This window comes from Ornithorhynchus anatinus, chromosome 10 (assembly GCF_004115215.2).
Source record: "Ornithorhynchus anatinus isolate Pmale09 chromosome 10, mOrnAna1.pri.v4, whole genome shotgun sequence".
In the NCBI taxonomy this organism is placed as follows: domain Eukaryota; kingdom Metazoa; phylum Chordata; class Mammalia; order Monotremata; family Ornithorhynchidae; genus Ornithorhynchus; species Ornithorhynchus anatinus.
In genome coordinates, this window is record NC_041737.1 from 7768303 (window position 1) to 8056660 (window position 288358).

The 288358-nt window shown below is 48.2% G+C and overlaps 6 protein-coding genes across 7 annotated transcripts; 3 read left to right on the plus strand and 3 right to left on the minus strand.

Moving 5' to 3' along the window:
* Window positions 1–12170: 12170 nt before the first annotated feature.
* LOC100080784 (cytochrome c oxidase assembly protein COX18, mitochondrial) lies at window positions 12171–19186 on the minus strand. 2 transcript variants are annotated; one of them, XM_029073758.2, is made up of 6 exons: window positions 18390–19186; window positions 16334–16434; window positions 13933–14096; window positions 13441–13562; window positions 13095–13202; window positions 12171–12712 (listed from the first exon to the last, which is right to left on the minus strand). In XM_029073758.2, the coding sequence occupies exons 1-6, from the start codon at window positions 19143–19145 to the stop codon at window positions 12485–12487; spliced, it is 1479 nt and encodes a 492-aa protein (XP_028929591.1). In that variant the 5' UTR covers window positions 19146–19186; the 3' UTR covers window positions 12171–12484. The 2 variants fall into 2 exon arrangements, with proteins under 2 accessions (XP_028929591.1, XP_028929592.1); XM_029073759.2 differs by lacking the exon at window positions 18390–19186 and adding an exon at window positions 17937–18055 and having other exon boundaries at window positions 16334–16438.
* A 4530-nt stretch (window positions 19187–23716) lies between these two features.
* ANKRD17 (ankyrin repeat domain 17) lies at window positions 23717–109132 on the minus strand. Its single transcript, XM_029073757.2, is given in 38 exon segments — window positions 23717–24348; window positions 25228–25392; window positions 25973–26148; window positions 27169–27417; window positions 29685–29882; window positions 31631–32087; window positions 32089–32411; window positions 32414–32482; window positions 32485–32713; window positions 32715–33213; window positions 35187–35336; window positions 36035–36190; window positions 38740–39181; window positions 40208–40379; window positions 41610–41726; window positions 41984–42079; window positions 45800–45962; window positions 48284–48459; window positions 48642–48855; window positions 50296–50438; window positions 51976–52121; window positions 52277–52388; window positions 55155–55303; window positions 59263–60009; window positions 61461–61563; window positions 62568–62711; window positions 63767–63894; window positions 65122–65209; window positions 66765–66874; window positions 67229–67420; window positions 69924–70161; window positions 71838–71932; window positions 73030–73263; window positions 74697–74844; window positions 75135–75282; window positions 76926–77082; window positions 83952–84105; window positions 109008–109132. Coding segments are annotated over 38 exon segments (7401 nt in total). The 5' UTR covers window positions 109062–109132; the 3' UTR covers window positions 23717–24288.
* A 63280-nt stretch (window positions 109133–172412) lies between these two features.
* ALB (albumin) lies at window positions 172413–188231 on the plus strand. The gene is made up of 15 exons (XM_029073871.2): window positions 172413–172540; window positions 173906–173963; window positions 174523–174655; window positions 176057–176268; window positions 177184–177316; window positions 178321–178418; window positions 179106–179235; window positions 180041–180255; window positions 181766–181898; window positions 183206–183303; window positions 184377–184515; window positions 185895–186118; window positions 186643–186775; window positions 187732–187802; window positions 188080–188231. Exons 1-14 carry the CDS (start codon window positions 172462–172464, stop codon window positions 187771–187773), a joined length of 1827 nt encoding a protein of 608 aa, XP_028929704.1. The 5' UTR covers window positions 172413–172461; the 3' UTR covers window positions 187774–187802; window positions 188080–188231.
* Window positions 188232–193075: 4844 nt separating this feature from the next.
* Window positions 193076–216054, plus strand: LOC100080576 (afamin-like). Its single transcript, XM_001511400.6, has 14 exons — window positions 193076–193221; window positions 196374–196422; window positions 197306–197438; window positions 200906–201114; window positions 201991–202123; window positions 202877–202974; window positions 203895–204024; window positions 205313–205527; window positions 206390–206522; window positions 207429–207526; window positions 211217–211355; window positions 212663–212883; window positions 215074–215206; window positions 215895–216054. Exons 1-14 carry the CDS (start codon window positions 193140–193142, stop codon window positions 215928–215930), a joined length of 1809 nt encoding a protein of 602 aa, XP_001511450.3. The 5' UTR covers window positions 193076–193139; the 3' UTR covers window positions 215931–216054.
* Window positions 214267–247788, minus strand: RASSF6 (Ras association domain family member 6). Its single transcript, XM_007669184.4, has 12 exons — window positions 247670–247788; window positions 247331–247373; window positions 242159–242257; window positions 228498–228576; window positions 225136–225278; window positions 223785–223882; window positions 222437–222618; window positions 220739–220840; window positions 219740–219791; window positions 219307–219425; window positions 219115–219212; window positions 214267–217547 (listed from the first exon to the last, which is right to left on the minus strand). Exons 3-12 carry the CDS (start codon window positions 242221–242223, stop codon window positions 217481–217483), a joined length of 1005 nt encoding a protein of 334 aa, XP_007667374.2. The 5' UTR covers window positions 242224–242257; window positions 247331–247373; window positions 247670–247788; the 3' UTR covers window positions 214267–217480.
* On the plus strand, window positions 246002–246769 carry LOC100080523 (complement C1q subcomponent subunit C). Its single transcript, XM_016227735.3, has one exon. The coding sequence runs from the start codon at window positions 246004–246006 to the stop codon at window positions 246403–246405; it is 402 nt and encodes a 133-aa protein (XP_016083221.1). The 5' UTR covers window positions 246002–246003; the 3' UTR covers window positions 246406–246769.
* Window positions 247789–288358: the final 40570 nt, after the last annotated feature.

Consider the following 288358-nt stretch of genomic DNA (forward strand, 5'->3'; position numbering starts at 1 on the left):
CCACGACGAGCTTACGGTCTAGAGGGGGAGACAGACGATCTAAATAAATGAATCAGGCATATGTCCATAAGTGCTTCGGGTCTGTGGGGAGAGGGAATAAAGGGGGCGAATCAGGGTGATGCAGAAGGGAATGGGAGAAGAGGAGGGCTTGGTCAGGGAAGGCCTCATGGAGGAGACGGGCCTTCGATAAGGCTTTGAAGGTGGGGAGAGTCGTCGTTTGTCGGCTGTGAAGAGGGAGGGCGTTCCGGCCCCGAGGCGGGACGATGAGGCGCCTGTTGGGGTGGAAGTTGGAACCCAAATAGATACACCAGCCTGGCTTTACGTCCTTCGTGGTCAAAGGTGACGCTCCGGCCCACCACGCTCTGCCAGGCAACGTGGCCTAGTGGATAGACCGCGGGCCTGAGAGTCAGAAGGACCTGGGTTCTAATCCCGGCTCTACCATTTGTCTGCCGTATGACTTTGGGTGAGTCATTTCACTTCTCTGTGCCTGTTACCTCATCTCCCTCCTACTTAGACTGTGAGTCCCAAGTGGGACGGGGATTGTGTCCAACCTCAATAGCTTGCATCTACCCCAGTGTTCAGCACAATCCATCAACCGATTGCATTTATGGAGTGTTTGCCGCGTGCGTGGCACTGTACTAAGCCGTTGGGAGAGTACAGTGTAATAGTATCGGTAGACGAGTCCCCTGCCCACAACGAACTCACTGCCTAGTGGGGGAGACAGATATTAAAATAGATTACGGATGCATACTTATGTTCTGTGGGGCTTGCGGTTGGGGTAAATAAAGGGTACAAATCCAAGTCCCAGGACAACGCACAGTTTACGAACACCGGCTCCCCTCCCTGCCTCACAAGCCCGTGACCTTGGCGTCGGCCTGGCCAAATTTCTCTCATTCAAACCACGTTATTTAAAACCTGTCAACCAATCCTGTCGGTTCGACATTCACGACACTGCTAAAATCGGCCCTTTCCTCTCCATCCAAACCGCTACCGCGTTAATCCAAGCACTTCTCCTATCACGCCTCCATCACCGCATCGGCCTCCTTGCTGCCCTCCCTGCCTTCTGTCCCTCCCCGCTTCCAAAACCATTCAGTCCACGCTTCCCCCCCCGGCCCAAGGATCTCCAGTGGTCGCCCACCCACCTCCGCATCAAACAGAAACTCTTTACCTTTGGCTTTAAAAACACTCAATCACCTTGCCCTTCCTATCTTACCTCTCTGATTTCCTACCGCAACCCAGCCTGCAGATTTGGCTCCTTCTGACGCCAACCGACTCGCTGTACCTCCATCTCGACTATCTCTCCGCCGACCTCTTCCCCGCATCCTGTTTCTGGCCTGGACCCCCCTCCAACGTACCATCACCCTCCCGGTCTTCCCGGTCTTGTTAGAATCGCATCTCAAAGTTCTCCCCGTTCAGTTTGTTAGTTCTCACTAAGCCCTCGAAAAATACTACCGGCCGATCGACGGCTCCGTGTTTGTCTTTCCGCCTTTCCTGAAGTTAAAAAAAAAAACAACCCGGGTCTTTCCTCAGACTTGACAGAGGAAAGTTCCCGTTTGAGAGGGAGGGAAAGGCCAGGATGGGCCGGGAGCTTCTGTCCCAAAATGGAAAGTGCCTGGAGTTGGGTGAGGAAATGAATCACGTCTTTTCCCTCTCGGAGGAAGGTTTTTCCACCCTAAGCCAGGAGTGCCAAATGCCAGATCTTGGTTATTGAGTCTCGTCGGAAAGACAACGTGACAAAATGCCGAGCGCGGACGACAAACAGATGAGAGAGAGCATTCCAAGTGGGCTCTTCTGGTACAGATGGCTGAAGAGATCCAAAGCCACAGACGCGGAGGGGATAAAAATTCTGGGATGGAAGCTTCCTTTTGGCAGTACCGGCTTTTTCCTAAGAGCAAAGATGACGAGGCAGGGAAAACCAAGGTCAAGAAAGTTCTCCGACCCCCGACTGGAAATGACGTTGGTGATGTTCTTCAAGCGCGGTCCCATCCGAACTCATTCATTCAATTCATTCAATCGTATTTATTGAGTACTTACTGCGTACAAAGCTGAGAAGCAGCGTGGCTCAGTGGCAAGAGGCCGGGCTTGAGAGTCAGAGGTCATGGGTTCTAATCCCAGCTCCGCCACTTGTCAGCTGTGTGACTTTGGGCAAGTCGCTTCACTTCTCTGGGCCTCAGTTACCTCATCTGGAAAATGGGGATTAAGACTGTGAGTCCCATGTGGGACAACCTGATTTCCTTGTATCTCCCCCAGTGCTTAGAACAGTGCTTGGCATATAGTAAGCATTTAACAAATAGCATCATTATCAGTATTGTATATCAATAATTCTACTGATGTTTACACTGATGCGATCGATGCCTGTTTGCTTGTTTTGACGTCCGCCTCCCCCCTTCTAGACTGTGAGCCCGGTGTGGGCAGGGATTGGCTCTCTCTGTTGCTGAACTGTACTTTCCACGCGTGCTCTGCACACAGTAAGCGCTCAATAAATACGATTGAACGAATGAATGAAAGAGTACAATATCGTAAGCACTTAATAAATGCCATTACTACTAGAGAAGCAGCATGGCCTAATTGAAAGAGCCCGGGCTTGGGAGTCAGAGGACTTGGGCCACACAGTCACAGAGCTGACAAGTGGAGAAGGTGGGATTAGAACCCGCGACCTCTGACTCCCAAACCTGGGCTTTTCCCTGTGGGACAGGGACCGTGTCTGACCTAATTAACTTTTATAATAATGGTGGTATTTGTTAAGCGCTTACTATGTGCCAAGCACTGTTCGAAGCGCTGGGGGAGATACAGGGGCATCAGGTGGTCCCACGTGAGGCTCACAGTCTTCATCCCCATTTTCCAGTTGAGGGAACTGAGGCCCAGAGAAGTTAAGTGACTTGCCCACAGTCACACGGCTGACAAGTGGCGGATCCGGGATTCGAACCCATGACCTCGGACTCCCAAGCCCGGGCTCTTTCCACTGAGTGGACCTATGGCTTTGGAGTCATAGGTCATGGCTTCGAATCCCTGCTCTACCACTTGTCAGCCCTGTGACTGTGGGCAAGTCACTTGACTTCTCTGGGCCTCAGTTCCCTCATCTGCAAAGTGGGGATGAAGACTGTGAGCCTCACGTGGGACAGCCTAATTACCCTGTATCTCCCCCAGCGTTTAGAACAGTGCTTGGCACACAGTAAGCGCTTAGCGAATACCAACTTGTATGTATTCCAGCACTTCGAACAGAGCCTGACACAGACTGAGCGCTTAACAAATACCATAAAAATACCTCCGAACCCCCAGCGCGGCCTCCGTCGAGCGGGTCTGATATGCGGCACCATATTAAACGTGAGGGCCGTGGGCCTCAGCTTCTCCCTGCCTAACGAAAGCGCATTTTCGGTCCTACGTGGACCCCTAATTGTGTTGGACACGACTTCTATCCGCGCCGGTCAAGGGAGGTGCAACCACTGGCTGAACTCGAGCCCGGGGATTTGCATCCGAATCCTTGTGGGCAATATAAATACACAGACACACAATGAAATCTTTACAAACCCCGAGGAGTTCTTCCTGTCCGGAACCTATTATCCCGTCGATCTGGATTTCCAACGGCCGCAGGTCCCAAAGCTTCTGTGGAGCAGGGTCACTTCATCCATCCATTCCATCGGATCTATTGAGCGCTTACTGGGTGCAGAGCACCGGACTAAGCGCTTGGAAAGTACAGCGCGGCAGCAGTTAGAGACAATCCCTGCCCAACGACGGGCTCACGGTCTAGAAAATAATAATGACGGAATTTGTTAAGCGCTTACTATGCGTCAAGCACTGTTCTAAGCGACGGGGTAGATATAAGGTTATCGGGTTGGCCCCCGTGGGGCTCACGGTCTTCATCCCCGTTTTCCAGATGAGGGAAATGAGGCCCAGAGAGGTGAAGTGACTTGTCCAGAGTCACACAGCTGACAAGCGGCGGAGCCGGGATTAGAACCCACCACCTCTGACTCCCAAGCCCGAGCTCTTTCCACTAAGCCACGCTGCTTGGCCCTCGGCGTAGCCCTCTCCCTCCAGTGGTTTCTCTGCTTTTCTCCCCCGTTTGCATCCTCGCCTACCTCTGCCGGAATGAGCTCAGACCTGGATGCCAGGAGAGCTGGGTTCTAATCCAGGTCTCAACATCTGCCTGCTGCGTGGCCTTGAGCGAGTCACTTCCCTTGTCTATGCTCCTATTTCCTCATCTGTAAAACAATACTAGTGATAATAATGATGACATTCGTTAAGCGCTCACTATGTGCCAAGCACTGTTCTAAGCACTGGTGTGGGGGGAAATACAGTTCATCAGGCTGTCCCATGTGGGGCGCACAGAAGCAGCGTGGCTCAGTGGAGAGAGCCCGGGCTTCGGAGTCAGAGGTCATGGGTTCGACTCCCGGCTCTGCCGCCTGTCGGCTGGGGGACTGTGGGCAAGTCACTTCACTTCTCTGGGCCTCAGTGACCTCATCTGTAAAATGGGGATTCACTGTGAGCCTCACGTGGGACGACCCGACGACCCTGTATCTACCCCAGCGCTTAGAACGGTGCTCTGCACGTAGTAAGCGCTTAACAAATACCAACGTTATTATTAATCCCCATTTCACAGATGAGGTCACCTAGGCACAGAGAGGTTAAAGTGGGAGCCCCGTGTGGGACAGGAACTGTGTCCAACACGATTAGTTAGTATCTACCCCAGTCCTTAAAAAGGCGCTTGACACATAGTAAGTGCCCAACGAAGACAATCGTTTTTATTATTATCTATTAGCCCTATTTCTATTAACATGAAAGCCCAGCCCCAGGCCCCCGGGAAGCTCACCGTGGAAACGGAGGAAGGAACGGACACAAAAACGCAAAATCGATATCACGCAAACCCCAACGTGATCCAAAGTGTCGTCACTACTTGTTGCACAGACGTCGGTCCTCGGTGGGAGTTGAGGTCAGGCAGATTACAACGATAATAATGATAATAATAATGACAATAATTACGGCATTGTTAAGCGCTTACTGTGTGCCAAGCCCTCTTCTAAGCGTTGGAGTAGATACCAGTTAATGAATGTCCCCTTTCTACATGGAGCTCACATTCTTCATCCCCATTTTAAGAGATGAGGAAACTGAGGCGCAGAGAAGTGGAGTGGCTTGCCCGAGGTCACACGGCTCCGGGCAGTGCTCCTTGGTGAGGATTGCCCCGGCCTTGTCTCGGCCGTCACTTGTGGAAAGGGGTCTGTGTTCGGGGAGGGGAGAGGGGCTTCTTCTTCTGGCCGCGAGAGAAGGCCGCCTCCGCTCAGCCTAGTCCTCATCATGCAATCGTATACTTACCGAGAGCTTACTGTGTGCAAGACTCTGTACTGAGCACTCGGGAGGGTACAGTACAACACTAGACAGACATGCTCCCCACCCACACCGAGCTCACGGTCTAGAGGGGGAGACAGATATTAATATAAATGAGTTTCCGATATAATAATAACGTTGGTATCCGTTAAGCGCTTACTATGTGCAGAGCGCTGGGGGGGATACAGGGTCATCAGGTTGAAACACGTGAGGCTTACGGTCAACCCCCACTTGAACAATAATAATAATGACGTTGGTATTCGTTCAGCGCTCACTACGTGCAGAGCGCTGTTCTAAGCGCTGGGGGAGCTACAGATACGTGTGTCCCACGTGAGGCTCACAGTTAATCCCCATTTTACAGACGAGGTAACTGAGGCACAGAGAAGCGAAGTGACTCGCCCACAGTCACACAGCTGACAAGTGCCGATTTGTCCATTCCAAGCGCTTAGTACAGTGCTCTGCACATCGTAAGCGCTCACTAAATACTATTGAATGAATGAATGAAAGAGGCAGAGCTGGGATTCGAACCCAAGACCCCCGACTCCCACGCCTGGGCTCTTTCCACTGAGCCACGCTGCTTCTCTGATACACAGGTGTGTGGGGATGAGAGAGAAGGAGAATGAAGGAGCAAGTAAGAGTGGCGCAGAAGGGAGTGGGAAAGAGGAGAGGTGGGCTCAGTCGGGGAAGGCTTGCGTGGCCTAGTGGCTAGAGCCCGGGCCTGGGAGTCAGAAGGTTATGGGTTCTAATCCCGGCTCTGCCACTCGTCTGCCGGGTGACCTTGGATGAGTCACTTCTCTGTGCCTCAGTTCCATCATCTGTAAAATGGGGATCGAGACTGTGAGCCCCACCTGGGACAGGGACCGTGTCCAACCCGACTTGCTGTATCCACCCCAGCGCTTGGTACAGTGCCTTACGCCTAGTAAGTGCTTAACAAATACTATAATAATAATAATTACTATTATTCCTGGAGGAGATGTGCCTTCAATAAGGCTCTGCAGTGGGGGAGAGCAAAAACCTGTCTGCTAGGAGGAGGGAGGGCATTCCAGGCCAGAGGAAGGATGTGGACTAGCAGTCGGAGGGGAGATAGATAAGATAGAGGGACAGGGAGAAGGTTGGCAGTGGCTCAGCGGCAAGATCACGGGCTTGGGAGTCAGAGGTCCTGGGTTCGAATCCCAGCTCCGCCACTCGTCAGCTGTGTGACTGTGGGCAAATCCCTTCACTTCTCTGCGCCTCAGTTACCTCCTCCGTAAAATGGGGATTAAGACTGAGCCCCACGTGGGCCAACCTGATTACCTTATATCTACCCCAGGGCTTAGAACGGTGCTTAGCACCTAGTAAGCGCTTAACAAATACCATCATGATCACCACTACTATTAGAGGAACGAAGTGTGCGGGCTGGGTTGCAATAGGAGAGTGATGAGGTGAGGTAGGAGGGGGCGAGGGGATTAAGTGCTAGTCTTCGGGCAGTGAATATGACGGTTTGTTGATGGAGAAGCAGCGTGGCTCAGTGGAAAGAGTCCGCGCTTTGGAGTCAGAGGTCATGGGTTCCAATCCCGGCTCGACCACTTGTCAGCTGTGTGACTCAGGGCAAGTCACTTCACTTCTCTGTGCCTCAGTTACCTCAGCTGTAAAATGGGGATGAAGACTGTGAGCCCCACGTGGGACAACCTGATTCCCCTGTGTCTCCCCCGGCGCTTAGAACAGTGCTCGGCACATAGTAAACGCTTAACAAATACCAACATTATTATTATTATTATTATTATTAACGAATAGAGGAGGCTTCGTCCTGCACAGCTCCCGGGCGCCACCTGGCGGCTGCAACCTTCACTCCTCCTCCTCCCTGCTCCTCTCCAGGGGAAAGGATAATAATGTTGGTATTTGTTAAGCGCTTACTATGTGCCGAGCACTGTTCTAAGCGCTGGGGTAGACATAGGGGAATCAGGTTGTCCCACCTGGGGCTCATAGTCTTCATCCCCATTTTACAGATGAGGGAACTGAGGCACAGAGAAGTGAAGTGACTTGCCCACAGTCACACAGCCGACAAGTGGCAGAGCTGGGATTCGAACTCATGACCCCTGACTCCAAAGCCCGTGACTTTTGGGGGTCCCGGGCTGAACGCTCAAACTGCTTTTTCATCATTTTTAATAATGATAATAATAATAATAATAATGTTGGCATTTGTTAAGCGCTTACTATGTGCCGAGCACTGTTCTAAGTGCTGGGGGAGATACAGGGTCATCAGGTTGTCCCACCTGAGGCTCCCAGTCTTCATCCCCATTTTCCAGATGAGGTCACTGAGAAGTGACTTGCCCACAGTCACCCAGCTGACAAGGGGCAGAGCCGGGATTCGAACCCATGACCTTTGACTCCCAAGCCCGGGCTCTTTCCACTGAGCCACGCTGCTTCCCACGTGAGGTAAGCCCTTACTATGTGCCAGGCACCCGTACTAAGCACTAAGGTAATGCTAATAATGATGGTATTTGTTAAGCGCTTACTCTCTTCTCTGTTATGATGTTGTTACTTACTCTTGGTTATGACGTTCTAAGCGCTGGGAGAGGGGCGAGGTCATCAGGTTGCACCACGTGGGGCTCACGGTCTTCATCCCCGTTTTCCAGACGAGGGAACTGAGGCACAGAGAAGTGAAGCGACTTGTCCAGCGTCACACAGCTAACAGACGGTGAGCCCGTCATCGGGCAGGGATCGTCTCTATCTGTGGCCGAACTGTCCATTCCAAGTGCTTAGTCCAGTGCTCTGCACATAGTAAGCGCTCAATAAATACTATTGAAAGTGGGATTAGAACCCACGACCTGTGACTCCCAAGCCCAGGCTCTTTGCACTGAGCCACGCCACTTCCCGACGGCTGACCACAGAAAGTTCTTTCTTCCGGGATTTGCGAACCACTTACTATGTGCCGGGCATTCGGGCATTTATTCGATCGTATTTATTGAGCACTTACTACACTGTATTCATTCATTCATTCATTCAATCATACTTATTGAGCGCTTACTGTATGCAGAGCACCGTATTACATGCTTGGGAAAGTTCAATACAAGACGCAATCCCTGCCCATAACGAGCTTACAGTCTAGAGGGGAGAAAAGTCCTTTTTTCTATGATACTTGTTAGGCGCTTATTATGTGCCAGGCACTAGGTAGATACCAGCTAGTCAGGTTGGACACGGTTCATGTCCCACACGCGGCTCACGGATGTGATCCCCATTTTACGAATGAGGGATTGGAGGGCCAGAGAAATGAAGCGACTATGGGCAGGGAATGTCTCTGTTGTACTGTACTCTCCTAAGCGCTTAGTACAGTGCTCTTCACACAGTAGGCGCTCAATACGATTGAGTGACTTACCCGAGATCAAACAGCATACAAGTGGCGGATCAGAATTAGAACCCAGATCCTCCCGACTCCCATGACCGTGATCTCTCCACTAGTCCACCCTGCTTCTCTCTGGGCAGGACACGTACCTACCAACTTTAAGGAATCGCACTCTCCCGAGTGCTTAGCAGAGTGCTCTGCACACAGTAAGTGCTGCATAAATACCACTGATTGATTGCGAATCCCGGCTCCGCCACTTGTCAGCTGTGTGACCGTGGGCAAGTCACTTAACTTCTCTGGGCCTAAGTTCCCTCATCTGTAAAATGGGGATTAACTGTGAGCCTCACACGGGACGACTTGATTACCTGTATCTACCTCAGCGCTTAGAACAGTGCTCTGCACATAGTAAGCGCTTAACAAATACCAGCATTATTATTTGTTACCGATTTGTACATTCCAAGCGCTTAGTATAGTGCTCTGCACATAGTAAGCGCTCAATAAATGCTCCTGAATGAATGATTATTAAATGAGCACCAGCCGTACAGGATGAGGAAGGCTTCTGAGGGGAAGAGGGAGAAGTCATTTTGAACCCATAGAGAAGTTCAAAAAGTTCAGAAGTTGAAGGAGACAATACGAGAATAAGGTTATTTAAAAAAAAAAAACCACCCCAAAACCCAACAGCATTGTACAGGAGTATTATATGCAAGAGGAGAAGCGGCGTGGCTCAGTGGAAAGAGCACGGGCTTTGGAGTCAGAGGTCATGGGTTCAAATTCCCGCTCTGCCACTTGTCAGCTGTGTGACTGTGGGCAAGTCACTTCACTTCTCTGTGCCTCAGTTACCTCATCTGGAAAATGGGGATTAAGACCGTGAGCCCCACGTGGGACAACCTCATTCCCCTGTGTCTACCCCAGCGCTTAGAGCAGTGCTCTGCACATAGTAAGCGCTTAACAAATACCAACATCATTAGTGTTAATTATGTTTCAGGTTAGAAAATTGGATACCATGCTCTAAGGATCAGATCTAGAGAGGGGTTATAGAAACGATTAAAACGACCAAAAAATAGGTGAAATGTGGAGATGTTAAAGGAATTGGAACGATTCCGGGTGGAGAAGAAAAGACTAAGTGCTGACTTACATAGCCACCTTCGAGTATACGAAAGGATTTGACAAGGGTGCTGCCTAGTTAATAACTGTATTTGATAAGTACTCACTGCGTGCAAAGCATTGCACTAAGTACAGAGAGAAAACTACAAGATAATTAGGTCAGACACCGACCCAGTCACACGTGGGGTTCATGGTGTACGTGAGAGCGGGTATTTATTCACGATTTTACTGAAAAGGAAAATGAAGCCCATTTAAGCAGTTTGCCCAAGGCAGCAGGCGAGCGACGGAGCCGGCGTTATAATCAGAGAAACAGCGCGGCTCGGTGGAAAGAGCCCCGGCTTGGGAGTCAGAGGTCATAGGTTCGAATCCCGGGTCTGCCACTTGTCCGCTGCGTGACTGTGGGCAAGTCACTTCACTTCTCTGGGCCTCGGTTCCCTCATCTGTAAAATGGGGATTAACTGCGAGCCTCACGTGGGACAACCCGATGACCCTGTATCTACCCCAGGGCTTAGAACGGTGCTCTGCACGTAGTAAGCGCTTAACAAATACCAACATTATTATCATTATAATCCTGGCCCTCCGACTCCCGGCTCGTGCTCTCTCCACTAGGCCACGCTCCTTCTCTTGTTCCCCATGTCTTCTGAGGGAGGGGAAACGGGCTTCAATTAAAGCAGGAGAAATTCCGGATTCCTAGCGCAGGTTCATCTGGCTTGGAACTCCTTCCCCATCGGTATCCGACAGACCACCAATCTCCCATAGAAGAGCTTGGACCTGAGAGTCGGAGGGCCTGGGTTCTAATCCCAGCTCCGCCGCTTACCTGCTGGGTGACTCACCTGTCCTGGGGGATGGTTATCCATCTGTCTGAAGGCAGGAAGCTGGGACAGGTAACATCCCCACCTTACTTCCAGGTCTCCCGTGTTTCCAATCAGTGGTATTTTTGAGCGCTGGCTGAGTGCAGAGAGCACTGTTCTAACCACTTGGGAGAGTACAACAGAGTCGGCAAACACAATCCCTGCCCAGAAGGATTTCTACCGTCTACGGGGCGAGACGGACGCTGAATTTCATATGGATAGGTGCTGTGGACCTGGGGTGGGGTGAATATCAAAGCGCTCAAGGGGTACAATCAATCAGGAGGGAGAACAGATATTGAATTCCCATTTGGCAGGGAACCGAGGTACTTCTGTACTTACTCTGTAAGTAATTTACCTGAGGTCACCCAGCAGGTAAGCGGTAGAGCTGGAATTAGAACCCAGATCCTCTGACTCTCAGGCCCAAGCTCTTTCTACGGGGAGACTGGTGGTGTAACGGATACCGGTCGGGAAGGCGTTCCAAGCCGGAGGGAGGACTTGGCCAAAGGGTTGGCAGTGAGATAGGCGAGACTGAGGTTCGGCGAGCAGGTTGGTGGAAGAGGATTGAAGTGCGCAGACTGGGTTGTAGTGGATCAGCTAGTAGAGAGCTAATCGAGCGTCTCAGAGCTGATGGTATAAACACTGTACTGATCGGGAAAGTACGGTATAAATATGCAAGTACGGTGCCCTGCACGGTAAGCGCCCAATCAATACAGTCGACTGATGGTAAGAAGTTTCCGTTTGATGGGGAGATGGGTGGGCAACCACTGGAAGCTTTGGGGAAGTGGGGAGATATGAACTGAACGTTTTTTGTTTTTTTTAAGAAAAATGATCCAGAGCGATGTATGGACTGGAGAGGCAGAGGCAGGGAAGTCAGCAAGGCAGCTGATGCAGTAATCGCGGCGGGCTAGGATAAGTGCTGGGACCGACATGGTAGCGGTCTGGGTGGAGAGGAACGATTTAAACCTCTTTCTCCCCTGTTCTCACTGGCCTTCACCACTCCCCCAACCCTCTCTTTCTTTCTCTTGCCATGCCAACCTGAGTCTCTGAGTTTCTCTTCAAAGCTCATGACCTCTAAAGTCTTATCTACTTGACGTTCCCCTCCATCACCTTTCCAAGATACGCAGAGGTTTCCTAAAAAATTCAAAACCGGGTCTTCCTAGTGAAGGCAGATTGAATCGGGGGCTTTGCCTATAATGCTCCATTTTTTTTCCCGCATGCGAGACGTGGTCTACCGCTTTAATTTTGACCACACACTCTTGACCTATCCAAGGCCCACCCGATCTTCCTCTTCCATAGTCCTAACTCGGAGTCATCATTTCCCAGTGAAACGATGCTACGTGCTACGCGCTTAGTTCAGCGCTCGGCACGCAGTACGCGCTCGATAAATACGATCGAGTGAATTTCCCATTTGTGCCGCTTATTATCCGTCATCGGGATCCTTGAGGAGCTCCAAAACGCCGGCGACCTCCATAATCCGGCGTCGTTCTGCAAACTGAATGATCGTGTTAATTCTCCCCAGTAACAGCTGCCCGAATGCAAGTGGACACTGAAACGAAACTCGCCGAATCCCCGTGTTTACAGATTTCCACCGCTGCCTCCAAAATACGTATTTAATAATAATAATAATCAATAATAATCAGGGTACTTGTTGTGCGCTATGTGACGAGCGCTGTTCTAAGCTCTGGGATAGATACGTCCCTGTCCCACGTGGGGCTCACGCTTTGAATCCCCAATTTACACACAGAGTAACTGAGGCCCACAGAAGTGAAGCGACATGCCCGAGGTCACCTGGCAGACACGCAGAGGAGCCGGCGGGGCCCGGCGTCTTGACGGTCTTTTATTCGACGACCGGCCGTTCCCCGGACCGAACCCATCCTTCACGCTTTCCTCATTCCGAGCGGCCCGGAGCAGGGCCGCCGCTTCCCGGCTCCCGTCTGCCGGATCGTTTCCCCGGCAGGTACTTGGCGTAAAAGGCGGCCCGGAGGTCCGTGTACGGAGTGTCCGAGTCGGATCTGGCGGGTGGGATGCGGCAGAGTCGGCGGAAGCGCGGCGAACGCAGCAGCAGGTTCTGAGACAGGCCCAGGCAGCTGGAGCAGAGCCAGTACAGGGCGATGGACTGCGAGACACAGAGCGGGCCGGGGAGGTCAATCCCCGATCTGCGGAACGTGGCCGATCCGCGTTCCCTCCGGAGCAGAACGCGGCTAATCCGCTCTCCCTCCCGACGGAGCTTGACCTCGGACCCCCCAAGCCCGGTCTCTGGCCCCCTGGCTTCCTCCCTTCCCGCTCCCCCGCTCCTTCTCCCAACCGGCCCCTCCCTAGGACCTCCCCCGGCCAACCCGTCGGTGCCGGGACGACTCGGTTTAAACCCGGGAGCGCGCGCGCGGACGAAGGCAGAGCCTCCCGCGGGCTCGAGGCCGCCCGGGGGCAGCACCCTGCCGGCACCCAGGCCGCCTCATCCCCGTCCCACGGGGCGCCCATTTTTCCCGCCGGTGACTCACCGAGGGCACGGTAGCAGCGATAGGAATCATCAGCACCGACACCCCGCGGATGAAGTGGGTGAGGTACTTCTGAAATCGCGACATTTCCAGTTTCTGGAGAGCGAAAACCTGAAGGGGGAGAGAGAAGGGATGGTGGTGTCGAGAGAAGAGAGCTCTGAAATGCAATCTGAAATCGTGACCCCTCTCTTCTCGCCCCAGTACATAATAATGACGACGGTACCGGAGAGATGAAGTGCTCGATAAATACGACCGATTAATAAGAAAGAAGTGCCGTTTCTCCTACTCTCTCCCAACACGCGGACACGCGCGCGCACAGAGACATCCCTCCTCCCCTCCTGTAATTTACCTCCACTATTAATAGGTTGAGGATCCCGAGGGAGACTGGAAGAATCAACGTGGAGTCGAGGACGGTGAGGTCGGGAAACCACAACGCCCCGCCTGTGGACAACTGTTCCCGGATGGGTAAACCTGCCAATACACACAACTTGTTCTCACATCCGGACGACCTAGGGCAACTACACCAAAAACAGAACTGAAGTTTGCCAAGCCTTTGGGTCTCAGAGCCCGAGCGCTACCGAGGAAAGCCATCCTTCCCGCTCCCAAGAAGAGAAGGGTGCTGTCGAGGACTCCGAACTTTAAAAGGAGGAATCGAAATGGGAGCGTGTCCTTTATTGGAAAATGCAGGTGTAGGAGGGAGGAAGACCGAGAGAACGCGATGGAAGCGCTGTTTTTTGCTTCTGGGGGTGGTGGGAGGGGAAGGGAGAGGGTCCCGCCTCCAGAAGAGGCGACGGGAGAAGTGGTTTTGGGGGGGGGGCCCCGAGCCTCCGGAACGGATCACCTTCCGAATCGACCGCTCCCACGCTCAAGTTGCGGAGGGCGACGGACACCACGACCCACATCGGGAGCTGGATCCAGACGAGCAGGGTGGCTTTGAACGGGTGGCAGTTATGCCGAACGTAGAGCTCCGAGACCAGCCGGCGCATGTTGTTCATGTGGGTGAGCCTGGAGGCGGGGGAGGCCACCGGGAGAGGCACCTTCATTTCCAACTTCGGCTACAACTTCCGACTTCCCAACGCGGCACCCTTCCCCCCTCCCACTCGGGCTGGGAGCCCCACGGGGGACAGGGACTTGGTCCGCCCTCGTCGTCTTGGATCTACCCCGGCGCTGGGTAGACCGCTCGGCCCACGGGAGCGCTTAACGCACAGCGCGACCGCCATTATTGTATCCTAGTCACCGTCCGTGTGCTCGACGAGGCGCCGTTGGTTAAGGGAGGCACGGCGACGTGTTCTACTGGGGTATTCTACCTTTAATCCAGATAATAATGTTGGTATTTGTTAAGCGCTTACTATGCGCAGAGCACTGCTCTAAGCGCTGGGGTAGACACAGGGGAAGGAGGTTGTCCCACGTGGGGCTCACAGTCTTCATCCCCATTTTACAGATGAGGTAACTGAGGCCCAGAGAAGTGAAGTGACTCGCCCACAGTCACACAGCTGACAAGTGGCAGAGCCGGGATTCGAACCCATGACCTCGGACTCCAAAGCCCGTGCTCTTTCCACTGAGCCACGCTGCTTCTCCGCGTTATTCATTCTTCTCGCGTAGACTAGAGCTCCTCAGCAGTGCGGCCTAGTGGAAAGTGTCCAGGCCTGGGAGGCCTGGGTTCCGATCCCAGCTCCGCCCCTTGCCTGTTGTGTGACCTTGGACAAGTCACTCCACTTCTCAGTGCCCTCGTGTGGAAAATGAGAAGTCAATTCAGTTGAATTCAGAATTCAAGGGAGTCCCGTGTGGGATGGGGGCTGTCTCAGAATTCATTACAGTGCTTGGCGCACAGTAAGCGCTTAACACGTGCCACTCTTCAACTCGCCGAACCTAAGGAACAAGTCCGCTCAGTGGGAGAAGTCTACGAGGTTTCGGCCGTTATTTAGACAAAAACCCAATCCCGGCTCGGATTTCAAGGATCCTACGGTGCTTTCCCTACCTGTTGCGTGAGGAGCGGCGTGGCCTAGCGGAAAGTCTCCGGGCCTGGGAGTCAGAGGCCCTGAGGTTTACTCCCGGCTCTGCCACTTGTGCTGTGTGACTGTGGGCAAGTCATTTTCACTTCTCTGGGCCTCAGGTCCCTCATCTAATAGGGATTAGCACTTAGTACCCTGAACGGTGACAGTAAATATGACCGAAGTAAGGATTCGATGCCTTGTCTTCCCATTTAGACCGTGAGGCCCAGGTGGGATGAGGACGGTGCCCGACCTGATTATCTTGCATCTGTTCCCCCGTTCAAGGACAGTGCTGGCCCACAGAGAGCACTCAACCAACACCCCGATTATTCTTATTATTCTCATTAACCCATATCCCCTTCCTCTTTCTCTCCGCCCCATCTAGGTGGAAGGGAGTCCCTCTAGTCACCCGTCGGGATGAGTTTCATTTTACTGGGGTTGGTTCCGTCCGACCACAGGTTTCTGTTTCCTTCCACTCAAGGGACCGAGGGGGTTCCTGGTGGGGAGGGTGGTGAGAGACGGTGTGATAATAATAATAACGTTGGCATCTGTTAAGCACTTACTATGTGCCAACCACTGTTCTAAGCACTGGGGAGGGATACAAGGTAATTAGGTTGTCCCACATGGGGCTCACAGTCTTAATCCCCATTTTACAGATGAGGTAACTGAGGCAGGGAGAAGTTATGTGACTAGCCCAGTCACACAGCTGACAAGCCGGTATAAAGACTGAGGCCCCCTTTCCCTCTGCTCCCCCTCCTCCCTCCCACCCTCTGCTCATCCCCCTTCCCCTCGGCACTGTGCTAATTTGTATATATTATTTATTACCCTATTCCTTTTGTTAATGAGGTGTATATCTCCATGATTCTATTTATCTTGATGATGTTTTGTTTTGTTCTGTTTCGCTTTGCTGTCTCTCCCCTTTAGACTGTGAGCCCGTCACTGGGCAGGGATGGTCTCTACCTGTTGCCGAATTGTACATCCCAAGCGCTTAGTCCAGTGCTCTGCACATAGTAAGCGCTCAATAAATACTATTGAATGAATAAAGCAACCAACCCCATTTCTCCCAGCTTTGGCTATAGGACGGTGTATCTTGGGTGGTGAGTTGGCCAGAGAAGGCCTCCAGAACGGGGTTTTGTTGTTTTTTTTCCCCCAATACCACAAATCCTCATCCTAACGAGGTTTTGTTTTTTTAACCTTTATTTAAAACCGGCCTAACTTTCAGAGCAGAGACGACTGGAGTTAATACCTCACCTCGCAATCCTTTTTGACCACCCCAACCGCTTTGCCCGAAGTGAAATTTCATGGTTGAGATACTTGGCGATGTTCTTAATTTCAGGTTGCAAATTTTCCACCTATCTAAAGAAAAAAGAGAACTTGGTTATACGCAAATTAAAAGGTCTATCCGCAGTCCCGGATTTCATTTTAGCACTGCCCAAGAGGATTGGCAGGGGGGAGGACTCTATCGTATCAATCTCCCAAATGGTTGGTACAGTGCTCCGCAAAGTAAGTGCTCATTAAATACCAATGACTGATTGATGGACTATATAACCACAGGTCTTTTTTAATGCTATCAGCTAAATGCTCACTATGAGTCGCACCCTGGTCTAAGCGCTTGGGTAGACACGTGCTTATCAGTTTGGTTCTTGTTTCACACGGGGCTCTCACTCTTAATCCCCATTTTGCAGATGAGGAAACTGAGGTCCAGAAAAGTGAAGTGACTTGCCCGAGGTCACACAGCAGACAAGTGGCGGAGCGGGGATTAGAACCCAGGTCCCTCTGACTCCCAGGCCCGGGCTCTATCCACTAGGCCACGCTGTTTCTCTTGGAACAGAAATGCTAAATTTGCTAATAATAATAATTGCGGTATTTATTAAGCCTCATTAACTTCATTAACGGGTCAATCAGCCATATTTACTGAGTGCGAACTGTGTGATGAGCACTGTAAGAAAAAAATAAATAGTGGTATTTGTCAAGCGCTTACTATGTGCAAAGTACTGTTCTAAGCGCTGGGGGATACAAGGTGATCAGGTTGTCCCACGTGGGGCTCCCAGTTTTAATCCCCATTTGACAGATGAGGTAACTGAGGCCCAGAGAAGTTAAGTGACTTGCCCAAGGTCACGCAGCTGACTAGCGGCAGACCTGGGATTAGAACCCGTGACCTCTGACTCCCAAGCCTGCGCTCTTTCCACTGAGCCACGCTGCTTCTCATAGAAGTGTTTAGGAAACACTTAAAAAGTGATTCCTAAAGTGTTAACACCTAAAAAGAAGTGTTTAGGAAAGTACAATATCCCCGCTCACAAGGAGATTACAGTCCAGAGGAGTTTATCACAGCAGAGGCACTTCGGTTTATATATAAATCGCCACGAATATACAAACCGCAAACATAAAACTTTCAAAACATCAACCCCCGACTCTTTCAATACAAAAAAATGTGTTTCTTATCATTTAGAGATGTCCGGGAAAAGGGAAGAATCAGTCATTTAACAGCACCGCCTACAGCGTGCGGGAAAAGTACCATTAAAATATGTTTCGACTTTTGTAGCAATTATTCCAAGGAGCAGAGGCATGTTCTGAAAATACTTCTGCTACAAGTCCTGGATCTTCTAGGCGGCTGGGTGGAACGAATTCTCTCGTACCTAGGGACTCAGTTTCTCTATTGTCACATATATCGTATAAATTGCGCCGTATTTTCCAATGATGTATACGCCGGAATTGCAAACCACAACTGACTTCTCCTGGGCCTCAAAAGGCAAGGTCGCGAAGAGGCAGAGTGACCTAATGAAGCATAGGACTGAGAGTAAGGAGTTTCCAGCTCCTCCACCTGCTTCTGTGTGACCCTGGGCAAGTCCCTTACCTTCTCTGTGCCCTTTTCCTCGGCTGTAAAATGGAGACCACACGCCTCTTCTCTCTCCCTCACTGCAGCTGGACGGCATCCAGCTCTTAGTTCGGAGAAAAAGCGCTTAATGATAATAACAATGTTGGCATTTAAGCGCTTAACTATGGGCCGAGCACCGTTCTAAGCGCTGGGGGAGATACAGGGTCATCAGGTTGTCCCCCGTGGGGCTCACAGTTAATCCCCATTTTCCAGATGAGGTCACTGAGGCCCAGAGAAGTGAAGTGACTTGCCCACGGTCACACAGCTGACAAGTGGCAGAGCCGGGATTCGAACCCGTGACCTCGGACTCCCAAGCCCGGGCTCTTTCCACTGAGCCACGCTGCTTCTCAAGCATTGTCCATTCCAAGCGCTCAGCCCAGGGCTCTGCACGTAGTAAGCGCCCAATCAATACGACTGAATAAATGGACGCACCTTGGCGAGGATGTAGTGCTGGTGGGCAGCGAGGGGCAGGGTGACGGCCCCGCGCAGGGCCACGGTGGCGCAGACGATGGTCGCCCACCAGGGCAGCCCCGAGGCCTGCTGCGCGGCCACCAGCCCCTGCTCGGCCCAGTGCACCGGGGCCGACGCTGCCAGGGCCTCGTACCAGCCCCCGGGGGGCCCAGCCGGGGGATGCCCACCCAGGCCAGGCCCACCTAGGGGATGCCCACCCAGGACTGGCCCCTCCAGGGGATGCCCACCCAGGGCAGGCCCCTCCAGGGGATGCCCACCCAGGGCAGGCCCCTCCAGGGGATGCCCACCCAGGGCTGACCCCTCCAGGGGATGCCCACCCAGGGCTGACCCCTCCAGGGGATGCCCACCCAGGGCTGACCCCTCCAGGGGATGCCCACCCAGGGCAGGCCCCTCCAGGGGATGCCCACCCAGGGCAGACCCCTCCAGGGGATGCCCACCCAGGGCTGACCCCTCCAGGGGATGCCCACCCAAGGCAGACCCCTGCAGGGGATGCCCACCCAAGGCAGACCCCTCCAGGACTGGCCCACCCAGGGGATGCCCACCCAGGACTGGCCCATCCAGGCCTGACCCCTGCAGGTCGGGCCGGCCCCCCGGGGTGGCGGCCAGGCGGAGCCCGGCGAGGGGACCCCAAGGGCCGCAGCCCCCTCCTCCCGGGCGACCCCGGGGCAGGCGACCCCCGAGCCGGCCCAGCCTCCCGCCCCGCCCAACCCAAAGCATGGTCAAGGGGGGGATCAGGCCATGGCCAAGAAAGAAGAGGCCACTTCCGGGGTCGAGGCCCAACTCTCGCGAGAGGAGGAGGAGGAGGCGCCCCCTCCCACCCGCCGCTTCCCAACCCGCATGCGCAGAAACTCCCCCGGCCGCTCGCTTTCGGCCGCAGCCGCGCGGTGACGTCACGCGGCGGGCGGGCGGGGGGGAGCGCGGTGACGTCACGCGGCGGGCGGGGGGAGCGGTGACGTCAGGCGGGCCGCGCGGGCCTGCTCCACGTCGAAGCCTCTAAAATGGAGGGAAGGAGGGGGCGGGATGGGAGGCAGTAGTTATTATAATAGTAATAATCTACAGTTTGCACATATATAAAGAAATAACGTGGCATGTATAATAATAATAATAATAATAATGATGGTATTCGTGAAGGGCTTACTCTGTGCCAAGCCCTGTTCTAAGCGCTGCATATATATGTATATATATGTGTGTGTATATATATCACATATATGTATGTGTGTATATACGTGTATGTACATGTGTATGTACGTGTATATATGCATATATATGTATATGTATATATGTGTGTATGTATGTGTGTGTATGTGTGTATACACACACGTATACACGTATATGTGTGTGTAATATGTGTGTGTATGTTACATATATGTGTGTGGATATATATGTATGTATATATGCGTGTGTGTAATATATAGTGTATGTTACACATATGCATATGTGTATATATAAACATATGATATATGCACATACATATATATGCATATACATATATACACACACATATATATCGTATACATACACACCCATATGTTATACACATACATTTATGTATGTGTATATGTGTGTATATGTATGTTATATATGTTCTATTAAATATATATCGTTATGATTATTACTGTTAGTATGATAGTCCTTCTTAAGCGCTTACTCTCTGCCAAGCACTGGTCTAAACACTGCGTTACATTATAGTTATAATTATTACTGTTATGGAACTTGTGAAGCACTATGTGCCACGCACTGTTCTAAGCACTTTATTACATTAGATTATATATAGTTATGATTATTCCTGTCATTATGGTACTTGCTAAGCACTTACTCAGTGCCAGGCACTGTTCTAACTGCTGCATTATATTGTGGAATATATAGTTATAATTATTGTTGTCCCAGGAGGAAAATGCATGCAGATGAGCCGCGCAGACCCCATCCCTGTAGCCCTCGGCAAAGGTTTCTCCGTTGCCAAGGCTCACGGGCCGTGCCAGGCCTCGGATACCCTTGCTCCAACCCTTGCAGGCCCGTGAGCAGGTTGGAGGTGAAGATTTGGATCAGTGGAAAGAGGCCGGGCTTGGGAGTCAGAGATCACGGGTTCGAATCCCTGCTCTGCCCCTTGTCAGCTGGGAGACTGTGGGCAAGTCACTTCACTTGGCCTCAGTTACCTCATCTGGAAAATGGGGATCAAGACTGGGAGCCTCACGTGGGACAACCCGATGACCCTGTATCTACCCTAGCGCTCAGAACAGTGCTCTGCACATAGGGAGCGCTTAACAAATACCAACATTATTACATTAGTGTACCTCCACAGTATTTCAGATGTAACATCCTTAAGAGAAGCTTCTAGAGTAAAAAAAAAAAAAAAAAATCCCATCAGCCGGTGGGAGTTGTAACGTCGAGACCTCACATTTCAGCGCCTCATGGTTCAAGTGTACGATTTTCAGAATCGTCCCGACAGCTCGCAGTGCGACGTGCTTAAAGCAAATAGGATGTAAGTTTGACCCTGTCATCTCTGTCCCCGCCTGCCTTTAGTAGAGGATTCATCTAAGCAACTATCGTTGCTGGCTTGCGAAAGTCGAAGGCGCAGTTCGGTCTTTTCAATCGCTTTAATCCAAAATAAATCCCAAGATAGCGCCTAGATGGTTCAGAGTGGCTCTGTGCTGTAGTTTTGCTGTACTTTTTTTACAGCACGAGATTTAGATTTCAGGTGATCCAGAAGGGGCCAAACATGGACTCAGTGATAATAATAATAATGATGATGGTGTTTGTTAAGCATTTATGATGTGCCAAGCACCGTTATAAGCGCTGGGGTAGAAATACGGTAATTAGGCTGTCCCACGTGGGGCTCAGTCAATCCCCATTTTAGAGATGAGGCAACTGAGGCCCAGTGAAGTGACTTGCCCAAAGCCACACAGCTGAGAAGTGGCGGAGCTGGGATTCGAACCCACGACTCCCAAGCCCGTGTTCCTTCCACTAAGTCACGCTGCTTCTAGCAAATGATTAGGGTTAGCTTTTTTAAGCAGTGATGAATCTAAGTGTTTCCACCTGTACCTGACCGTGTGATTTAATCAGATGAATCGGTGGGATGTACTGAGCACTCAGTGAGCAGGGTACTGTACTAGGAGCTTGGGGGAGTACAACATAGAGCTAGAAGATCTCATCCCTGTCCTCAAGGAGTTTACAAAACAGAGTGGGAGACAGGTATTAAATAATTAAGACACAGATGGGTCAAGTGGAAGAGGATAAAGGTATGTATAGAAGGGCTGGGGTGGGGGTGAAGCCCTTTGTTGGATGGGGATTGTCTTTATCAGTTGCCAAATTGTACATTCCAAGCGCTTAGTACAGTGCTCGGCACATAGTAAGCGCTCAAATAGACCAGAACTTAAATCTTGTGACCTGCATCTACACACATCAATGGCGTGTTTAATAAACCAAAAATAACGATAAAAAAAATAAGACCTGCTTGGTCTCAAAAGATTATGTTCCTTTTTTTTTTATTGGTCAAATAAAATGCATTACAATTGAAATATTAAAAAAAAAAAGGTATTTGAAAAGTGTTCCTCGTACAGACTTCCAAAAACCACGGTACTGTATTGAACGAGCCTGTTCCCACAAACTAAAAATGGGGCAATCCAACCTGTATCGCAGTGTCAGCACTTTGCCTTCAAGTCAACAAAATACAGAGTTTTGTAAGAAACCAGATTCTAAGAAACTCAGTTCTGTTGAAATCACAGATTACATTTGGTTGTGCTAAATAGTATCTACGCTTACACGGGATTATTTTACGTAGAAAAATAATCCCAGTTAGCCTAGGAAACGGGTTAAGCAATAAAATTCTAGGAGAGTGGTAGAGGTCATATAAAACGCCGTGTTGTTAAAGGGCACGATTTCCCACTCAGAGTAAAGTGCTGAAACCGAACGTAAGTTTTTTTTATTAGTGGCAATTCATTTGAAGGGCATCCATCGTGGACTCATTTGTTCTTCAAACTTTAATTTTAGAAAGTTGAAATCACAGGCAACTGGAAAAACAAAGGGTACGCGTGTTACGACCACCACCAAAAGCCACGTTTCTCCACAAACTTTCAGATGCACTTTAATATTCGAAAAGCCCGAACGCACTTATTTGAGAAGTCGTCTTCCCCTTACTTCAGGCCATTTTTAAAGAGAACCAAAGTAATCTTTTTATCGACTTAAGTCTCCACCCGAGAAGCTGCATTCCTTTAGTCGACCCAGGGTGTTCATTTTTATCCCAACCCCCTTCGATCCTTGTGTTAGGCAGGGACGGTCGTCTAACGACAAACAGCCGTTGCCCCTGTATTCCGTCACGCTACTTTTGGCTGAGCAGTGTTGTGTTTCGGCCTTAGTGGATGTAATCCTAAAACCCGGTGCTCCAAATAGACAATATCCATCAGCTCCAGGGTGTAAATTTAGTTTGACGGCGAGCCTGGATTTCTCAGCTACACAGGGATGCTGAGATGCGACGACTGAAAGCTTGAGTTGGCCGAAAGTCGACCCGAACTTAACTTTTATCCCCGGCCCAGGGGAGTTTACACACGGGTGTTTCTACACGAAGCACCTTTGGGAGACAAAGCGAAAGATCTTCCCACGACAATCTCGGAACTCTGGCAGTTCAATTCAGGACCCAAACCCTGGATGGAAACCGTCGGAATCGGCACCGAATCTTCTTCATTAATGTTCTGTTGCGTTTTTTCTGGCATCGGTGAAGCGCTTAGTGTGTGCCAGGCACTGTACTAAGCACTGGGATAGATACGAGCTAGTCACGCGGGACCCAGTCCGTGTCCCGCGTGAGGCTCGGAGCCTTAATCCCCATTTTACAGATGAGGGAACTGAGGCACAGAAGTCAGACGAGTCGCCCAGCAAAGTGTCGGAGCCGGGATTAGAACCCAGGTCCACCCGACCCCCCCCCCCCAGCCCTGTGCTCTACCCACTGGGCCATGCTGCTTCCGTTCAAGTATACTCACTGAAGGGTTTCAACGTTCTTCACTTTGGGGGAAACAGAGGGAAGAATCCATTACCTCTCTTCTGAAACCCCATTTACAATGGAAACTACTCCAGGCGTGAATTCTACTTGTGTTCAAGCAGCGAGACACTTCTGGAAATGTCGAGAGGAGATAAAGACCATCGGACGGAAGAAACGGCCAACTTCCTTCCATTGGCGCCTTGCCACAAAAAAAGTAACGTGTTTAATTTTCCAAGAGCTGATATGGGAGGCGGGGACGGGGCACCCACCGCTAACGCCCGTTCTTTCACTCTGTACTTAAATTACGCAAGTAGAAAAGTTAGGCTTAGTAATAGTTTAATGTATGAAGGAAACATCCAGATTTCTGAATATGAAGGTACATATCTCACATTAATTTATGTCTACATAAAGTAGAGCCTCTATACTGACATATTGAAATTTACTTTCTGCTTAGCCATTTCTGTTATGTAAACAATTGTACATTTATTTGCCATTCTAAAACTTCGGGATCAAGTTTACATAATTTTGCTAAATTTCCGTGTTTGCTCAGAAGCAGTTTACAGTACTAAAACCAACCAGCCATAGAACAGCTTCAACAGAAAGTTATGTCCAAAGGGGAGGGAGAGGGAAGGGGGGGAGGGGAGGGGAAAAAAAAAAAGAAAAAAGAAAAAGAAGAAAAAATGCTAACTAAGGTTGAAACGTATGTCGGTGGGGGATGGGCGGTCACGAATGTTCACAGAAAAAAGGTCAGTTAGTAAGTTCTTCTGCAAAAAGCCTACACACTTCAGTCAAGCACATCAGTAGAATGATTTCGGGAGCAGAAAAATGGTTTCGGGCCACTCGGTTTCCTCCGGATGAAAAGAAATCTGCAGGCTAACGAGCTGATCCCAATCAGCCAAGCTGGTTCATATGCACGCTGTTCATATGGGGAGCCCAAGTGCCGGTCCACACCTAGAGAGGCCGAAACACACACACACACACACACACACACACACACAGCTCGTTAACACTTTTATTCCGATTCTGAAAGCGGCAGAGGTCTCATTTGCCCGCGATGCTTATGGAAGCATGTCAATATCCCGAGAGCTTAAATCCACCCTTTTCGTGCCATACTGAAAGAGCCGGTGTGATGAAAATCTTCCTAAGATGGTTGTGGTCGGCTCTCTACCTCGCCCCGCCGCAATGGATTGCAAGGATGAATGAATCGGAGCCCTTCCCTCCTTGTTCCTTCCTTCCCCACTCCCTTTGCGGCCCTGGGCAAAGCAATCTCTCCCACGGCGGAGAGAACTTAAGCCCAGTCTTACACTGGGCTTTATCCCCGAGTGACAGCCAGAAAGAGAGAATGAGCCAGTTGACCCTGGGGGCTGTAGCATTTCCTGGGATGGACCTCTCTTCAGGCTTCTATTTTAAAATGCCAGAGTGGCCCAAATCTGGGGGAGGAGATTGAGGTGCCTGGAAAGAGGCTCAGGTGATTCTCTTCACACCCCCGACTGCTTCAACTTGGAAACGGTGAGTGAATAGCTACTTCCCCCGCCCACTCCCCCCCCCCTCCCCCCCGCCAGCCGGGTGTCAGAGGGAGAAGAGGCAATATAAGGAGGCAGAGCACACGCTTGTGATGCTTGGACGTGTCCAACGGTCAATAAAATATCACGGCGCCACGGATGGGGACGTGATCTCTTCTCCTGCCGCTGGAAAATGAAAATCCTTTCAATTCTCCACCGGCTGTTTTAAAAATATTTTGCAGCCCCCCGCCCAAGGACGTCACCGTGACTCAACGCGCACGATGTCGGTGAGCTCTGGTCTCGCCACCCGTTCCTTTGCAAGCCTTACCGTCTGCGGGCCGTTATTTTCTGTGGAATTTGAAACCATCTTTATCAGCGAATTCCAAGCTGGATCAGCAGCGTGAGGACCATTAAAGATAGGCCCTCCTGCACCATCTGCAATAGGTGCCACGGGGGGGATCATCGCGTTGCCATACACCGAAAAGGGCATACCCTTTGGGGGGGACAAAAAAATGAGACACGTTCAGATCGGTGCTGTTTGGGCTTCGAACCGGCATTGCGAACTTGCCACTTAATTCGGGTAAAAGCAAGTCCCTTGGCACTCGATTTTCATCAAGCAAGTTCTGCGCCCTTAGTCTCGAAATATCGCAGCCCGCACGAGGCGTAATTCAACATCAAATAGCTTCCGCTGCCCGCCAGGCTGACGCTCACGCGTTTGTCAGTACTGACGGCCTAGGGTGGAAATTAATAATAATAATAATAATGACTATTTGTTAAGCGCTTATTATGTGCAGAGCACTGTTCTAAGCGCTGGGGGAGATACGGGGTAATCAGGTTGTCCCACGTGGGGCTCACAGTCTTCATCCTCATTTTACAAGAGGAGGTAACCGAAGCACAGAGAAGTGAAGCGACTTGCTCACAGTCAGAAAGCTGACAAGTGGCAGAGCCGGGATTCGAACCCATTAACTCCGACTCCCGAGCCCGGGCTCTTTTCACTGAGCCACGCTGCTTCACATTAAGAAATCAACCTGCAATTCTGATGAGGAAGGAGTAACAAATTCTAGGATCATTACCCCTACTTTAGGAAAGTCCATATATCCTGCAGGAACATGCTGATGGAATGTACCAGGCGTGACAATTCCTGTACTATCCCGCTCCATAGCTTGGTGCTGTGAAAACACTCCCGGATCAGACATTGGCCTGTGAATCATATGGTTTCCCATTCCACTGTGACACCAGTCCACTTTGTCTGAAAAACAATAAGACACAAGTGTGCAAATTACATCGGCAAGCGCAGAACCCCACAGTTGCTATTTTCAGTATAGGACCTCGATAGTTTGCACTCTGATATAGAGGTAAATCATCATCAACATTCTTAATTGGGCACTCAACTCTACCGGGTACTCGGGTGGGGGAACATTCAGAAGAGAGACAAGACACTGGTCCTGCCCTCGAGGAGCTAAAAGTCTAATGGCAGACACACCAAACCTGATGAAAGCATTAGAATTCAAAAGCCGGATTATACATAAAAAGCAAATGGAAAAACAAGGGTCTTAAGAGGAGAGTGACGTCAGAGCCGACAGAGGCCCTTCCTTCACTTGAGGGTGACGTGACTCCGGAAATGAATCTTATTTATGGAGCACTTACTGTATGCCGAGCGCGATACTAAGCGCTTGGTACAATATGCCAGAGGTGGTAGACACGTGCCCTGTCCACCGTGATCTACAAGGGGCCACAGACATTCACATAAATACAGAAATTATGGAAATGGACTTGAGTGTTGTGGGGGCGGTGAATAAAGGGAGCACCTCAGGGCGACGCACAAGGGAGTGGGGGAAGAGGAAGAGAGGTGAGAAATAAATCGAGTTCTGGGGATTATTAAGGATCAAGAACGGTTGGAAGCTACTGGGGGGAGGACCCATGAAGGACAAGGATGTATGGCTGTAAAAAATTGGTCCCCAGAGTGATTGGATTGAGGTGAGAAGTTTAGATAAAAAATTAAAGCGATCCCTAAAATTAAGTGTCAGTGACAACAGGAAACAGTCAGATTCTCTTAGTCTGATGTCCAAAAGTGCTCCCGGAAAAAGTGTGGGACAACCTGGAATGTGGACGGACGGTGTGGGACGGGGGAGAACTAGGGCTGGGAATCGGAAGTCCTGCTGTGAAGAAACCGAACGGGGAGGGGAACGGTGCCGAGGCGGCAACTCTCCCCGGAAACCGTCGCCCCGGTTGTGGTGAAATGTCTGCTCTAGAAGAGAGCCACACAGACCTTGATTGCCACCTATTCCTTCAAAGGACCAGATGCCGCTGTGTCCCACTGGCGTGGCCAGGTTACTCCCAATGACCGATGGCGTTGAAGTTCCAGTTTGGCGGATTCGTGCGGAGCGCTCTGTCCCAATGGGAACGGGAACTTTTCTGTCCTGAGACACGCTGCTGGGTTTCTCTGACCCCAGCGACACTGCTGACTGGGCAGGAGACTGTGCTCTAACTCCGGAGGAAACTGATTGAGCGGGAGAATCTGAATACGGACAGAGAAAAATGACTCGTCGACATACGTGATTTTTGCATCTGTTACTGTAGAGCGAGTTGCAGCAGAGAGCGTAATACCTGTAAGGCGCATCTGATCAAGGCTCCCTGGGATAAACAGGGAAGAAAACTCAGATAACTAATTCTCCCATTTAAGATCACCAAACCCAATTCTGTTCCCTTCCCGGGGCTCTGTTGTGCCAAGCCAATGTGGTTTGGATACTCGGCTTTCCACTATAAAAGCCACACAACTAAACCCACAAATTATTAGAAAATGGCAGAAAAACAATACACCTTGTAAAGAGGAAGGTCTGGAAATCAATCGATGGTGTTTGTTGAGCACTAGGTACAGAGCACTGTAATAAGCACTCGAGAAGTGCAACAAAACAGAAATAACAAACATGTTCCCTGCCCATAGCAAGCTTTTTCAAGGAAACGCTATCTATAATCAACAGTTACTCTAAAAGACGGTTTCTCTTGGGGTCCCAAACAGCTAGAGAATGTTTCCTAGCTGTACCCAAGACAGGTCGTAAAATGAAACCTCTAACGTAATAATCTTGGTGATGGATCTCAAGGTTAAGAACGGCAACAAACATAATTTAGTAACTCTATGGAGAATAACCATGATCAGTATCCTCTATTTAAGGAAAGCAAAACGGGAGGGTAAGGAAACCCTGAAGCAGTTTACGTTTTTCAAGTGAATAAAGACAACGAAACGTGTCCAGATAACTGAACTGGAAATCAGAATCGGCACATATCTCTAATTTTTTTTTTAAAACATGACATTTGTTAACCTTTTACTAGGTGTCAATCACTGATCCAAGCAATGGGGTAGATGGGAATGTCTCTGCTGATTCCACTGTATTTTACTCATCTGTAAAATGGGGATGAAGACTGGGAGCCCCTATATGGGGATTAGCTTGCATCTACCCCGGCGCTTAGTACAGCGCCCGGCACATAGTTAAGTGCTTAACAAATACTATTTAGAAAACAAAACCAAATGCAGGCAGTTTGGCCTTTACCCCCCTCAGGCTCCCACTTTGTTTTCTCCATCTTTGAGACTACTTATTTCCTGCTCTACGCTGCAGGATGTTTTCGGTCCGAACACTTCACAGAGCTAAAATCATCCTCACGGGAAAGCCAGTCGTTCCTGAACGGACCCAATTCCTCCTCGGCGTGAGGAACACACCCCTAGTTTGCTGGTCCCACGCCACAGCTAAGAAAGCTGAAACACTCTTGACACCATCAACACCGACTGTTAACCTCTGGGCGGTAGCAAGCCGGAATTAATCCAGGAAAGAAATGATCACGGTCTCTTTTACGTCTTCTCACCTTTGCCCTGAAAACCGAAACAGGGCAAAGGGATCCTCTATACTTGGTGGGTTAGACGCAAGAGCAGTTTATCGGGGCGCTTGCTGCTTTTTTTTTTTTTTTTTAACTTCCCACTTTCACCATTCTTCAAAACGTTTGGCTAAATGTTCCTATTTTAAAAGTTGGTATATAACATGAGGACTACGTTGCTTCTATACAGAAAGAGACTCTCACTTTGCATCCAACTGTGCTGAGAAAATCTTCTCTGCATATTAAAAGTGACTACACTAAGACCTGTCCCAAGCTGAGCTCTAAGCTGTAAGGTCCTTATGGGCAGGGAATGCGTCTGTTAGGTTATTATTATATTGCACTCTCCCAAACGCTTAGCAGAGTGCTCTGCACAGAGTAAGCGCTCAATAAATACGACTGAATGAACGATCCTGAAAGGCCGCAGATGAGAAGGTTCCACTTGCCCAAGAGCGATGCCTGTTGCTTATCATTTCACTATTCTGAGAGCTTAAATCCACCCTTTTCGTGCCCTACCGAAAGAGCTAGAGAGATGAACGTCTTCCTAGACGGGACCGACCAGAGCGACACTAACAAAACGGACACGTGAGCGAAAAAAAATCACTTTTGGAGTCTAAATGTTTCAGAAATGGTCTGCCCCGGAACTCCCGGATGGGTTAATATTTTAAGCGAGTCTTTTGAAAAATTATAGCCCTTCAGACTGGTCTATCGGATCTTCAACATTTTTAGTGTTGCCACTAGGATTGAATAACTTGAAAAGTACTTCTGCGCGAGGAAACCCTAAGGCTGACCAAATTTAACCTACGGGTGACATCGCCTTCTGAATTTTTAAAAGCCACGACCGCGGTGGCTCGCGTAGACTAGCACTCTGTCAGACTCCGGTGATCGGAGCTGACACCCCGAGGACGACAGGACACTCACCGTTGGACGCTGATGAACACGGAGTCAACAAACTAAGTGGGGAAAAATGTTGTCTATTGAAGTTAGCAGCTGCGGGGGCTCCTCCGAGGGGTGCTCCAGGGGCGTACATGGGCCCTCCCGAAAGGTTGGAGGCGAAGTTACCCAAATGCGTAGAAGACGGTGGTACAGGAGCATAAGGTGAGTCCATACTGACTAGACCTGTAGGACAGGGAAGGGGAAAGTCAGAGCCACCTCCCGCGTACGCGACCCTCAAGGGAAGGCGAACCGAAGTCGGGAATCGTTCCGAAGGGAATAAGCTACCCCTGTTTTCAATCGTCTGCTGCATTAGCGAAATCTCTCCGTAGTCACTTCATCCCACCCTCCCCGACGTACAGAGTTATTTAAGTAGGAAGAGGAAAACGACAATAGCAAAGCTATTCTATGGTCACTCTTCTCAACGGATCCCGTGGCCCACGAGGCTCGGACGGCGGCTTACGGAGAGCCGTGAATCACACCGAATTGCTGGAAAGAGAGCCGCAAGTAAGTGACATTAAGCCGGAATTAAGCAGATCAGTCAAGCAGACAGAAATGCGGGGCGGGAGGTCGCGTGGGGGAAGAGACAGAGCGGCATGAAATTAGAGACCTTGAAAAATTGAGGTTAGAAACATTCGAAATGCTGGAACAGTGATACGATCGTAACAATTTTTCACGCCAGAAACTTCAAACTACTGTGAAATGTGAGCTAGATACATTTCCTTGGGATTTTTGCTTCTCACTTTGAAGAGTTTTTGCTTTGCCAACCCCTCTTCCTGTTTGACTGAGTGGTTAAGTCATTCAGTAATTTCAGCCTCAAGCATGGACAACCCTAGGACGCCACCTTTTCACACCTCCTTTCCTCTCCACACCCCCCGAGGCAGCAGCTTCTCTCCCAGGGTGAACAGAGCCCGGGCCTGAGAGTCAGAGGACCTGGGTTCTAATCCAGGCTCCACCACCTGTCTCCTGTGTGACCTTGGGCAAGTCACTTCACCTCTCTGCGCCTCAGGTCCCTCATCTGTAAAATGGGGATTAAGACTGTGAGCCCCATGTGGGACAGGGACGGCGTCCAACCTGATTACCTTGCAACTACTCCAGCGCTTAGAACGGTGCTCGGCACACAGTTTAGCGCTTAAATACCACAATTATTATTATCCCAAGCAGGTTCACCCTGGACAGGTAGCTCACCGGGGAGGGGGGAATCCCCTCCCAGGCCCCGTTCCGGCCCCACGCTCAAAATGAAAAAGCTGGCACCCCAGGGGCCTCGATCCATCACCTGAGGCTTCATAAGCTATAAAGGGCCTTTACTCGGTCCCGTAAAACTACCCGCCACCAAAAACCCAAAACGGCTCAAGCTTTAGAAAGACTCCGCCGAGATCCCCCAACACTGCAGGAGGGGGATGACCGTTCTGGTCCAAGACGACTGGTGGATAGGGGGAAGGTGTTGCGGTCGAAAGCCACCTTTTCAAGTGGCTCCATTTTACTTGCTCCACATACTAGAGAGCGACGCCCAAAGCCCCGCTCGACGCCCCGCGTGGCCTCCGGCTACTGGGACACGCATCCCATATCCGCGCAACACATCACCCGCCGAAGAACCCTATTTTGTGAGAAGCGAAACGACCGCGGCAAAAACTTCAGTATCGCCGCCACAAGCGCTTGGGTACTGCATTAGAAAAGGAGCCGTGGCTCACCACATCCTCAACACTCGGACCCGTATCGCTTCTGGGTAAGAACGCACCGTCGGTTTCCTTCGGAGAGGCACGCCCGGCGGGAAAAACGCGCCCGAGGGACGCGAGAAGGAACGGCCCCAGGTGACCGAGAGCGTTCGGCGAGGAAAGGAAACCCATCAGAGAGAGGAACGGGCTGTCGAAGGGCGTGCCCGCCCGAAAGGAAACCCGGCGGGGGGCCCCCCGGCGCGCCGAAACGCGACCCACCTGAGGGAACTGGCGCCGGCCTCTGCAACGGAGGCCTGAAACCCGGAGCTTTGGATGTATCCGACTGGTGTAAGGGCTCTGAATTTGGCAGAAACGAAGACTTCCCTGATAGCATGGACTCGGGCGTCGACTGAGATGAGACCACCGACCCTCCCCAGAAGCCGTGGGTGGCGTTGGGGCCGTTCTCGAACAGGGTGCTGAAGGGCCCGAACGGCAGAGGGGCGCTGAAGTTGGGGGCCATCGACTTGCCGGCCGGGTGGGCCGGGTTCTGAGAAGCACTTTGGGTACTTAAGGTCGAAGGGAGCTGGACGGAAGAGGGGACGCTGTGGGGCCTCTTCACGTGGTTGACGTTGAGGACCGCCACGGAGGGATTCTGCCCCGCGGCGGGAGGCGGGTGCGTCGGAGCCGGGCCGTGGGCGGGCGGTCTCATGACGGGGGGTTCCATCTTGGGGGGGGGGCTGGGGAGGCCCCGCCTGGGCCTGAGGCGGGGGGTAGGCGGCGGGGGCGGGAGGAGGCGCCGCCGCCGGGGCGGAGGCGGGGGCCGCCGGCGGGGGCGCAGTCATTCTCGCCTCGAGGGGCGGTACCTGAGAGGGCGGCGGAGGCGGCCGCGGCTCTTGCGAGGCCGGCCCGGGGGGCTGCGGGTGGGCGGGATGCCCCGGCGGACCCCCGAGGGGGCCGGCGCCGGGCGGGCCGCCCCCTTCCGGCTCGGGGGGCGGCGGGGGCGGCGGCGCCCCTCTGTGGGGGGAGGCGGCGGCGGAGTCGGAGGGGCTGCTCCGCGACATCCCCCCGGCTGGGCGGGCGGGGACGGGGAGGACGGGGAGGAGGCGGGGTAGTGTTCTTTGGCCGCGGGCGGGGGTAGGCGGCGGCGGCCGGGGCGGGCCCGTGGCCGGCGGCCGCGGAGGTCTTCGCCGCCGTGACGAACAGCTGCCTCCGCACGGACGGGGAGCCGGGGCCGCCGGCGGCCGGCGCCGAGACCGCCGGGGCGGCGGCCGGCGCGGGGCCGGCCGGCGCCGGGCCGGCCGCGTTGGCCTGAGGGCCGCCGCCGCCGCCGTTCTGGGCGCCGTGGCGGGGCACCGGGGGGGGGCTTGGGCGAGTTGGTGGCCCTGGCGGGGCTCAGGGGCCTGACGGGGAAAGGACCCCAGGTGGACTGGGCCGGGGGGAACGTCCCCCCGAAGTGGGTCATGGGCAACCGCGGCGGACGGATCTGCTGGAAAGTCTGGGCGGCGAGCAGGGCGTGGGCCAGCTGCGGGGGCGGGTAGGCCAGGGGGAGAGAGACCGGAAAGCCGGGCCGCACGTTGTTCACGGGGTTCTTCGCGGTCTTGTGGGAGGGCGCCGAGGAGATGGCCGGCACGGGGAGGGCCGTGGCCGTCGGGGGGGTCGAGGACAGAGCGACGCTGGGCATTTTGATGCCCAGAAGCGAACTGTTAGCAGCGGTGGCGGGAGGCGCCGACGACCCGACTTTGGAGTTGGTCGAGGTGCTTTTCAAACGGTTCTTTGGGATGAGCTCGTCGATCTCTTTGTCCGGATCCTTGATCAGAGCATTGATCAGCTGGGTGGCTTGTCTGGTCGATTCCGTGCCGCCCCTTATCGCCAACGGGGAACAAAAATCCGTCACGTGAGCCGAAGGGCCACCGAACCCACGGGTCACGACTCGTACGCGGCGACCTGAGCTTCGGCTTCAAGTGCGGCCCCTCCCCCCCCCCCCCCCCCCCCCCCCCCCCCCCCGCCGCCCGGCACTCTGAACTCTGGCCTCCGTCTGACCGGGGACGCCCTGGCCCTATTCTCCCTGATTTCCGTCGGGATCACGGGCGGGGACGGCACCTCGCCGACTGTATCGCATCGCGCTCTCCCGATCGAGTGGCACGGCCTAGAGGGCAGGGCACGGGACTGAGAGTCAGAACCGTTTGCGTTCTAATCCCGGCCGTGCCACCCGCCTGCCGGGTGACCTTGGGCGAGTCACTTCCCTTCCCCGGGCCTCAGGTACCTCACCTGTAAAATGGGGATTAAGCCTGTGAGCCCCACGTGCGACGGGGACTCTGTCCAACCCGACTGTCTTAACGATGATGACGATGATATTTGTTAAGCGCTTACTGTGTGCCAAGCACCGTTCTAAGCGCTGGAGTAGGTACAGGGTTATCAGGTTGTCCCACGTGGGGCTAAAAGTCTTAATCCCCATTTTACGGATGAGGTAACTGAGGCCCAGAGAAGTGAAGCGACTTGCCCGAAGTCACACGGCTGATAAAAGGCGGAACCGGAATTAGAACTCCCAAGCCCGGGCTCTTTCCACTAAGCCACGCTGCTGTATTTTATCTACCCCGGCTCTGAGCAGTGTCAGCACATAGTAAGTGCTGACAACGAACCATATACCATAAGTTATCATTATGATGATGATGATGATGATGAAGTGGCGGAGCTGGGATTAGAACCCAGGTCCACTTAGGGCAAGCCACTCCACTTCTCTGTGTCTCGGTTCGCTCACCTGTAAAATGGGGAGAAAGACTGTGAGCCCCGTGAGGTTCATCGACTTGATGATCCCGAATCTACTCCAGCGCTAGGTCAGTGCCCGGCACGTACGTAAGCGCTTAACAGACAGCATTAAGGTAAACGCTTAATACAGTGCTCTGCCCAAAGTGCTCAAATATCATTATCTAGCAATTTCAGCGCTAGAACTTGAAACATAATAATAATGATAATGTTGGTATTTGTTAAGCGCTTACTATGTGCAGAGCACTGTTCTAAGCGCTGGGGTAGATACAGGGTAATCAGGTCGTCCCACGTGCGGCTCACAGTTAATCCCCATTTTACAGATGAGGGAACTGAGGCCCAGAGAAGTGAAGTGACTCGCCCACAGCCACACAGCTGACAAGTGGCAGAGCTGGGAGTCGAACTCACGACCTCTGACTCCGAAGCCCGGGCTCTTTCCACTGAGCCACGCCGCTTCCCGTGCAGCATGTCTTCTAAGCACTGTTTTCAGATCCCCCCGTCACTCTATCCCTATTGAGGACACAGGCTTTCCTAAAAAGCCTCCAAGGGCAAAAAGGACGAAAAAGTAAGCTCAGCGTTCGCCAACCTAGGAATAAGGGCAGGACAAAGTACAGTATTTTAAAACGGAAATAAAAATGGAAAAGTTCTCCAACATTCATACGTATCGCCGTGATGGGAAAACAAGCTGTCGCGGCTTCCCAGATGCTTGTCAACGGCAATACCGCTCTTGGGAAGCTACGGAAGTGCATGCCGTGTCCTCTCAAACTGCTCTCATTCTAGGTCTCACTATCACGTACTAGGGCAGCGTCAAGTTTCAAACAGATCCACCGAGTTCTTGCAAAGAAAAGACTCGGACCTAGGATTCCCTAGATCAAATACGACCTTCCCCTTCCAAAGAAAACATTTCCACGAACTTATTTTAAGCTAAATCAAGGTGGCTATAGGTGAAAGGAAAACCAGGGGGGTGGGGGGGAAGGGCCAATACAACCTAAAATCTGAACGTCACACCGCTAAACTGCAGCCCTGCAAAGCTGGAAGGAAGAAAGCCACCCAACGAGAGTGAGGTTTTTGCCTGATTGTTATTATTCGGTCTCCTGTCTTGTCCTTCTGCTTGTCGATATCTATATGCGCTCCAGTGAACTCCCGGATAGCGTTGATGTTGCATCCTCCTCTTCCAATGACTCTGGAAATAACCGTCGATGGAACTGACACTTTCTTTGACCTGCATAAAAAGTGGAAGAAGAAAGGGGGAAGCAAAAGGTGAACCATTCGTGAAGCGGTGGGGACAGACGGAAGGTTCAAATCCGAAAGGTTATAGTCGGTTCTGATCGGGGTCGGTCGAGGTTCGCCGACGCCCACCTTTCTCGAAGCCCGATGGCCCAAAGTGGGCAAGCTCAATCCTCCTGGCCGTGGGGGTTGGCCTCGCTAATAACGTTGGTATCTGTTAAGCGCTTATTATGGGCAGAGCACACGTGAGGCTCACAGTCCCCATTTTCCAGATGAGGTAACTGAGGCCCAGAGAAGTGAAGTGACTTGCCCACAGTCACCCAGCTGACAAGTGGCAGAGGTGGGATTTGAACCCATGATCTCTGACTCCCAAGCCCGGGCTCTTTCCACTGAGCCACGCTGCTACTCCGAGAAGCCCCAGCTCAGGAGGTCACAATCCCCACAGCTCCTCCAACGTTTTAGAGCCCACACTCGCATTCTTTCCTGATTTTGAAGAGTGGGCAAGGACCCATCTCCTTTCCATTACGGGTCAGCCCCTACACGCAGGGAATACCTTGTGCACCGTAACCACACAGATCTAGGAAAATCACCGGACACTTAATGGTACGGAAGATGGGGTCCGAAGGCGAGGTCGAATTTAGGTAATCCCCAATGCGACCGAAGCTCCCGGGAGCACAGAGGTTTGCCTTTTACCTTCTCACGACTTCTTTCCAACCTTCTTCCCTCTTCTGCCCACGTTTAGGACTGGCTACCGTCAGCTTGCCGTTGGGGGAGGAAAGTGGAGAAGGGCCAGATTTGGTGCAAGTCGATAGTGAATTCGTCGTCGCTTCCCCGATCACTTCTGTTAATCTTGAAGGAGGACAAAAAAAAAAAAAAAAAAAAAAGGAATCATTCAACCCACACTTTTTTAAAAGACCTCAATCATAGGACACCTGGGCCTTCCATCCCTCGTGTTGCAAAACAGGGACTGCGCCTTCTCCACCGTCCATTTAACAACCGGAACAGAGTGGGTGGCCGAGCCCAGCAGTGGCCCGAATCGTGAGGCCAGTGTCTGTCTCCGAGCTCCGCCAGTGACCCGCTGTCAAGTACTGGCGGGTCTCAACCCCTCAACTTCTGATCTGCTCATTCATTTAGTGTATTATTAATACAGGGTTCTCCTCAAAGCTTAAATATTATCAACGGCGGCAAAAGTACCTAAAAACAAGAAGTCATATCGCAAAATATGAATCGGTCCCCTTTCAACACGCACGCACGTACACACACATCCGCCTCCCCGTCCCGACACCGACCCACCGACGAAATACGTTCTCTGCCCCCACGAGGGATTAAATGATTTAAAAGAGAAGCAGCGTAGCTCGGCGGAAAGAGCCCGGGCTTGGGAATCAGAGGTCATGGGTTCGAATCCCGGCTCTGCCACCCGTCAGCCGTGCGACCGTGGGCGAGTCGCTTCACTTCTCTGGGCCTCAGTTCCCTCATCTGGAAAATGGGGATTAACCGTGAGCCTCACGTGGGACAACCTGATGACCCTGTGTCTCCCCCAGCGCTTAGAACAGTGCTCGGCACCTAGTAAGCGCTTAACAGATGCCAAATACCAACATTACTATGAAAGGCTGTGGCATATTTGTGAGTTTAGACCATCCACATTACCTTCCCAATGTTGCAAGGCATAAATCCTACCCAAATCCAGCTGTCACATGAGCAGGCACACACTCCCATTCCTTTCCTACCTCTCACCTCCACCCCCGGAAGTCGCGGGGCACCCCTCACACAGTCCGAAGCATATACCCACACCAGGGTCGCGGCAGAGGGAGACCGGAGTGACCTCGCCACAGAGCCCCACGTGCCAGTTTTGGCCAAGAACCGGGCAAGCCCAGACGGCTGGCATGGGCCTCGGGAGGAGGGCCGAATGATGGCTCTACGGCACCCGAGAGGAGAACTAGACGGGGACACCCCAAATGCGGCTTGGTGGAGCCAGAAGGACCTGGGTTCTAATCCCGGCTCTGCCGCCTGTCTGCTGTGCGGCCTTGGGCGAGTCGCTTCACTTCTCTGGGCCTCAATTCCCTCATCTGGAAAATGGGGATTAACCGTGAGCCTCACGTGGGACAACCTGATTACTCTGTGTCTCCCCCAGTGCTTAGAACCGTGCTGTGCACATAGTAAGCGCTTAACAAATACCAACATTATTATTATTATTATTACATCACTTCTCTGGGCCTCAGTTACCTCATCTGCATAATGGGAGTTGGGACAGTGAGGCTCCACGTGGGACAGGGACCGTGTCCACCCAATTTGCTCCAATCCACCCCGGCGCTGACTACAGGGCCTGGCGCATAGTAAGCGCTTAACAAATACCACAGTTACTATTATCGGTATTATTACATGCAGGTTCCAAGAGGGAAGAGGATCCAGGAATCTGCCTCTGCCCCATCTGGGGGCTGAGGGAGGAACATACTCAGATGAGGAAAGATCATCATCAATTTTTTGCCTGTTGTGAGGGAAGAGAGGGAAGGAGAACGGGTAATTTCCCACCACCGACCTCCCGCTCAAATGTTTCCTGGCTTCCCAGTGAGACTTGGCTACCTCTCCGATCTACACCCCAAAATCATCCCTATTTTCTATCGAAAGTTAACAAGTAGTAGGCCTCTTGAGGGGGGAAGGCCGGGGCAGCTCTCCAGCTGCTCCCAAAGGACATTAGGCGTATGGAATTTGTCTCTCCTGGACGTGGGAGACGGAATCCATAGAGGGATTCTACAAGGGTTTGGAGACGTTCCCGGGTGAGGGAATGGTGGGATCCTAGAGGGAACAGAACCAGGAAGCCGGGTGTCAAAAGTAAGCCATCTCCCTGACTCCTCCAAGCCTCTTTAGGGGCACCCCGGGAGACCCTGTGTCCTGCCACTTGAGGAGAGCACCGGGGAGTGAGATCACAGCTCCACCCAAGTGTCCTGGGGCAAATAATGATAACGATCGTACTTGTTAAGGGCATACTTTGCGCCAAGCACCGTTCTGAGCGCTGGGGCAGACACAGGGTAATCAGGCTGTCCCACGTGGGGCTCACAGTCTTCTTCCCCATTTTCCAGATGAGGTCACTGAGGCCCAGACTAGTGCAGTGACTTGCCCAAGGCCACGGGACGGGGCCAGGATTAGAACCCCCCCCGAGCTCCGACCGCTCCCAACCCCGGCCTCTCGCCACTAGGCCACGCCGCTCCTCGATGCCTTCATCTTCAGCCAAGAGGAACCAGGCCATCGCGGCCGCGTCGGGGATCTGCGGACCGGCCGAAATCCCGGACCGAGCTGAACGGGACGGGTTCCGGGGCCTCAGGAAGCGCGTGCCGCCGAGGCGAGACCGCGCTGGGACGCGACCGGGCGCGGCAGTCCCCGGACGGCCGACGGACACTAACTTGACGGAAGGCTTGGCCGAAGCGGGCTTCCTCTCCTCCTTGGGGAAGGTGACGAGCACGGCCGGCTGCTTCTTGGCGGGCTGCGGGCCGGCGGCGGGCGCGGGGCCGTCGCTCTTGCGGCTGCCGTTGCTGTTGCTGCTTTCGTCGCTGCAGCTGGAGATCCTCATGTTGTCGCTGTCGCCGCTCTCGCTGGTGCTGCTGCTCTTAGACTCCCCGTTGACCTTCTCGGGTTGGCCGTACGAGATGGGGAGCTGGTCCTCGAAGAGGATCTGGACGTTCTCCGGCCCGATTTTGTTTTTTCGGCTCTTCCTCTTGGAGCTGGCCGTGGTGATGGTGGTGTTCCGTTTGCCGTGGGAGCCGGCCAAGGTGGTCCAGGTGGCGGAGATGCCTATGGTGGTGGTGGTGGTGGCGCTGGGGGGTTCCGTCGGGGCTTCCGGCTCATCTGTTAAGCCCCCCCAAAGACAAGGAATATAATGAAACGCACAGCGAGCCTTCCCTCACGACCGAGACCAGGGATGGGTCCGATCTGATCTGTATCCACCTCAGCGGTTAGAGTGCTTAGCGGAAGGAGCCCGGGCTCGGGAGTCAAGAGGTCACGGGTTCTAAATCCCGGCTCCGCCACTTGCCTGCTGCGAGACCTCGGGCAAGTCTCTGTGCCTCGGTTCCCTCATCTGTAAAAATGGGGATTAAGACTGTGAGCCCCACGCGGGACAACCTGGTCACCTCGTATCTACCCCAGCGCTTAGAACAGTGCTTGGCACATAGTAAGCGCTTAACAAATACCATTATTATTATTGGTCTGCTATGTGCTGCTTTGGAATGGGACTATTAACGCACACCATTCCTGGTGCTTCCTCACCTCCTACCTGGGACATAGAGTGTAACTAAATTTGAGAACTGAGAGCAGCTACGCATCAGACTCGAATACGCTTTTAAAATCAAAGCTAAAGATGTGATGCTCCAATGCTCCAAGAGGGGAGAATCTGGAAAAATCACCTAATTCAAGGAATTACAATGGGTGCTTTTCCTGTGGGTTTACATACCCCCATCCACTTTTCAGATTTACTCTACTGGAGGCCTGTTAATGAAATGTACATCGCCTCGATTCTATTTAGTTGCCATTGTTTTTACGAGATGTTCTTCCCCTTGACTCTATTTATTGCCATTGTTCTGGTCTGCCCGTCTCCCCCGATTAGACCGTAAGTCCGTCAAAGGGCGGGGACCGTCTCTATCTGTTGCCGACGTGTTCATTCCAAGCGCTTAGTACAGTGCTCCGCACGTAGTAAGCGCCCAATAAATAAAATACTATTGAGTGATGGGAAAATGGCGACTGATACTATAGAACTGAAAGGTTTGACAGGATGTTTAGTGAAAAACAGGCAGAGGGAAATCCACAATTTAGAGTTTTGAAGGAAATGGTTGCCACATAAAACCTTAAATCGATAAAAGTTCAAAAAAGTAGGCTGACCTTCAACTTTTAGCTTCTCCTTCTCCTGAGCAGCTTGTAGTTCAAAATTCTCTTTATTCTTTGCTTCAATTTCTTCAAGTTTCCTCCTCTGCTCTTCCTTTTTCTTTCTTCTCTTCTCCTTCCTTTTCTCTCTTTTAGCAGCCAGAGCCAGTCTCCTGCTCTCTTCCCTTAACTAGTGATTCCAGGAGACAAAGGAAACACACTTGACTAGACGCGTACTGGCCAGCAAACCACAAATCGAGACTTTTAACTTCAGGAAAATTCTTTTTAATAAACCTTTCAGGGAGCCACCTGTGGCACTAAAACAAAGGGTTACTCTTCTACAACTGTCTTTTTCGGTGAAGCCCCCCCCCCGGTAGCTGTGGGTTTCCTTTCTGACTCTCCGTGGCTCTGCTTCCTAGCGCTCCCTCCAAGCAGGCTCACACTGGGCGTGCGTGTGGGCGTGCGGGTGGATGAGGTGAGAAGTTTGCAGCCCCTCTCCAGGCCTGACAAGTTCAGACTGTGATAAATGCTGCTCTGCGGGAGAGGTCCCGAAAAACCCTTTCGAAGGAGCTGAACCGGACGGTCCCCACCTTTAGCCCTTCAGAGGTCAGGTTAATGTGTGTGGGGGACAGAATCCCAGACGTAAAGGCCGGAAGGGCCCGAGGGTTAACTCTCCAGTCCATCTTCGGGCAGGAACACGGGCAAAATTCCGAGTAGAGGGGTGAAACAATTAATAAAAAGCAATCCTTCTTGCCTCTAAGAGACTCAGGAGCAAGCAGGAATGTAGTGTTGAATTTTACTGACCACCCAAACAGTACATGAGAAGCAGCGCTTAGTGGATAGACCAAGGGCCTGGGAGTCCCGGCCAGCTACGTATCGGCTGCGTGACCTTGGATCAGTCACTTCACTTTTCTGTGCCTCAGTTACCTCATCTGTAGAACGGGGATGAAGAGTGTGAGCACCATGTGGGACAAGGACTCTGTCCAACCTGATCGACTTTTATCTACCCCAGCGCTTAGAACAGTACCTGGAACTTAATAAGCGTTGAACAAGTACCATCATTATTAACGCGATGATGATGCTCGTTATTATTATTACCACCAAGTGGAGTTAGACCAACCAAGAAAGGAACTGTAGACTTCACGGTCAACCGCTGTAGACCCGAATCTAACTCCTCTAGTCGACCACCGAGGTAGTTGGGGCTGCCCCGGGACTTGGGGGTCGGAGTTGGACGCTGGGCTCGCCCACTGGCTACAACACTCAGTTCCCTTTACTGACCCTATTTCCAGGGCGCTCGGAACCCCCTAACTCACCCTCTACTGTCCACGTCAAATCTGGACAGGTTGACGACTAGCTCCACAAATAAAAAAAGTTCAATTAGGTCAGCAAAGGCATTTTTACACTGAGGGAAGAGTTTTACCTTCTCCAAATCTAACTCTTCTAGTAGAATGCTTGCATTTTTATTTGCTTCAGCAGCCTGTCTATCTTTGGCTTGTACTATTGATTCCATACAAAGATGGCACTTCTTTAGCATCTCCTAAAATGACAAAATACACGGATTTTTAGTTTTCAAAATACTCCAAGTCTTCTAACAGCTTACGGTAGCAATACCGTCATTCATATCTGCAAGAAATACATGGCAATCGACACCAAGCAGCCCAGCACGGTGGAGAGGAGGAACGGGAAGCAGATGACTTGCGCATTACATCTGAACAAATATATGCTTTTAAAAATAACGAGGATCTAGAACACCCCCACCCCCACTGCTCCGGATACTTTCGTAAAGTGACTTACCTTGTCAGTGATGGTTGCTATGTATCTCATACATTCTGAATCCGATGGGAACTGATTGACTTCTTTCACTAAATAACGCACCACTTTCACGTGACCCTGAAAAATAAGAGACGACATCGGCTCAGAGATCCGGACGTCCAACGAAACGGAAAAATGCCCCGAGACAGGGTCGTCGGACCGGTTAGGTGGCTTTTCTCAGTGGAACGGTCACCCTTCCTGTGGCATATCGATCCGACACTACGCGTCGCGTATAAACCAGGTGTATGCTCCGATGAACAAGTATAAACTGTCACTCTGATAAATGCTGAGGAAATGATTTGGGATTTGTGGCCCGGAACGGCGGAGGGTCAATCGATAGTAGCAATGTTTCCTTACGAAGCCTATGTCAGATTCGCCAAATCATTTATACTAATTGTGTCAATTTAACACGATAAGTGCTAATGCCTCCGGGTCACCACGGCCCATTGGAGCCGGGCCAAATGACCTCAGGACCTCCTCCGGATCGACAATCTAGGAAGGATTGATGCACGATTCTTAATTTTTATTAATCGTTATTACGCTGTATTTCTTCTCATAACAAGCACCTAGGTGGTCTTCCAAATAATGATCTGATGAAATCTCTGCTCAGGATTTATCTTAATGCACGACATTAAGAAAAAACACATACCAAGGAAAGTCTATGTGATCTTGTCTTGTAATAATAAAAATAATAATAGTATTTGTTAAGCGCTTACTAAGCACCAAGCGCTGTAGGTAATGAGGTTGTCCCACGTGGGGCTCACAGTCTTGTACCAACCCCCAATCCTCCCTCTCCCCCCAGCTCTCAAGGAAGATTCCTGAAAGCATGTTTTTGTTCTCTCCAACGAAAGCTTTCTTACCTACGACATCATGCTCAGCACAAGAAGGTTAGGGGCCTAATATCAACTGTCTGTACAGGTTTCTTCATGTGATTTTAGTAGTTGCAGATTCTGCATTTGCACTTAAAAGGCTAATGCCAGAGAAGCAGTGTGCCACAGTGGGTGGACCACGGACCTGGGAGTCAGAAGGACCCGAGTTCTAAACCCCCATGTTCACATCTGCTGTGTGATCAGGGGCAATTCACTTAACCTCTCTCTGCCTCAGTTACCTCATCTGTAAAATGGGGATTAAGACTGTGAGCCCCATGTGGGGAATTTATTCATTCATTCTTTCATTCATTCATTCAATCGTATTTATCGAGTGCTTACTGTGTGCAGAGGATTGTACTGAGCACTTGGAAAGTACAATTCGGCAATGAGTAGAAACAATCCCTGCCCATAATGGACTCACAGTCTAGAAGGACATGGATGGTGTCCAACCTGATTAGGTTGTACAACCTCAGTTTTCCATACAGTGCCTGGCACATAGTGAGCGCCTAAAATGTACCATTAAAAAACCCCGCTTGAATTACAAATAGGATTTAAAAAAAATAAAAATAAAAAAGGAGGGGGAGGGGTAGAAGACCCAAACTCCGGACCCCACCGTGTACATAAAAAAGTTATCCCTAAGGTTGTTTGATATCGACAGCACTAGGCACTGGGTTTTTTTGGTTTTTGTTTTATGCACCTCCTTGTTTCCCTTTCCTCATGCAGCTTTAGCTCAAAAACATCCTCGCCTTTCTCGAGAGCAATATGCCACCCTGGCTTATCGTCGGGAACGGACTCCCAGCTATTCCACAGCATTGTCTGAGGCTTTGGTTCACTGTGTCTTTTAAACAGGTCCTCTGCCCTCCACGCTTTAGGTTCCCCAATTTCAGGGGGTTTTACCTCCCCACCGGAACACGATTAAACCGCTCCATAATGGTAGATGCCGGGTTTTTATCCGCCTCACATGGTGGGGGACCCTCTCCTTGAAGGGTCTTCCAAAACAGTAGTAAACCTCGTTCTCCTATAAAGCGAGGCACTGGGATCTGAATTCTCACTTTGCTTTATATTTACTCGGCACCCATTTGAGGCTAAGCACGTGGCAGGTACAAAACTCCAGAAATCAAATGCGCCTTACAAGGTCACTACCGGGAGGGACAGAGATTAAAAAGGTTTACACAAAGACAGTAGTCATGAGGAATCAAAAGTACAGCTGAACGTATTTTACTCTGGTTACGAGGAGGCGCCGTCCACGAGTAAAACGCTCCGTGTCCCAACTCTGAGCCCTTACACTGCTGGAGCAGAACTGCTTTCCTGGAAATGTCCGGAGTTATGCTGGCACTTGCCTGGCCAAAAATACGTGGCAAAAAAGGATTTCTAAAGGCATGGAATACTAACGTTTCCAGAGAGAATCATCAGTGGGAGGGAGAAAATGAATGGAAAAAAAAAAAAACAACCAAAACCCAGCCACTGAATCAAAGTTAAATCGGGAATTCGGAGATTCAGAGGCTAGCCTAAAGCAGCTGCCAGATGGCAGTGACCGAGACGGAATGCCAAAGTGGGGTAGAACTAAGACCACATCACCACCCTGGTGTCACGGCTCAACTCAACGGAGCCAGAATTGGTCAGAAAATGGGATTGGGAACGGGAGGGTATTGGAAGCGATGGAGCCCTTTGGCCCTCAACTGTCCATTCCGCTGCAAGTTCTGTGGAAAAACCTGCACCACTGCCACAGCTGCTTTGGGCAATGGGGGAGAAAGCCCATCTGAGCCTCGGGATTCGGAAACAATAAATCCGATCGATCGATCCAGAACTTCCCTAGCGTTCATCTCCTGTACAGCTCTTTGCCTATCACGCGTCAAAGTGGGTACTGGACCTACGAATGAAGTACGCTTCACATGCGGCAAAGAGGTCTTATCATTATACGACCAAGAAAGCAAAATCTCTTATCGACTGCCTGCTGTACTCCACTGGCAAATTCACCTACGGAAATGTGCGACTTTTCCCTCAACACCAGTCATCACAACTGGACTTCTTTCCCATTTGTACATTCCAATTTACAAGCGATTTCAAAGGAATGCTTCTGAAAACAGCTCACTACCCGACACCCTGGGAAGCGAGCGCTCAATACGGTGCTCTGCACATAGTAAGCGCTCAATAAATACTACTGAATGAATGTTTCTCGATCGTTTCTCTTCTCTTTTGCCACGATGAAAGAGTAAGGAGTGTGGAGACGGTTTTGGCACCTTCCTCCATCAGGTTGGGGTACTGCAGACTGGGGGACGGATACCGGGGGAGGACGACATCCTCAAGCAAGCACTAAGACCCCACAGTTAAGCTCCTAGGTGATTTGTGTTCTTGATAATGACAATGAATATCCTGTATGATGACTAATTCTAAATAGATTTCCTAATCAGCCGTATATTTAAACCTCCCTCCCCCCGCCACACACACACACACTCGATATTAATGTGCCCCAATTTTGATGAGATTCTGTTGCCCAACTGTATAGTCCAAGCGCTCAGTACAGGCTCTGCACACAGGAGGCACTCACTAAATACAACTGAATGAACGAATGAGATACCACCACCCCTTCTCTAACCAAAATCTTTCTGGGAAAGGCAATGAGTGGCTTCTTTTCAGTCGGTAGCACTCATTTACAGACCAACTGGGGAAAATGTGATTCTTGTAGGTCACTCAGAAGACGACAGTCAAAACAGAAGTTTTACGAATACAAAAAACAAACAAAAAGAGTCGGGGGGGGGGGGGGGGGGGTGTTAAAGAGGGAAAATTCAGCAGGCTCTTTACTCTAACCTCAAAGAATAAAAGCGATAACAAATAACTGGTCAGAACAACTTATCTTTATAGTAAGCCCGAGCAAACAGGGCAAGGGGGGGGAAAAAACCCCAAGAGCGAAAGGAGGAGGCCAGGCTACCTTTCTAAAAGCCGCCATAAGGGGTGTTATCTTCCGGTTATCTGCGGCGTCCACGTCTGCGCCCGCCTGGACCAGCAGCTGTACCACATCTAGGTGCCCCCCGTTCGCCGCAAGCCAAAGCGGGGTGTTGCCTTTCTTGTTCCGGACGTCGATGTGGGCTCCCCTGGAAATGGGACGGGGAGGGGAAGGAAAATAGAAATCAATCCATCTGTGGTATTTATTCAGCCCTTGCTGCATACAGAGTACTGTACTAGGCACCTGGGAGAGTACGACAGAGTTGGTTACCATGATCCCTGCCCTCCGGGGCCTTATGCTGTACAATCAATTACATATAGGAGAAGCAGCGGATAGGGTAGGGTGGTGGATAGGATATCACCATCAGTAACAATTAATGGTGCAATAATAATAATGATCGTACTCGTTAAGCGCTGGGGTATTTAACAACTGTGGTATTTGTTAAGCGCTATATTCCAATCACTGTACTAAGCACTACGTGGTAATCAGGTTTGACCAGTCCCTGTCCCACACTTTTTGTACTGTGTGCAGAGCACTGTACTAAGCCCTTGGGAGACTGTTGGCTTGTTGTGGCCAGGGAACGCGTCTATTATATCGTTCTATCCAAACCACTCAGTACAGTGCTCTGCACACAGCAAGTGCTCGATAAATACAACCGACCGACAGAGTAAAAGGCAACAGAGACGGCTGACGTGTTCCTTGCCCATAAGGAACATAAGGAATTTAGAGGGGGCTTATAGTCTAAAGGGACTCACGCACAGAAGAAAAACCTGAATTTTTTAAAAAATTGTTCCCTTTGGTACATTTAAAACCCACAAGTTGCCATTATTTTTGTTGGTTTGTTTGCAACATCAGCACTTTGTTGAAAAATGGGGACAAGCCTACATGACTGAATTGTTTCAGGTCTCAAAGCTTGCGCCCGGAGATGAAGTGAGACCTATTTATTATCACATAGTAGATAGACACTGGTCACATTTGAACTCGGAGGAGGAGCTCTGGACAGGAGTAAAGGTAGTAAGACTGTAAACTCTTTGGAGGCAGAGAAATTGTCTACCTCATCTGTTGTACTGTACTCTCCCAGGAGCTCAGGACAGTATTCAGCACCCAAAGCGCTCAATAAATAGGATTGACTGGTTAATGGTATTTGTTCAGTGCTCACTATGAACCAAGACTGGGGTAGAAAATACAATTACATCACAGTTCCTCTCCCACTTAACAGTACAACAGAATCAGTAGACATAATCCCTGCACTTAAGGAGCTTCAAGTCTGGGGGAGAAAAAAACGCTAAAACAAGTTAGACAGGGGCAGTGGAGGAAGCATGTGAGACACGTACGTACGTGTAACAGATTTGAATACTTAAATCACTTAAAGTGACTTCAAGGTCCCAAGGTCACACAGCAGACAAGTGGCGGAGCTGGAATTAGAACCCACGTCCTTTGACTCCCGAGCCCGTGTTCTTGCCTCTAGGCTACGCTGCTCCCCGCTACAAAAAGTCTTCTAGTACCGCCGAGGAAAAAGAAAGCCTGAGGAATTTGGCTAGGCTAGATTACGAGACCACGGCTAGACATAAGGAAAACACTGTTCGTCCGCACCCACGATTTTACGACGCATGGCTGAGGTCCTCCCTTAACTGGTGATACTTCTGAACGGTGCCCGAAGGCTTCGGCTGCCAGCTTATTGCCGGGTCCCGGATCTCTCGCGCTGGCTAACGGCATGGAAAGGAGGCTGGATTCTCCCCGGGTGCCCGGCCACAAATCACCGCTCCTACGGCTGCCCCTGGGCAGAAGGTGACCGCGAGGTCCGCCTGCTCGGCGGGGTGGACTTCGCTGGGCGCTCCAGCAGCTGTTCTTAGTTGATCTGAGGCTTAAGTGCCACAGGTCTGCTGACCGGGAAAGCAGAAAGCCCCGAACTAAGATGCCCACAACCGGCTCCAAAGTGGCAACCAAGTTGGGAAGCAGCGTGGCTCAGTGGCAAGAGCCCGGGCTTCGGAGTCAGATGTCATGGGTTCGACTCCCGGCTCTGCCACTTGTCAGCTGCGGGACTGTGGGCAAGTCACTTCACTTCTCTGTGTGCCTCAGTTACCTCATCTGTAAAATGGGGATTTAACTGTGAGCCTCACGTGGGACAACCTGATGACCCTGTATCTCCCCCAGCGCTTAGAACAGTGCTCTGCACATAGTAAGCGCTTAACAAATACCAACATTATTATTATTACTTCATTCCCCTGGCACGGAGTAAAGGAGAGCAGGATGGTAGTCGTGAGTGGCCGGAGGGGGAGAGGAAGGAGAGGAAGGGAATGACTCCGCCAGCAGCTGTCTCCTCGGGGGTCACCACAAAAAGCTGTGGCAGCCACGGCTCCTCTCGTCTTCACCCTCGGTAGCCTAACGGTGTTTCCGGCCCTCAGGAGGAAGAGGGGGCACATCTGTAAGCCGCCGTCTTGGAGCAAACGGTACCTTCGACCGGCTTACCTGCTGATGAGCAGCTCACAGAATTTGTAGTGGCCCTTATCGGCTGCAATGGTTAGGGCCGTGTCTCTGGAGGAGGGCACCGGAGGAGCATTTACATCGGCGCCTTTGTCCAGAAGAACCCGGCCAACTTCGGCGTACCCTCCGGAAGCAGCTTCCATCAATGGTGTGAGGCCAGTCTGGGGGAATTGGAGAGTTAAAATTCAAAACCTTCCAGACCAAAACAAATAAAGCTACACACCTAACGCCCCCTGGGATGGGTCAAGAATTGCAAACAGGAAAAAGACGATGCAGTTGCCACCTGGGCACCGAATGGGGATCCGCTATATTTAGCCGCACGGAAGTTCCTCGTCGTCCTCACCTTAGCTCTGTGTTCCACGTTAGCTTTTCTGTCAAGGAGTAGACTGACCACTTCAGTTCTTCCTTGAAAGCAGGCCAAGGTAAGGGCAGTGTTGCGATTGGTCTCTATCTGAGCATTGATGTCAGACCCCATGTCCAATAATAACTTAACAGCAGCTGTGTGCCCATTCATGGCTGCCAACATTAAAGGAGAAATGCCCAGTTTGCTACCAGTTCTGAAAGGGGGGGGAAAAAAAAATCAAACGATTATGCACACCAAATATGAAAAGGCGACAGAATAAATCTATCGAGCCCTAAGGTAGTCTCCTGTTTGGAAGCCCCGAAGGCACTACAAAAATTCCTTCGAAAGCTGCAGGGGGGACATCAACTTCTGTCTGCCCCATCTGTTACCACCTTTTTTTTTTTGTTAAGCGCTTACCACGTGGTGGGCACTGCGTTAAGCGCTGGGGTAGATACAAGCAAATCTGGTTGGACCCAGTTCGTGTCCCACACGGGGCTCACGGGCTTTATCCCCGTTTTACAGACGAGGTAACTAAGACGACAGAGAAGTTAACTGACTTGCCCAGCAGAGAAGCGTTGGACGGCATTAGAAGCCGGCCCTGCCGATAATACGCTGGATCCAATAGGCCACGCTGCTTCTCGCTTTTCCACCCACTGAGGCTCACATGAATGCCATTTCCATTCCCTGAACAACATCCCCCTCCGCCCTCGCTATCGGGCCCATCCGTAAGGAGTAGGCCCGTGCCTGCTTTAAACAGATGATCGTTCCCCAGTGCTACCTGATCTGCTCCTCCTTCACATTCCTCCCTAGGGCCTGTTGAAGAACCGGTACAGGGAGAGTAAGGAGAGCTACACCCATGGGAGAATCTCCAGAAACTGGGCCCTAACACATCGCCCGCCACCACACTGTGGGGCTAGGCCTCAGTCGTTGTTTTTTTTGAGGGCCAGAGAAAGGGCATCCCACTGCACTACATGTGCAAAGGCTCGTTGTGCGCAGGGAATGTGTCTATTATATTGTACGGCACTCAGTATAGTGCTCTGCCCACAGTAAGCACTCAATAGAGAGACTGACTGACTTCTGTGTGCACAGGAGATGTGGAAGAAGAGGAGTCAGGCACAAGGGGAGGAATCCCTCTTCCCATCTCAGACCTACACCAGCCTAGGATCCACAAAACGCAAGACCCCTGCCCGCAAGGTCCCGATTTTCAGTACCAGCCCAAGTCCTCCCCGGCTCGACACCCACGGGCAGACCGGCTCTCCTGGCCACCGTATTTTTCTTTTTTGAAAAAGAGCGGGAGAACGCCATCGTCTTTTCAAAAGAGGCCATCAACGATACTTACTGAGCAGAGCACTGTTCTAAGGACTTAGGGGAGATCGACAGAAATAAAAGGCAAGATTCTTGCTTGCGAGGGGCTTACAACTGTACGGGAAGCTAGGTGGCTCAGCAGATATTCAACTGAAGGGCTTTAAACCGAGGGCCTAAACGAGGGTGAAGCCAATAGAATCAGAGGTAATCTTCAGACCCCTCAAATTATCGCCCTTATTCAAAACTAGAGACCGGCGCCCACCGCTTCTAAATATCAAATGAAAATCGGGGGCTTTGCCAAGTAGAAACTGCTGATGAGCAAAGAGAAGAGAGTGAAATCACCACTTGCCTGGAATTAATCTCTGCACCGGCATTGAGTAGTATTTTGATGATGTTCACATAACCACCTGAAGCAGCTAGACTTAAAGGTGTGTAATCAGAAACATTTCTGTGTTCTTTATTTGCTCCTCGGGTTAACAGTAGCTCCACCACCTGGGAAGTTACAGGAGAGAGAATGACTGATTTTACAATGAACTGCCGGTGATATTCAGAGGCGTACCTCCTCACCAACAACCTCAAATATCACTACTGTGAAAATGAGCAAGGCAGGGTCCCTCTACCTTTCCGACTGAAGGGCCTCCAAGAGAAAGGCGCTCTGCAGAAGGTGGCTAGACTGGCAGTGTCAATCGGAAGACAACAGCCTTGTCCCATATCCCCTCCAGAAATCCATCAGTACAGGTTTCCCCCACCCCCAAGTTATGCTGTTTTTTTTATCTAGCACTAAAAGGGGCCAGCAACAGAGGCCAATCCCAATTAGGTTTGGAGAAAAAAACCCAAGCTTTGTGTACGAGAATATGCTATAGTGATATCCCTTAGCTAATTCCTTCCTGGCAGGAAAAATTAAGACACTCGGGATCCCCCCTGATATTTTACCGTAGCCCTACCTGCTGCGTTAAGCAATGGGAAGAGGCTCATTCCCACCTGAAGCTTTTATCGACCTCTAGATTTGTGGCGGGATTACAGAGGTTCGTACAACCTGGTTCGAAACCTCGTGTGGGCTAGAAGTCTGGTCCCTGCCTATGCCTCTCCAAGGATGGCACCTGCCAGCGTTAGTCTGCCTCGTGCACCGCAGTCAAAGTTGCCCCGAGGGCAACCCTGCAAGACCCACAGAAGCCTTCTTTCAGCCACCGCTGGTTGGGCGCCAGCGGGAACGTCTGCCTGAAATGGAGGCCGGCTCGATGGGCGATCATTTTGTGCTGGCGAGAGCAGGCCGCGAGGGCCCAGTTCCCAAGGGATCGTGGGCTAACCGAAGGCCTCGGAGCGCTCGCTCTGGTTTTAACGAGCTCCGTCGGGACGTGAGCCCTCGGCTAGCAAATACTCATTACTCGATACCGACTCTTTCCCACGAGAATTAACGTATTTCTACTCTAACCGTGTCTTCTGGCCTCCTCTGCATAACTTCGGGATTCCTCTAGGCAGGCAGCGAGGAATGCTCAGGGAAGTAGAGAGTGACAAGTGTGGGGCATAGAGAGGTGACGGAGGGATGTGAGATTTGCGCGGGGGGTGGGAGGACATTTCATACCCTCTTCTCCTTCCATCTCTCTCCTCCTCCATCACGTGCCCCACCCCTAATCCACCTCCTTTTTCACCTAGGCCCCCCATAGACCAGTTCTTGGGCTTTTCCTGTGCCATGGCCGCAGTGAGGGCTCTGGCTTCCACACCAACTGTCCCCTTGCCCAAGGATCCCCAACCCAAGCCGGACTGGGTTACACTAACTGAGCCACAGCAAGACTGAAGGAGTCAGTGCCCTCCATTTCATTACATTCGGGATTCTTAATTGGCAGCTTAAGGCAAAACCTTCAGGAATTCTCTCAAGAGAAAAGTATAATTCCATGGTCAGCACTTCAGAAAGGTTGAATTTTGAGGCTGCCTGAGAATTCTCGGTGACGGAGACTTTCAAGCTCAAACCCATTATCTTCAAGGTCTAAAAAGTTACATAAAGCACAAGAGTCCAGAATCAGGAACTTGCCTCTTGTCTTCCCCCAGAACAAGCCAGAGATAATGGCGTATCCTTCGTTCTCTCTGATTGGGCTTCAATGTCTGCCCCGTTATCCAGCAGGATTTCCACAACGCCAACGTGACCGGCAGTAGCAGCTAAGATAAGTGGAGTAAAACCTGGGAAAAAAAACCAAGGGGGGGGGGGGGGGGGGGGCATCAGTACATTTTAAGCAGTGCCACAAAACATGTCCCGTATATGAAACGGCCTGAGACTGTCAGGGTTTCTCTTCAGCAAAGAAGGATGTTTAATTTTTAAAATTTTTAAATCCCACCTTTCTTGTCTCTATGCTCAATACTAGCTCCTCTCTCTAGAAGTGTTTGTACCAGTTCTTCATGGCCACCAGCACAGGCAAGGGTCAGTGCTGTGTCATGATTGCTCTCAGTCTGCGAAAACAAAAATGTAAAAACATGCCTTTCATGAAATTCACAAGGTTTCCACCCCAGTAATAAAACACATTCTTAACATCCCCAATGACATTGGTTAAAAAGAAAACACCACCCCAAAAACCTTGTACAAAAGAAGAAATTCTTCCCCACAAAGGGATAGTCTTTAGCCAGTTACGTTTTTTGTATCAGAAGGGTTAAAGTCAAAATAATTTTTGTCTGATAGTACGATTATTTTAAAAAAAAACACCTCGTACATAAACGTGAGAGAGCTCACATTTGCTATGTTTTATAGGGAGCGAGGGAGAGAGGGGAAAATGCACACTCGGCTAGACAAGTGGTGGATCTTCTGACTTCCAGGCCCGGTGTCCCACTATTCTCCCACCCTCTTCAGCATCGCCCTTGCACTTGAATTTCCAACCTTTATTCACCCACCACCCCAGGATTTAAACATGGAAATCCTATCATAGTACCCCCTCCACCCCTGCAGTCCACGGTCCTGAGGAGTTGTGCTGGACTCCAGGATCTGAGCACTTACATTCTCAACAAGGATGAATTTGTGGATGATCCATCCACTAACAGGTCATTCAATGGGAAAATCAGGGGACTAGAGGTTAAATTGACACGGTCTGTCCCCTGGGCCCTAGAATTGTTGTCATGGAGTGTAAACAGTTTCTCCGGAAAGCCAGCTGCAACAACCTGTTTTCAAATTTTAGGTTGGATGGTCCAGTGATCAGACCCAATAAGGGTATGATTAATGTTCTACGGGAAGAGAGCTGGGATTTGCCCCCAAACTACTCATAGGTGCCAATTTTTCATTTTGAGAGTGGTGGCAAATAGGGGAAGGAATTTTAAGGGGAGATGGGAACCGGGAGGAAACATACTCCAAAGAGCTAACAAATTAGAAATGACCAACTAGTGTTGGGGCTAGATTTCGGTAAAGCCAAGAAAAACCAGGGACTAATATATTAGAGTGATTCCCTCCCCTATCGTTTTTATGTTTTTCCAAGTCAGGAACAAGTCTCGTCCGCTCCATGAGGGACTTGGATCATGTTTAATTCCCACCTGTGTATTTTCTCCCAGCACTTAGTAGAGCACTCTGCACACGGTAAAGGACTTTAAGTATTAATTACTTGACTAAACATTTTTCTTTAGTATTACCCAGGGATGTTGCTACAACTCTTTCAAGTGATTTTGGGAATGATTTTAAGTCAAGCTAAATGATTTTACTGATAGGGTAATGAGCCATTGTTCCAGTTCCACAATACACTCAGGACGAAAAAGGGTGGGGAGGGATGTGGGGGGGACACTTGGATTTGTGTTTTAAGGAGAATATCTTTTCAAACCGAAATTCAATCCTTATTAGAAATAGTGTGGCTTAATGGATAGAGCGTGGGTCTGGGAATCAGAAGAGCCTGGTTCTAATCCCAGCTCTGCCACTCGTCCGCTGCGTGGATTTGAGCCGCTCCCTTAACTTCTCCGGCCTTCAATTTCCTCATCTATAAAATGGGGATTAAGACTGTGAGCCCCATGTGGGGGAGGGACTGCATCCAAACTGATCAGCTTGTATCCAATCAGTAGTTAGTACAGTGCCCGGCATACAGTAAGTGCTTAATGAATACCATAAACTTAAAAAGAAAAAAAGGGGTGAGAAAAATTGATTTTTCTGTGAGGCCGTCTCCATATTCTCCATATTCCCTTAGCAAATTACAAACCAAACCTGGGAGCACAAGAGGAGGACTACAAATTCACTACCAGGTGATTTCCACCTGCTTTAGCATGAAATTGAAGTTCCCCGGGTGCTCTTAGAAAAACCTGTTCTGAGCCAGAGCGAGAGCGTGCCAGGGCAGAGATTAGTAAGATCCTTGCAGGGGGTGTAGGTTCTCAGTAAGAATTTTTCTTTATAACTCAAATCGATGTGCTGGTATTAAAGTTGTCAGCAGGAACATTCACAACTCAATGGATTGTCTACCACCACGATTTTCCAATGTGTTTTTCTCTTCTCTTTACTGAATGTGTCTTAACCACTGCAATTAACAGCTGAAAATACTGTAAACCATTTGAATATAAAACGTTAAGAAATGGTTTAGTTGCCAAAATATTTAGCATTCGGTCGATGATTCCCACGTTACAACATAAGCCTTGCCAAATTAGGGGGTTTCAAGCAGCTCACGTGTCTTTCAAACAATTTTTTTTAGGCTTTTAAATAGTTGGCTGCTGCTGAACTGGAAAATACAAGCGATGGCTCCATTTAAACTCATCTTCAAAACATTTATTTGCACTCCAAATGTTTCCTTTCCTTAAAGATAATTTTGAGGATTTCAAAACGAAAACTTAACAAAGTGTCTAGAAATCTTAAACTCACTTTAAAGTGACCATTTCTGACTTTCTGACAGACAGTTTCTGGCTCTCTTTCTGAAAGAGCAAATCAAACCATCCGAAGATTTCGGAACAAAACAAAAAAAACACAAAAAAACCCAACTCAGCCTGCTCAAAATTTAGATTAAGATGATTTGATGGAATCAGAGTCGACGTAAGTATTTTAGAAGCATTAGAATATATCCTTATCTGAATATGATGAGCGGGTGACAGCCTAGGATAGACTAGAGGTAAGGAATCTGAACGTGATAAAGGGATAGTAACCGGGGGCGTGACTGGTCAGTTAAGTACACTCTTGCGGGGGCGGAGGAAGAGATGGAGAAGAATTTGGTCCATTTGGGTAAGGATGACGCTACTGAAAGGCTGCGCCCTCCAACCGGAGCTTACCTGTGCATCAATATCAATGGCAGGGTAGATAGGAAGCATGGCTGAAGGAGAGATGATGGGGCTCGGAGCTGGCGTCTGAGGCTGGGAGATGGAAGTGGCGATACTGTGGGTGGGAGTGTTTGACATTGTAGACGCTCTTCCGCTCACTGCTGTTAAACAAAATAATTGCACTTAATCAGGGTAAAGTCAGTTGCTACTTCATGGTGCCTGAAACTTTTCTGAAAATCTTTATGGCTCCTTTTTTGAATCCATCTCTCTACACTGAGACTGCTGTCGCATTTTTTTTTTAAGTTCAAATTTGGGGAATATTAACAACAGCTTAAAAGTTGTGTGCTTCGCAGTAGAGATTTATAAGGTGCACGTTTAGATTGAAGCAAATTTTCTAAGCAGCAGCTCGCTTGTGGAAAACTTTCCGTTGGCTTCCAAAATTCCTACCCTCATTTGATTTGGCAGTTACGACTAACCAGGTTTAAGGAACTCTGACGTGCACTTGGGTAAATTTCAACTTTTGGAGTCTGAATTTCAAATACGCAAGGCCCCGGATCAAAACTTGCACAAGTCTTGACATGGAAGCGTCTGACCCGAGCAGATTTAAAGAATAGGAAACGACCTCGTGCGCTGCGTCATGTACACGAGGAATACCAGCTGCTAAATAAACTTTTTTCTTTTCAAGTGTTCTTGGTAGATACTGGCAAGAGAACAATGACCAATCTAAATACAGAAGAGCCAATTTCTCCATTTGGGGAGAGTCCCCCAGTGAACAAAACTCAGCGTGGGGTGTCCTGGCATGATATTTTGAGTCATTATGTTGGATGGAGATGGAGGTCTACAGAGCCTGTACACTTTATTCCCTGAAATGAGTGAAACATTCCCTAGTATACTAGCCAGATCGCCAAACCAACTATCTTCTGCTAACCAAAATTCCCACGGCAGATTCTACTAGCCACTCAACAGTATCGTTGTGTTCTGTCACTGTGGGTCCCATTTAACCTCGGTTTCTTTCCCCCCAGCTGGCCCAGGCACCTTTTTAAGGGTACAGTGGGGCAGTGGAGGATGGAAACGCTGTGTTTTAAGTTGTTGAAAAAAGTCATCATAAACAGCATTATGAAATTGTATTTTGAAGTTTAAAAAGTACTTTTATTCTTCAGAATGAAAACTGCCACATAGGTTCATCTTTAACATAAAATGCTAAGTTAAGCTAACCGCTCCCCCCGAAACACTAAAAGAGGCAACTAATTCTCCGTTTTCCAAAGCTACCTAGGTAGGCAATCATAAATCCAGACTTCCCTAAAAAGAAAGCCCTGTCCTCCTCCCGCCGATTTCCAGACCTTTTCTCTCTCCAAAGGACACATTTTTAACACAACCGAGACCATTTAAGGAAGGGTATCTTCTGTCAACTTTAAAAGTACACGGAGGCATGAGAGGATTCTACTAAAGAAACTCTGGAACTGCTTCCCTGGCTTCATAAAGTCAATCCTCCCGAGACCAAAGCCTGACCCCCAACTCACCACTGGGAAGGGTGGAGAGGGAGGTGTGGAACAGCCAGGTGGGACAGAATTCTTGCTGGCACTGAAGTCCGCTGACTGAAGAACCTTCTAAGGCGGAGCGAATACAAAAAAGCTTGGGAGGAATCTTGAAATTACCACACTAACACAGGCAGCGAAGATCAGAGTGACTACTAACGAGGCTACCTTGCCCAAGGCCTAACCTAGGACCCTGCTTAGGCCTTATGCTGCAGGCGCCGCGGCCCTAAGGTGAGACCGTCAGATTCCTGCATCTATTTCCCTGTGCTTGTGCTGCTCCTCTACTTGCTTCTGGTGCCCCCTCTCCCAGCTTCCGGGAAACTGACCCACAAGAGTGAGACCCTGTGAGTAGCACTGCGCAAACCACTAGCCCGACTATCTACTCCTCTGCGTAGGGCCTCGGGCTCAAAGTCTTCATTACTGGACCCTTCGTTTGGGACGGGCGGTTCCATCATCAGTCTCACCATCACCAATAAGCAGTGAATTGTAATCATTTTGGCTTTTCAAGTAATGACTAACGACTGGGCTACACATCAGGAGAGCAAAGGGGTAAAACAGCATCTCTGAAGGGAAAGCACATTCCAAATTCACATCAAGAGGGGAGCGACTACAAATTTGTACAAATGTACTCAGAAGAGGTTTAGAGCCCTGCCAACATGGAATGGAATTCGACCTACTTAGAAAACTTCCAAGTCTGTAACCTAGTCAATTGATCCGGAGTTTCTTCCCCTGCCAGCGCCCATCCCTCCTGCTAGACTGTAAACTCCTCAAGGGCAGGGATCTTGTCTACTTACTTTATTGAACTCTTCCCCCGAGCACTTTGATACAGAGCTCCGCACACAGTAAGGGCTCAAAAAATACCACTGGTTGATTACATAGCTCCCTCAAAACCTCTTACTGTTCACGAATGTATTGTACACATGGAGCTTTTTTTAGAAAACCTTACAAAACCGTACAACAAAAGTACAATAAAACCCTGGGCCCTGACCTGCTGAAACCGTGACCTCGTATGGATGTCTGGTACAGACTCTGGAGGAGGCACTGGCTGGCTGCTCGGTGAAAAATGCAGTTTTGAACCTTGCTAAACGGAGCCAATAGACCCCTGTATTAATCTAGAATCCAACAACCTTGAATTAATACGCTGAATTTTGGGAGACCTCTAGCTGGACACGGGGCGATGTTAATGGCGACCCGTAAACCAGGAGCGGGCCACAGAAACACATGGTGAACACCATTCAGGTTACAACGTACTGACAACTAAAAGCCAAGGCCACTCCCAGATCTGTCGTATAAATTAACGGAGAGGCTCTCCCAAGGAAGATTCAGCAGAAAGAAGTAAGCCGTTAGACTAGAATTACAGCCAGTCACGGTGGGATTTAACTGAAAGCGGTGGCCTGAATGAAGGCCATAAATGCAACCCTCTCTCTTCCACTCGCCCGCGTGAGCTTCGGCAAATCGCAACTTCTCCCTTCCACAGTTCCCTCATCTCCAACACGAGGATTCGACACCTGCTCTCCCTCCTACTTAGCCTGTGAGCCCCCGACTCTCTGATCATCTTGGCTCCACCCCAGCACTCAGTGCAGTGCTCGGCACACAGTAAGCGCTTGATAAATACCACGATCGCTATTAGACGACAGGAGTGCTTCCCGAACGTACACGCTACGGCCAACGGGGGAACTGAGTGATGAAAAAAGTTGATTCGGCAGGTATTAAAAACTATACAGTGTCCAAGGGTTCATCCTCTGGAATGAAACTTGGAATAAATCGACATCTCATTCAGTTTAAAACACCATCACATAAAACTATTGCTATGGAAATCACTTCATCTTCAAGGAAAGCACAGTTATCAACGTTGATTTCACCTTTAAAGGCTACTTAACTTGCACTCTGAACCAACGAAACACGGATGGCATCAGTCACGCAAGGTTACTTTTAGGATCCGCTTGACTTACACCTGGACGTGAACTTGAATAATGTGTCACAATTTTATGTTTAGGAGAGGAATTTGAGGAAAATACTGGAATTAAAACTTCCATTAAAAATTCATCAAGAGCTTGGCTTTCGGGTCTGAAATTTAAGGCACCTTTTATAAAATCCCAAGGGTACCTTCTGATCGTTCTAACGCAAAGGCTGTTGGTGTTTTAGGAAGTTGCAAGGTGTTAAGAGTGAGTTTTTAAACTGGGTCTGAAGATGGCTCTTCCATACCAAGACACCCCCGTTCACAGATAACGTGCCCTTGACGATCTGAAAAATCTGCTTCCAATTCTCTCTCGGTCCCCCCGGGACCATTCTTAGAGTTTCCGATGTGAACGGTTTCAATTTTCTGCCGTGAAAACCCTGACTGGAACTTCAACCCCGCCAACAAGCCGAAGACTTGCTATTTTCCGCTCCGGTCTCAACACGGCGGGGGCCGGCCTCTGAGACGGGCCCGAGGGGCGGGCCAGACTCGTCCCCCGGCCGGCTAGGCTCTCTCGGGTGGCCCGAAACTCGGGTGTGAAAGCTAGGGAAGGGGGAGGCCTGGGATCACTCTCACCGGACTTCAGCGTGTCACCCTTTCACACCTGCCCGTAACAACAGAGACCCACCTGCCATGATGTCATCCAGCGTGTCATTGAGGGTCTGAGCCGGGCTGGCTACCATTAGCCCCTGCTGTGTTTCTGTGAGAATTCCTGGCCCCAGCCCTGCCAACTGCGCTTGGCCCAGCACCGGCTGTCCAACTATAACTCCTTGCAGTTCGGTAAGGTTGGCGATGGACCCCGGAGGCAAGGACCCCGTTGCCAAGGGCAACGCTTGGGGCATGGCCAGAGGCTGGATCGGCGCGAAGCCCATCTGAGCAGCAGTCTGCTGGGGGTCGTCTTTGAGCGAGATGGGCTCCGCCTGCTGCAACCGGGCACAGTCTCCCTCGGGAAGCTGTTCTCCAAACCCAACCGGGGTCAGGAGTCCCAGGTGCTGACAAGACTGCTGCTGCTGCAGTTGGATGCGTTGAGCTTTGACCTCCAGGTATTGCTTTTTGAGCTGCTGCTGGGTTTTCAGCTGCAGCTCCCGCTCCACTTTCTGCAGTTCCTCCAGGATCTTTTGCTTCTTCTGAATCTGTTCCTCTCGCGTTTTGTTCAGCTCCTCGATCTTCTCCTTGGTGAGCTGGTCGGCGTGTGCCAGTTCCAAGGACTGCAGCTGGGCGTTCTTTTCTATGGCTTCTTTGATCCTCTGCTCCAGCTCCGTTAACTTGCCCTGGGCCTCTTCTACAATGCTCTCTGGAGACTGATTGGTGATGTAACCCTGTGCCTCCTGGCTGTTTGCCGGCAAATGGCTGCTGGATTTTTGCTTAGAAGTAGCTGTGTGAAAAAGAAACCCCCTCAGAAGGGCACATGAATGGCATCCTCATCACCGCCTCACTGCCCGGAGGGTTTGCACCCACGGTCACGCCCAGGGCACCCCATCAGAAAAGGTGGAAACCAACAGGCAGATTGCTAAAAGCTACATCACACCTTCCATTTTACCACAAACACGAGGGAAGAGATTAAAGGGCGGGGCGGGGGGGGACACGACAGGGTCTGGAATACGACACACAGCGTTTTCTGCGCGTCGGCTTCCAGAGTCTCCAGTGAGCGGGTGAAGAGAATAACGGTCGGCTCTGAGTTTTGGCATCTAAGCGCTGCCGTCAGATGTAATGGAAGGAAAGGAGAGAGAGCCACCATCCTTAAATCTAAGGCGGTCAAAATGGCAATCGGATCGTCAAGGACTGGAATTCCCATCGGAAGAGAGAAATTGTTAGCGTGGGGACATTTTCAAGAAAATCATGCACTTAGAGAGATCCTTTCTGGAGCGGCAAAAATGTACGAGTTTCGCATCCGGGAGTCAAGGCTCCTGACGGCTAAGATTCAGTTCTGATAACTCAAGTACTCAAAAATCAAAATTTGGGTGGAGAACAGAAATTCACACTTGTTCTCAAGCCCAACTACCAGAACGATAAAATGGGACCGGTCAGTGTCCCAGAAAAGAAAGGATGGTGGGCTAGTGCTATCCACTTTATCTTTTGATTGCCAAGACAATGAGTGATCTGGTAGGAATCGACTGCCAAAATGACAGAGATATTCGGGCTCTCCAAGACAGCAGATAGAGGGGGCGGAGGGGGAGAGGTGGAGAGAGAGAGAGAAAAAGACAGAGAAAGGAGGGGGGTGGAGGTGAATACCCCCATGTTAAAAACACAAAAATCACTACCAGAACGGTAGTTTCAGTGCCCCAGGACATTTAAGAAACATGCAGTCAAAACACGCACATGTCAACCGAAGGACCGAAAGCAGAAAATTTAGGTAACCCCCTACTCGTTTAAAAAAAAAAAAAATATGTAGCTCAAATAGTTTTAAGAACTTATAGGAACACAAACACAATATAAAATCTGCATCAAGTTCTGAACTTGCCCCACACTTTGTGATCTCATTTCTTAGGTTTTCTCATAAAGTGGTCAACCTAAACGCAAACTTAGAAAAACTGAAATTAGAAAATTTGGACCCTGCATATGACCGAGTTGAGCTGTTGGAACACTTATAAGAACGGACCAGCGAATCATCGTATTTCAAATCTAGCACCCAGTAGATGGTACCGTTATTCCTCCCACTCCCTCCGTCTGCCTCAGTGGCAGACTTTTCACGGTAGCTCAAATCTGGGGGCGGGGGTGGGGGGGAGAGAGGCCAGTAAAATGGAGATTGTTTGGCCACTTGAAGCAGGGAAGAACTGCCCTCTAGTTTCTAAGAAGAAGCGTTTTACACGCGGAACTAACACTGACCTTTATTTCTGATGGGAAGGGTTGTGGCGACATTAGCAGGGGGTTTGTCGGGCTCCTGAGGCGGGACGACCATGGGCAGCGCCTGCACCGGTACACGAGGAGCCTAAAACAACAGATACCAAGCGATTAACCAACCAATCATTCAATCAGTCAACGGTATTTATTAAACTCTTCCTACGTGCAGAGCACTCTACTAAGCACTTGGGAAAACACGATCTAATCGAGTTGGCAGGCCCGTTCCCTGCCCGTAAGGAGCATATGGTCAAGAAGGGGAGACAGACGTTGAGATAAAATTTCTAATACACAATTTGAAGATATGTACGGAAGGACTGTGGATGGAGCGATCATCGACTGTTCGGAGGTCACAGATCCAAGCGTGTCGTCTGATGATGCATTACGCGTTGACCGAAAAGCAACGTAACCTGGTGGAAAGAGCCCAGGCCCACGAGTCAGAAGGACCTGGGTTCTGAGTGCATTTCTGCCAGCCGTCGGCTGTGTGACCCTGAGCAAGTCACTTCACTTCTCTGGGCCTCATCTCTAAAGTGGGGAGACTGTGAGCTCCGTGTGGGACACGGACTGGGCCCAACCCAATCTGCTCGTCTCCAACCCAGCGCATAGTACAGTGCTTAAATACCGAAATTATCATCATCATGACGCAGAAGGATTACCGCCCTTCTACCTCCATAGTGCTGGGAAGTGACAGTCAAAGAAAAATTAGAATAATTGAAGGTGTTTGCAGATATTGTGATCCAACAGCTGCTTTGTATCAATGTTACAATCAAGGTACTAACTTAAAAGGTGATTCAATTCCAAGCGCCCCCTCCCCATCCTCCACCACAGCTTCTTTTAGTATCTTAAATTCATTAGAAGCGGCAATCGAGTAATTATTCTGGCAATGAAACGTGCAGGAAAACACAGAAGCAATTTTTACGGCAAGTGACACCCCCCTCACTTTTTTTTTCTTTTTCCAAACAACAGCTTTCTGCAAATTAGACTAAGGACTAATCTGTAGAAAGCACCTTCACGGTATTAAATAACACAAAAGACAATTTTGACGACGCCAAAAGGAAGGTCGAATACGACACGGCATCCCACTCTGAATCTTACCCTATTTAAATCGTGGGACGGTGGGGTCAACTGGGTGACATCAGGTGGAGGAGCAGAGAGCAAATTATTGGGGTAGTCCAAGAGATAGCAAACCACACTTGTATGACCTCCTTTGGCCGCTTCTATCAACATTGTCGAACCATCCTAAGGGGAAGAGAGGAGGGGTGGGCGCGGGGGAGAGAAGAGCATCAATTTTATAAACTTATCTTTCTTGCACGTTCACCGCAAATACAACCGGAGTGTTTGTGGGGGGCACGGGTCACAAGGAGAAGTTTGTGTTAACGCTTCACTGCTGAGAGGATGCCAAGTGTACCCAGATTTCCACCGGACAGGAATTCATCAAATTCTGAGAAATGATTTGCTCGCTCTCTCCTTTTTACAGAACCCCCCTGATTTCTAATTATTACACTGCCTTACTCTAGTAGTCACTTTTAATGAACTGCTTTTAAAAGCTGAAGAGTCAGGAGATTTCATTTACGGTGGCTAATACCGCAATCGATAATTCCAACTATTCAAAGCTATGCACACCGAATATACGGATTTAAGTCAATAGCACTAAGTTTTTCAATTTCTTGGAGATCATTTCACTATTAGAGTTTTATTTATCCTAATACACACTGATTCTGATTATTTTCTTTCTTGCTAGTCAAGAGGTAGTTCTGCAAAAGTATTAGAGGAATTGCATCTAATACAAGCGCACGAAGGAGCGGGATGCTGAAGATGCTTTTTGGTTTGTTGCTGATGGTGGGTGCCTCAGAAATTGACTAGGTCCATTTCGTGTGTAAGATCCGCTCCGTGCGCCACTATTAGGGTTTTATTTCCCTATGCTAAGACAGACTAATTCCGATTATTTTGTTTTTTGCTAGTGAAGAGGTAGTTTTGCATAAGTAGAGGAATTGTAGCTAGTACAAGAATAACCAGCAGAACCCTCAAGACCGTTGCTGATGGTGGATGCCCCAGAAATTGACTACGTCCTTTCAATCTGTGTGTAGGATCTCCTCCGTGCGTCGGTATTAGGTTTTTATTTCTCTATCCTAAGATGCGCTAATTCTATGTTGTTTCTTGCTAGCGTAGAGGTAGTTAGTTCTGAATAAGAAGTAGAGGAATTGTATACAGTGCAAGTGTATCAAGGGGCAGAACGCTGAAGACACATCATGGTCTGTTGCTGAGGGCGGGGGCCCCAGAAATTGTCTACGTACTTTGAGTCTGTGCGTAGGGTCCGCTCCGTGCGCCAGGAGCAATTCTACCACCGCCAGATGTCCCCCGGCACAGGCCAGTGACAATACTGTGTGATCGTTGTTGGCCGTGGTCCTATTCACATTGGCTCCTTGGGGACAGAACAAAGTTAAGAGAATCAAGTTATCAACAGGGAATTTTACACCTTTGGGAGTCGAGAAAATCTTCCACTACAGGAAAATCGATTTTTCGACCCGATTCCCTACAACGGGCACGATCGGTAATGTGCACAGGTCAAGCCTTCCTCACGCCCATCGTGATCAGGAGGAGGAATCCAAACGCAAGTAATTACGTTTGTTGGTTATAAACGGGTGGATTCCAATTGCTTGGTCCGGGTGGCGATGTTTACATTGTACAAACGCTGCCTCTGTGATCTCAGCGCTTCCCAATAGAGAAAACGCTCCTTTAAAACCCGACCTAAAATGGAATCCATAGCAAAAGGAACAGAGCGTGATGAACTGAATTCGGGTCGGCAACCATTAACTGGGTCATCAAGTAACAACCGCCTACAGAATGAACCTCGTTTGACTGAAATTAAGCCAAATGGGTTCCATCCCTCACGAAAACACACCTTTCTGTCCCTGAGGCCAGAGTTCCAAGTGACACCAAGGCAGCGGACGTTGCTTAAAACGATCCTGAACTACACGTTCCTAAGGGACTAGAGACCCTGGCGTTTGGTTGGCAACTGCAGGCCTGATTCTGCAGCGCAAAAGCAATCACGTTCAACTCTTTTTTCAGTCTTCCAGAGTTCCGGGCCAGAGCCTCCCTCCCTGACACTGCCAGGCTCCAACTCTCCCCAGAGTCCAGAGGAGAGCTCCGAGATCCCGCTGAGGCTAGTAGAATGGAGAGTCCCCAAAGCCAAGGACCTCACGTTATCGATGCAGCAGGTCTGAAATCATCAACGCGGGCGGCACTGCATGAAACTGGGGCTATGGAGCACCGCGCGGGTGACCGATAAGCTAGACCCGAGAAGCGGAAAGCCAGAAATGCCAGCCAATCAGTGTGAGCCGGGGCCACCCAACATTCATAAATATATCAGAGTACTCATTTTCAGGACTATGAATGCCACAAAAACAAGATGGAACTTTCACAAACTGGCTTTCGTTTTAAGTGTTATACATCACTAGTCTATTTTCGCCAAGTTAAATCGTTACACATTAAATGTCGGGCTACATTCTGGACTTCTCACCTATGGTGCCGTTTGAAGCCACCGCATGCTGTTTTCATTAGCAACCGAGTCGCTCTCTCTTTTTTTTTTAAAACAGTTGAAATGGCAAATATACACTTCATAAAAAGGGCTATTTTCCTTCAGACTCACCTTTGCTGATCAAGAACTGAACAGTACAAACATGACCTGCTCTTGCGGCTTTCATTAAAGGAGTCCTTCCACCTTCAGATTCATGTTCCTGTTTTGAAGAAAAGCTACGCGATCACTATTTAGAATTTGTGACACCTTTCGACCCTTTATCCCCTTGGTTCTCTTTCACCACCAAACTGGGTGGACAAAGTCTAAATCACCGTGACTTAACTTTTACGGGCCCTGAAGAGTAGCTCTTGTGGGGCTAGGGAAACTACATTCTCGCACTGACCCCAAACTAGTGGGTAGGTTATCAGTATACAAGAAGAGGGAAGAGGAAGATACGGGCTGAGTAAAACCGGGCCGAGTCCGCCTGGGTTCTGGGGACACCTCTGCTATTTCTGAAGAGGGGGCTGGCCTGAGCCCCCATTCTTAATGTGGCAAACTCGTCTTTAGAGCGTAAGCTTGTGTGGGCGGGGAAGGGGGTCTACCGACTCTGTTGTACTGTGCTCTCCCAAGCGCCTAGTCCACTGCTTGGCACACGGTAAGAGCTGGAAAAATAAAAATGATTGATTGACTTCCTTTCTCTAGAGTTTAATTCAACCTATAACCAACAGAAGGAGAAGCAGTGTGGCCTAGTGGATAGAGCACGGGCCGTGGAGTCAGAAGGACCCGGGATCCAGGACTGGCCCTACTGCTTGTCGGCTCAGTTCCCTCACCAGTAAAATGGGGGTTAAGACTGCGAGCCCCATGTGGGCCAGGGACTGTGTCTAACGTGGTTAGCTTGTACCTACCCCAGCGCTTAGTACAGTGCCTGGCACATAGTAGCCTCTTAAATACCACCATAAGAAAAAAAAGAAACAGAATCAGCCAACAGCCTGGCACATGGCCCTCACTCAGGAGGGGACGACTAGGTGTGGGATCACTCTGACTAGAGGGAAGTTTCTGACAGATTGCACTCGGAAAGAAGAGCTCATAAGAGTGAAGGAATTTGAGAGCTAACAGGCCTAAAACCAGGCAGAATTTTTTTAGGCTGAAAAATCAGCACCTTGACTTTATATCATCGAAGCAGAAAAATAGAAAATGACTTATTTGATGTAGCCAAGAATCTGCTCTGCACCAATTTCCGAGGCAAAAATGCAATGTGTTAAATGGCCCTAATCCACCTATACCAGCATCCCACGGTTGCTACCTGCCTCCGGGAAGACCTACCCTTAAATCAGCCCAATCTACAGGCCCATCTTTCACTTCTTCACCCATCCATAAGCTAGGCCTACAGAACACGATACCGAACTCATCTGGATTACCGATAAGACTAGGATATCACTTAGACTGATCCTATTTGCCACCAAATAACATATTCTACTCTCCTAGGTCTTACAGAAAGGAGACTTTCAAATCACTTCAGTGTCCTTTTTGTTTGAGCCGGCCCTTTCTATTAGCAACCTTCCCCATGCACATGTATGTGCAGGCTGGGTTGTTGGAGGAGAGCAGCGAGGTGAGGTAGGAGGGGGCAAGGTGATTGAGGGCTTTAAAGCAGAGAGGTGAACGAGTTTGTTGGCTAAGGACATAAAAAAACTTGGGCAATTTGCAAGATGGCATTTCATTCAGTCTTCGCTTTTCATTTTCTTTCCAAGTGGGACTGAAGAAGTTTAACCGCTTACCAAATCTGCTCCTGCCTGAAGTAAGACATCTGCTACATCGGTATGTCCATTTTCACAGGCATATGTTAGAGCGGTATCCCCTGTTGCTGTTGTGGCGTGCACATTAGCTCCTGCGAGAAGTATCAGTGAACAACGGGTGAGTTTCATCAGTGACCGCACTCGAAAATGCATGGAGGCCCCTGAAAGTATCACACTAATGACATCATCTTCACTTCAAAAATTACTGCCCATTTTTAGGAGCCTCTCTCTGGAGGCGAAGAAGAGAACTGCTTAAAAACACCATTAGAGGTACATACTACTAAGATCACATGGGATTAAGACAGCAAATCGTAGTTAGAATGCAGCCTGGGTGACAATTTCAGCGTGCAGAATAAGATTTAATTAAAAACAAGCTGTCGCGACTGCTTTCTGAAGGACATTTAACAGAAAAATCAAAATGGACACCACACAAAATGACCACTTACCTGCTGCTAGTAAATATTTAACTAACTCCAAATGACCCTCTTGAGCAGCTTCCATTAAAGGAGTCGAACAGCCTAATTCTATGTCAGCTCCCGCCTTGATCAGAAAGTCGGCCACTTCGAGGAAACCTCCACAGCATGCTAGAGTCAAAGCGGTTTCTTGGGTTTCTTCTGTCTGTGCATTGATATTTGCTCCTTTAACAGACACACAGAATGCAGATTATTGAAAACGCACCTACTTATTCAAAAGTGGCAAATGATGATAGCGATTATGCCATTTCTCTGAATTCTTAAATCCCTGCTCAATTCCGCAATATAGAGAATTGGTACATCTGGAGAAACAAAGCCATAACCCACATCCCAATATTTCCATTGAATCTGTGAGGCCCAGGTGGGCCAGGGACTGTGTCCAACTTGATTAACGTGCAGTTAGCTCAGCACTTAAAAGAGTGCTTGGCACAGAGTACTTGCTTAAATACCATTAAAAAACCCCCAAAATGAATATCAAAACAGAACAAAGAATCATATTTGCTGAGCACTTGTGTGCAGAGCACTGTATTAAGCACTTGGGAGAGTACAATATAACAATCTAACAGAAGTGAAAGACATGTTCCCTGCCCATGAATTTACAGTATAGAAGTGCAGACAGACATTAGTACAAATTAATAAATTTCAGATATGTACTTAAGGGCTGTGGGGGTGAGGGAGAGGTGAGTAAAGGGAGCAAATCCAAGTGCCACGTCAACGCAAAAGGGAGTGGAAGAGGAGATAAGGGCTTAGTCAAGGAAGCCCTCTTGGAGATGTGCCTTCGATAAGGTTTGGAAGGTGGGGAGAGTAACTGTTGGTCGGATACGAAGAGGGAGGGCATTCCAGGCCAGAGGCAGGAGGTGGGCGAGAGGTTGGCAGTCGGATAGACAAAAGTGAGGTATACTGTGTGTAAGTATGCGTGAAATGTGTGTGTTGGGTAGCAGCAGGAGACCGGCGAGTGAAGGTAGGAGGGGCGAGGATGATTGACTGATCGATGCGGAGGAGGATGGGCAACCACTGGAGGTTCTTGAGGAGGGGGGAAACATGGACTGAATCGGTTTCTAGGACACCGATCCAGGCAGCAGAGTCAAGTATGGACTGGAGTAGTGAAACGAGAGGAGAGTAAGGAGGCTGATGCGACAGTCGAGGTGGGACAGGATAAGTGCCTGGATTAATGGGGTAGAAGTTTGGATGGCGAGGAAAGGGCAGGTTTTAGTAAACACTGAACAGCCGGGATCAGGTGTGAGATGTGGGTTGAATGAGAGATGCTTTGAGGACTATGCCAAGGTAACGGGCTTGTGAGGCAGGAAGGATGGTGGTGATGGACGTTTTGCAGGATAAAGCTTCTTCTAGGGTAATCATCTGTCTTCAAGTAGCAATCTTGACGGCAAGGTATGTCCATCAAGGGACGGACTGAGATCCAGTCCCTCGCCATAAACTGATTGAAAACTTTCCCCCCCAAAAAAGCTTCTAGACTGTAAGCTCGTTTTGGACAGGGAAGGTGTCTACCCAATAGGTCTACCAACCCTGTTAGAATGTCCAGCGCTCAAACAATGCTTAGCACATAGTAAGCGCTTAAATACCATCGTTATTATTACTCTCCCAAGGGCTGAGTAGAGCACTCTGCACACAGTAAGCCCTCAAATACTACTGAGTCCCTCTTGTATCCATCCATGGGGATGACCTCATTCCAATGAATATTTTCAACCGGAAGCTTCCAAAATGTGGGTTCTTTAATCACACCCCGAACACAAGAACCAGAGGATTCAGACGGTTACAAAATGTGGGTTCTTAAATCACAACCCGAGCACAAGAACCAGAGGATTCAGACGGCTGCAGTCATTAGGAATCCTCCAAACGTTGCGGAACTGTAGAAAATTTCCTCCTAATCCAAACCAATTTGGGTCACTCTCGGTAAAAGTTGGCACAAAATGAAGAACCAAACCCTTTCCTTATAGAGTCACCACCCATCTCCTATTATGTGATTCACAATCATGCTTTGGATTCTACTACGACGGAGGATATTCTAATCCCTTGCGTGGCATTCTGCATGAAAGACAGTTTATCATTTCATCTATCTCATACAAGGTCTAATGGTAGTAACTGTTAAGCGCTTTTATGTGCCAGACACTCTTCTAAGCGCTGGGATAGATACAACAATCAGTTTGGACCCAATCCCTGTTCCACAAGGGGCTCCCAAATCTAGACTCTGACCAAAAATTATCGCGACAGTCCCATCGATCAAATATGAAAAAAAGCTTCATTTACCTGCTGATAGACCTAAGAAATATAATTTAAAGGTTTATGACCTCACAAACAAAAGCTACCCAAAGTCTGGCAGGTTGAAAATTCACACACTCTTAAGACCTTCCAAGGTATCGGACCGGTTCCCGCGTCAACGGTATTTGAGAGCTGACTATAGGCGGGGTGCCGGAGTAAGCGCCCGGGTGACTTAAGAAAGAATCTGATCAAATCCACGGTCTTAGGCACCACCAGGCTCGATCCTCTCTGGAACTTCTTTGGCCAGCTTCTCCTCAACTCCCCGAGGAAGGAAGATCCCGGCTACTGACGCCTTCTACTCTTCGGACTCGCCGACTCAGACCTCCCTTTGGCCCGTGAGGAGCTTAGGGACTGGAGGGGGAGACAAGGGAGACGCCATCGAGACCGTTACCTTGTCCGAGCAGTAACGCTACCATTTCTTCATGCCCTTCTCTGGCCGCTTCCATCAGTGGCGTATAACCTTCGTCATTGACCTCCTCCAGGTTGGCGCCACGCTCGATTAACAGTGCCGCGAGTTCTACGTGTCCTCCGCAGGCCGCCAGGGTCAACGGCGATTCAAACGAGTCAGCGGGCATGTTCACTTGTGCCCCGCTGTCCAGAAGTAACCTTGCCACTTCAACATGGCCATCCTGCCAAGGTCAAGACACGAAACCGTTTGGGACGAGGGATACGGATCATTTCAAAACCTTTCCCTAGCTGAAGCGCAAACCCGGCCACCCAGTTTCCTAATGCTGGATGGGCTTCAGGATGTGGGAAGCAGTGTGGCCTGGTGGATGGAGCTCGGGCCCGGGAGTCAGAGGAGCTGGGTTTGAACCCCGGCTCCGCCTCTTGTCTGCTGGGTGACCCTGGGGAAGTCACTTCACTTCTCTGGACCTCAGCTGCCCCTTCTGTAAAACGGGGAATAAGACCCTTAGACCCATGTGGGACACGGACTCTGTCCAGCCTGATTAGGTTGTATCTACCCCATCGCTTAGTACGACGGCTGGCACAAAGTAATCGCTTAACTAATATAACGATTACTATTATTCCCTTTATAAATGACAAAAGATTGAACACCACAAGGGTTAGAAGCCTTCTCGGTAATTACGAAACTCAGTTCAATTTGAATTTAGAGATGTAATAATAATAATAATGTTGGTATTTGTTAAGCGCTTACTATGTGCCGAGCACTGTTCTAAGCGCTGGGGTAGACATAGGGGAATCAGGTTGTCCCACGTGGGGCTCACAGTCTTAATCCCCATTTTACAGATGAGGGAACTGAGGCACAGAGAAGTTAAGTGACTTGCCCACAGTCACACAGCCGACAAGTGGCAGAGCTGGGATTCGAACTCATGAGCCCTGACTCCAAAGCCCGTGCTCTTTCCACTGAGACACACTGCTTCTTGTTTATTTTCGTATCTTTTCATTGTGCCTATCTGAAACAGGAAACAACATTTTCATTAACTTTAGAGAGAGCAGGCTTCAGCTCAACCAAGGAGGAGGCCGGACACCTAGGAGGCTGACTGGGGTGCTGCAGCTCAAATAACCGCTCGGGCACAATCCTTTCTGGAACTTCTTTGGCCAACAGCTCCTAAGCTCCCTGAGGAAGGAAGGTCCCGGCTACCGACCCCTTCTACTCTTCCCCACTAATCAGACCTCTATTTATCCCGGACTGATTCCCACCCATAACGGAGGGGCAGAGGTGTTAGAGTGGAAATGGGAAAGGATCGGCTCGAGCACTTGTCCGGATCCCACTCGTGACCCTGACTTCTATTTTCAACCAAGACTCCTTGGTAAAATAGGAGGATCCCTTTGATTTTTAAGCGAGACAGAAGGCACTCTAGAGAAAATACATTCAAAATATACAAAGATCTAAACTGTTGATGGTAATGGTTATTTTTCCTCTGAAACTACTCTCTAGATATTTGCTTTGAATACCCTGTTAACAGCTAGAGAAGTTGATAATCCCCAGTTCACTGATATCCCTACCTGTTAAGGGATACACCTCAATATTAAAATTCTGAAGGGCAAAAGGGGATTTATACCCAATCATTTGCTCTTTGGATGGTTGGTTGACTATTTAGCTGATATGATATCTAGTGAATGGTATCTAGCTTGGTCTCAATAGACAGAGGGAATTTTCTGGGGGTAGGGAGGGAAATCTATCAAATTTAGGGTTATTTTTCAGTGGAAAGTGCTCTTTCCAAGATATTCCTTTTTATAAAAATCCACACCACCAATCTAATCTTCACAAAGAAATTTTGTTCAAGGTGAAACTCTTTTTTAAGTAACAGCCCAGTAGGAGAGTTTTGAGTGCTGCTCTTACCATACAAGCCTCCATTAAGGCAGTGTGCATTTCATCTGTCTTATGCTCTTGATCTGCACCTGCCTCCAGAAGAAATCTCACCATTTCCAAGTGTCCTAAGCAAAAAATAAATCATATTTCTTAACTAAGCATTCTTACCATTCTTAGAATGATTTTTCTACTTAACCTGGCCATCATTTCAGCAGACCTTTCAATTGAATACTTAAGATAATACAGATCTACAACAGACACATCACATTCCAAAAAAAAGAAAATACAAATATTTAGCCTGTTCAAATGACCTACTTCCTAAAGTATGTTAAAGTGCAATTCAATGGTGGTGAGGGGTTCCCCATTACGATATATCTCCCTTTGAGGAATGTGCAGTGTCATATCAGAGTTGACGACACTTCTTTCGCAGAGTTTGAGTGCAAGAAGTTCATTCGTTCCTTCATTCGATCGTATTTATTGAGCGCTTACTGTGTGCAGAGCACTGTATTAACCCCTTGGGAAAGTGCAATGCAACAAACAGTGGCATTCCCTGCCCACAACGAGCTCACAGTCTAGAGTTGGGGAGACGGACTCCCAAACAAGTAAATAAAGTTAGAGATATGTACGTAAGAGCTTTGGGGCTGGGAGGGGGAAGAGCAGAGGAAGCAGCGTGGCTCAGTGGAAAGAGCCCGGGCTTGGGAGTCAGAGGCTCCGTGCCACTTGTTAGCTGTGTGACTTTGGGCAAGTCACTTCACTTCTCTGGGCCTCAGTTACCTCATCCGTAAAATGGGGATTAAGACCGTGAGCCCCACGTGGGACAACCTGATGACCTTGTATCCCCCACAGTGCTTCGAACAGTGCTTGGCATATAGTAAACGCTTAACAAATACTATTATTATTATTATATAAAATTACAGCTATGCACATAAGTGCTTTGGGGCTGGGGGATGGAGGAGACAGCAGGAAGCAAAGGGAGAAGTTGATATGTGTCTATCTGTTGCCGAACTGTATATTCCAAGTGCTTAGTACAGTGCTCTGCACACAGTAAACGCTCAATATATACGACTGAATGAACGAACGAACAGGGAAACCACGTCAAACTGTTCTGGGTTCAATTTCAGAAGGCACCTGTGACTTTCTTCTCTGTCAGTAAAGGCCTGCCTGAAATGGCAGGCGCACACACACATATACACAAGGAAGGTGGGGAGGGGAGGTTTCATACCTTTGTAACAAGCCAGCGTAAGTGCGCTCTCCTTAAATTCATTGGAATGGGTATTGATTCCAGCTCCATTTTCCAGCAGCACTCGGGCTACCTCCACGTGTCCAGCACTTCCTGCCTCCATAAGAGGAGTGTGACCATTTTCATTGTGGTCTTCAATACTAGCACCTGATTCCAAGAGCACCTTAACAACTTCCACATAGCCCCCAGCACAGGCATATGTAAGTGCCGTATTGCCTGGATTTAAAGAGGGGAGAAAAGGGAACACACGCTGATAAAATTGCTCCGATACGATCTAAGTTGAGCCTCAAAACCCACTGAAATAGGTCACGCGGTCAAGAGCTGCCAGGGATCCCGGCTAAAATTTAGGAGACAAATTTAGCTTCAGCTTTTGCCAGACAGGAACGACGATTTCGTCCGGTCAATCGGTTTCCCGCTGATTTTTCGGGTGTGTGATTCTGCTCCGAATTTGAGTTGAACCAATGAATCTGTAAACCTACTGGCAAATTGCACGTTTTTAATGCCGAGAACTATACCCAGAGAACCCAAGTCAGCCAGAAGCGGAGCTACTTCGATTAGAAACTGTCCTCCGGCAAAACTTCACACTTTTTAAAGAATGTGTCAGCTTCAAAAAAACGGGTAAGGCAATGTCCCGTGTTTGGTTTTACTAGAGCCGAAGCCGGCTTTGTCCCTGTTTTAACAGCCTGACTCATATTTCGTGTTTAGTCTCGAGCCACTTATCCAGCGTGCACGTACCCGGATCAGTTAGTTCTCAGTCGTGTAAAGCTGTTCCTAAGTGTCCCGTCACACACGCTTTTTAGGGTAAATAGTGATTTCTCAGCTGTCCAAAGCTGATTTTGGAAAAAACATTCGATGTCTAGAAAAATCTTTGATTTGGCACCCGGGGATCACGATCTATTGTACGGCTCGCTGAGGCAAAAATAAGGGGGCAATCAAGTAGTGCCTCTGCTGGGCAGGGTCTTGCCAAGCCTTCCACGGTACCAATCTATGCCCATCCCACCTCGTTATCCTATAATTCAGTTCTGCCTGACTCGGTGAATCGGCACCCTACCGGCAGTCATGGCCCCGGCCTCTACTAGAACCCTATAATGCTCTGACCCTCGGCCAAGAGTCCCACGAGTCCAGAATAGGTCAGTCCACTGGGTGCAGAGCACTGTACTAAAAGCTTGGGAGAGTCCGACATAACCGAGACGGCAGACCGGTTTCCGGCCCCGCAAGGAGCTGACAGTCTAGAGGAATCCCCCAGAAATGACTCTGCAGTTGTCGGGCGCCCCCGCCCCGCTACCTATGGCCCGTCTCCCCAAACAGCGAATGTGAGGGATTCAGCTTTGGAAAACCGATACCCCATTTCTAATTTCTTCAATCACTTCACCTCAAGATTTTCAAAATGATTAAAGCCCCCCACGGCCGAAACGTGCACCGGTTCGACATAAGCTACCAAAAGATGTCGCTTTAGCCTTGCCACCAGTTTTCACATAAGAACGCGAAAACTTCCCTTCCGAATACGTCCGAAAAACGCCCGAAAACATCAGGTTTCTTTAGCGGTTATTCCCGTTCCGCTTAAGGTACCATGGAACGGAGAGAATGGCACCGGTGCCCCTCGCTGCCTGGCGAAGGGGCCGAACTGTCCGGAAAGAAACGACCGTTACCTGTCGAAGACTGTGCGGTGACATCGGCACCGTGGGCTAGCAGCAACGTCACAATCTTGACGTGTCCTCCGTTAGCAGCAGCCATTAAAGGGGTGATGTCCCCTTTGATTCCTCTATCCTCTACATTTGCATGCATAGCCAGCAAAACCTTTGGAAGGAAAGGACAATAGAGGGATCGAGTGGCAAAGGAAAAATCTGACACACCGTGCTCAAAATTCTAGATAGACCCCTCCATTCGATACTCACTGGCTTGTGGAAGGCCTGTTTCAAACAGAAAAAATGCCCGTGGGCAATGCAAAATTTACCTAAGAGAGCTGGGCTTTTTATCTGTTGGAAATAAGTAACTAGTTAGGAGAGGGAAATTCACCAGAGGCTTATTTTTACGGGAGCTCAAGGACGGAGTGGCCCGGGTATTTTGAAATCAGAATCGGTACTGACCTGTGCAAGTTCATAGTATCCAGCTGAGCAGGCTAAACAAAGGAGGCTTTCCCCTTCCTCTGTATGTTCATTCACACTTCGCCCTTCAATTAATAACTTTCGCACCGCATTCACATCTCCTTCTGAACATGCTTCTGCCAAACTGCGGCTATTAAAGACAAAGGTATTTTAGTAAAACAAAGAATGCACCACAGAAAAGGGATTTCCCCCATCGTGCCGGCCATATCTCCAAATGGAAGGCCCACAGATCGCTAGGGGACCCGCCGGGAGGAGACCCTGCGGTGACAACAGAAATCGGCTGGTAGAGGTAAGGAGGTACGTACTTACGTGCTGCAACGGAAAAGTGAAACGAGACCGGGCCAAAAGACGCTTTCAGGTTAATCCTGTACGACTAAGGATCGAATATGCAGCGAGCGTGGTAGCGAGCATGCGCTACATTTGAAATTTAGCCAAAAATAGACTTCAACGCCACCACTAGATACACGGTTTGGGGGAGGGAAGGGGCAGAGACAGAAAAACGGGTGTAACGGTATCAAAGGAAGCTTTACCTGAAGCCTTCATTCATTCAAAGGAAAGGAAACAAAACAGAAATGAAAGACAAAAACAACAATCTTAAGGTTGCTTTGAACTGCCAGTCCCTTCGAAATGTTGACTTCAGCGGCCTATCTGGAGAACAAGCTCCTAAGATCTACTTTCCTGCTTTCGGAGGGATCTAAGAAAGCTTATTCCCAAGCACTTAGTACAGTGCGCTGCGCACAGTAAGTTCTCAATAAATACCACTGATGGATTGATTGGCATGACTCCACAGCCATCATTTAATATTTAGTCAGGATGGAGTAAACTATCTTAAGCTCCCTTGGATCCAAAGAGGTTACACACTCCTAATCACCAATGACTCCTTCCTTGCCAAATTAGACGGACTGTACTCTGTCCTAATTCTTTCAACCACCACTGACCACTCCTTTCTCCTAGAAACACTGCCCGGCCTTCGGTAAGCCTTATTCTCGACTCTTCTATCCCTGAACCCCTGGGTTCACCTACTTTGATTCGTTCAATCGTATTTATCGAGCGCTTACTGTGCGCAAAGCACTGTACTAAGCCTCCTCCCCTCTATCCTTCAATTCCGCCAGAACCCAGAGCCGCTCGTCGTCGCATCCCTCCTGAAAACCCACCACCTTCCCCTTAGCTATGCCCGCCACACGGATTCACCCACTGTCCCTAGTACTTGTGCTTCCGCTCCTTCACTCTGTGCTCCAGTAGAACACAAGTGGCAGGGGGAGAGAACGTGGGTGGCACCGAGCAGAAATGCCCATTAAATCAAACTCCATTAACCAGCCTTAACCGTCCTTCAAGAGCAGCTTCTCTCAGCACTTACGTATATTCTAAGCAATTAAAGCTTAGATTTCTATTGAGCGTCCCGGACTCTATCAGCGGTTGAGGCACGATCTCTATCTACAGCTCTAAATAAACTAAATAAAATAAATTACACCTGTCGGTTCCCCACTTTAGAAGGTAAGTTCCCTGCAGTCAGAGGCTGTATCTGTTTTGCTGCACTCTCCTGAGCACTGAGGTCGGTGCTCTGTCTGCAACAGGTGCTCAGTGGCAAATCATTTCACATCTTCAGTGTCGAGGCAACCTCTAGTCCAATACAGCCTACCATGTGGTATTTTGGTTCTGAATAGTTAAGATGCTTATGACCAATAAGAAATGTTACTGAATTTGCGTTCCGAAGATCCACCTGAGCTCTTTAAGGAAGCTGTGCCTGTTGAAATCCCATGTCAGTCTACTCACTTGTCCGTCTGCCCTGCGTTCGCTGTGCTTTCGGCTCTCATACGGGTCAGTGCAGCAGCAGCTTCATCCAACGCGCAACTAACCGAAGAGGTCAACCTCCGGAGCACTTCGGGATCGGCAAATGCTTTACCATCCGCAGTGGACAGTTTGCCTATTCCTGTTCGTTCAACGAGGGAGTCGCCATACACCCCGGAAGAGGAACAAGGGAAGAAGGGAAGAGGAAAAGGGGAAGGGAAGAGGAGAAGGGGAAGAAGGGAAAACAAAATAGAAAAAGAAAGCGTTACTTTTTCACCCTCACTCCCCCCACAACGCACGGAACACACAAGGGCCCACAAAAGTCATTCACTCTGACAGGTTGGGAAACAGAAAGGGATCATCTGAACACACAACCACACACACACGTACGAGCCAGACAAAGTGAGACAGGTACACACTGCCAGAAGAACAGCAGGGAGGAGAAAACAGGTGCCAGAGAGGTGAGCCTTTGGTCAAGCCTTGGGTCTGAAGGGAAGTTCCTTAAATATTTCTACTGTAGGCTATCGAGAGAGGGTGGGGCCGGCCACTTCACTTTCTACAGCACTACTTACTGAAAGCCCACCATGCTCAAAGCACCGAATTAACAGGCAGTGACCAGACAAGGACAGTCGGAACACGGTCAGCTGCTAGAGAAAACAAGATGCGAGAGGGTGGCGAAGGACACTGCGGCACACGGATGTAGAGCTTAACAACATGCCTTGCACACGGCAAGAGCTCAATAAATACGATAAAATGAATGCATAGATCTTGAGGTAACAGAAACAATATGAAAAGTGTTTGGGTTGGCCGCTGGGCTGACACTGAAGACCGAGCGATCCTTCGGGGGCTAAGCGTTTTAGATAGGGCACGATGGTGGAATTAGGGAACTCTGTTCCAACGTGAGTCTGGCTGTAGAGCGAAGCCGTGTTGGAAGAAATGGTCGGGCCAAGTGCCAGACACACGGGGAGCGGCAGCGCAGGTTATCCTTACCACAGGATCCTGCAAGAACGCACACACCGTGATAGACGACAACTAGGTGGACGTCCAGATGGGACCTTTTCAGTGTACTTATTGGCTTAAAAGGTAGCTTTACATTGGGTTACCGTGGATGACAAGGAGTTCCTTTTCTCCTGGGCTTGCCTCTGACTTTACTGTGCTCTGAAATGACTCATCTGGTAATGCTTTGAGCCCAGATTCGAATCTATGCAAAACTGTAGGGTAAATGAGGAAATCACGGATACCGATCCAAATGTAAGTTCAGTAGCACAATTCCTAAAATTCAGAGGAGAGACACAGAGTTTTCTCTAAAGGGGCCCAGAAGCAGGAAATCTCTCACCCTTAAAGCTCACCTATGCTGGGCAGCAGCGGCATGGGAGAGAGTTGAAGACAAGGGTAGGACAGGGTAGGGTAAAACCACTTCTGCATTTTTACCAAGAAACCTCTATGGATCCACTACCAGAACGATTGCAGATGGAGGTGGGACATTCTGGGAGAGACGTGTCTATAGCGTCGTTATGGGTCGGAGACGACTCGACTTAAGACACCTCCGAGAAGAGCAGCTCGACCCTGATCTCGCGACTATTTAAGTAAGTAGGCAGGGAGGGCTCCCCGGTCCCCACTGAACTACAGAGAGGAGGGGAAGGTGTTTAGTACCTAACGAGAGAAAGGAACCCAGTAGGGCATGGCATCAGCATGCCTAGATAGCTCCCGCTGCCTGGATAAGGTGATATTTAATTCTCACTTCTCAAGAGGCCACTCTCTTTGGGGAACAGGAAAGGCAGATGGCATTATAAAGAGTGCCCTTGGCAGACGGGAAGTGAGATCACGCCTCTCCCCGGACTGACGGCTCCCTACGAGAGGTCCTGTGTGCTATTCTGAGTTATTCACCTGTCCCTGTTTAAATGAGGCAACGATAAGTTGTTAACCAAAAGTCCCACGAACCGGGCACAGAAACCAGTAGTAGTTGCCTAAGAATCAGTGGGTGGATAATTCCACTCTCCTTTGCCCTGAAAATTCATTGGATACCCTCATTTCAACTACATTTTTGTTTGGATTCCTATAATAATAATGATCATGGTATTTGTTAAATGCCTACTATGTGCCAAGCACTGTTCTAAGCACTGGATATGGCATGGAGATGACAGTGGCTGCCCTGGGAAATTAGGAGGCACAGGACAGCGTGACAGAGAAAAGGACACCCCAAAAAGAAATCACGCTGGCCACCAACCCTAGAAATTCTGGCCACCCAAACTTAGAAATGAAATGCCATCTAAGACATATGGATACACCCAACAATTCTTTGGCAAAACTGAAAATCCAAGCTGTATTACGCATGGTCTTGTAAAATTAGCAGGTGTCACGATTTCTTCAACTTCACTCAAAGGTGCAAACACAAAGGTACAAACTTTGGGCTGTTTAAATGTTTTCAAAGTTAGCATGCGTGCATTTGTATAGGCTTGAGGCACTCTGCAAAGATTTTTCACTGCTGTCATTTTAATCTCCAAAGAAGCACTAAGTGGTCGGTTCACAACCATAACCCTGAAGCAATTTCTAGGTTCATGGGATAAAAAAGAGGAAGAGCATAATTTTCACAAAATACTCCAGAACTGACTATAAGAATACAGTTAAAAAAAAAAAAAAAAAAAAAAAAAAAACTGGCAAAACCTCAGTCCCTAATACCTGGGTTTCTATAATATTAATACCTCTCGCTTCTCAGGAGAGGTACCGCTTCGCTTTTCGAGGTGCAGGTTCCAAATTTTAAAAAGATCTAACTCCTCCCTTTCTGTCGGCACCAAAGAAATGCAGGTTTTGGACTGAAGGAGTGAGCTTTCACTTGATCCTACAGTAAACAGACTCGGAGGGTCGGGCAGAGAATGGGATTCTACCTTGTTTGCAAAATCCCTGTCACCTTGTCTACAGGGAGATTTCAAGAAGGTTGGTTTGAGTAAAATCGTAAAGAAAGGAAGGCTAACCTCAGTCCATGTACAGACCTGCTCAATCTCCCAACAAAGGCTTAACTATGCCCATGCAGGCTACTTGCGAAGCCCAAGGCGAGCTCTATTTGGCTTAAGCGTCGGGAAGTTCAACACTGCCATGCAAATAAATACACCATATGCACAAATGTGGCCTCAAAGCCAAAGGGTTTGTCTCAGTCTCAAGAAGCCTGAGGCCTAACTCCATTTTTATCCTTCTTGAAAAAACAGCGTGCTTTCCATTAATTCTGCACACCCCAGAATTAGGTGAAAGGCACAGAATAGCACAAGGGGGAGGAAAAGTGTGCATTATCGGTATTTCGATTTCTAATTGAGAACACAAGGATTTTCAAGTGAATGCAAGGAGGAACTCAAGAAAAAGGTGAAAGGTTTTTTTTAAAAACCACAGAATCTACAAGAATCCTGATGGTTGTTTGTTAAATATTAGAGGCCCAATTAAATATCTGCCCCACCAAAATTAAAGAAAAAATAAGGGAATTTATTGTGTATCCTGGGTGCAGAGAACACTAAGTAAGCCATTAGACTACAATAGAGTAGGTAACTACATCCATGTCCTCAACTGTTCCGACCAATTAGCACACACTAATTATGAAAATCTAATTCTTCTCAAAGGGACAGCTTTACTTTAAAACTTTCATCCGATGATCTGAACAATCCTACGGCAAAAGATTAATGGAAATCTGAGTGACCAAGCAGAAGCTCTGTATGGGTAACTGGCAATGGAAAAGAGGAATGTTCTGCCTGCTTAATAAAGACGATTAATACTAGATCAGGGGAGATTAAATTAACCTTTTTTTTTTAAAAAAAGGCAGGAAGCCATACCCATGAGAACAGCAGGATTGTTCCTGGTGAGAACTGGTGAGTTAACTGCAAACAAGAAATTAGGTGGGCTACAAAGGAGTTGTTCAAACACCTTTACACAGGGGCTACTAAATAATTAAGCACTTACTAGGCGTCAAGCACTGTTTTAAGTGCTAGGGTAGATACAAGCTAACCAGGTTGGACACTATCCATGCCCCACATGGGGTTTACAATCTTTATCCCCATTTTAACGATGAGGTAACCGAGGCCCAGCAGACAGGCGGTGGAGCCGGGATTAGAAATGAGGTCTTTCTGACTCTCAGGTCTGTGCTCTATCCAGTAGGCCGTGCAAGAACTGAGCATGAAAAGCGAATAAGGAAATGTTCTCCATCTGGGTTAAGACCAGAAAGCAGCATAGGTAACAAGGCTAATCTATACTTGTGGTATAAAATATCCAAATGTACCTTTTCAAAAAGATATCAAGGGGCTCAAATTATTTAGCAGTGTGGCCTTGTGGAAAGAGCACAGGCCTGGGTCTCTGCCGCTTGTCTGCTGTGTAGCCTTAGGCAAGTGGCTTCACTTTTCTGTGCCTCAAATTTCTATTTATAAAATGGGGATTTAATACCTGTTCTCCCTCCTACTGTGTACCCCATGTGGGACAGGAACTGTGCCTAATCTGATTATCTTGAATCTACCCCATCTCTTAGTACAGTGCTTGGCACACAGTAAGCATTTATCTAACATCATTATGTTTAGCTCTCTTTGGTGAAGATATTAGAGATTCTCCTACCCAAATTGGGATATTACAACCAGCAGATCAGTGGAACTGAATCCAACTGTGATAACCCCCACACAAATTAATGAACTAGACATATATATTAAAAGAAAAAAAAATCACTGAGACCAGATGGCATTAGGCCAACAACTTCCAAAAGAACCCAGAGAGGTTGCAGAATTTCTGGCAAGAGCGTGAATCCTATCGTTACAAAGGGATCCTACATCGCACAAGCCTGACAGCTTGCCATCATAACTCTGATCTATACGAAGGGTGGAAGAGGTGACTGAATTTTAAGGTGCCGAGTTCCCCTCCCTCCTATTCCTGGCACTTTGTTCAAATCTGTACTTAAGTTTAGGATTAACAAACACGGAGAGGAACCTCACTACTCCGTAGAAATTCTATGTAGGGAATAAACAGCATGTAGATTCAGAATCTCAAAGGGCCTCTGGCAACATGCCAAACCATGTTTTTTTTTTTGTTTTGTTTTGAATGTGTAACCATGGGATTGATAAAAAAAGTCATTCCACAGAAAGAAAACCAGATGAAAGAGGAAACAGGAATAAGGTACAGGCTAAGTAACTGTTTCCAGGATGGAGAAGTGTAAGTAGTGAGAACTGGGGCAAAAACCAGGTTCGTTTTCCATTTTCCTATATGATCTTTCGGGTGGAACGCACCTTGAAATACAGTGTAAACAGGGATACACTGAAGGAAATTCTATAAAGTAGCAGATGAAATTCACTGTAAATGCAAAGTAATGCCTATGGACAAGAATATAGTAACTACCTAACGAACTAGCCATGACAGTTGATTTAAAAAAACAACAATACCGTCGACTCTCCCTTCACATCGCAAGTGCACTGTGTATGTGGAAACCGCTCAAAAGGCCAACAAAATGCTGGGCCTTTCTAGAAAAGGTATGGAAAATCAAAGGCGTGGTTTGATTTCCATTAAAAAAAATCACTCATAGAACATCCACCACACCTGGGATACCTGGCATTTGGATAGGATACCCAAGAAGGGGAGTCGATGTGACCAGAACACAGAAACCGCCTGAGGGTTGAACGAGAGAATTACGATGCTTCGGGCGGAAACACCCAGGCCGAGATCAACGTGGGCAGAGCAAACACAGAATTATTGTTCACCAAGTCCCTCAGTTCGAGGACGACGGGGGCGGGGAGGAGAGGGAGAGATCCACTGAAGCCTGAAGGTAGCAGGTTTCCAAACGAATGAAAGGAAACGAGTTGTCACACAGCGGGTGATAAGCAGATGGAACTGAATGCCAGAGGAAGTTATGCGGGCCCCAGAATATCAGTGGGATCAAGGAAACCCATGGACGAGGGAGCTCCTTACTCTATTTAGAGCTAGGAAAACTGGGGATGGAGTGGAGAAAGTTAGGGAATCTCAGATGCTCCATCTGGACTTGAGAGGAGTGATGCTCTGCCTTTGACTTCAAGGATCCCGCCGGACTGCTCCAAGCGGAACGATGAGCTGAAACGACCACCGGCTTAGTCCAGAGTTAACTTTACTAAAGATGCAGGGGGGGGGGCACCCGAACACAGCTGTCTAGAAAAATGAGATCAGGTTCCCTGGAATTTGCTCAGTAGTGGGGAAGGAATAATGACTTGCTAACACAAGCTTGAAAGAAAAGTGTGATCCCGCAAACTACTCTGTCTCTCTTCATAGCATTGGGCGTTACTTGATTTGCTGTTCCCCCAAAATATTCCTCTCCCTTCACAGCCTGTGAATGCTTCTGACTTTTTGCCTTCTAGTGTGCAAATCAGGGTTCTATAGACACCTCAGGAAAAATGATGCCAAAATGATTCTACCAACATCCAAGCGGTATTAGGAAACTCAGGTGTGTTTCCACTGACAGGAGTTGAGGAAATCTGCAAATCACTCCTAAGGGCTACATCTATCTCCAAACATTTTGGGGGGAATGGTTCCATGATAATTGTTCTTTCTGGGTTTCGTAGAAAGAGGAAGCAGCGTGGCCTGGCGGACAGAGCACAAGATGACGAATCAGAAGGAGCTGGGTTCTAATCCCGGCCCCACCACTTGCTTGCTGGGTGACTCTGGGCAAGTCACTTTGCTTCTCTGTGCCTCAGTGATCTCAACTGGAAAATGGGGATTAAGACTGTGAGCTCCATGTGGGACAGGGACTGTGTCCGACCTGATCTACCCCAGCACAGTACCTTGCACAAAGTAAGTGCTTAATGAACACCATTAAAAAAACACCAACCATGAGGGAAATAGACTGTATCCAAATTAATTAGCCTGTATCCACCCCAGCTCTTAGAATAGTAAGCGCTTAACAAATACCATATGAGGGGAAAACAAGGAGGAAGAGTGACCTTTCTTACTACAAAACACATAAAAGCACCCAGCCTTTCACACACAGGTACACATCCCTCAATTTCACTATTCGACTGAACAACAAACCTGCAGCTTCCAGCAAAGCTTCCAACCGGGCTTGTGTTTCTGGATCTACCGTCCTCAGGTCTGCCCCGTCGGCAGTGCCCGACAGGAGCAGCTTGGAAGCTGTTTCCAGCATGGGATTTTCTAAGTCATCCTGATCCAAAATGAATGATTCCACCTGAAAAAAAGAAGACACACCCATTTTAATGCACTCTGCAATTACAAGCATGATAAATTAAGAATCTTTTAACGAAGCTAGTGGAACGGTCAGTTTGGCTGTGTCTAGAAAATCACCAAGGGAAGCAGAAAACCTGTTTCAACTAAAGGCCAATCTATGTTTCGTCACCGCTTGTGCTGGTGGGTGTTAACCTAGGATTAAAAAGCAAGATTGTGTCAATTTTTTGTTAGTTTGATGGGCTTTTTTTTCCCTTAAATCCCCTGCAAAACCGCACTATGGCCGATTACAATATTTTAAGCGCATCAGTAGTTAGGTAACCTGATAAATATTCCTCTCACTGAAATGCAAGTGTCAAGAGTGAAAATAGTGATTTAAGAAGGAATTTTTGCTAATGATATTATAAAGCTCTCCCTCATGGCCAAAATTCCCCTTAACCAAAAGCAAAGGCAATTTAGTTGAACATGAAATATAGGAACTACTTAATAAATTTTACAGGGTTCAGTATTAAAATTCAAAGTACCTTAGAGAATTTAAAAGTCCCGGGAAAATTTTATAGCTGGCCATTCTTTCACATCGTTTTCCCCAGTTCCCACATAGTCCAAAGCGAAAATGTACACTTTATTGAATTATACAATAAGGCATTTAACAAGTCCTTTGCGGATGATTGGGAGGTGAGCACTATTGACACACCAGAACGGAGAAAGGATTCAAGGATAAAAGAAATAAATCCGCTTTTATGGTAGCGGAAAACGCACCGTTGGGTAACAACGCTTACAGAACTGTAACAAAATTCTCCCAATCGGAATGGAGCTTAGACGGCAAACACGTGCTTTGTAAAAATTCGGTGCCGTGTCTGGGAAACTTATTTCAAGTATAAAGCTTAACTTAATAGCCTATTCACTAACACAACACGCCAAGAGGATTCCTCAAAACACATTCTCTGCATCCTTCAAAGGATCGTTCCATGGAGAGGTGATTAAAGATGGATTCAGGGAAGGCAAGGGGGAAGAGAGCACAAGCCAAATGCAGGGCTTGAAGAACAGCCAGCAAGAAGCGGCTATCTGCAAGATGGAGATCAAAAATTCAAATATATACATATATACACATACACACACCCCTACAGTTGGCTCTGACGGAACAGAAGTGTGTGGTAAAGTTTAGTTGGACATATGGGATACAGAAATAAGAAATGATGTGGGTACAGGCAGCTACATGTGTGTGTTGGGGGGTGTTGGAAATTCACACACCCGACCCCCATGGTCTTCGACGAATGCTGATTGCCAATTTCAGACACGTTAATTGATTAACTTCGGTAAAAACGGATTGGTTTAATGCTCTTGATGTCTCAGCAAAATACACTTTCACAATTCTTTCTTAATCTTGCTTTAAGTAGTAAATCAAGTAGTGCAGGAACTGGGGGAGGGACAGCAAGATGGAGACTAATAGTCATTTTCTGGCATTGTGTCTCAATAACTTAACCAGACCTACCAAATGCAGAAATAACTCATTTCTTGCACTCATTACATTTTTTATCCTCCCCACATTAACTACAAAAAGGTTTTCATGTTTTGAATGTTAACCATGCTGGTTTTGTTAAGGGACCAACACATTTGAAGGCAAGACAGATGCTAAGTACTTTGAAAAATAAAATCTCACAGATACGGAAGAGCTGGTCAAAGGTTTCTCTCGAAGACAAAAAATGGTCGCTTTTGTGGAGAAAACCCCCTCAAAATCTATCTCTGCTCTAGAACAGATCTGCCGTTTTAAACCCTCTTATTCTAAAAAAAAAACAAAATCATTTTTACAGGGGAGGGACGGAGCCTGGGTTTAAGGTAACTTGAATTACACAGCAGAGCAGAAAACACTATGAAAGCAGGAAGATATGACCAGACGTGGACATTATATCTTCTGTGCAAAACTATAGCTCCCAGATGTAGGCATTATCCACTACGCCATGCTGCTTCTCTGTTACCAGGCATTACTACCCCGTAAGCTCCTTTTGGGCGAGGAGAACATTTGACTGGCTACTATATTCTCCTGTGCGCTTAGTACACTTCTCTGTACACAGGTGTTCAATACCACTGATTCTCTGCTTTGAAATGCATCCCTTCCGTTGTCAATCATATTTACTGAGCACCTACTGTACTCATGGTTGAAGGGGAGGGGAAAAAGATAATCACATTGCTGAAAAATCTAACTAATCATAACTATACAACGTAAGGGAAACTGGAAAAATTCAACTGAGAGCTAAAAATCATTACCTTCCAAAAGCACTCCAACAGCTGAAAAAGTATATCTCGTTTAAAGAGAAGTTAGGTTATGTTTACACCTGAGGTCAGTAAGACTCATGTGTCATAGTACATGGACAAGAATCTTCGCCTAATAGACATTTTGAACGTAAGCACCCGTCTGCCCAAAACAATTTAAATGAGGTTTCCTTGGAGTGGGGGGAGTGGGCAGATGGAGTGACACCTGGAGAGCCCTTACATAACCACACTCGATCCCTTAATCAACTTTATTTGGCTCCGAAAGGAGTGTGTGCTGCTCACAACTGAAGAGGATGGCAAAACTGTAAATGAAGAAATACGCGAGACAAAAAAAAAAAAAAATCCAATTGAACGACAAGAGGATGTAGAAAATAAAAACAGGCCAATGCACGATGAGAAATAGCAAACTAGAAATACCGTGTCCCTCTACTTGGCAGTTGGGTCTTTTAGCTACCTTAGCCACAGTTCCAATGACTAATTTGACTTCACCAGATACTTCTACCTGAAAGGATCGACGCCTCCCAGGTCTGCTATTAACCGTTCTGGCAGTGAAACGCCAGCTGCCATAGAAGGGGGGTGGCTGAATCAGTAAGTGGCAACGTATCCATACCCGTGCAAGTCAGAGTGTCCCCAAGTTGAGAAAGGGCTCCAGCTACAGATGTCCTGGATTTTCTTTTTTTTAAATGGTATTGGCTAAGCACTTAACTGTGTGCCAGGCCCTGTAATAAGCGTTGGGGCAGGTACAAGCTAATCAGGTTCGTCACAATCTGTGTCCAACATCAATCCCAGCTCTGCCAGTTGTCTGCTGCGTGGCCTTGGGCAAGTCCCTTCACTGGGCCTCAGTTACCTCATCTGTAAAATGGGGATGAAGACTGCGAGTCCCGTGTGGGACATGGATTAGAACCCATGACCTTCTGACTCCCAGGCCCGTGCTTAATCCACTAGGCAATGCTGCTCATGCTGGTTTACTGTCTGGAGAGAGAGACTAGCCATTTTAAGCTTTCAAATAGTATTGGTGAACTATTTTTTCTGTAGGTCACCTCCTCATATCATAGATCCTAGAGTCTCTGCTATCTCCAGTAGGTGAGAAGATTCAAGATTACGGTTTCCATTCCAATTTATGAAATGAGAAGTTTAAAGTATTCATTCATTCAATAGTATTTATTGAGCGCTTACTATGTGCAGGGCACTGTACTAAGCGCTTGGAATGTACAATTCGGCAACAGATAGAGACAATCCCTGCCCAATGACGGGCTTATAGTCTATTCAAGTATGGAAAGCGAAGAATAACTCGGAACACGCGGAAAGGCTTCCTGAGGTAATAAGCTTATTAATCTCTTTATTGCCTTATCATTTGAAGAATAGATACGTGTAGAAAGCAAGTGTCGCTTGTACAGAACATACTGAGCTATGTGATGAGCACTGAGGGTCCAAAGAGGTCAAGGAATATTTATGTCTCTGTGGTAAGTTTCAAATTCCCTGCAAGTTTGGGCGAAAGCCAAGGAGAGTGGGAATGGATTTTCACATCAGTCAACAAATAGTGGCAGGAGGAAGATTTGAAGTCTCTGTTCCTACTCTTGCAATGCAGAACAATGTTAAGTGTGGTAATGTGCTACATTTCAGAAGTGAGGAAATATAATAATTTTACACTTACATGAATTTTTTTTTTTGGCTACACCCAAAGGGAATCTTCGGGGCCATTTAAAATATTTCAATTGGGAGCAAACACTGTTTTTTTAGCACTGCTGGGCAAAGGTCCTTCTGCTCGTAAATTTTTGATTTCTTTTCCTAATTCTCCAAATAATGAGTTTACAACTAGTATTTAAGGATATTTTTCTAGTGGGAGTTTCAACGGTCTAGCTGTCCCAGGTATCACCTTATTTTTGATCCACCAGCATAGAGCCTGTTGCCATAGTATGACCTGCAGGTATGACTTTTCTTTAACAGAACTTTCAGCTTTCCGTCTCGATTATATTCTCAAATCACAAAAGCACTTCTGAATACTAAAATTTCTTAAAGAATCTAGTATAATTAAAAGAAGGGTGGGCAGATGGGTGCGTGTGTGTTTACATAATACATCTCAGGGTAACTGGAATAATTGTTAACTGCATTTTAGTGCCTTTCCAAATTTTGCAAGAAGTTAGGCTAACAAACATTTCAGGCAGGAAGCCCTCAAAATCCAGATCCTGCTTTGCCAGTATCAACTTTTATTATATCTTGGTCTGTTGGAAACCCTGGCACTGGGGATCACTTAATAATAGTAACTATGGTATTTGTTAAGCGCTTACTATGTGCCAAGCACTGTACTAAGCACTGGGGTGGATACAAGCAAATCGGGTTGGACACAGTCCCTGCCCCACTTAGGGCTCACAGTCTTAATCTTCGTTTTACAGATGAGGTAACTGAGGCCCAGAGAAGCAAAGTGACTTGCCCAAGGTCACACAGCTGACCAGTGGCGGAGCCAGGATCAGAACCCAAGACCTTCTGACTTCTACGCCCATGCTCTAGCCATTTCACCAAGCTGCTTCTCAGTGTCATATTAAATTAGTACCTCAAGCATGGCTCCGTGGAAAGAGCACGGGCTTGGGAATCAGAGGTCATGGGTTCAAATCCTGGCCCTGCCACTTGTCAGCTGTGTGACTGTGGGCAAGTCACTTCACTTCTCCGTGCCTCAGTGACCTCATCTGTCAAATGGGGATGAAGACTGTGAGCCTCACGTGGGACAACCTGATTACCCTGTATCTACCCCAGCGCTTAGAACAGTGCTCTGCACAGAGTAAGTGCTTAACAAAAAACCAATATTAATTAGAAGTACATAAGTGCTTACTCTGTGCCAAGACCTGCTCAGTGTTAGGATAGGAGGATATTTATTTTGTTAATGAGATGTACATCACCTTGATTCTATTATTTTGTTAATGAGATGTACATCACCTTGATTCTATTTATTGCTATTGTTCTTGTCCGTCTCCCCCGATTAGACTGTAAGCCCGTCACAGGGCAGGGACTGTCTCTATCTGTTACCGATTTGTACGTTCCAAGCACTTAGTACAGTGTTCTGCATATAGTAAGCGCTCAGTAAATACTATTGAATGAATGAATGAGTAGAAAAGGAGGTACCTTATTCCCATTTTAGAGGTGAAGAGAGTGAGGCCCAGCAAGATCAAATGAGTTGGCCAAGGCCACCAGCAGGCCTGTGGCAGAGGCGGGATGAGAATTTCAGTCTCCGATTCCCAGTCCACTGAGGGAATTTGATTTCCTTTGTCTGTTCTTCTTAGCGTTCCCTCTACCCCTCCGCCACAGGCCCCACACTTTATCTCCCGGCCTGGAACTAGCTTCTAGAAGATCTAGCTCCAGTTGACATCAGGATTTAATTATCACTAGGTTGAGTTTATGGATAGAGAGCATAGAAAGAATGGGAAACAGAAGAGAGCTCAGATACCCTGTGAAAACTGTTCTTCCTTTATCACAGTTTCTAGACAGCACACAAAGTTGTCCTTGCCTTAGAACTTCAATTTCCCCATCCCCCTCACCGGCTCACCCCGCAACCTTGAAGTATCCTGATAGCGTGAACAAAGTTAGAGTCCATTGATTCATTTCACAATTGAAAAAAACCCAGAAATTTCAAAGAGAAAGCGCTTAGTACAGTGCTCTATACAGCACTCAATCAACAGCACTAATAGAAAAAATAATTGAACACAAGCTGCCTTTTTTGAATAGACTGCGAAAGAGAACATTGAAAATTAAATATTGGATTTACATTGAATTCGAACTGTTTCATTATTGGCAAATACACTGCTGTTCGAACATCCCATTAGACCTGTCATGCTTTTTAATACTCTGATATTGTTTAGATCTCAGACATGCACTAATGAGGAGCAGCGTGGCTTGGTGGAAAGAGCCCAGGCTCGGGAGTCAGAGGTCGTGGGTTCTAATCCCTATTTATTTTGTTTAACGAGATGTACATCACCCTGATTCTATTTATTTGCCATTGTTTTTATGAGATGTTCTTCCCCTTGACTCTATTTATTGCCATTGTTCTTGTCTGCCCGTCTCCCCCGATTAGACTGTAAGCCCGTCAAAGGGCAGGGACTCTATCTGTTGCCGATTTGTACATTCCAAGCGCTTAGTACAGTGCTCTGCACACAGTAAGCACTCAATAAAATACTATTGAATGAATGAATAATCCCGGCTCCGTCCCTCGTCTGCGGTGTGACCGTGGGCAAGTCACTTCACTTCTCTGGGTCTCAGTTCCCTCATCTGGAAAATGGGGATGAAGGCTGTGAGCCCCACGTGGGACAACCCGATCACCCTGTATCTCCCCCAGTGCTTAGAACAGTGCTTGGCACATAGTAAGCGCTTAAATACCATCATTATTATTATATTACTGGACCTTGGAAGGATTTTCTATGGGAAACCATCCTTTGTTTAGCACCTTTGCCCTTAACACTATTTTCACAGAGCCAATAAAGAGCAGTGAGCAGGGCAGAGCACTGTCTTCGGTAGGTGTTTTGAAGGACTTCCTGCTGAAGTGAACTGTGGAGGTTGTGTTGCCTAATGGAAAAATTATCAGATGGGGAGCCAGGAAACTATGTGTCCGCTCATGGCTCTGCACCCTAGCCTGCTGGGTGACCCCGGGGAAGTTGCATCACTTCTCTGGGCCTCGCTTTGACACGGCTAAAATGGGAGCAAGAAAGACAGAGAGCCGGTGTGGAGCCAATGATTCTGCTCAATCTCAACCCTCTTTCTCTGCCAAATAATGCTTTTTTTTAAAAAAAAAAAAAATTCATTAAGCCACAACTACATTTTAGACACATTAGGTCACTTAAGGTCAGGTCACACCCCAACAAATATTCACTTTCGGCTCAAATATTAACGAAACGCTTTACTGAGCTATGTAGCCCGGCAAAGTGATTACGGTCACATTTTCATTCCATCAATGGTATTTATTGAGTGCTTACTATGCGCAGAGGGCTGTTCTAAACGCGTGGGAGCGTACGATGCAAGAGAAATAGCAGACGCATTCCCTGCCCACAATGAGCTGCATTTGTGAAATTCCACGCAATTAAAACGACTTCTAGAACCCCTCAAATGGAAGTTACAAACAAGATACTCCTCACAGTAGAATTTCTTTTCCTCTAAGATACTTCAGGTTTACTCCCATTTAATTTTTTTTAATGGATTCTATCAAACCACCGATGGGGACAGGATCTATTGCAAGCCCGGGCAGTTTCGGCGGCCCTTGTTGAGAGGGTAAGATTAGGGAGAAAGAGGGAAAATTCTCCTGTCCAACTCCTACTTAACAACTTCCAGCTGATCATGCCACCATTTCACTTGGGGAAGCAGCGTGGCTCAGTGGAAAGAGCCTGGGCTTCGGAGTCAGAGATCATGGGTTCGACTCCCGGCTCTGCCACTTGTCAGCTGTGTGACTGTGGGCAAGTCACTTAACTGCTCTGTGCCTCAGTTGCCTCGTCTGTAAAATGGGGATTAACTGTGAGCCTCACGTGGGACGACCTGATTACCCTGCATCTCCCCCAGCGCTTAGAACAGTGCTGTGCACACAGTAAGCGCTTAACAAATACCAACATTATTATTTCACTTCTTCCAACAATCCACACACCATCCTTCTGCTAGTATGAGACTCAGACGTTATCCAGCTGAGAGGTAACGAGGAGGTCATTCCCACATTTCAATAATCCGACCGGTTACCCTACCTTTAGGGAATAGTTTGTGTCAATTCAGAAGGGAATTGTCTCCTGCGAACCACAACAGAAAAAGCGGGATATTTGGCTTCCTGGGGTTCATATTAGAACTCAGTTCTAGCCTTGTGGTGTCCTGGATAGTAATTCATGAAGATTAGAATCCATTTTGGGCCTATAGCAACAGCTGCAGTTTAAAAAATTCAACTGTACCATTAAAAAAAATGCATTTTTGCTATACAACAATTCTCAAAATGCCAGCTATGTATTTAGAAGCCTACAATTACAGATGAAATCACAACTGTGACTCTTTCCAAAGTTTAAAAGAAAAAACACCCCCAAAACTTCCAAAATGTGTTCTTTGAACTCCAACATATTAAAATTGCAGCTTGAAATTTCACTTTTCAAAGGTAGAAATCGATCAGTGGTATCTGAGGGCTTTACTGCGTGCACTATACTAACAGCCTGGAAGAGTACACGACAACAGAGTTGGAAGACATGTTCCCTGCCCACAAGGAGCTTACAGTCTAGAGGGAGAGAGAAGCATTTGAATGTATTTCAGATAGGGGAAGGGACAGGGTATAAGGATAGGTACCTAGGAGCTGGGGGCCAAGGATAGGGTGCATATCAAATGCCTAAAGGATACCAAGTCGAGGGCATGGAGGATACAAAAGATTAAGAGAGGAGACAAAATGAGAGCTTAGTCGGGGAAGGCCTCTTGGAGAAGCTTGTTGTAGGCAAGGGAATGTGCCTATCAACTCTTTTTTTTTTAATGGTATTTATTAAGTGCTTATAATGCGCCAGGCACTGTTCTAAGCGCTAGGGTAGGTAGCTTCGGGCTAATCAGGTGGGACTCGATCCACATCCCACATGGGGCTCACACTCTTCATCCCCATTTCACAGATGAGGTAACACCCGCGGAGAAGTGAAGTGACTTGCCCACGGTCACCCGGCAGAGCCGGGATTAGGACCCAGGCCCTTCTGACTCCCAGGCTCGAGCTCCATCCACGAGGCCACTAGACACCGTCAAATAGAGAAGCAACGTGGCTCAGTGGAAAGAGCCCGGGCTTAGGAGTCAGAGGTCATGGGTTCTAATCCCGGCTCCGTCACCTGTCAGTTGTGCGACTTTGAGCAAGTCACTTCACTTCTCTGTGCCTCAGTGACCTCATCTGTAAAATGGGGATGAAGACCGTGAGCCTCACGTGGGACAACCTGATGATCCTGTACCCACCCCAGCGCTTAGAACCGTGCTCGGCACATAGTAAGCGCTTAACAAATACCCACGTTATTATCATTATTATTATTAAATACGAGACGGCAGAGGAGGAAAGACGACAGGGTTGGAGAGGCAGATTCTGGAATCATCCACGTCGGGACGGAAGGCGAAGCCACGGGTGCAGGTTGAGTTCTCTGAGTGGGTGTCCGTGGAGAACAGAAGACGAACCAGAACCGAGCCGTGAGGGGCTCCCAGTTCGCCATGTGCCAGTTCACCTTCGGTTTCCTCGAACAGAGTTGCTCCTTGTATTCACCTACGAACGCCTGTGCGGCTGAAAAGGCCATTGTGAAATCCACAGTCCTGGCTGAGCGTGGAATTAGAACAGTCCTTTGTAAAACAGAGCGGTTCCTAGAAAAGGCCACTAGATTGCGACTCTAGACAATGACTTCTGTCCTTCTTAATGGGACAATGTGTTCGACTTCTCCTGTGTATTTAGTCTTTTGTTCTAGAGCTCCTGGACATGTGGCCCCGGCTCTGTTCATTCCATGCTGTGAAGGGGAATCACTTAGCGTGGATCAAATCCAGGAAGGATTATTATGAAGAAGGGGCTGAGCAATTAATCGCTCTCCTGGGTTTCTACGGTGGACCATGAGGAAATACTTAGGATAAATTTTTTCCTACTCCTTAGCACACTTTTAAATTGCTTCACTTAAGGGCGGTTTAACAGTAGCCCAAGCTACCGAGGAAGATGGTGGAATCTTCAAAGGAGGCAAGCGGCAATCTGTCCTGGAGGAGTTAAGCGTGGCTTTTTTTTTTTTTTTTTCGCGGGGGGAAGGGCTTGACAGGACCGAATGACCTCTCCTGGCCCTAGGAGCGACTGAACATCGAAACCACTTCCCTGCGCCACATTTTGAAAGGAAAACCTCAAGCTCCTCAAAGATCTAAGTCCTTCAAATGAAACGAAATGGCTTTCTCCCCAATTACTAGGCAGTCTTCATCTGTCTTGCCTCCTGGCTGGCTGTAAAAACAACTTAATAATTGTCACATGAAATACTTGTGTCTAATTTGCTATTTCTTATTCAGTTTCTCCATTTCTATATCAACTGGATGCAAGAGTTATTCATCTCCAGAGATGCTTATTCTGTTATTCTAATTAGCAATGTCCTTATTTGCACTCTTTGGCAAGAGTCTGCTAATCCCCAAGCACAAGAATGCCCACCAATAAAACCAATTCAAAAGCATATTAACCAACTAATATTAAGGCATCAGACTCCCAGCTGAGAAAAAAATGTAAAAAAAAAATTACAGAGAAAATTGAACTTTAAAGTTTTTCGCTCACTGTAAATTCATAAATCTGCCAATCCTGAGGGTCACAGTCTAACGAGCTCCTTTGATCGGCGAGTCATTTGAGCAATGGAAAACAAGGAGTTACATTTCCACACAGTGGGAGACCATTTGTGCGTAACAAATCCAGGGCAGGAACTAGTGTGGTTTGGAGCTAATGTTGTGTGGGGGAACCAGTTTTGCGTGGGATTGATACTGAATAGAGGAGGAAGCAGGGGCCGAGAAAGAGTAAGGCCGGGTTGGAAACCTTCATTTCCTATGCCTGGGAGATGGGGATTAGGCCTTAAGAAATTCAAGTTTTCCCTCAATGAGATCAGAGCTGTTGCATTTGTTTTACATTTTTCATAAGCATTGCGCATCTCTTTTAAACAGTCTTTGGTAAGCACCATCGCCATAAGGTGAGTTTTCTGTTTGATGCTGAATACCAGTCAGCAGCTCCGATGTACCTGTCTTTACACCCTGCCCTTCTCCTATCTGTAATACATTCAAATGCTTTTCTCTCCCTCTAGACTGCAAGCTCCTTCTGGGCAGGGAACATGTCTTCCAACTCTGTTGTCTTATGGAGGTAGGATGAGGACAGGAAGGTGCCGAGCATTAAAGTGTTTCTGAAGCACGTTACTTGCGTTGCACTCTGAAAACCACTTCAATCTTTTTCAACTGTTTCAACAGTGAGGAGAGTCGAATTATTATTTTTCTCTTTCGGGCTTGTGAGTCTCATGCAACGATCATCTTCCCTCCTCCAATAATCGGACCATGAAATCTTGGGCAAGATTCGGGGGTGTAGCTCTGTTTATTGGGGAAGTGTCACATAAGGACAACGTTCACAAGGAAAGCTAAGGACACGGAGTTCGAAGTCCTGCAGCTGTATAGAAGCGCTTAGTACAGTGCTCTGCACACAGTAGGCGCTCAATAAATACGACTGAATGAATATTAAGTTTCAAAGCTAGCATTATTCCATTTCCTCACGCCCCAACCAATATAAAGAAGAACACAGGTGGTCACAAAACTTAATTTAAAAGATATCTATTATTATCTTGTCCTTTGGGAAGGTGAAAGAAATTCTACCCTATCTGGGAGTCTCCTTAGCCAGGTGATGTATCAGCAGCAGGTTCTCACCAGCCAAGGCGTCTTCCCGAAGAAAGGGGGGAATTGTCCATGCCTGTACTTTGAGCAGGTGCAGCTACAAATCGCTATACCTTATCATCCCCCCTCCTCATACCATTACCTAAAGATAAGTGCGGGAATTATTCCCTTCCTCCTTAAGATGGGCCATTCCAAAAGCCGGTCCCTTCCGGCTGCTGACATCAAAGGAAAAGGCAAAAGGGTAACGGGATCTGCCGCCGAACTGGCACGACTGTGTCGCTGGCTGGCTGGCACTGGCGGACAACTGCTGCAGAGCACCTGCATTGGCACTGCAGCGTCACTGCCGCGGCTCGGCTTCCGGTACGTCCGCGTGACCCGGAACGGGAGACTGAGTCGAGGAGGACGTGGGTTGGGAAGAACGTATTCACCTGGAAACCACCTCCTCCTTTCACAGCCAAGGACTAGAGATCTTCTCATTTTGAACAGCGGGGAAAGGACCCTTGCAAAAATGAAGCCCGATTCTGCTCCGGGGATCATCAGCTCTCCACGATAGGCATTCGAACGGAAGCCAGAGACTGGACCTTTCTCTGGATATGTGGAAACTACCACCTCGTTTCGCAGCGAAGAACTGGAAATCTTCTCATTTTCAACAGCCGGAAAAGGGCCCTTGCAAAATGAAGCTCAATTCGGTTTCAGGCAAGTTCAGGCATTCTCCACTACAAGCCCTGAAACTGAAGCCATATAATGAAAACTTTCTCTGAACGACTGGGACGGCTTGAGATGTCGAAAAGCCAGCATCACGGAGGGCCAATCGACTCCTCTCTTCCTTAAATCAACAGGTGGCTGGTTGGCTACAGGCAGCCACTAACGGGCAGAGAAATAGGCCATTCCCCGCGCCCCCCCGGATTTAGAGATTTCAATGCAGTCAATGGAGAACTGGACAGAGGCGGTCCTAAACACTGACGTTCGTGTTGACGATGCGTCGCGGCCACTTGTACGACCGATAACCTCCCAGAAAGAGAACTGTCTACCCTAATTGTCCAACTCCTTTGTTTTCACAGCCGAATATCTTAGCAGTCATAAATAGGAAGCTCGAGAATAAGCACATCTCATTACTTGGCCCCCGGTTCAAATGAGAGGTCCGCCCACCTCTGAATTATACAACAATCGTACGTGATCTTTTTTATGCCCAGTTAAAACCCGTTTCTCTGGAGTGATACCTCTAGATCGTGAGCTCGTTACAGGCAGGGAACGTGTCCGCTAATTCTGTTGTGCTCTACTCTCTGCAGTGTTTGATAGGGTGCTTCACATACAGTGGGCACTCAAGAAATATCATGGACTGATGTGGGTCGCTGAGGTTATCCCTTTTTCATTTCTTCCTTCTGCCCCGCACACACTAGTCAAACGGTAGTATCTACTGAACACCTAACGTGTGCACGGACTGAACTACATACTTGAGCGAGTGCAATAAGCCCCGAGAGTGTACATTAACAGAGTGGGTAGACATGTTCCCTGTCCATAAGGAGCTCGTGGTCTAGAGTGAAAGTTTAAAAGTTAATTAGAAATGGCATAAAATAGTAAAGGAAGGTACCTTCAGGTCCAGTTCTCTGTAGACATTTCTGAATACTCATTTCAGTCACCATTCCTGGATATATTTAAGAATAAAAAGTCTACCCTCCATATTTCCAAAATGAAATTACACTCTGAGGTCTTCTAGTCCCCCATTCGAATGGCTTCATTTTCATGTAAATTACTGGAATCTCTAGTTCGAGAACTCTAGTTCCTAGGTAAGATGGCTCCCATTCAGTGGGTCGCAAAACCTCCGGATTCAACGAAATTTTGCTCGACGTTTCACTCCACGTTCTTCTACCGGTCATTTTTCACCCTTGTTTTGACCACAGGAGTATTATCCGCTGAACTCGGTTACAGAACCGAGCACAGCATGTGCCCCAGAAAACTTTTTGATGTTGAAAATGGAATCAAAATGGGGCTTCTTCTTCAAAGTTACCCTTTGCTCAGTTTCGCTTCTTATTTGCAAATTCTAGGTTTGTACCGTACTGCCTGTTCCAAGAGGATGGGGTCAGCAACTCCACTGCACAGATCGGAGGCGAGGGATGCATCCCGGGTGCTCCCTGCCACGTACCTGAAGCTCCGACCACGGCATGGCTCACTTACTCCCATCTCCTCGCTGCTCTCCTTCACCCACCTTCGCCTCATCTCCACCGGGGAGGGAAAGACTCCCCCAAGAAGATTAATCTACAACACCCAACTCCAGCTCGGATACAAATGGATTATATTGATTTGGACGTTTAATTTTTGGTTACTTTAGAGAGATCTACCTGTAATTCTTCTGCCTATATCCTGAGTCTACCTCCTGTTTTCACTATCTGGGAAATAGTCATTTTTATCCAATGCTCCCATTCAACAGTAATCTCCTTGAGGGCAGAGACCGGGTCTTACCATTACCTCCCCCACTGTCACTCTAAATGGTGGAATCTAGCATGCAGTCAGTCTCTCTCTCCATTTGGCTTTGACAGGGGCCGGAATCTCCGTTCGCAACCTCGCAGCGACATTAGAGCTGGAGGGAAGGGAATCAGGTCAGCTAACTCCCACATTTACACAGCGATGCTATCTCGAGACAAAAACCCAGTTTCAGAACTGAAACTGGGCATAGAGGTTCCTCAATGGAATCTTCAAGACGGAGTGCTAAGTTGCACCGGGTTGGCTTTTCTGAGCAAATTAGCTCCAGTAAAACCGCCAAGAGAACCACGAACCCCTGTGTCAGGCCAAATATAGTTCGAGGCCTGTTCAACCCAACAGAACTTTAGAACTTTGCCAAAATCATTACAGGAGCGCCGTGCTTCAAAAGTAGAAATGTCTCCATCTTGCCCTAAACTTTGATGTTTCCATCTAAATAAAAAGAAAGGACCCTTGATATTCCCAAAGAGCCATTTGGCTCCATTTTAATACACATCAAACACATCGCATTCTCTCTGTAGCCCCTCCTTCCTCGTCTACCGCACAGGAATTTACAGGCATCTGAAGTCACTCATGTACTCAAACGCTTTCAATAGACCTCTCCTGCCAGCAATCTATATCTATAACTAGGACAAAACAATCTGGATGGGAGATAATTCTGAAATTGTATCCTTTCCTTCTGCTTCCCCATTTTCTTATACCTGCACGAACAATATGCCTAAATACACCCCTTCTTTCTCCCAGAATTTAGGTTGTTTTCTGTTCTCTGATTTTTCTCATATGGCAAATTTGAACTCTTGGCAATCCAAAAAAAACCAACAAAAAAAAAAAAAAACACCCAAAAAACAACCACCTAGTCTGGGTGGCATGGCCACCTGCTTGCAGTCTAGTACTCTAGACTGAAGGCTCATTGTGGGTTGGGAATGTGTCTGTTTATTGTCCTATCGTACTCTTCCAAGGGCTTAGTACAGTGCTCTGCATGCGATAAGTGCTCAATAAAACGACTGAATGAAAGGCAGGGGATTGGATCATATGGCATCTCGGTCCTACGATTTTATGAAAAGCTTCCAGGGGAAGAATTCTTAACGCCAAATCATGAAGCTTAAGGTTGCGATTAATGTGAAAACTAGGTATGGCCGACACTATTCTGGAGCTAGATGCAGCGTTTGTTCGTTTATCCAAGCCATTCGCTTCTTACCTTCTGACTTTTGATCACATCTATGTTCAGGGGTGCTTCGCTGACGGAAGGTAAAGTGCAAGAGAGAAGACCTTTCGGTCAGGTCTGCTACAGACAGACAGGGAGGGGATCTAAACCCATGACGAAAGGGTTTTCAGCCATTATTCACGTCAGCCCCATCTGCAAGGACCGGTAAGTCTCAGGAGAGGTAGAGAACCGTGAAGGCACCCTACCTGATGGGAGAAGTGGCTCAAGCTTGCTACTATCTGAGCAAGAAATAAATACCAGTGGGACACCCTGATTTAAAGTAAAGTCTTTCGGCATAAACCACAAGCATGCATAACCTATCTTCGCCTCAGCTGCAGAACATAATGGCTGCTCCTTATAGCTTCTTTGTTAAACTTCAACAAGATCTGTGCAGGAAAAGAAGTTATTTATTTTTCCTTCGGCGATCCCCTTAGGAATGAGATCTAATTTGCAACCTCCTTTTCAGTTTTAAATGCCGTATCGGGCCCTGCTCGCTTCCCACCGAAAATACTCAAGAGGGCCTTTCACGGGCCCCATTTCTGTCAACTGACTGGAGATGAGCCACCGCACGCTGCCTCCTAATAACAGAGTTGGCATTTAGGCGGAATGGGGCCGGTCACCGCCACCACTCGCTCTGCATGTTCAACTCGCCATCCCCAGTTCCGACAATTCTTCTTCACCAAGGGATGAATCCCCTTCAGAGTCGGGGCAGGCACCACGTGGCCAAGTGCGACCTGAAATCCTCTTCTACCCGGGTTCACGTGATCGGTGGATAACTGCTGCTTCCGCGTCGTCGGCGCCTAACCCGTGCGAGCCTGAAGTACTTCGGGAAGTATTTATAGCGCTTGCTTTTGCTCTGCCCTCGTTAACCTTCAAGTCTCCACAGGAGGAGCTGATTGCTAAACTTTAGCCATTCATCCCTACCCTGAACTTCTGGGTGAGGCTGGGACTAGCAGTCGGGGCTGACTCCGTGGGGAAACGACGCCGGTAATAGAAGTCGAAGGTTTAAAACGAAGGACACTGGGGTGGACGGAAGAACACTCGGTTCTGCCAAAACACGTGTTTGCTTCCCCCAACGTGCATCGGTCTGGAGAGAACGCGACGCGTGCACGTGCGTACAGGGGTCACGGGGCGTGTAACTACAACGGGAGATGTCTAACGCGGGGACACCACCCTGACGTCACAGGAGAGCCACCTGTTAAGACTGTAAGCTCGCTGTGGGCAGGGAACAGGTCTACCAACTGTTGCAGTGTGCTCTCCCAAGCGCCCAGTACAGTGCCGTGCACACAGTAAGCGCTCCAATATCATTCAACTGCATTCATCAGGCGCTTACTGTGTGCAGAGCGCTGTACTAAACGTGTGGGAAAGTACAACACAACAACAGAGAGTGACAACCTCTCACAGTCTGGGGTGGGGGGAGACAGACATCAATGCAAATAAATAAAATTACAGTTATATACATACACATCATGAATTCATTCACTGAATCGTGCAGCGCGCTCGCTTTCGAAATGAAGAACACTGTACTAAGCGCTCGGGGGAGTCCAGTATAACAAAGTGGGTAGCCACATTCCTTCCTAAAAGATAATGGTCCTAGAAGGAAGATTATCTTGTACCTACCCCGGCACTTAGAAGAGGGCTTGGCACGTAGTAAGCGCTTAACCAATTCCACTCTTATTATTTATTTTTATTATTATTAAGGAAGGGCATCTGTGGCCACCGCTGAGTGCCCCCACTAGGGCTGCCGAATGCCAGCTGCTTTTGAGAAGGGATTACCAGTTGGCAAGTAGTTTTCCTTTTCCCCTCGGGGGCCGGGCGGAGGAGGAGAGCAGGGCCAAGGCTGCAGCTCCTTCCCCCAACCTCCGGAGGAACCACCTGCCGTGCCTGCTCCGCTAGGCCCCACGATCCAGAAATACCCCGTCGATAATTTCAAATCCAGATGACCACAGGGCTCAGGGTTGTTCAAGGGCAGAAACGTCCTAAGAGAGCGCTGCCATCCTCGTGCCCAGCATTATACACGGAGTCATCGCAGTGATGGCTCAAGTTTCTCTCGACCATGATTGCTGCCGCTATCCCCCCGTGACCTGTCACCAATGCGGCCCAGGAGAAGTCGGGATCTTGAAGACCTATATAATAATAACCCGGGTAACAGTGACAATTGGGGCTTTTAAGCACTACTATGTGACGAGGGCTGTACTAAGCACTGGGGTAGATACGAGATAATAATAATGAGGGCATTTGCTAAACACCGTTCTAAGCGCTGGGGTAGATAGAAGGTAATGAGGTTGTCCGATGTGGGGGTCACAGTCTTCATCTCCAATCAATAATAATGTTGGTATTTGTTAAGCGCTTACTATGTGCAGAGCACTGTTCTAAGCGCTGGGGCAGATACAGAGTAATCGGGTTGTCCCACGTGAGACGCACAGTTAATCCCCATTTTATAGATGAGGGAACCGAGGCACAGAAGTTAAGTGACTTGCCCAAAGTCACAGAGCTGCCAAGTGACGGAGACAGGATTAGAACCCATGACCTCTGACTTCCAAGCCCTTGCTCGTTCCACTGAGCCACACTGCTGTGGGAGCCACGTGGCGTTCACGGTCTAAGAGGGAGGAAGACAATTCCCATTTTGCAGATGAGGGGACTGAGGCACCGAAAAGGGAGACGACTTGCCCAAGGTCACATAGTAGGCAAATGGCAGAGTCCAGATTAGCATACTTGTTGATCCTTTTCAGCCTGACCCCTGAATACAGATCAGTTGGTTGTGTGCTGTCTGGAGAGCCATTTTTTTTTTTAATTGGTAATTGTTAAGCACTTAATGGATGCTGGCCACTGAACTAAGCACTGGCATGGATACACGTTAGGTTGGACACAGTCCATGTCCATATAGTCTTAATCCCTATTTTACAGATGAGGTAACTGAGGCCCAGAGAAGTTGCGACCTGCCCAAGATTACACAGCGAGCAAGTGGAGGAGCCAGGATCAGACCCGAGTTCTCGGGACTCCAAGGCCGATCCTCTTTCCATTAGGAAAAGATTGCTTTCTCTGTAAAATACAAGTCCAGAGCGCTGTAATCTGAACGTGAAATCACACTTGGTTCTAAGCCTACGTCTACATTAGGAAGTGTTAACGCCTCTTCTGAAAGCCAGGTTTTAGAGCAGTTTCAATGGCAATCGCTACAAATACACTTTTGGCACATGCCTACCGCAATCCCAATTCTTCTTCACAGAAACCGCGGGGGTAATTTCCTTGTATGGCCTGGTGAACTCCCTCTGGACCGTAAGCTCGTTGTGGGCAGGGAATGCGTCTGTCGCTATTGTACTGTACTCTTCCGAGCTCCTAGTAGAGTGCTCTGCACACGGTAAGCGCTCGATAAACACGATTAATAGGTAAGCGCACCGCGGTGAGAATCGTCTGCCCTCCTGCCGCTGAAGGTCTCATTCCCATGGGCCGGGGATAAAAACCTATTCCTGCGTGCTCTCGAACTCCTCCATTCCTGCGCCGAGACTATGAGCCTACTTTGTGAGACTGTTGGGTTTGTAATGTTTCCTCACTACTCATGTGTCTGTCTCCAAACCCACTTTAGCTCTTAGACTGGGAACCCCCCAGGGGACGGGGATCTTGTGAAATTCCCACCTGGGTATTCCCTCCCAGCATTTAGGACAGTGTTCTGCACACAGGAAGCAGTTACTAAATACTATTACTAAACGCCTTCGAGACGCTGGGGTCAGCGGGGGATGGCACCTGGAGCAGTTGCTCAGTTTCCACCCATAAGGTGGGAGGGACAGAAATGTCCCTCGCCTGCCCCACAACTGCACACCAACACGCTACACAATGTGTCCCTCCCTAACGAAGCGGCGGCGGGAGGGAATGAGATCTAAAAGCCGAGCGGGATGGCGGAAATCATCGATCAGATCATCGATCGCCGGTATTTACTGAATGCTTACTGCGTGCAGGACCCTGTACCAAGCATTTGAATCAGTCCTACTTTCTGACCGCTTACCGGGTGCAGAGCACTGTACTAAGCACTTGGGAGAGTACGATATAACAACAGAACAGAGTTGGTGGACGTGTTCCCTGCCCACCACGAGCTTACAGTCCAGAGGGACTCCTGGTTAAGTTAGAGAGGCAAGAGTTCCAAACGAAGCTCTGGAATGACAGGCTACAATGCCAAGCTTGGAATGCTGCGCGGACGTTGATCCAAAAGGACAAAAATCATCCAAAAGATTCAGATGAATCTGTGTGCGACAAAAGGGAGGAGGGGAATACAGTAATCGTGTCTCTCGGTTAATTTTCCAAGGCCTAAACCGCTTGGGTTCTAGTTCCGGCCTCCGCCACACTTGCCTGCTCAACGTTCATCACAAATTTCTCTTTGCCTCACTGTCCACAACTGTAAAATGGGGGTCCGATGCCTATTCATCCTCCCTCAGACTGCGAGCCCCAAGTGGGACGGGGTCCAACCTCTTCTAGACTGTGAGCCCGTTGCTGGGTAGGGATTGTCACTGTCTAATGCCGAACTGTACTTTCCAAGCGCTTAGTACAGTGCTCTGCACACAGTCAGCGCTCAATAAATATGATTGAATCTTCTATCTCCCCTAGCACTTAGTAGGGAGTAGGCATTTAAATGCCACAATGGTTATTATTATCCTTAGCTTCAAACCAGGCCCTTCCAGAGGGCACCTTCGCCCTAAAAATACGACCGTCTATCTTCTCCGAATTCACCGCGTGCTACGGTGGTATCTTCGCCGTCCGAGGTGGAGGAGCACTAAGCGGACCTACCTCCTAAAGAGAGCCCGGAGGTAGGCACACTGCAACTGGAAGATGGAAACCATCATTTCCAAGTTCACCAGCGTTGAAGGACCGTGCCTAACTTTCTTTGCCTAATTACACCGGGGACATTTGGGTTCTAAATGCATTTTGATGGTGATCAAATGACTTAAGAGAAAACCGCCCCAATAGAAATTCAGCATCCTGCTATCAATTAGGTTAATTATGTTTGGGGCAGGGGTACTTTGGGGAGCACTGCAGAAACCCAGGGGACAGAAAAGCTTTAAAAAAAATATATCAAATGACAAAAATTCAGTTTTAGCTCTATATTCCTTCTTCTTCCTCCACCCCCACCACGCCCCAAGAAGACAGGGGCAGCGTGGACATTGATCAAGCAATCAACGATATTTACGGAGCACTCTACCAAACACCTGGAAGAGTACAATCAGCAGTCAGTCCCCTGCCCATAAGGAGCCGAACAGGCTCTTACCTGTTCAGGGTATCTTCGGGGGCTAATTTTCTTCATCAAGCAACACCACCTGTGCACTCAAAAACACCTGAAGGGTAAATCCTCTTCTACTCCACCCTCTTCAACCACGCCCCAAATGCGGTGCTCAATGTATACTAAGCGGTGTCACTTATATAGGAAAATTATTCATTTTGGTTGCAAAATCTAAGACCAAACAATTGACTTCAGAAGCCAAAAAGTTATTGGACTAATTGCGTTTTGCAATAGGAAGACACAAAGCAAGAATCTGAATGGAAAAAAACCACCATGGCACAAAGGACCACTGGCAAGATACTTGCCTGTGGCCAACCCTAAATACTGATGTCAGTGATGAGCAAAAGGTGGACCTTAAATATTCCATGGTCACTACTCCTCTCCTTCAGAAAGTCCAAAACTTTGGCAACTGGGAGGGAATTAGGTGGGGGGGTTGGGGGGCATGACACAACCCCCCCCCAAAAACTACATCATCCCTGGGAAAAGCTTGGTGGTTTTAAAACATACAAAGACCAGCTCCACAAGTCAACTCCATCACCTCACCTGAACTACGCACCCTCTGATCTGCCGTAATCCGTCGATGAGATTGATCGAGCGCTAAACCGTGTGCACTGCACTGTGCTAAGCGCTTGGGAGGGTACGGTATAATGGAGTTGGTACACGTGCTCCCTGCCCATGACGAGCTTCCATTGTAGAGGGGGAGCGCCGTGACGTGTGTTTTGGCTGGGAATTTGTCCCGGAATCAGGGAGCGCTCCTCCCACAGAGCCGGCCTGCCTGGCTGTGGCAAACCTGGAGGTCAGAAGTAGCGCTTGGGCGCTTGCGTGCCCGTGGGGGCACCACGGGAACGGGAATTCGCCAGCGGTGGTTTGCCGTATCGTGGATTTTTGCCAGAATGAAACCCCCGGGTTCTAGGGGAACTGGTTCGCCGGGCTCACATCAAAGCCCTTCCTCGGTCGGCGTTAGACAGGAGGCCCTCTCCCGCTCCCTGCCATCGCTGAGAGCGTCTGCTCAGTCAGAACCAGATGCTCTCTGATTGATTATGCACCCTAATAATGTTGGTATTTGCTAAGTGCTTACTATGTGCAGAGCACTGTTCTAAGCGCTGAGGTAGATACAGAGTAATCAGGTTGTCCCACGTGAGGCTCACAGTTAATCCCCATTTTACAGATGAGGTAACTGTGGCACAGAGAAGTCAAGTGACTTGCCCACAGTCACACAGCTGACAAGTGGCAGAGCCGGGAGTCGAACTCATGACCTCTGACTCCGAAGCCCGCCCTACCGGACAACACTGAGGCACGTGGCCAGAGTAGCGTAAGGGAGAGGTGGAGCTCCCGGCCCGGGCGGGGCGAGGGAGGAGAGATGGGTAAGCGCAAATTTATTAAAATTTCCTTTCAAAAAGAAGCCGGACGGACTTGTTTCAAGGCAGAAAATCAGCTATTCTACAAAACTCAGTAAACTCACTGTGACTACCACCTGAGTGAGAGGACCTGGAGCGGCATCCTGTATAGACTTGTCTGAAACAGGTTTAAGCACTTTTTACACAGATGGTAAACGACATTTATTTTTCTTCTTGTGGACCATGCACAATTTCCCCGACGGTACCGAGTGCAGAACCCCGGACTAAGCCCTTACTATCTTGTCTGCCTACCCGGATGCCATTTCCCCACCTCGGGCACCTCAGTCGGAAGGGAGCCGGTGACTTTGCTACCCTTTGGTTTGGTAGGAAAGAGGTTTGAACCTTAGGGCACAAAATGAGGGTTTGAAATGATCCCTGAACCTGAATTAACGGGTAATTAAATGTGTATGCGCTCCATGCACTTTCTCCACTTGACTCCTCCTACCCAAAGTCCTCCGCCTGTTGTTGGATGGAATTTATTTACCTTTTAGAAGGTGAATATATAAATTCTTTCCCGGTTCGCCGACATCGTCCTCCTACAGCGGACGAAAATCTGGGGTTTTGCCATTTTAAAAAAAAATCTAAAATTTGGAACCTCTGAGGTCCACACTCTTACTAAAATTGGTACCATTGATGAAATTCACCCTACAGGGATCGCCGGTCAACGCCGAGTGCCCCGAACCCTTGACCTGCTGCCGGATACGAAGACGGGATCCTGAAGGTGCTCGCTTCTCAACGACCCAATTTTACATTTTATCCCGGTGCCAGCCCCGAACCTGGAAGGGGAAATGTAGAGAGCGGCACCAAGTGGGACAAGAGGAGGTAATCTATCCCTGGAAAGGGACCGTTTCCTCTCTTCTCCCTGTCGGGTTTTCGTCACGATTTTCAAAGGACACCAAGAGGGACACGCTTCCGTAGCCCGACGGAAAACCGTTCACTGTCTTTCTGCCAATCACCGTTATCATTCAGTTGTGCGCTTAAATCAAAGATGGCTTTGACCAACGAGACACATTAAGCTACATTAAAGAAGACCGCTCTTAAAGCTGTTAGAGAAAAACCAAGCGTTATCCAAGTCCATTCATTCAGATACAACAAAAAGTCAGGGCGGCTGGAGAAATTACATTTCTGGAATACTAAATGCGCCCCGTAGTAATTAAGAGTTAGTCAGTGTGAAAGCACAACATGAATATTTTAAATCAGCATTAATGGAAATAAGTATTAATAACTAATTTGTAGACTGCAAAAAAAAAAAAAGATGCTAGACTTGAGACAAGAACTAGCTGTACTTTCAGAGCGGACTTCATAACCTAATGACAACTTCTGAAATTTGGTCTGCATTAAAATTTAAAAGGCCAAGGAAATGATTCTTAGCCTGAAAATTGTTTGCTTTCATATTACAGCTGAAGAATTATTTAAATAATATGAAAAACTGGAACAGTCCAGAGAACCGAATCAATGTGTAAACCATTAGGTCTTGATCATCTCTGAATTTTTTTTTTCTCCCGAGAAAATGTGAAATGTGTTTAGAAATGTGACAGTAATTGGTTACGCTTCGTCGGTCGCCAGAAGAGGTCTGAGCTACATCCAGAAAGGTAAAGCCCTTTTACTTTTATCTAAATTGATGACGAGAGATTAATAATGCCCCTTCTAAAGGACCTCGGCAATAGTACTAGGCCAGGGAATTGATTTTAAAAAGAGCCAGAAAGGAGGACCGTGACAAATGAACTAGCAGGCACAATGCAAGGCAAGAGCGAGACAATAAAAAGGGGCATTTTGGGTGGTGTCTACAAAGGACTAGAGAGTACAGGGGGATCGGTTTTCATTCTGCAGAACCGCCGTAAGAATCTTACTGCAATGTCAGCTCTAAGCATGCACACACGCACACATTGGGAGACTCCAGAAAATGTTCATTGATCATGCAGCACTTTAAAATGCGCAGGAGGGTTTTTCCTCCCTGTATCCGCCTCTCTTCGCAGCCCTTCCCCCTCCTTTTTCGGCAGCAGCAACAGCGGCAGAGGAAATTACCAAATTCCCATCACACTTCTCCGCCCATCCCGGTGAAGAGATCGTCACCCCAGCCTATCTTTAGCCGGAGTGGCCTTTAAAAAAAACTGCGGATATTCAAAATGGGATTTAGCCTCTGCAATACCCCGGTGCTGCCCTTACGCACAAAGCCCAAAACAATTCGAACAGAGGGGGTCATTGTATAAGGCCCAAGTGACATGCATTTACTCTGATCTAAAACGCCTAAGTGGGTTCTCGTAAAAATGAATACGGGGGGCCGGGGAGGGGCGGAGAAAAGATTAAAACTGTTTCCTGCTCAAGGACAGATTCCCAGAAGAATGCAGAATTCCAGTTTCATGGTTTGACTAATTATTAACTTAAAAAGAACATTCTCTCAGTCTCGAGTACGCCGCGGCTTCAAAAATGTCACACTCACAATTTTAAGTCGGGACCGGGGAGGACTGGCTAATTTTAGCCGTCGGCTTTTACCGCTTTAGAAGTTTTATTTTATGCTGGAAGCTGAAATAACCAGCTGCCTTTTTCACCGCCTCAGCTCTAGGCCTCTTGATGCAAATGAGCTGGGCGAGATATGTGATACTAAACCCGCTGAGGGCTGCTTTGTGGACCCCCCCCCCCCCGCTTCTGACCGGGTTAATCTAAAGGTCAGCGGCGGGCAGTCGAAGGCCCTCCCTTTTCTTCGGCCACATAGGCAGGCCCCCCCCAAGAATCTACCGGGCCCCGACTTCTACTAACACCGATTTGGGACCCGTTCGGCAGTCGAAACGGACCCATCCCTCGCCGCCCGACGCGGCCTGGCCGATCCCAGGGTTTATGCCTAACTTCTCCCTCCTCCCTCCGCTACCTACCCGGTCGTAAACACATTCCGGCGGACAGATCTCTTTGTTCGGGTGCGGACGCTCGCCGGGGGTCCCCGGTCCTAGCCCTACCTCCAGAATGTCTTCCAGGACATACGCTTCCATTTCGGCGGCCGTCTCCACCATGTTTTATCAAACTGCCATGTTTCTTACTGCACTATGATTAGATCACTGCCAGCAGGAACACTCCTCTGTGTCAGCAAGGGAACAGGAAATGGAATGTTCTATTACATGCCTAAAGCGGCTTTACTGTTCACCAGCCAGGCCTCTACCAAAAGGAGCTGGGAGGGGAGGACTCACTGGGCCCCTTTTAAAGACACAGCAGTCCTACTCTGGAAACCGACTCTGACTTCAATCGCCGAGACAGGAAACGTAAAAGGTGCATTTTACAATCTCCACATCGCAGGCGTTCAAAATAGATGGCCATGGTTAGAATCCCCGCTTCAAAAAAAAAAAAACCCCAATCATACCTCTTCCTCCCCCCAAAAAAACTGCTAACCCATCAGGCATTCTGGAGAACAAAAGGAATTCAAGTGTGTTGCATAGTAATTTATCTACAGCTAAGGCTTATGGATGGAGTTACTGGCTGCGTTAAGGGAACGATCCACAGAATCCCCCAAACCATTAGGAAATCAGCCACAGAACAGACATTTGGGATCTAAGATGATTTAAAAAAAAAAAAATGAAGACTGGAGTAATAGTCATAATCCGCATTCTTGCAGAAGTTGTTTCTTTTTCAGAAATGGAAAAAAAAAACCCCTCACATTTATGCAATGCTACATTTACTAGAAGCAAAATTTTCCAAGGATTGCAAAATGAGGCCAGAAAATTAAATTTAAAATAAAAGGGGGGAAAAGATAATATATTATTAAGGCTGGAAAGGCATTATGAAACACAAAAAAAATCCTGACAAATGGTATCTGGCTTACACAGAACACATGCACAGTTTTGATGTATTGTATTGCATGAGGTAATAATTTTAATAATGCTTCAGCCAGTACAATATTAAAGGGAAGGAAGGCCAGAGCCTCTTCTCTGACATTTCCAGAAAAGGCTGAATTTCGTGATTTTTCTCCAGCTATCATGGAAAATGTGATAGGAGTGCTGAAAAGGTGAACCAGACGTTCTAATTCTGGCTCTGCCACTTGTCTGTTGTGTGATCTGTGCCTCAGTCATTTCTCTGTGCCTCAGTCACTTCATTCTAAAATGGAGATTAAGACTGTGAGCCCTTTGTGGGGCAGGGACTGTGTCCGTCCTGATTAGCCTGTATCTACACCCAACGCATAGTACAGTGCCTGGCACACAGTACGTGCTTAAATACCACAAAAAATCTCCTCCCTCAAAATACTTCAAAATTCCCATTATGTTAACTATGGAAATTAGGAAAGGACTGTGGAACCTTGGAGGTGGCCAAAAATAAGACGACTGTTGACGGTCCCAAGCCAAATCAGGTGCAGAGCTATTTGATATCTTGAACTAGGAGGAAATGCCGGTGAAGAGACTGTATCACGAATCAAAAATGTTCTTTTTGACCAAAAAGTCTGAAATTTCACTTTGGGATCTGCAACCGGCTGTGAGAATAGTCGGTAATGTGAAAAGGCTCACCCTCTTTTGATGTGCAGGAAAATCGTGAAACGGTTCTGGGAAATTTCTCTGAAAAGAAAGAGTCCTTCCTATCTCTCAGGGGCCCTTCGAGATAGCTCAAATCCAATCATATGACCAAAAATGGCTTTATATTCATTCCCATCACAAAAATATATGGTTTTTTCTCTCCGAACCAAGTAGTACCTTCACTATCTCACTGGGAAATGTGAAATGCTACAATCAAGATGACTAAAATCAGGATGAGAGGGAATTATTAACAATATGGACTGCAGGGCCCATTTTTTGGCCTGCCTGTCTGGCGTCTGAAATTAAGGCTTTTCCTACCCCCCCCGCCCCCAGTTTAATGGGCTTTTTTCAAAACTCTCCCAAGGAAGCAGCGTGACCTGGTAGAAAGAGCAGACTTGGGAACTGAAGGATGTGGCTTCTAACCCCGCCTCCACCACTTGTCTGCGTGACCTTGGGCCAGTCACTTTAAATTCTCTGTGTCTCAGTTACCTCATCTATAAAATGGGGTTTAAGACTGTGAGGCCCATGTGGGACGGGGACTGTGTCCAACCTGATCAGCTTGTACCTACCCCAGTGCTTAGGACAGTTCCTGGCACAGAGTAAACACTTAAACACCTTAAAAGAAAAATTCAGCATGGTGAATTACAATTTTGATTTATATCCAGGAAGTCCTTGTCGTGGTCTTGGTGAGTTTGTGGGTGCTATATGTGTGCGTGTGTGAGTGTGTGTGTACACAGACACCCCATCAGAGTTTAAAAAACCTTTTTAAATGTGTTCAAGTGCCCTTCCACTTGGCCAAAGAGAGCTTGCTAGTGAGTGACATCTGAACTGAATATATTTGCCCAACCAGCACTCCCAGGCTCCCACTGGAGAGAATCAACCAGCTCTTAACTGCTTGGAGAAGGATTTGCTTTTCTTCCTTCCTTTCAAATGAATCACTTACAAGATCATCAAGATGTGAGCCTCCTTCCCCCCAAATTATTTCTTAAAACAAATATCCAGTGCATGCTGTGAATGAGAACCTGGCAGTTGGGTTGATTGTTGTTTTTTTTCTGGAGGGGGTGGTAAATGGATGGCTTATTTTGGAAAACAGACCGAACAATCTCCCTGCCATGTGTTGACTAGCTTGCGCTTCCACCTGATTTGGTGACCATCTTTGAGGAAACATATGCTTAATTTCCTCCCTAAATGGAGGGAAATGAGCAGCCGCCCAGCAATCCTGCTTTAACCAGGCTCCTTTGTAAAGAAGGCATCCTTGCAGCAAAGCACACAGAACTTCTCCTGGGACAACCCCTTAACCTACCTGATGACATAGTCATATGGGGGCGGGGGGACGGGCAGTACTTCCTCTAAAGCCTTTTTTAGGAAACCATAAACCCTAGAGCCTTATCCGGCTAGGAGCTCTGATGATTTGATGACTGGGACAGTCCCAAATTTAAAATCACTTTATGAGCTGGGGACAGATCATGTGATTTTTGCAGCTGCTTCTAGCAATTTCTCAAATCTCACATTTTCATGTGACCTTCTTCCGATGGTATATGTTCAGTGCTTATTATGTGTCACGCATCAGACTAAGCGCTGGGGAAGCTACAAGTTAATCAGGGTGGACACAGTCCCTGTCTCACATACGGCTCACAGTCTTGATCCCCATTTTACAGATGAGGTAACTGAGGCACAGAAACTTAAGTGACTTATCCAAGGTGTCTTGTCTTTCTCGCGCGCGCACACACACACACACACACACGGCAAGCAGCAGAGGCAGGACTAGAACGCAGGTCCTCTAACTCCAGGCCCTTGTTTCATCCACTAAGACATGTGCTTCCCCAGTTGTGCACCTCGTGCCCAAACCATTTCTCATTTCTAGATGAATGACAACTTTCCATTTGCACAAACATCAAAATCTAAACTCTCCCCACCTTTTTGCTCCTCTTGGTCATATGCTGCATACCCGCTCTAACTCTACAAGGAAGAGATTTTTAAGTTTAGAGCTCCACTACTTCACATGGTGCCCCAAAGAGCAGCTTACTATTATCTCCGCTTCTTCTATTTCCTTTGTCTTGACTTTTATGAGGATTTCATGGGAACTCCTTACTCACTGAAGCAGACATTTGTGTTGCCTCAATTGAGTGAATTGGGAGCAAATTGAGATTAAGAACTAGCACTAAGGATTCATTGTCTCTGGTTCTTGACAGGCCTAAGCCTTTGGCCTTAATCTTTTCTACCTGGAATAAACCCGATTCATGAGTCCACAAGAATCCCTGGCAAACTCGGGACTTGGCAAATTTAAGAGCCATTTTATTCCAGGACACGGATTCTTTTTTGGGTTTGTTCAAGGTTTTGAACGGGGCCCCATGAAGATTTCCTCCGAAAACGGTGACGAATACATCACGCTGTCAAAAGTCTGCAGAATTGTAACCTAACGATTAGTCCTCTAAGACTATAAGCTCCTTGTGGGGAGGGACCGTGTCTACCAGTTATGTTGCAGCTTAATCTCCCAAGCAGTCAGTACAACACTCTGAGGACAGTAAGTGCCCAATAAATGCCATTGATTAAGTGATTAATGAGGGTCTGATGTTTTTCAAAACCAAGCGGCACCTGGGGTCGCTAACAGTGAAGCCAGAGGGTGACCGTGCATACGCTTTCCCTCCGGCTGCACCCTTTTTGGTGGTCAGACCAAAATCACAGAAATAATTTCATAAATTACAGAGCTCTGTACCAACAAAATCGAATTAATGAGAATACGGATGACGTGGACGATAGAAAAAAAGCGATTTATAGGAAGAAGGAGGAAGGAGAGAAAAGTAGTCATCCTTGGCCCATAATACCCAGTGTTATGATTTAAGGAAATGGCTTCAGAGTGGCAAACATTCTACACAGAAGGCCTCCGCTACGGTGTTTCCGTGGCTTGTACGGAGGTAGAGGAAACTGTGAGGTTTTATTCATGGTTTTCACAAAAATGGGCATCGACACACTGGACTTTACAAAAATACTTCCCCGTGGGTTCTGCTCTGGCTACGGAGGGAGGAGAAGGAGTGGAGGGGAGCCCTGTAGAGTGTGGTTATTGAGCAGAATTAGTCTCTCATGCATGGAAGCAACACACCTTGTACATCCCAAAGTATAAATTCCAGCAGCCCAGAAGGAAACATAAAGCTTTTCTCCCCAGGCGTGATTGGCCCCGCCCCCATCCTCAAGTTTTGGGCCCCCGTTTCTGGGACTTAGGACAAGTCGAGACTGGAATTCGGGCCCTGGCGGGGCCCCTATGAACGTGTCATGGGAGATCATCCACTAATTTCCATTCTGTCTCGACACTCCCAGATGTTAATGCAAAATTCGAGGTTTTGGTTCAGCTTCAGGTGGGCTGGGTTAGAATTCGTATGGCTTCATTAACCATGCAAAATAAATTTACCAAATACCGAAGTGAGAAATTCTATGAATGCAAAAAATCTGAAAACGTATAATCTGATTTCTGGTAAATAGCAACTTCACTAAAATGCATTTCACCTGATACTTTCCTACTCGTCGTGACTATTAAGGCAAATTATTGAAATTTAAAGATATGGAGGGGTGGGGGAGAGAAGACGACTTGAAAAGAACCGGCTTTACTTTTCAATAAAAGTAGAAGTATTTCCTAATTCATCATCATGGAGAAGATGCTGCCTCACTTCCTCAGGCTCGCTCGACTTTCCCACAAGAAATGTAACTTCACATTTACTATCGATGACCAAAAACAGCCTCTGAGAATGAATCAGCAAGTAATTGAGAAGACAGTTCGTTCCAAGTGACCGTGGACCAGCCGCCGAGGTTCATTAGATGTTTTCATAATTATTCATCAAAACTGTATCATTACCCCAAATGCATGCAAGTTGCTACATTTTAAAAGGTCGATGGTCTTTGACCACAAGCTTATGCAGAATACTCACATTAGCGTATGCCAACCGAGGGCCCGACGCAGCTGCCCATATGATCACTTTTTGGCTGGCGAATCCCTTCACTCCATCTTCTCCAACTTCTCTGCAAAGTGGGAATCTCCCAGGCTTTCTATAACCCCCACTTTCCTGTACGGGGTCTAAAAACCAGCCCTGGAGCACAGGTGGCTTCCCTCCCCTACTCCATGCCTGGGAAAGGACGAGGGGGTCTGCCTGCCTGTCTGAGAGGCATTTTGAAAATAATAATAATAATGATTATGGCATTTGTTGAACGCTTACTATGTACCAAGCACTGTTCTAAGCGCTGGGGTACAGGCAAGGCAATCAGGTTGTCCCATGTGGGCCTCACGGTCTTAATCCCCATTTTAAAGATGTGGTAACTGAGGCACAGAGAAGTTTAGTGGCTTGCCCAGGACCAGAGTTGGGAACTGTTAGGAACGGGAGAGGAAAGGGACCGTCTCTCCCCTCACCACCCCAACTTGGCACTTGAGCGGTCAAAAATGGGACGGCCCAATTCTCCGTTACTCTTAGAAAACGGCTGTTACTCAAATGGCAGACGTCATTTCAAGACAACTGATCCAAGAGACCTCCTTGGCATGCTACAACTCAATTCTAATACATTGCACACCTCGTTCTCCTAGAACATGGGGGTAGCTTTCTTGCAAAGCTCAGTTTCAAAGAACATGCACCCTAAACTCAATGCTTTGCGTAGGGAATCGTGTGGCCTCGTGGATAGAGCACAGGCCTGGGAGTCAGAAGGACCTGAGCTCTAATCTTGGCTCCGCCACTTGCCTGCTTTGTGACCTTGGGCAAGTTACTTTACTTCTCTGTACCTCAGTTCCCTCTGTAAAATGGGAATAAAGACTATAAGCCTCAAGTGGGGCAGGGACCAAGTCCCACCTGATTACCTTGAACCTACCTCAGCGCTTAGTATAGTGCCTGGCACATAATCAGCACTTAACGAACACCACAATAATTATTATTACCTGTATCAGTGCACGAGTTCCTTCTGATGCCGTGCGGAACCGTGTCCGAACTGGCTCGTGGTTTAAGAACGGCTCACCCCCCCCCGCCACTGCGCTCTAGCCAAATGTATCAAGGAACTATTCCACATTCTGTATACTCATATACCTCCGATGTGCTTAGAAACTCACAGATGGAACAGGGCTTCACGGAGTTGACCAAAGAAATGAAACTGTCCTTCGGGTGAAAGAGCCTTTTACAAATGAAGACTCTTTCAGTTTTGTGACGGTGACATTTGCCTAGGGAGTCATTACGCTTTACCCGGTAACATGAGCAATCGGCTTCACGGGCAAAAGTTATGAGCTAAAAAGACCCAGAGCACCAGGTGTGTGTATGCGTAGAGGAGACGCACAGCAGGCGTGTCGTCTTCTGTAAAACCACACTTCTTCCTTCTTGTTCGAGAAAGCTCTGGGGGGGGGCTGCACCTTAGTCATGGGGGGGGGGGGGGGGGCCCGAGATTTTAGGCTTCGTGAAAAGCCCAGTAATGTAAAATGGGGACCCGCAGCCTTGCAAGTTCTTTGGAGTTCTCGTATCGATCTGAGCTGAAGTAGAACTTTTAAGCATTTTTAAAAGGACCAAGGCTTAACTGTTTCATGTGTTCAAATACCCCAATCTTACCTCCTAACTTTAAGGGCCAATCCTCTTTCTCTCCTGGATCAGATACAACTATTGGCCTATTTTTTTTTTTTAAAGTAGTTCAGAAAAGCTGCCTCGTCTACCACACAGAGAGTTTGAGAAGACTGAGATGAATCAAATGCTCTTAGTTCTTCAAAGGCAAATACTACATAAATGCAAAAACAAAAGTTTAATGCTCAAAACAAAATACTTTATTCAGTAACACCAAAGGTTGAATCATACTGTAAGAAAGTGTACTTTCTTCCTTGGTTTTACACCCCCATGCTCATCACAACAGGTTTAAAATTATACTGTGCAGGCATTTTATTAACAATCAATTAATGCTATCTTATCACAACCACACAATGGACAGTCCATGATGTCACCCATTCACACTTGATTCACAGTACTGGTCACCAACAGTAACGATGCAGATAAATGAACTTTTCAACTCTGTGTTAGCTGCAGTAGGCTCCGTAGTCCTATGCATTGCAATCATTTTTTTTAGTAAATACCAAGCATTTAAATATCCTTTCCTTCGCCTTGCAGACCTACTGCTCTACAATTAGAATTTTTTTTGGATGTTTAGGAAAAGTCTAGCTGTAGTCAGCATATGCACCTCTATGTTCTGTTGCCAGAAATACATTTTTTAATATTTGTTAAGTGCTCTATCCACTAGGCCATGTTGCTGTTAGAAGCAGCGCAGTCTAGTGGATACAGCACTGGCCCGGGAATCCATTCATTCGGATTTATTGAGCGCTTACTGTGTGCACAGCACTGTACTAGGCACTCGAGAATCCAGAGGACCTTGGTTCTAATACTGACTCTGCCACTTGTCTACTGTGCGACTTTAGGCACGTCACTTAACTCGCTTGTATGTAGCCCAGTGCTTAGTGAGTGCCTGGCACACACAGTAAACATTTAAATACCACTTTTTCAAAAGTACTACGTGCCAGAAACAGCTTTAAGGGAGAGGGAGAGCAGTTATTTAATCCCTATTTTACAGATGAGAGAACGGAAGCACAGAGAAGTTAAGAGACTTGTCCAAGGTCATCCAGCAGGCAAGCAGGACTTGAACCCAGGTCTCCTTGACTGCTAGGCCCAGATTCTTTCCACTAGACCACACTTCAGGCTAAGCCTGGATGGGGCCGGTGAAAGTTCTCCTGATTTCCTTCTTAAAGTCCTCTAGTGGCAATTACCACGGTTCCACTGATCCTGGTTAAGAGCTAGATATTTTTAGCTGCGGCTAAACAGCGAAGTATATAGATCGGGGAGAGAAGCTGAAAGCCAAGAGATGGGAGTAATTAATTTTGAAACTCGCCCAAATACCAAATAACGGACAAAGGCATGACGACTACTAGTGTGAACTCCCAACCATCTAAGTGGAACGGCACGGCTCCCCATTCCGGGGGAGGACAACATCAAAAAAGGGCTTGATTTTTGCCTTAGAAATCCTACCAAAAATGAACACTGGTGGAATATACTGGGCAGCAAGCAGGTTTAGGAAGATATCTGAAACAAGCTAGGTTTTATTACTCCAAAGATCTGGCCTTTGGAAGTTAGCTGCCAAACATATTTCTTACCAAGGAGATACGAAAAACCCATTTATTGTCCATTCACTCAATCGGGTTTATTGAGCCTTTACCGTGTGCAGAGCACGTTCTGTAAGAGGAGAAGAGATTCCACTTTCTCAGACCCAGTTCTGCCTTCAGTGGCTAGGTGATGAGCGCTACCCACTGTTTGTAAGAGTTTGCAAGCTTTAGACTGTAAGCTCCTTATGGGCAGAGAGCGTCCAATAACCACGGGCTTAGTACAGTGCTCTGCACATAGCAAGAGCTCAATAAATACCATTGAGAGGGTATGGATTACCAGAAATACCAGGGAGAGGGGTCTGGCAAGGTGGGACTGACGGAAGAGGACGGGGATAAGCAAAAATAAGCAAAATCACAGGCAATTAGGTACCAGATAGAAACATTCTGGGGAGTGAATGGTTCAGATTACATTCAGATATTTAAAAAAAAAAATGCATCTTCTCTAACTACTTAGATGGTGCTTTTAACTCCTCCCAAGGCACTTTCAGGTCAATTGTCCCATGTTTCCTTCATAACATTCCTGTGGAGCAAGGTTTTACCCATCAATTACTTAGATATTCACCTCTCCCCCAGCCTCCCAGCACTTACATACATACAGACCCATCTAAATTTGATTTCATTGTCTGCCTTCCCTCTCTAGATAGTAGGTGCCTTGTGAGCAGGGATCTTGTCTACCCACGCTGTTTGTTGTCTTCTCCCAAGTGCTTAAGTATAGTGCTCTGCCTACAGGAAGTGTTCAACAAGTACCACTGATTGATCGAGAGGCAAGTATTATTACCCCCATTTTATAGATGAGGACCACTGAAGCACGGCGCTATTAGGCGACTAATCGGAGGTCCCCCAGGACAGACCCAGCTCTTTGACGTTAAGTCCCAGGGGCATACCAACTGTGCCCACTCTCATCGCCTCATATCTACTCCAGCAGTTACCCTTAAACACTTAATAAACACCACAACTAACCATCTGAATGGTTATTTGTTAGGCGCTACCTATAAGCTAGATACTGTACTAAGTGCTAGGGCAGATACAAGACTCAGGTTGGACCCAATCCCCGTTCCAAATGGGGCTCGCCTCTTAATCATTCATTCAATAGTATTTATTGAGCGCTTACTATGTGCAGAGCACTGGACTAAGCGCTTGGAATGTACAAATCGGCAACAGATAGAGACAGTCCCTGCCCTTTGACGGGCTTACAGTCTAATTACAGTTACAGTTAATCCCCATTTCACCGATGAGGTAACGGGCACAGAAGTGACTTGCCCCAGGTCACGCAGCAGAAAAGAGGCAGAAGTGTGATCAGAACCCAGGTCCTCGGTCTGCCAAGCCCGTGCTCCTTCCGCTAGGCCACCCCGTTTCTCAGAAGCTTTTTTAGCTCCAAGAAAAGAGGACAACACAATTTCAAGAGTAAACTGTGGCTGCGGTGAGCACAGAATAGACAAACGTACAGCCAGTCCCTCCCTGCAGATTTAAGCAGCAGCAGCTGGGCTTTCTAGGCTCCTCTCCACCGCGGCCGAGGGATCTCCGTCTCCCCGTCCGCTACCAGCCCCTCTCCACCGAGGCCGAGGGAACCTCTTCTCCCCATCCGCTATCGACCCCTCTCTACCTAGGCCAAGAGAAGAAACAAGGAACGCAGCTGTCTTCCCTCCCCACCACCAAGGACTGCTGCTCCGGACAAACGCCCCGGGCACGCCGGGGATGACGGCTGCTGCCACGTGCTCGCGGCGTGTCCCCCGCCACCGGGCAGCCGGCCAGGTCGCCTGCTCTGGAGCCAGCACCGGTTTTCTTTCCTCCGCCCAGTCAAGGGGAATACATCCCCCGCCTGCTTTCCACCACCCAGGCAGGCAAGAGAAAAGCACCCGCAAAATCCCGGGAAGATGCGTGGCGCTGAAATTTCTGCTTCTCTAGCTACAGCACCTTATTGATTCTGTTTTGATTATGTCCGCCTGACCCTGTCTCATCTTGTTTTGGGTTTCAACACTCCTGATGGTTCTGTCTCTAGTCCCCTGGCCTCCTTTATGTTCTTAGACCGTGAGCCCCTTGAGAATATGGGGACCTTGTCTAATTCCCACCTCTCTATACTCCACCAGCACCTAGTGCAGTGTTCTGCACACAGTCAACATTTGATACTATTTACTACTACTAGATTTCAAAAACCACCGACACTGAGCACTTTTTCCTTTTGGGGTAGAGCATTTCGCGATCACAGATTTGTCTGGAGCGGGCAAGATATATGAGAAAAGGGAATAATGAACATCTACGGCCAACTGATGTCTTCAAAAATCAACTTGGGGAAAAGAGTTTGTAAAATCTGACAATCTTTTGTGATAACCAGGGCTAGTCTCTCCCTTGTCATTATAAAGGCCACCTTCTCACTGTGCTTTGGATCTCGCCTGTCTCTCCGCCGACCCCTGGCCCATGTCCTACCTCTGGCCTGGATCGCCCTCCCTCCTCAAATCCCCCACTCTCCCTCCCTTCAAACCCCTACTTTGATGGGACACCTCCTCCAAGAGGCCTTCCCAGACGAAGCCCCACTTTTGCTTAGCTCCCCCTCCCTTCCGCGTCACCCTGATTCGCTCCCTTTGCTCCTCTCCCCTCCCCCCTCCAGCACTTAGGTATATGCATATATCCATAATTCTATTTATTTATATTGATGCCCGTTTACTTGTACTGATGTCAGTCTCCCCCGCTCTAGACTGAGCCAGCTGTGGGCAGGGATGGTCTCTACTGCTGTATTGTACTTTCCAAGCTCTGTACACAGTAAGCGCTCAATAAATACGACTGAAAGTGAAGAGACACCTATTTATCGATACATTTTCATTACCATATTCAGTTTCGTGATGACTCTAGGCTACAAAGTAAAAGGGCACAAAATTCCACGTTGTTGGTAACACGCTGGCTGAGCTAACCTCATCTGCGGCTTGAAAACCCCGTGGAGCTGTTTCAAGGAGGTTCCCGGCCCAGGGAAAAAGCTCGACCGGACGGGACATCCCTCCTGAGCCGCATCCGAGCCACTCTGGGAGCCAGTGTTTACCGGTTCCAATCACCACCGGAATAGTTTTCCAACTTTGGAGATTTTTCTCGATGACTAATAGGCATACCAAATCCAACGCTGGCTTTACTCTCAGCATGGCCTAGGGGAAAGCACCAAACTGAGAATCCGGAGATCTGGGTTAGAAACCCAGCTCTGCCGCCAAGTTTTACTTTACCTTCAGTTTTACTTTAACCTCCTGAGGCCTAAGTTTCCTTATGTGTAAAATAGGAATAAAATAAATTGGAAGCCCCACGTGGGACAGAGGCTGGGTCCAATCTAAACATGTGTCAGTCCCATTCTTAACGCTATTATTATCACTAATAAAATAATTGCCCAAGTACTTACAATCTTTAGTGGGGCTCATCATGGAATAATAATAATAATAATAATGGTATTTGTTAAGCACTTACTATGCGCCAAGCATTGGGGTAGATACAGGGTAATCAGGTTGTCCCACATGGGGCTCACAAGTTTTAATCCCCATTTTGCAGATGAGGTAACTTAGGCACAGAGAAGTGAAGTGACTTGTCCAGGGTCACCCAGCAAACTGCTGGCAGAGTCGGGATTAGAACCCACGTCCTCTGACTCCCAAGCCCGGGCTCTTTCCATTAAGCCACGCTGCTTCCACATTGCTACCCAGTTAACTTGGGAACCATGGTCTAATTGTGTTACTGGTGGAAATAGAAGAGATTAGCAAATTTTTAATTAAATGTTACAGTGAGTCACCAATTTTTAAGTTGGAGCCTTCACTACCTTTTTTTTTTTTTTTAATTAATTCTGGGTATGTCACTAACACAACAGAAATGCCTCAATCACGATGCCAAAGCAGGTGTGGTCCTTAAGCCAGGTAAACTCCTACGGTTTGAGTTGGGCTCTAGGAGACAGACTGCTGCCGGGGAGGAAGGGCAGGAGGATAGGATGGGAATCTATCAATCCAATTCAATAAAAGTGAGAAACTGAAAAAGAATCTTCAAGCTGTGTACTTCTTTGGCTTTTCCACTATTACCTTACACAGAGACAAAGTTTACACTAAAATGTGCCCCGATAAAGATATGAAAAGTTAACTGACATTTTAAAGTATTTCTTTAAAAGTACTACAGCTTTCTTCACCCACCTCCAAATATAAGAATTGGCTTACTTTAGCCATTCAAATGCATTCCTTTCCAAGGGTTTTAAACTAGGATTCCTTGCTTTTATTTTTTAACCATACTTTGTGAACAAAGAACCCATTATCATTTCACTCTGATTATCACAGAATTCCTCTCCATCCTTGCTCTCCTTAGCAGAAAGTCACTACTCTGTTGATTTTGCTAAATGGGTTAAAAATCCACTTTTAACCAGCAGTGGTTCAAATGTACTTTGTTTCTTGACCTCTGACAGGAAGTAATTTGCTCTGGCACATAAAAAGCAACATAAATCTCCGAAAAGTATACTTATTGGTGAATCAGGAGTGTGAGAAATAAGTGCAGCTGCAGAAATGGACAGGTGTATGTAAAGAAACATGCTAAACTTTTCTGAAATCGCTACCGGCTAAACAGCTAAGAATGAGTCAAGGGGTTTAGTGTGGGGAAAAAAAGTGCGGATGCTGATCTAAAGACCTTTCCCTTTCATCCGACACGAATTCTCAGAAAATCTGCATTGTGTAGCTTATTGGTCAGAGCTAAATGCTGCCTCTCATAAAAGCAGACAGTCGGTTAGAGAAAGCAAACCCAATGTTCCCTGATATTTCATGAAATTAGATTGAACGCCTAAAGGGGCTCAACATTTATTCCACCCTTTTTCAGTACTCATCTTCTTCCCACAAATTTAGAAGTTCCCCTTTGGAAAAAACAAAACCCTACATATTTTTCTACAGCATTCCAGATTTAGCAGAGCACAACTAAACCGGGTGACGCTTCAGTTTCATTCGGTGGTCAAGGACACTGTTGAAGAAACATTATGTACCGAAGCTCAGTCTCGAGAAAGGACAGATACAAAATACCAGAGAGATAGTCTCCCAAGAGATACTCTTCGCCAGGCAGCAGGAGAGGGTGCTTAGTCACCTTCCATGACAAGCCTTGGGGGATAAAGGGGATAGTTTTTCACATAATTCTACGTAAGAAGATATATTCAGGAGTACCTCCCACTGTCATTCACGGTGGCCATACAAAGGTGTGGCTGAATGAACCTCTGCTGGCCACCAGGCCAGTGAAGGCCTTGAAGCCTACCTACAGGATTCTGACGGACCATAATACTAGAGTTTTTAAAGCTTTTATTCTCACTGTGAAGACCCAGTTCACACTGCAAAAGCATCTGGTTTGGTTTCCACTGGGACGAGCAGCCGGGGAGGGAGGTTTTTAAGAGGCCTTCTAACCCATCAGCCACCCTCTCCTCGGGCTGGGGATGTCCCAATCTACTTCAGTAAAATGCTACCCTGAAGGGGTGAGAGATGAATAATGACTATTAAGGTGGTTTTTGAAGAGTACCCATGTCTCTGTTTAGATGGTGTGATTCAATCGACTCTGACCAGATGGTGGAAGAACATATAGTTGCTAGACACTCATGCCTCTAGTCACTACATCAACTGGAAAAGAACCTGGGCTAAAGGGATAAAGCCTCAATTTAATCAATGAACAGGTCTAAGCCAATCATAATCATAGCTGGAGACAATCTTTTTTTTTTAAACAGTGCAGAGCACTGTACCAACTGCTTAGGAGAGCACACTATATCAATATGACATACACATTCCTTGCCCACAATGAGTTTATATAAATCAGTACCACGCATGGCCTTTTCCCCCCTGAAAAAAAGAAGGGGGGCAGGTCCTTTTAAAGCACCCACACACCACCAATTAACTCAAAGAAAACCGAATTCCTTTATTGCAAAATGTTTTCAGATAGGAGGCGAAGAAAAATTTCACTAGGTGGAATGTTCACAAGGTGGTAAATTTCACCTTAACCATTTCTTTATTATAAGACACTAGAAAAGACCCTGGCTTTCCACTGATGGGAAAGGTATTTCAGAGGAAGAGATTATAGGAGATAAACAGGCAGATATGTTACAAGTCAGTGTTAAGCTCCTTGTGGCCAGGAATTGTATCTTGTGCACTGCGCTCAGGTGCTCGAAAAAATCCAAAAATGACAATAAAAGGAGATTACTGTAGCACACACAGCCAAACACACCATCAGACCCTACAGAGTCGGACAAAATTAGTCAAAAAGCCGTTGCTTCCATAGTACAGAAGAGTCGGGGATCGAAGATGAACCCACCAGTGGCTGGAGGGGCTAGTGGCTTATGGCTAGCCTGAAATCCTGGCCAAGATCCTTGGCAAAAGAACTATGATTGCGTTTTCACTTCTCTCTTCGTGCTGCCCCTTCACATTAACAATGGCACTTATTAAACTCTAAGTCCCTAACACAATGCTAAAGAGCTGGGGTATTGTCACGATAAATCGGAACTGGTCTCTGTTCCATAGCAAGCGCTTAGTACGGTGTCCTGCACATAGTAAGCTGCTCAATAAATACTACTGAGTGAATATGGAGCTCAAAATCTGAGAAGAGGGAGTATATATATATATTTGGACAAATGACTTGGCCAGCATGGCAAAGGTCCACTGCCGTCTGCTGCATGGCCTAGTTGTCTAGAGCAAACTTGATTCTGCCGAGATTACCACCCTGCTTCGGCTAGCCAACCTCCCACGCCAGGCCCTGTATCTTATATCGAGGAGACTTTCGGTACAACTCGGCTGGCGGGGAGGGGACAACGATGACGGTCAAAGGTTTTTTCGGAATGGTCTGTGCGTCTGAACCCCTGTAGCCCTGTCTCCTGGTCAATAATAGCAATGAAATAGCGACAACTCCCTGAAAATACATTTACTCGCTTGCCCACAAAACTAATGATTTACCATACAGCTCTCATTCTTGCACATTAACCTGCCCGGATTAACCTCCAATAGACACGACAATCACTGAAGCAGCCTCAAAGCCTCTATACACTGCACGGCTGTCCCCTGGGAGGACAGCTTGCACTTTGGTGATGCAATAAGTGTGTTCTTGCATCAGAACCTGCCCAGACGACCTACTGGGTCCGGTTTGATTGCTAGGTCTAGGGAGGGATGCCAGGATCTGAAGAAGCAGGAAGGTGGCACTGGGCACAAGATAGGGCCCGAAACTAAATGTGACAGGGAGGCAATGTGGGAAGCTTATGGTGGGGGGAAAAATACCAACATCAACTTGGTTTTCCCTGATAGGGAAGTTTCCAGTCAGGTAGTCGTCAGGCAATCATATTTACTGAGAGCTTACTGTGTGCAGACAAGTGTACCGGCACTTGGGAGGGGACAAAAGAGAAGCAGCGTGGCTCAGTGGAAAGAGCATGGGGTTGGGAGTCAGAGGTCATGGGTTCTAATCCCACCTCCACCACTCGTCAGCTCTGGGCGAGTCACTTGGTTTCTCTGGGACTCAGTTAACCTAATCTGTAAAGTGGGGATTAAGACTGTGAACTCCATGTGGGACAGCCTGATGACCCTGTATCTCCCCCAGTGTTTAGAAGAGTACTTGGCATATACTAAGCACTTAAATACCATTATTACAATTCAACTATAAACAGACACATTCCTTGCCCACAACAAGCTTACAGTCTAGTCTAATGTGGGACGGGGACCGTGTCCAACCTGATTAGCTTGTATCTACCCCAATACTTAGAACAGTGCTTGACACATAACATGGACTTGAATAGCATAATAATAATAATGCCCTCTGCTCAGGATCATTACATTGGTGTCTGTCAGTTAAAACACACACACGCAAATCACCTACGGATAAGGGCCAAATTTCTAAAAAATACCATCCATTCTCTTTCCACCTCTAGTCTACAATTTGTCCGAAAGATGCTTCTTCAGGTCGACAGGTAAGTCATAGATACTTACGTGATGGCAACAAACCCCCAAAGTTCTCCAACTTTTGCCTTAAACGACACAGAAAGCGCTAGGATGTGTTGTTGGGAGAACTGAAGGAAAAATTTGGGGATTACCACAAAGAGGGAAAAATTCACATTTTGCAATATGTATTTATTAGGTGTGTGATGCATTGTTCTAGGAACTTCACCTAATTTGCTCTGATTAAACATTTCCTTTCAAAATAAAACAGGGCACAGCCACTCTAAATAACTAATGATTTTCATTACTAACAAATTTCAGCTGATTAAATCTTCAGTTTTTACCCAAGGTGAGTCATTAAAACCAGAGAACATATATTCATGTGCTCATCCAAAGATTCGTCTTCACAGATGTTCGAGGAAGTCTGTCAAAATTTAAGGCCATTCCTTGGAATTGAAGCAGCTTGGCCTCGTGGATAGAGCACTGGGGTGGGAGTCAGAAGGAGCTGGGTTCTAATCTAAGTTCACCGTTTTTCTGCTGTGTGACTCTGGGCAGGTCACTTCACATTTTTGTGCCTGTTTCCTCATCTGTAAAATGGGAACTGAGACTGAGCATCCCAGTGTGGGAGAGGAACTGTGTCCAATCCAGTTTGCTTGTATCCAACCCAGAGCTCAGAGCAGTGCCTGGCACATAGTAAGCACTTATTAAATAATTATTATTGGAATTTACTGCCTGATGTAACTCAAGACATTCTGAGAATATAACTCATAAAACAAATCCAAATTAAGTCAGAGGTAATTAGCAGTATTTTAAGGGCTTACAGTGTGCAAAACAGTATACTAAACCCTGGGGAAAAGGAAAAGGATATTGATTCAGACACAGTCTTGTACAAGCATCATCTTAATTTTGATTCTCTGGAAAACCACCTAGATTTATTGAGGTTTCTACAATGTGCAGCCCCCAAGTCTCAAGGGGGCTCTGACTCAGAGACCAGGGCTCTGATCCCAATTTTCACACTGCTCCCTTCCAAAGGCAGCAATCTAAAATGTATGCATCTGTTGGATTTCACAGCCATGCTCTGCAAATTCAGATTGCTGAATTTCCTTTTTTAACCAGTTCCATTCAAAAGAAAATTCTAATAAGTTTCAAGATTTTTATTTTGGCCTTCTGTTTTGCCAGTTGAGTCAGCTTGAGGTAAATAACTTGGAGAGAGGCAACTGCAAAACCAGGATTAGAAGAGCAAGGGGGGGAAAAACATGAGTGAGGACAGAGTCTTCCTGGCTTCTGGAGTTGTGGGGAGGGTAAAGGGACCGCTCTGAAGCAAAAAATGCACAGAACCTCAGAGGCAGAAATCCTTTTGATGAAAGAATGTTCATTCATTCATTAGTATTTATTGAGCGCTTACTATGTGCAGAGCACTGCCTATAGCTACACTTACTCCCTTACCACAGCCGTCTAGAGTGGTTAGAAAGAAGAAAATCCAACACCAGGGTTGGCCTGAACAATTATTGGGATCAGGTGAAAAGGGAAGATCTCAGCTCCATCTCAGGCTCCAAAAATACTAGTCACTTGTTCCCTTCAGCTAGCAGTATGGGGGCCGTTATGCCTAGACTGCAGGACCAGAGGTATGGGAGTTTATTACAGGGCAAAATTAGGCCTAAAGTCATCATTGGGACACGTTTCTTCGCGTGGCTTTTGATGTCCCTGCCAGAGGCAGAATGATACTTCATTTTTGCTATAGTGATTGCGTTTACATCATTACCCCATATGAATAGAAGAGGGGAACCCTACCATAACTAAGCTGTGAAAGAGATTTTAAATGCAACAGGGGGCTCTGCCAGAAATGCCATTTTCAATAATAATAACAATGTAACAATGGAGCTAAGCTCTGTGCTTCTGACAGGATATTGTGGAAAGCATTTTCAGCCCTCAAATGTATTGCCTGCAATTCAAACGCATTATTGGAAACTGATTTTGAAGGTACAAATTGGCTCCAGGTGAGGTGCTAATGATAACTGATAAGCATCAGAGAAAGGAGTGAGGTCCGGGGACTTATTTTTCCGGCAGCTCCTGTCTCTTTTGGCTCTGTGCTCTTTGGATTCCTGTCACTTTCCCCTGGCCCTTTCAATTTCAGGCTGCTGCTGATAAAATGGACCTTCTTAAAAGCCCATCTCCTCCAAGAGGCCTTCTCTGATTAAATCCTCATTTCCTCTACTCCTACTCCCTTCAGTGTCACCCTTCTATTTGCATTTGCAGCCTTCATTCACCCCGTCCCTCAGTCCCATGCCGCTTATGTACATCTCCGGAATTTGTTTATTGACATTGCTGTCCATCTACCCCTCTAGACTGTGAGCTCGTTGTGGGCATCTGTTCTATTGTACTCTCCCAAGTGCTCAGTACAGTGTTCTGCACACAGAAATGCGACTGATTTATCCCCCATTACTTGTCCTCGCCCTTCTCCCACTACATGCCAGCTCACATGCCTCTTCAGGCAACCTACTCCTTGTGTCTGTTTCTCGCCATCACCCTCTTGTTCATGCTCTTCCTCCTGTCTGCAACTCCCTCCTGCACATTACCGCTCTCCCATCTTCAAAGCTTTTCTGAAATCCCCTCCCTTCCAGGTCCTCTCTAATTAATACCTCATCTGCCCACCCTATTTCCACCCCTGAACTTCCCACGTCATCTACGCACTTGAGAACTTCAGAAGCAGCAAGGCCTAGTGGATAGGGCACGGGCCTGGAAGTCAGAAAGACGTGGGCTCTAATCCTTGCTCTGCCACTTGCCTACTGTGGGACCTCGGGCAAGTCTCTTCATTTCTCTAGGCCTCAGTTACCTCATCTGAAAATGGGGATTAAGGCCGTGAGTCCCATGTGAGACAGGGACTGGGTCCAGGCTGATCACCCGTATCTACCCCAGCGCTTAGACGGTCCCTGGCAAATACTAAGCGTTTAACAAGCACCATAAAAAACAAACCAAAAAAAACCCTCACCCTTCACCCCCTTGCTATTTATTTGTTTAAGATCTGTCACTTCCCCCTACATATAGTTTTATTTTAGTATCTGTCTCCCTTCAACTAGATTGCAAGTTCCTTGAGATCAGGGATCGCATCTACTGAACGTACTGTACTCTCCCAAGTGTTTAGTGAAGTTCTCCCTCATTAAATCCGTTTGATTTGGATGAATAGACACCCAAAATCCAAATTGGGCAGGGTGGGAGGGGAGGAGGGGATGACAGAGGACCTGGGAGTTGGTGTGTCCCATTATTAGAGTTCACAGTTCTCACTTTGTTCAGGGATCGTTTTACTTCCCTGCCAATGGAACAGAAAGATTTAGTCATTGCACAGCTTCATTTCCCATCCTAACGTGAGCATGTTCCAAACTAAATTATCCTAGGAGACTTGTTTTAACATGTACATGAGTTAGGCATAGTTTTGAATTGAGGTCCCCTGACCTCGAAATATGGTTCTGATTTTTAAGAGGCATAGGTTTTACTAGTTATTTTTCCAGCACTGAAAAAAGCATCAAGGGCTTACGGCTTTACAAAAATAGTCTAGATTTTTCTCCATAATGCACTTTGATATGCCAGCTCTCTTCCTAACATAACTGCAGTTTTCAGGAAAAAAAAAACTTAATACGTACTCATCACTCACTAGCTTTTACTCTTCTTCCCACCATCTGATTTCAAAACCCAGTAAGAACCACAATTCTACTTCATCTTTTCCAAATCCAATACAAGGGCTCTAAACCCCTTTGCTGCAGCTGCCATTTACATCTGAGAAATAACCTGAGCGTAGTTTCTTAGGCAAAAAGATGGCTAATAGTCTAAAGTTCAGATTGCCGATGATGGTAAATATTTTTTGAATATGGAGGGCTTCCAGCCTCATCTCATTATTCAGGAAACAAAACAAACAAGCTGCAAATGAAGCGATCTATTCATATCTAAAAACGGGTGATTAGGACACGCTGAACGAAGAAAGCAGGCTGGCACGTCAGCTTCATTTTTAATTTTTCTTGTAGTAGTCTGGTAGCACAACTATCTGTTGCTGAATTGTAGTTTCCCCAGTGCTTAGTACAGTGCTCTGCACACAGTAAGCGCTCAATAACTAAGGCTGAATGAATGAATTTACAGATCACCGTAGCGCGTTTTCAAAAGAAAACTTACTTTGCCAAAATGATTTCTAAAAAGGTGGACTTTTCAAGGAATGGGGGGCAAAGGAGAACCTAGGAAATCACCTGAAATCAGCCCTTGGAAGTTGCTGCCCTCTACTGGGAACCACATAAGGGAAGAGCGGAAGAGCGGTGGGTATCCCACACTTGTCAAAAACCGATTTAAAAAAGCATTAAAATCACGGTATTTACTGAGCGCTTACTGCGTGCAGCTCACTTTACTAAGCATTTGGGAGAATGCAATCTAACAGAATTAGCAGGCACGTTCCCTGCCCACAACAAGCTTACAATCTTAGAGGCGGTAAAAAAATATTTTTTAAAAAAGAAAAATCGTACTTTTTAAATTTGCCCAGGGAAGCTATCAGTTCTGTGAGCCTAACCACTGTACTCAATTTGTATCGGCCCTTTAAGTGACCCATTATTGCCTATATTTTTAAGCCTACGACAAACCTACAGAGACACCGTCGGACGGCTCGTGAAGAAGCTTCCTTCGGCCCTGAGGAGAGCCCGGGCCTGGGAGTCAGAAGCCCCTGGGTTCTAATCCCGGCTCCGCCACCTGTCTGCCGGGTGACCTTGGGTAAGCCGCTTCTCCGTGCCTCAGTTGCCCCATCTGTAACACGGGGATTCGGACTGTAAAAGCCCCGCCCGTGTGCGACAGGGTCTGTGTCCAACCTGTTTAACTTATATTCACCCCAGCCTTTAGAATAGTGCTTGATACATAGTAAGCACTTAAATATCATCATCATCAATTGAGGGGCCTATTGAGTGGGAGCCTTGACCCCATGGGGAGGGTCCTGGGCCCCTCCTGGCGGATCAGGAACATGGGGGAATTGTACATTCCAAGTGCTTAGGACAATGCTCTGCACATGGGAAGCGCTCAATAAATACTACTGAACGAATGAATGAATGGGAGAACGGTCATTTCTCCCACCTTTCTCCAATGCCCTTGCAAGGGCTCGTGGATCTCCGGCTCCGACGGCCTCATTAATAAAAATAATAATAATAATGACGGCATTTGTTAAGCACTTACAACGTGCCAGGCACTGTTCTAAGCGTTGGGTAGATACAAAGTAATCGGGCTGGACACAGTCCCTGTCTTGGGGCTCTCAGTCTCCGTCCCCAGTTTTACAGAAGGGAGAAGTGAAATGACTTGCACGAGGTCACACGGAGGACAAGCGGCGGACGGGGAGTGGAATTAGAACCCATGTCCTTCTGACTCCCAGACCCTTGTTCTATCCAATAGGCCACACCGCTTCTCTACTGAGCCACGCAGACCTGTGATGGGCAGGGACGAGAGGGGGTGGAAGGCACCGCGCTAACCCCTAGTATTATATTTAAGGCCTTCTCACAGAGAGTGGCCTTCTCCTTCAGAGTGACTCAGGGGACGGAAAGGACGGATCTGCTGACAGTAAAAATGGACCGTGAGAAAGAGAGAGACGGATCTGCTGACAGTAAAAATGGACCGCGTGAGAAAGAGAGACGTGGGACGCTCACCTTCCTCCACGGGCCCAAATTCCATTCTCAACCAGATCCTAAGTTGGCCACTCCACATTACCTGCATTTCCGTCCTTTCCAACCCTGTCCAATCTACGTCAAACTTTAGCCCTGTTTTCTCCCCATCAGTTGGCAGTTCCTATTTGCCCCCCATCCCCAGTCCCCTTCGAGTGCCGGGGGTGGTGGTGGCTGGGAAGAAATCAATTTGCCTAGAAAGCCAATGGATGTTCATGACTGCACCAAGACCGCTCTGCCTCATCCAAGCCTGTGATGGAAATCCCTACATCAAACCTCCTGATAAAATTGGATTTTAACTCTTACTAAAAACACATTAATAAGGAGAGAGATCAAAGCCATCTTGGTCTTACATAAAGATGAAAAGCTGTTCCCTCTGAATATCAGAAATGTCCCAAAAATATCAGAAATGTGCTTTTTCAGCTAAATAGTGGGTAGAAGGAAACCATTTTACAGAAATGGTACCACCACAATAATTAGGTTAAGTGACCGACAAGACAATGCACCATTATCCTCTCCCCCAATTTTACTTCTTCCTCCAATTTTCTTGTGGACAAGCTCTATCCTATTAGTTGGACAGCAGTACCCAATGTCCATCATACTGTATTGGAATAATAATGGAAAAACTCTCTTTTCCATCTTTACATTTGACGTGCTGTGACCAAGAAAACAATACGTTTTCAACTATTTCTGTGATTTATTTTTTTTTATTTTTTCGGGCAAAGGAAAGAGAGCTGGGTGGACATATAAATCACTCATCTCATCCAAGACAGGTTGTGTTTTTTTATGGAATTTGTTAAGCACTTACAATGTGCCAGACACTGAATAAGCACTGGGGTAGATACAGGCTAATCCAGGTTGGCTACAGTCCCTGTCCCATACAGGGTTCACTGTCTTAATCCCCATTTTACAGATGAAGTAACTGAGGCACAAACAAGTTAAGCAACTAGTCCAAGATCACAGAGCAGACAAGTGGCAGAGACAGAATTAGAACCCAGGTCTTCCTGACTTCCAGGCCTGTGCTCTAGCCACTAGGTCACCCGTTGTGTTCCCGAAAATAATATTTACAGCAAGGGATTCCTCAATCTACCGCTGCTGCTCTAATTCCTAATCTCAACTCTCCTGCGTACGAATTAGCCCTTCCCTCAGCAGGAGAGAAAATATGATGATCTGAAAGATCTTCCTAAAAATCTTTCATATACATGAAGATGATTGAATCCTTCTCCAATTATCTTTCTCCAAAATAATCCAACTCCTTTCCATTTTCAGCACAGATCCAGTTTTCCTGCATTTGAATCATTCCAGTTGGAGGAAACCCAAAGGAAAGCAAATTTCTCCAAATTCCTCGTAACATACGAAACCTAAAATTGAATCCAGTATTACAGTATGGGCCTGAGCAATGCAGGGGAGTCCACGGATTACCTCCTAAAATTCTCAATATTATTTTGGGGGGCGGGGATGGGAAATGATCCACCATTTCATTCTGACACCAAATTTAAACTTGAGGCCTGTCACGACACAAGGGATTGGTTTTAAGCTTAATTTGCCTCAGTCCCATCTCGCATCTCTGGTTACGTGTTCTGCTGAACCCCCAGGCTCCCTAACTAATAATAACATTTTAAATACTTACTATATGTCAAGCATTGTTCTATGCACAGGTCCAGAAGACGGGGATTAAAACACTGTGCTAGATATGTTGGCTTCACAACGCAAGGCATTGGGAATTCATCAGGAAAGGCAGGTTGGAGGACATGGGGATTGTAGGAAGGCTTCAGTCTGGTGGATTTGGGAGAGTCCAGGCCAGCAGAACAGTGCGAGAAAGGGGACAATAAAGGATAACTGAAGCGCAGGGAACAATCAGGAGGAGGTCACCGGTGACCTTTGAGAATTCTCTTTCGGTGGCGGGAAGAGGTCGAAAACCTGATTGTAGTGGGTTCAGAGAGAGTGAACCGGTGGATGAGTAGGAAAGGCAGCGGGGAGAGACTATATTCCTAGAGCACAGGACGGGAAAGGGGCGGGAGGGAGACGGGGCAATTGCTGGGAGGAGGCAAAGCGATGCAGGAGGTATTTTGGGGCGAGCTCGAATGTGTTCGAAGGCAGAGGGGGAGGAGAGATAGTGGGAGGGGGCAGAAGGCGAAGGGGGGAGTGTGGGAGCAATAGTGGGAGAGATGGGAGAAGATGGGTTCAACCAACACAGGAGGAGGAGCAGAGAGAGGACTCAGTTAAGGATGAGAAGGGAGAGGGGTAGTAGGACAGGCGTAGAGAAGTTGAAGAATCAAAGAGCTCTGCGAAGCTCTCGCCCGAGAGTTGCAATGGCGTAGTCGGGGAGGTCACCAGGGGTGAGCTAGGAAAAGTCATCAGGGGTGAGCTAGGAAGCTGGTAGAGGCCTTGAAAGCTTCAGGGTGGAGTCGGCCATCTGGAATACCTGGTGGGAGTTACCGTGGTAGGAGTCGACGAGGGAAAAATAAAAGCGCGGCCAGCAGAAGAGCCAAATTATACCACAGAGCCAAGGTTAACTGGCAGAAAGTCAGGGTTATTCCCATCACGGCAGACAGCAGGGACCAACGATGAGGTCTGAGGGGGGGTGTCCAGTAGGTGCTCCAGATTTTGAATCCCCCCCCCCCCCCAGGTGAGTGGTGGGAGGAGGCTGGACAAAAAGGGGGTGAAACCTGGGGACTCCAGGGTTACAGTTCCTAGTACAGGTAGAAAACCTCTTTCATATTTAAATTCTGACTGTCCCCTCCAAATGGCAGTGGGCAACAGAGAGATTACGATTTTTCCAACCAGAAGGGCACGTCCAGCGGGTTTATTCCAAATCACTGACAGAAAGAAAAAGCCTTACCAAGGTCCAGACACTACGGCTATTACGTCATAGTTTAGTCCTGAAATACAGAAAATAGCATGCTTTGCCATGGAGGGCATCTATGAGAAGAAGGCAAGTGACATGGGCTAAAAGACTGGAGTGTGAGAAACTAATTATTTTGTTCTGAAATTGCACAGTACATCGCTCTCAACAACTCAGCCTGCGAGCTGAACTGTCTTGTTATGAACAATTAGGTCCGTAAAGAACCCTCCCGAATCGGTGCCTAGTAGTATCAAAGTAAAATGGAAGCCATGGCATGAACACAACAGTTGAGGATTCAAACAAATTTCTACCGATGACAGTTTGGAAAGGGAATTGTTTGGCTTTAATCATTGTCACCTGATACACTTTTTTTCTCCTTTATCAGGGAAAACCACCAAAAATCTGGTTATGCTATACATTAACTTCTTTTTACCGGGAGTTAGGGAGGAAGAAGGCGGCTAAGGCCAGGCCTGTTTTCCTCCACAGCAGGTGAGGAAACCCCTGTATCTTGACCAGGAATTAAGCGCGGGCCTAGGTACCCCAAATTAAGCTGGCCACTTTTGCACCCCAATGACTGCACAGGCCACGTGTCTGCTGTGTGACCTTGGGCAAGTCGCTTCACTTCTCTGGGCCTCAGTTACCTCAACTGTAAAATGGGGATTGAGACTGTGAGCCCCACGTGGGACAGGGACCGGGTCCACCTCCATTTGCTCGTATCTACCCCAGCGCTTTGGACAATTACTCTCTCCTCCTTCAAAGCCTTAATGAAGACACCTCGCCTCCAAGGGGCTTTCCCAGACTAAATCCCACTTTTCCTCATCTCCCACTCCCTTCTGCCAACCCCCTGACTTGCTGCCTTTCCTCTTCCCTCCTTGCACCATAGCACTGATGGCCATATCTGTCATTTCATGTATTTATCCTGTCTATTTGCACTGATGTCTCTCTCCCCAACTCCAGACTGTGAGCTCGTTGGGGGCAGGGACTGTCACTCTTTATTGTTGTATAGTGCTTTCCCAAGCTCTTAATACAGTGCTCTGCACACAATAAGCGCTTAATACCGTAATTATTATTATGGAGTAATCTGCGGCAAAACCGTACGTGATCACTCCTTTTTTTTCCCAATCCCGCGTATTAAGTTAGCGTGAAAAGGACCCGCCTCTCCCAGCGTTAATGTAACGCCGAACCCGTGTTGGGGCTCTGAGCCACCATCGTCACCTTCCGCCGTTTTCTCCCAGCTCTTAGTTTCCTCACCTCGGCTCGTCCCCTTCCCCACTGTCCAGAGAAAGGGGTCGCGGGGGGAGACGGGATCAGTGTCAAGGGCTGGGAGTCGGGGCGCCAGGGTCCATTTGGGGGGCTCTGGTCCCTTGCCCTTCCCCCAGGACCGAGGGCCTGGCATCGCGCTCGATCGAGTGCGGCTATGAAATCAGATCGGTGACAGGGCAAAGCCCAAGACCTTCCCAGCCGGGCAACTTCATCCCAATAGGATCCTGGCACCCCACCCATCCAAATGGGTCCCCCGACTCATAAAAAACCGTTGGATCATAATAATGACGGTATTTGTTAAGCACTGACTAGGTGCCCGGCAGGGTTCTAAGCGTTGGGGAAAGATACCAGGTCAACGGGTTGCCCCACGTGGGGCTCAGTGTCTTAATCCCCATTTTAGAGAGGAAGGATCTGAGCCCCGAGGAAGAGAAGCGACTTACCCAAGGTCACCCAGCAGACGAGTGGAGGCGGCGGGACGGGAATCCCCGTCCTCTGACTCCCAGGCCCAGCCTAGTCCCGCGGCTCGGCCTCCCCCTGACGTTCAGGAGCTGGCTGTGGGCAGGGATCGTCTCTCTCTACTGCTGGGGTGTAGTACTTTCCCAAGCGCTTAGTACAGGGCTCTGCACACAGTAGGTGCTCAATAAATAGGAATGAACAGGAGCTGAATGGGAATCTAGGGACCCAAGGATATAAAAGTGTATACACATATATACACAAACACACATACACACCCCTTGATTGGGCCTGGTGGGTTTGTTCTCTCTCCCATAATAAAAATCACCGATTACGTCCGCTGTGGGGGGAGGGGAGGGTGTCAGAAGGCTTCGGGAGCCCTGGGAAAACCTGTGGGAAAATCTTATGGAAAAGTACTACTTCCCTCTCACGCGTCTCCCACATACACAAATGCCCAGGGGCCACTTGGCCCTTCTCCTCCCTCCCCCCGGGGGGGCAATTAATCAAGCTGGCCGCCCCCTTCGCGGGCACTCCCCGAAGCAGCATGCCCAGGCCTGGGCGGGCGAGGAGCTGGGTGCTGGGTGACCTGGGGCCGGTGCCTTGACTTCTCTGGGCCTCAGTCCCCCTGCAGCCCCACGTGGGCCGGGGGCTGCCGTCCGACCCACTGGCCTCTAACCCTCCCCCAGGCGCTCAGTCCAGTGCCCGGCACCCGGCGAGTGCTTAGTCCTACCGGCAAGGATGATGGATTACCCTCCTTCGTCCCCGGGGCGGGGGGACAGCCCGCCTGTGCCCACCGGCCCCTTCCTCTCCAAAGCCCCCGGGGGGGCAACGGGGGCGATGAAGCCCAGTTGGACGCCCCCCCTTAGGCTTTCCTACTTACTGATCTCCTCCTTCACCTCTATCCTTCGGCTGCCTCCCCCGTCCTTAGCCGGGGAGCTGGCGGCGGGCAGGGCACGCGCCCGATGGGCCACTGCAGCCGCTCGCTCCGTATCTGGTGAGCCCCTGCGGGGTGCGGGGAGCACGGCACTGAGCGCCTGTCCTCGCCCTAATGCTTAGCCCAGTGTCTGGCGCGCAGGAAGCGCTCCACGCGGTTCAGCATCATAAGCTGGGCGGGGATGATGACAACGATAACAGGCGGACGGCAACGGTGGGGAGATGATAAGGGAAGGGGGGAGTAATAATAAGGGAATGGCGATGGTGGGGGGATAATAATGATTTTAGGGTGGTGGGGAGGGGAGTGATGATAAGGGAAAGGAGATGCTGGGAGGGGTGGATGATACTAATAATAAGGGCAAGGTGTTGGTGGGGAGGGGGGGATAAGAATAATAATAAAGGCAAGGCGATGGTAGGGATGGGGGGGGGATAAGAATAAGAAAGGGCGATGGGGGGGGGGGGATAAGAATAATAATAAGGGCAGGGTGATGGTGAGGAAGGGGGATCAGAATAAAGGAAGGGTGATGGTGGGGCGATAATAAGGGAAAGGTGATGGTGGGGAGGGAGATAAGAATAAGAATAATGAGATGGTGGGGAGGGATAATGAAGAGAGGGTGATGGTGGGGGGGATAATAATGATAAGGGCAAGGTGATGTTGGGAGGGAATAATAATAAGCAGGGAAGGGCGATGATCATAATAACGCTAAGACAAAAGCGATGGTGGGGGGGGTGATCATAATAATGATAAGAGAAAAGCAATGGTGGGGGGATGATGATGATGATGATTATCAGGGAAGGGAGATGGTGGGGGGCGGGGGGACACGATCACAATAATGATAAGAAAATAATAATAATAATATCGGTATCTCTTAAGCGCTTACTATGTGCCGAGCACTGTTCTAAGCTCTGGGGTAGATACAAGGTAATCAGGTTGTCCCACATGAGGCTCACTGTCTTAATCCCCATTTTACAGATGAGGGAACTGAGGCCCAGAGAAGTTAAGTGACTGGCCCAAAGTCACACAGCTGACAAGTTATGTTGTTATTTGTTAGGCGCTTACTCTGTGCAGAGCACTGTTCTAAGCGCTGGGGGGATACAGGGTCATCAGGTTGTCCCACGTGGGGCTCACAGTCTTAATCCCCATTTTACAGATGAGGTAACTGAGGCACAGAGAAGTTAAGTGACTTGCCCACAGTCATACAGCTGCCAAGGGCGGAGCCGGGATTAGAACCCATGACCTCTGACTCCTAAGCCCATGCTCTTTCCACTGAGCCACGCTGCTTCTCTAAGAGAGATGATGGGGGATGATAAAAAAGATGATGGGGGGGACTGATAATAATAACGATGAGGGAAGGGCGATGGTGGGGAGGGGGGACGATCACAATAATGGTATGAAAAAAGAGATGATGGGGGGTGATGATAATAATAATAATGATGAGGGAAGGGCGATGCGGGGGGGAGCGATAATAATGACGACGATGAAGATGAGGGAGGGGCGAGAGTGGGGAGGGGGAACGAGCACAGTAATGATAAGAAAAAAGAGATGGGGGGGTGATAATAATAATGACGATGAGGGAAGGGCGATCACAGTAATGATAAGAAAAAAGAGATGATTGGGGGGGGGTGATAATAATGATGAGGGAAGGGCGACAGTGGGGAGGGGGAGTGATCCCAATAATGATAAGAAAAAAGAGATGGTGGGGGGGTGGTACTAATAATAATAATGAGGAGGAGGGAAGGGCGATGGTGGCGGGGGCTGGACGATCACAATAATGATAAGAAAAAAGGGATGGTGGTGGGGTGATAATGATAATAAAGATGAGGAGTGTGGGGCGGGGGGGGGGGGGGTGGCGATCACAGTAATGGAAGAAAAAAGAGATGTTGGGGGGTGATAATAATAATAATGATAAGGGAAGGGTGATGGTGGGGGGATGATAATGATAAGAAAGAGATGATGGGGGGGTGATCATCATAATAATCATGATGACGATGAGGGCAGGGCGATGGTGGGGGGAGGGGGCGCCGATCACAGTAATGATAAGAAAAGAGATGGTGGGGGGGGAGGGGGTGATAATGATGATAATATTGATGACGATGAGGGCAGGGTGATGGTGGGGAGGGGGGTGATCACAGTAATGCAGCGTGGCTCAGTGGAGAGAGCCCAGGCTTGGGAGTCAGAGGTCATGGATTCGAATCCCCACTCTGCCCCTTGTCAGCTGTGTGACTGTCGGCAAGTCACTTCACTTCTCTGGGCCTCAGTTCCCTCATCTGTAAAATGGGGATGAAGACTGTGAGCCTCACGTGGGGTAACCTGATTCCCTTGTGTCTCCCCCAGCGCTTAGAACAGTACTCTGCACATAGTACGTGCTTAACAAATACCAACATCATCATTATTATTATTGTTAAGCGCTTAACACATGCCAACATTATTATTAATGATAATAAGAAAGAGATGATGGGGAGGGGGTTGATAATGCTAATAATACTGATGACGATAAAGGCAGGGAGATAGTGGGGGGGGGGGGGGCCGACCACAATTAAAATAATAAAAAAGAGATGATGGTGGGGGGGGGGGGGTGATAATGCTAATAATACTGATGACGATAAAGGCAGGGAGATAACGGTGGGGGCGGCCACAATAGCGATAATAAAAAAGAGATGGTGGTGGTGGGGGGGGTGGGGGGTTGATAATGCTACTAATACGGATGACGATAAAGGCAGGGAGATAGTGGGGGGGGCACAATAAAGATAATAAAAAAGAGATGATGGGGGGGGATAATGCTAATAATACTGATGACGATAAAGGCAGGAAGATAGTGGGGGGGGGTGACTACAATAAAGATAATAAAAAAGAGATGGGGGGATGATAATGCTACTAATATTGATGACGATAAAGGCAGGGAGATAGTGTGGGGGGGGGCCGACCACAATAACGATAATAAAAGAGAGATGATGGGGGGATAATGCTAATAATATTGATGACGATAAAGGCAGAGAGATAGTGGGGAGGGGGGGCGACCACAATAACGATAATAAAAAAGAGATGATGGTGGGGGTAATAATGTTGGTATTTGTTAAGCGCTTACTATGTGCAGAGCACTGTTCTAAGGGCTGGGGTAGACACAGGGGGAATCAGGTTGTCCCACGTGGGGCTCCCAGTCTTCATCCCCATTTTACAGATGAGTTAACTGAGGCCCAGAGAAGTGAAGTGACTTGCCCACAGTCACACAGCTGACAAGTAGCCGAGCCGGGATTCGAACCCATGACCTCTGACTCCCTAGCCCAGGCTCTTTCCACTGAGCCACGGGGTGATAATGCTACTAATACTGATGACGAAAAAGGCAGGAAGATAGTGGGGGGGGGGGGGGGCGACCCCAATAAAGATAATAAAAAAGAGATGTTTGGGGGGGGGGGGGATAATGCTACTAATACTGATGACGATAAAGGCGGGGAGATGGGGGGGCACAATAAAGATAATAAAAAAGAGATGATGGGGGGGGATAATGCTAATACTGATGACGATAAAGGCAGGGAGATAGTGGGGGGGGCGACCCCAATAAAGATAATAAAAAAGAGATGATGGTGTGGTGGGGGGGATAATGCTACTAATACTGATGACGATAAAGGCAGAAAGATAGTGGGGGGGGGGGGAGGGCGACCACAATAAAGATAATAAAAAAGAGATGATGGGGGGGGAATAACGCTACTAATACTGATGACGATAAAGGCAGGGAGATGGGGGGGCACAATAAAGATAATAAAGAGATGATGGTGGGGGGGGGGATAATGCTACTAATACTGATGACGATAAAGGCGGGGAGATGGGGGGGCACAATAAAGATAATAAAAAAGAGATGATGGTGGGGGGGGGGGGAATGCTACTAATACTGATGACGATAAAGGCAGGGAGATAGTGGAGGGGGGGGCCGACCACAATAAAGATAATAAAAAAGAGATGATGGTGGGGGGGGGGGAAATAATGCTACTAATACTGATGACGATAAAGGCAGGGAGATGGGGGGCGCACAATAAAGATAATAAAGAGATGATGGTGGGGGGGGGGGATAATGCTACTAATACTGATGACGATAAAGGCGGGGAGATGGGGGGCACAATAAAGATAATAAAAAAGAGATGATGGTGGGGGGGGGGGAATGCTACTAATACTGATGACGATAAAGGCAGGGAGATAGTGGAGGGGGGGGGCCGACCACAATAAAGATAATAAAAAAGAGATGATGGTGGGGGGGGGGGGAAATAATGCTACTAATACTGATGACGATAAAGGCAGGGAGATGGGGGGCGCACAATAAAGATAATCAAGAGATGATGGGGGGGGGATAATGCTACTAATGCCGACGAGGAGGGCAGGGCGATGGCCGGGGGGAATTCATCGGTCGCCCCCTCACCTCGGACACCTCCTCGTCGTCGTCGTCGTCGTGGTGGTGGGGGTGGTGGGGGTCGTGGCGGGCGTGCGGCCGGGGGTGCGGCGGGGGCGGGGGCTGCGGCTGCGGCTGCGGGGGGCGGCAGCAGCGGGCGCGCTTGGGGGCGGCGGGCGGCGCCTTCTTCTGCGGCCGCGGGTCGCAGCCCCGGCCCGGCGCGGCCGCCCCCGCTCCCTCACACGACGCCGCCGCCGCCGCCGCCGCCTCCTCCTCCTTGTCCATGTCCGGGCCGGGGACGCCTCCCCTCAACGCCCGCTCTTCTTCTTCCTTCTCCTCAGCGCCGCCGCCTCGTCGTCTTCGTCGTCGGTCACCTCTACCGCCGCCAGCGCCGACGCCGGTCTCGCGAGATCGGGGCGGGAAAACCGGAAGCGGAAGTGGAGGGCGGGACGGGGGAGGCGCCCCCCCCCCCTTCCAGACCCACGAAACCTTCCCGCCTCCCCTCCCTCCGCCCCCTGGGACGCCGTACTAGGCGCCGCAAGCCGCAGCGCTTAGATCAGTGTGCCGGGCTGTCGCCCCCTCCCCGACCGGGGCCCACTGCGCAGGCGCCATCGCCTCTCCCCCCCCCCCCCGGGCCCACTGCGCAAGCGCAGTTCGTCCCTTCCCCCAGCTAGGGTCCACTGCGCAAGCGCCGTTCGTCTCTCCTTTTCCCTCGATTAGGGTCCACTGCGCAAGCGCCTTTCCTCTCTCCTTCCCCCCTCCCCCCTCAAATGGGGTCCACTTAGCACGCGCCGTTCGTCTCTCCTCCTCCCCCCTTCAACTAGGGCCCACTGCGCAAGCGCCGTTCGTCTCTCCTTTCCCCCCTTCAACTAGGGCCCACTGCGCAAGCGCCGATCGTCTCTCCTTCCCCCTCCCAACTAGCGCCCACTGCGCAAGCGCCGTTCGTCTCGCCTCCCCTCCCAGGGTCCATTGCGCAAGCGCCGTGCGTCTCTCCTCCCCAGCTAAGGCCCACTGCGCAAGCGCCGTCCGTCTCCCCACCTTTCCGGCCTACTCTCCCTTCCCAATCCGGGGCCCACTGCGCAAGCGCCCTTCGCCCCGCCTCTTTTCTGGCCGCCGACGTACACTGCGCAAGCGCCGTTCGGCCCGTTCCTCCCTCCCCAGGGCAGCGTGGTGACGTCATCATCCGTCGTCCCCCCGCGTGCGCGCGCACGTGGACCTCAGGTCTTCGTCAGGGACCTTCTGCCCCCTACTGTTCCCTCTGGGTAGTGCCGTCGGTTGGCTGCTGCTCTCACCTTCCCATGGCCTGACGGGAAGAGAATAATAGTGATAATAATAATAATAATAAATAATAATAATAGTATATGTTAAGCACTTACTAAATGCCAAGCATTGTTCTAAGCGCTGGGGGGCTACAAGGTCATCAGGGTGTCCCACGTGGGGCTCCCAGTCTTCATCCCCATTTGACAGATGAGGTCACTGAGGCCCAGAGAAGTGAAGTGACTTGCCCAAAGTCACACAGCTGACAAGCAGGGGAGCTGGGATTAGAACCCATGACCTCTGACTCCCCAGCCCGGGCTCTTGCCTCCGAGCCACACTTGTCTGCTGCGTGATCTTGGGCCAGTCGCATTACTTGTCTGGGCCTCGGTTACCTCATCTGTAAAATGGGAATCGAGAGTGGGAGCCCTAAGTGGGACAGAGACTGTTTCCAACCCGATTGTATCCATCCCAGGGCTTAGAACAGTGCTTGGCACATAGTAAACACTAAACAAATACCATTTATTACTGTTATTATCATTATTATTATGATCAAGAACAGCCCCTCCTTTCAGAAAAGCAGTGGGCAATGCTGATCTGCTTGCTATAGCTGCGTATCGCATTGTCTGAGGCTTTACTGCACCCTTAAAATGCTGTTTTGGCTCCCCTTGCTTTCAGTTCCCCCCTACCCCCGATTTCAGCTCACTAGACAGTGATTCAATCAATCAATCAATCAGTCGTACTTATCAAGTGCTTAGCAGAGCTCTGGGGAGAGTATAGTAATAATGATGGTATTTGTTAAGCGCTTACTATGTGCAAAGCACTGTTCCAAGTGCTGAGGGGATACAAGGTGATCAGCTTGTCCCACGTGGGGCTCACAGTCTTCATCCCCATTTTCCAGATGAGGTCACTGAGGCATAGAGAAGTGAAGTGACTTGCCCAAAGTCACACAGCTGAGAAGCAGCAGAGCCGGGATTAGAACCCATGACCTCTGACTCCCAAGCCCGGACTCTTTCCACTGAGCCACCGGCTTCCAATACCAGCTCCGCCACTTGCCTGCCCTGTGACCTGGGTCAAGCCGCTTTGCTCCTCTGTCTGCAAAATGGGTAGTTAATACCTGTTTGTCAGTCAGTCCATGGTATTTATTGAGCGCTTACTGTGTGCAGAGTGCCGTACTAAGTGCTTGGGAGAGGACAATACAATGATATCAGACATATACCCTGCCCATAACGACCTGATACCTACCCCAGCACTTAGTTCGGTTCTAGACACGTAGTTGGCGCTTAACAAATACCACAATTTTTCCTCTTATATCAGACAGTGACCAATTCAGCTCTCTGCTCTACGCGTGATCACTCCAGATCACTTTCAGATCACTCCAGCGCACGAGGGTTTTGTTGTTGTGATCGCACATCATGCAATAATAATAATAATGTTGGTATTTGTTAAGCGCTTACTATGTAAGCGCTGGGGGAGATACAGGGTCATCAGGTTGTCCCACGTGAGGCTCACAGTCTTCATCCCCATTTTACAGATGAGGTAACTGAGGCACAGAGAAGTGAGGTGACTTGCCCAGAGTCACACAGCTGACAGGTGGCAGATCTGGGATTCGAACCCATGACCGCTGACTCCCAAGCCCAGGCTCTTTCCGTCTATTCCCTGGAATACAAGGCCACCTAAAGAATATTTGCCGGATGCGGTGGGATAGGGATGGGAATCTTAAATAGGGAAGTGGCACGGCCTAATGGTTAAGAGCGTGGGCTTGCGAGACAGAAGGCTCTGGGTTCTAATTCCGAATCCACCACTTCTCTGCTGTGTGACCTTGGACAAGTCACTTCACCGCTCCGTGCCTCCGTTACCTCATCTGCAAAATGGGGATCGAGACCGTTAGCCCTACATGGGACAGGAACTATGTCCAACCCGCTTTGCTTATATCCACGCAAGCGCTTAGTACAGTGTCTGGCACAGAGTATGCACTTAACAAATACCATAAAATTAAAAAAAAACTAATAAGCTTAGGGCTGCTTTTTTGATTTAAAAAGCTATTGGACATCAGCTCTGAAATGTTGTGTTGACACTTGGAAATAAATTAATGAGAGACACCTGGGCTAAATTTCTTCTTGGAATGCAAATTTGTTTTGAAAGACAGAAAATTCATACCAAACCGTTAGTCCGCTGATCTATCGTAGTTACTGATCACCCAGTGTCTGCAGACACTGAACTGTTTACACTGTGGGCAATTAGAAAGGAAGTGCAAATGCAGGACCGTAAGCTCGTTGTGGACCGGCAATGTTGTTCCGTTTATGGTTGTACTGTCCTCCCCCAAGCGCTTAGTACAGTGCTCTGCACACAGTAAGCACTCAGTAAATATGACTGAATGAAATGGGGTTCCTGGTCCAAAACAGAGAGGAAACAGGCAAGCCCAAAAACTCAAATACCAAATCAATCAATCAAAATCGATTGGCACACAGTAAGCCTGGCACATAGGAAGTGCTTCACAAATACCACGATTATTATTATTATTATAGCATTATTATTGTTACTATTATTATCATTAAAAATCTATCAATCCATCAATGGCATTGATTGAGCATTTGCACGGCCACTCTAATAGGAGCTTGGGAGAGAACAATACAATAGAATTGATTCTTTTTTTAAAAAAAAATCATATTAGTTAAGCACTAACTGTGCTGGGCAGCAGTGTCAAGGGAGAGAGTCGAGGGCGAGGTACGGGTGGGGTAGATAGAAGCTAATCAGGTTGGACACCGTCCCTGTCCCTCGTGGGGCTCACGGTCTCAATCCCCATTTTACAGATGAGGGAACTGAGGCCCGGAGAACTTGGGTGATTTGACCAAGATCACAGCAGAAAAGTGGCAGAGCCAGGATTAGAACCCATGACCTCTGACTCCCAAGCCCAGACTCTTTCCACTGGGCCACGCTGCTTTCTGTCTCTCCCCGCCCCCGGCCCCTTTAGACCGTGAGCTTGCTGTGAGCGGGGACTGTGTCTGTTATATTGTACTCCGCCAAGCGCTTAGTACGGTGCTTTGCCCACGGTAAGCGCTCAGTAAGTACAGTTGAACGAATGAATGCTCCCACTAGCAGAGTGGTCAAGTGGGAGTCCGAGGGCCTGGGTTTTTGTCACTTGTCTGCTGTGTATGACCTTTGAACAAGCCACTTCTCCGTGCTTCAGTTTCCTTACCGGGAAAATGTGGATTTGATGTCTGTTCTGTTCTTAAAGCTCACCTCCTCCAAGAGGCCTTCCCAGATTGAGCTCCTCCTTTTTTCCCTCTGCTCCCTCCTCCCCCCTGCTTCACCTCTCCGCAGCTAAACCCTCTTCTCCCCTCTTCCCTCTCCTCCTCCCCCTCTCCCGTCCCACCCCCATAGCACTGTGCTCGTCCGCTCGACTGTATATATCTTCATCACCCTATTTATTGTGCTTAATGAGATGTCCATCACCCTGATTCTATTTATTTGCCATTGTTTTTATGAGATGTTCTTCCCCTTGACTCAATTTATTGCCATTGTTCCTGTCTGTCCGTCTCCCCCCATTGGACTGTAAGCCCGTCAAAGGGCAGGGACTGTCTCTGTTACTGATTTGTCCATTCCAAGCGCTTAGTACAGTGCTCTGCACATAGTAAGCGCTCAATAAATACTATAAATACTATTGAATGAATGAATGAATGTTCTCCCTCCTACTCAGAGAAGCAGCGTGGCGCAGTGGAAAGAGCATGGGCTTTGGAGTCAGGGCTCATGAGTTCGAATCCCAGCTCTGCCACCGGTCAGCTGTGTGACTGTGGGCAAGTCACTTAACTTCTCTGTGCCTCAGTTCCCTCATCTGTAAAATGGGGATGAAGACTGTGAGCCCCACGTGGGACGACCTGATTCCCCTGTGTTTACCCCAGCGCTTAGAACAGTGCTCTGCACTTAGTAAGCGCTTAACAAATACCAACATTATTATTATTATTATTACTTCGACTATCAGTTCCAGGTGGAACAGGGATTGGGTCTGACGTGATTATTTTGTATCTACCTCCCTTCAAAGCCTTATCGGAGGCACACCTCCTCCAAGAGGCCTTCCCTGACTGAGCCTTCCTTTCCTCTCTGCGCTTGGGTTATAGTAAGTGCTTAACACATACTATAATAATTATTATCATTAATAGTATTGGCAGTAAGAGTAGTGAACAGCTACAACTAGGCAATAGAAAAAAATTTCAGAATCTCATCCTTTGGGGATATATCTCACTTCTTAATCAGTTTATGTCTTGGGAAAAGGCAGAAGAAAAGTTACAATACATAGTATAAATAAATAATAAATAAATAAATACAAAAATAAACAACCCCCAAGCCATTAAATATGATTTTTCCAGAAAATGGGGCTGCACGGAGAATTCAGCCTTCTTTCAGCTCTGAATTTCGCACCAATAAACCCCTAGGATCAAAAGTTCATGTTTTTTAATATCCACATCCTATTTTGCTGCAACTCAAATAAGTCCCCGATCACTCAAATATTGAGTGTCTTGGACCAAATGTCACAGATTTGCATCCAATTCTCTGGCCCTGGCTTCCAAGCTACTACCACCCAAAATGTTATCAGTCACAGTATGATAAATAATAATAATAATAATAATGTTGGTATTTGTTAAGCGCCGGGGCGGATACAAGCAAATAATAATAATGTTGGTATTTGTTAAGCGCTTACTCTGTGCAGAGCACTGTTCTAAGCGCTGGGGGAGATACAGGGTCATCACGTCGTCCCACGTGAGGCTCACAGTTAATCCCCATTTTACAGATGAGGCAACTGAGGCCCAGAGAAGTGAAGTGACTCGCCCATAGTCCCACAGCTGACAAGCGGCAGAGCCGGGATTCGAACCTATGACCTCTGACTCCCAAGCCCGGGCTCTTTCCACTGAGCCACGCGGCTTCTCTGTACAATGTACTAAGCACAGTGTTCTGCACACAATAACAATTATGACATTTGTTAAGCACTTACTATGTGTCAGGCACTGTATTAAGCGCAGGGGGAGATATAAACTAATCAGATTGGACACAGTCCGTGTCCCACATGATAAAGGAAACTTTACCAAGGAACCTGAAAAATGTAAGCACCTTTAACTCTGCCTCCAAACTGAATTCAGCTGGTTTGAGTCACAAATACCATCAATAGTTAGCATTTATTTCTTCAAGAAGTCTTCACTCCTTGGCAGGATTAAAAATGTACCTCCGCAGGGTGTTTTGAGCAGGGGCAGTTTGGAGACGCAGCGTGGCGCAGTGGAAAGAGCACGGGTTTTGGAGCCAGGGCTCATGAGTTCAAATCCCACCTCTGCCTCTTGTCAGCTGTGTGAGTGTGGGCAAGTCACTTCACTTCTCTGTGCCTCAGTTCCCTCATCTGTAAAATGGGGATTAAGACTGTGAGCCCCACATGGGACAACCTGATTCCCCTGTGTCTACCCCAGCGCTTAGAACAGTGCTCTGCACATAGTAAAGGCTTAACAAATACCAACATTATTATTATTATTATTATTATTATTAAGGGTCATCGGGGACCATCTGACAGGAGAGGGCACTCTTGCCATAAGACTTTTTGACTTTGCGGGTGGTTTCACCGGTTCCCGGAGGGAAGGATGGTGACCAGAGAGGTCATTTCTCTATCATTTTTCCTCCTCCCTAACCCCCAACCTGTGGTGGGGGAACCCCAGACCAAGAAAGACGGCGTTCTAGTGTCGAATTTTGATGCCCTCGGAATAATAAAAATAATTGTGGTATTTGTTAAGCGCTCGGATGGATACAAGCAAATGAGGATGGACCCAATTCCCCGTCCCACGAGGGGCTCACAGTCTCAATCCCCGCTTTACAGATGAGGTCACTGAGGCACAGAGAGGCGAAGGGACTGGCCCAAACGGGAATTCATTCATACAGTGGTATTTATTGAGCGCTTACTGTGTGCAGAGCACTCTACTGAGTACTCGGAATGTACAGATAGAGACAATCCCTGCACGACAACGGGCTCACAGTCTAAACGGGAATGAGAAGCAGCGTGGCCGGATGGCTAGGGCACGGGCCTGGGAGTCAAAAGGACCTGCGTTCTAATTTCAGCCCCGCCACTTCTCTGCTGTGGGAACTTGGGCAAGTCACTTCACTTCTCTGGGCCTCATCTGAAAAATGGGGATTAAGACTCTGAGCCCGATGTGGGATAGGGACCGTGTCCAATCGGATTAACTTGTAGCTACCCCGGTGCTTAGAACACTGCTTGGCACATAGTAAGTGCTTAACAAGAACCATAATTATTATTACTATATCCTCCGAAGCCCATTTACACTTAATCTGTGATTGCACACAGAGGAAGTATTTAAATCCATACCTCGCCTGCCTACTTATCTGTCAATAATAATAACTGTGTTATTTATTAAGTCACACAACTGAGTCCCACGCCATCCGGAGAAAAACGGACATAGACGGACGTCTGTGGGCATCTCAAAACCAAGGGGTTTTGAGAAGCAGCTTGGCCTAGTGGAAAGAGCAAGGGCCTGAAAGTCAGAGGACCTGGATTCTAATCTGAACTCTGCCACTTGTCTGCCGTGGGACCCTGGACAAGACACTGAACTGATCTGTGCTCCAGTCTCCTCGTCTGTAAAATGGGGATTCAATATCTATTTTCTCTTCCACTTATACTGTGAGCCCCATGAGGCCCAGGGTTAGAACGCAGGTCCTTCCGACTCCGTGCTCTATCCATGAGGCCACGCTGCTTCTCATTCCTGTGTTTGGGCACTTCGCTTTTCTGGGCCTCAGTCACCTCATCGGTAAAATGGGGATTGAGACCGTGAGCCCCACGTGGAACAGGGACTGCGTCCGACCCGATTTGCTCGGATCCACCCCGGCGCTTAGTACGGTGCCTGCCGCAGAGTGATCGCTAAAGAAAAACCACAGTTAAAGAAATGCCACGACCCGTGCTCTTTCCACGGGGCCACGCTGCTTGACACTGGGACCCCGGAAGGGGCCTTGGGAGGCAGGTCTTCGGGACCACGGGCTTGGCACCTGGATCCCGGAGGGGCTGGGGAAGCCAGGGGCCAGGTGCTTCACGTGGCTGAGGAGTGGGAACGGACGGGAGCCAGAGAAAAGTCTGGAGGTCGCCGAAGCATCGATTGCAAATGGGAGGTCCTCGTCTGATAAGCAGCCGTTGTATCCTAGCCAAGTGGGCCGGGCAGAGGGGAGTCAGGGCTGGTGAATCCGACTGGAGTGTGCTTCCGAAGACCGGATGAATTGCCTGCAGGAGTTTTCTTTTCCTTTCCACAATGCTAAGAATAGTGGTATTCATTAAGCACTTACTTTGTGCCGAGCACTGTACTAAGCCCAGGGGTAGCTATAAGTAGTGCGGTTGGACACGGCCTCTCTCCCACATGGGGCTCACAGCTTAAGGGGAAGAGAGAAGGGGTATTAAATCTCTCTTTTCAGGATGAGGAAACTGAAGCACAGAGAAGTGAAGTGACTTGCTCAAGGTCACACGGCAGACAAGTAGAAGCAGCGTGGCTCAGTGGAAACAGCCTGGCCTTGGGAGTCAGAGGTCGTGGGTTCTAATCCCGGCTCCGCCGCTTGCCAGCTGTGTGACTTTGGGCAAGTCACTTCACTTCTCTGGGCCTCAGTCTGTACTGTAAAATGGGGATGAAGACTGTGAGCCCCACGTGGGACAACCTGATCATCTTGTATCCCCCCAGCGCTTAGAACAGTGCTTTGCGCATAGTAAGCGCTTAACAAATACCACCATTACTATTATTAGTGGAGGGATGAGAACCCAGGTCATCTGATTTCTAGGCCTGTGTTCTTCCCATTAGGCCATACTGCTTCTCTTTTTTGCATCGCATCAATCCAACCCACAGTGCTTCCCTTCTATTTCCCTACCATTTCTGTTCTATCTCTCTTTTCTCCTAATAATAATAATAATCGTGGTATTTGTTCAGTACTTAACGTGTGCCAGGAACTTTTCTAAGCGCTGGGGTAGATCCAAGCTAACCGGGTTGGACACAGTCCCCATCTCACATAGGGCTCAGTCTTCATCCCCATTTTACAGTTGAGGGAACTGAGGCCCAGAGAAGTGAAACGACTTGCCCAAGGTCACACAGCAGACAAGTGGCGGACCCGGGATTAGAATTCATTCATTCATGCAATCAATCATATTTATTAAGCGCTTTCTGTGTGCAGAGCACTGTACTAAGTGCTTGGGACAGTACAATACAACAATAAAGAGTGACAATCCCTGCCCAAAATGAGCTCACAGTGTAGACTGAGGGAGACAGAGATTGATACAAATAAATAGACATCAATACAAATAAATAAAATGACAGATATAGCCCCAGTGCTGTGGGGCTCGGGGCGGGGAGCGGGGGAAGAGCAAAGGGAGCGAGTCAGGGTGATGAAGAAGGGAGGGGGAGATGAGGAAAAGCGGGCCTTAATCTGGGAAGGCCTCTTGGAGGAGATGGGCCTTCAGTAAAGCTTTGAAGAGCAGGGAGAGTAATTATTTGGTGGATTTGAGGAGGGAAAGATTAGAATCCAGGTCCTTCTGACTCCCAGGCCCTTGCTCTACCGCTAAGCCACACCACTTCTTTATCCCGGCCTCCCCGACTCCAGATTTCTGGGGTGTCAATCCTAATCTTTCTCCAGCCTCATCTTGGGCATCTGCCCCCGTGGGATCAACGGCCATCATCACCTGGGCAACTCCTGGCTTTAAACCTGCTCACCCTCAGTGGCTTCCTCCCTTTCCGTTCAGCACCACCCTGGGTGGTTGCCCAAGACGACAGCCAGCAGGCGAAAGGTTCCTTCAAGCGTCCTTGGCTGCCCCCGCCAGAGGTCGAACGCTGGCCCGTAAGGGCCGTTGGACGGACCCACAGTGTTTATGCTCTTCTCAAACAAAAAATGGGGCCAGGAGCCGTGGGCGGCAAATTAAATAACGCCACAAGGGACAAGACTCACATGAACGAGGTTTGGAAAGGATGGTTGGTCACTCACCTCCCTGCCGATAAAATCTCACTTTCAGGAAGGTCACCTTGGGCGGGGATCGTCACTGTTTATTGCTGCATTATACTCTCCCAAGCGCTTAGTACAGTGCTCTGTACACAGTATGTGCTTAATAGATGCGATTGAATGAATGAATCTTTTAACCCTGGGAGATAGCTTGGAGTGGCTGTGTGGGGTTGTGTGTGTGTAGTCAGACACAGATCAGAGTGAATAACATTTCCGGCTCGTGCACATCAATCATATTTGCTGAGTGCTTACTGTGTGCAGAGCACTCTACTACTAGATGAAGCGGCGTGGCTCAGTGGAAAGAGTACGGGCTGGGGCCTCAGAGGTCACGGGTTCCAATCCCGGCTCCGTCGCTTGTCAGCTGTGTGACTTTGGGCAAGTCACTGAACTTCTCTGTGGCTCAGTTCCCTCGACTGTAAAATGAGGACGAAGACGGTGAGCCCCACGTGGGACAGCCTGATGACCTTGTATCCTCCCCAGAGCTTAAAACAGTGCTTTGCACATAGTAAGTGCTTAACAAATGCCAACATTAATATTATTATTATTACTAAGCCCTTGGGGAAGTACAGTATAACAGAGTAGGTAGGCGTTCCCTGCGTACAAGAAGTTTACCGCCTAGCCGGGGAGACAGACATTAATATAAATAAAAGGAGGTGACATGTACATGGATCTGTGACTCTCTTGACTGTTTCATTAACTTCAGAAAGCTCCCTGGGAAATCCCTGCAGGGGGGTCCACAGCCCACTGGACCAATTTATTGAAGGATGACTCCAAATCCATGTCAAACTGAGGCTGATTCCAATCATCAGGCATCCCTCGGTTCACAGAGGAAGAAAGTCTGAGCTACCTGGCTGGCATTTACGTCATGGGCCTTTTTGTTGTCTTTTAGAGAAACAGCGTGGCTCATTATTATTACCATTAGTAGTGGGAAGAGCAAGGGGTTGGGAGTCAGAGGACTTGGGTTCTAATCCCAGCGCCGCCACTTGTCAACTGTGTGACCTTGAGCAAATCACTTCACTTCTCTGTGCCTCAGGTCCCTCATCTGTAAAATGGGGATGAAGACTGTAAGGTCCACGAGGGACCACCTGATTCGCTCGTATCTACCCCAGTTCTTAGATCAGTGCTTGGCACATAGTAAGCGCTTAACAAATACCATTATTAATTATTAATTATTAATTATGGTATTTGTTAAGCGCTTACTATGTGCCAAGCACTGTTCTAGGAACTGGGGTAGATACGAGCGAATCAGGTATCAGAATTAGTACAGTGCCTGGCGCATAGTAAGCACTTAACAATTAATCATGGTATTTGTTAAGCGCTTACTATGTGCCAGGCACTGTACTAAGTGCTGGATCAATACAAACTAATCGAGTTGGACACAGTTCAACATGGTCTTAATCTCCATTTTACAGATGAGGTAACCGAGGCCCGGAAAAGTGAAACGACTGGCCACAAGGTCCCACAGCAGACAAGTGGCAGAGTTGGGATGAGAACGCAGGTCCTTCTGACTCCCAGGCCCGTGTTCTATCGTCCTCTCCCAAGAGCTGTATATAGTGCTTTGGACACAGTATGCGTTCAATAAATACAATGAATAAGCACGTTCTCTGCCCACAGCGAGCTTACATATAATAATAATAATATTGGTATTTGTTAAGCGCTTACTCTGTGCAGAGCACTGTTCTAAGCGCCGGGGTAGATAGCCCTGGTTTGAGGAAACATCTAATCTGAGCTAGAATGGGGACTGAGGGCGAGGGGCTACTTAGTATAAGCGTCGGTGGCCCAAAGATGGGACCACCCAGACGTATGAGAAGCAGCATGGGAAGCAGCATGGCCTAGTGGCAAGAGCACGACTTTGGGATGCAGAGGACGTGGGTTCTAATCCCAGCCCCGTCACTTGTCTGCTGTGTGACCTTGGGCAAGTCACTTCACTTCTCCAGCCCTCGGTCACCTCATCTGTAAAATGGGGATTAATAATAATGATGGTATTTGTTAAGCGCTTACTTTGTGCCAAGCACTGCTCTAAATGCTGGAGTAGATGCAGGGTTATTAGGTAGTCCCACGTGGGGTTCACAGTCTTAATCCCCATTTTACAGATGAGGTAACTGAGGCACAGAGAAGTTAAGTGACTCGCCCAAAGTCACACAGCTAACAAGCGGCGGAGCCGGGATTAGAACCTGCGACCTCTGACTCCCTAGCCCAGTCTCTTTCAACTGAGCCACGCTGCTTCTCCAGATTAAGACTGTGAACTCCATGTAGGACAGGGACTGTGTCCAACCTGATTACCTTGTACTTAACTCGGTGCTTGGCACATAGTAAGCACTTAACAATACCATTATTATAATTATCATTATTATTACTAATAATGGTTAGAACCCAGACCGGGAGTCAGAAGGTTCTGGGTTCTAATCCCAGCTCTGCCAGTTATCTGCTGTGTGGATACAACAAAATCAGAGTGTGGGTTGAATATAACACAATCAGATCAGATCGGAGAAGCAGCGTGGCTCAGTGGAAAGAGCACGGGCTTTGGAGTCAGGGCTCATGAGTTCGAATCCCAGCTCTGCCACTTGTCGGCTGTGTGACTGTGGGCAAGTCACTTAACTTCTCTGTGCCTCAGTTCCCTCATCTGTAAAATGGGGATTAAGGCTGTGAGCCCCACATGGGACAACCTGATTCCCCTATGTCTACCCCAGCGCTTAGAACAGTGCTCGGCACATAGTAAGCGCTTAACAAATACCAACATTATTATTATTATATAATCCATGCCCCACATGGGCTTCACTGTTTAAAAGAGAAGAGCATATATTTTACAGAAGAGGAAACTGAGGCCTAGAGAGGTGATGGATTGATTGATTGCCCAAGTCACACCATCGAGAAGTGGCAGAGCCAGTATTCGAACCCAGGTCCTCTGATTCCCAGTCTCGTACCCTTTCTGCCAAGCCATGCTATGGTGGTTGTCAGAGATAAGGGGGAGAAGGGAGAAAGCGAGGTGGAGGAGAAGGAGGAGGAGAAGAAAGAGAGGGAAGAGGAAAAGGAGGAGGAGAAGAAAAAGTGGGAAGAGGAAAAGGAGAAGGGATGGGAAAAGGAGGGAGAAAGGGAAAAGCAAAATGAGCGGGAAGAGGAGGAAGAAGAGAATCAAAAGGAAGAGGAGAGGAAAGGAGAGAGAAGAAGGAGGAAGAAGAAAAAGAGAAAGACGAGGAGGTGGAACAACCAATTCATCTCACGCCCAATTCCCCCATCCACCTCTTCCTCAGAGAAGAGGACAGGGAGATGCAAGCTCGAGTGTTCAGCGTGGATGATCTGTAGTATTCCAAAAATGAAAGCCAGGGAGACAGTAGAAGTTTGGAAACCAGTGAGACCAAGGAATCTGGGAACAAGCAGGTGAAGGGAAGCGGAGAAAAGATACTGTCCCCCTATGTGTGTGAGAGATCAAATGACCTCTGCTCTCTGTGAGGAGGAGCTCAATGTCCAGGTCAGCACCCTCTGGGGAGATTGGCACAGATTGGGAGAAGGGCACCTGCTAGACAAACACGTGTGGGCGAGTTCTCTGGACAAGGCCTGTCACGCTGTTCTCGTTCCCCTGGGAGCATCCGCTCAGTTAGCTTGCCTTGACTGATTAAAAGCTTGCCCTAAAGGCCATTTATTTCCTAATGTTTCGCTGGCTCTCTTCTTTGAGTGCTCCCAGGGGACATCATGTCCCAATGTCTTTGCCAGTTTAAGGAAGCAAGGATTCTGAACCGACGACGGTTACGTCTCCGTGTTTTTTCATCCTTCTGCTTCCGTTGCTTTCCAAAAGAACTGGGGGTCTCTACGTATACTTCAACTTAGAGAAGCAGAGGGGACTAGTGGATCGAGCACGGGCCTGGGATTCAGAAGGACCCGGTTTCTAATCCCGACTCTGCCACTTGCCTGCCGCGTGACCTTGGCCAAGTCGCTTCACTTCTCTGGACCTCAGTCAGCTCGTCCGTAAAATGGGGATGAAGACTGTGAGCTCCACGTGGGACGGGGCTGTGTCCGACCCGATTTGCTTGTATCCACCCCAGCGCTTAGGGAGAAAGGGAGGTGGAGGAGAAGGAGGATAAGAAAGAGTGGAAAGAGGAAAAAGAGGAGGATGGGAAAGAGTGGGAAGAGGAAAAGGAGGAGGATGGGAAAGAGTGGGAAAAGGAAAAGGAGAAGGGGTGGGAAGAGGAAGAAGAAAGGGAAAAGCAAAATGAGCAGGAAGATGGGGAAGAAGAGGATCAGAAGGAAGAGGAGAGGAAAGGAGAGAAAAGAAGGAAGAAGAAAAAAAGGAGAAAGACAATTAGTTGGAAAAACAAATCCATCTCAATGTGCCTGGCACATTGTAAACGCTTAACAAATATCAGCATCATCAACTCTAACCCCAATTCACTCCATTGCTTTATTTCCACGTTGTCTAGCAATGGGTCGCATTTATTTATTTATTTTCAGTGGTATGTCAATGATACATACTGAGTGCTTACTGAGTGCGGAGCACTATACTAAACTGTCATTCTGATGAGGTTTTAACCTGGCTCGGGTATTATCAGATCAGTGGGATTTACCGAGAGTCTAGTGAGAATAGAGAATGATTCCAAGTACCCGCGAAAGCACGACAGAATTGAGAGAAAGGGTCCCTATTCCCAAGGAATTACAGTCTAATAGGGGAGGATAAGCAGACATATATTATTTACAAGAACGGGAACAGGAGCTATGGCTGGTTATATATAGCAAGATGATGGAAAGAATTGCAGTTGTTCCGTGTTTCCAAGATGACTCTGATGATGAGGAGATTGTAGCCAGCATCCTCATTTATTTAGCGCTTACTGTGTGCAGAGCATTCATTCATTCAATAGTTCATTCATTCATTCAATAGTATTTATTGAGCGCTTACTATGTGCAGAGCACTGTACTAAGCGCTTGGAATGGACAAATCGGCAACAGATAGAGACAGTCCCCGCCCAATGACGGGCTTACAGTCTAATCGGGGGAGACAGGCAGACAAAAACAATAGCAATAAATAGAATCAAGAGCAATAAATAGAATCAAGGATGAATACTGGGAGCCCCATGTGGGACACAGAGCACTGTACTAAGTGCTTGGGAGAGCACCATACAATGGAGTCAGCGGACGCATCCCCTGCCCACAACAAGCTTACAGTCTAGAGGTGAGTTTACAGTCCATCCACTGCTTTGAATGACTTGGAGAATTTCTTGCATACATCAGTCAGTCGATCAAGCAATAGAGTTGACTGATCACTAAATTCTATATATAGCCCTGAACTAAGAGTTTAAGGGAGTACACTAGAATTAGAAACAATCATCATAATAATGGTATTTGTGAATAATAATAGCATAATAATAATAATAATTATGGTATTTGTTAAACACTTACTACGTGCCAAGCACTGTGCTAAGCACTGGAGTAGATACAGGGTAATCAAGTTGTCCCATGTGGGGCTCACACTTTTAATCCCCATTTTCTAGATGATGTAACTGAGGCACAGAGAAGTTAAATGACTTGCCCAAGGCCACACAACAGACAAGTGGCAGAGCCACTATGTATTGAGCCCAGTACTAAGGCCAGGGGTAGATATAATATAATCAGGTCCCACAGGGACTTACAGTTGAAGTACAGAATAGACTGTAAGCTCAGCCCGGTCAGAAAATGTGTCTGTTATATCATACTTTCCCAAGTGCTTAGTACAACGCTCTGCACACAGTAAGCACTCAGTAAACACAATTGATTGACTGAACAGGTTTTAAATACCCATTTGGCTGATGAGGGAACTGAGGTACAGAGAGATGTCCAAGATCACACGGCAGGTACATGGCAGAGCCGGAATTAGAATCCATGTCCTCTGACTCCCAGGCCCGTGCTCTTACCATTAGGCCCCGCTGCTTGGCGTGATCCCTTCACTCGAGGAGTTTACAATCTAGGAGACTTTATTTTACTGTCCTTTCTGGACATTATCCTTTACGTTGATGATTTGCAGGGAGGAAAAGGCAATTGAAAACCTTACCTGGAAGAGGACACTCACATTTCAATGTAAAATTGCTAGTGATCATCCAAAAACGTCATGCACTGTAGCTAAAAAAACACCTCGCTTTCCCCCCGACCCCATGAGCTATCCTTGGATCAAGTTCCAGGCTTTGAAGGTTTTATACAAATGGAAAACAAAGGTCGGGGGTGAGGTAGCATGGCAACATAGTGCAGTGGATCGAGTATGGGCCTGGAAGTCAGAAGGTCACGGGTTCTAATCCCCCGGCTCTGCCATTTGTCTGCTTTGTGGCCTTGGGCAAGTCACTTCACTTCTCTGTGCTTCAGTTACCTCATCTGGAAAATGGGGATTGAGACTGAGTCCCACATGGGACAGGGACTGTGCCCAACCTGATTTGCTTGTATCCAACCCAGTGCTTAGTACAGTGCCTGACACATAATAAATGCATAACAAATACCACAATTATTATTATTATTGTTATCGATGTGCCCCACCATCTTTCTTTCCTTTCCAGGACTCATAAACAGTGTGGTGGCTCTTTCTGGAAAAGGAAATAAAAAGGCAAACACAAAGGGAGAGCGTTCACTCGGCATTGGAATCGGTGGTCTGTTCCTCTCCATTTGGCCAAACAACGGACTGGTGAAATTTTCCATGTGTGGGGGCCAGGTTGTCACTAAACAGCGCGAAGGCCCGTCCAAGGGTTTGTTTAGCTAAATGAGGTACACAGAGACAAGTTTTCCAAACAAAAATGGCCAGTTCAAAGTCCTGTGAACGATGCTGTGGAACCCACGAAAGGAAACCACAAAAGCCGTGCTGGTGATACCTGGTTTAAGCCACAAGGCTTTTGCCTTTTTGAGACCGAAAGCGACAGAGGCAGATGAAAACTTCGAGGCTAAATCGCCCGAGTGGCCTTTTACCGGAGGGTGGTGCCGGCCATTTTCGATCCTAACTAGGACTCTCTGGACAGGGCGGTAGTCGGAGGGAAGGAGACGTACTCCTGAATCGGCAGGAGGACTGGGTTTCGAATCTTTCCCTTATCAACCTGTTCTATCGCCCTTTGATGTATTTAAAGCTCTCCCACCCAAATAGTCTGCCCTGGACAAAGAGCCCAGTAGTAGCCACAATCTTCACCACACACTGGCTTAGGCCTGAAAATGGCTTGCTTTGGTGGTGATTACCTGCACATTACTGATTTTGAAAAGTTTTAAGAATATTGCTATTACTGACGATAATAATAATAAACACCGGGGTAGATTCAAGTTAATCAGGTCAGACACAGTCCCACATAAATTAGGAGGGAGAACGGGTTTCGAACCCACGTTTTACAGTTGTGGAAACTGGGGCCAGAGAAGTTAAGCGACTCGCCCGGAGTCACACGCAGACAATTGGCAAGGCCAGGATTAAAACCCAGGTTCTCTGACTCCCAGGCCCGTGCTCCTTCTACTAGGCCGTGCCGCTTCTTAAATTTTTGCTATTCATTGTTATTAATATTTTTATTATCAGTAACGACGGTGATGATCACTGTGGCACTTTTTTTTAGGACTTCCTAAGTTCCAAGAACTGCACTACGTTGTGGGCTAGATACAAAGGAAACCATGAATGGTATTTGTTGAGCGCTTACTGTGTACAAAATACTGGACTAAAGAGCTTGGGAGAGTATAATACAGTAAAGTTAGTCAATAAAATCCCTCCCTTCAAGCTCACAGTCTATTGGGAGGAGTCCCTGTCCTACGTAGAGCTCAAGGTCAAAGGTGGAGGGAGAACAGGTCTTTTATCCCCGTTTTACAAATGAAGAAACTAAACCCAGGCGCTGGGTTCTAATCCTGCCAATTGCTTGCTCTGTGACCCGAGGCAATTCCCTTAACTTCTCTGTGCCTCGATTTTCCTGTTCTCACTCTTACTTATCTGTGAGCCCCACGCAGGACAGGGACTGTGTCCAACCTAATTAGCTTAGAACTGTGTATGACACATAGTAAGTGCTTAGCAAACTCCGTAAAAGTCTCCTGACTCTCAGGCCCCAGCTCTTCCCACTAGACCACACTGCCTTTGCCGCCAGTTTGCACTCCTCACCCATCCTTGCACCTTTAAAAATGTTTCCACTCTACTGAAGGTCGGTCAGTATTCACACAGTGTTGTCATGGCCTGATGGATAGAGCCCAGGCATGGGTGTCAAAAGGACTTGGGCTCTAATGGTGGCTCTGCCACTTCAGTGTGACCCTGGGCAAGTCATTTCACTTCTCTGTGCCTCAGTTATCCATTCTCCATAGGAGGGGTGCTCCTGAATCAGCTTCACCTCTCTCCCTATTTAGGAAGCTTGCAACCTCTGCTGGGATAATTGCCTCGGCTTGATCCCGGCTTTTGGTTTTGGTTTCCTGGCTCAAGGAAACCCAATGTCCGGCCGCTCTTTTCCTTTTTCGTTTCAATGACCCTTTCGTTCAATTAATTCAATCATGTTTATCGAGTGCTTAAAAAGAAACGTTTCTCATGTAGGTATTTGTAATTGTATTTACTTGTATTCGTGTCTGTCTCCCCCATTCTAGACTGTGAGCTTGTCGTGGGCAGGGAATGTCACTGTTTACTGTTGTATCGTACTTTCCCAAGGGCTTAGTACAGTCCTCTGCACACAGTAAATGTTCAATAAATACCATTGAATGAATGAATGAATTTCTTTCCCTGACGGGAATCGAATCCAGGCCTCGGCGGTGAGAGCGCCGAATCTCACTTTTAAGGGAAACCGCCTTTTAGCCAGCAGAGAGCATTTGGGTCATTCTGAATGTCGATTGGCATTTATGAGAAGCATCTGGAAACAATCTTTTCACCTCTAAAATCTCCTCCCCCTCTAGACGGTCAACTCGTTGCGGGCGGGGAATGTGTCTACCAACTCTGTTGTAGAGCAGCATAGACTAGTGGCAAGAGCCAGGCTTGGGAGTCAGAGGTCTTGGGTTCTAATCCCAGCTCTGCCACTCTTCTGCTGTGTGATCTTGGGCAAGTCACTTAACTTCTCTGTGTCTCAGTTACCTCATTTGTAAAATAGAGATTGAGCCCGTGAGCCCCATGCGGGACAACCTGATTACTTTGTATTTACCCCAGCGCTTAGGACAGTGCTTGACACATAGTAAGCGCTTAACACACACCATCATTATTATTGATTATTATTATTACAGTGCTCTGCACACAGTAAGTACTCTATAAATACCACTGAATGATCGATTGGTTGGACAACCGGATCCATACTGGATGCCTAACCTCTTCGTTCAAGGATAAAAAATAAAAAACACCCATTGTGGACCCTGAATTGTCCTCTTGAGCTGTTGATCCACTGACCTCTCACCCACATCCCGCCTCTAGCCTGGAATGTCCCCCCCTCCTCATATCCGACAGAGAGAGACTCTGCCCCCTTTCAAAGCCTGACTGAAGACCCATCTCCTCCAAGAGGCCTTCCCTGACTAAGCCCTCCTTTCCTCTTCTCCCTCTCCCTTTTGCGTCGCCCTGACTTGCTCCCTCCATTCATCATCCCCTCTCCCAGCCCCACACCACTTATGTCCATATATGTCATTTATTTATTTCTATTAATGTCTGCCTCCCCCCTCAAGTCTGTAAGCTCACTGTGGGCAGGGAATGTTCATTCATTCAATAGCATTTATTGAGCACTTACTATGTGATGATGATGTTGGTATTTGTTAAGCGCTTACTATGTGCCGAGCACTGTTCTAAGCGTTGGGGTGGATACAGGGTAATCAGGTTGTCCCACATGGAGCTCACAGTCTTAATCTCCATTTTACAGATGAGGGAACTGAGGCCCAGAGAAGTGAAGTGACTTGCCCACAGTCACACAGCTGACAAGTGGCAGATCGGGATTCAAACCCGTGACCTCTGACTCCAAAGCCCAAGTTCTTTCCACTGACCCACGCATGTGCAGAGCACTGTACTAAGCGCTTGGAATGTACAAGTCGGTAACAGATAGAGACAGTCCCTGCCCACTGACGGGCTCACAGTCTAATCGGGGGAGACGGACAGACAAGAACAATAGCAATAAATAGAATCAAGGGGATGAACATCTCATTAAAACAATAGCAAATATATAATAAATAGAATCAAGGCGAATGTGTCCGTTCTATTGTTACGCTGTACTCTTCCAGGTGCTCTGCACACAGTGAGCGCTCAATAAATACAATCGACTGACTGACTGAATAGCTCATCTCCTCCTCGGGATAGTCATCGCCCTCCACGAGCTAAATGGACTGACCGAGAAGTAGGCCCTAAACCCAGCACTTCTCTTACCTCTTCCCCAGAAATGGAGGCTTATTCCTCGGGGGTCATATTTGTGGGCCATCTCTGTTATTCATTTGTCAAAAGTACACTTCTCATTGTCCAGAGTTCACTGCTTGCTGATATCAGGTCAAAGGGTGCTTTCAGCCTGCCATTTGCAGATTCTCTGTGTTAAGGGTTAAGGCGGATCGGCCCTGAAACATCCCTATCCCTCCCACGGTGGCGGAGCCGGAATTAGAACCCACAACCTCTGACTCCCAAGCCCGTGCTCTTGCCATTAAGCCACGCTCCTTCTCTGTGTTTTGCCATTCAGTGTTTTCAATGCTTGGCCACTGGACCCTGCAGCAATTGCCGGATGGCTGCATCTCCATCAGTTGACCGATGGTAATTATTGAGCGCTTACTACATGCCGAGCCCTGTACTAAGCACTTGGAAGAATACAACAGAGTTCGCAGACACGTTTCCTGCCCACAGTGAGCTTACAGTCTAGAGGAGGAGGCAGGCATTAATGTAAAGAAATCATTTATAATATATAATTACACTGTATAATTCATTCATTCATTCAATCGTATCTATTGAGCGCTTACTATGTGCAGACCACTGTACTGAGCCCTTGGGAAATTACAATAAAACAACAAATGGTGACATTTCCTGTCCACAACGAACTTATAGTCTAGAGGGAGGGAACAGACATCAGTACAATACAAATAATAATGATAATAATAATGTTGGTATTTGTTAAGCGCTTACTATGTGCAGAGCACTGTTTTAAGCGCTGGGGTAGACACAGGGGACTCAGGTTATCCCACGTGGGGCTCCCAGTCTTAATCCCCATTTTACAGATGAGGTAACTGAGGCACAGAGAAGTTAAGTGACTTGCCCCCAGTCACACAGTTGACAAGTGGCCGAGCCGGGATTCGAACCCGTGACCTCTGACTCCAAAGCCCGGGCTCTTTCCACTGAGCCACGCATAAATATAGAGCAGCAGGCTGGCCTAGTGGATAAAGCTTGGGTCTGGGAGTCAGAAGGAACTGGGTTCTAGTCCCAGGTCTGCACTTTCCTGCTGTGTGAACTTGGGCAAGTCACCTATCTTCTCTGGGCCTCAGTCACCTCACTGGTAAAATGAGGAATTAAGACTGAGCCCCATGTGGGACAGGAAATGTGTCCAACATGACTAGCATGTATCTACCCCAGGGCTGAATTCATTCATTCATTCAATAGTATTTATTGAGCGCTTACTATGTGTAGAACACTGTACTAAGCGCTTGGAATGTACAAATCGGTAACCGATAGAGACAGTCCCTGCCCTTTGACGGGTTTACAGCCTAATCCGGTGCCTGGAATACAGTCTGCACTTAACCAATATTGCAATTATTATGTAAAGAGGGTACATAAGTGCTGTGGGGTTGAAGGCAGGGTGAACATCAGATGTCCAAAGGGAAGAAATCCAAGTGCAAAGACGAGGCAGAAAGGAGAATGAGCAGAGGAAAAGAGGGCTTAAATGCGGAAAACCTCTTGGAGGAGATGACTTTACTAATGTTTGGCCTTCCCTGACTTAAGCCCTCCTTTCCTCTTCTGGGTTGCCCTGACTTGCTCCCTTTATTCATCTCCCCTGCCCGGCCCCACAGCACTCGTATGCAAGTCTGTAATCTATTTATATTAATGTCTGTCTCCCGCTCTAGACTGTAAGCTCCCTCTGGGCAGGGAATGTGGCTATTTACCGTTGTACTGTCCCAAGCATTTAGTACGGGGCCGCATGCACAGTAAGTGCTCAATGAATTCGACTGATTGCCTGGCTGGCACGAATAACGATCTTCCATTCTGAGTCATCCAGCCGCCCGAAGCAGGACACGGAGGGACCTTCGGAGGTCTCCTTCTTTCAATTCCATCGGCTTCGGTCCCTCAGTTCTGAAGAATGGCTCGGTTGACTTCCCTTCTGCCCTTTTGCTCACTCTTCCAGACCATGCCCGCTTTGCTTATTCCAGCACATTCTGTATCTGAGCGCCCATCTCTGTTCAAACAGATGACACAGACCTCCTGTTGGGCCAGTGCCGTATGAGTGAATTAATCATTAGTGAAACGGACTTGATAGGTTCTTCAAACAAAATTTCTCTGGAGAAGAAGAGGGATCCACCTCCTCCTCTGAGAACCTGGTGGGCGGAATTGGGGTGAGGGGGGATTGTGTTCGGTCGGTGTTCTACTTCTGGGGGTCCAGGTCTCAGGGTGTAAAATCAATCTGTGGTATTTATTAAGCGCTTGATGTGTGCAGAGCACTGTATTGAGCGCTTGGGAGAATTCATTCAGTAGCATTTATTGAGCGCTTATTATATGCAGGGCACTGGACTAAGCGCTTGGAATGGACATTTGGGTGACAGATAGAGACAATCCCTGCCCAATGACGGGCTCACGGTCTAAACGTCTTGATTCTATTTATTGCTATTTTGTCTGTCTCCCCCGATTAGACTGGAAGCCCGTCAGTGGGCAGGGACTGTCTCTCTCTGTTGCCGATATGTACATTCCAAGCGCTTAGTACAGTGCTCTGCACATAGTAAGCGCTCAATAAATACTAATGAATGAATTGAATGAATAAACGGGGGAGATAGCAGAGCAAAACTGAACATAACAAAAACGAGACATCATCAAGATAAACAGAATCAAGGGGATGTACACCTCATTAACAAAATAAATAGGGTAATAAATAATATATACAAATGAGCACTGTGTTGAGGGAAGAGGAAGGGGGAGGAGCAGAGGGTGGGAGGAGGAGAGGGATTCAATTCAGCAGAATTAGCAGACACGTTTCCTGCCCATGATGACCTTAGAGTCAAGTGAAAAATGCTAACAAAACTCGTGGTAAGTGCTTACTGTGTGACGGTCATTCAGTCGTATTTATTGAGTGCTTACTGCGCGCAGAGCACTGTACTAAACACTTGGGAGAGTACGATACAACAATTTAACGGACACATTCCCTGCCCACGATGAGCTTACAGTCTAGAGGAAGTACTGTACTAAACGTTGGCGTAGATCCAAGATGATCAGGTTGGATATTGTCCCCATCCCTCAAGGGGAGTATAAGGGGAGGGAGAACAGATATTTAATTCCTATTTTATAGGTGGGAAAGCTGAGGCATAAAGAAGTTAAGTAACTCGCTGACCTGAGGCTTGTTTCCAGGGCCTCATATATTTAAGAATGGAAGACTGAGGTTCCGACAATCACCCTCAGGGAGGAAAACCTCAGGGAGAGTTTGTAAAAAGAGAAAGAGCAGGAAATTAAAATGTCAAACAAAGAAAACATGTTAAAAGTTAACAGGGAAGCAGCAGGCCCTAGGAGAAAGAGTTTATTATTATTATTATGAGCAGGAAGGCAGGAAGATTAATCATTAAAACTTCCTGAAGGAGGTGACTTTTTAGGATAATAATGATAATGACGGTATTTATTTTTTAAGCGTTTACTATGTGCCTAGCACTGTTCTAAGCGCCGGAGTAGGTCAGATACAGTCCCCGTCCCACATGGGGGCTCGTGGTCTATCTGAGCTAGTTGCGGTATCTCACACGCTTTTCACCATTTTTATTTTGGTCTACAGAAAGATAAAATAGATAAGGAGGAGGCAGAAGTCAATCCATCCATACTTTGACCCTACCTCATTTTACTCCCGAGGCAGGTGTGAAAATCCTTTTCGCAATGAGTCTTCTACCGAGAGAGAAATTGTTTGTTGGTTCTTCCATCTAGCGGCTGAGCTTGGATTAATCTCTCACCCTCAGAAGACGTCCTGTTGGACCGGGATGAAACGGCATTACTTTGTATTTCTTTATTTTTTAAATGCTATTTGTAAGTGCTTACTATGTATCTTACTTCTTACTACATTTACTTCTACTACTGTTACTACTACTATTACTACTATTACTTCTTATTACATTCCTACTTACGAGAAGCAGCGTGGCTCAGTGGAAAGAGCCCGGGCTTGGGAGTCGGAGGTCGTGGGTTCGAATCCCGCTCTGCCACTTGTCAGCTGTGTGACTGTGGACAAGTCACTTCACTTCTCGGGGCCTCAGTTCCTCATCTGTAAAATGGAGATTAACTTTGAGCCTCACGTGGAACAACCTGATGACCCTGTATCTCCCCCAGCGCTTAGAACAGTGATCTGCACATAGTAAGCGCTGAACAAATTCCAACATTATCATTATTATTAGCTTTGTTGCTGGAAGAAATCACTGGCCTCTGCACGTGATGTTGGAGCAAACTCCACGTTACGAGAGAACTAAAGACAACCGAGAAGCAGTGTGGCCTAGCAGATAGAGCACGGGCTTTGGAGTCAGAAGGACCTGAGTTCTAATCCTGCCTTGCCACTCATCTGCTCTGTGACCACTTAGATCACTTAGAGAAGCAGCGTAGCTCAGTGGAAAGAGCCTGGGCTTTGGAGTCAGAGGTCATGAGTTCGACTCCCGGCTCTGCCGCTTGTCAGCTGTGTGACTGTGGGCAAGTCACTTTACTTCTCTGTGCCTCAGTTCCCTCATCTGTAAAATGGGGATTAAAAGTGTGTGAGCCCCACGTGGGACAACCTGATTACCCTGTATCTCCCCCAGCGCTTAGAACAGTGCTCGGCACCTAGTAAGCGCTTAATAAATACCAACATTAAATACATAAATACCAACATTATCACTTAACTTCTCTAGGCCTTAGTTACCTCATGTGTAAAATGAGGATTAAGACTGTGAGCCTCATGAGGGACAGGGACTGTGCCTAACCTGACTACCTTGTAATTAATTAATTAATGTTGGTATTTGTTAAGCGCTTACTATGTGCAGAGCACTGTTCTAAGTGCTGGGGGAGATACAGGGTCATCAGGCTGTCCCACGTGAGGCTCACAGTTAATCCCCATTTTACAGATGAGGGAACTGAGGCCCAGAGAAGTGAAGTGACATGCCCACAGTCCCCCAGCTGACAAGTGGCGGAGCCGGGAGTCGAACTCATGACCTCTGACTCCGAAGCCCGGGCTCTTTCCACTGAGCCACGCTGCTTCTGTGGCTTCATTCATTCATTCAATCATATTTACTGAGCACTTACTGGGTGCAGAGCACTGCACTAAGCGCTTGGAAAGTACAATTCGGCAACAGAGACAATCCCTACCCAGCAACAGGCTCGCAGTCTAGAATCTACCCCAGCACTTAGAACAGTGCCTGGCACATACTAAGCGCTTATCAAATGATGCCTGGTCCACACAGACCTGAAGAATTAAACTTGATATTTCACAGAGGCAGCATAAATGGGGTCAAAGTTGTGGTGAAGCTGCTCCGCGGTTCTATTAAATATTGGCATAAAAACAACGTCAGAAATGGGCAGTATCTGAAAGTCAACATTGACTTGGCATTAAGAGACTCGCTTATTTACTTATGAGGATCAGGAGCCGCATTCTTGCTAACGCTGCACAATATGGAAGTGAGAATCCTAAACCTGCCTCCTTCTGTAGAGAGGATTTTTTAATAGCGTCCTGTGGGTTATGCCTTTAATCTGCCTCAGAAAAGGAGAGATTGGTGTGATTTTACAGCTTGGATGGAGATTTCGGGGGGTTCCTGCTTAGTGGGAAGCTTGTGAAGTCTTCCTTTCTAGAGGTTGCTTTCCCCTAACAAGAAGCTGGTGACAAACCTGGGTCCCTTCTCTTAATAATAATAATAATAATGATAATAATAAAGTTGGTATTTGTTAAGCACTTACTATGTGCAGAGCACTGTTCTAAGTGCTGGGGTGTACAGGGTAATCAGGTTGTCCCACGTGAGGCTCACTGTCTTAATCCCCATTTTGCAGATGAGATAACTGAGGCACAGAGAAGTGACTTGCCCACAGTCACCCAGCTGACAAGTGGTAGAGCCGGGATTCGAACCCATGACCTCCGACTCCCAAGCCCGTGCTCTTTCCACTGAGCCATGCTGCTCCCACTCTCTTCAAGGGTGTTCCCCCAAATGGAAAGATTAGGGGATCGAAAGCATAGATCTGATGCTCTTTAAGGACCGGGATACTCTTTTATGCTTCTGTTGGGGTTTTTTTTGTTGGTTCGTTTTATAAAAAATTATATTTCATTCAATAGTAGTATTTATTGAGCGCTTACTATGTGCAGAGCACTGTACTAAGCGCTGGGAATGAACAAGTCGGCAACAGATAGCGACGGTCCCTGCCGTTTGACGGGCTTACGGTCTAATCGGGGGAGACGGACGGACGAGAACGATGGCGATAAATAGAGTCGAGGGGATATTTGTTAAGCCCTTACTAAATTTCAAACACTGTTCTAAATCCTGCGGTAGATACAAGTTAAAAAGGTTGGAACCAATCCTTGTCCCACGTGGGGCTCACAGTCTAAGTAAGAGGCAGAAAAGAAGAACTGAGGCACAGAGAGGTTCATTCATTCACTCGATCGTATTTATTGAGCGCTTACTGTGTGCAGAGCACTGTACTGAGTTCTTGGAAGAATACAACACAACAGTAAACGGACACAGTTCCGGCCCACAATGAGCTTACAGTCTTGAGGAGGGGAGACAGACATCAATACAAATGAATAAATGACAGATGTGTACTTAAGTACTGGGGGACTGGGAGGGGAGGAGCTCAAAGGGGACAAATCAGGGTGACGCAGAAGGGAGGGGGAGTTGAGGAAAAGTGGGGCTTAGTCAGGGAAGGCCTCTCGGAGGAGATGGGCCTTCGATAAGGCTTCGACGAGGGGGAGAGTCGTTGTCTGTCAGATGTGAGGAGGGAGGGCGTTCCGGACCAGAGGCAGGACGTGGGCTAGGGGCTAGCGGAGAGATAAGCCAGGTGGAGGCAAGTGAGAGGGTTAGCGCCAGAGGAGCGAAATGTGCGGGCTGGGTAGTAGAAGGAGAGAAGCGAGGTGAGGTAGGTGGGGGCGAGGGGGTGGACTGCTTTAAAGCCAATGGAGAAGAGTTTTTGTTTGATGCGGAGGCGGATGAGCAACCACCGGAGGTTTTTTGGTGAAGCGGGGTGTCGTGTCCCCAGGGTTTTCGTAGAAAAGAGATCCGGGCAGCGGAGTGAAGTATGGACTGGAGAGGGGAGAGACAGCTGGCTGGGAGGTCAGCGAGGAGGCTGATGCAATAATTCCAGCGGGAGAGGATGACCCATTGCATTAATGGGGTAGTGGTTTGGATGGAGAGGAAAGGGAAGATTTTAGCGATGTCGTGAAGGTGGGAACCGCCGGATTTAGTGATAGATTGACTGTGTGGGTTGACTGACAGAGAAGCAGCGTGGCTTAGTGGAAAGAGCCCGGCCCGGGAGTCAGAGGACAAGCATTCTAATCCCGGTCCTGCCACTTGTCTGCTCTGTGACCTTGGGCAAGCCACTTCATTTCTCTGGGCCTCAGTTACTTCATCTGTAAAATGGGGATTAGGACTGTGAACCCCACAGAGACAACCCGATTATCTTGTATCTAACCCAGTGCTTAACAAATACCATAATTATTTTGACAGAGAGGAGTCAAGGAATGGCGCCAAGGTTACGGGCTCGTGAGACAGGAAGGATGGTGGTGCCGTCTACAGTGATGGGAAAATCGGGGGAGGACGAGTTTTAGGTGGGAAGATAGGAGTTCGGATTTGGACATGTTAGGTTTGAGGCGGCGGGAGGACATCCAAGTAGAGATGTCTTCAAGGCGGGAGGAGATGTGAGACCGGAGACAGGGAGAGAGATCAGGGCTGGAGATGGAAGTGGAGACGTAGAAGTTGTGACTTGCCCGAGGTCGCGCAGCAAGCAATTGGCAGAGCAACTGGCAGGGTCAGGATCAGAACCCAGGTTCTCTGACCGCCAGGGCTGTGCTCTTTCCATTAGGCCACAGTGGCATTGGTAGGCACATTCCCTGCCCACAACAAGTTTACAGCTAAGAGCAGGAGACGGACAGAAATATAAACAAATGAATTACAGATATGTACATAAGTGTTGCGGGCCGAGGTTGGTATTTATTAAGTGCTCAATAAACGCCACTGATTGATTGAAACGCTGTGGCTTTCTTAGCTGTCCTAGCATTTAACTTATCCACTGACTGCTTTAGCTAGGTGGAAAGAGAATGCAAAGAATAACATTGATTGATACCCTTTTAGATTAAAGGGACAGGACATTTTGGCCCTAGAAATTGAATATTTCTGTAAAAAAACTTTAGTAGACTTGCATTTCATCAGAGCCAAGGAACGGAAAGTGTTATTTACTAGTCCAGTAGATCTTCAGGTACATCAACAATACGTCCTGAGAGCCTCCAAAGATGCCCTGCCCTCTTGAATCCATGATTTTCGGGGCCGGGGGACGAAGGGAATAGAGGTCCTCTAGACCGTAAGCTCCTCTCGGACAGGGAACCTGTTGACCGACTCTGCTATGCTGTTATATGGGACTATCCAAGCGATTAGTACGGTGCTCTGCACACGGTAAGTGTTCAGTAAATATGATGGACTGATTGAAGATCTCATCAATAGCATGCTGGATTTTCCCCACACCTGCCTGTCTTCGTCTCAGGAAATTACCCCCACCCTAATCCCTCCTTCCCTCTTCTCCCACTCCCTTCTGCTTTCGCCCTGACTTGTTCCCTTTATTTATCCTCCCTCCAGCCCCACAGCAATTATGTACATATCTGTAAACTATTTCTATTAATGTCTGCGTCCCCCTCTAGACTGTAAGCTCACTGTGGGCAAGGAATGTGTCTATTGTTGTATTGTACTCTTCCAAGCACTTAGTACTGTGCTCTGCACCCAGAAAGCGCTCAGTAAGTACAACTGACCGACTGACTGCACCTATCCTAGTCACGGTTGGTAGGCCTCCCTGAGATCAGAGACCACGTCTTGTTCTGTCTCCCCTGGGGCCAAGGACCATGCCCTCCTCACAGTAGCAATAATAATAATATTAATAATTGTGGTATTTGTTAAGTGCTTACTATATACTCTGCCCTCAAGAATGGTAATAATAATAATTGTGGTATTTAAGTGCTTACCGTATACCCTGCCCTCAAGAATGGTAATAACTGTGGTGTCTGTTAAGCGTTTACGATGTGCCAGGCACTGTACTGAGCGTTGGGGTGTCTGCAAGCAGATTGGGTTGGACACTGTCCCTGTCCCACATGGGGCACCCACACTTAATCCCCATTTTGCCGATGAGGTAACCGAAGCATAGAGAAGTTAAAGTAACTTGTCCAAGGTCTCACAGCAGACAGGAGGAGGAGCCAGGATTAGAATCCAGGTTCTTTGGACTCCCAGGCCATTGCTCTTATCCACTAGGCCTCACCGCTTCTCCACAAACAATCCATCAATCGGTGGTATTTATAGAGCACTGGCTGTGTGAAGAACACTGTACTAAGCCCTCGGGAGAATGCAATCCAGTAGAGTTGGTTGGCATGACGTTTGCCCACAGGGAGCTTAGGGGGAGACTGACATTAAAATAGATTTGGGGTAAGGGAACTAGTAGAGTATGAGACTATTAAACCCATAGTAGACTCAGAAGAAATGCTACGACTAACTCAAAGGACGACAAGTGTCGCTAGCTCGCTGTGTGCAGGGAACGTATCGACCAACTCTGATATACCGAACTCTACGAAGAACTGAGTACGGTGTTCTGCATACGGTACGCGCTCCATAAATATGACTGATGGATTGACTGACGGATCGATTGACTCAGTCGGATCGGCAGGACCGAGTGGGCTGTGGACTGGCTGCCGGGAGCTCAATCTTTCCTGTGATTTCGAGGGCAGCTCGGGTTCCCTTGTCGCTACCGTTCATCTCCTCAGAAACAGAGAAGAATCTTGTTTCTAAGTTACGGGGCGTCGCCGGGCATCAGCTCACAGCTGATGATCATCAAACAGAGAAGCAGCATAGCCTGGTGGATAGAGCACGGGCCCGGGAGTCAGAGGGTCGTGGGTTCTAATCCCGGCTCTGCCACTCGTCTGCTGTGGGACCTTGGGCGAGTCACTTCACTCCTCTGGGCCTCAGTTCTCCCGTCTGGAAAATGGGAATCGAGACTGCGAGCCCCATGTGCGACGGGGACCCGATTTGCTTGCATCCATCCCAGCACTCAGTACAGTGTCTGGCACATAGTAGGCTCTTAACAAATACCGCAATTAGGATTATTATTTAGCAGGGAAGACTAGAGTGGGAAACGGCTTGCTGAGGACCGGGGGGGGGGGGGTGAACCCACCCCATCCTGCAGACGTTTCCTTAGCTCCCTCAGCCACCGGGTCCCGGCGGGCTTCCCGGCCCAAACGGAGTTGCCAGGTTGGGCAAGCATTGGTCGTGGGTGGACGGCGGGGTCCACGACAGAGCCGCCCTCTCGGCCCCAAACCGAATGCCTCTGCCGGCCTTCTTCCCATCCTCGGGGGTGGCAGCAGGTAGCAGGAACGATCCGTAGGCGAATTGCCGAACCCAGATGCGACTCACCCACCCCGCCCGTCGGCCGAGTTAATTTTTGACAGGTATCGAAATGGCCGGCGTCTGAATGTAGGGTCTCGGCTAAAGGACACGATGGACAATGATAGGTACACGCCGTTTAAATTCTTGTTTGTCATGTGATAAGCTATTTTAATGAACTGACAAGGTCTTCTAAAAACCAGGGTTCCAGCGGGCAAATATGCGCAAGTGGTTTTTGTCAAACAAAATATTGGCAGGAATAGTCCGAATTTTGAAATCGGCGAGGGGGCGGAGAATAGAGAAATACCCGGAGTCCTGGGGTTAATAATTGGCAATTATCGGTCCACAAAAAGTATATTAGAGCTCATTTTCCTTCACTCGTCCTACCTTTTCTCCACCCTCCATCCCCTCCAACACCTGGCAAGATGAAGTGGGTCACCTTCATCTCCGTCCTCTTCCTCTTCAGCTCAGCTCACTCCAGGGAACTGTTCCGCAGAGATGCTCGTAAGAACCCCTTCTTTCGCTCATCTAGGTTCTCGCTAAAAAGAGTTACGGCGAGCCAAGGAGCCCGGCCGCCGGTCCGCGACCTCGGGGTGGGGTTTTCTTCTAAATTGTCTACGGGAGTGGTGAGACCAGATTGATGACCACGACCGCTGTCTCTGTGGGGCCCAAGGAGTTTTCTCTCTGGTGCTGTGGAGGGGAAGGGGTTCCGTCTCTAGAACTGGGGAAAGGGTCCGAGGGCCTCAATCTCTCCGAAGGGCCAGAGAGAAAAACTCATATCCCTTCACCCCCAGCCCAGCACCCGAGGGGCGGCAGGAGAAGCAGCGTGGCTTGGCGAAAAGAGCACGGCTTGGGAGTCAGAAGTCGTGGGCTCTAATCCCGGCTCCGCCACCAATCCGCTGGGTGACCTTGGGCAAGGCACATAACTTCTCTGTGCCTCAGTTTCCTCATCTATAAAATGGGGACTAAGACTCTGAGTGGGACAACCTGATTACCTTGTATTTACCCCAGCGCTTAGCACAGTGCTTGGCACATAGTGAGTGCTTAAAAAAATACCACAATTATTATCGTTATTATTTTTAGAGTCATGCGAGAAGCGTCAGGGCATCTGCAAATGCCCCCTAGGTCCAGCAACCTCCCAACAGGTTGGGAGAAGCAAAATGGCCCTAGAGGGTAGAACATGGGCCTGGGAGTCAGAAGGACCTGAGTTCTAATCCCGGCTCCGCCACATGTCTGCCGTGCGGCCTTGAGCCAGTCACTTCACTTTTCTGAACCTCAGTTCCCTCATCTGTAAAGTGGGGATTAAGACTGTGAGCCCTATCTGGGGCAGGGACTGTGTCCAACCTGATTAACTTGTATCTACCCCAGCACATAGAACATTGCTCGGCACATAGTAAGCGCTTAACAAGTATCATCATTATTATCATTATTATTATTAGCAGGCTCCAGCACCTGCTCAAGCAGTGGAGATGAGTGGAAACAATAGTAATCAGTATCAATACTAGTGGTGATAGCATATGCTATACATTCCAAGCACTTAGTACCGTGCTCTGCACATAGTAAGCGCTCAATAAATACTATTGAATGAATAGATTGAGTGCTCTGGTGGAGTGCATTATTTATTAGATGCTTGGGGAGTATAGAAAAATGGAGTGACACTGGTATTTATTGAGCATCCACGGGTGTGTTGCACTGTACTAAGCATGGGAGGAGGGACAGCAAGAAATGGGCCGGGCGATCCAGCCAGGCTTCGGTTTAGGGATTCCTCGGGCTGTGGGAGACCCTCCGGGGATACCGGCTACCGTCGGCCGAGAAGCGCGTTGCTCGTGTAGAAGTTCGCTAGAGCCTTCCGTTCTGTGTCTTTTCCAGACAAGAGTGAGCTTGCCCACCGTTACAAGGACTTGGGAGAAGAACATTTCAAAGCTCTGTAAGCAAGTCTTCAAACATTCCATTCCGTTCCCCGAGGCCACTTGACGGTTCTGTGAAATGGGACTCCGAGACAGATGCCGCTTGAACGTCCACACGGCCCCAAGGAGGTCCACGGGTCCTTGACCTCGGGGCCTGCTCAAGCGGAGGTGCTAGGATAAGCTCAGAGTTCCGATTTGAGTCGGTCCATTATATCGATCGAGTGCTCACTGTGTGCAGAGCACTGTACCGAGCGCTTGGGAGAGTACAATATAATAATAGCAGGAAAACAGTCGTGCGGTCATTTCCCTCATTGTGTCCCCCCTTAGGCTGGGCGGTCCTGGGTAATTCCCAGAGAGTCTGTTGAGGCCGGCTGGGCCGGGACCGGGTCTGAAAGCTCCACGCTTTCTTCTCCTGTCTTCCTTGGGTCCCTGATAGAACCGGCCGGCCCAGTGACCTCTCTGTAAAAAGGCAGTTTGGGACCAGAGTATCCGGTTCGGCTTCAGTTAGGAATGTCCGCTCAAGTCACACGGTGGCGATTTGTGTTTCCTCTCCCAAGACTAATCGGTGCTTTGTTTCAGGGCCCTGGTCACGTTTTCTCAGTACCTCCAGAAATGCCCTTTCGAACGGCAACTGAAACTGGTGGACACCGTCTTGGAGTTGGCCAAAGCCTGTGCCGCCGACGAGAACGCCGCAGGTTGTGACAAGTCACCGGTGAGTGCGGGCTGGGGAGAGGCTGCCGTCTCCCTTCTGAACCCTCGTTCGACAGAGTCCCACGGCGAGGCCTCTGGTGCTTCTTCCCCTCTAGCCGTGAAGGGGAACACCCCCAGACCCACCACCTCTGCCACATCAGTTAGGAGAGAATTCTTGGGTCCCCAGTGGGGCAAGCCACTTCACTTCTCTGGGCCTCGGTTCCCTCATCTGTAAAATGGACATTAAGACTGTGAGCCCCATGTGGGACAACCTCATTACCTTATATCTACCCCAGTGCTTAGAGCAGTGCTTGGCATTTAGTAAATGCTTAACAAATTCCATTATTATTATTATTATTATCAGTATTATCGACTGAGTACCAAGAACTTTAGGGAGCACTTACTAGGTGCAGAGAGTTGTGTTGGGCCTCTAATGGGTAGAGAGCAGTACCGGACCCCTTCTGTGTGCAGAGCTCTGGACCAATCAATCAATCAATTATATTTATTGAGCTCTTACCGCGTGCAGAGTACTATGATAAGCGCTTGGGAGAGTACAGTATAGTGATATAGCAGACGCACTCTCCGCCCACAACGAGCTCACAGTCGAGAGGAGGAGACAGACGTTAATATAAATAAATAAATGGCGGATATGTACGTAACTGCGGTGGGGCTGAGGAAGGTGGTGAATAAAAGGAGCAAATCAGGGTGATGCCGAAAGGAGTGGGAGAAAAGGAAATGAGGGCTTAGCCAGGGAAGGCTTCTTGGAGGAGATGGGCCTTCGATAAGGCCGAAGTCGGGGAGAGTGATTGTCTGGCGGATAGGAGGAGGGAGGATATTCCAGTCCAGAGGCAGGGCGTGGGCAAGAGGTTGGCGGTGAGATGGAGGAGATCGAGGTAGAGTGAATAGGTTGGCATTAGAGGAGCAAATGGGTTGTAGTGGGAGAGCAGCGAGGTGAGGTAGGAGGAGGCAAGGTGATCGAGGGCTTTAAAGCCCATGGTGAGGAGTTTCTCTTTGATGCGGAGATGGATGGGCTACCACCGGAGGTTCTCGAGGAGTAGGGAAACACGGACTGAGCATTTTTGTCAAAAAATGACCCAGGGAGCAGAGTGAAGTATGGACTGGAATAGGGAGAGACAGGAGGCAGGGAGATCAGCAAGGAGGCTGACAGATTTAATCGAAGCGGGATAGGATAAGCGGCTGTATTACCACGGGAGCAGTTAGACGCGGAGGAAAGGGTGGATTTTAGCGGTCGTGCATGTTGAACCGACGGGATTTAGAGACATATCGACTCTGTGGGTAGAATGAGAGAGAGGAGTCAAGGATACCTCTTGGGAAGGTCAGACATAAAAAAAATCTGGTCCCTGCCCTGGAAAAGCAGGCAGCCTAACAGTCGGTGGTTTAACCTTCCCTTTCCCCAACACAGTCCCTCGTGTTTGCGGAGGAGCTGTGCAAGGCCGATCACCTGAAGGACTCCTACGCGGAGCTGGCTGAATGCTGCACTAAAGCGGACGCTGAGAAAGCCGAATGTTTACTGAAACACAAAGATGAGACCCCCGAAGTCCCTCCCTTCACCAGGCCGGAACCTGCCGTGCTCTGCAAGGAGTACGAGGACAACCGGAACCAGTTCCTGGGAAAGTAAGAGAGCGGACCCCCTGACCCGTGCGGTGACACCCCCGGGTCGCTCCCATCCCCCACCTTGCAGAGCGGGACCCAAGAGGGAGGCTCTTGTTTCTCAGACCGAACAGTCCAAGGGACCCCAGGAGCTAATCGATCAATCGGTGATATTTACTGGGGTCCTACTGGGTGCAGAACACTGTACTGAGCACTTGGGAGAGTACAGTTGAGTTTTAGGATGTGATATTGTGCTCCTTGGGTTGGGAAACCCCAGGAAAGGAGGTAATAATAATAATAATGTTTCTGGTGTTTGTTAAATGCTTACTACGTGCCAGGCACTGTATTAAGCGCTGGAGTGGATACAAGCAAATCTGGTTGGATGCAGTCCCTGTCCCATGTGGGGCTCATAGTCTCAATCCCCATTTTATAGATGAGGTAACTGAGGCACAGTGGAGTTAAGTGACTCACCCAAGGTCACACAGTAGACAGGTGGCAGAGCCGGGATCAGAACCCGTGACCTTCTGACTTCCAGGCCCGGGCTGTAGCCACTACGCCGTGCAGCTCTTCGACAGAACCAACGCCAAGGGTTTGTAGTTGCTAGGAACAGAGCAGGAGGGCAGGCGTACCCATGTTTGTCGAGAACGTGAGGTGGAATCATTTGCAACCCAAGAGCCGCTGGCAGTTCCTCGGGATTTAGGGGGCTCTCCCCAAACCCAGGGGTCTCCAGGGGTCCCAGATGACGCCGGGGCCACTTCTGGGGAGTTCCCACGCTGCACCCCAGGGAAGGGAAGTCCTTCAGGGGGACGGCTGGGCCAACCCCCTCTCTTCCCGCCCCTCTCGGCGGACTCGGGCCCGCAGGGGGATTGGCTTCCGCCTGGGAAGGGGCCGCCCGGTCGTGAGGAGGGCGGTTAGGCCGACCACCTCTTTGACCTCTAGGTACCTGTATGAGGTGGCCAGACGGCACCCCTACGCCTACGGTTCCGCGCTCCTGTACTACGCTCACGAGTACGAAGATGACCTGAAGGAGTGCTGCAAAGCGGCCGACCAGGGCGCCTGCTTCAAGGAGAAGGTAAGAGGCGGCCACCTGGGCAACTGCCCTCCCCTCGATCGGTGAACCTGCTGCCCGGACAGAATGCCCTTGGGCTGAGAAATCGGGAGCTGCCTCGGTGCTGAAGGTGGGCCCAAGGGACCGGGGCAAGAAGCAGCGTGCTGTAGTGGACAGAGCACGGGCCTGGGAGTCAGAGGCCATGAGTTCTAATCCTCGCTCTGCCGCTTATCTGCTGCGTGGCCTTGGGCAAGGAGCTTAACCTCTCTGTGTCTCAGTTACCGCATCTGTAAAATACCTATTGAGACTGTGAGCCCCGGGTGGGACAAGGAACTGGGTCCAACCTGATTTGTTTGCGTCCACGCCAGCGCTTAGTACAGTGCCTCTGACATAGTAAGCGCTTACCAAATACTATAATTATTATTATTATCGCCTCCAGTACTAGCGGGCCATAGTCCCCGCACCTCCGGCCCTGGCAGATCATAGCCCTGGCACCTCCAGCACTAACAGGACATAGCCCTGCTGCCTGGGAGAGTACACTACAATGCTTGCCCACAAAGAGCTTACAGTCTAGGGGGAATTAGAGTCAGTTCTTCTCAGCCACGATCCCAAAGGGTTGGGACAGCTCTCTGCCGGGCTCAGGCAAGGATCCAGCGGGCGCGGCTTCCACTTCCCTGTGCTACTTGGACTACCAGCTTGCCCTCAACATTTTGCGTGGCATTTTTAAGCATTTTTTACGTGCCAGGCACTGTACTAAGCACTGGGATAGGCACACGCTAATCAGGTTGGACACGGTCCACGTCCCAGTGGGGCTCACGGTCTTAATCCCCATTTTACAGATGAGGCGCAGAGAAGTGAAGTGACTTGTCCAAAGTCACACAGAAGCCAAGTGGGGGAACTGGGATTAGAACCCAGGTTCTTCCGACTCCCAGCCCGGCCTCTACCCACGAGGTCACGCCGTTTCTCACCAGAAAAAAATGAAGAAAATGTGTTCGGTTCCCAAAAGTCCCTTCCTTCTCTCTCTCCAGCTTCCCGAGTTGAAGGACAAAGTGCTGGTCACCACCGCCAAGCAGAGGTTCCGGTGTGCTGCTTACCAGAAGTTTGGAGAAAGAGCAATGAAAGCCGCGTGAGTCTTACTTCTTCCACAGTGGTCCAGGGCTCTTGTAGAAATAGTAGGAGCAGCGACGAAACTTATTCAGGCTTCAGTTTGTGCAAAGCACTGTATTAAGAGCTGAGAAAAAATACACAGGCGAGAGTTAGATAAAGCCCCCGACTCTCCAATCAATCAGTGGTATGATTTGAGTGCTGACCGTGTGCAGAGCATTGTACTAAGCGCTTGGTAGAGTACATTACTACAGAGTTGGTAGACATGTTCTCGGCCCACAGAGAGCTTACGGTCTAGAGGGGAAGACGGACATCGATACGGATAAATAAATTACGGCTATGTCCGTAAGTGCCGCGGGGCTGAGGGTGGGGGGAACAGCGGGTGCACGAAGGGTCCCGATAACAATAACGATCACGGTATTTGTTAAGCGCTTACTGTGTGCCAAGCACCGTTCTATTAGCCGGGGTAGATACGCAGTCCGATTATAGTGCGGAACGGTGCCTGGCTCACGGTAAGCGCTTACCAGTTACCATAATTATTATTGTTATGCAGAAGGGAGAGGGAGTCGGGGAGAAGAAGGTTTAGTTGGGGGAGCCCTTCCTGTGGGTCAGCTCCCATATCTGCATTACTCCCTGCTCTCCTGTCGGTTTCAGATGGAGTTGGAAATCTGAGGGGTTTCTGTCTGTGGGGGTGGGTCTTTCTTAACAGCCTGGTCGCCAAGACGAGCCAGAGGTTCCCCAAGGCTGACTTCGGCGATATCCATAAGGTCGTGGAGGATTTGGCCAAGGTGGTCAAGGAGTGTTGCCATGGAGACCAGCTGGAGTGCATGGAGGACCGGGTAAGGGAGGGTTGCTCCGGGTTATGTTTTTCTAAATACACGCAATCCGGAGACCCTGCGCGTAATAAAAATAATAATAAGTTGTAGTATTTGTTTAGCACTTACTGCATTCCAGGCACTGTACTAATCCCTGGGGTGGATCCAAGCAAATCGGGTTGGACACGGTCCCTGTCCCACATGGGGGCTCACAGCCAATACACGGATACCACGGCCATTTTGACAGATGAGGAAGCCTCCAAGAAGCCTTCCTTGACTAAGCCCTCCTCTCCTCTTCTCCCACTCCTTTCTGCACAGCTCTTATCTGCTCCTTCATTCATCCTCCCTTCCACCCTCACAACACATATGTAATATATCCATATATATCTGTCGTGTATTTATTTATCTATTTATTCATTTATTTATATTAATGTCTATCTCCCCCTCTACACCATGAGCTCGTTGTGGGCAAAAACGTGTCTGTTGTCACATTGTACTCTCCCAAGCACTTAGTTCAGTGCTCTGCACACCGTAAACGCTCAATAAAGATACGATGGAAGGAATGAGTGAATGAATGAAAGGAAACTGAGGCCCAGAGAAGGCAAGCGACCCGTCCAAGGTCACGCGACAGTCAGTGCCGCACTGCCCCATCGCGGTGCCGGGGGTTTCGCCGTTCCCTCAGAGGAGGGAGCCCAGGCCGAGGGACGGAAAGTCCGCCCGACTTCCGGGGTCCCGGAGTCGGACGCAGAGAACCGTGTCTGCCGCTCCAACCCAGTCGGGGCGAAGGAGACGCTAATTCCACCGATTCCCGTCTCGCCCACCCTTCCAGGCGGACCTTACCAAGTACCTGTGCGACAACCAGGACACCTTCTCCAGCAAGCTGAAGACCTGCTGTGACAAGCCCCTGGTGGTCCGCAGCCAATGCGTGGTGGATCTGGAGAACGACGACACTCCCGCTGACCTGCCCACCATGGCTTCCATCTACGTGGAAGACAAGGAAGTCTGTAACAACTATGCCGGAGCGAAGGATCTCTTCCTGGCCACGTAACGTAGCCTCTCTATCTACCTGTTGGTCCTCACCCGTAAACTACGTCTGGCTTCGGTGTGCTCAAGGTCTTTAACGACTGTGGCGTTTGTTTAGCGCTTACTAAGTGCCAAGCACTGTACTAAGCACTGGGGGAGATAAGCAGATCGGGCAGAGTCCCTGTCCTGAGGGGGTGCTCTCGGTCTAAGGGGGACTGGAATGTAAACTCGTCCTCTAGACTGTAAGCTCACTGTGGACAGGAAATGTGTCTGTTTTTTACTGTATTGTACTCTCCCAAGCGCTTAGTACAGTGCTTGGCAAGTGGCAAGCGCTGAAAAAATACCACAGTTATTAATGCCCTTGAGCACATGGAAGCACAGCTCTGGGGGCCCCAGAATTGAAAGCCTCGTTCAACCAATCAGTCAATCAAACAACGGTATTTTATTGAGCGCTCACAATGTACTGTACTAAGCTCTTGGGAGAGTACAATACGACAATATCAGCAGGCACGTCCCCTGCCCGTAAAGAGCTTAGAGAGCTTCTCGGATCTCTCCCAGTTTATCCAGCAGGATCTCTCCCACCTCTCATCCCCATCCCCAGACCCCGGATCGTTTGGTTTGGCTCGTTCTGATGCCAGGCCCTCAGGGCCAGTGATAATCAGTCCAAAAGGGTGACTCTGCGATCAGTCTGGATGTCCCCAGGGGGTACCCTACCCTGGGAGGGATTTGGGCTGTCACTCTTGGGCAGGAACCCTGAAGAGGGTTTTCTCTGTGGGTGAATTCCCTGTCCTTGGGTCCTGAGAGGCTGCCAACTGTGGGGTTGTTCAGGGGCTTTGCCCCAGGAAGGACCATTTCTCTTTAAGCTTCCCTCAGAGACTCCTCTCTGCTTCCGGTCTCTCATCAGCCTGAGAGTTTGGCCTCCTCAAAGTATTTTATCACCGAATCTGGTGGCCCAGGTTCCATTCATTCATTCATTCAATAGTATTTATTGAGAGCTTACTATGTGCAGAGCACTGTACTAAGTGCTTGGAATGTACAAATCGGTAACAGATAGAGACAGTCCCTGCCCTTTGACGGGCTTCCGGTCTAATCGGGGGAGACGGACAGACGAGAACAATAGCAATAAATAGAATCGAGGGGATGAACATCTCATTAAAACAATAGCAAATAAATAGAATCAAGGTGATGTACATCTCATTAGTTATTTAGCGGTGGGCAGGAAACCGCCCTAATAACAATAATGATAATTGTGGTATTACTACGTGCCAGGCATCGTACTGAGCACTGGGGTGGGTATGAGCAAATCAGGTTGGACACGGTCACTGTCCCACATGGGGCTCACGGTTTTCATCCCCATTTTCCAGATGAGGTAACTGAAGTGACATGACTTGCCCAAGGTCGACCAGCAGACGAGTGATTAGAACCCAGGTCCTTCGGACTCCCAGGCCCAGGCTCCATCCGCTAGGCCTTTGGCTGTTTCTTGAGCCCAATTCTTCTGACCAGGAACCCCCTTTCTGTCTGCCTTCCACAGGTTCCTGTACGACTATGCCAGGAGGCACACTGACTTCTCCTCAGTCCTGCTCTTGAGGGTGGCCAAGGGCTACCAAGCCAAACTGACCGAGTGCTGCGCTGGAGACGACCCCAACGCTTGCCTGGCAAAAGCGGTAAGTTGTCCCAGAAGAAAAACAACCGGGCCCTGGGAGGGCTGCCGGTGGTGAAACCCTGCTGACCAGTAATAAGAGTCACAGCTGTGACATTTGTTCAGTGTTTACTATAAGGCAAGCACTGTACCGAGCGCTAGAGCGGAGCCAAGTAAATCGTCATCATCAGTGGTATTTATTGAGCGCTTCGTAGGTGCAGAGCACTGTACTGAGCGCTGAAATAAAGCACCGGGGAGAGTACACAACAACAGAGTCGGCAGATGCGTTCCCAAAATCAGGTTGGACCCAGTCCCTTTCCCGCATGGAGCTCAAAGCTCAAGTAGGAGGAAAAGAAGGTATTTGTTTCCCATTTATAGGAAATTGAGACATAGCAAATGTAAGTGACTTGCCAAGGTCACACAGCCGGCAAGTGGTTGAGCTAAGATTAGAAGGCAGGTACTCTGATTCACAGGCCTGGGCTCTTTCCACTAGACCTTGCTGCTTCTCTAGATGGATCCCAGAATCTATCCCAGACTGTAAGCTCCCTGTGGGCTAGAGAACGTGTCTTCCAACTCTGCTATACTGTACTTTCCCAAGGACTTAGTAGAGTGCTCTGCACACAGTAAACGCTCAGTAAATACGACCAATCGATTGAGAAGAGATAGGTTTGAATTGAGGGAGGGGGTTTTCACGTGGGCCCGGATCTGGCTCGGGGTCAAAGACCCCAGGGGGTGACTTAGAAGACCGTGGAAACATTTCGACAAGCACTGAGTGGGAGAAAGGAAGGCCACGTGACAGTTTCCCGGATGTGAAATGCTCTTTCACAGGGAATGAGTTCCTTTCCATAGCAGAAAAGGATCCAGGCCTCAGCTGCAGAATGAGACAGTTAAAGTGCCCCAGGGTTGAGATAGGCCCCCGGCAGGCTCATGAAGGGTGATGGGGAATCTGCCTCAATCAGTCAGTCAGCCAATCAATGTTATTAAGCGCTTACTTTGTGCAGAGCATTACACTAAGCGCCATGGAGAGTACAGTCCGTTAGAATTAGTAGACACGATCCCTGCCCACAGGAGTTTACAGTCCAGAGGGCTGGACCGACATTAAAATAACCATTACTGTGGTAATAAGTCGTCTGACTTAAGGGATAGAGTAAGGCCAGGGGATTTTTCTCAGATTTCTCGATCGACTTGAGTTTTCAACGCCTTGGACCTCAGCACCCAGCGAGCTGATTTTCCCTGGGAAGATTACGGTTTAGGCCACTGGGATGGGAACACAACCAAAAACATCACTGTGGCTCTGGGGACAATCTGATGGGCTCGATCCTCGTTTATCAGGCCGAAGAACTCAAGACCTACGTGGCCGAAACAAAAGCCCTGGTCAAGGACAACTGTGATCTCTATGACAAACTCGGAGAGTATGCATTCCAGAATACGTAAGTGTTTCTGCCAGTGGCAGTGACCCCTGACTAGCCTTCCTGAATATTTATAGTCTAGACCATAAGGACATCTTGGGCCGGGAGTGTGTCTGCTAATTCTGTTGTATCAAACTCTCCTAAGTGCTTAGTACAGTGGTCTGCACATAGTACACACTCAATAAATACCATTTATTTATTGACTGATCGATAAAAGGAGGGACTGGCTTTGAGGCAGACCATCTACCAGTAAGAGAGGGACTTTGTCCACATAATTAATGTGGTGTTTGTTAAGCGCTTACTATGTGCCAGGCACACAGATGAGGTTGCAGATGAGGTGACCGAGGCCCACAGAAGTGAACAGACTTGCTCCGTTCAGGTCACTTAGGAGGCAAGCGGTGGAGCCGGGATTAGAATCCAGCTCTTCTGACTCTCAGGCCTGGACTGGAAGAGATGGCCAAAGTCGACCACTGAGACTGGGGTCCCAGGCACCTTAAAGTACAGGGGAAAACCCCACTCTCCCCCTTCCCCCACTCTGATATATATATATATATATATATATATATATATACTTGGGATACTCTTTCTTATGGTATTTGTTAAGAGCTTACTATGTGCCAAGCACTGTTCTAAGCACTGAGATAGATACAAGGTAATCAGGTGAAACGCAGTCACTGTCCCACATGGGACTCTCAGTCTAAGTAGGAGGGAGAACAGGTACTGAATCCCCATTTTGGAGTTGAGGAAACTGAGGCACAGAGAAGTTAAATGAACTGCCCAAGGTCACACAGCAGGCAAGTGGCAGAACTGGGATTAGAACCCGGATCTTCTGGCTCCCTGGCCAGTGCGTCATCCACTAGGCTTCCCGGTGAATGTCTCTGCCCTTGGAATCTAGAATCCAGCATTCTCGTCTCCCGTCAGGGATTTTGGTACGCCCGGGCCGTGAGCGCCATGTTGGTCTTGGACGGACCTGGGGGTTCTGGTTCGTCAACCGGCCCTGGTTTGGGGAGCAGCGGGTGGGGAGGCAGGGGAATACCTGAGGAGAAGTCAGCCTTCTGGCCCTCCTGCGAGCAGATGAAACGTTGTCATTTCAGCGTCCTGGTCCGCTACACCCGGAAGCTTCCTCAAGTGTCAACCCCGACCCTGCTGGACGTCTCTAGTCACTTGGCCCGGGTGGGAACCAGATGCTGCAAGCTGGACGAAGGGCACAGACTGGCCTGCGCCGATGACTACGTGAGTGGGTGGCCGGACACCGGGCCCGGCAGGGGGGGGGGAGGGCTGCTCAGGGGGACACTCGGGCCCGACTCCGCCTCTTGTCTGCCAGGTGACCTTGCGCAAGCCACTTCACTTTCTGGGCCTCAGTTACCTCATCTAGAAAATGGGGACTGAGACTGTGAGTCCCACGTGGGATGGGGACTGTGTCCAACCGATTTTTTGGTATCCACCCCAGTGCTTGCTACAATGCCTAGCAAGTAGGAAGCGCTTAACAAATACCATAATCATTATTATTATTATTATCTCGGTGGCCTCCAGCTCCCCTCTTCCTTCCACATCCCTCCTGAAACTCTGTGTGCGTGCGTGCGCGAGAGGGGAGGGAGAGTGCGTCATAGCCCACTGCAGTAGATACGAGGTCATCAAGTTGGATATAGTCGGCCCACGTGGGGCTCACAGTCTTAATTCCATTTTACAGATGAGGTAACTGAGAGAAGTGAAATGCCTTCCCTGAGGTCATCCAGCAGACCAGTATGGAGCTGGGAGGAAAACCCAGGTCCTTTTGACTCTCAGCCTCGTGCCCTAATAATACTAACGAGTTACGGCACTTGTTAAGCGCTTACTGTGGGCCAAGAAATGTTCTAAGAGCTGAGGAAGATACAGGTTAATCAGGTTGGAAACAGTCCTTGACCCACATGGAGCTCACAGTCTAAGTAGAAGGGAGTAGGATTTAATCCTCATTTTACAGATGAGGCTCAGAAGAGTTAAGTGACTCGTCCAAGGTCACATGGCAGGCCAGTAGCGGAGCCATAATTAGAACCCAGGTCCTCTGCCTCCCAGGCCCAGGCTCTTTCCACTAGGCCGCATGGCTTCCCTACGGTTTTGCCTTCCCCTCAGCGGGCACGTATCCGTCTGCTTCGTGTGGGGCCCGTTTGTTGATGGTCAGTCAGGCAGACAGGCAGTCGATCATATTTATTGAACGCTTACTATGTACAGAGCACTGTATTAAGCGCTTGGGAGAATATAGTATGACAATAAACAGACACATTACCTGCCCACGACGAGCTCGGTGGCTTCGCGGGAATAAATTCCCGACACGGACAAGGCAGGACTTGTTGTGGGAAGGGAATGTGTCTGTTTACTGTTATACTCTCCCAAGCGCTTACTGGCGGGCTCTGCACACGGTAAGAGCTCAATAAATACAATTGAACGAAGGACCCCTCGGGAGAGCAGGGAAAACTTACTCTGAGGAGGTCTCCCGAGTTCTTGGAAATGCCATCAGCAGCAGAGCTCTCCCCGTCCTCTGTCCGGCGCGAGGTGAAAACGAATCGCTTCCTCTCCTGGGCTGCCCGTTGGCAGCAAACCTCCTGCAAACGCTCCTTCCTCTCCCGTCCTCTCAGCTGGCCTTGGTGCTCGACAAAATGTGCCGCCTGCACGAGAAGACCCCGGTCAGCGACAGGGTCACCAAGTGCTGCACCGACTCCTTCGCCGACCGCAGACCCTGCTTCTCGGCCCTGGGAGTGGACGAAACGTTTGTCCCCAAGGAATTCAACGCTGACACCTTCACCTTCCACGCGGACCTGTGCACCCTGCCCGAAGATCAACAGAAAGCCAAGAAGCAGTCGTAAGACGATAGTCCCTTCCAAGGACAGTCAGTCGGTCTTATTTATTGAGTGCTTACGGCGTGCAGAGCACTGTACTAAGAGCTTGGTAGAGTACGGTCACAACGATGTAAACTATCCCCAACGCTTTTCATACAGTGCACTGCAACCGTATAGAGTAGGCGCTCCAAAAGTACTCCCGCCCAGATACCTAGAGACACACCATCTCCTCACGGATATTTGAAAACCAAGGCCTCAGTTTCTGGCTTTGGATCCCACCCTGTCAGAGGCCGTTAGCGCCCGGGTGGTCTGAGGAGAAGAACTCGAGATGCGACCCCGAGAGAGGTGACCGGGGACGGGGTGGGAAGACGAAAGGCAGGAGCCTCTTTTCCCACTCCTGAGGCCGGGCGACTGGCCGCCCATCTGAAGCCCACCCCAATGGCGGCATCTCCTCCATGGTTTCCGAGAGGCGCCAGGCCTCCGCCGGCCCCAGGATGACCCCCTCCATCCTCCGAACGAACGTCTCTCCCGGTCCCTTTCTCTGCAGCGTGCTGGTGGAGCTTGTCAAACATAAGCCCAAGGCCACAGACGATCAGCTGAAGGGGATCGTGACCGACTTCACGGCTATGGTGACGAAATGCTGTGGGGAAGCCGACAAGGAGGCCTGTTTCGCCACAGAGGTGAGTCCCTGAGCCGCGGGTCAGGAGGTTCTGCGTTCATTCAGTCATTCGGTCGTATTTATTGAGCATTTACTTGGTGCAGAGCACTGCACTAAATGCTCGGGAGAGTACAATATCACAACAAACACATTCCTGCCCACAGTGAGATCACGGCTTAGAGGCACCGCTGTCTCTCCCTATCTCAGAGTGACTCTCTGCCCCTCCCCCCGGCCCTCTCCGGTCCCTCCCCAGCCCCACCTTGTCCATGGCCGAATCCGGCCGGGGCCCTCCATCTCCCGGAGATCCACCGTCGATAATAATGATAATAACCGTGGTACTTGTTAAGTGCTTACTATGTGCCAGGCACTGTACTAAGCTCTGGGGTGCATACGAGCAGATAGGATTGGACACAGTCCCTGTCCCACATGAGGCTCACGGTCTCAATCCCCATTTTAGAGATGAGGTAACTGAGGTCCAGAGAAATGGCTTGCCCAAGATCACACAGCAGACAAGTGGCAGAGACAGAATCAGAACCCAGGTCCTTCTGACTCTCAGGCCCATGCTCTATCCACTAGACTAAGCTGCTTCTCACATCCGCCCCATCTCCCCAGAGCCAGGAGCTCACTGTGGGCAGAGTCTACCAGCTCTATTATATCGTCCTCTTCCAAACGTTTAGTACAGTGCTCTGCACACAGTGAGGGCTAGATACCAGTGATTAATTGATTGAGACACCCAAGGGGCTACTTCCGGCCGCCTCTCCTGATCCGATTAGCCTGGAGGCAGAACCCCCGTCCTTGGGTGGGAGAGGGCACGCGATCGATTTAAAGCAGCAGATTCCGCCTCGTCCCCCTGGGGCTAGTTGCAGGGGCCGGGACGGCCACCATGACCCCCGACCTCTGTCCGAGAGAGCAGCCCCCTCGCTTTAAAGATTTCTCCCCTCCGAACCCCTTACTCACCTCTCGTTACTTCTTTTCCAGGGAGCCAATCTGGTGACCAAGAGCAAAGCTGCCTTAGCATAAACCAGGGCCGACGGCCGCCAGCCTTTCAGGTGTCTGGGTTTGAAGTCGATAGTGATAATAACTAATAGTGATGGTACTTGTTAAGCGCTTACTATGTGCCCAGCACTGTTCTAAGCGCTAGGGTAGATACAAGCTCATCAGGTTGGACACAGTCCCTGTCCCACATGGGACTCACAGTCTTCATCCCTATTTTACAGATGAGATTAGAGTGGGATCAGGGAGGTAGATTCTGGGCCCTTGGAGACTTCCCTTCGCTAGAGGAAGGTGATCGCACAAACTGACCCCGGTTGCCAACCCTTCTTCTAGCTCACCGGTGGAGTAACGTGAAGAGACACGTGACCCCATATCCATCCACTTTGATTTTCTGATCGAGGCAAACCATCGGCTGATCAAGAAAAGAACAAGTCTCTTCTCCCCGCGCTGAAATGAGTAACAAATAAAAGCATAAGAAACCGTGATTCTGAGGTGGAAGAGTCATTTTCATAATGCGTGCTGCTCCCCCCGCCCCCGCCTGCCCAAGTCACAGCTTTCCTCATACTAATAATAACTGTGGTATTTGTTAAGCGTTCACTATGTGCCAGGCACTGTACTTGAGCACTGGAGTGATACAAGCAAACTGGGTTCGACACAGTTCCCGTCCCATGTCGGGCTCACAGCGTCCACCCCCGGTTTACAGATGAGGTAACAGAGGTCCAGAGAAGTGAAGTGATTTGCCCAAGCAGTCCAAATGGCAGAGATGGGATTAGAACCCACGACCTTCTGACTTCCAGGCCTGTGCTCTATCCACTAAGCCACCTTGCTTCTCCTCATCCCCCTCAAACGCTCCGTCACCCAAGTCACAGCTTTCCTCACATACACACGACCACTGAAGTAGGGGCCTTTCTCTCTCAGGAAACGTTGAAAGGTCTTGATCCCTCCGAGACCCCTGTTCTGCCCCCACCATCTACAATTGGGACAGGCCTTTCTATCCCACTAAACCCCGAGACCTTCAGCAAAGCCGCTCCAGATTCAATAGCATTTATCGAGCGCTTACTATGTGAAGAGCACTGTATTAAGCGCTTGGAATGTACAACTTGGCAACAGATAGAGACAGTCCCTGCCCACTGACGGGCTTACGGTCTAATCGGGGGAGACGGACGGACGAGAACGATGGCGATAAATAGAGTCGAGGGGAAGAACATCTCATTAAAACAATAGCAATAAATAGAATCAAGGTGATGTACATCTCATTAACAAAATAAATAGGGTGATGAAAATGTATACAATCGAGCGGACGAGCACAGTGCTGAGGGGAGGGGAAGAGAGAGTGGGATGAGCAGAGGGAAAGGGGGGGAAAGAGGGCTTAGCTGAGGGGAGGTGAAGGGGGGAGTAGAGGGGGAGCAGAGGGAGCAGAGGGAAAAGGGGAAGCTCAGTCTGGGAAGACCTCATGGAGGAGGTGAGCTCTAAGTAGGGCTTTGAAGAGGGGAAGAGAATGAGTTGGGCGGAGGTGAGGAGGGAGGGCGTTCCGGGACAGCGGGAGGAAGTGGCCCGGGGGTCGACTGTGGGATAGGCGAGAACGGGGGACGGTGAGGAGGTGGGCGGCAGAAGAGCGGAGCGTGCGGGATGGGGAGTAGAAGAGAGAAGGGAAGAGAGGTAGGAGGGGGCGAGGTGATGGACAGCCTCGAAGTCTAGAGTGAGAAGTTTTTGTTTCGTGCGGAGGTCGATGGGCAACCACTGGAGGTTTTTAAGAAGGGGAGTGACATGCCCAGAGCGTTTCTGCAGGAAGATGAGCCGGGCAGCGGAGTGAAGAATAGACCGGAGCGGGGAGAGACAGGAGGAAGGGAGATCAGAGAGAAGGCTGACACAATAATCCAGCCGGGATATTATGAGAGCCTGTACCAGTAAAATAGCCATTTGGGTGGAGAGGAAAGGGCGGATCTTGGCGATATTAGCCCAGGGGTCCCACCCACTCGGCCTGGTATTGGGAAGAAGCTTGAGATGGCCGCCCACCTGGACCCCCATCCTCATGGACCTCTGTGGGTTTCCTCTAGGAACCCATTCTGGATGGCTGGCCCATGAATTTATCCAAACTCCTCTTAGACCTGCTGCTATTTTAGTTCTGTCCGACTTCCCGTGACAACACATTCCACCCACAAGGTGAGGAAGGGATCCCCTTTTTTTTGTCGTGATCCTGTCAGCTTTAAGTTCCAAGCTGCTTCGCCCTTCCTCTGTGGGTGGGTGGTGGATGATAGGCTCAAAGAATTTACAGTCTAAGTAGGAGGGAGAGTGGGAATTAATAATTGTGGTATTTGTTAAGCGCTTACTATGTGCCCAGCACTGTTCGAAGCGCTGGGGTAGACACAAGGTAATCAGGCTGTCCCACGTAGGGCTCACAGTCTTAATCAAAGTCTTAACGTCATAAAGGCAGGTGTTGTTGTAAAGTTAAAACCGGTGCTCTGTACCTCAGTTTCCTCATCTGTAAAATGGGAATCAGTCAGTCAATCGTATTTATTGAGCGCTTACTGCGTGCAGAGCACTATACGAAGCGCTTGAGAGAGTATTATATAACAATGAACAGACACATTCCCTGCTGATAAAGAGCTTACAGTCTACAGGGGGAGAGAGGCATTAATATAAATAAATAAATGAATTACAGATATGGACATGAGTGCTCTGGGGAGGGATGAATAAAGGGAGCAAGTCAGGGCGACACAGAAGGGAGTGGGAGAAGAGGAAAGGAGCTCAATGTCCGTTCTTCTTTTCTTGAAACTACGAGCCCTATGTAGGACAGGGACTGTGTCCATCCTGATTATCGTCTCTCTATCCCTGTGCTTAATACAGCGCTTGACACAGTAAGTACTTAACAACTGGGCGCTCATTCAGAAACATAGCAAGTGCTGTTTTTCCTGTCACCAAGCATCCTAATTTCAGTAGAGTTTAGCCGCTGGACAGGCTTTTTTAAAAAAAAATAGTATCTATGAAGTACTTAGTATGTGTCCGGCACCGTTCTAAGTACTGGGGTAAATACAAGGTAATCGGAGTGGAAACAGTCCATGTCCCAGATTCATTCAATAGTATTTATCGAGCGCTTACTATGTGCAGAGCACTGTACTAAGCGCTTGGAATGAACAAGTCGGCAACAGATAGAGACGGTCCCTGCCGTCTGACGGGCTTACGGTCTAATCGGGGGAGACGGACAGACGAGAACGATGGCGATAAATAGAGTCGAGGGGAAGGACATCTCGTAAAAACCGATGGCAACTAAATAGAATCGAGGCGACGTACATTTCATTAACAAAATAAATAGGGTAATGAAAATATATACAGTTGAGCAGACGAGGATGGTGCTGAGGGGAGGGGAAGGGAGAGGGGGAGGAGCAGAGGGAAATGGGGGGAAAAGAGGGTTAAGCTGCGGAGAGGCGAAGGGGGGTGGTAGAGGGAGAAGAGGGAGAAGAGGAGCTCAGTCTGGGAAGGCCTCTTGGAGGAGGTGAGTTTTAAGTAGGATTTTGAAGAGGGGAAGGGAATCAGTTTGGCGGAGGTGAAGAGGGAGGGCATTCCGGGACCGCGGGAGGACGTGGCCCGGGGGTCGACGGCGGGATAGGTGAGACCGAGGGACGGCGAGGAGGTGGGCGGCGGAGGAGCGGAGCGTGCGGGGTGGGCGGTAGAAAGAGAGAAGGGAGGAGAGGTAGGAAGGGGCAAGGTGATGGAGAGCCTCGAAGCCTAGAGTGAGGAGTTTTTGTTTGGAGTGGAGGTCGATAGGCGACCACTGGAGGTGTTTAAGAAGGGGACTGACATGCTCAGATCATTTCTGCGGGAAGATGAGCCGGGCAGCGGAGTGAAGAATAGACCGGAGCGGGGCGAGAGAGGAGGAAGGGAGGTCGGAGAGAAGGCTGACACAGTAGCCTAGCCGGGATATAACGAGAGTCCATAGCGGTAAGGTAGCCGTCTGGGTGGAGAGGAAAGGGTGGATCTTGGCGATATTGTAAAGGTGAAACCGGCAGGTCTCGGTAACCGATAGGATGCGTGGGGTGAACGAGAGAGACGAGTCAAGGATGACACCGAGATCGCGGGCCCAAGAGACGGGAAGGATGGTCGTGCCGTCCACGGTGATAGAGAAGTCCGGGAGCGGACCGGGTTCGGGAGGGAAGATGAGGAGCTCAGTCTCGCTCATGTTGAGTTTTAGGTGGCGGGCCGACATCCAGGTGGAGACGTCCCGGAGGCGGGAGGAGATGCGAGCCCGAAGGGAGGGGGAGAGGACAGGGGCGGAGATGTAGATCTGCGTGTCATCTGCGTAGAGATGGTAGTCGAAACCGTGAGAGCGAATGAGTTCACCGAGGGAGTGAGTATAAATGGAGAACAGAAGAGGGCCAAGAACTGACCCCTGAGGAACTCCAACAGTTAAAGGATGGGAGGGGGAGGAGGCGCCTGCAAAGGAGACCGAGAATGACCGGCCAGAGAGGTAAGAGGAGAACCGGGAGAGGACGGAGCCAAGCTGGGATGGTCGACAGTGTCAAAGGTAGCAGAGAGGTCAAGGAGGATTAGAATGGAATAGGAGCCATTGGATTTGGCAAGAAGGAGGTCACGGGTGACCTTAGAGAGAGCAGTCTCGGTAGAGCGGAGGGGACGGAAGCCAGATCGGAGGGGGTCCAGGAGAGAATGGGAGTTAAGGAATTCTAAGCAGCGATTGTAGACGACTCGTTCTAGGATTTTGGAAAGGAAGGGTAGTAGGGAGATAGGGCGATAACTGGAAGGGGAAGTGGGGTCAAGAGCGGGATGGGGTTCACAGTCTTAATCCTTATTTTGCAGATGAGGTAACTGAGGCCCAGAGAAGCGAAGTGACTAGCCCAAGGTCACACAGCAGGCAAGTGGCAGAGCTGGGATCAGTACTTAGGTCCTTCTGAATCCCAGGCCTGGGCTTTAATCACTAGGCCACAGTGCTTCTCTAGGCACGTGGTTGGCTCAAGGACAGAGTTGGTGTTTGCGGAGATTTGCAATCTGCTTTCTGGAAACATATAAAGTAAAAGCATCGTGATAGGCCACCTAATGTTGGCGTGTTTGTCCTTGGCTTATATAAAGGAGACGGAGTTGGGAAAACTTGTCCTTAACCTCAGATGATCTGATGGTCATCATCAGATCAGGTCACGGCTGTTTATTTGTCTAAACCGCTGGCTTTGTACATAATTCTAGGAAATGTGATTTATATTTCTTCAGTTTGGCAGAGAGAGGGTTCTCCCCTGGTTAATTATTGGTAGGCGAGTCCACTGGGGAATAAGTTTCACAGGGTCAAATCAAAACGAAATAAATATCGGCTCAAGGTTATTATTAAACTGCAAGAGAGGGAGCATCTGAACTCTTTTCCCTCCTACCCTTGCCCAGATAGGAGCGCCATGAAGTGGATGAGACCAGTTTTCGTGGCGGTGGTCTGTCTTCTCGGGGCCACTCGATTCTTGCCAGTGAACAGCCTTTCAGGTATGGAAAACGGGGCTCAGTCTGGTGAGGAAATGGACCTCCCTGGCCCGCCAGCCTCCTCAGATCCAGCCGCTGAGCCTCCCGCTGGCCCTTCTCCCACCTGCCATGAGCAGAGCTGCAGCTGGAGCGGGGGGTGGGGGGAGGACTTGGGCTGGTCCCCCGGGGGGCCGACCGGTTGTAACCCCCCAAACTCCAGAGCCAAATGGTCCCAGAGGGAAGGGCAGGGCTCTGAGGGTGTGAGCAGGCAGGGGCAGCTCCCTGTCAGGGAATTCTTCCCGCTTCTCCTCATCAAAGTCAGTCAATTAACTATTAGTAAATGGTCTCTCAGCCTTTTTTTCTCCAGGTCATATAATCCCCATTCCTTTCCACTTTCCCTTGGAGAACTTATTTCTCAACCCCGTAATTCTTTCTAGTATTCTTCTCTGAATCCAGCTCACACACTTTATTCCTAGCAAACCCACCCTGGGCTTTCTCATCTCCACCAGGCCGTCCTCTTGCTCAAGACCTCCCTCCTGGTTGGAAAGTTTTCTCCTTTCCAATCTGCCAAACCACTACGCTTCCTCGGCTTCGTAGTCCCCTTGAAATCACATCTTCTCCAGGAAGCAGATGAAGCAACGTGGTCGATAGAGCACTGGCCTGGGAGTCAGAAGGACCTGGGTTCTAATTCCTGGCTCTGCCACTTGTCTGCTATGTGACCCTGGGGGAGTCACTTCACTTTTCTGGGCCTCAGTTACCTCATCTGTAAAATGAGATTAAGACTGAGCCCCATGTGGGCATGGACTGTGTCCAACCTGATTAGCTTGTGTCTATCCCAGTGTTTAGTACAGTGCGTGGTACAACAGAAGGACTTGACAAACACTATAAAAAAAAAGAGAAGCCATCTCTAACTGATCTCTTATCTCTCCTATTTTGCCCCTAAACTGCCAATTTAACACTCCTAGGCTACATAGACATTTGGGGGCTCACATTCTCTCTCCCCACCCCCCTGCATGCACGTACAGATTTTTAAACCTCTATTACTTCCCCCAACCTATAAATACTTCTATAATCCGCCTTCCCTGCTAGATAGTAAGCTCCCTGAAGCCAGGGATCACGTCTATGGGCCTGATTGTAATCTCCCAAATGCTTTGCCCCGTACTCTGAACAAGGGGGCATTCAAAAAAACGCTACCGAATGATTGAAACAGTGTGGCCTAGTGGATCGAATAAAGGCCTGCCAGACAGAAGGCCTGGGTTCCAATCCCAGTTCTATCACATGTCTCCTGTGTGACCTCGGAAAAGTCACTTCTCTGTGCCTCAGGTTCGTCATCTGTAAAATGGGGATTCAATACCCTGTCTAATTTTAAGACTGTGAGCCCCGTGTGAGATAAGAACTGTGTCCATCCTGATTATCGTATCTTTACCCCAGAGCTTAACAGAGTGTTGCCTAGGGGATAGAGCATGGGTTCTAATCCCGGCTCTGCCACTCGTCTGCTGTGTGACCTGGGGCAAGTCACTTAACCTCTCTGTGCCCCAGTTACTTTAACTGTAAAATCGGGATTAAGACTGTAAGCCCCATGTGGGAAATGGACTGCTTAGCTTGTGTCTACCCTAGCACTTAGAACAGTGCTTGGCACATAGTAAGCACTAAACAAATACCTTAAAAAATAGTAAGTACTTAACAAATGCCACAATTACTAATCCTATAATAATTGATGGAAGTCTCCCTGATATCACATCCGAGTATTTGCTCTTTAAACTGCTGCCCTTTGTTGTTGACTTCTGGTTGGCTCCTTTTCATTCCAACCATTAATTAATGGTATTTACTGAGGACTTACTGTGCTCAGAGCACTGTAGTAAGCACCCACTACACTACAGCGCTATACACTACAGGAAGTCATATGGCCTAGTGGACAGAGCATGGACCTGGAAGTCAGAAGGACCTGGGTTCTAATCCCAGTTCTGCCCTTTATCTGCTGGGTGACCTTGGGTAAATCACTTAACCTCTCTGCAAAATGGGGAATAAGATTGTGAGCCCCATATGGGACAGGGACTGTATCCAACTGATAAGCTTGTATCTACCCCAGTGGTTTGTACTGTGCCCTGCACAGAGTAAGCACTTGTCAAATGCCATAAAAACAAACAAACAAAAAAACTTGGGTGTTTTTGGCCCCACCATCGCAGTGTCTCCATATTCTATTTCTGCCACTGGATTTTAACTTTCCAAGACTTTTCAGGACAAGGGAGACTATTTCTCGCCCTCCCTGCCTCCTCCTACCCTAAGCCAGGGGAAAATCGCAGTTAACGTGGTGTGCATCTCCCTTCATCAGTGACCCTTCCCACCCACCGAGAAGCAAACAAGCCTCAAAGATAGTGGCGTTTTCTTTAGCCTTTTGGGGATCTCAAATGTGTCCCAGAAAACCTAATGGGGGAGGCAGCTCTGGCCCAAAAGTGTTGGGATGTTCAATCACGTTAGCACAGACACATGTGGGCACACAACATGTGATCCCACAAATGGTCAGATATGGCCACATGTAAAAAATGTCACATCCCAAAACACACACACACACACACACACATCAATGCGTGATATCAGAAACGATGGATAAGCCTCTGTCCTGAGATGTCTGGACGCAGAACTTGTGCAGAGGATTTGATCCTCGTGCTAGTGGCTTGCCCTACACCAATCAATCAGTCAGTGGTATTTATTGAGCTCTTACTATGTGCAGAGCGCTATACTAAGCATTCAGGAAGGTACACTGCAGAATTGGTAGACGGTTTCCCTACCCACAACTAGTTTACAGTCATATAGTCACACACACTCTCCCTTTCTTTCCAGACACATATCAGCTGGGGCATTAATGCCAAGAGCAAGTCAGAGAGAGGGGGAAGGGGTTGGCAGTAACAGAAAAAAGCAATAATCGACTTCCTTATCTGAAATAATTAATGCAAAGAAATCAATTCAATAAAACAATAACCTGGAATACATGGAACCCAATCATTATGACATGATTAAACCGTTTATAATTCTGAATTTCTCCAGTGGGCTGAGTGGGCTTTTTCGCTAGTAATTCAATTACTCTAAAGAAAACTTGGAGATTGTATGGCAAAAATATGTATTGGGAAATGTCTAATACAGCGTTTTATATGAAGCCTCAAACTCATGTTTTGTAGATTACCTCAATGCTACCAACCAGTACATACAGAAGAATGTCAGAAGCTTGTGAGTCTTCTTTCTATTTATTTAACTGGGGTTAATCTTTGTTTTAGTGTTTGTTTCCCATGCGATATTGGAGAAGAGGTTCGTAATGGTCAGTTCCTTCTTCCCCAGGCATACGTGTGTGCCCGTGCTCCTTATGTGCGTGTATTCTTGTGGGCAGATGTTTGCACGAATCCTTTGTGTGCATGACTGCACATGTGCCCTGCAGATGCCAGCATCCTCGCGTGTACACGTGAAGCTAGAGCCGGGATTAGAACCCACAACCTCTGACTCCCAAGTCCGGGCTCTTGCCGCTAAGCCACACTGCTTAGCGGGTTAGAATTGGAACTCGCGACCACCGACTGTGGGCCAGATATCTGGCATACCATGTTACTGGGCCAAGAGGTAGCCGATGGTATATGCTCGTTATGGGCAGGGAACGTGTCTGTTAATCCCTCTTGGTATTATACTCTTCCAAGTGCTTAGAACAGCGCTCTGCACACGGTACTGGGTACACTCAATAAATACGATTGAATGGACGAATCAATCATTGGGTCGGGGAGGGGGTGTTGCTTCTCCCCTCATCCCAGCGGTAATTCAAACTCTCCCCTTCCTGGCCTTCCTCCACCCTGTGCCTCGCCTCTCCACCCCAGTTGCTGGGAAAAGACCAGCATCCAAAGATCCCCAGGGAACCGGACAGATTCTGCCCTCTCCAGCTGGGGCAGTGGGAGGAGAATCAATCAATCGATCGATGGTATCGATTGAGCGCTCACTATGCGCGGAGCACTGTTCTAAGCACTTGGGAGAGGACAACACGACAATAAACGGACCCATCCCCTGACCTCTGGGCTGCACGTAGAGAAGCGGTGGGGACGCCTTAACTGGTCTCTTGGTGGTTGGGTTTCAGGACCACCATGGCGCTAGCCCAGTTCCTCCAGGAAGCCTCCTATGAAGATATAAGCAAGATGGTCGAGAACCTCGTGGCCCTGAAAAATCGGTGCACAGCCCAGGAGAAGCTCCCGGAATGTTCCAAAACTGAGGTAGGGGAATCAGGGAGGGTTTCGGCCCCCTTCCCACCTGAAGCATACAGTAGCGGCAAGTGGTGATAAGGGAGAAACAATAATAATACTAACGATGGCATCTGTTAAGCGCTTACTATGTGCAAAGCACTGTTCTAAGTGCTGGGGACCATACAAGGTGATCAGGTCGTCCCACAGTCTTCATCCCCATTTTACAGGTGGGGTAACTGAGGCCCGGAGAAGTGAAGCGACTTGCCCAGAGTCACACAGCTGACAAGTGGCTGAGCCGGGATTCGAACCCACGACCTCTGACTCCCAAGCCCGGGTTCTTGCCACGCTGCTTCCCCCCGTCTCGCTCTTCAGTCTCCCCCTCCCCTCTCTGCTTGCCTTTGGCTTTTAAGAGGCAGGCTGGCCTACTGGAAAGAGCGTGGGATTGAGAATCTGGGAGGTCTGAATTTTAATCCTGGCTCTTTTTTTCCTCTTATGGCATTCTAAAGTGCTTGCTATGTGCCAGACATCCTACTAAGCGCAGGGGTAGATAATATTAATTATAACAATGATAATAATTATAGTACTCATTAAACATTTACTATGTACCAAGCACTGCTCTAAGCGCTGCGGTAGATACAAGCTAAGTCAGTAGGGTTGGACACAGTTGCTGTCCCCTATAGGGCTCACGCTCTTAATCCCCATTTTAAAGATGAGGTAAGTGAGACCCAGAGAAGTGAAGTGACTTGTCCAAGATCACACAGCAGACATGTGGCAGAGCCTGGATTAGAACCCAAGACCTTCTGACTCCCAGGAGCGTGCTCTATCCACTAAACCACGCAGCTTCAAGTTAATCAGGTTGGACACCGTCCCTGTCCCTCATGGGGCTCCCAGTCTTCATCCCCATTTTTCAGATGAGGTAACTGAGGCACAAAAAAGTGAAGTGACTTGTTCGATGTCATGCAGCAGACAACTGTTAGAGCCGGGATTAGAATACGGGTCCTCTGTCTCCCAGGCCGGGGTCCTTTACACTAGGGACGTTCTCTATCACTTTTCTGTCACGGGTCTGCTGGGTCTTCTGGGTCTCTGAACCTCAGTTTCCTCACCTGTAAAATGGAGAGAATGTACCTTCCCTCCCTCCCTCTTAGATTGTAGGATGACACTGTAGGAGAAGCAGCGTGGCTCAGTGGAAAGAGCCCGGGCTTAGGAGTCAGAGATCAGGGTTTCGAATCCCGGCGCCGCCACTTGTCAGCTGTGTGACGGTGGGCAAGTCACTTCACTTCTCTGGGCCTCAGTTCCCTCATCTGGAAAATGGGGATGAAGACTGTGTGAGCCTCACGTGGGGCAATCTGACGACCCCGTATCTACCCCAGCGCTTAGAACAGTGCTCTGCACATAGTAAGCGCTTAACAAATACCAACATTATTATGACATCAACATCTTGCTCAAACCCTCCTTCCCACCTGGAATTCCCTCCTGCTTCGGATCAGACAGGCTCCATCAATCCCCATCACCGAGGCCTATCTGAAATCAATCTCCTTCAGGAAGCCTTCCCTGATTCATCTTTCATCTGCCCCTTCTATTTCCCCCACTCCACCACTTCGGCATTCATTCATTCATCCTATCATACTTATTGAGCGCTTACTGTGTGCAGAGCACTGTACTAGGTGCTTGGAAAGTACAATAGTAGAAAGTACCTAGAAAGTACTAAGTAGAAAGTGCTTGGAAAGTAGAGAAGCAGCGTGGCTCAGTGGAAAGAGCACGGGCTTGGGAGTCAGAGGTCATGAGTTCGAATCCCGGCTCTGCCACTTGTCAGCTGTGTGACTGTGGGCAAGTCACTTCACTTCTCTGTGCCTCAGTTATCTCATCAGTAAAATGGGGATTAACTGTGAGCCTCACGTGGGGCAACCCGATTACCCTGTATCTACCCCGGCGCTTAGAACAGTGCTCGGCACATAGTAAGCGCTTAACAAATACCAACATTATTATTATTATTACAATTTGCCAAGAGAATTGCACTTCCTGGGAATGCCCGATCACTCCCCCGACCCCACAGAATTTACGTGCTGATCTCGAAACCCTGTTGCTTCCCCCTCCCTGTAATTTGTTTAATGTCTGTCTCCTCAACTAGTAAACTCCTTGAGGGCAGGGGACATGGCTACTAATTCTACCGTGCGGTACTCCCGAGAAGCAGCTGCTTGAGAAACATCGTGGCTTAGTGGAAAGAGCCCGGGCTTGGGAGTCAGAGGACGTGGGTTCTAATCCCGCCTCCGCCACCTGTCTGTTGTGTGACCTCGGGCAAGTCGCTAAACTTCTCTATGCCTCAGTGACCTCATCTGTAAAATGGGGACTGGGACTGTGAATCCCTTGTGGGACAACCTGATTACCCTGTATCTACCCCAGGGCTTAGAACAGTGCTTGGCACATAGTAAGTGCTTAACAAATACCATAATAATAATAATACTCCACACACAATAAGCCCTCAATAAATACTACCTGATGATTGAACGACAGGGACTGTGTTTGATTATCCATCCATCCATCAATCAATCAGTGGTATTTATTGAGGGCTTATTATGTGCAGAGCACTGCACTAAATGCTTGAGTGTTACAGAGTTGGTAGACAGGTTCCCTATCCAAAAGGAGTTTAGGGTCTAGAGTGGGAGACAGGCATTAATATGAATAAATCAATCAATCAATATCCGATATCACCCCCAGGGGTTAGCACAGTGTTGAACCTGTATGATAAACACTCGATAAATACCTTAGATATTAGTCTGAGGGACTGCCCTTCTGTGAGATGATCAGTTAATCAACCAATTGTCTTTTCCTGAGTGCTTACCGTGTGCAGAGCACTGTACTAAGCACTCGTGGAGAGCATGATATAACAGAATTGGTAGATAGGTTCCCTGCCCACAGTGAGCTTACAGTCTAAACGGGGAACCAGGTATTAATGTAAATAAATAGATTACAGATATGTACATAAATGCTGCGGGGCTGGGAGGGAGGATGAATAAGGTCATGGTGACGCAGAAGGGAGTGGGAGAAGAAGAAAGGAAGGCTTAGTCTGGGAAGGTCTCTTGGAAGAGATGGGCCTTCAGGAAGTCTTCGAAGGTTGGGCAGAGTCACTGTCGGATGAGAAGACGGAGGGCGTTCCAGGCCAGAGTCGGGATGTGGGCGATAGGTCGGGGCGAGAGGGACAAGATCGAGGAACAGTGAGTAGATTGGCATTAGAGGAGTGAAGTGTGCAGGCTGGATTGTAGGAGGAGAGCGGCGAGGTGAGGCGGGAACGGGTGGGCGGCTGAGCGATTCATTCCGAGCACTGACAGTGTGCAGAGCACTGTACTAAGCACTTGGAGAGTGCAAAATAGCAATAAAAGGACACATTCCCTGCCCACAGTGAGCTCATAGTCTGGAGATGGTAAGGATGAGTTGGAGAAGGGCATCTGGTGGGAGCTCGGTGGTGAAAACCGCTTCCCCCCGCCTCGGTGGTGGTGCAGATCTACCTTCTAGAGGACGAGATGTGTGCCGGGAAGGAACTCTCCGAAAAATACGGGTATGCCGACTGCTGCAGTCAAGATGAGAAGAACCGGCACAGGTGTTTCTTCCTTCGCAAGCGGGTGGACTTGGGCTTTCTCCTCCACTACGACCTGAAACCCGAGGAGGAATGCAAGGCCTACAAAGACGACCCGGAAGCTGTCTGGAATCAGTGAGTCTCATTTTCCCAGGACCTGGAAGCTGGGCCTGTTCTCGGGGCTGCTGGGGAGGATCTGGGACTCAGAGGACCTGGGATTTGATCCAAATGATATTAATAACGATCACTATGGCGTTTGTTAAGTGTTCACTCTGTGCCAGGCACCGTACTAAGAGCTGGAGCGGGTTGGACACAGTCCTTGTATCACCTGGGACTCACAGTCTCAATCCCCATTTTACAGAGGAGGGAACTGAGGCCCAGAGAAGTGAAGTGATATACCCAAGGTCACACAGCAGACAAATGGTGGAACTGGGATTAGAACCCATGACTTTCTAACTCCTAGGCCCAATCTCTATCCACTACACCCTGGACTTGCCTGCTGAGTGACCTTGGATAAGTTGCTTTATTTCTCTGGACTTCTGTTTCCTTATCTATAGACTGGACCTCTGGATGGGACAAGAACTGTGTCCGGCCTTATTATCTCTTTAATTTTTTTTTTGGTATTTGTAAAGTGAGAAGCAGTGTGGTCTAGTGGAAAGAGCACAGGCCTGGCGGTCAGAGGACCTGGCTTCTAATCCCAGTCTGCCAATTGCTTGCTGTGTAACCTTGGGCAAGTCATTTCACTTATCTGGGTGTCAGTTACCTCACTGGTAAACTGGAAACTAAGCTTGTGAGCTCCATGTGGGACAGGGACTACGTCCAACTCCATTACCTTGTTTCTACCCCAGTACTTAGTACAGTTCCTGGCACATAGCAAGAGCTTAACAAATACCACAATTATTATTATTATTATAAAGATTGGTGATTCCCAACTGAGAATAAGCTGAGGCCCAGCCCGGCTCTCAACCGGGATCTCATCTCCTGGTAACCCGTGTTCTCCCTCGCTGACAGATACATCTATGAAATAGCCAGAAGGCAACCTTTCCTCTACACGCCCACCCTCCTCTTCCATGCCCAGGAGTATGAGAAGGTCGTGCAGGCCTGCTGCTCAGAGGAAAACAAGCTCCAGTGTTTCCAAACCAAGGTAGAGTATTTGTCTGGGCAGCCTAGAGATGAGGAGTCTCCCTTCTCACCTCTCGAGCCTACGCAGCAACTTCCCCCATCAGGTTGGGAGGGAGGAGAAGGGGGATAAAAATAATAATGGTTTTTGTTAAGCACTTACTTTGCGCCCAGCACTGTTCTAATCGCTGGAGTAGAAACAAGGTAATCAGGTTGTCCCACGTGGGGCTCACAGTCTTCATCCCCATTTGACAGATGAGGGAACTGAAGCCCAGGGACGTGAAGTGGCTTGCCCGAGGTTACACAGCAAGCGATTGGCAGAATCGGGATTAGCACCCACATCCTCTGACTACCAAGCCCATGCTCTTGGCATTAAGCCACTATCCACGACGGGACGATAGCTGGGGCCAGTGGAGGGTTCCACGGGATTTAGTGCAGGCTGATTCAATATGGTTGCTCTCCAGCCCTCCTCCTCTTCCTTCCTATTCTCCCTCCTCTTCCTTTTGACTCTCCCTCCTCCTCCTCCTCCTTCCCACTGTCCCTCCTCCTTTTCCTTTCCACTCTCCCTCCCCCCTCCTTTCCTCCATTCCTCTCTCTAACTCTCTTCCCCCAGCCAGAGAGGAGAATCCAGCGTGTCTTTGGTTTGGGATTTTGTCCACATCCTTGAGTTCTCTGTGAGTGAGGAGCATGTCTAGTAACTCTGTCGTTTCGTACAGTGCTCGGCACACAGTAAGCGCTCAATAGAGATCATTGACTGACTGGTTGATTTTGTTGGCAGGGGACCCTCGTCACAAATGACCTGAGGTGGATCCATGAGATTCACAAACACTTATGTAGAATTGCCATGGGCTTTGGGAAAAGAGCCCTAAGAAGTGGGTAAGTTTCTTACACTTTTGCTCCTGGCTTTTATTGTCGTGTTTCTGACCTTCTGCTGATTGACTTGGTCCTCGTCTTGCTATTCTCTAGGAGTATTTCCTGGTGGGAGGGAGATGCGGAGTGTGTTTTTGATTCTTAGTTATACACACGCACACATACACCCACACACACACACACATGGCCACCTCCCATATATATTAATGCCAACTTTTCACTGTGAGTGTGGAGTCAAATAACGGACGGGCTCTCAAAGGTGACGGGGACTAGGAAAGGGGCTGATTTCAAAGAGGTGCCTGGGAAACGGCTTGGCCTAACGGTTAGAACACGGGCCTGGGAGTCAGAAGGACCTGAGGTCTAGTCCTGGCTCCGCCACTCGTCTGTTGGGTGACCTTGGGCAAGTCACTTCACTTCTCTGGGCCTCAGTTCTCTGTAAAATGGGGAAGAAGACTGTGAGCCCCATGTGGGACAGGGAATGTGTCTGCCCCAGAGGTTAGAACAGCGCCCGGCACATAGTAACTGCTTAATAAATGCCGTTAAAAAAAAAAAAGAAGCTAACAGGCCAGAAATTCTCTATATTTCGGCCTTTTCAACCCTGACTGGAAACTCGCAGGCCTTACTATGACTTCTTCTAGACTGTGAGCCCGTTGTTGGGTCGGGATTGTCTCTGTTGCTGAATTGTACTTTCCAAGCGCTTAGTACAGAGCTCTGCCCACAGTACGTGCTCAATAAATACGATTGAAGGAATGAATGAAGGAACATCTGGGATGAGATCGGCCACTGCTCTGGTCCCCTGGACCCCCTGGAAGTGGCAGCCAGGTGCATATTTCTGAATATATAAGCATAAAATCACCACTGTGTATAGGGGACTTGAAATCTGAAAACACTGAAAAAGCCTAACACTTTGCTCATTCTCTTTCTAGAAAAGTGCTCTACTTCAGCCAGCAGTTTCCCAAGATGGAATTAGCCACACTGCTGAACGTCATGCCAGACTTGCTCGGGGAGCAAGATGGATGTTGTGAAGGAGATGTGATAGAGTGTTTCCGGAGTAGGGTAAGGATCCATCCGCAAGGGGTAAAAAGCAGGATGGACCAGATTTTCATTTATTCATTCCAGACTGGAGTCAGTGCCCATACTCTCACAGGCCTTCTATGGTGCTGGTCTTCAGTCAGTCACTCAGTCAAGTGCATTTATTGAGCGCTTAATGATAATTATGGTATCTGTTAAGCGCTTACTATGTGCAGAGCACTGTTCTAAGCGCTGAGGGAGATACAGGGTCATCAGATTGTCCCACGTGGGGCTCATATTTTTAAATCCCCATTTTTACAGATGAGGTAACTGAGGCCCAGATAAGTGAAGTGATTTGCCCAAGGTCACACAGCAGACAAGTGGCGGAGCCTGGATTAGAACCCGTGACCTCTGACTCCCAAGCCCGGGCTCTTTCCACTAAGCCACGCTGCTTACTGTGCACAGAGCACTGTACTAAGCGGTTGGGAGAGTAGAGAAGCAGCAGAGTGTAGTGGATAGAGCACAGGCTCTGGGAGTCAGAAAGTAATGAATTCATTCATTCAATCGGTCAGTCGTAATTATCGAGCGCTTACTGTGTGTTGAGCACTGTACTGAGCGCTTGGGAAAGTACAATACAACAATACCCAGTGACATTGCCTGTCCACAACGAGCTCACAGTCTAGAGAAGGGGAGACAGACATCAATGCAAGTAAATAAACTTTCAGATATATACATAAGTGCTTTGGGGTTTGGGAGGGGAAGAAAAAAAGGATAAATAAAATTGCAGAAAAATATGGAATGCTTGGATTCTAATCCTGGCTCTACCACTTGTCTGCTGTGTGACCTTGGACAAATCACTTCACTTCTCTGGGCCTCAGGTACCTCATCTGTAAAATGGGGATCAAGACTGTGACCCCCACAGGGAAAGGGACTGTATCCAACCCAATTTGCTTAAATCCATCTCAGAGTTTAGTACAGTGGCTGGCACATAGTGAGTGCTTAATGAATGCCACAGTTATTATTACAATGCAACGGTAAACAGACACATTCCCTGTCCACAGCGAGCTTCCAGTTTAGAGGAGCTTACAGTCTAGAGACCTTCTGTGGTGTCGGTCTGGTGTGGTGGGCTCCAGGAAATAACTTTACCCAGGCAGTGACCCTGCCGGTTCCAATTCCCTATTCCTTCCGATTCTAAAGCTGGATTGTTGAACTGTCTCCATATTCCCTAAGAGGTCTATTTGTGGTCAAGGGGAAAGGGAAGGAGGACTGATTTGCTGTAGTTTCACATAGGGAAAAAGGAGCCAAAATGGTTTCTCTGTCTTACCTCGTGCAGGCAGAGCTCGTGTCCTCCATGTGTTCAAACCAAAAGGCCATCTCCAGCCAGTTCAGCAACTGTTGCGATAAGCCAGTCCCAGAACGGGGCGAGTGCATTTTCCGTTCTGTAAGGGAAGATGCGCCCCAGGACCTACCTCCCACAGAAGAAAAATTCATCAGAGCCCAAGATGTGTGCCAACGATACGCCGACAAGAAAGATGGCTTCTTAGATGAGTAAGTAGCCGCTCATCAGTCGGTGACATTTATTGAGCGCTTACTGCGTCCAGTGCAGTGTACGAAGTGCTTGCGAGACTACGAGAGGCACATTCCCCGCTCACATGTGGGAATGTGTCTTCTCCCTTATCCCTTCCAAATGTGAGAATGGAAAGAATATCTTGGGAGTCGTCCCTCGGTCACCAGGGAGATGTCGGCCAGCCCGTTGACGGAGCTCCTGCCAACCTGGGGTGTCTTGGACCCCATTCATCTCGGGCTATGACCAGGGCACTGGAACTTCATGAGGTGGCCGGCTCCAGGGGTCACCGTGACTTGCCAAGACTTTGGGGGTAAATCGAAAGCCGCTCCTCAGAGCTTTTAGCCACCGAACCGCCATCTGTTGGAAAAGCAGCTTGGCCTAGCGGAAAGAACAAGGGTCTGGAAATCAAAGCACCTGGATTTTAATCCCAGCTCGGCCAATTCTGTGCTGTGGGATCTGGGGCAAGTCACTTCACTTTTATGTGCCTCGGTTCCCTCGTCTGTAAAATGAAGGTTAGGACGGTGAGCCCCATGCGGGACACGGACCGTGTCCCACCTGATTAGCTTGTATCTGTCCCAGCACTTAATATAGTGCCTGACAAGTAATAAACGCCTAACAGATACCATTAAAAAAAATCCCTAGTCACAATCCCACAGAGCAGTTTCAAACTTCTTTGAGAGTCCTGGGAAGGCACGGTCCGCCCCTCCTCTCCATCCATTCCCAGACTTGGATGCGGCTCGGACACGAGGTCTCCCCTCCAGTTGGCCGATGCGCTCCACGGCTGTTTTACCTCTGAGGCCCGTCCAGTTCGCACACACCCTTCCTTTCTTCCTTCCTCTCAAGGTTTGTTTACGAATATTCAAGAAAACACCAGAAAGTGTCAGGGCCCGTGATCCGCAGAGTGCTCGAGAAGTACCAAGACCTGCTGGAGAAGTGCTGCCAGACTGCAGACCCGCACCAGTGCTACAGTCGAGGGGTAGGGGTCGGCGACGTTGGACTCACCCGGCGGCCACTGGTGGGGCGGGGGCTGGGGTCTGTCCGCCATGCTGACCCGGGGCTGGGGAGGGGTCTGGAGACCATAAAGAGAAGAAGATAATCCCATCTCACATCATCCGCCCGAATCCATGGCCAAGCCTGGCCTCGGGTGGGGCACCGGAAATAGCCTGACTGAGAGAAAAATATATCGTCGTCTTTTTTTCATTATGTAACTTGAAACCTCCATCGGGTAAGTGGAAACCTCCAAGTTTTTACAGTTGAAAAGCACCTTTTTGTCTTTTCATTTTCCCACTGTCATAGCATTCAATAATAATAATAGTAATAATTATTTATTATTACTATTTATCAAGAGAAGCGATGGGCCTGAGAGTCAGAAGGACTTGAGTTCTAAGCCTGGATCCACCACTTGTCTGCCAAGTGACCTTGGGCATGTCACTTCACTTCTCTGTGCCTCAATTACCTCATCTGTAAAATGGGGATTAAAACTATGAGCTCCATGTAGGACATGGACTGTGTCCAACCTGATTAGCTCATATCTAGCCCAGTACATAGTCCAGTGCCTGGCACATAGTAAGTGCTTAATCAGTACCATAAAAAAGAAAAAAAAACCCACTTAAGGCATTCAAAACATTGGGGTCGATAGAAGTTCCTCTGACTGAACACGTTCCCTTTTCCCACGGGGCTCAAAGTTAGTTAGGAAGGAAGGAGAAGAGAGTTCATCACCATTTTACAGGTGAGAAAACTGAGGCCCAAAGAGCTTAAGTGACTTGGCCATACTACAGAAAAGTGGCGATGGTGGGGTTTAGATTCTGAGGGAGCCTGGGGAGGAAGTGACAAGATGCTCGAAACTTCCCCGTTGAAGTCCCTAAGTTACACTTCTTTCCAGGAAGAAGAATTCCAAAAGATTCTTCAGGAAAGCCAGGCACGCGTTCAAGAGGACTGCGCCCATTTCCAGAAATTGGGAGAAGATCTCTACCGACAAAAGTAAGCTTTCTGAATCTCTTGACCTGTTGAAGAGTGAGGAAACTCTAGGGAAAACTTTAAATGATCTGAAAAAAACGGAGTCACTCTCTGTATCAGGAGTGCTCTGTTCAGAAGGAAGCGATGGCTTTCTCTGTCCTTTTCCTTCGAACAGTGCAGTGAAAACTAAGGGTGACGTGTCAAGAACTAAGATTTTCAATTCAAAAACGCGCAGTCGAAAAGATTACGTTTGTACTGGGGCATCAGGGACTGCAATCCTAGACAGAGGACATATTCGTAAGGGACAAACCTAGAGGAGATTAGAAAAAAAGTTCCCAGATTTTTGCCTTGATTTAACGGCATTTATATCTCCTTATCACCCGTGCCCTTGGGTAGGTGTCCGCTAAGTACTTCTGTACTCACTCCTCTCTCCGAGCACTTGTATAATTATCTTTGCATCCAATGACTTCCCTACCTGTAATTTATTTGATTGTCTGCCTTCTCTGCTAGAATGTAAGCTCCTCTATCAATCAACGATATTTCACTGAGCGCTTACTGTATTCAGAGCACTGTATTAGGCACTTGGGGCAGATATCCCGTCTACTAACTATACTGTACTCTCATTAAATCCCAATGATGGCTCGATATTGCTGATCTGTTGGAGATATTCTATAGGAGATAAAATCCTTTTACAATTAATTTCCCAGGCGGTTAAAGTCAATCTTCAGGTTGAAAGTAATTAAAAAAGCATTCTTCCCTCTAGAATTTGAACTCGTTGTGGGCAGGGAATCTGTCTACCAGCTCTGCTATGAGGTACTCTCCCAAATGCTTAGTACAGTGTTCTGCACAAAGTGAGCACTCAATAAATACGATTGATTGATTGATTCTTCCAGTGGGTTACCGTGGAAGGAGCGTGGGCCTGGGTTCTAATCCTTACTCCCCCACTTGCCTGCTGGCTGACCTTGGACAAGTCAGCGTGGCTCAGTGGAAAGAGCACGGGCTTCGGAGTCAGCGGTCATGGGTTCGAATCCCGGCTCGGCCACTTGGCAGCTGTGTGACTGTGGGCAAGTCACTTCACTTCTCTGGGCCTCAGTTCCCTCATCTGTAAAATGGGGATGAAGACTGTGAGCCCCACGTGGGACAACCTGATTCCCCTGTGTCTACCCCAGCGCTTAGAACAGTGCTCTGCACATAGTAAGCGCTTAACAAATACCAACATTACTTACCCTCCCTGTGCCTCAGTTTTCGCATGGGTAAGATGGCAATTCATTATCTGTTCTCCCTTCCCTAAGGCTGTGAACCTCATGTGGGACAGGGATGAGTCCAGTGGGATTATCTCGTATCTATCCAAGTGTTTATCACAGTGTTTAGCTCATAGTAAGTGCTGAACAAATAGCACTATTATTAATAGTAGTATCGTGATTATTATTACAGTAGAAACTGATGATAAGGCAATGAAGACACTAAGAAATCAATGGTGCTACCCACAAATATGAGAAGCAGCGTGGCGCAGTGGAAAGAGAATGGGCTTTGGAGTCAGGGCTCATGAGTTCGAATCCCAGCTCTGCCACTTGTCAGCTGTGTGACTGTGGGCAAGTCACTTAACTTCTCTGTGCCTCAGTTCCCTCATCTGTAAAATGGGGATTAAGACTGTGAGCCCCACATGGGACAACCCGATTCCCCTGTGTTTACCCCAGCGCTTACAACAGTGCTCTGCACATAGTAAGCGCTTAACAAAATACCAACATTATTAAATATACCCAAATATACGCAAATATCGTTCAAGGAGAGATTACTCTTCTATCAGTAGGCCCATATTGGGTCTCGGCCCAGATTAGGCTGAAGAGAAGCAGCGTGGCTTAGTGGAAAGAGCACAGGCTTGGGAGTAGGAGGATGTGGGTTCTAGTCCCAGTTCCACCAATTGTCTGCTGTGTGACCTTGGACAAGCCACTTAACTTCTCTGTGCCTCAGTTGCTTCATCTGGAAAATGAGGATGAAGACTATTAGCCCCAAGTGGGACAACCTGATTACATCTCCCCTCATGCTTAGAACAGTGCTTGGCAAATAGTAAGCACTTAACAAATGCAGTTATTATTATTAGGCTGGTCTTTCTCAAAAGGTTAACTTTCCAAGAGATGACACAATACCTAATTTCGACTAAGCGCAGAAGCAACGTCGGATCGGGGTCTGATTGGAGTTCACCTCCCATCACCGGGAGGCCCTCTCCTCCTGATGGTCTTCATTCAGACCCCCGTAAGCAGACTCCCCATCCCATAGAGACCTCTCCTGAGGCTCCCTCAGAGATCCAGGACGGATCTCAATGGGAGAAGGAAGACCTCTGGCATTCACCATCGTCACCACCATCCCCCTCGTCGTCACCGTCGTCATTCATTCGGTCGTATTTATCGAGCGCTTACTCTGGGCAGAGTACTGAACTAAGGCTTGGGAGAATAGGATACGACACTAAACACGTTCCCGGCCCACGACGAGCTTTCAGTCACGATGATCATAATCATCATCGCCAACATCACAGACACCATCGCTCACGGTCTTAATCCCCATTTTACAGATGAGGCAACTGAGGCCCAGAGAAGTGAAGTGACTTGCCCAAAGTCACATAACTAAGTGGCAGAGCCGGGATTAGAGCCCACGACCTCTGACTCCCAAGCCCGTGCTCTTGCCACTAAGCCACGCTGTACAGTCATCACCGTCCCACTCACCATCATCATGATCACCACCATTATCACCAACCCCATCACCATAATGATCACCTCCAACATCCCCACCGCCATCACCACCATCAGCCCCACCCACATCATCACCACAACCACCATCATTGTTCAGTTATTCAATCAATCGTATTTATTAAGCGCTTACTGTGTGCAGAGCACCATACATACTAAGCACATGGGAAAGTGCAATACGACAATAAACAGTGACATTCGATCGTTTTTATTGAACGAGTACCAAGTGCAGGACCATTCAATAAAAGCAGAAGACATGACCTTCGGAGGGCTATTAATTACCTTTCTTTCCTTCTTTCTTTCCTTCCTTTCTTCTTTCTTTCCTTTCTTCTTTCTTTCTTTCCTTCTTTCCTTCCTTCCTTCTTTCTTTCCTTCTCTCTTTCTTTCTTTCCTTCTCTCTTTCCTTCTTCTTTCCTTCTTTCTTTCCTTCCTTCGTTCCTTCCTTCTTTCCTTCCTTTCTTCTTTCTTTCCTTCCTTCCTTTCTTCATTTCCTTCTTTCTTTCCTTTCTTCTTTCTTTCTTTCCTTCTTTCCTTCCTTCCTTCTCTCTTCCCTTCTTTCCTCCTTCCTTCCTTCCTTCCTTCCTTCCTTCCTTCCTTCCTTCCTTCCTTCCTTCCTTCCTTCCTTCCTTCCTTCCTTCCTTCCTTCCTTCCTTCCTTCCTTCCTTCCTTCCTTCCTTCTTTCTTTCTTTCTTTCGTTTCTTCTTTCCTTCTTTCTTTACTTCTTTCTCTCTCTTTCTGTCTCTCATGCAATGCCATCCTGTCACCTCCAAGAAGCTGCTGCCGATGGCAGGGGATCCATCCTTCCAAGTCAGGGTCTTCGGGTCCCCCCCCACCCCCGTCCAGCTGGGCAGGGGCTGGAGAGATGGGGTCCAGCCAGGCAGGTGAGGGGGTCTGGTCTGGGCCTCACCCGTCGCCTTGGACCCGGGTTCTGGCCTGCTGTTGGGAAGTGACGGGACGATGCTTCTTTCAGGTACGCGATCTCTTTCACCAAGCAAGCACCGGAGCTGCCTCTGACGGAGCTGACTGTTCACGTCGAACGCAAGACCAACGACGCAGCCCACTGCTGTATGCAGCCTGATGAGAAACAGACTGCCTGTATTGAGAGATCGGTCAGGATATTCATCCATTCGTTCGATCGTATTTATTGAGCGCTTACTGTGTGCAGAGCACCGTACTAGGGGCTTGGAAGAGTACCACAGAACAACCAACACAAATTCCCTGCCCACGACAAGCTTACAATCCACAATCAGTGGTATTTTGGGGGCACTAACTGTGTGCACAACACTGTACTAAGGCTGAGAATAGTGCTCTGTACCTAATAAGCGCTCAGTAAACACCATTGATTGTTTGATTGAGAGTACAATAGAATAAGTAGATGTGGTTTCACAGTCAACTAGTGGTATTTATTGAGCATCTACTGTGCGCAGAGCTCTGTATTAAGCACTTGGGAGAGGACAATATAATAGAGTTGGAAGATGCAATCTCTGCCCTCTGGGGATGACAGACATTAAAATAAATTACTGTTATTTATTATTTATCATTATTATTATTTATATTAATGTCTGTCTCCCCCTCTAGACCGTGAGCTCGCTGCGGGCAGGAATGTGTCCTTTTGTCGTTCTATTGTACTCTCCCAAGCGCTTAGAAAGCGCTCAATAAATATGATTGAGTGAATGATGAATAAATGAAAAGTAGGGGAAGAAGCAGAGAATAAAGGTGAGCACATAAATGCTGTAGGAGTGCACGTGGCTGCTTCTTTTGGACCGGTGTGGGATCCGGCAGTTGAAGCTGGCTGGAGGAATGTGGAGTGGAAAGAGCATGGGTTTGGGAGTCAGAGGATGTGGATTCTAATCCCGCCTCTGCCACTTGCCTGCTGTGCGATCTTGATCAAGTCACTTCTGTGCACCTCTGTTACCTCATCTGTAAAATGGGGATGGAAACTATAAGCCCCTCGTGGGGCAGGGACTGTGTCCAACCCGATTTGCTTGTATCCACCCCGGAACTTAATACAGTACCTGGTACATAGTAAGCACTTAACAGATACCAGAGTTACTAATTATTTTTACTATTACTGACAGTTAGCACAGTACTTGGCATAGAGTAAGCACTTAACAAATAACACACGTTATCATTATTATTATTATTTTGATTACTATTAGTCCACATGCCTTGACGCTTACCACTGAGGTCAATCAATCAACCCAATGTATTTATTGAGCACTTACTGGGAGCAGAGGACTGTACTAAGCACTTGGGAAAGTACGTTACAACAATAAAACAGTTATATTTCTTGGTCACAGTGAGCTTACTGTCTAGGTGGATATCTGAGAGTGTTTTAAGCTCCCTGGCCACTCATCCCCATACCGCAATTCTTTTCTGAGCCGTAACTTTCTCCCTCTCCTCCTCCTCCACCTAGGCAAACCTACTTTATGGACAAATATGTGGATTTTTTGCCAATCGAAGCATCAACCCAGGGGTGACCAATTGCTGTAAATCGTTTGCCTTTAAAGAGCCGTGCTTCCCCAGCTTGAAAGTCGATGAAACGTACACGCCCCCGGCCTTCTCCCCCGAACTGTTCACCCCCAACGAAGACTGGTGCCAGCTGCCGGACATGGAGCTCCAGAGAAAGAAACTGAAGTAAGAAATGATCCTTCATTCTTCCTTTGGTTTTCTCTTTGTCCTCCAAACTTCTTAATCACGACTTGGGGGAGGGAAATGGAAGAAAAGGAGGGAGACGGTCACCTCTGAGCCCAGACTTGCATGAGAAGTAGTTTGAATTTAATAAGGACGCAGGGACCATGGCTGAAAAGTAAAGGTAGGGAGGTAGGATGGCCCTTAGAGCCTTAATCAGGAATGAAAGAGTTGCCAGAGCTCAAACGGTGATGTAATTTTACATCTAAAATTTAGGACTCTGAATGTGCAGCTGTATTATTTTTCTTTCAATCACTGACTAGAATACCACTGGGGCTAGTTTCTACCGGTTTCTAACTGAAGATGCCAGACCTATGAGTTGCCAAACCCAGAGATGGCATTAATAATTAAAACTGCGGCATTTGTTAAGCACTTACTATGTGCCAGGCACTGTACTAGGCACTGAGGTGGATACAAGCAAAGCAGGTTGGACACAGTCCCTGTCCCACGTGGGGTTCACAATCTTAATCCCCATTTTACAGCTGAGATAACTGAAGCACAGAGAAGTTAAGTGACGTGTCCAAGGTTACAGAGCAGACAAATGTCAGAGGCGGAATTAGAACCCAGGTCCTTCTGACTCCCAGGACTGTGCTCTATCCACTTGGTCATGCTGCATCTCCGAGGTGCCAGGGCTAACTGAACCCAAGATGCAGCATGGCTTATTGAATAAAACATGGGTCTGGGAGTCAGAGGATCTGGGTTCAAATGCCGGCCCTGCCACTTGTCTGCTGTGTGTCCTTGGGCAGGTCGCTTCAACTTCTCTGGTGCTCAATTGCCTCATCTGAAAAATGGGGATTAAGACCGTGAGCCTCATGTAGGACAAGGATTGGGTCCAACCCGATTACTGATAGTGCCTGGCACCTAATAAGCACTTAACGAATACTATTAAAAAACCCCCAAAACACAGAGGTGCCAGGACTATGAGCTGTTAAACCTACAGGTGCCAGGGCTATAAATTGCTAAATCCACAGATGCCAGGGGAGAGTCCCAGCAAACCTGGCCCAGATTAATCACGAAGAGACATCCCTACTCATGCAATTTTTGTCCAAACGGGCAGCCAATACCCTGCGGGTCCCAAGCTTCCTTTGGCTCCATTTTGGGAGGCAGAATAAGATTGGACCATGAGTCTGACCCAAGATAGAATTCTTTCTGCTCCTTTCTTTCTGGGTTCTAATGGCTATCAATCACATTAGGAGTCAATCGGTAGAAGACGCCAGTCAGGGATAATTGCTACCGTGTCCACATGCGTTCAGAGAAACGGTGTCTGGATAATTCAAATAGAACCTTCTTCTTAAAAGATCAGGAAGATCATCTCGCCCTTTACATCCATTTCTGTTAAAACATGTGTTTTTATTACACATTTGGCATATAATACGATGGAAGAACTAGAACTATGTTTTCCCCCCAAAATCAGTCTGTTGTATAATATAAACCACAGTTTGGGTCAACCAGATTGTTTTTATAGGATGGTCCCATCAACCAAAGGGCAGGGACCGGGGGGTGGGGGTGGGGGACGTTCTCTGCCTTGGATTTATTTTACTATGCTGTGCAGTACTTTGTGGTTTTGCAACTTTGCAGTATTGAATGACATAAAATAACAAATGGTGGCAAGAGCAAACAACATTCTGCTAGAGGTAGACATGAAAGTGCAGGATTTGTAGCTCCAAAACTCAGTTGTGGTGGGATAGTTGAACGACATACCCTCTAACCTGTTAATCTCCAGCGAAGAGGTGAATGTTCACAGTGTGATTTTTCCACAACATGAGGTCCTTCACAAGCTCAATCTGCGTGTTCCAGATCTCTCGGTATCATCTATGAGGGCTTTTTCCAAGGACCGCATTTCCCATCCACACGTTCCCGTCCCTCGACAGCGACGGCCCTTCTCCTCTTTGAAAGCCTGATCTTTCCTGACCAAGAGGAAGTGGCATAGCATCCCTTTTCAGATGCCATCCTGGGAGGACACCATGCCACCCCTAACCCGGGCCCCAGCATCCTGCTCCTCCTGCCCTCCCTTATACCAGCCCAGGGTGTATGCCTCGCATAAACTGTTCCAGCTGAAACCCCGTGGGGGGACGGCAAGGTGGGTGAGCTTCCTGGCTTGTATCGGTTCCAACTTCCCGTCCGCTTGGCCCCCAGGCTCCTGATCAACCTCGTGAAGCACAAGCCACAGACCCCGGATGACCAGCTGCAGACGGCCTTGACCGATTTCAGTGATGTGGTGAAGAAGTGCTGCCAGGCCTCTGGGCCTGGGGCCTGCTTTGTGGCAGAGGTATTTGAGTCATGCTTTTCTTCTCGGGTGCTCAGGCCCTGTCCTTTCCCTCTAAGCACTTGGGAAAGTACATTACAACAATAAAACAGTTATATTTCTTAGAAAAAGGACGGGAAATGAGTTAGGCTTCCAGCCAGGCTGCCTGAAGGACTTCCCCCTCACCTCACCTGGAGACCTCAGAGGCTTCATCCTACCAGGCCCCAGGACAGGGTCCCAAGCTCGCCCTGCCCTGTCTCCTCTCTAAGCAGATGATTCAGGGGAAGGACCTCTCAGGAGGCCCGGGAGGAAGGGACGACCCTCAAAAAAGGACCAGGGTGGATATGAGGTCTCCAGAGGGGACAGGAGTAATGCTGGGGGGAAAGACAGAGGTGTCAAACTATACCACCATCATCATCACCATCATCATCAGAACCCTCTTTATCCACAGCATTTATTAAGCACTGATTGCACCGGGCCTTGGAAACCTAGGACGGTCAAATTATCATATTTGTTCAGCGTTTAAAATCCAGGTCCTTCTGACTCCCAGTCCCATACTCGATCCCATTAGGTCATGCTGCTTCTCTGCACTCACTAAGTGCTTAGTCCAGATGGAAACATGTTCGGGGCGTGACTGGGGCTGAGCGGGTCTAATCTGGGACTGTGATGGGTTCTCTCTCTCTCTCTGATACATGTCCTGGTTTTTTCCTAGGGTCCAAATCTGATTGCCAAACTCCAGGGATCCTAACCCATTCCAGGGAGCTTCATTTTGAGGCTCAGACTGAAAGACCCTCACTGAAGATGGAGCCAAACCCTTCGCTGGTGTTCAGAATAGAGAGTGAACAATAAAACTTTGTTTAGTGGCCCTGCAAGAATAGACCGTGCTCTCTTTCTCTTCCTTTCACAGTTCTCTGGGTTCCTCCTCATTATGAACTTTGGGAGATTCCAGACTGTAAGCTCGTTGTGGACGGGGGGTGCATTGTTTATTGCTATACGGTACTCTCCCAAGCGCTCAGTAAAGTGCTCTGCACACAGTAATCGCTCAAAAAATACGATTGACTAATACTCCGTTCAGGCTAGCAGCAGTGTACTAATGAAAATAATAACCGTGGCACTTGCAAACCACTTATTAGGTGCCAAGCACTGGGGCAGATACAATATAATCAGATCAAACTCAATCCTTGTCCTTCATGGGGGTGAGAGAACAGGCATCTTCTTCCCATTTTACAGTTGCTCTGCACGTGCTGGGCTGGGCTGGGGATAAAAGAGGTTGCCGCGTGTTCTCCGTGCAACCAGGGAAAGCATCCAAGGTAACTGCAGCCATCTCTCCCCACATCGATGGCCCCATCTCCCATCACACTCCAGGCTGGGGATAAAAGCTGCTGTCGTGTGCTCTCGGTATCCCCCTACACCAGACATCCAGCCAGGCTGCCTCCCCAGGAACTGGCCTCGGCTCTCCTCCGTATCAGCGAGAAACCTACATCCCGTCCTGCCTTGCACCACCATGGTAGGAAAAAGTAAAGCACCCATAGAAGGCCCCCCCCCCCAAAAAATCTCAGGAATAACGGCGGCTCCTGGAGTTGTCCATGTGACAATGGGTGTTCCCTGAACTCTGAGCCTTGAGGAGCCTAGAATTCTCTTCTAGAGAAGCTGCATGGTCAAGTGGAAAGAGCACAGTCCTGGGATTCAGAGGAACTGGATTCTTATCCCGGCTCTACCACTTTCTGCTGTGTAAACTTAGGCAAGTCACTTCACTTCTCTGTGCCTCTGTTTCCTCATCTGAAAACGAGGCTTAATTCCTCCCACTTAGAGTGGGAGCCCCATGAAAGCTACAGGTATTCACGATTTGAAGCCCCGTACCACCAGGGACGCTGCGTTGACAAGACCCAAATGCCTCATTTGTCATTTCCTTTGTCCTGGCGGGGGGGGTGAATGGATGATGTTGCAGCCCTGAGCGGGGTCGGGCTGAGGAGCCAGTTAGATAACCATTCTCTTTCAGCTCGCCTCCAGATCCAGCTCAGTGGAAACGGTGACAGAAAAGCAATATTCAGAACACGTTGGGTCCATGTCCCTTTCAGTCTCACACAATTGAGCTGGAGACAGCTGCAACCCACAGCAGGTTCGCCCAATTTCAGTCTTCCCAGAGAGATGAGCGTTGACGTCAGAGTGCTGCTCTGCAAGGCGCCGGAGTTATGTGTATATCTCTTCTCCCATACGACGTACACGTGTGACTCTAGCACAGGGCACCGATGCAAACACCTCTCCCATAAGGCAGGTGAAAGGCGTAATCCACGGGCACTATACCGTTGTCTCAAGTTTTTTACTTAGAAGACAACGTTCTATAATAGCCTTCTCCGACTTGTATCTGAAAACAGAAGAGGTACAGTTGAAATCCTAATATATGGGTCTAAATGGAAATAGAGGTGCTAAAAAGGGTTAAGTTTCATAAAGGCATTTCAGAAGAGTAGGGCAGATTGCCCCAAATAGAATTAAATATTTTAAATTAAAGAATTCAGGAATGGGCCTAAAAACAAAAGGCGAATCAGTGTGAAGACCTGGGTTATAGTCCTGCCTTCATCTGTCGCCTGCTCCGTGAACTTGAGCTAGTCAATTTATTTCTCTATGCCTCACTTTCATTCATTCATTCATTCGATCGTATTTATTGAGAGCCTACTGTGTGCAGAGCACTGTACTGAGCGCTTGGAAAGTACAAGTCAACAACAAATGGAGACAATCCCTGCACTTTTCTCAACTGTAAAATGGGAATGAAGTGCCTGTTCCCCCTCCCTCTGAGACCTGAGTGGAGCAGGGACTGTGTCCGGTTTGATTTTCTTGAATCCCAGAGTTCAGCGTAGTGTTTGGCACATAGTATGTGCTTAATAATGCCAAGTGTGCTCCAGCCAGGTTCTTAAGGTGTCCTGAACATTCGATTGCTCAAGTGCCCAGGGAGGTATTTATTGAGCATTTACTTTGTGAATGTACTAAGCTTGGGCAGCATGGTGTAGGGGATAGATCATGGTCTGGGAGTCAGAAGGTCATGGGTCTTAATCCCAACTCCACCACTTGTCTGCTGAGTGACCTTGGGCAAGTCACTTTACTTCTCTGTGCCTCCCTTACCTCATCTGTAAAATGGGTATTGAGACTGGGAGCCCCACATGGGACAGAGACCGTGTCCCACTCGATTTGCTTGTATCCAGGGCTTAGTACAGTGCCTGGCACAGAGTTGGTAAATACGTTCCCTGCCCATGAGGAGCTTACAGTCTGAACGGGGAGTGAGATATTAAAATAAACTATGGATATGCACAAGAGTGCTGTGGGGCTGAGGGCTGGGTGAATAAAGGGTGCAAACCCAAATGCATCCTAGATTGTCATGCACCCTAGACTGTAAGCTCTCTGTGGTCAGGGACGGAATCTAACTCCTTCTTCTAGGTCTTCCCTCGAGCTTCCTCGAAGGCCCTCCCCCCATAAATTGTTCCATCAAAGCACAAGGAGAAACGTCCTGAGATCGGCCTTGCTGTGTAAGAGGCTGAGAAAGCACACAGGGTCCTCTGTTACTGACAGACATCTCCCTTCATGGGTTCGAATCCCGGCTCTGCCACTTGTCAGCTGTGCGACTGTGGGCAAGTCACTTAACTTCTCTGTGCCTCAGTTCCCTCATCTGTAAAATGGGGATTAACTGTGAGCCTCATGTGGGACGACCCGATTATCTTGTATCTCCCCCAGCACTTAGAACAGTGCTCTGCACATAGTCAGCGCTTAACAAATACCAACATTATTATTATTATTGTTCCCTTCCCCACTGTCAGACAAGACTCTGGGCGGACCCTATTCCCTGTCCCTCAGGATGGCGTTCCGTCCCCCTCCCACTCCAAATTCATGGCAGAATCAGGTGGACTCGAGCCCAACTATCCACTCCACTGCCTTCCACCTACTTTGTCATTGTTTTTTGGACCTCCCACTCTTCTTCTTCCTTCAGTTTTTGAAGAACCAACTCCAAGAAGGAAAAGTGCAGGTTAATGTAGCACGCCACCTGGGAGAGGAAAGAAGGGGGGTGTTGATGCAGTTCCCCGAATCGGGGTGAAAACCGAGAGCCGTGGGGGCAGAGGGAGCAGGGAAGCCCGTACGTCACTGCTGATTTCTTTTTCTTCTCGGTCCATGAGGAAAATCTTGGTGATCCTATCGGAGGGGCCGTGCAGGAGCCTCTGGAGCAGCGGAATGTCCGACTCGGCCAATCGTTGCTTTTCTGGACATGAAATAAATGGTAAATGGGCCTGTGAGATTTGCAAGCGAGGGTCTACTTCGGCTCACGAGTCTGGGGCTACCCCGCCAGCGAGGTGAGGGACCATAAGCAACAGTTTTCTGTGCCCAGTGGACTGGCCTCAACTAGACTTGCCCTTGCCCCCACTCCACTGTGGACAACACTCTCGGCCCCTACGCAAATGTCTGGGCACCTCCATGGCGGTGTTGATTCTGTTCAAGTGTCTTCTCCGCTCCCACCCACGTTATTTATTTTTCCATGCCCCACACCACCGAACCCAGTGACCTTAGCCTCCTTACCTCCAGTGGCATGCACAAGGTAGAGGGCGAAATTTCGGGGGTCATTTTCAATCTGCCAAAGGAAGGAATCATTTGCCAGTGAGGTTCCTATCTCCTGGGCCCATCTAATTCCCACCCCTCCCTCCACACAACAGTGTCTCCCCAGCCTGATCTTGTCTCTCCCCATCGCCAAGTGGAAATGTACCAGGCAGACAGGAGGGGCAAACCTGATTTTTTCATTTCCCTTTTAAGAAATGTCACCTGCTCTGAGGGCAACTGGAGTTACAGTGTAGGGAGAAGGCAGCCTTATGCCCACCCTGTGCTTTCTGGGGCCATAGAGAGACAGGGAGAGGGACAGTGAGCTAGGGGAGGAACAGAGAGTCAGGGAGGAGAATACAGAGCCAGAAGAGGGACAGAGAGACAGAGAGAAGGCAGCGAGATGGGGAGAGGGACAGAGAGACAAGGAAAAAGCAGAGAAAAGGGGAGCGGGACAGAAACAAGAAGGCAGAAAGACCAAGTCAGGGAGACAGAGAGATCAAGAGGGGTAAAAATAATAATAATAATGGTTGTGATACTTGTTAAGTTTTTACTTTGGGTCTGGCACTGTATTAAGTGCTGGGTAGATACAAGATAAGGAGATCAGAGACAGTCCCTGCCCCATATGGAGCTCACAGGAAACCGAGGTGCAGAGAAGCTGAGTGAACACAGGAAACTGAGATGCAGAGAAACTGAGCGACTAGGTCAAGTCAAGTTTGGAGCTGGGATTAAAATCCAGACCCTGGAATAGAAAGTGACAGAGAAAGAGTTACGGAAGCAGAAGAGGGACAGTGGAGGGGTTTCGGGGTTGGGGGTGGGGGAGGAAGAGAGAGAAAATGAGAGAGAGTGAGTGCAAAAGAGAGAGAGTTAAGTGTAAGAGAGAAAGCGAGGGTGACAGAGAGAGGCAGGGAGAGACAGAACGTGCATGTACATGTGTATGTGTGTATCTGCCTCTCAGGCCAGGGGAAGAGCAAATGCTGCCACCTTAAACTTCTGGAGAAGCTGCTGGATGACTTCACCAGTCCTCATGATGCTGCTGACTCGCACTTTGGTTTTTGACCCGAAGGTCGGGGTGAAAACTGACGTCTGAAAGAGAGGGGGACAAGATAGCATTCAGGGAGAGAAGCTCAGAGCCCCAGTGGGGACGGGAAGAGCGAACTAGGCCCTCTCCCCCTTGAAGGAGCAGGATCAGGGCACAGTCGAGGCAGCCCCGGGCCACGGGACCCGAATCTTTGTCGAGCCTCGTGTGAGGGGTCGTCTGCGGGCTGCGCGGTTACCCAACGGACGCAGCCTGTGCAATTACGCCATCACCTAGAATGTGGATAACGCTCACGGCCACGGCCTCGGTTCCCATGATAGCCCTCAGTTTCTGGATGAGGAAAGGGAGGCCCAGAGAGTTTAGGCAACCTGTCTGAGATCTATCAGAAGGCCGGTGGAACTCACACCCCAAGCTCCCGTTTGCTAACCTGCGCCCTTCCCACCGGGCCACGCCGCCTCCCTCCCTGTGAGTCTGTGTACGGATCGGACTGGTGACGTCAGTTCCCGGCTCGGCCGGGAAGAGGGTGATTGTACCCGCGCTCGGAGAAGCTGGGGGGACGATCCAAACCCACATGGAGGTCCTTCCTCCCCTCACTGCCTCACGCAAAAGGACATCTGTGGCAGTGACCTCCCTCTTGCTGATCTCCAAGTACCAGTTCCCCCCTTCAAGAATGCTGCTGTGCTTTCCCATGGCTCACACCCTCTCTGAGCTCTGGGTACGTCAAATAAGGAGACAAGTACCCTCCCCCCCGTTCAAAGCCTTATTGAGGTCACGTCTCCTCCAAGAGGGCCCCCCCAGACTAAGCCCCTCCTTTCCTCTTCTCCCACTCCCTTCTGTGTCGCCCTGACTTGATCCCTTGGTTCTTCCCCTCTCCCAGACCCATAGTACTTATGTACGTATCTGTAATTTATTTATAATAATAATAATGCAGGTATTTGTTAAGCGCTTACTACGTGCAGAGCACTGTTCTAAGCGCTGGGGGAGATACAGGGGAATGAGGTTGTCCCACGTGAGGCTCACACAGTCTTCATCCCAATTTTACAGATGAGGGAACTGAGGCACAGAGAAGTGAAGTGACTTGCCCACAGTCACACAGCTGACAAGGGGAAGAGTCGGGATACGAACCCATGAACTCTGACTCCCAAGCCCGGGCTCTTTCCACTGAGCCACGCTGCTTATCTGTGTTGATGTCTGTCTCCCTCCATCTAAACTAAGCTCATTTGGGGCAGGGAACGTGTCCATTAACTGTTGTCACAGTAAGCGCTCAACAAATACCACCGATGGATCGATTGTTTAAAGTTTCCAAGCCCAAGCCCAAGCCAGAACAAGGTCCCTATGGTATTTGATAAGCGCTTACTACGTATCAAGCACTGTTTTAAGCACTGGGGTAGATACAAGGTCATGAGGTTGTCCCACGTGGGGTTCACAGTCTTAATCTGAGGTAACCGAGGCACAGAGAAGTTAAGTCACTTGCCCAAAGTCACACAGCTGATAAGTGCCGGAGCCGGGATTAGAACCCACGACCTCTGACTCCCAAGCCCAGGCACTTGTGATGCACTAAACCACGCGCTTCTCAGGCAACTCCAGGCACTGCGCACTCCAGGTTGGGAGTGATTTTTACCACGCGATCTCCCGCCGCCCACCTCGTGATTGTAGAAATGGCCATTGATGGAGACCCGGTGCCTCTGCTTGTCTCGCTTGTCCAAGACAGGCCTCACACTCTTCTTCACCAGGGCCGCTTCGCTCACGCTCCGGTACAGCATCGGCGAGGTGGGTTGCTGGCTGCGCTGGCGCCACAGGGTATCGCTGTCATCGGGAAGGCCGTCTGCAAGGACGCAGCATGGTTAGCGCCCGTCCCTCCGCTGCCCTCGCCTGCCGCACCCTTTCTCCTGGAGCATTGGAAACGCCGCTGAAAGCGAGGGGTATGCTGTCGGGGCAGGTTTTACTGAGGAAATGGGGGCACTGAAGAGAATCTCCTCCCTCTTTATGCACACTGTCAAGGCTACAGGCCTCGCAGGCTGGGTTTTAATTCCGGCTCTGCCACTTTTCTGCTGTATGACCTTGGATGAGTCACTTCACTTCTCTAGGCCTCAGTTACCTCGTCTGGGTCCAGGACTGTGAGCCTCATGTGGGACAGGGACTGTGTCCACTCCGATTAGCTTTTACCTACCCCAGCACTTAGGACAGGGCCTGGCACATAGTGTGTAACAAATACCATAATTATTATTATTATTATCATGAGGAGACAGAGCTGAAGGGTGATGGTGATGATGCTCTTTGTCAAGGCTTACTTTGTGCTAAACACTGGAGTGGACACAAGTCATCAGCTGGGACACCATCCCTGTCCCATCTGGGGCTCTAAGTCTAAGAGGGAGTGAAAATAGATATTTCACCCCAATTTTCCCAATGATGAAACTGAAGCACAGAGAAGTTAAGTGAGTCACCCACGGACACACAGGTGGTAGAGCCGAGACTAGAACCTGGGTTCCCGTGCTCCGATGCACACTGCTGACCGATCTGCCTCAGAAATGAAAGACTTTTCATTCCTCCTTCTGGGACTTGGACAGGATCCATAGTGAGGAAGGACATCGTGGGGGGAGGCAAGATCCATCATGAGGGTACTCTGGGGAGGAGGGAGGATTCAATACGGGGACATCTTCGGTGGGGGGGAGGAGAATCCACAGTGAGGGCATAGTGCCGGGGAAGGAGGGTCCACCGTGAGGGCATCATGGGACAGAGGGAGAATCAGGGTAGTTTGGGGGGAGGGGAGGACCTGTAGTGAGGGCATTTTGGTGGAGAAGGAGAATCCAAAGTAAAGGCATCGTCGGGTGGAGGGAAAATCTGCCATGTGCTAATCGTTGTGGGGAGGGAGCTCTATGGCCAGTCATCTGTGCATCAGGAGGCTGATAGGAACACGGGCTTCTTCATGGTTGGCAGACCAAGTGTACGCAGACTGAGCAAGCCCCCGACCCTCCAACCCTGACCTCTGACCTTCCCCAGAGTACAGTTCTTCCTCTCCAATGCTCCTCCTCTTCTCTGGCTCGCTAATGTGGTAAAGGTCATCAAACTCCCCCCATCGGATCATCCTCCTGAAACACAGAGGCAGGACATCAATCCGTCATTAATATTTATTGAGACCCTCCGGGGTGCAGACCACTCACTTGGGAGAGCACAGTGCCTCAATTGCGCCGGTCCCGCCGCCGACCCCTGGCCCACGTCCTACCTCTGACCCGGAATGTCCTCCCTTCTCAAATCTGCCAGACAATTACTCTCTCCGTCTTCAGAGCCTTACTGAAGGCCCATCTCCTCCAAGAGGCCTTCCCAGACTAAGCCCCACTTTTCCTCATCTCCCGCTCCCTTCTATGTCACCCTGACTTGCTCCCTTTGCCCTTCCCCCTCTCTCCCAACCCCACAGCACTTATGTCCATATCTGTCATTTTATTTACTTGTTTCGATGTCTGTCTCCCCCTTCTAGACTGTGAGTTCATTGTGGGCAAGGATTGTCCCTCCTTACTGTTGGATTGTCCTTTCCCAAGCACTTGATACAGTGCTCTGCACACAGTAAGCACTAAATACGATTGAATGAATGCCTCATTTACAGTAGGCAATATGAGGGGTAAGGAGAATCCATCATGAGGTTCCCACGGGGAGGAAGGAGGACCCAATGTGAGGGTGTCTTGTGGGGAGAGGGTGGTGGAGGGAGAATCCACAGTGAGGGCATAGTGAAGGGAGGTGGGAATCAACCCTCATTTCTCCCAACATGATCCCTGACCTCAAGGAGTTGGCAATCCAGGATATTAGTGGCCCTGGGATTGACCCACACATTCTCCATGAGTCAAGAGCTCCAGGTCCCCCGGGAGGGAGCAAGAGGCAGAACCACTTCAACAACCCCACCAACCAGGTGAAGAAACTGGAACCATCAAGCCTAGGGCTGGCTAGTCCCCTCACAACCCCTTTTTTCATTTTACCATTAAGCGCTTACTGTGCCAACCACTGTACTGAGCACACAAGATAATCAAGTCCCACACGGGGCTCACAGTAGGAGGGAGAACAGGTATTGAATTCCCATTTTGCAGGTGATGGAACCGAGGCACTGAGAAGCGAAATGACTTGCTCACGGTCACCCAGCAGACAAGTGGAGGAGCCAAGATTAGAACCCAGGTCCTCTGACTCCCAGGCCTGTGCTCTTTCCACTGGACCATGCTGCTTCCCATGCATGCAACATCATGCGTGCCTCATTGTCGTGGATCCCGGAAGGTCATTTGGGATACTAAGAATCTCTGGCATTTAGGAAGCGCGTTCCCCCGGTGGGGCCCAGAAATCTCAGAGGTACGTTAATTACCCTTTCCGGGGAAATCCAATTGGGGACTTGTTGGCTGCAAGTCGAGGACTGGGATACTCATCTTGGATTTTGAACTGGATCAACTGATGCACTCCCCAGAAAATGTCCAAAATTCCCTCAACGACTGGCTGGCAGGCTTCAGTCTGGAAAACAAGCGCACTGTTGTTTACGTAGTAGCTGCTGGTCTAATATTCAGATTGGAGATCGAGGAAGTAACTCGGAAAAAACTACAACAGGCAAATTGGTAGAGAAATCTGGCCGGCTTTCGCACTTACCTGCAGCCAATCAATGCAGCAAATTTACTGAGTGCTTACTGTGTGTACAGCACCCGCTTGGGAGAATACGACAAGAGTTGGAAGACACATTCCTCGCTCATAACGATCTCCAGTCTACAGCAATTTTACTGTTTGAGGTTTTTTTGTTTTATGAAGATCGTTGCGGGCATGGAACAGGTATACGATTTCTGTTGTATTTTTGCGAGCTTTGTACAGTGTTCTGCACACAGAAAAATACTCAAATAGCATTTTTCAAGCGAAGGGTAAATTCAACTGAACACTTGCAATGTTTTCAGATAACCACCAGAGAGAGGAGGTGGTTCATGTTTTATTAAGGTAGGACGTTTTCGATTAATAAAGAAAGGGTTGGTTTTCTTCATGGAATAAAATAGTATTTTTATCATTAGACAGCACTTGCTTGGAGGTGACATTTGGAGCGGGAAACTGTGGAAAATAATATTCCAAATTAAGGAAATCAGGTGGCTAAATCACTCCACTCCTCAAAGTGAGTTTCAAAATCCAGGGAAATCCTAGAAGGTAGAATGGGATCTTTGTTTTCAGAAAGGCTCATTTTTGAAAGCTTGGTTGATTTGTGTGCTCCAGGATGCCTGCTGAAAGGCTGGCTTGTTTCTTCTTGCTTTCAATGTTATGTTTTGGATGCAAATGTCAGAGAGACTGTATGTTAGAGAAGCAGCTTGGCCTAGTGGAAAGAGTATAGGCCTAGGAGTCAGGAAACCTGGATTCTAATCTCCATTTCCCTCTTGTATGGTCTTGCACAAGGCACTTAACATCTCCATAGCTTAGTTTCCTCATCTGTACAATAGAGATTAAATACCTATTCTCCTTCCTACTTAAAATAGACCCCCATGTGGGACAGGGACTAGATTCAGCCTAATTATCTTGTATCTATCCCAGCCCTTAATATAGTGCTTAGCACATAGTAATTGCTTACCAAATACCACAGTTATTATTATTATTAGAGGAACTGGAAAGGGAATTCAGGTACACCTCAGATCTTTTGAGTAGAGATTGAATTTGGCCCCATGCACTAGTGAGCCAGGCATACCACTTTACCGAACTGTGGGGCGGAAAAAAAATCTCTTTCTAAATGATGGCGCATTTGAAATCTGAAGGCAAAATTTCCATAGAATCTTCAGTGAAATGAATGTGTGGACTATGATCCTCTAGGGAGTTTGCTACAATTATTTAATTATTTTTTCCTCCTTATAGACAAATTGAATGTCATCATTTCTCCACTCACGGGCTATAATCAGTTTAGAGATTTTATTATGTGTGAAATGCCAGGAATTAAATGAAATGATCTTTTCGTTACTCCAGGATGGGGCATGCTGATTAACCAGCTCATCCGTGAAATAACCCAATAATTCTAGAGTCCTGGGGCTCTAAGAGTCAACCAGGGGTCATTTGGTCCACCCTTTGCTTCAAAGCTAGACCAGCTCTAAAACATGTAAAACGCATAGCTATCTCTCTCATTTTAAAATAATTCCAGGGACAGAAATTCCCATAAGCCCTTTCAGGATCCTATTCCTGTTTGTTGGCTTCCTTTAAGTGCCCCAAAACTTTCTGACACCAGTCCCACCGGGGCTCAGTGGAAAGAGCACGGACTTGGGAGTCAGAGGTCATGGATTGGATTCTAGTCTCGGCTCCTCCACTTGTCAGCTGGGTGACTGTGGGCAGGTCACTTAACTTCTCTGGGTCTCAGTGACCTCATCTGTAAAATGGGGATGAAGACTGTGAGCCCCATGTGGGACAACCTGATGACCCTGTAACTCCCCCAGCTCTTAGAACAGTGCTTCGCACATAGTAAGTGTTTAACAAATACCATCATCATTATTATCATTATTATTATTATTAATCCCACCCATTTTCCCATGGTCTATTCTCACTGGAGATGAAGTCTGGTCAAGATATTCCATTCTGTAGCCTTTCCCATTTCTAAGATGATTACTCTAAGGCAATTGGATTATTGTCTAAAATGTCTAAAATTGTCTACCTAAAAAATAACTCTTGGTCTCTAATTGACCCTAATTCTATATTATGTTTTAAGGCTGTCATTCTGAGAAGTTCTTATATAATCTGATAGGGCAGACTTCAAATGTGTCTTTAACGTTCGCCTACTCCCACTGAGCGACACTATCAGTTAATCAATCATATTTATTGTGATCTTACTATGTGCAGTGCACTATACTAAATCCTTAGGAGAGTACAGTGTAAGAGAGTTGACATCATCATCATCATCAGTGGTATTTGTTAAGCACTTAGTATGTGCAGTGTACTGTACTAAGTGCTTGGGAGAATAGAAAATAACAGTATAATAAAGGTGCTAGACACATTCCCTGCCCACAGTGAACTTACAGTCTAGAGGGGGATAATAATGATACTAATAATGATGGTATTTGTTAAGTACTTACTATGTGCCAAACACTGTTCTAAGTGCTGGGGTAGATAAAAGGTAATAGGTTGTCCCACATGGGGCTGACAGTCATAATCCCCATTTGACAGATGAGGTAACTGAGGCAAAGAGAAGTTAAGCAACTTGCCCAAAGTCACACAGCTGATAGCGGGATTTCTAAACAGCTGTTCTGTGGTGAACTGAAGTGGGGAAACTGTGGAAAGGACGGAAGGGAAGAAACGGTGGAAAGCTTCAGTGAAGCCACACCTCAAAACGAGTTTAGGCTGTAAGCCCGCTGTGGACAGGGATTGCCCCTACTTGCTGCTGACTTGTACTTTCCAAGGGCTTAGTAAAGTGTTCTGCACAAAGTAAGCGCTCAGTAAATACAATTGAATGAATGAGTTAAAGACGCTACGAAGCCATCAGAAATGGGTGACCATCAAGGAGAGGAGACATCAGAAAACTCATGACATCAAGAGGGAGAAATGAAAAGAGCACCGGGCATTATGGGCGGCAAGTGCAGCAAGTGCTGTCAAGGACAATCATTTCTGGCTCACGAGGGGGAAGGGATTGCCAGCCACACAATGATGAAAATCTCACTGTCAACAACATCATTTTTGAGAGATGTCAGAGGGAGAAACTAAATTATTCTGAGAATTAAACTGAAGGCTTACCTGATCATATAAAATGTGCAGGTTCTTCTGGTCCCCATAAAAACTGTTATACGTCTTCAGTAATTCACTGAGTTGATTCCTAAAGGAGAATATATTGACATATCATTAATCTCAGAATCAGGTTGCAAGCAGCATTCAGGAACAGAGCATTCATTCTGCAAGGCATCAGAGATGGCAGGGTATTGCTATTATTACTAATAATAATTGTTAAGCATGTACTACATGCCAGGCCTAGTACTAAGGGCTGGGCTCGAAGGTAGAAAAGGGGAGAGGGGAGAGGATAATCAGAACAAGCATAATCCTTGTTCCAAACGGGGCTCATAATCTAAGTGGAAGGGAGAACAGGTATTTTTTTTTAAATAGTATTTGTTAAAGGCTTAGTCTATGACAGGCACTGCACTAAACACTGGGATAGATGCAAGGTAATCAGGTTGGGGCTCACAGTCTTAATCCCCATTTTACACATGAGGTAACTGAGGAACAGGGAAGTTAAGTGAGTTGCCCGAGGTCACCCAGCAGACGCGTGGGGGAGCGGAGATTAGAACCCAGGTCCTTCTGACTCCCAGGCCTGTATTCTATCCACTAGGTCCTCACACACTTCAAATTTATCCTTTCCTGCCTTAACTCTGCCCTCTCTTCCGCCAGGCAAAGCTTCTTCTCCTCCCTCATCGACACCCATGCCCGTCACCCCCGCCGATTGTTCCGGACCTTTAACTCTCTCCTTAGGCCCCCTGTTCCTCCCCCTCCCCCATCTCTCACCCCTAATGATCTGGCCACCTATTTCCTCACGAAAATCAACACGATCAGGTCTGAGCTCCCCAAAGTCACCCCTCCGCCTCTCCCCTCCCCCCCCAACAACCCCCTCCCCTACTTTCCCATCCTTCCCTGCAGTATCCTCAGAGGAGATCTCCTCCCTCCTCGCAAGTGCCACCCCCTCCACCTGCGCCTCGGACCCCATTCCCTCTCACCTTCTTAAAACCATCGCCCCTGCCCTCCTCCCTTCCTTAACTTCTATTTTTAACCACTCAATCTCCAAGGGCTCCTTCCCCTCTGCCTTCAAACATGCCCACGTCTCCCCCATCCTAAAAAAACCCGCTCTTGACCCCACTTCCCCCTCCAGTTATCGTCCTATCTCCCTACTACTCTTCCTTTCCAAAATCTTAGAACGAGTCGTCTACAATCGATGCCTAGAATTCCTTAACTCCCATTCTCTCCTAGACCCCCTCCGATCTGGCTTCCGTCCCCTCCACTCTACCGAGACTGCTCTCTCTAAGGTCACCCGTGACCTCCTTCTTGCCAGATCCAATGGCTCCTACTCCATTCTGATCCTCCTTGACCTCTCTGCTGCCTTTGACACTGTCGACCGTCCCCTCCTCCTCCATATCTTATCTCACCTTGGCTTCACGGACTCTGTCCTCTCCTGGTTCTCCTCTTACCTCTCTGGCCGATCATTCTCGGTCTCCTACGCCGGAGCCTCCTCCCCCTCCCATCCTTTAACTGTTGGAGTTCCTCAAGGGTCAGTTCTCGGCCCTCTTCTGTTCTCCATTTACACTCACTCCCTCGGTGAACTCATCCGCTCTCACGGCTTTGACTACCATCTCTACGCAGATGACACGCAGATCTACATCTCCGCCCCTGTCCTCTCCCCCTCCCTTCGGGCTCGCATCTCCTCCCGCCTCCGGGACGTCTCCACCTGGATGTCGGCCCGCCGCCTAAAACTCAACATGAGCAAGACTGAGCTCCTCATCTTCCCTCCCAAGCCCGGTCCGCTCCCAGACTTCTCCGTCACCGTGGATGGCACGACCATCCTTCCCGTCCCGCAGGCCCGCGATCTCGGTGTCATCCTTGACTCGTCCCTCTCGTTCACCCCACGCATCCTATCCGTTACCGAGACCTGCCGGTTTCACCTCTACAATATCGCCAAGATCCGCCCTTTCCTCTCCACCCAAATGGCTACCTTACTATTACGGGCTCTCGTTATATCCCGGCTAGACTACCGTGTCGGCCTTCTCTCTGACCTCCCTTCCTCCTCTCTCGCCTCGCTCCGGTCTATTCTTCACTCCGCTGCCCGGCTCATCTTCCCGCAGAAACGATCTGGGCATGTCACTCCCCTTCTTAAACAACTCCAGTGGTTGCCTATCGACCTCCGCTCCAAACAAAAACTCCTCACTCTAGGCTTCGAGGCTCTCCGTCACCTTGCCCCTTCCTACCTCTCCTCCCTTCTCTCTTTCTACCGCCCACCCCGCACGCTCCGCTCCTCTGCCGCCCACCTCCTCGCCGTCCCTCGGTCTCGCCCATCCCGCCGTCGACCCCCGGGTCACGTCCTCCCGCGGTCCCGGAACGCCCTCCCTCCTCACCTCCGCCAAACTGATTCTCTTTCCCTCTTCAAAACCTTACTTAAAAATCACCTCCTCCAAGAGGCCTTCCCAGACTGAGCTCCTCTTCCCCCTCTACTCCCTCTGCCATCCCCCCTTTACCTCTCCGCAGCTAAAGCCTCATTTTCCCCTTTTCCCTCTGCTCCTCCACCTCTCCCTTCCCATCCCCACAGCACCGTACTCGTCCGCTCAACTGTATATATTTTCGTTACCCTATTTATTTTGTTAATGAATCGTACATCGCCTTGATTCTATTTAGTTGCCATCGGTTTTTACGAGATGTTCTTCCCCTTGACGCTGTTTAGTGCCATTGTTCTTGTCTGTCCGTCTCCCCCGATTAGACCGTAAGCCCGTCAAACGGCAGGGACCGTCTCTATCTGTTGCCGACTTGTTCATCCCAAGCGCTTAGTACAGTGCTCTGCACATAGTAAGCGCTCAATAAATACTATTGAATGAATGAATGAATGAATATTGTCTCACCTAGGTAAAGGGAATAACTCCGAGACAAAGCACTCTCAGGCAGTAGTTGTCAATCAAATAAAATCCCATGCCTTATACATAGCACTTTGAGTCTGACATCCCATAGCCAAACAAACCTAGTCAGTTGTGTAGCGCTTAGAGAAGGAAGGAAAAGAAAGAAAGGGCTTAGAGGGAAGTATAGGAGAGGGAAGTATAGAAAGGAATTGGTCGGAAGAAGTTGAGAAGCAGCACAGCCTAGGGAAAGAGCACGGGTCTGGAAGCCAAAGGACCTGGGTTCTAATTCGGGCTCTGCCAGTTGCCCATTCTGTGACCTTGGGCAAATCACTTAACTTTTCTGTGCCTCAGTTTCCTCAACTTTAAAAGGGGGATTAAAAATCCATTTTGCCTCCTACTTAGACTGTGAGCCCCGCGTGGGACAGGGAGTGTTTCCGACCTAATTAACTTGTACCTGCCCCAGCCCTTAGAACAGTGTTTGACACACAGTAAAAACGAGACAAGACAAAACAAAAAAACCCCCTGTGTTGACTAATGATGGGAAAGTGAGGTGTTGATGGATGCTGGGAGGGAGTTGGAAAGGCAAAGTTAATGAGACTAGTTGAAGCCCTACCATCTGATTATTTTAGGTCATGGATTTATTGGAATATCCTAATTGGTAGTTGCATTGTTAATTGCTAATTGCATAGCTGCAATATAGCCAAAAAATGATCATTTAAAATCGCAGAATAATGAGCCCTGTCAGGCATAACATTTGGAGAACCATTAGTAGTCATTTTAGTATTCGTGGAGCACACACTGGGTGTGATGCCCGCCCCAAGGATGAACAAAACAAAGATATAACATATGCCCTCCCATAAGAAGCTTACCCTCTAATGGGGGAGACAGATATAAAATACTGACAAATAGAATAGTCAAAATAAATAACTGAATTTACAGCGGAATAAACTTATAAACAAAAGTGCTCAGGACAGATATAAATAAGTCAGATATGGCTGATTGGGTTTACAACTCAGAGCATTGGGAATTAATCAGGGAAGGTCGGTGGAAGAAGATGGAATTTTAGGAGGGATATGAAAGCGGGGAAAGCTTGGGTCTGTCTGGTGTCGGAGGCTTAGAGAGGGAGTTCCAAGCCAGGGGAACAGCATGAGCGAAGAGACAGGAACGGCATAGTGGATAGAGCATGGACCTGAGAGCCAGGAGGTCTTGGGTTCTAATGCTGGCTCCACCAATTGCCTACTGTGTGACCCTGGGGAAGTCACTTTACTTCTCTGGGCCTCAGTTACTTCATCTGGAAAATGGGGATTGAGACCGTGAGCCCCGTGTGGGACAGGGACTGTGTCCAACCCAATTTGCTTGTATCCACCCCAGCACTTAGTATGGTGCCTGACACGTAGTAAGTGCTTAACAAATACAATGATTTATTATTATTATTACTAATGGAAGAGTTGAGAGCACGGCTGCAAGTTTGGCTTGGAGAAATGAAGAGAGTATATTAGGGAATAGCAGGTGAAGAGAGCAGACAGGTAAGATGGGGTCAGATGGTGGAGAGCCTTGGAGACCATTGTGAGGAGTTTTTGAGGTAGACACACAGGGAGTGGAAGGAGGGTTTTAAGGAGAGGAGAGATGTGGGGAGAGCAATGCTTGAGTAGGATGATCCATGCAGCAGCGTGGAGTGAAATCGCAGAGGGGAGAGGCTGGAGGCAGGGAGACCGGTGAGGAGGCTGATACAGTAGTTTAGCCACGACACGAACAGAGGTTATACCAGGGTGGTACCAGCCTGTACCAGGTGGGAGAGGATGGAATGGATCTGGGGGAAATTGTCTAGGAAGAATGGGGAGGATTCGGTAGTAGATTGAACGAGAGGGTAAAAAGCCAGCGAGGAGATGAAGAGGACACTGAGATTAGAGGCTTCTGGCATAGGAAGGAAGGCGTTGTGATCGACAGAGATGGGAAAGTTAGGAGACATAGGTTTAGGGAGAAAGATACACCGCTCTGTTTCACCAAATGAAGACACAAACATATACTGGGCTTAGCAAAGGCACCATCAATCAACTAATGGTATTTATTGAGCATTTACCATATGCAGAGCACTTAGGAGAGTACAAAAGCATTGGTAGACAAGATCCCTGCCATTGAGAAGCTTACAATCTAGTGGAGGAGACATATTAAAATCAATTACAGATGGGGGAAACAACAGTGGATAAGGATACCTATTTAAGGGTTATGGAAGAGGGCATAAATGTCTGCTAATTCTGTTGTATCGTCTTCTCCCAAGTACTTAGTACAGTGCTCTGCACACAGTAAGAGCTCGATAAATACCACCGATTGATTGATAAATCCTTAAAGGTTACAGATTCAAGTACAAGGATGATAGAGAAGGGAGGGAGAAGAGGATAGTGAGATGAGAGAATCTAACCTCACCAGATGAGAGTCGGCAGGCTATGTTTCCTAGCACCGTGGTATTGCAGAATGCAGTGGACTAGTCATCTGTTCCAAACTGCTATTTTACCGGTCAAACATTTCCTGAATTTTCTTTTTGTCATGGGTTCTAATCCCAGTTCCACCACTTGTCTGCTGTGTGACCCTGGGCAAATCACTACACTTCTCTGTGCCTCTGTTCCCTCATCTATAAAATGGGGAGTAAGACTGTGAGCCCTATGTGGAACTATGCGGGACTCTTGTATCCACCCCAGCACTTAGAACAGTGGCTGGTACATAATAAGTGCATAACGAATACCATAATTATTTTGGGCGGCTGAAACACTGTCTGTTCGGGCAAACTTAGGCTTGCCGAGCTGCCAATGGTTGTTGTTAAATGAACCGTAGCTTCAGGAAACCTGATCCCTTGGAGGTTGGTGCACAGAACTGTGCTGTTCAGTTAGCTGGATTTGTATGCTTGAAGTTGACAAGGATTTGGAAATGATTTTCTTGGTGTTAAATTTCCATTTCTAACCAAAATGTACGCCGGAGGCAATCTCCCCCTGACCCTCTTATGGACTGGCCCAGCGCAGACTGGATAAGGTTTCTGGAGCCAAAGAATAATGATAATCGTACTTGTTAAACGCTTGCTATATACCACACTCTGTATTAAGCGCCGGGGCAGATAAAAGCTAATCAGGTTGGACCCAATCCCTGTTCCACAAGGGGCTCCCAATCTCGAGCCCCGTTTCACAGATGAGGTAACCGAGGCAGAGAGAAGTTAATGACTTGCCCAAGGTCATACAGAAGGTCCTTCTGACTCCCAGGCCCATGTTCTTTTCCATTAGGCCATGCTGCTTTCCAAGCTGGCAGTGGTAAACTGAGTTCAGTGGGAAGGGAGGGTCTCTTAATATCTCTCACCCTAAAGCTGGAAGGGACTGGAGGTATGAGAAAGAGAATTTCAGGATCTCTTGGGGTAAGACTTCATGTGAAGCTGTATTAATAGTTGCTGCAATTGTTAAGAGCTTACTATGTGCCAGGCACTGTACTAAGCCCTGGGGTGGATACAAGCAAATCAGGTTGAACACAGTCCCTGTCCCACATGGGGCTCACAGTCTGAATCCCCATTTTCCAAATGAGGTAATCGAGGCAGAGAAGTGAAGTGACTCACCCAAGGTCACACAGCAGACAAGTGGCAGAGTCGGGATTAGAATCCGATGACCTTCCGATTCCCGGGCCCATTCTCTGTCCACTACACTAAGCTGCTTCCCTGACTGCTTCGTTCCCCTTGTGAGATTTGGAAACTTCAAAGACCTGCATGAGAGTATGGCCTAGACCAGATGGGAAAGGGATATTTAAAGAATCTCTCTCTTCTTTTTTTAGTGGTATTTGTTAAGTGCTTACTACGTGTCAAGCACTGTTCTAAGTGTTGGGATAGATACAAATTAATCAGATCAGACACTGTCCCTATCCCTCAAGAGGCTCACAAAGTAGGAGGGAGAACTACTAAGTCAAAGCCATTTTGTAGCTGAGGAAACTGCAGACAGAGAAGTGAAGTGCCTTGCCCGAGGTCACACAGCAAGCAAGTGGAGGAGGCGGGATTAGAACCCAGATTCTCTGGTTCCCACCACCATGCTTTATCCACTAGGCAACACTGCTTCCCACGTTGTTTCTCTTGGCTACTCCTTTAGCTCCAAGACAGCATGTTTGTGGGAGAGATTGGCAAGGCAGATTTAATGAGTAACAGGTGATTTACAGCTCATGATAAAATATTCCGTGGACTTTACACATTATACCTTGGCTGACAACATCTTCTCTGGTTTAAAAACCAAACAGATAGGGCACAGTGCCACTATGGGGTAAGACCAGTGGTCCATCAAAACCGGGATTCTGTTTCAGTCTGTCTGATCTGATTTTCTTGATTCTATCTCCATTCTTAGCACAACATTTGGCATATTATAAACACAATTTTTAAAAATCGTATTTGTCAAGTGCTTACTACTATCAGGCACTGCTCTAAGCACTGGGGTAGATACAAGTGAGCCATCTGGACATAGTCCCTGTAATACATGGGGCTCACTGCCTTAATCCTCATTTTACAGATGAGGTAACTGAGGCACAAAGAAGTGATTTACCCAAGATAATATGGAAAATAAGTGGCAGAGTCAGGATTAGAACACAGATCCTTCTGACTCCCAGGCCCATGCTCTAACCACTAGACAACACTGTTTCTCAAAATTATAGGATCCTTGGAGAAACTGGGAGATGCCCAGTCTCCTGGATACCCATCCTCATGGCCAAGGGTGAATTTTCCAATATCCCTAATTTTCCATTTTATTCCCTCTAATAATCTCTTCTGGTATGCTCATCCATGATTTCACCCAAAGCTTTCCTTGAAGTTACTGATATTTGAACTCTGTGTCACTTTCTGGGGAAAGAGATTCCATGTGCTTAGGTGAAAAGACATTTCTTTTTTCTTTTTATTTTTTTGGAACCTGTCACCTCCGAGATCTACTGGTGCCCTTACCCCTGGTGCTGTAAGATTTAGGGAGGAAGAATTCAGCCTGCCCAAATGCTTTAAGGATTTGTACGTTTTCAACCTCCCCCCTCTGCCTTCTTCAGCCAGAAGACTCTAAGCTCTTCCCATCTTTTCCCCACTCTAACCCCTCACCAGAATTTGAGAAGGTTTATTTCCTTACCCAAAAATAGCAACTCTGGGGGAGCTTGAGAAAAGTCGGTCAGTTTTGCGGGAGCTACTGGGTGATCCTGCCTCATGCCAATATACACCTGGTAGAAATTGCAGTTCTGAAAATTTCACCCTTTAGAACCTAAGCTCCTTGAGGCCAAAGAGATATCTACTTAATCATTCTACTCTCCCAAGTACTAGAGGACTTGCATATGGAATTATTTATCCCCAAACCCACCAGTAGGAATATATACTCATTCACATGAAGATTTAATTTGGATTCCACTTTGAAAATGATTTTAATGTCTCTCCCCCAAGTGCTTAGTAAAGTCCTCTGCACACAGTAAGCACTCAATAAATACCAGCGATTGATCGAGTGACTGATTGCCTCTGCATCAAAAACTCTTCACCGTTGGCTTTAAAGCACTCGATCACCTTGCCCCCTCCTATCTCACCTTGCTACTCTCCTACTACAACCCAGCAGCCTACACGCTTTATTGCTCTGATGCTAACCTTCTCACTGTAGCTCGATTTCGTCTATCTCTCCGCCGATCTCTCGCCCACATCCTACCTCTGGCCCGGAACACTCTTCCTCCTCACATCAGACAGATGATTGCTCTCCCCCACTTCAAAGCCTTGTTCAAGGCCCATCTCCTCCAGGAGGCCTTCCTTCCCTGAGCCCTCCTCTCCTCTTCTCCCACTCCCTTCTGCATCCCCCTGACTTGCTCCCTTCACTCATCCTCTCTCATTCATTCATTCACTGGCATATTTATTGAGCGCTTACTGTGTGCAGATCACTGTAATAAGACCTTCGAAAGTACAATTCAGCAATTAAGAGAGACAATCCTGGCCCACAAAGTGTTCACAGTCTAGATGGGGGGAGACAGACATCAAAGCAAGTAAACAGGCATTAATAGCATCAATATAAATAAATTGAATTATAGATATATACACATCAAAACAAGTAAATAGGCATTAATTTAAATAGAATTACAGATATGTACATATATAAACCAGTGCTGTGAGGCAGAGAGGGGGTGGAGCAAAGGGAGCCAGTCAGGGTGATAATAATGTAATAATGTTGGTATTGGTTAAGCGCTTACTATGTGCCGAGCACTGTTCTAAGCGCTGGGGTAGATACAGGGTCATCAGGTTGTCCCACGTGAGGCTCACAAAATCTAAATGTCTGTTTTACAGATGAGGTAACTGAGGCACAGAGAAGTGAAGTGACTTGCTCACAGTCACACAGCTGACAAGTGGCAGAGCCAGGAGTCAAATCCATGACCTCTGACTCCCAAGCCTGTGCTCTTTCCACTGAGGCAGGCTGCTTCGAGGGGAGGGGGAGCAGAGGAAAAGAGGGGCTTAGCCTGGGAAGTATATGTACAGAAGTGCTGTGGGGTTGGGGTGAGAATCATAATACCTTCATGTTTGAAGATGATCCTATTAATAGTGGGAACCTATCCATACATGTGAGTGCAACTGAAAGGACCAATGAGTAATCAATCAATCGCATTTTTTGAGCAATTAATGTGTGCAGAGCACTGTACTAAGCACTTGGGAGAGTACTATACAACAAAGTTGGTAGTCATGTTCCCTGCCCACAACAATCATTTCCTTCTGCACTATTTAATAATAATAATAATAATGTTGGTATTTGTTAAGCGCTTACTCTGTGCCCAGCACTGTTCCAAGTGCTAGGGTAGATACAAGGTAATCAGGTTGAAGGTAATCAAGTTGTCCCACACAGGGCTCACAGTCTTCATCCCCATTTTACAGGTGAGGGAACTGAGGCACAGAGAAGTTAAGTGACTTGCCCAAGGTCACACAGCTGACAAGCGGCAGAACCGGGATTAGAACCCATGACCTCTGACTCCCAAACCGGGGATCTTTCCACTAAGATGCTTCACGCTGCTTATTTACACATAAGGTTAGATTGCTGCTATATTAATGGGCCTGTTTTATGCTGGGCATGTCGCTGCTTGTAAACCTGCCTCTCAGAATCCCAAACTTCACAAAGGTTTTGCTTCAGGTGAGTAAGCCCACCCCCCCCAGAGTCTCCCATTTGCTGTCTATCAGGCTGGTCGATTTGGTGCACCGATCTCCCAACAGTCCACTGCTATGTTGTAGTGTTTGAGACTTATGTGCTTTCAGGTGTCTTTAAACTGTTGATTTACCCTCCAGGTTTGCAAGCATCCCCTTTGAGGTCCTCATAAAGCAACCGTTTCAGAGTCCGTTTTTATTTACCAGGGAAACTGGTCCCATAGCTTGGGGAGTTCGGGATGTAGACAGTAATGAAGAATGATAGGCTCTTCCATTAAATCTTTCTGCTCTCTCCCTGTGCCCGGAATTCCAGACTCTAACAAGAAACAGACGGCTGACAAACGAGAAGATGCGTTTGCTGTCAGACAGGCTTGGAGCTAAAACAGAAGCCAATGTTGTGCTCCCACAGGAAGTTTTGAACCCACTTTCTAATTCTTAGTTTAGCTATCATCAGCTCTATCCGGATCTAATTTCATGTTTTTACTTTACTAAGTTTTAATCTGGCTCCTTCTTTATCTCTTTCAATCTATTCTGAGGCTCCTGCTGTTTTGTTTTGCTGTTTTGTTTGGAATTGTATCTCTCTCCTGGGAATCCCAGAGTTCCTTAATTGTTTGCTGTTTGGGATTGTCAAGTGCTGACTAGTGGCATGTATTTGATATTCTTATCAGTTTTTCTTTAAATATTTATTCTTCTTTACTGGGTAGATAGACTCAAAGACCCCATAGCATAGAAGGCACACTTTAAATGAAACTAGAACCAGAATAATTAAGAAAATTGCAAGGGAAGAGCAGCCCAGAATATAGGGAATGAGAGATTAAAAGAGAGAGTGTGGTTAGAGTGGGCCAGGCACAGTTCAAAGATCCAAGTTAGTCGAGTTGGACACAGTCCCTGTTCCACATAAGATTCGTAGTCTCAATCCCCGTTTTACAGATGAGGGAACGGAGGCTCAATTGACTCATCCCAGGTCACACAACAGATTCCTTCTTTTCACTCCTTTCTCCCGGATGGGACAACACTCTCTCCCAACCTTCCATCCTCACAGCACATTGGTATATTTCTCTAATTTATTTATATATATTTTAATGTCTGTCTCCCCCTCTAGACAGTGGGCTCGTCGTGGGCAGGGAATGTGTCCGTTGTACTCTCCCAAGTGCGTTGTACAGTACTTTGCACACAGTAGGTGCTCAATAAATTTGATTAAATGAATGCATGAATCATTAGATTCAGATTGGGTGATGAAAACATTTGCAAGAGCAGAATGGGATGTATTAATGGTATTGAATGGTATTTAATGAGGATTTACTGCATGCAGAGCACTGTATTAAGCACTTAATACGTAAGTATTTGGGGGCTGAGGGAGGGGTGGATGAAGGATGCAAATCCAAATGCAAGCACGATGCAGAAGGGAGAGAGAGCTGAGGAAAAGTGGGCTTAATGGGGGAATGGCCTCCTGGAGGAATTGTGCCCCTAATAAAGCTGTGCAGGTGAGGTCTGGAGTATCAGGAAGGGGAGGAAATTCCAGGCCAGGGCACACGATTATCTCATTTGCCCTACAAAACACTGAAGCTAAGAAGCAAGCCACCGCGTAATCCCCCTCTAAACTTCCTTCTTTTCACTCTCCTCTGTCCCGGATGGGACAACACCCTCTCCCAACCTCCAAGCCCTCAAGATAAGGAAACTATTGATACTGTGCACAAACAGGGTCCAAAGCAGACCTGAGAGGCAAAACAGAAACCTCCTTGGAGCCAACACACTGTTTGTTGTAAGTAAAAAGTCTCTGCTTTTTCCCAACTGGTTACCTGCCCAACCAGGGGAAAAACAGAAACTCATTATGTTCTGCCGGGTTGAATGGGTTTTATTCCTGGAGCTGGGTGTTTCTCCTCCCCCTGACCTCCCCGCACCGTCCCCACCAGGGGCTCACTGAATAGTTGTTGTGTGCCCTGAGACCTCTAGATTACTGGGATAGTAAGAAGAGTCAGGAAGCAAGCTGAATGAGCAGTTTTCCCTTTGACAAATAATTAAAGCCAGCGCAAGACTCTGGTGGGCCCTTCCTCACTAAACCTCATCTCCTCCTGGCCTTTCCTCTTAGGGTGATGACAATAATAATAATAATAATAACTGTGGGAAGCAGCGTGGCTCAGTGGAAAGAGCCCGAGCTTGGGAGCCAGAGGTTCTAATTCCGGCTCCACGGCTTGTCAGCAGTGTGACCTTGGGCAAGTCACTTAACTTCTCTGTGCCTCAGTTCCCTCATCTGTAAAATGGGGATGAAGACTGTGAGCCCTACGTGGGACATCCTGATTACCTTGTATCTACCCCAGCGCTTAGAACAGTGCTTGGCACATAGTAGGCACTTAACAAATACCAACATTATTATTATTGTCTACTATGTATCAGGCACTATTCTAAGCACTGGGGTAGGTACGAGGTAATCGGGTTGGACGCAGTCTCTGTCCCATATAGGATTCACCGTCGTAATTCCCATTTTACAGACGAGGGAACTGAGGCCAAGAGGAGTGAAGTGACTCGCTCTAGGTCACACAGCAGACAAGTGGCAGAGCCCGTTGTTGGGTAGGGATTGTCCCTATTTGTTGTTGAATTGTATTTTCCAAGCGCTTAGTACAGTGCTCTGCACCCAGTAAGTGCTCAATAAATATGATCGACTGAATGAACATTCTCTGCCCACAGTGAGTTTATGATAGTCTAGAGGGGGAGATGGACATTAATATAAATGATGAATGAATCAATCAATTGACGGCATTTATTGAGTTCCTGTGTGCAGAGCACTGTAGATCTCAGACTTCTCTGTTCTGCCTCAGTTTCTTGCCTCTTTTTATCTGTGGGGAGCATCCGCCTCATGAGGGGAGCCATGATTCACCAAGCCAGGCTCCCCTCTTCCTGCCTTTTAGTCAGCCAGTCATTTTTATTGAGTGCTTCCTGTGTGCAGAGCACTGTATTCATTCTGTCGTATTTATTGAGCGCTATGTGCAGAGCACTGTACTAAGCGCTTGGAATGTGCAAACCGGTAGCAGATAGAGACAGTCCCTGCCCTTTGACGGGTTTACAGTCTAATCGGGGGAGACGGACAGACAAAAACAATAGCAGTAAATAGAATCAAGGGGATGAAGTACTAGGCGCTTGGGAGAGTACAACAGTCAACAGACACATTCCCTGCCCACAGTGAGTTTACAGTCTAAAGGGGGAGACAGACATGAATATAAATAAATTACAGATGTGGACGTAAGTGTTGTGGGGCTGGGTGGGGGGATAACAACCCCTCAGGTCTTTTCATGCTCTTTCACTGCCTACACCGGCAGAATAAATCAGCTGGCCGTGGAAGAACCCTACACAATGGGTTTGGTTGTTAGTCTGGGGAGAGAACAGGCCAGAGAGTCAAAAGTCCTGGGTTCTAACCCCAGCTCTGCTATAAGCCTGTTATGTGAGCTTGGGCAAGTCCCTTAACTTTTCTGTGCCTCAGTTCCCTCATCTGTCAAATGGGGATTCAATACCTGTCCTCCCTTTCCTTTAGGCTGTGAGCCCCATGGGGGACAGGGACTGAATCCCACCTGATTATCTTGAATCTACTCCAGCGCTTAGTACAGCGCTTGGCATATAGTAAGCGCATCACCAAAACCACAATTATTATTGAATAACAGAGTGGGTATGACCTGGAAATGGTTCTCTTCTTGCTGACGTAGATCTCAGATGGAGAGTGGTGAACATCCATGATCATTGCTTTCCCCTCGTAGACACTGGCAGAAACAACCCTGAAAAAATATGGGTGTCAATGATTTGTCGCCTGGAGAAGTGCTACTGAAGCTCATCCTCTACTATATATCTGTAATTTATTTTATGTATATTAATGTCTGTCTCCCCCCCGCTAGACTGTGAGGTCAATATGGGCAGGGAATGTGTCTGTTGATTGTCGTATTGTACTCTCCAGAGCATTTAGTTCAGTGCTTTGCACACAGTAAGCTCTTCAGAAATACGACTGAATGAGTGAATAAGCTCTCTGAGGGCAGGGAAGGTGCCTATCAACTCTTTTCTGTTGCACCCACCCAAGCAGTTAGTACAGTGCTCTGCACACAGCGTTACCAAATTCTGGAAGCTCAACCTCTGGACTGTAAACTCACTGTGGGCAGGGAACGTATCTACCAACTCTGTTATATTGTACCCTCCCAAGCTTTTACTAAAGTGCTCTGCACACAGTAAGCTCCCAATAAAATCCACTGATTCTAGACTGATTGATTTTAGTCCGTAAGCTCATTATGGGTGGAGAATGTGTTTGTTTATTCTAATATTGTATTCTCCCAACCTCTTAGTTCAGTGTTCTGCACACAGTAAGCGCTCAATAAATACGACTGAACGAGTGAATGATTGAATCTGGGCTGTGGGGCTCTGATTCCCTCCCGTCCTTGGAGAAGCAGCGTGGCTCAGTGGAAAGAGCATGGGCTTTGGAGTCAGGGCTCATGAGTTCGAATCCCAGCTCTGCCACTTGTCGGCTGTGTGACTGTAGGCAAGTCACTTAACTTCTCTGGGCCTCAGTTCCCTCATCTGTAAAATGGGGATTAAGACTGTGAGCCCCACGTGGGACAACCTGATTCCCCTGTGTCTACCCCAGCGCTTAGAACAGTGCTCGGCACATAGTAAGCGCTTAACAAATACCAACATTATTATTATTCTCCCTCTCTAAGACTTGTGCTCTAAGGCTTTGGGGTGATGCCACAAGGGAGTGTTGAAAGGATGGGAAAGGCATGCTGAGTTTACTTAGCATGACCTGAGGTTAAGCAGCTTAAGGAGAGTCAGCACACAATAAATGCCCATTAGAAGAGCATCAAGGGACATTTTATCGACAGTGTCATGTCACAGTTTCTGACTTGGTCAACGGTCATTTGCTGCAGGACCGGGTGTCTTGACCGGGCAGTGAGGTCAGCTGGGAAGCAGGAGGCGAAGGTTATTTTTTAACTTGAGAACATTCACTCCTCTTAAGGCGGTGAGGACCTCAAAGAGGCCTTTTACACTAAGCCTGGAAAATGTTTCACAGTGTGGAAAATCCCAGGTTGGGAAGCCAGGATAGGGGGAGGTGAGGAAAGCATAATCTACCCAATGCCCTGAGCTAGCTAGGGAACTATCCATCTCACTGTACCTCCATCTCTTCCATCTCTCCGCCGACTTCTAGCTCACATCCTACCAATGGCCTGGAAGGCTCTACCTCCTCACATCAGACAGATAATTGCACTCCCCCACTTCAAAGCCTTATCGAAGGCACAACTCCTCCAAGAACCCTTCCCTAATCCCTCCTCTCCTCTCTCCCACTTCCTTCTATGTCCCCCGGACTTGTTCCCTTCATTCATCCTTCCTCCCATCCCACAGCACAGATGTATATAGCTGTAATTTATTTATGTACATTAATGTGTCTCTCACTCTAGACTGTGAGCTCCTTTTGGCAGGGACTATATCTGTTTGTTGTTGTACTCTCCCAGGTATTTAGTGCAGTGCTCTGCACACTGTAAGGGCTCAAAAAATACAATTGAATGAATGAATAAATGGGACCCAGTGGCTACTTTAGCACTAAATAAATACAATTTCTTGATTAACTGATTGACTTTTCTAATGGTATTTTGTTAAGCACTATGTGCCAGGCACCATCCTAAGAGCTGGGGTAGGTACAAGCTATTCAGTCCCTGTCCCACATGGGGCTCACCTTTCATTCATTCATTCATTCATTCAATAGTATTTATTGAGCGCTTACTATGTGCAGAGCACTGTACTAAGTGCTTGGAATGTACAAATCGGTAACAGAGACAGTCCCTGCCCTTTGACGGGCTTACAGTCTAATGAGGGGAGACGGACAGACAAAAACAATAGCAATAAATAGAATCAAGGGGATGAACATCTCATTAACAAAATAAATAGGGTAATGAAGATATATACAGTCGGGTGGACGAGTACAGTGCAGAGGGGGTGGGACGGGAGAGGGGGAGGAGCAGAGGGAAAGGGGGGAGAAGAGGGTTTAGCTGCGGAAAGGTGGAAGGGGGGGTAGAGGGAGCAGAGGGAAAAGGGGAGCTCAGTCTGGGAAGGCCTCTTGGAGGAGGTGAGCTTTAAGTAGGGTTTTGAAGAGGGGAAGAGAATGAGTTTGGCGGAGGTGAGGCGGGAGGGCGTCCCAGGACCTTCTTAGTCTCCATTTTACAGATGAGGTAACTGAGGCCCTGAGAAGTGAACGACTTGCCCAAGGCCACACAGCAGACAAGGGCAGAGAAGAGATTAGAACCCAGGCCTTCTGACTCCCAGGCCCGCGCTCTATCCGCTAGGCCACGGTGGTTCTTGCCCTCATTCTCAAGGAGCTTCTGTCCCATCTAACCTAAGTGACCAATCCACAATGCTCCTCCCAGCCTGTGGGAGGGGATCAGACACCCGGGGGTTGGCGGAGGGGGGCTGCCTGAAACTGGGAACACTGGGAGAGGTGGTGCGTCCAGATTGCTGGAAAAAAGACAGATGAAACCAAGGGGTCAGAGGTATGAACTTTTTGCAACAGATTGGATTCCCAGCATTGAGTCTGTGGAGGAATGAGGGTCAGAGAGAGAAGAAAGGTTTTCTGGTTTCGGTCTCACAGAAGAGCAGCAGAGGGCCTGAATGAGTGAAGAAAGCAAGGGGGACTATATAAAGAGGGCTGGGTCTCCCACCCATCCAGTCACTAGAACAAGAGTGTCAGTCATATTACCTATCCCTTGATGTTTTTCAACACCTCTCCCCATTTTCCCTGCCTTGAATCTGCTCTCCCTTGAGACGTCTCCTGGGTTTTAAGTGGTTTTTTTCAGTTGTCCTGAAGCCCGAGGGACGGGACAGAGAATCAATCCAGGATCCAGTTTCCTGACTATCACTATCTGAAGGGTCTCACCTTGCCTCCCCTGCCTCCTCTGGAGCTTTATTATGTCCTGGGGCTACAAACAAGAATCCAAGTTTCAGGGCCTCTCTTATCCTCTTCCCTGTGCTGTGGTAAGCAGGTTTGGGGCTGCTTTTTTTTCCCTTCATGGTATTTGTTAAGCATTTACTATATACCGGGCACTGTACTAACAGCTGGAGTAGATACAAGCTAATAAGGTTGGGCACAGTCCATGTACCAAATGGGGCTCATACTCTTAATCCCCATTCTACAGAATAAATACAATTGAGTGAGTTAACACTGAAGCTCAGAGAAGTGAAGTGACTTGCCCAAGGTCACACAGCAAACAAGGGGAGGAGCCAGGGGAAGAACACAGAGCCTTCTGACTCAGAAATGCTTGCTTGCGTGAAGGAGACCAGTGGTCAACCCTGTAACTCTGCTCTTCACCTAGAGTCCTGCTCAAAGAGGGCTCAAAGAGCTACTTCCTGAAATCCTCCATCCTTTTCCAGTCCTCTGTCCCCTCCCTCAGGGGGACATGAGGTGGAAAGGAGAGAAACCTGCCGAAAATCATTTCAGGGACAACCAGCAGGATGGGCAGGCCCAGGGCTCAGGGGAGCATCTAAGCCCGGCATGTTCAAACGCAAGCACCAGTCGGTGTTCACGGTGATGCGAGAGACCCAGGAGTATCCGGCCAAGGCCAGGCCCGTCAGATTCAACACCGTCATCACCAACCCCCAGCAGGACTACACCACCATCTCTGGCCAGTTCTCCTGCCGCATTCCCGGACTCTACTACTTCGTCTTCCACGCATCCCAGGAGGCCAACTTGTGCGTCATCTTGTTCAAAGATGACGAGAAGGTGGCCGGCTTCTGCGACCACGTGTCCAACAGGAGGCAGGTCAGCTCTGGGGGCGTCCTGCTCCACATGGAGAGTGGCCAGCAAGTGTGGCTGGCTGTCAATGACTACAACGGCATGGTGGGCAAGAAGGGCTCTGACAGCGTCTTCTCTGGCTTCCTGCTCTTCCCTGATTAGAAGCCTAGGAAAGTTGGGGCATTGGCCTCCTTGCCTGCCTCCGAGGCCTTCCTCTGGGCCTCTCTCTGGGCTTCTCTCTCTCTGGGCTTCTTTCTGGATTTCCTCTCTGGGCATCTCTCTGATCCATTTTCTGAGCCGTTCTCTGGGCCTTTTATGGATTTCCCTCTCGAACTCTCTCTGGGACTCTCTTTGGACCTCTCTCTGGATCTTTCTCTGGGTCTTTCTCTGGGCTTCTCTCTGGCCTTTCTCTGGGTTCCTCTCTGGGCCTCTCTCTGGGTTCCTCTCTGGGCCTCTCTCTGGGTTCCTCTCTGGACCTCTCTCTCTTCGCCACTCTCTCGGCCTTTCTCTGGGTTTCCCCCGGGCTCTCTCTGGTCCTCTTTTAGGATGATTTTTGGGCCAGTCTCTGGGTCTCTCTCTGAGCCAGTTTCTGGGCCACTCTTTTGGCCTCCCTGCCTCACGACTTCTCATTGCTCCACTTCTGCCAGATGGGGAGACACCTGAGGGACTAGAGGGGGGGACAGCAGGGAGAAAGAAGGGGAGAAGAAGGAGGGGGTGGGTGAGGCACAGAAGGATGGAGGGATGGAGGGAGGAAGAAAGGGGGAAAGGGGAGGGAAGGTTGAGAGAAGAAAGGAAGAAAGGAGGTGGGGAGGGAAGGAAGGGGCTGTTAGTACTGAAGATTCCCACCAAGAATCAGCCCTCTGCAGTGAGCCCAGAAGCCAGAAAGCCCACAGAAGACAGAGTTGGGGACTCCAGGAAGGCCAACGGGAGAAAGTTTACTAGTCCCACCCACAGTCCCTCTTACTGTCTTAACTCAGGAGAGGACGCGCTCCTAGACAGAGAAACAAAGGAGGGGAGAGCCCAGCAGGTGTGACTCCCTCAGACACCCGATCAGTCTGTCAATCAATTATATAAATTGAGCACTTACCGTGTGGAGAACACTGGGGCTACAAGAATCCAAGTTTAAGGACCTGTATGTGGAGAGCACAATATTACAATAAACACAGACATTCCCTGCCCACAACGAATGTACTGACGCTCCCCCACTGTCCAGTTGAAATGGCGCAGGGCTCCCGGCGAACCAACACCCCCAGGCTTCCTCTGAGGGGGTTCTGAAGGGAAACGGGCTCTCTGAAAAGTCCAGTGCCTTTCGACTACACTTTGTCTGGAGTCACGACCTTTCACCCCAGTGGGGAAGGGGACGAAGCAACCACGGGACTCCGGGTAGCTGGACACACGGGCCCTGGCAGGCAGCAGCTTCACTCACCGGTGCAGAGGAGCCGAGCGGCTTGGAAGCGGAGCATTTCACCGTATCTCTTTGTCTGGCACAACCGGACAGCCTAGGCCTGACGAGTCGGTGGGATGATAAAGTCCAAGACACTGTTAATGATTACTTTCCTTCCTGGCCGAGCAGGGAAGTTGGAAACCTGAGACTCTCCTGGTACCTCCTCCCAGGTGCACGTTGGGAGTATTTACTTCTTTCTTCCCAGCAGCTGATGGGGACACACCTTCAGGACCTGTGAACCCGCTCTCCGGTTAACGCTTTAACGGCTGACTGAAGGGAGGCTTCTGTAAAAGGCCCCTTCCTTTCTTACACACACCTCGAATCGCTGGCCATAACGAGGGCAAATGGCCCCGCGTAGTAGGGCTTCCTATGAGCCTTGGGTTTGTGCCTTGTCAGGGCCCTACGTAACTCGGGAATATCTCCCCGAGGCCCTCCGAAATCCAAATGAGGAACTACAGGATAATGATCCGGGTGAATCCCAGGATCAATCAGTAGGATTTATCGATCACTTACGGGTTATAGAACACTGAACTAAGTTGTTTTGGGGGTTTTTTGGTGGCAATTGTTAAACACATTATATTCTGGGCACTCTCCTAAGCGCTGGGAGAGATACATGGCATCTCATTGTTATTCATATTTAATATGATAAGCCATAATTAAAATTATAATGTAAATATTATTTGAAACATAAATTATTATTTATTCATATTCATGTCTGTCTACCACTCTAGTCTGTAAGCTCATTGTAGGCAGGGAAAGTATCTGTTCATCCTCGTCAATGTTAATGCTCTCCAAAACACTTAGTACAGTGCTTTGCACATAACAAGCGCTCAATAAATACGAATGACTGAAAATACGATTAATCGGTATTTCCTTGCTAGGTGCCAAGCACTGCATGAAACTCCGCAGTGGGTAAAAGATGATCAGATGGGAGACATTCCCTTTCCCCCATGGGACTCACACTTCAGGTGGGAGAATGGGTATTTTATCCCCATTTCACAGAGGAGGAAACAGAGACCCAGAGAGGTTCAGTGAGTCGTCCAGGTCACAGAGCAGAGCTGGGACTAGAACTCGGGAGTCTTGATTCCCGTTCCCGCGGCCTTTAATAATAATAATAATAATAATAATAATGTTGGTATTTGTTAAGCGCTTACTACGTGCAGAGCACTGTTCTAAGCGCTGGGTTAGACATAGGGGAATCAGGTTGTCCCACGTGGGGCTCACAGTTAATCCCCATTTTACAGATGAGGGAACTGAGGCACAGAGAAGTGAAGTGACTTGCCCACAGTCACACAGCTGACAAGTGGCAGAGCCGGGAGTCGAACTCATGACCTCTGACTCCAAAGCCCGGGCTCTTTTCCACTGAGCCACGCTGCTTCCCAGTGGCCTTTCCATCGGACCACTCCGTCTCCTGACAACCGACTGCCGTAGGGCCTGGAGGGACCCCGCGATGCGCTCATTGTGTCGAACTCGTCTCCAGTCTGCCCTGCCCTCGGAACGTGGGCCTGGTGCATTATCGGGCCCAGGGAGCAGAGGGGATGAATCTTCAAAGAGCACCATGGGGATGGCCAATCTTTGGACTCTGACAAGCGCCGCTGCCAGCCTGGCAGACAGAATTAGCTTCTGGAAGTCGCTGTCTCATCACAGTTATCAGTTCTCGGACGTCAAGGGTTACATGGCTTAGTGGCAAGAGCGTGGGCTCGGGAGTCAGAGGACGTGGGTTCTAATCCCGGCTTCGCCACGTGTCTGCTGTGCCACCTCGAGCAAGCCACTTACCTTCTTTGTGCCTGTTACTTGTTCTGTAAAATGGGGATTAAAACTGTGAGCCCCACTTGGGACAACTTGATCACCTCGTACCTACCCTGGCACAAAGTACATAGTAAGCACTTAACAACTACCATTATTATTATTGCCTAACAAAGCTGCCCGCTTTGTCTCCAATCAATAGGATGCAGAGCACTGTACCAGCCCCACAGATCCAGAGCACTGGACTAAGTCTGCTGGGGTAGATACAAGGTTGGACACAGTCCATATCCCATAGGGGACTCACATTCTTAATCCCCATTTTAGAGATGAGAGAACTGAGGCACGGAGAAGTGAAGCGACTTGCCTAAGATCACCCAGCAGACAAGAGGTAGATAGCGCAGGGATTAGAACCCAGATCCTTCCGACTCCCAGGCCCACGTTGCCCCTCTTGTTTTGTTCTGTTTTGCTTTGCTGTCTGTCTTCCCCGTCTAGACTGTGAGCCCGGTTTTGGGCAGGGATTGTCTCTATCTGTTGCCAAATTGTACATTCCAAGCGCTTAGTCCAGTGCTCTGCACATAGTAAGTGCTCAATAAATACTATTGAATGAATGAATATCCCTGATTGATCTCCCATTTCCACACCATGAAATCATTTGCATCTATCTGTTGCCGAATTGTACAATCCAAGCGCTTAGTACGGAGCTCTGCACATAGTAAGTGCTCAATAAATTCTATTAAATGAATGAATGAAATCCCTGATTGATCTCCCATTTCCACAGCTTGAAATCATTTGCGTCTGTCTTACCTCCCCCTTTTAGGAAGTAGACTCTTTGAGGGCTGGAACTAGGTTTTATCAATCAGTGGTACTTACTGAGTGCTTACTGTGTGCAGAGCCCTTTACTAAGCGCTTGGGAGGGTACGATACAACAGACTCGGTAGATATGTTCCCTGTCTACCACCAGAGTCTAGAGATTTACTCTATTCCCACCCAAAAGCTTAGTACCTTGCTCTGCCCGCACAGTAGATGCTCGACAAATACTATTAAATGAACTAATTCGTTGATTCTTATCTGACCAGAGGCAATAATCGTGCTATTGATTCCTGAGGCATCCACACCCCGAAGATCTACAGTAATATCTTTTTAATGGCTAAATCCTGTAATAGCTTGGTAGCAAAACAAAGATGAGTGCTTTGGAGGAAGCAGCCTGACCTACCGGACAGAGCACGGGCCTGGGAGTCAGAAGGATCTGGGTTCTAAACACGGATCTGCCACTTGTCTGCTGTGTGATCTTGGAAAAGTCACTCAACTTCCCCCTGCCTCAGTTACCTCATCTGTAAAATGGGGATTAAGACTGTGAGGCCCACATGGGATAACCTCATTTCCTTGTACCTACCCCAGCACTTAGAATAGTGCTTGGCACATAGTAAGCGCTGAACAAACACCGTAATTATCATTATTAGACTAGCCCCTGGGAGCTTATTCTCTGGGTCTTTCTGACTTTGACACTCCAGAAGACTCTGATTCTGACACCCCCAGAGAGACAAGCCTGGGAATTATTATCTGTTAATCCATCCATGGTATTTATTGAGTACTTAATGTGTGCAGAGCACTGTACTAAGCACTTGGGAGAGTACAATACAACAGAATTAGCGGATACGTTCCCTGCACGTAAAGAGAGTACAATCTGAAGGGGAAGGCTGTGCCTTTCCACCCGGGAAGTTGATTCCTTCGGGGCCGAGCTCTCACTCGGAAAGCAAACGGGCCACGGTAGGAGTCTGCTTTTCCACCCAGCTGGGCGTCCCCTGGCCCTCGCTCCACACCGCCTTCCGTGTCAGCAGAAGCAGCATGGCGTAGTGGGTAGAGCACAGGCCTGGGAGTCAGAAGGTCGTCAGTTCTAATTCCGACTCTGCCACTTGTCTGCTGTGTGACCTTGGATATGTCACTCACTTCTCTGTGCCTCAGTTAGCTGTAAAATGAGGGTTGAGACTGTGAACCCCACATGGGACAGGGACTGGGTCCAACTTGCTTTCCTTGTATCCACCCCAGCACTTTATACAGTGCTTGGCATATAGTAATCTCTTAACAGATACCATCATCATTATTATTATTATTATTATTAGCCCTTTGGGAGGGAGGCCAGTGCTCAGAGATTTCTGAGTTGCTCTGGGAGGACGGGAAGAATGATGGGCCCCAAAGACCCTTCGAACTCCATCTCGACCCAGGAAACGGACTCCACAACACTCCATCCACCCTTTCAAAGTTTGACCGGAACAAATGAACCTTTCCGCTTTCGTCTGAATGATTCATCTCCGTGGCCCTCCGGGGAGGGGCTCAGCTTGATGATCATCTTGGCACCTCCTCAACCCACTGCTTTCTTCTTCCCTCTGCTACCTAGTGCCAGACCTGCAAACCGGGAAGATTCCTGTGGGACCCCTGGACCCCCACCTTGAAGTCTCTGAAAGAGGGAGGAAGCAGGGAGCCCAGACAGTCGATAAATGTTACTTTTTGAGCGCTAACTCTTTGCAGTACGCTGTAAGCACTTCTCATCCGTTCGTTAATAATAATGTTGGTATTTGTTAAGCGCTTACTATGTGCAGAGCACTGTTCTAAGCGCTGGGGTAGACACAGGGGAATCCGGTTGTCCCACGTGGGGCTCACGGTCTTAATCCCCATTTTACAGATGAGGTAACTGAGGCACAGAGAAGTTAAGTGACTTGCCCACAGTCACACAGCTGACACGTGGCAGAGCTGGGATTCGAACTCATGACCTGTTCAATCGTAGCAGCACGGCTCAGTGGAAAGAGCCTGGGCTTGGCAGTCAGGGGTGGTGGGTTCTAATCCCGGCTCCGCCATTTGTCAACTCTGTGACTTGGGGCAATAATAATATCATTATTATTATTATTATTATTATTATTACTAGATACTGAAACCTCAAAAGGTCTTATTCCCTGTCTCTGAAGCTGGGCGTGTGTGCAGGGTCTCTCAGCGTGGCTCAGTGACAAGAGCCCGGGCTTGGGAATCAGAGGTCACGGGTTCTCACCCCGACTCTGCCGCTTAGCCAGCTGTGTGACTTTGGGCAAGTCCCTTCACTTCTCTGTGCCTCAGTTACCTCCTCTGTAAAGTGAGGATAATAATAATAATGATGTCGGTATCTGTTACGCGCTTACTATGTGCAGAGCACCGTTCTAAGCGCTGGGGTAGACACAGGGCAATCAGGTTGTCCCACGTGAGGCTCACAGTTAATCCCCATTTTACAGATGAGGTAACTGAGGCCCAGAGAAGTGAAGGGACTTGCCCACAGTCACACAGCTGACAGGTGGCAGAGCTGGGGGATGAAAACTGGGACCCCCACGTGGAGCAATCTGATCACCTTGTATCCCCCCCCAGTGCTTAGAACAGTGCTTTGCACATAGTAAGCGCTTAACAAATGCCAACATTATTAAAGGGTCCAAATGGGGAGGGATTTTGGGGGGTGTCCTGTTCTAGCGCCATGGCAGGTGAGGAGCGGCACCACCAGGGGGCGCTGACGGCGCCCTGAGGGAACGGGAGCCGAACTGCGGAGCTCTGCCGCCCTCTCGTGGCCCTACCGAGCACGCGCAGGCAGGGGCCAACGGAGCTGAACATCATCATCATCATAATGATGGCATTTGTTAAGCGCTTACTATGTGCCAAGCACTGTCCTAAGCGCTGGGGGAGATAGGAGGCCATCAGGATGTCCCTCGTGGGGCTCATGGTCATCATGAGAAGCAGCGTGGCTCAGTGGAAAGAGCACGGGCTTTGGAGTCAGAGGTCATGAGTTCGAATCCCAGCTCTGCCACTTGTCAGCTGTGTGACTGTGGGCAAGTCACTTAACTTCTCTGTGCCTCAGTTACCTCATCTGTAAAATGGGGATTAAGACTGTGAGCCCCACGTGGGACATCCTGATTCCCTTGTGTCTACCCCAGCGCTTAGAACAGTGCTCGGCACATAGTAAGTGCTTAACAAATACCAACAAAAAATCATCCCCACTTTACAGATGAGGTCACTGAGGCCCAGAGAAGTGGTGTCTTGCTCAAAGTCACATAGTTAAGTGGCAGTGCCGGGAGTAGAATCCATGACCTCTGACTTAAAGTCCTGTTATAATAATAATGATAATGGTATTTCTTAAACGCTTACTATGTGCCAAGCACTGTTCTAAGAGCTGGGGGAGATACAAGGCCATCAGGGTGTCCCTCGTGGGGCTCACAGTCATCATCCCCACTTTACAGATGAGGTCACTGAGGCCCAGAGAAGTCAAGTGACTTGCTCAAAGTCACACAGTTGATAAGTGGCAGTGCCGGGAGTAGACTCCATGACCTCTGACTTAAAGTCCTGTTTCTAATAATAATAACAATAATAATAACAATGATAATAATGGTATTTCTTAAGCGCTTACTACGTGCCAAGCACTGTTCTAAGCGCTGGAGGAGATACAAGGCCATCAGGGTGTCCCTCGTGGGGCTCACAGTCATCATCCCCACTTTACAGATGAGGCCACTGAGGCCCAGAGTAGTGAAGTGACTTGCTCAAAGTCACACAGTTGATAAGTGGCGGAGCCAGGCATTGAACCATGACCTCTGCCTTAAAGTCCTGTTTACAATAATAATAATAATAATAATGATAATGGTATTTCTTAAGCGCTTACTATGTGCCAAGCACTGTTCTAAGCGCTGGCACTGATACTGTTGCATTGTGCTCTCCCAAGTGCTTAGTCCAATGCTCGGCACACAGTAAGCGCTCAGTAAATACGAGTGAATGAATGAATGGATCCCATCTACCAAGTCTGATGTATTGCAGTTTCCCAAGCGCTTAGTCCAGTGCTCCGCACACAGTAAGCGCTCAGTGAATGCAACTGAATGAATGAGTGGATCCCATCTACCAAATCTGTTGTATGGCACTTTCTCAAGCGCTTAGTTCAGTGCTCTGCACCCAATAAGAGCTCAGTAAATATGAATGAATGAATGAGTGGATCATATCTACCAGCTCTGTTTCACTGCATTTTCCCAAGCGCTCAGCCCAGTGCTCTGCACACAGTAAGCGCTCAGTAAATACCACTGATTGATCAATTGCCCAGGGAAACCTTTGCCATCTTTGAAAAGCAGTGTGGCTTAATGGAAAGAGCCCGGGCTTGGAAGCCAGAGGACCTGGGTTCTAATTCCAGCTCTGCCACTTGTCGGCCGGGTGACCTTGGGCAAGGCCCTTAACTTCTCTGGGCCTCAGTTACCTCATCTGTAAAATGAGGATTAAGACTGTGAGCCCCACGGGGGACAACCTGCTTAAGTTGTATCTACCTTCGTGCTTAGAACAGTGCTTGGCACACAGAAAGCGCTTAACAAATACTATTATTATTACTATTATTATTACTAAAGGCATTCGGTTGGAAGGAACTTCAAAAGGTCACACTTCCATCACACTGGTTTCAGGCAGATGAATGACTAAGGCGGTCAGATGATTTGACAACTATTTCCTTTACTGTCCCTTACTCCGTCCTCATATTTTCTTTCCTTCCTATTTCTCTCCTGTAACTGAGTCTGCATGAGGACGTGGTTAGAGGCAGAGGGAGGTTGGTTTGTGAGCCTCACAAGTTGAGAATGGGTAAATCCCTGCTTTTCTCCCCCATAGTTTCCCAACTTCCTCTATTCAACTATGTCACAATCTATTTCGTGGCAGGTGAACCTTGGGTTTGTAAAGGGCCACGTATCTGGGGAAGCGGCGTGGCTCAATGGAAAGAGCCCGGGCTTGGGAGTCAGAGGTCATGGGTTCTAATCCCGGCTCCGCTGCTTGTCACCTGTGTGACTTTGGGCAAAGTCGCTTAACTTCTCTGTGCCTCAGTTCCTTCGTCTGTAAAATGGGGATTAAAACTGTGAGCCCTACGAGGGACAACCTGATTACCTGGTATCCCCCCTACCCAACACTTAGGACAGTGCTTTGCCCAGAGTAAACGCTTAACAAATACCATCAAATTCTCAGCAAATTGCAGAGAACCTCTTCCCTCCAGTAGGATTGATCCCCCAGCTTCAGCAAAGATGTATGAAGCAGATGGGCTCAGCATGGGCTAGAGAAGCAGTGTGGCCTAGTGGAAAAAGCCCTCGCCGGGGAGTTGGAGGACCTGGGTTCTAAGTAGGAGGGAAAAAAAAAAAATGGGTATTGAATTCCCATTTTACAGATGAGGAAACTGAGGCACAGAGAAGTTAAGTGACTTGCCCAAGGTCACCCAGCAGACAAGTAGCGGCATCAGGATTAGAACCGAGGTCCTCTGACTCCCAGGTCTGTGCTTTCTCCATTAGGCCATGCTGCTTTTCAGCTGAGGTCGTTACCCATATTCAGCTGCCCAGGGGTTTTCTTAACCCCAACTCAAGAAGTAGCGTGGCTTACTAGAAAGAGCACGGGCCTCGGAGTCAGAGGACCCGAGTTCTAATCCCGCTCTGCCACTTGCTTACTGTGGGACCTTGGGAAAACCCCTTAACTTCCCCGTGCCTCAGTTTCTTCAACTGTAAAGTGGGGATTCGATATCCGTTCTCTCTCCTGTTTAGACTGTGAGTCCCTCGTGGGACAGGAACTGTGTCTGACTTAACTTGTCTCTACCCCAGACTTTAGAAGAGGGTTTGACACATAATAAGCACTTAGCAAATATGATAAAAGAAAAGAAAAAAGAACTTATTTTGGTCTCGTACCTTGGCCCGGATCCCATTTTGCCCATGCGAGGCTGTGATGGAAGCAGGGTATGGAGTACAGATGATATATTGGGTTCCCTCAACCGACTGCACGCCTCTGGGTTCTAATTCTGCCACCTGTCTGCTCTGTGACCTTGGCCAGGTCACTTAACTTTTCTGTGCCCCAGTTACCGCATCTGAAAATGGGCATCAGTAATATTCTGAGCCCCGTGTGGGACATGGTTGTGTCCAACCTTATTAGCTTGTATCTGCTACTTAGAACAGTGCTTGAAACATAGTAAGTGCTGAACAAAAACCGTTATTATTATTATTGTTATTATTAATATTAATACAAATAAGTTTCTCACTTTGTCAGTGTTGTTATAGTGTTTCTTAAGCACTTGCTATGCCTCCACCTCTGTTCTAAAGGATTAGAGTTAGTGTGGAAAAAGGGGTGGAATAATAATAATAACCTGATTAGCTTGTATCCACCCCAGAGCTTTTTATAATGCCTGGCATTATAGCTCTTAACAAATACCATAATAATAATAGCAGTGATAATAACAATGATATCCATAATATCTGTTAAGTGTTCACTATGTGTGAAGCCCTGTTCTAAGCACTGGGTTAGATACAAGTGCTACTTGGAACAGTGCTTGACAGTAAGTGCTTAACAAAATCATTATTATTATTATTGTTATTATTATTATTACTAATAAGTTTCCCACTTCGTTTTGACATTGTTGTTATAGTGTTTGTTAAGCACTTGTTATGCCTCCACACTAGGGTTAGGGTAGGTGTGGAAAAAGGGGCAGAATAATAATAACCACCACCTGATTAGCTTGTATCCACCCCAGGGCTTTTTATAGTGCCTGGCATTATAGGTCTTAACAAATACCATAATAATGATAGCAGTGATAATAACAATAATATCTGTTAAGTGTTTACTATGTGTGAGGCACTGTTCTGAACACTGGGTTAGATACAAGTTAATCTGGTCAGTCACAGGTCCTTGACCCGCATGGGGCTCGCAGTCTAAGTAGGAGACCGACGTGATATCGAATCCCCATTTTATAGATGAGGAAACTGAGCCCCAGAGAAATTATTTCCCGTAGTAGCAAAGCGGGCAAGTGGCAAAACCGGGATTAGGACTCAGGTATTCTGACTAAAGCCGAGCTCTTTCCACTACACCACATCGCTTCCCATGGAATTTTCATGGAATATAAAATATAATCCAAGGTGAGGGTGTCGCCTGGGGCTTTGATAAACTTCCCTTTGGTATCATTTACATGGGACATTTTATACCTGTGAATACATCAGTCCAGACCCAGAAGTACATGCTGTATACACAGATAAATCACTTGGGTGAAATATGTCTGGAGGGAGGGGGTTGGGAGGAAACTGATCAGCAGGAGGTGAGCTTTGAGGAAAAGCAGAATGAAATGGAACGTGAAAACTCTAGACTCTGAGGGAGAGAGAAGGAGTCTGAGAGAAAAAGGAACTGGAAGAGGAGGAGAAGGAGGAAGGAAAGGAGATGGAAGCCAAGATTAGTGCTGGAAGTTTTGGAAAAGGCCTGATCTCTTTTTTTCTCTTCTCGTTCCCATACACTGATCTCAGAAAAACGACCAGCAGCGCCTAACGTCGTCTACCAACTCCACTGTATTGTGCTCTCCAAAGCGCTCGGTACCGTGCTCTCCACACAGTAAGAACTCAATAAATACGATCGATCGGTGGGTTGATCCATTACTTCTTCAGAACGATTACTTCGAGATGATGAAAACGACTCCAAAGTCTTTTAGGGTATGCGATCCTTTACCATGATTCTTTTTTTTTTTCATGACCCAAGACAAAGTGAGCCTTCGGGAGAGATATCATTTCCTCTAAATTTCCAGGTCTGGTTCAGTCATGTTTGGTATGACTGCCCGCCTTGCAGTGTTACCTAACGTAACGTTCAGTAAAGCAAATGACTCACTCGACCTCCTGCCTCATCTGAGCCCTTCAGAGCAGATTTTACGAGTCCGAAAACTGTGCTTTCGAAGTCTAGATGTGTAGCTCATTCCCCAAAGGACAGCGGCAAACACATCTAACCTAAGCGACTTGCCTAAGAGTGTTGGGGACCCGGTCAGAGGAAGGGTCGATTTTACTGGAAAGCAAATCGACCCGAGGAAAATATGCCAAAATTGATGGCATTATAAATCAGTGACTCATCAGGTTTCGCTGCTGAAGTAGAAACAGAAGTCTGACTGTTTTCTTGCTCACTGGAGCCAATAAACTTAACTAGGAAGAGATTGATGCTGGAACCATCGCCAAATCGTATTTTGGAGATAAAACTCTTTTCCTCGTTATTGTCTCCCAAAGGATACTTACTCTGTTGCCTATTCACATCCTGTGGAGCCTCTAGGAAAGTTGATTTAAATCTCGTCTCGGGGGGGATGATATTATTTATGTTAGTCAACATATCCGGCCTTAATTCCCTCTCAAACGGTAAGAAAAACATGCATTTCGATTACAAAAACAGATTTAGCAACAGTGGAAGAGTCCGGTGAGTTGTCTTTTGATACTATATATCAAATAATAATAATAGTGGTATTTGTTCGGCACTGACTATGTGCAAATCACTATTCTAAGCTCTGGGGTGATCAGGTTGTCCCACGTGGGGCTCACAGTTTTAATCCCCATTTTACAGATGCGGTAACTGAGGTACAGAGAAGTTAAGTGACTTGCCCAAAGTCACACAGCTGGCAAGTGGCGGAGCCGGCATTCGAACCCATGACCTCTGACTCCCAAGCCCGGTCTCTTTCCACTGAGCCAAGCTGCTTCTCAAATAATACATACTGGAGAAGCGGCTCAGCGGATAGAGCACGTGCCTGGGAGTCAGAAGGACCCGAGGTCTAATCCTGCCTCCGCCACATGCCTGCTGTGTGACCTTGAGCAAGTCACCTCACTCCTCTGGGCCTCAGTTACCCCATCAGGAAAATGAGGATTAAGACTGTGAGCCCCAGATGGGACAGGGACTGTGTCCAACCCAATTACCTTGTATCTACCCTGGTGCTTAGTACAGTGCCTGGCACGTAGTAAGTGCTTAACAAATAGCATAAAAAATATCATCGATCCATCAGTCAATGATTCCAACAGTGGTGTATGATTCCAACAGTGGTGTTTATTGAGTGCTCACTTTGTGCAGAACACTGTACAAAGCGCTTGGGAGAGTACAATACAACAGAGTTGGTAGACATGTTCCCTACCCACCAAGCACTTAGAGCCCAGAGGAGGAGACAGACATTAAAATAAATTATGGATCCGTACATAAGTGCTGTGGGACTGAGGGTGGGGTGAATAATAATAATAATAATAATAATAATGTTGGTATGTGCAAAGCACTGTTCTAAGCGCTGGGGTGAATAGCAAGTGCTTTAAGGGGACAATCCAAGTACATAGGTGACACAAAAGAGAGAGGGAGGAGGGGAAATGAAGTTTGGAGAAGGCCTCTCGGAGGAGGTGTGAGGCGCAGGGAAGTGAAGTGACTCACCCGAGGCCGCACAGCAGACAAGTGGCAGAGCGGGATTAGAACCCATGACTTTCTGGCTCCCAAGACCGTGCTGTACCCATTACACCATGCTGCCGGGCCAGAAGGAGGATGTGAGCAAGGGGCAGGTGGCGAGATACAAGAGATAGAATATTGATATAATTTTCTGGCGAGATAGAAGAGATTGAAGTACAGTGAGAAGGTTGATGATGAAGGAGCAAAGCATGTGGGCTGGGTTGCAGTAGGAAATCAGCGAGATAAGAGGGAAAGGGGTGAGCTGATGGAGTGTTTTAAAGCCAATTTTAAGGAATTTCTTTCTGAGGGAGGAGTAGATGGGCAACCGCTGGAGGTTTTTGAGGAGGGGGGAGATGTGAACTGAACACTGGAGCTCAGGAGGCAGGGGAGGAACCTGCAAAAGAGACTGAAAAGGATTGATTAAGTGCAATAGACTCACAGAGCACATTTCCTGCCTAAAAGGAACCTACTCGTGTAATAGAAGCACAAAGCACACTCCTTGCCTAAAAGGAACTTACTCTAATTGGGAAAGAGAGGAAACTGAAGAGTGCCCATTCTAGGTCTGAGGATCACAAAATGAAACCAAGGGAAAAAATAAAACTCAAGTCAGTCAATCGTCTTTATTGAGCGATTACAGCGTGCAGAGCGCTGTACTAAGAGTTTGGGAGAGTACGTTAAAACAAGAAACAGACACATTCCCTGCCCACAATGAGCTTACAATCTAGAGAGGGACTCATAAGTGTATTTATAGGGCAGAACACTGCATTAAACGTTTGGGAGAGCACACCAGAAGCGAAAGGAAAAGTCCTTGCATGCGAGGAGCTAGCTGATAATGTGGGGAGATAGCAGGCATGTATGATTTACACATGACGGGAACAACAGACTAGTTTGAATGCCAGGAAAGGAATGTCTGAATCCAAGGGGCAGGATCCGCCTCAGTCTGGTCTTTAATGGAAGAGACTCATCAGCCCAGCAAAGATCAGTCAGTCACTCAAAGGTATTTATTGAGTGCTTACTGTGTGCAAAGCACTGGTTCGAAGCACTTGGACAACTACAGTACAGTAGATATAGTAGCTGTGATCCCTATCCTCAAGGAGCTTAAAGTCTTCACCTTTCAGTCATTTATTATGAGAAGCAGCGTGGCTCAGTGGAAAGAGCATGGGCTTGGGAGTCGGAGGTGGTGGGTTCTAATTCCGGCTCTGCCGCTTGGTAGCTGTGTGACTTTGGGCGAGTCACAACTTCTCTGTGCCTCAGTTACCTCATCTGTAAAATGGGGGTTAAGACTGTGAGCCCCAGGTGGGACAACCTGATTACCTTGTATCTACCTCAGCCCTTAGAATAGTGCTTGGCACATAGTAAGCCCTTAAGAAATATCATCACTGTTACATTAGCTTTCTCAGACACTGATAGTATGGCACACTATGGAACACCAAGTCCAAAGTAGAGGGCACGCGGATAGATCCGTTATCAGAGTATTATACTGGGGATCTGAAATATTTTGATTATTTTATAAATGGTTTTTATAACGTGCTATGGGCCAGCACTGTTTTAAGCTGTGGGGTAGAAAACAGTTAATTGGGTCACAGTTTCTGTCCCACAAAGGGCTCACAGTCTAAATAGGAGGGAGAACAGGTATTGAAATTCCGTTTCACAGATGAGGAAACTGAGGCACAGAGCGGTTAAGTGACTTACCGAAGGTCACACGGCAGGAACTAGAACCGGGGTGTCTTGACTCGTTACCCCGTTAGACTCTTCCACCAGGCCACGCAGCCCTGAGGGGAGTTTCCGATCTACTCCGATCAATGAAGAAACCTGAAGCCCTGAGTTTAAATAGTTACCACAAAGAAGCCTCCCAGGCCACAGTTTTCTCCATCAGGGTCCGGTGATGTCCAGTGAGAGGGAATGCCTTGATTTCCACCTCCCTCCACTCTCCTCTCCACTATAACTTAGGCTCGGCGGGGCAAAGAAGCTGACAACCATAACAGACAGACCCTGGGCCTGGTATTCCATAATCTCAGATCCACCACCTCTTTGCTGTGTGACCTTGGGCAAGTTGCTTAATTTCTCTGGGCCTCAGTTCCTCCATTTGTAAAATGGGGATTAAGACTGTGAGCCCCACAGGGACATAGGGGTGTCTGTCCATCCTGATTAGCTTATATCAACCCTTCCCTTCTCTACTCCCACAGCCCAGCCCGTACACTCCGCTCCTCTGGTGCTACACTCTTCACTGGGCATCGTTCCCGCCTGTCCCGCCGTCGAGCCTGGCCCACGTCCTACCTCTGACCTGGAATGCCCTCCCCTCCTCACATCCGCCAAACTAACTCTCTTTCCCTCTTCGATCCCCGCTGAGAGCTCCCCTCCTCCAGGAGGCCTTCCCAGACTGAGCCCTCCCTTTCCCTCTGCTCCTCCTCCCCATCGCCCCTCCTCCCTCCCTCTGCTCTATCCCCTTCCCCACAACACTTGTATAATTTGTACATATTTATTGCTCGATTTATTTTATTAAGGATGCGCATCCATCTATGATTCTATTTATCTATTTTGATGCTACTGATGCCTGTCTCCTTGTTTCATTTTTTTGTCCGTCTCCCTCCTCTAGACTGTGAACCCGATGTTGGGTAGAGATCGTCTCTATCTGTTGCCGAATTGTACTTTCCCAGTGCTTAGTACAGTGCTCTGCACACAGCAAGCGCTCAATAAATACCTTTGAATGAATGAATGAACCCCAGCGCTCAGTAGGGGTCTTGGCACATAGTAAGTGCTTAACAAATAGCATTAAAAAACAAGCAAACAGAATTCGTGGTTGTATGAAACCAGTCTCGTCGAGAAGGCTCAGCACTTTAGGGGTTCCTATTCAGGCAGCCTCCGCACCATGCTCCCACCACCAGATTTCAGGGTGGAAAGAGGGGCAGAATAATACTAACGATAATGACAAGCAGTAATAATAATAACTGTATTTTTAAGCGCTTACTCTGTGCCAAGCAACTGTTCTAAGCGCTGGGGTAGACACAAGTTAATCAGGTTGGACTCAGTCTCTGTCCCACCAGGGGGGCAGAGTCTAAGGGAAGACAGACACTGAATCCTATTTAGCAGATGAGGAAATAGAGGCGCAGAGACGTTAAGTGACTTTTCCCAAGGCCAAACAGCAGGCAATTGGTGGAACCAGGATTAGAAGGCAGGTTCTCTGACTCCCAGGCCCATGCTCTTCCACTAATAATAATGATGGTATTTATTAAGCTCTTATATGTGCCAAGTACTGTTCTAAGTGCTGGGGTAGACATAAGGTAATAATAATAATGTTGGTATATGTTAAGCGCTTACTATGTGCAGAGCACTGTTCTAAGCGCTGGGGTAGATACAGGGTCATCAGGTTGTCCCACGTGAGGCTCACGGTCTTCATCCCCATTTTACAGATGAGGTAACTGAGGCACAGAGAAGTTAAGTGACTTGCCCACGGTCACCCAGTTGACAAGTGGCAGAGCCGGGAGTCCAACACCTGACCTCCGACTCCGAAGCCCAGCTTCTTTTCCACTGAGCCACGCTGCTTTAGACTGGGAGCTCCATCTGGGACAGGGACTCTGTTCAACCTGTTTATCTTGTATCTACCCCAGTGCTCAGTGAAGTGCTCAGAACATAGTAAGTGCTTAGCAAATAGAATAACGACAGCAACAACGTCAGTGATAATAATAATCATCTGGCAGTTATGGAGGTCCCAGCACTTGGGAGAGAGTTGTCTGGGATTTCGCAAGGCAAGAAGAGCTGTGGAAGAGCTCATTTCCCCTACTCCTTCTCCCTTCCGTACCCTTTATTCACCCCACTCTCAGTCCCACTGCACTTACGTCCACGTCCGTAATATATTTTAACGTCCGTCTCCCCCTCTAGGCTTTAAACTCTTTGTGTGCGGGGAACAGGTCAACTTGTACTGTCCCACGTGCTTAGTACAGTGTTCTGCACAAGGCACATGCTCAGTGAATAGAGGTGATTGACTGCGTGTCGTGGAAAGCAGGGATGCAAGCTCCGAGGTGCTACCGGAGGCTTGACTGGAGAAACAGCATGGTTCAGTGGCAAGAGCCCGGGCTTGGGAGTCAGAAGACGTGGGTTCTAATCCCCACTCTGTCACTTGTCTGCTGTGTGAGCTTGGACAAGCCACTTCACTTCTCTGTGACTCAGTTACCTCATCTGTAAAATGGGGATTGAGACAGTGAGCCTCTGTGGGATAGCCTGATGACCTTGTATCTACCCCAGCGCTTAAAATAGTGCTCGGCACATAGTAAACACTTAAATGCCATTCTTATCATTATTGACTGAAGGGACCCATGAGGACTGAAATGAATCTGGTTTTAGCTCCTTGATGTAACTGAGGAAGGGTGTTTCGCCAGGCTGGTGGTATGGAGTTTCAAGGGAGAAGGTGAAGGAAGTAGCCACATGACCAACCTGGATTTCCTCTGACTCCGCTTCGTGGAAGTTGCCTTCTTGGAAAATCCCCCAGAAGTCACCAGGTCCATATGGCGTCTTCCAGCTGCTCATTCCCCATCTCAGGTCCTGGTTTTTGTGAGGAACGGGTGCTAGACTGGGAGCCCATTATTGGGCAGGGATTGTCTCTATCTGTTGCCGAATTGTACATTCCAAGTGCTCAGTACAGTGCTCTGCACATAGTAAGCACTCAAAACACACGACCGAATGAATAGACGCCACGGGCTCGGCTCGGCTTCAAGCAGTAAGAGTGGCCACCTGTCCTAGATGCCCCCTCTCCTCTCCCTCCCCGGCTAGGCTTGGACTGGTCCAGGTGTCCACTACACTGTCAGCTCCTCACTAGTCTGTAAGCTTCTTAATCATGACAGTAATAATGATGGTACTCGTTAAGCATTTATTATGTGCCAGGCAATGTACTAAGCGCTGGGATGGATACGAGCAAATTGAATCAGACACAGTCCCTGTCCCACGTGGGGTGCTCAGATACTCCCCATTTTCCAGAAGAGAAGTGAAGTGACTTGCCCCAGGTCCCACAGCAGACAAGTAGCGGAGCTGGGATTAGAACCCGTGACCTTCTGACCCCCAGGCCCGTGCTCTAGCCACCACAATAAGATCACTTTTACCATCTCTATTGTAGTGTACTTTTCCAAGCGCTTAGTACAGTGGTTTGCACTTCCCCCCCTTCAAAGCCCTACTGAAGGCTCAGCTCCTCCAGGAGACCTTCCCAGATCAAGCCCCCCTTTTCCTCAGCTCCCCCTCCCCTCCTCATCGCCCCGACTCCCTCCCTTTGCTCTACCCCCTCCGACCCACAGCACTTGTGTATATATGCATATATCTATAATTCTATTTATTTATATGAATGCCTGTTTACTTGTTTAGATGTGTATCTACATCTATAATTCTATTTAATTATACTGATGCTATTGATGCCTGTTTACTTCTTTTGATGTCTGTCTCCTCCCTTCTAGACTGTGAGCCCGTTGTCTATTAGATTGTAAGCCCATCAATGGGCAGGGATTGTCTCTATCTGTTGCCAAATTGTACGTTCCAAGTGCTTAGTACAGTGCTCTGCACATAGTAAGTGCTCAATAGATACTATTGAATGAATGAATGGGCAGGGATTGTCTATCTTTGTTGTTGAATTGTACTTTCCAAGCACTTAGTACAGTGGTCTGTGCAAAGTAAGTGCTCAGTAAATATGACTGGAATGAAAGTAAGCACTCACTAAAGGTCTTTAATTGATCTGATGGTCGGGTAGCTGCCACGGAACTTTTTGAGCTCTAGAATTGGGGTGAGGGTGGAGGGGAGGGTTATATACCCCAGGCTGGGACACTCAACCTTTCCCCCAAACCCTTGGGGGAGAGACCAAGAATCTCAAAATAAGAGGGCTGCCCGCCATCTTCCACAATGACACCCACCACAATGCTGTAACCTGGGGCATTCCACGGGACAGGAAGCCATCCGCTTATTTCCTAACAATTTCCTTAAATTTCAATGCCTCTGTTTCCTCTTCTTGAATATTCAAAATTTCCTTCTTCCGGCAGCCGAAGGACTTCTCCTCGCCACTGACATTATTGGCCTCATCATCACGATTGCAAGATCTTGAAGGGCAGGGGTCATGCTTCCTCTACTCTATTGTTGTACTCTTTCAAGGGCTTAGGACAGCGCTTTGTACATGGTAAATGGTCAGTAAATATCACTGATTGATTGACTGGTGATTGCCTTCGATAGTAGTAGCACTATTGTTTTATCACAGACTGTAGGCAGAACACTGCTGTATTTGGGAATTTATCATGAGCATTTATTCTTACCTCTGGCCTGGAATGCCCTCCCTCCTCACATCCACCAAACTAGCTCTCTTCCCCCCTTCAAAGCCCTACTGAGAGCTCACCTCCTCCAGGAGGCCTTCCCAGACTGAACCCCCCTTTCCTCTGCTCTTCCTCCCCCATCACCCCGACTCCCTCCCTCTGCTCTACCCCCTTTCCCTCCCCACAGCACTTGTATATATTTATACATATTTATTATTCTATTTTATTAATGATGTGTATCTATAATTCTATTCATCTATTTTGATGCTATTGATGCCTGTCTACTTGTTTTGTTGTCTGTCTCCCCCTTCTTCTAGACTGTTAGCCCATTGGGTAGGAATTGTCTCCATGTGTTGCCAAACTGTAACCTTCCAAGCGCTTAGTACAGTGCTCTGCACACAGTAGGCGCTCAATAAATACGATTGAATGAAGAGCACTGAACTAAGCGGTTGGGAGAGTGCAATACAACACAGTTGGTAGACGGATTCCCTGCCCACGACAAGCTTACGGTGTATTTACGCTTTCTTATTTCTGCCTGTCGCTTATTTTATTTATTAAAATAATGTATTTAATTTAACACACATTTGAATTAATTATTTATTCATTTATTTTATCTCCCCTGCTAGACTGCAAACTCCTTGAAGGCAGGAATCACGTCTACTAATTCTAGCGTATTGTCTAAAGTGTTTAGTGCAGAGATCTGATCACATTAGATACTCAATAAATATGACTGATTGATTGACTGGTTCCTACCCACCAGAGACTTTCAGGTTATTGGGAAAGCTTAGAAGAGAGATTGATGAAGACTATATACAATAATTAAAAGAGCCTCAGGAAGTGAAAATAAAGACCCCAAATGGAAAATGAATCAGTAACAGCGGCAAAGCTCGGCTAAGCCTACAAAAGTGACGAGCTTGTGGAGACGGGCTAAGGCTTGACTAAGGAGATGGGGTTAATCCACGAAGTCCTCCCGGAGGAGGCGTCTTTTCAGGCAGCCTTTGAAGGTGGAATGGGACATGTCTGAAGGAAGTTTAGGAGAAAAGTCACTGGTGGGAGAGTTAGCCCTGGAGGTTAGGGTGGCTAGGGGGAGTGAAGAAAAAGAGAACAGCTAAGCAAGAGAAAGTCTACTGATGGAGGGCTCTTTATCTTTTGGATGCTAGGTTTTATTGGGCAGTTGTCTGCTCAGATTTCATATCCCTAGAATAGTAGCAATAATAATAATAGCATTTCTTAAGCGCTTACTATATGCCAAGCACTATATGCCAAGATACAGAAGAAGCAGGAGTAAAGATACAGGAGAAGCAGCATGGCGTTGTGGATAGAGCATGTACCGGGGAGTCAGAAGGTCATGGGTTCTAATCCCGGCTTCGCCACTTGTCTGCTGTGTGACCTTGGGGAGGACATTTCACTTCTCTGGGCCTCAGTTCTCTCATCTGTAAATGGGGATTAAGACTGTGAGCCCCACGTGGGACAACCTGACTACCTTGTATCTACCCCAGCGCTTAGAAGAGGGCCTGGCACATAGTAAGCGCTTAACCAATACCAGCATTATTATTTATTTATAAATAAATGTATATATTTATTCATTTATTGCTATTGTTCTTGTCTGTCCGTCTCCCCCGATTAGACCGTAAGCCCGTCAAAGGGCCGGGACCGTCTCTATCTGTTACCGATTTGTCCATTCCAAGCGCTTAGTACAGTGCTCTGCACATAGTAAGCGCTCAATAAATACTATTGAATGAATGAATTATTATTATTACAAAATAATCAGACCTCAAATGGGGCTCACAATCTGCGAGAGTGGGTTTTGAATCTCCATTTTTTTCCTGAGGGAAATGAGGCACAGGGGAATAAAGTGACTTGCCCAAGGTCCCACTGCAGGTAAGTGGTAGAGCTGGCATTAGAACCCAGGTCCTGTAACTCCCAGGCCAATGTTCTTTCCACTAGTGTACTATCATGCCGTAGTAGTGTTTATCGTCTTTATTTAGCACTCGCTGGCTCACTGTGTGGAGAAGACTGTACTAAACAGTGGGAGAAAGCACAGGAGCCCGTAAGTACACCCTCTGGCAAATCCTGGGTCCCTCCAAAATGGGGAGCCGATCTGCTCTTTTCAGTCAGAACCAGTCAGCCCGTGGAGAAGCATCGTGGCTCAGTGGAAAGAGAGTTGGGAGTCGGAGGTCGTGGGTTCCAATCCCCGCTCCGCCGCTTGCCAGCTGTGTGACTTTGGGCCAGTCACTTCGCTTCTCTGCGCCTCAGTTACCTCATCTGTAAAATGGGGATTAAAACCTCTGAGCCCCACGTGGGACAACCTGATCGCCTTGTATCCCCCCGGCGCTTAGAACAGTGCTTTGCACATAGTAAGCGCTTAACAAATACCACCGTTATTATTGTTAGCTTTTTGGGAAAATGATTCCGGTTCTGTGCCGGCTTGTGGCTGCTCTAAGAAAAGGGTCACCTGCCCTTTCGGCCCCAGAAGAGGCGAGTCCTTGGAAAAGCGAGCTCCTTTCATTTTTCATTCCCGACTGGCCTTGGAGAAAAAGTGAACAGGCCATGCCACTTGGTGGTGCCAGTTCCCCAAGCAATTATTATCCCCGACACCCCGGGGGGAAAGCAGTGCTGCAGAAGCAGAACCGTCCAGGGTCAGCACTGTGCAATGCCCATCAGCACATCCGCTTGACAGGTCATCTCGGTTTTGACACGGTGCGAGTCAACCGGCTCCCTTCCGAGAACACTTCCGTGCCTTGCCCTGCCCGGGTCACTGCGCAGCACAGAACGGGAAAGATACACCACAGTCCGTTGCATCTGGTTGTCCCGGGGAGGAGAGAGTGACCCTTGCCTGATGAGGCACTTCCTTTCGGCCAAGCTATGAACTTCCTGAAAAACTAGATTCTAGGAAGATTGGGGGAGAAGAAAGTCAATCTTGCTTTAGAGTGCCAACTCCTCGAGGGCAGGGGCTAGTCCAGTGGCATGATGGATAGAGCACAGGCCTGGGAGTCAGAAGGTCATGGTTTCTAATCCTGGTTCCGCCGCTTGTCGGCTGTGTGACCTTGGGCAAGTCACTTCACTTCTTTGTGCCTCAGTTATCTCATCTGCGGAATGAAAATTGAGAGTGTGAGTCCCATGTGGGACAGGGACCGTATCCAACCGGATTTGTTTGCATCCAACCCAGGGCTTAGTAAGATGCCTGGCACACCATAAGCACTTAAATACCACGATTATCGTTATTATTATTGCTGATCATCGCTGACAAGCTAGATTGTAAGCTTCTTGAGGGTAGGGTTCACATCAGTTAACTGCCCTGTACTCTCCTAAATGCTTAGTATAGTGCTCTGAAACATACATACTAGGTGCTCAATAAACACGATCGATTGCATTGATGACGACGATGATGATATAGTATTTGGGGTTGAGTTTTCCTCTTGCCTTGCTCTTCCTTTCTTTAATAGTTGGTTCCAAGAAGCAGTGTTGCCTAGTGGAAAGGGCACAGGCCTGGGTCAGAAGGACCTCGGTTCTAATCCTGGCTCTGCCACTTGTCTGCGGCGTGACCTTGGGCAAGTCACTCAATTTCTCTGCGCCTCAGTTTCCTCATCTGTAAAATGGGGATTAATACTGAGGGCCCCATGTGGGGCACGGACCGTGTCCAACCTGATTAGCATGTATCTATATCTCAGTGTTTAGCGCAGTGCCTGGCACATAGTTAAGGCTTAACAAATACCATTAAAGGACAGGGACTATGTCCCGTATGGGTCTCACAGTCGAAGTAGGAGAGAATAAGATTTAATCCCCATTTTATAGATTAGAAAACAAGCCCAGAGAAGTTAAGTGATTTGCCCAAGGTCACACAGCAGACAAGTGACAGAGCAAGGATTGGAACCCAGGTCCTCTGACTTCCAGGCCCACACTCTTTCCACTAGTCTATGTGGCTACATTCCCCGGCCCTATTGAGAATTTACACTGTGGAAACATGACACAATCTGACAGAGGTCAAATTCTGAAAGATTAGAAGACTCAGAGAGATCAGATTTGCTTAACCTTCAGGCATAGCAAGAGTTTCTGATCATCATTATCTCTAACAATTTTGTGAAATGCAATATGGGCCATGAGTTTATGCAATATAGCCGTCATTATCATCGGGGATAATCTGGGCATCTCACACAGCCCTGCTCATTAAATCTCACCGTTTGGTCCAAACATCTATCGAACATCACGCAACCTGGCGCAACATTTCGGTCCGTCCCCCGGTCACCATAGTAACCACACCTACTACATATACCTACAAGTGCCCACTCCATGGAGATAATGGGGTCCTCAGCTGTTCGAGCTTGACTTTCAGACTTACTCATCCTAAATCCCTTGGAATTTCCCCTCATGGTAGAAAAGTCCCCCAAATGGCGCCATTCCTCACAGCCTTTGTAACCTGTCCCCTCCCTAGTCCTCAACCCCAGTGCAATTCCTACTCCCTTCCCACCTCTGGAAACAAAAGGAAAAGTAAGCGTCTCTACATGCATTTACCCCCAAACACAAAATGTTCATCAAGCTGCAGTCTCCTGGGCTCTCTGAAGCAACACAGGGTATTCAATCTGAAAGTAGGCCAGCGAGCCTTTCCTTGAGCCATTCCCAGAGCGGTGAGATTACCCACGTCCAGGGAAACTTCACTGAGTCACTATTCAGCTGTCAGGGTGCTGGGGTGACTGAATGGTCCCCAAGATGGGTTTTTGTGGTTGGTCATTACTCAGAATTAGTTGATCTGGGTCATTCTCACTGGTGGACTTGAGGGGGAGACCCCCTGAAATGCCAGAATCAAGGAATCCCACCCAATATACCAAGAGCACCTCATTTCTTCTCCCCAGGATGCCTCCTCTGTGGCAGAATTGGAGAGGGAAAGGCATATCCCAGGGCAACATATACCTCCTTCACCCTGGGAGATCATTAGAGCTTTAATCTGCCCAATTAATATGGATTTTGATTTCCTGCTAAAGTTTTGCCATGACTTCTTCCCACATCTGACTCAAACCAGAAAACCTCATTACTCCCTCCTACTTAGACTGAGAGCCCCCTATAGAACAAGGACTGTGTCCAGCCTGATTTCCTTGTGTCTACTCCAGCACATTTAACAAGTACCATAATGATTATTGATATGTTGTCCAAGCTATATAGGTAAATTTATAGACTGTAAGCTCATTGTGGGCAGAAAATGAGTGTGTTCACTGTTACAATGTACTCTCCGATGCACTTAGTACAGTGCTTCAAAGTAAGCACTTAATAACTTCAAATGAATGAAGTTGTTCCTCTCTCTCTACCCCTCTTGTCTTTCTCTGTCAATTTTCCCTACTTTTATTTCTCTTCATTCTGTCAATCACCATTTTTGAGACGACTGCTGTTCTGCTGTCCTTCCCCTTCATCTGGTTCACTTCCATGTATGTTATGGCCCTCTTGTTTCCTGACATGCCTCATTTCCACTTGCCTTTTTTTCTCTAGCTTCTCTTCCTTCCCCTCTATATCTCTTCCATTTTTTTGTTTTTCACCTCCTTTCTTCCACTTCTCTCTACACCCACAGGTAGTCTTCTCCTCTAAGGACTGTCTCCTCCTTTTATACTGCTGTAATCACCTGGGCCACTCTGGTAGAGTGGAAAACCCAGCTGGGCAGATTCCCTCTAGGGAGACGGCCAGTGCTGTACTAACTGTTAATGGATTGTCTCCATTTTGAGGGCATGTCTTCTAGGTGAGATCTCAGTAGATTTTCATTGCCTCTAAGCCAGGGAGGCTGTTTTACGACTCCCACCGTCCCCTCCTTTTCCACAGACCTTTTCTTTGCTCCTTGTCAGCTCCTCTCCCTCTGGCACAGGGAAGCCAAGGAATAGGCTCCCAGATGGATGGTACCAAAAAAGTAGTCAGGCTGACAGAAAAGCTCTCTTTACCCAAAGTCTCTTGGTGACAGCTGTGGAGGATTAACTGGCCTGTTGAACCGGTTCTCCTTACAAGCCTGTGAGCTGTATTAGCTCATATAGCCAACGGACTTGGTTGGCTTTCCGATACAGTTGCTTCCTGAAGCCCTCTAGACTGTAAGCTCATCTCTAGTCTTGTAAGCTCGATGTGGGCAGGGAAAATGTCATGTTATATTGTACTCTCCAATAAATATGCTGAATAAATATGACCGATTGACTCTTCCCAGAAACAGCAGTCAGACTATGGGTACATAAGTACAGAAGGTGCATATGAGGTGGGAGGGGGGTGATTACGTGACCAAAAAATCTTGTTCATGTGATTTCAGATAAATGGCTTTCAGCCTACCCATCTAAGTGATGGCAACAGTAATCCCACTCAGTTCTCACATCAATCAATGCCATTTATTAAGCGTGTGAAGTTACAGGAGAAAATTTTTCCCATTAGTAGGCCGGAGTTTATTTTGGAAAATGGCAGGCAAAATGCATCGCTATAGTGGCTTTAAAATTCAGTTAAAGCATATAAGAATTATCCAAATTTCTTTACTTATGTGACATCTGGGTTTACCACAGAAGCCACAGCCAAGTTCTAGGGCAAGTCTGCTGATATCAGTTAAGTGTCATGTTAAACATTGTGGAAAAAGAGGATCACAGTTTGTGATGGCCGCAGTCGGATCACCAGCATTTACATAATACTCACCCCATCGTATCTTTTCCGGGCAGTGCTTGCAAGGAGAATGGATAACAAAAGACTACCCAAACAGCTGTTCTATGTTCAGCTATAAACAGGGTGGTCTGAAGGAACTTGTTGAAGATACGATGAAGAATAGCAGCACGATGTGGTGAAAAGCACACGGGCCCGGGAATCAGAGGACCTGGTGCTAATCCCCTCTTCCGCTTCCACTGCTGAGAGACGAAAACTTACTTGTGAAATGGAATGAACTACTTCATTGAGAAATATTGATTGTTGTGATAACCTCTCTGCAGCTGCAGTGTTTTCTCTACAATCGTTCTGCAGCCAAGACAGTCCTTGCATCAAGTGGCGCTTGTGAAACTCCCCAAGGCTCCTAGTTTGACATTACAGAGTTTTGCTTAGTACAACCATTTCATGGCTCTTTGAGCAACTAATTACAATAATAAATAATAATAATAGTTGTGGTATTTCTTAAGCACTTACTATGTGTTTCAGTGGCTCAGTGGAAAGAGTGCGGGCTTGGGAGTCAGAGGTCACGGGTTCAAATCCTGGCTCTGCCACTTGTCACCTGTGTGACTGTGGGCAAGTCACTTCACTTCTCTGTGCCTCAGTTCCCTCATCTGTAAAATGGGGATTAACTGTGAGCCTCACGTGGGACAACCCGATCACCTTGTATCCCCCAGCGCTTAGAACAGTGCTTTGCACATAGTAAGCGCTTAACGAATACCACCATTTTATGTGTCAGGCACTATACTAAGCACCGTGGTGAATGCAAGCAAATCGAGTTGAACATAGTCCCTATCCCACATGGAGCTCACAGTCTTAATCCCCACCGTACAGGTGAGGTGACTGAGGCACAGAGAAGTGACTTTTCCAAGGTCACACAGCAGAGAAGTGGCAGAGTCGGGATCAGAACTCAGGTCCTTCGGACTAACAGGCCCGTGTTCTACCCACTAGGCCATGCTGCTTCTCTGTGTAGTCATGACACTGATCTTGTCTTGTCTCGTCTCATGCTCCTGAGTCATTTCTGACCCATAGCGACCCCGTGGACATATCTCTCCCAGAACTCACCCCACCTCCATCTGTAATCGTTAAGACAGGAAGGGAATCCCCTGACAGAGAGATTTTATGGCCAGAGGTGCCCTCTACACTGTAAGATAGTTGTGATTAATAATAATAATATTGGTATTTGTTAAGCGCTTACTATGTGCTGAGCACTGTTCTAAGCGCTGGGGGAGATACAGGGTAGATACAGCCACGTGAGGCTCATAGTCTTAATCCCCATTTTACAGATGAAGGTACTGAGGTACAGAGATGTTAAGTGATTTGCCCAGAGTCACACAGATGACAAGTGGCAGAGCTGGGATTCGAACCCATGACCTCTCACTCCCAAGCCCATGCTCTTTCCACTGAGCCACGCTGCTTCCCTATGAGTAGGGAATGTGTCTGTTACTTTGTTATATCGTACTCTCCCAAGTGCTTAGTTCAGTGCTCTGCACACAATAAGCGCTCAATAAATACAATGAATTGACTGACTGACATTTGCCTCGCTGTGGGGAGGGGTGCCCATTCACAGAAGGAAATGGACAGAAACTATCAATCAATCAATCAGTGGTATTTATTGAGCGCTTACCGTGTGTTCGGCTCTAAGCACTCATGAGAGTACAACGGTGTAAGTAATCCCTACCTCTGCCTCAAGGAACTTACAATCTAATAGAGGAGACAGTCATTAAAGTATATTAATAACCTCGTTATGGGCTGGAAACCTGTCTGTTAATTCTGTTGTATGGTACTCTCTCAAGCGCTTAATATAGTATTCTGCGCATAGTAAATACCACTGATTGATCGACCGATGGAGAAAGGGCAGAATAGAGGAAGAGGTTGTCAGTGAACGAGGCAAGAGCAAGACAGAGTGAGTAGACTGGAGTCAGAGGAGTGAAGTGAGTCGATTGAGTTGCAGTGGAAGAAGAGTGAGGATAAATAGAAGGGAGAAAACTGATTGGGAGGATTTGGAAATCCCATTTCAGGGAAAATGAGCCCAATAGGAACACTACAATAATAATAATAATAATAATAATAATGTTGGTATTTGTTAAGCGCTTACTATGTGCAGAGCACTGTTCTAAGCGCTGGGGTAGACACAGGGGAATCAGGTCGTCCCACGTGGGGCTCACAGTCTTCATCCCCATTTTACAGATGAGGGAACTGAGGCACCGAGAAGTGAAGTGACTTGCCCACAGTCACACAGCTGACCAGTGGCAGAGCTGGGATTCGAACTCATGACCTCTGACTCCAAAGCCCGTGCTCTTTTCCACTGAGCCACGCTGCTTCTCAACACAACGGAAACAGAAATGAAGTTTAGGAGTTCGACAGGGAAATCTACCATCCCTCACAGACGTCCCCAGTTTTCCTCCCCTGGGAAAGTTGTTTGTCACCCAAGCTATGAACGTGACAGGTGACTCTGGCCTTCCTAGGAAGAGTGACAACTAGTGTTTGTGGAGATTGGTTTCATTTCACTGAGGCAAACTACATTTTTATGACTGGAGAGAAGTTGCCACTTATATTTCTACGAATGTCCAGTTCAGGAAGTCGAATGGATTTGGACGATACACGACACGACAGTCCACCTCTGACCACTCCAACTTGGTTGCCCAAGTTGAGGAAATCTCTAACGGAATGAGCCCAAGGCTAGGAGTCCAGAGTCCGAGCTCTGCCTGGTGGGCCATCTTGCTTCACCTCTCTGAGCCTTAGCTTCCTTACCTGTAAAATGGGGGTAATAATGTAAGACTCTCCTAACACAACAGGAAGTCTCCACCAAACCTTGGAACGATTGGTGCCATTGTTTCTACGAGACGTTCTTCCCCTTGACTCTATTTATTGCCATTGTTCTTGTCTGTCCGTCTTCCCCGATTAGACCGTAAGCCCGTCAAATGGCAGGGACCGTCTCTATCTGTTGCCGACTTGTTCATTCCAAGCGCTTAGTACAGTGCTCTGCACATAGTAAGCACTCAATAAATACTATTGAATGAATGAATGAATGAATGAATGAATGGTGGCTTCTGTGGTGCTTGCTGTGGCTACGGGTATGCCTTGGAATCTGAGCTACGAGCAGCCTGAAATTCTTCTCCTCTAGCCACAGCACCCTACTGATTTTTATTTTCATTCATTCATTCAGTAGTATTTGTTGAGCGCTTAATATGTACTAAACGCTTGGAAAGTACAATTGGGCAACAGGTACAATCCCTGCCCAATAACAGGCTCACAGTCTAAACGGGGGAGACAGACAGCAAAGCAAAACAGAACGAAACAAAACATCCACGTCTTTTATGTTGTTTTAGGGTTTTATTGTTTCATCACTTCTGATGTGTCTGTCTCCAGTCCCTTCTCCCACCTTCTATTATTAATAATGATGGTATTTGTTAAGCGCTCACTACGTACCAGACACTGAACTAAGCGTTGGGGTGGATACAAGCAAATCGAGCTGGACACAGTCCCTGTCCCATGTGGGGCTCACGGTCTCAATCCACCTTTTCCAGATGAAGTAACTGAGGCCCAGAGAAGTGAAGTGACTTGCCCAAGGTCACCCATCAGACAGGTGGTGGAACCGGGATTAGAACCCATGACCTTCAGACTCCCAGGCCCGTGCTCTATCCCTTATGCCACGCTGCTTGTCCATTATTGCATTGTGAGTTCCTTGAGGGACAGGGACCATGTCTAAATCCCACCTCTGTATCCTCCCTCATTGCTTAGTTCAGTGTTCGGCACACATTAAGTGCTCAATTACTATTACTACTGCTATGAGAGCGATCTTGTGGGGATAAAATTCAAGCTTTATTATGGAAGTGCTTTGTAAAAATGAAATAGAAATCAAATAGAAAATCTTGCCACGGGGAAGCAGCATGACGTAGTGGATAGAACCCATGCCTGGGAGTCGGAAGGTCATGGGTTCTAATCCCTGCTCCACCATTTGTCTGCTGTGTGGCCTTACTGGCACATAGTAAGCACTTAACAAATAACAAAATTATTCCAGCACTTAATATTATTAAAGGAGGCCCCATCTCAGCTCTCTGTATTGAGCAACGGCAATGTAGCTGTTTTGGAAAAGGTTTCCTCTCCACTTCTGTGGCTTCAGTCCCAATTAAGAGGCCTGTTATGTGGCTTTAACTAAGTCTTCAACAATCTCTCTATTCATCCTTTCCAGTGAACTTCCTGTTTATTTAAAGATGAGTTCAACAATAGAAACTATTCCCATTACCAAATTGACTCATCTATTTGAATAAAGATGTTACCCAGAAGGATCCAGGTAGAAAACCTGGTAGAAAATCCCCTATTTGTGAGTTTCCCATGCATGGGAAACAAGTCCCGTTCGCCGACTAAATCACGGTCTTTGCCAGAAACCAAACTTTAAAGCTTGATATGGCCTGATTTGGTAGTGTTTATTGAGCTCCTAATGTTGGGCAGACACTGTAGTTATAATGATAGCAGAAATTATTGAGCATCAGCTTTGTGTGGTGACCACTAAGTTCTTCGGAAAGAAGAGACTTAAGGAGTACCACGTTTCCAGCTCATTGGAATCTTACAATCTAACAAAGGAGACAGACATAATATTTGCAGTCAAAGTGGTCAAAATGAAGGTGAGAGGAAGGCCAACAAATGGTTATCCCAAGGACAAAATGTACCATTATTCTCACCAGCTGAGTCACCAAACCCTCACCCCCTCTTTATAGTCACAGTGTGTCGACTGTGCTTGGGAGAACATAATTTTGTAGACATGATCCCTGCCCTCAAGAAGTTACTAATCTAGCAGGGGAGAGAGACACTAAAATAAATTACAGGAAGGAGGAAGCAATGAAGAGAAGCAATGTGGCTTAGAGAGGCAACGTGGCTTAGTGGAAAAAGCAAGGGCTTGGGAGTTAGAGGTAGCGGGTTCTAATCCCAGCTCCGCCATCCGTCAGCTGTGTGACTTTGGGCAAGTCACTTCACTTCTCTGTGCCTCGGTGATTTCATTGGTAAAATGGGGATTAAGACTGTGAGCCCCACGTGGGACAACCTGATTACCTTGAATTTCCCCCAGTACTTAGAACAGTGCCTGGCACAAAGTAAGCGCTTAACAAATACCAGGGTTATTAAGTATAAAGATAAATTCTAAGTTCTACTGTTAATTCATAGTAATGTCTGTCTCCCCCTCTAGACTGTAAGCTCATTATGGGCAGCGAATGTGTCTATTAACTCTGTTGTATTGTACTCTCCCAAGCACTTAGTACAGTGCTCTGCACCCAGTAAGAAAACATTGATCGATTGATTGATGATTGATTGAGAAGTTCATTCATTCGTTCATTCAATCATATTTATTGAGTACTTACTGTGTGCAGAGAACTGTACTAAGCCCTTGGAAAGTACAATTCAGCAACAGAGAGAGAGAATTCCTACCCAACAGCTGGCTCACAGATGTGACTACCCAAGTGCATAAGTGATATAGAAGGGTTGAGACATAGAAGGGTTGGGGGGTGAAATAGAGTGGGGAAATGAAATGCAAGATTAATCCAGGAAGGCTTCCTGGAGGAGATGTGATTTCAGAAGGGCTTTTGAAGATGGGGAGAGCCATAGTCGTCCAGTTATGAAGGGAGAAATGCTTCCGGACGGTGAGATCAAAGAGGTTGGAGGCGGCAGAGATGAGAACAAAGTGAATAGGTTGGCTCGAGAGGACCGAAGTGTGCGAGGTGGGAGTTGGTGAGAGAGGAATGAAGATAAGTAGAGAGGAGAGAGTTGATCGAGTGCCTTAAAGCTCGTGGTCTGGAGTGGCTTCTCGATGCTCCTTCCCTCTTGGCCTGACAAGCCACGAGCAACCTTGGAATCCCAGAGTCGTCAGTTTGGGAGCGTGAGGAAAGGCGGAAGGGAGAGGAGCTGTTGAGCAGGAGTAACAGAAAATGATTAATTCTTTGGGCTCCCCCCATCACTGTTTCCTGATGAAATACAAAACGTTACCTCCACGGGGAGGAAATACGGTCATTGTTACGAAAGAAAGAAGCGTGACCGGTCAAAATTGCCATGGAAAATGCTGCCCGGGTGACACAGTCATCCCAACTGATTTGCATAAGGTCATGCTTGGGGGACCCATGGAATGTTTGCATAGAGGAGCAGCATGGCCTAGTGGATACAGCACAGGCCTAGGAGTTAGAAGGTCATGGGTTCTAATCCCGACTCCGCCGCTTGCCTCTTACGTGATCTTGGGCGAGTCGCTTCACTTCTCTCTGCCTCAGTTACCGCATCTGTAAAATGAGGATCGAGACTGTGAGCCCCATGTGGGAGAGGGAATGTGTCCAACCCAATTTGCTTGTGTCCACCCCAGCGTTTAGTACAGTGCCTGGCACGTAGTAAGCTCTTAAAAAATACCATAATTATTGTTTTCCCATTCTCCAGTTCTTCCTCTCTCTTCCCTGTGTTTCCTCTCTCATCTGTTTTCCCCCTTTTTCTCACCACCTTGATTCTCTCTTGTTTCTCTCATTTGTCTAATCCTTCCTTTCTTTCTCTGAACTTACTCCCTCCTCTCCAGACTCAATGCCCCCCTCCTCCTCTGTCTCCTAGAGCCTTGCTGACCAGGGAGTAGGATGGACGGAGGGGTCAAGATATTTCTACTAGGGTCTTTTTAGCCCCATTATTTACATGGTTTTACACAGCCAGTCAATCAATGGTATGTGCTAAGCTTTTACTCTGTGTCCTCCAAGAGCTAACAGTGTAGTGGGGGAGGCAGACACTGGAATAAATTATAGGTAAGAGAAGCAACCAAGAATGAATATATATATGTTGTGGAGATGAAGGAGAACTAAATTCTGTCACGCCTACCTTTACGACATCGCTAAAATCCATGCTCTCCTCTCCATTCACATTGTTCCTGCACTTAGCCAAGCACTTGTATCCCATGTTCACTACGGCATCAGCCTCCTTGCTGACCTCCCTGCCTCTTGTCTCTCCCCACTCCATTCCTTACTTCACTCTGCGGCCCAGATCGTTTTTCTAAAAACAGTTCAGTCCACATCTTCCCACGCCTCAAGAACCTCTGGTGGTTGCCCATCCTCCTCCGAATCAAACAGAAACCCTTTAACATCAGCTATAAAGCACTCCATCAGGTTGCCTCCTCCTCTCATACCTCAGTGATTTCCTACTAGAACTCAGCCTGACCACTTCGATTTCTAACACCAGCCTGGGTTGTAGTGGAATCCGTAGGAAGGAGAGAGCTGACAGTGTTAAAGTGGATGGTGAGGAGTTTCGGCTTGGGATGGTGTTAGCTGTCTCCATTATTTTGATGAACTCCACTTTTCGTGAGCTGGATCGTCTTTGGAGTCACCTGACCCAACAGTCCCAGCTTTTAAATTTCCAAGGCTGTGACCTGAAGGCCTCCTTGGGCCTCCCAGAGACTGGGCACAAGCAGGGTTCCACTGAGGCCTAGGATGAAGAAAATGGTTCCGAGACAGGGTTGCAAATTGTTCGCTAAGGAACATTATTTCGGCGAAGTCCTTCAATAGAATAAATCAGATGGCGGTTTTACCAGACCTTAGAACAACGCTTGACACATTTGATTCAGGCAAAATCCTTCAAGATAGTATATCAGATGGCATTTTTACCAGCACTTAGAACAGCACTTGACACACTTTTTTCAGGTGAAATCCTTCAATAATAATAATAATGATGGTATCTGTCAAGCCCTTACAATGTGCCAAGCACTGTTCTACAAGGTTATAAGGTTGTCCCACGTGGGGCTCACAGTCTTAATCCCCATTTTACAGATGAGGTCACTGAGGCACAGAGAAGTCAAGTGACTTGCCCACAGTCACACAGCTGATAAGTGCCGGAGCCAGGATTAGAACCCACAACCTCTGACTCCCAAGCCCATGCTCTTTCCACTAAGCCATGCTGCTTCTCTTCAAGATAATATATCAGATGGCGTTTTAACCAGTGCTTAGAACAGTGCTCGGCACATTTTATTCAGACAAAATCCTTCAAGATAATATATCAGATGGTATACTTACCAAAGCTTCAAGCAGTGCTTGGCAATTTTTATTCAGGCTAAATTCTTCAAGATAATATATCAGATCACATTTTTATCAGTACTTAGAACAGTGTTTGTCACAAGTGCTCAACAAATACCATAATTATCATTATTAGATGTTTTCAGAGCAATCTGTCTCTCCATTGCATCACTAGATTGTTCCATCTGACCAGCAGGAGGAGGAGCCAAGGAAGAGAATGAGGGACTTTCCATGGAACTGGGGTGGAAGGAATCCAGGATGATGGTGGGATTTTCTCCGCAATCAAAGCGTATGTTGGTGAACCTGAGCTGTGCCCCGTGGCGGGAGGGGAGGGACCCTAATCTGGGCTCCTGTGGCCAGGGGTCTCCCTGCTGGTCATTCATTCATTCAGTTGTATTAATTGAGTAATTAGTGTGTGCCAAACACTGTATTAAGCGCTTGGGAGAGTACAATACACTCACAGAAGGCTGCTGCTCCTGCCCTGTCACCACCACTACGGCTTTTAGGGCTGTGGGAGGGGAGAGCCGAAGGAGGGAACTGGAGAACTGCCATTACTGCTAAATAAAATATAAAAAATAAATAAAAAATAAATCCCCTGAAACTGGGGCTCTCCTCTCTATGGATGTGACTGGCCGGAGAAGACTGTTTCCCTCTAGACTGTCAGCTCGATGTGGGCATGGAATGTGTCTACCAACTCAGTGGTACTGTGCTCTCCCAAGCACTTAATATAGTGCTCTGCACTCAGTAAGGGCTCAATAAATGCCACTGATTAGTTGGTCGACTGGAAGGCGGCAGAGGGTATTATTAAAAAAAAAAATTAATCCCCCAGCACTTGGGCTCCACCTGTGGATATGACTGACCATGGGAGGTGGTGGTAGGCCTTCCTTTTCTTTAAAAATAAACTTAAAAAATCAATTCCCCCCTCGATGTTGGTGAGTTCTACCCCTCCTGGACTCCCTCTTCCTCCTCTCTGTTCCCCGCCATGCTCTGAATCCTGAGAAGTCAGGGCAGGTATAGAAACCTCTAGCTCCGGCGGAACATTTGGTGAGCGTGACTTCTACCCCTCCCAGGACCCCTCCACCTCCTGTCCATCCCTCTCCAGGGCCCTGAGCCCCAATAATAATAATAATGGTATTTGTCAAGCACTTACTATGTGCCAAGCACTACTGTAAGCACTAGGGTTGATAGAAGTTAATCAGGTTGGACACAATCTATGTCCCACATGGGGCTCACACTTTTAATCCCCGTTTTACAGATGAGGTCACTGAGGCACAGAGAAGTGACTGACCCAAGGTCAGCCAGCAGACATGTGGAGGAGCAGGATTAGAACCCAGGTCTTTCTGACTTCCAGGCCCATGCTCTATCCACTAAGCCAAGCTCTTTCCCCAAGAAGCCAGGGTGGAGAAGGGGCAGCCTTGACTCATTCAATTCATTCAATTGTATTATTAAGTGCTTACTGTGTGCAGAGCACTGTACTAGCTCCCATTGCAGGGACAGTGGGACTTGGAATGGGGAGGGACACTGATTTTGATTTTTCAAAAACATTTTCTCCATCTCTAAGTAATTCTAAAGTAAACTCATGGTGGACCGGGAACTGTCTACCATCTCTGTGACATCGTGCTCTCCCAAAGGCTAGTACAGTGCTCTGCATACAGTAAGCACTCAACAAATACGGTTGATTGATTGATCGGTTGGTTTCAGCTCCTGTCGGCGGAAACCAATAAATAAACATGGCTTAAGTTGGCAGTAACCAATAAAAAGAGGCAGCTCAGGACCGTGCTGTAAATTAACCGATTCGATTCGACTGAGTGAAGGAAGATGTGCTAGGGCACGGAGGATGGACGTAATCCAATTAGATGTAGTTTAGGCAGTCCGTGTACCCAAGAAAACAGTTTGAAAATTCCTGAGTCACATATGAGCAATAACTCACAATGAAGCTCTTTCATCTCTTCTTCGGTGTGATGCAAATAGGTAATTTTGTGATCCATTCACGAGACTGCTTTTACTCACAGGATTTAAGGCACATTCTTCCTGAAGCCTGACCTTATCAGTGAGTCAGAGCTTCTTCAGTCCTGCAAAAATCATTTAAAAAATTCATTTTAATAATAATAATAATGATGATAATGGCATTTGTTAAGCGCTTACTCTGTGCAAACACTGTTCTAAATGCTGGGGTGGATACGAGGTAATTAGGTTGTCCCACGTGGGGCTCACAGTCTTAATCCCCATTTTACAGATGAGGTAACTGAGGCACAGAGAAGTTAAGTGACTTGCCCAAAGTCACACAGCTGACAAGTGGCAGAGCCAGGATTAGAACCCATGACCTCTGGCTCCCAAGGCCATGCTCTTTTCAGGGAGCCATGCATAAGGGTCTTTTGGATTTATCAACTGCTCTGTGTCAATCACTGTATTAAAAACTGGGGAAAATACACAATAACCAATTTGAATATAGTCCCAGTCCCACATAGGGTTCATAAGCTAAAGAGGAGGGATAACAGGTACCGAATCCCCATTTTACAGATGAGAAGCCTGAGGCATAGAGAAGTTAGGTGAACTTGTCCAAGGCTGCACAGCAGGCAGGTGGCAGAGCCAGGATTTGCCTTTTACTCACCCATAAGGGCCTTTTGGATTTTAATTTTGAAGTAAACTGGAGAAGGATGTTTCTTGGCCAGCATCTTCTTTCGGGAATTCTTCGCCAAGCCCAGCAAGGGAGAACTTTGAATTTAAGAGAGTAAATCAATCTCAAAAGATCCGCTACTGGGGTTCTGATGATGATTATGGTACCTGTTAAGCACTTACTATACGCCAAGCACGGTTCTAAGCACTGGGGAAGATACAAGTTAATCAAGTTGGACATAGTCCCTGTCCCACATCCCACATAGGGATCACACAGAAGAGGTAATGAGGTAAAGACTGACTTTCCCAAGTTCACACAACAGACAAGTTGGGGAGCCAGAATAAGAACCCAGGTCTTTCTGACTCCCAGGCCCATGCTCTATCCACTAGACCACACTGCTTCTCTGCTTTTCTGTCCTTGTCTTCATGGAGCCAGGGGATTTGGGGGGCAGATTTTTCTAGAGGTTAATTTGTCACATGACCTGAATTTGAGGGGTGCAAAGGGAACCCACAAAACTCAACCAAAGCCTCTGGGGAGAATGCATCACCCTGACCTATTCCCTTTATTCACCCCACTCCCAGCATCACGGCCCTTACGTACATATCTGTAATTTCTTTATGTGTATTAAAATCTGTCTCCCCCTCTAGATTATAAGCTTGTGGTGGGCAGGGAATATGTCTGTTTATTGTTATTTTGTAGTCTCCCAAGAGTTCAGTTGAGTGTACTGCACACAGTAAGTGCTCAACTGAATGAACGAACGAATGAATGAATGAACCACCACTGGAACAAAAACTCACTAACGCTGCCCAAAATCTGTACCGGAAACCATAAAGTCCGAAAATCCTCTGATTGACTCACTGTGCTTGGGGTTTTTCCAGTCTCCCTCCTGCCCCGATATCCCAGTTCTGTCACCCTGGGAACTGCCAGATGGGTGGGTTCAGGTAGGCAGCTGGGGTGAGGGGAGCAACACAGAATCCCCAGACCCCCAGGCAGCAGCTGTCAACCAGGCCGACTCCAGACCAAGCAAGAGACGTCAACGAGCTTAGGTACATCATCTGAATTTCAATAAGAGAAGCAGGAGGCCTAGTGGATAGAGCCCGGGCCTGGGACCCAGAAAGACCTGGGTCCTAATCCTGGCTCTGCCACTTGTCTGCTGTGTGATTTTGGGCAAGTCACTTCACTTCTCCGGGTCTCAGTTGCCTCAACTGTAAAATGGGGATTTAGATGGTGAGCCCTATGTGGGACAGGGACAATGTCTAGCCCGATTAACATGTATCTCCCTCAGAGATACAGTTAGTACAGTGTACACTGCTTAGTACAGTGACCGGCACATAGTAAGCGCTTAATAAATACCACCATTATCATTAGTAGTAGTAATACAATGAGCTTACAGTCTAGAGGACAAGCTGATGGTCTAGAGTGGTCAGCGGCCCTGGATTTAGTCCAGCTGTGTCAGTGGCCTGCCATGTGATCTTGGGCAAGTTATCTATCCTCTCCGTGATTATTATTATTCATATTATAATTATTAACATCATTATCATATTTGTTAAATACTCACTATTTGTAAAAGCACTGTTCCAAGAGCTGAGGTAGATATGTTAATCAAGTCAGACAAAGTCCGGGCCCTCAAGCAAGGTGTGCCGCATCTAAGTAGGGAGGAGAATGGGCATTGAATCCTTATTTTACAGAAAGGTTAAGTGACTCGCCCAAGGTCACACAGCAGGCAACTGGCACAGACAGGATTAGAAACCAGCTCCTCTTGACACCCAGACTCCCATTCTTTCCACTACATCACGTTAATCCAGTGTACTCATATATAAAATGGAAATTGAGATTCCTTCATCTCCCTACTTCCAGAAGATGCTGAGGGGATAAAATAACTCATATCAATCATCATATTTATTGAGCACTTACTGTAGGCAAGGGAACCCAAAAAACTCAACCCAAGCCTCTGGGGTGAATGCATCACCCTGACATACTCCGTTTATTCATCCGACTCCCAGCCTCACAGCTCTTACGAACATATCTGTAATTGATGTATATTAATATCTGTCTCCCCCTCTAGATTATAAGCTCGTGGTGGGCAGGGTATATGTCTGTTTATTGTTATATTGTACTCTCCCAAGAGCTTAGTTGAGTGCACTGCACCAGTAAGTGCTCAATTGAATGAACAAATGAATGAATGAATTCATTACTGTACAAAGTGCTCAGGAGAGTAAAATATAACATAGTAGACAAGTTCCATGCCCGTAAAAAGCTTACAGTTTAGGGCATATGAAAGCGCTTTGGGGAAATCTTCAGTGACCTCCACAGATTCAAGATGGCACTGTGATCGCATATATACTCCCGCAATCTAAGGCTCCTCGGTACACCTGTGAAGAAATTTCAGGCCTCAAGAGAGGCCTGAGATGATGCCATTGAGCAGAGGAAGACTAGATCGTTTCACTCTCTCCCCCCACCTCTTACGTCAGTCCTATAAGCGCTTGTCCCATTTCTGAAAACAAGCCATCCCAGCCCGTTTTCTTTTCTGAACCAGGACAGTGCCTTGATGGCTCAGCTTTCGGCTCAGACCGTGATTCCCCAACACCACCTCGGAGTTTATATCCAGGGTGTTTGTTTGGGATGGGGTCAGGCAGAGGTTTCTTGGTTTAGTTTATGTTGGGAGTCTTGGGAGGTTGCCAAGTAATAGCACCGGACAGCATGGTCATCTCTGACTGAACTGTCTGATACTTAACAACTACATCCGGGTGTGCTTTCTTCCTCTTGCTAATTGTGTGCTCTCGGGTAACAGTAAGTGCTCGATAAATAGCATTGATTGATTGAGTGATACAAGGAAGAGGAAGCAAAGTGGAGAATGGAATGGAGTGTTTGTGTCTCATTACCAGCCTTGCTCCATTTTGAGAGGCTTCTCAGGCACAAGTTTTGCAGTCAACAAGAGGGAGTTTTCCTCGTCACTCTCAGGACTTTTCCTTTTCCCTCTCAACTGGGATTGAACTCCTGTTTTATTCATTCATTCAATCATTTATTGATCACTGTGTGCAGAGCACTGTTCTAAGCACTTGGGAAAGTGCATGTTGGGCTTATGCAAGTGAAGAATGGTTTTAGGGACTATGAGTGTCTTTGGCATCCTCACCTCTTGCTGCATCACTGATATCATCTTGGCTGCATTAAAAAAATCTAGGAGGCCACTGTGGTCCCTGAAGGCAGAACCAGGAGAAAGTGGAAAAAGAAAGGCACACCCTACGTTCCTTGAAAATGTGGCTGCATCACGGGATAGGTTTTCCCGGAGATTTACATGTTATAAGTCAGGTTCTGCTCCCGAACCTCTGGGAAAATAAAATGAAATTCATTTACGTGTTGTAGATGATCAATCAATGTCACTGCTTGGTATTTATTAAGTGCTTACCGTGAGCAGAGCACTGTCCTAGCAGTTGGGAGAGTGTAATACAACAGAGTCGGTACATATGCTTCCTGCCCATTGTGAGTTTACAGTCTTGAGGGAGAGATAGACATTAATAGAAATAATTTATAATGAGTCATTTATTGATATGTACTTAAGTGCTGTGGGGTTAAAGTGGGGGGAATACCAAAGGTCTAAAGGTCACATATCCAAGTATACCATACTGATAAATGTCAGTAAACCATTGTTTAATCTTCAGTAAACTAATTCAAAGCGTGACATCACAAACGAGGCGTTGAGTCCCCATTTTAAGAAAGAAGAAACTGAGGCACACAGAAGTGATTTGCCCAAGGTCACACGGCAGACAAGTGGAGAAGCAGGAATTAGAACCCCAGGTCCTCTGACTCCCAAATGAGGTCGTCTCCCCGATTCGACAACTTCTTAGACTATCTGCTCAACGGTCACTTTGTCAACCGGAAACAACGTGAGGGCAGAGCGTCCGCTAGAATCCATTCATTGTGGATTGCTTAAATCTCAGTCCAGGTGGGGAAGGGACAGTAAATTCGGGCGAGTTGAGCATAAGCATCGGATGAGGCATCAAGTTACTCGGGTGGCCCCCCTGGTGTGGTGTGGTTATAACTGAGAAGTGCCTGAATTTATGGACTGCAAAGCGAAGATCTGTGCCCGTCATCAAACAATCTCATTCTCAGGCATGGAGCTGTCTGATGGGGAGAGATGGAAAGAGTTTTCAGGGGTGAATCTGGGAAGCTGGTAGGGTTTCCAGTGTCCTCTCCGATTGTGGGCTGTAACTGGAGGGGAATCGTTGGAAGAGGACCAGGGAAATGTCCATCTCCCACTCCGGACTGTAACTTATGGGGAAGGAAATGAGCCTTTTTATTGTTATAGTGCAGTCTCCCAAGTGCTTAGTACAGAGCTCTGCACACGGTCAGGGCTCAGTAAATACGAGCGAACGACTATCTGAATGACCCAGCCTGAAATGCCGAGATCCAGATTTTCGAGTGCTACGATTCTGGTGATTCTCCGAGTGGGTCTGGCTCGTGAAACCCTCCTCGGGTGCAGACACAATCTGGGACTGCAGCCTGCAATATCTAACTGGTGCCTCGAAAGAGCCCAGCCCTTCCTTGGCCCCCAGACGGGCCACTGGGTCACCGAGCCTACGGCCAGTGAGCGAGTGGTCCTTGGAGAAGGCCACTCGAGCGGGAGCCTCAGCAGAGGGGACTTTGGTCCGGAAGTTTAGGAGTCTCTAGGTTAGACTCCCGAAGCCGATGAAGATCGTTCTTGACACTTCCGTCCGACTCTGAGAGCCAAGACTGTGAGTCACATCGATCCAACCCTAATGAATGCACTGAGAATCCAGCTTTGACGTGAAACTGCGTCAAGTGGATCTGGGATCCCATCCTCCACATGGGGAGTGAAACGAACCCTGGATGCGCAAGAAAACCTCAGGTATAAAGGGGCCCTTTATCTTTTATGTCTCCACCCTCTTTGGCCCCCTCCTAGAGCTGACACTCCTCAACTCCCCACCCCACCCCTTGTACTATTCCCAGGTGACTTATTATCTTCAGTGTTGTTCTTGGAAAGCAGCGTGGCCCCGTGGGAAGAGCACCGGCCTGGGAGACAGAGAGCCTGGGTTCTAATCTCGTTTCCACCATTTACCGACTGTGAGAACTTGAACAAATCACTTAACTTCTCTGTGCCTCAGTTTCCTTGTCCACACAATGGGGCTTAATACCT

Excerpts from the sequence above, each read along its gene's own strand:
- LOC100080784 (XM_029073758.2), bottom strand. The coding sequence starts at position 19,145 with ATGCTTTGGGTTGGGCGGGGCGGGAGGCTGGGCCGGCTCGGGGGTCGC. Across the intron at positions 16,435-18,389 it reads AGCACTACATCCTCGCCAAG|GTGGAAAATTTGCAACCTGA; the intron begins GTGCGTCCATTT and ends TTCTTTAGATAG. Across the intron at positions 12,713-13,094 it reads TCGCTGCTACCGTGCCCTCG|TCCATCGCCCTGTACTGGCT; the intron begins GTGAGTCACCGG and ends TGTGTCTCGCAG.
- ALB (XM_029073871.2), top strand. The coding sequence starts at position 172,462 with ATGAAGTGGGTCACCTTCATCTCCGTCCTCTTCCTCTTCAGCTCAGCT. Across the intron at positions 174,656-176,056 it reads CAGGTTGTGACAAGTCACCG|TCCCTCGTGTTTGCGGAGGA; the intron begins GTGAGTGCGGGC and ends TCCCCAACACAG. Across the intron at positions 179,236-180,040 it reads TGGAGTGCATGGAGGACCGG|GCGGACCTTACCAAGTACCT; the intron begins GTAAGGGAGGGT and ends CCACCCTTCCAG.
- LOC100080576 (XM_001511400.6), top strand. The coding sequence starts at position 193,140 with ATGAAGTGGATGAGACCAGTTTTCGTGGCGGTGGTCTGTCTTCTCGGG. Across the intron at positions 205,528-206,389 it reads AAAGATGGCTTCTTAGATGA|GTTTGTTTACGAATATTCAA; the intron begins GTAAGTAGCCGC and ends CTTCCTCTCAAG. Across the intron at positions 207,527-211,216 it reads GAAGATCTCTACCGACAAAA|GTACGCGATCTCTTTCACCA; the intron begins GTAAGCTTTCTG and ends TGCTTCTTTCAG.
- RASSF6 (XM_007669184.4), bottom strand. The coding sequence starts at position 242,223 with ATGATCATGGATGTTCACCACTCTCCATCTGAGATCTACGTCAGCAAG. Across the intron at positions 228,577-242,158 it reads AAGAAGAGAACCATTTCCAG|GAATCAACTCAGTGAATTAC; the intron begins GTCATACCCACT and ends ATTCTCCTTTAG. Across the intron at positions 219,213-219,306 it reads AAAAAGAAATCAGCAGTGAC|GTGGCGTGCTACATTAACCT; the intron begins GTACGGGCTTCC and ends TTCCTCTCCCAG.
- LOC100080523 (XM_016227735.3), top strand. The coding sequence starts at position 246,004 with ATGTTCAAACGCAAGCACCAGTCGGTGTTCACGGTGATGCGAGAGACC.